The 204,292-nt window shown below is 43.7% G+C and overlaps 1 protein-coding gene and 1 pseudogene across 6 annotated transcripts; both read left to right on the forward strand.

Moving 5' to 3' along the window:
• Nucleotides 1-41,503: 41,503 nt before the first annotated feature.
• Nucleotides 41,504-41,839, forward strand: LOC117061298 (annotated as a pseudogene).
• A 25,324-nt stretch (nt 41,840-67,163) lies between these two features.
• Nucleotides 67,164-203,916, forward strand: ANKRD44 (ankyrin repeat domain 44). Of its 6 annotated transcripts, none has more exons than XM_033168818.1 (28): nt 67,164-67,276; nt 125,695-125,778; nt 131,378-131,456; nt 143,086-143,156; nt 148,439-148,639; nt 149,292-149,379; nt 154,042-154,184; nt 155,915-156,127; nt 157,510-157,588; nt 159,787-159,901; nt 161,823-161,905; nt 166,276-166,393; nt 168,213-168,281; nt 170,135-170,275; nt 173,733-173,816; nt 175,243-175,354; nt 181,621-181,692; nt 183,969-184,170; nt 187,082-187,160; nt 189,353-189,470; nt 191,164-191,380; nt 192,254-192,341; nt 194,579-194,662; nt 195,790-195,935; nt 196,253-196,335; nt 198,264-198,346; nt 198,714-198,805; nt 203,047-203,916. In XM_033168818.1, the coding sequence occupies exons 1-28, from the start codon at nt 67,250-67,252 to the stop codon at nt 203,103-203,105; spliced, it is 3,030 nt and encodes a 1,009-aa protein (XP_033024709.1). In that variant the 5' UTR covers nt 67,164-67,249; the 3' UTR covers nt 203,106-203,916. The 6 variants fall into 6 exon arrangements, with proteins under 6 accessions (XP_033024709.1, XP_033024715.1, XP_033024684.1 ...); XM_033168824.1 differs by having other exon boundaries at nt 166,330-166,393; XM_033168793.1 differs by lacking the exon at nt 203,047-203,916 and adding an exon at nt 201,541-201,862.
• Nucleotides 203,917-204,292: the final 376 nt, after the last annotated feature.

Below are 204,292 nucleotides of genomic sequence, written 5' to 3' on the forward strand. Positions count from 1 at the left end.
AAAGTTGTATGTGATGATATGACTTGATATGAATATGACAAAGGAAAAATATGAAAATTTAATTTAAAAAATTACATATGAATCATATTTTGACCAAGCATGGCTCAATGCTTCTGATAGGATGGTCTCTTTGGAAAGAAGTCATCTTGCTTTAAAAAAAAATCCTGTGATGGCAGAGTGGGGCAGTTTGTGAGGAAGGATTTACACTGGGAAGGCTATGGGCAGGGAATGGGCTAAGGACCCCCTAACCTTCTGCTATCCTGCCCGCAGAACTACAATTTCCAGAGTAGTTTACCTGGGAAACCTTCTTGCCTATCAACTCTGGAAACTGTAGCTCTTTGAGAGGAATATGGGTCTCCTAACAAGTCTCAGCATTCATAACAAACGACAGATTCCCCCACACACAGCGCCAAGCTGAGGGGGCGCAAAATTGAGACGATCCGTAATTGAGAAAATCCATTTTAGGGCACCAAATTTTGGCCTCGCACAGGGCACCATTGAAAGATTACCAACGTCTGCCTATGCCACAACTGCCTATATTATGTCTCTCTGTGTGTGTACACACCTGAATTTATCACCTGAAGATGCAGTATGTTTTACTTCATATTCATTTCTTTGCCATATACATCAGCCCACGCACATATTAGAATCAAATCTTTCTCTTTTTCGCTTCTTGCTTTATTAGGCAGCGGCTGTGAGCCCCGGCATGCTGCATGTTTTGACAGATACTGACAGGCCTGTGATGCTGTCAGGAATTGCCTGAGAGCCCAGAAGTGCAGAATCTCCCCACAGTGTTCTAGTATGATCATAAAACAGTTGTAATTTTTTTCCCCTCCTAAAAAAACAATAAAATACAAATGTGTCAAGTACTGTAGAACATCTTTTTCTACCCTGTTGGTGAGGGAGATTAATGCGCCTTTTTTGAATCATAAAATATGAAACTCTTCCATTGACATAAAATCAGGTATCTCAACTTTTTTCGTAAGCTGAGAGATATGGAGAAGAGCAAATGCAAATCTACCGATACTTTGGGAGTCCCTTGGCCCCTCCCCCTGCAGCCCTCCTCCAATAGGGTTCCTTAGACTTTAATAGTTGTGCCACAAATAGAAATCCAGACAGGGGGAGCCTTTCCCTGCCCACAGATGGAAAATGTTTGCCTACAGGATTTTTAAAGAAAAGTGTAAACTTGCAACCCAGCCTGCAGAGCCCTGCTGCCTTTATGGGCTCTGCACATACTTGCCTGCGAGGTGCTAATATGTTAAGCGTTACTAATACAAAACGCACGCTACTAATTGGGAGGGGTGGCTAATACCCCAGAAGACAGGATCACACTTCAAAATGACCTTAACAGATTAGACAACTGGGCCAAAGCAAACAAGATAAATTTCAACAGGGAGAAATGTAAAGTACTACACTTGGGCAAAAAAAAAAATGAAAGGCACAAATACAGGATGGGTGACACCTGGCTTGAGAGCAGTACACGTGAAAAGGATCTAGGAGTCTTGGTAGACCATAAACTTGACATGAGTCAACAGTGTGATGCAGCAGCTAAAAAAGCCAATGCAATTCTGGGCTGCATCAATAGGAGTATAGCGTCTAGATCGAGGGAGGTAATAGTACCACTGTATTCCGCTCTGGTCAGACCTCACCTGGAATACTGTGTCCAGTTCTGGGCACCACAGTTCAAGAAGGATACTGACAAGCTGGAACGTGTCCAGAGGAGGGCAACCAGAATGGTCAAAGGCCTGGAAACGATGCCTTATGAGGAACGGCTTAGGGAGCTGGGTATGTTTAGCCTGGAGAAGAGAAGGTTAAGGGGTGATATGATAGCCATGTTCAAATATATAAAAGGATGTCATATAGAGGAGGGAGAAAGGTTGTTTTCTGCTGCTCCAGAGAAGCGGACACGGGGCAATGGATTCAAACTACAAGAAAGAAGATTCCACCTAAACATTAGGAAGAACTTCCTGACAGTGAGAGCTGTTCGGCAGTGGAATTTGCTGCCAAGGAGTGGGTGGAGTCTCCGTCTTTGGAGGTCTTTAAGCAGAGGCTTGACAGCCATCTGTCAGGAATGCTTTGATGGTGTTTCCTGCTTGGCAGGGGGTTGGACTGGATGGCCCTTGTGGTCTCTTCCAACTCTATGATTCTATGATTCTAAGTCGGCATCGATAGCCCCATTAACTCAACCAGTTTAGAGGCCCTTCGTAACTCTCATCCATCTCTTAGATAAGGGAGTAACTGACAGGCAGACAGCATGAGAAGCCTCTCCTCTTCCATGTAACTGAACCAAAGCTTAAAGCTTCAAAGCAGGTAGGTAGCCGTGTTGGTCTGCCATAGTCAAAACAAAATAAAAATTTAAAAAAAATTCCTTCCAGTAGCACCTTAGAGACCAACTAAGTTTGTTCTTGGTATGAGCTTTCGTGTGCATGCACACTTCACAGCAGATAAGCATATGTGAGCTTATTCCAGGGTTACCATATTTTGAAGAGCAAAAAAGAGGGTGCTATGATGACTCTCGTTTTAAATATCCCAACTATATGCAGGCTATAGAAGCTGTGATATGTTGCTGAGAGGGGCAGGGGAAGAGAAGAGGGAAGTTATGCCTATGTGTCCTCCAGAAAGTATAGCCAGAGGCATTTTGGCAAATTTTAAAAATCCATCCAGATGGAAATTTTACCCCTCAAAAAGAGGATATGTCATGGAAAAAAGAGGACACATGGCAACCCTACTTGCAGCAAATAAAAATTAGTCCTGGGGTTGTATTGACTACCAAAATGGCATTTACAGGCCTTCTGCAACATTTTCACGGTTTGTTTCTACTCCACCTCAAGGAATCCTGGGAACTCTGGTTAATTGTTGCTCTGTAAGGCTACCGGGTGGTGTCCTCTGTAAAGGACATGGGTGGCGCTGTGGGTTAAACCACAGAGCCTAGGGCTTGCTGATCAGAAGGTCGGTGGTTCAAATCCCTGCGGCGGGGTGAGCTCCCGTTGCTTGGTCCCAGCTCCTGCCCACCTAGCAGTTCGAAAGCATGTCAAAGTGCAAGTAGATAAATAGGTACTGCTTCAGCGGGAAGGTAAACAGCATTTCTGTGCGCTGCTCTGGTTCACCAGAAGCAGCTTAGTCATGCTGGCCACATGACCCGGAAGCTGTACGCCGGCTCCCTCGGCCAGTAATGCGAGATGAGCGCCGCAACCCCAGAGTCGGACACGACTGGACCTAATGGTCAGGGGTCCCTTTACCTTTAAGGCTAAACTACGGGATGGTTGAAGTGGTGTGTATGCAGCCTAGTGAGTTCGAAAATGCATTGTTTCATCTTGTTTGTTTGTTTGATTTTAATTTAATATGTGTGCTTGTGTTGTTTTATTGGACGCTGACGTTGCTTGCAATGAAAGATGGGGCATGCATTTTTATAAATAAAATAAAATGCTAAATGCCTCAGTCCCAGTCTGTCCTTTTCAGAGGCTCCACTTCTTGCTATGAACCTTCCCACTCTTGTCCTAGCTCCATCCCAAGTCCTGCTGCTGAGCATGCAGGGACTAGTAGCAGAATCCGCATACAGTCCAGAAGTCGGGGAATCCAGATGATCACAGAGCTAAGGGTCCAGTCCACAGATCAGGGAATCCAGATGATCACAGGGTCCAGGTCCAGGTGATGAGCAGAGAGCAGAAAAGTAGAGTCCGGAACCACAGTCATTGTTTCCAGCATCTGCTGGCTGCTGAGAGCTCTGCTTAAGAAGGCTGAAGCCAGAAGGTTCTCATCAGTGCCTTCTCCTCCTGTCCTTGAAGGCTGATCAGCTGTAGGTGGGGTCACTCCCCCTTCTCCCCCTTCAGGCTGCTGTTCAGCAGGTGAAGCTTATTCCTTCCCCTTGACAACTCTTCACTCTCCTGCTCACTGAAAATCCAAAACGGATACTCTCAGTGTATATACTTTTTATTAATTTTTCTGTTTTACAATTTACAGTATTTATTTAAATAACCTTAAAATATTGATGACTTCCCTTGTTCTCTTTCCATGGTTCATTTTGCATACCTGCGTATTTTACATCACGATCAAGGTGTCTCCCCTGCCGGGTAAGTATACGCTTCCTATTACAGGGCAGAGACCAGGAGCTCACCAAGACAGTAGCTAAATTCCTCTATTTGATCTTTTGCCGCTGAAGTACATTACAGGACCCTGCCCTTGTTGGAGACCCACAGAGGTGAAATAGATTGCTGGCCTCCTCTTCCCTTTGGCAAGTGACTGTACTGATGACATGGTGACGAGATTGTACTGGCCTATTTATTTTGAATGTTTGTAAGTGATGCCAATAAAGGTTTTGATACTGATATTTTACATGAACGAAACCATTCAGTATTCCATTGTTACATCCATCAAAACTTATTTAGACTGTTGGAATTTATCTTAGTGCTACCAGCGTTTTTAAATGTGCACAATTTTCATCCATATATTCAGTAAACATTTTCCAATCTTCTCTAAACGTATGTTCTTCTTGTTCTCTTATTCTATAGGTTAGGTCCGCAAGCTGCACACATTCCATCAGTTTAAGTTGCCATTCTTCTTTGGTTGGGACCTCGCTCATTTTCCATTTTTGGGCTAACAAAACACAGGCCGCAGTAGTGGCATACATAAATAGCCTTTTTTGACATGTGGGAATTTCCATCTGAATTATCCCCAAGAAAAGGACTCTGGTGTGTGTGTTTTTTGGGAAAGGTATTTTTAAACATTTTTTTCAATTCATTATATATCATTTCCCAATACTCTTTTACCCCTTTACAAGTCCACCACGTATTATAAAATGTACCCTCAACCTCATTACATCTCTAGAACTTATCTGATTTGGACTTTTGCCTTTTAGCAAACCTTTAACTCAGAATTAAATACCACCTGTAAATAATTTTCAAATAGTTGTCCTTCAAGAAATAACATGCTGTAAACTTCAGATCACTCTTCCAACATTTCCCCCAGGGATGAAAATCTGTATTGTGTCCTATATCTGTTGACCAATGTGTCATAGATGCTTTGACAAGCTCATCAAAATGGGTACTCTTAGTTTACCCATTGTGTGCTCTATAAATGGCATTTTAATGTTGCACCTGAGTTTTAAGCAATTTGGTACTGTGCGCCATTCTGCTGCTTAGCTGTTCTCCTTCTCAGCATGCGCGCTATCTCATGTTTAAACCTCCTAATTCCATAAAATGGATGGCTTCAGCTCAACAGATGGTGAGGTTAAGTGTTAAGTGTTAACATTAAGATGTTAAATGTCAAGGCTACAGAAAAGCCACGAATTCAAGCACAAAGCCTTTTAAATTGGCACCAAAGATTAAATCAACAAAAGATTGCAACAGGTGGCCGAGTCTTCCTGCTCTCCTACCATCAGTGTACACTTTGTTTTTGTATTCCGACGTGCAAAGAGATTTTTGTTTTCTTCTTACACAGTCAACAAGAAACCTTACGGTAAAGCATTGAATTTTAGCACCACATGAGACTTCCGGCGGCTGACGCCATTACGGGTGGTCGTGGGCTGCTTCGGCTGCGAGGCACCCAGTCCATCCCGGGGGTTAGGAGCCCTGCAGCCGCATAGCGGGGCTCCGGTTGGGGTGCGGGAAGAGCGTCCCGCACCCTGGGCTCCCCGGCTGTGCCCGTTGTGGCTCCGAACCCTTCCCCCGCTCCCCCTGTAAAGGGGGAGTGGGGGTGAAGGGACGACGGAGCCGGGCTATAGGGGACATGCCCCAACCGGGATGTAAATGCGGCGACAAAGCCTGTGATGAGCGTCTAAGTTCTACCTGTCTTTAACGAGCTGATAAGAACCCAGAGGCTGTGAGTAATTGATTGACTCTTTGTATTCCTGGAACGATCTGGGGGAAAGAAGAAAGGCAGCCCGCCTCCCTCCCTTCGGGAGATGAAAGAAATTAACTCTTTAAGTGACTGCTGCTACAACAATCGATAGAAAGTATTTGGAATTTGAAAACTGAGACTGCTGAGATTTCCCTTCGGGGGTTAACTGGGGAAAAAATATCTCCATTTGAAGTTTTGGTCTTTATACTCCGGCTTCGGAGAAATGGCGACGACTTGGACTGTCGTGGGAAAAAACTGAAACAAAGGAAGGAAGAGACAGGAACTGAAACTTGATACTCACCCTCCCTCCTAAAATGCTGGACTTTGTGCTCGCACTGGTATTGAACTCTGGTTTGGAGGATGAGGAAATGCTCACTGTCTTGAGGCTGGAACTGCTTAATCGAAAACTACAAGTTTTGAGTGGAATTATAAATGGAAGGGATTTGCTTTCCACAGAGGAGGCTTTTCAAAAGCTTTACACAATGGAATCAAACCTCGGCAAAGAGCTGGGAGGGGCGCTTGAAGGATGGTTTGAAATGGCTGGGCAACTCCGAAAGGAAAAGGAACCGATTTCTGGGGGTGGCAGCCCTGGAACGGGAAAATTTGCAATATCCAGACTCCGAGGTGGCAGCTCGGGGGCAAGGGACATAGAATTAAGATTTCTACAAGAAGAAGAAGAAAAAGAAACGGAGGAACCCAGAATGGAGGTGATGAATACCCTGAGGCTCGATGCGGGGTTTGTTGTGGATGTTGCCTGGATCTGTGGATACTCAGAGGAAGACAATTGGAGATTTGGTTCTGGTGAAAGACAGAAAAAGACAATGGACAGAGGGGGAGTGGGTTGAAGTATTAAATGTATAATCCAAATGGTCTGCCATGGTATCCGAAATCGGAGTGTGAAGTCTGTTAATTACAAGTTTATTTTAAATAAGTAAGGAGATATTGAATCTTAAGTTAAAAGCAGCATGATAAAGGATAGAAGAAATAAGTTTAGCTATAAGAATATTTGGTCAAGATTTAGGTTATAATGCAAAGATTAAGATAATTGTGTTTTTTCTTTTTTAAGTAAAGTTAAATTTTTTATAGAGATAAGTTGTTAAGGAAATAGTATATTGATTTAAAACCGAAGGTGAATAGGCGGGGGAAGTCAAACGTCAAGATTCAGAACTAGAATTTTTTTTTTTTTTTGCAAGGTATATAAATAAGAAGAAGAATCCTGACATTATGTGTATTTGTATTTGTTTTTGTATTTGTAGGTGTGGGGTTGGGTTTGTGTTATATTATGAAAATGCTAATAAATTCTGTTTAAAAAAAAAAAAGAATTTTAGCACCACATAGGGCACTAGCAAGCGCTGCATAAATGAATTCAGCTGGCAAGGTATTTTCCCAAAGCAGATGGAGAAGCAGGCCTCAGCCCTGTGAAATGTGCCTTAGATTACAGTGGGGCAGCCACGTGTGAGCATTTACTGTAGCGTTTGAGGCCCGGGACATTTGCAGGGAAACTAGAATGCTTGTTTACAAAGCTATTGTACTGTACGGAAGTGAGAGCTGGACTATAAAGAAGGCTGATCGCCGAAGAATTGATGCTTTTGAATTATGGTGCTGGAGGAGACTCTTGAGAGTCCCATGGACTGCAAGAAGATCAAACCTATCCATTCTCAAAGAAATCAGCCCTGAGTGCTCACTAGAAGGACAGATCCTGAAGTTGAGGCTCCAGTACTTTGGCCACCTCATGAGAAGAGAAGACTCCCTAGAAAAGACCCTGGTGTTGGGAAAGATGGAGGGCACAAGGAGAAGGGGACAACAGAGGATGAGATGGTTGGACAGTGTTCTCGAGGCTACTGGCATGAGTTTGGCCAAACTGCGAGAGGCAGTGGAGGATAGGCGTGCCTGGTGTGCTCTGGTCCATGGGGTCACGAAGAGTCGGACACGACTGAACGACTGAACAACAACAACAAAATTGTACTACCAACCTTACTCTCTGCTTGTGAAACGTGGACCACTTATAAACGCCATCTCCAACTCCATCAACAGTGTCTCCGAAAAAAATTACGCATCACTTGGGAAGACAGGCGAACTAATGCCAGTGTACTGAAAGAAGCAAAGATCACCAGTGTCAAAGCAATGATTCTTCAACATCAACTTTGTAGGACTGGTCATGTTGTGCGGATGCCTGACTATCGTCTTCCAAAGCAACTACTCTATTCCGAACTTAAAAATGGAAAGCGTAATGCTGGTGGTCAACAAAAGAGGTTTAAAGGCTCTCTCAAGGCAAATCTAAAAAAATGTAGTATAAACACCGACAAAGTGGGAAACACTGGCCTGTGAGCACTCCATCTGGAGAACAGCCTTTACCAAAGGTGTCATGGGCTTTGAAGACACTCGAACTCAGGGTGACAGGGAGAAATGTGCTAAGAGGAAGGCACACTTGGCAAATCCACACCGTGATCAACTCCCGCCTGGAAACCAATGTCCCCAGTGTGGAAGGACGTGTGGATCCAGAAACGGCCTCCACAGTCACTTACAGACTCCCTGTTAAGACCGTGTTTATGGAAGATAATCTTACTCGGATAGGAGTGATAGAAGAAGAAGAAGAAGAAGAAGAAGAAGAAGAAGAAGAAGAAGAAGAAGAAGAAGAAGAAGAAGAAGAAGACTTACTGTAGGTACTGCCCTTATAAGCTTTAAACCAGGGATTCTGTTTAGGGAGGCCTGTTCTTCTCACCCACCCACCCCTCAAATATTTCAGACCATGTTAGCATACCCTCCAACTATCCTCAGATGAAAATAGGGACGTTTTCATCTGAGGAATATTGGAGGGTGTGCTGCCCCTCCGACACCTGCGTTTCTGCTGCACCCCAAAGAGTTATTACACACCCCAACTGACCCTCATTGGCCCCCGCCCTTTTTTGGTGCCCGTCCTGAGCCCCCATGCAGAGCATTTGCTATCAGAAGAAGTCCCGGTCCATTTGCAAGCTCCCTTCAAAGTGTCAATCCAATAGCCAGGACTCTGTTATCTGCGCCCAAATACCCTGGGGGTGAAATGTGGTATATTATATTGTAAACCGTCCCATGCTCCTCAGATGGAGGATGGCATAGAAATTCAGTCTATATATATATATATATATATATATATATATATATATATGTAAAAGGTGGGTGTTTGTGACCGACCGATCTTCTCCGTAACCGCTTGACTGATTCCGTTGAAATTTGGACACAACATTCCATGGCCAGGTTTGCCATGGACGCTGGGTGAAATGGACGCTAGTAGAGGTAGGCTTAAGAAGAGGTTTGACTATCTCCTGCTTTTACTCAAGCCATTGAAAGACAGCTCAGATTGTGAGAGAGAAAGGCACAACAGCAGTCAATTCTAAATGATACTTGGAAGATTTGGCAAGTCTCCAAGGAACGGAAGTATTTATCTTTAGCAGTAACGCCGTCAATTACTTCTGTGGCCCAATTAAACATATCTTACATGTGAGCTGGCCTTTGGCAATTTTCTATTGAACATAGCTGCCCTAGGCTTTGGATTTAAATTTTGGTTTCCTGCATCAGTTTGATCTGTATTTCTCAGAAACAAGTTGGGTAATGAATAAATCATCTCCCTCTGAGCAATTATTCCCCACCCCCTCTCCCAAAGGGCTGCCAGGATAAGACTCTGTAATCATAACTTCCCTTGCAATCCTTTAGCTATCTGTGGCCACACCCAGCCCCATCACTGCCAAGGGCAATTGGTTTCCTAATGTGGTTACAACTCAGCTTGGTGGTTTATTTTAACTGTTGGCTGTTTGTAGAGAGTTTGGATTTGATATCCTGCTTTATCACTACCCGAAGGAGTCTCAAAGCGGCTAACATTCTCCTTTCCCTTCCTCCCCCACAACAAACACTCTGTGAGGTGAGTGGGGCTGAGAGACTTCAAAGAAGTGTGACCAGCCCAAGGTCACCCAACAGCTGCATGTGGAGGAGCGGAGACGCGAACCCGGTTCACCAGATTATGAGTCCACTGCTCTCAACCACTACACCACACTGGCTCTCTGGAAGGGATCCAAGAGTCATCTAGTCCAACCCCCTGCAAAGTAGTAATCTCAGCTAAAGCATCCAGGACAGATGGCTATCCAACCTCTGTTTAGAAACCTCCAAGGAAGGAGAGTCCACCACTTCTCGTGGGAGTCTGTTCCACTGCTGAACAGCTCCTATTGTCAGAAAGTTTTTCCAAATGCTTAGTCAAAATCTCCTTTCTTGTAACTTGAAGCCATTGCCTCGAGTCCTACCCTCAAGAGCAGGAGAAAACAAGCATGCTCCCTCTTCCAGTGTGGTGTAGTGGTTAAGAGCGGTAGACTCGTAATCTGGGGAACCGGGTTCGTGTCTCCACTCCTCCACATGCAGCTGCTGAGTGACCTTGGGCTAGTCACACTTCTTTGAAGTCTCTCAGCCCCACTCACCTCACAGAGTGTTTGTTGTGGGGGAGGAAGGGGAAGGAGAATGTTAGCCGCTTTGAGACTCCTTTGGGTAGTGAAAAGCGGGATATCAAATCCAAACTCTTCTTCTCTTCTTCTTCTTCCATGTGACAGCCCTTAAGATATTTGAAGACGGCTATCATATCTCCTCTCAGCCTCCTCTTTTCCAGGCTAAACAGACCCAGCTCCTTCAAGCGTTCCTCATAAGGCTTAGTTTCCAGACCCTTGATTGTCTTGCCGACCTGTGTTGTCTGCTGTGTGATACCTTGCACACTATAGAACTAATCAGAGCGATAGATGCAAAGTTGACATTTTTATATGTTTCAGCCACTCTTGCCGATTGCGACAAGCATTCCAAGAAATTGCTTTGCCAGTCTAAAGGATGATACTCGCAAGAGAACGATCCTAAACCCTCTGCTGTTGATAGCTAGAGGGGATGAAGGTGGCACACTGATGCCTCTGTTGGACCAAAAAAATCCAGCTGTGCTCAGACAGGTGGAAAGCTATCGCTGGCTATTCTCCTGCTGGTGGCAGCATCGGAAAACTGAACAATGAGTGTGGGGGTAGCCAGCAGATGGGACGGCCAGTAATGCTGGAGATCCTGCTCCCACCGTGCCGTGAAAAGGGTCCGCCGGCTACGATCTGAAGGTTTAGCTTGTGAGTTCGGATAGTTGGTTGCCTCTGAAGTTCTCTGCTAGCGTCTGTGAGTTCCAAAGGTTCCGGAGAAGAAAAGAACTAAACTAAGCGATGGCCAAAAACTAGACGGCCAAATAAAAGGTTTTAAAAATAAAACGAAATGAAATAAATACAAAGGAGACTGCAGTCTGGTGAAGAAGCCTTCCGCTGCCCTGCGTGGTTGGTTTCAGTTTCTCTTTCTCTCTATGCTTGTCACGCAACAATGATCTTACTCGGCTTGCCTCGCGCTTTCTCCAACCCACAACAGGGAGTGTAGGCTATTTATTGAAGGGTGAAACAACGTCATAACAAGCATATCAACCAATTACAATCCTGTTACTGTGCTAAGTTTAAGCGGGAAACAGACTAACGGCCGTTACCTTATTTAAAACTAGAGCGCCTTTTTTAACCGCGGAAGGATCCATGCAGCGAGTTGCCTGTCGGATCCTTTTACCCTTCCTTCCAAGGGCGGAAGGATTTCACAGGGTAAACATAAATAAACATAAATAAACAGGTGCAAAGGCACCTATAAAACATATTCCCACAAATGAGGGTTTGGGTGGCAGGGTGCCAGAGGCTTTGAATCTGCTGGATCCAGTGCCTGACCTCTCCTTCCAAGGGGCTCAGTCCTCAAGCCCCTCAACTACGCCAGCCTAGACCTGGCAAAGTGAGAACGGAAGTAAAAAAAACTCCCCCCCCCCGGCTTGTTTGCTGCATGAGCCATCTCCATTTGAACCTGACTCATAAATACTTACGCAGGCAGCTCCGGGGGGCAATTATGAAACAGCGGTCCTTTGGAATGTGATACCAGGATGCCTAAAGTGTTGACTGCTCCAAAAGATAGTCATTCCTCCGCTGCAAAAGAACTTTGTCTTCCTTGCATGCCTTCCCCCAACATGGCTCGGTGCAAATGGACCTTGCACTGAACTGTTTTTGTTTGTTTGTTTTTGTTTTACAGTTGTAAGGTCACAGGTAGGATTTTGTTAGGAGAGAAAGATTCGTTTATTTCAGTTTCTCTTCATGTGCGCACACCGCATGGTGCTGAAGGGTGTGGTCAAGGAAAAGAAGCACAAATTGGAGAAGATCTGAAGCCAGTAAGTGCCATCATGTTTTCCCCAGGGCAGTATCAGAGTTTCCTCTGCACTGCCTCCAACTACAAGCCTGAACATATTGGGATGCTCCAAATTGCCCTTCCTCCCATGATTACAAGACTTTCTGTACAAACTGGAAACATTAAGATCAGCGTACATACAATTTTCACCAAAGCCGCCAGCTCTGTTATCCTGTCCAAATCCATACAGTTCCATACAATTGTTGTTGTTGTTGTGTTGCTGCTGCTGCTGCTGCTGCTGCTGCTGCTGCTGTTATGAAATAAGACATCCCTATTTTCACCAGAGAAATATTAGAGGATATATTGCAACCACCAGCATCTCCAGGTAGGTCTGGGCCAGGTTTCCCTGTCTGAAACCTTGCAGAGTTGCAACCACTCAGCATCAAGGCCAATACTGAGCTGGATGGACTGATGGTTTGACTTGGTAATAAGGCAGATTCCTAAATATTGCTGTTGTGGGGAATGCACAGGCAATCATTTTAGCAGCAAAGTATGCTGCTTAGAGAGATTGGCAGAACTAATTTCTTGCAGGACTGTCCAGAGAGGAGTAGCGAGGGACAGACAGATATTGTACCTGTGAGGTGGGGGGAAATGTCGGACTGTATCGTTTCATTTATCCATCCCAGCGCAATGTCTCGATTCCCACATATCCCTGCTGCCTGCAGCCCTGGCCTCCCTTCCTTGGCTGTGAAGCAAGTGATGGCAAGAGATCTCTGGCGAGAAACTGTTGTGCAAGGGCTTGAACAGGCTCTGGATTTCGAGGCGCGTTTATGCTGCAAACCTCTGCTCCCACATGCCTGCTGGCACGCTTTGCAAGGCCTCCCACGCACCCACCCACCCATGCTCACAGCCATAAGGCCACCCACACACACGTATGCCACGTTAGTTCCATCTCATGTGGGAAGCTGCTCTGCTGGTGGGAAGCGGTTAATCTCAAAGCATACACACACACACACACACACACACACACACACACACACAAACACAGAGGCCTGTAGCATGATGCAACTCACATCTCCCATGCTGTTGGTTTAAAGAAAACAAAGCAAAACTGCTGAACCTCTTGCTACATCAGATTCAATGGATGCTTGTGGGCCGCAGGAGAAGAAGCAACAGCAGTTTTAAGCGGCAATATTCAGGGCAGTCTGCAGAGGGAAATGAAACAGGAGAGCAGCACTGTTGACTTTTTCAACTCATCAAGGTTCCTTTGTCCCTCATAAATGCGGCAGACCCTCCAAGTTTTCCAGGGACAGTCCCTGATTTACAGAAGCCGTCCCGGTTTCTGATTTGTTTTTTTTTTTAAAAAAATATTTTATTATTTTCGCATTAAACAACAAAAACACCATACACACACAAATACACAATAGAAAAACATGAGAAACACATCAAATAAAAACAACAAAGAATAAAAGAAAAAACTTATACATACCTACATAAACCAAAACAATAAACTGTCATTATTTAATTCTAGTTTCTATCTTCTTTGAAGGGGGACTTCCCCCGCTCCCTCAACTGCGTTCAATATCAATATACTTTCTTTTTTCTTAACATTAACCACTCTTCTTAATAGTCTTTTAAGACATTAATTAATCAAACATAGTTCATTACTTAAACTACATATCCTAAAACATTCTTAAACATTTAGACCATTCATAACAATACTTCTTGTATACAATTTTATCTAACATCAACTAGCTAAAGCCAATTCACCATGCTAATTCTCCTCAGATATCCAATTTTACACGATTTTTTAAATAGTCCTTAAATTTCTTCCAGTCCTGTTGCACCTTCTCCTCCCTCTGGTCTCGGAGTCTCGCGGTCAGTTCAGCGAGTTCCATAAAGTCCATTAGCTTCATCTGCCATTCTTCCACTGTCGGGATCTCTTCGCCTTTCCAGTTTCTTGCAAGTAGAATTCTAGCAGCTGTTGTGGCATACATAAAAAACACTCTATCCTGACTGGGTATCTCATCCTGGTTTCTGATTTGATCCCGGAATATCTTGCTTTTCCTTAGGATGTCCCTGTTTTCATTGGAGAAATGTTGGAGGGTATGGAGTTATCTGACCCCCATGCTGTCTGAAGGCAATCCTCTATAGGGAAAGGTTTGTTATTGTGGGGTTTTTTAATTAAAAAAGTTTAATGCTTTATCGTGTTTTTATATATGTTGGAAGCTGCTCAGAGTAGCTGGGGCAACCCAGTAAGATATGTGGGGTATAAATAGTAAAATTATCATTATGGAATGGGACGTCCCTATTTTCATCAGAGAAATGTTGGAGGGTATATGAAGCCAGCTAAGGCAAATACCCAGTTAGATTGCTGTGCCAGAATCTGTCAAAGCTAGAGAGAGAAAGAGACCCTAGTGAACATCTTTGAGAGAAGGAGCGTGGAAATGCATGTGCACACCTCCATGTGACAGCCCTTCAGATATTTGAAGATGGCTATCGTATCTCCTTCTCAGTCTCCTCTTTTCCAGGCTAAACTTACCCAGCTCCTTCAACCATTCCTCATAAGGCTTGACTTCTAGGCCCTCGATCATCTTGGTCGCCTTCTTCTGCACATGTTCCAGCTTGTCAACATCCTTCTTAAATTGTGGCACCCAAAACTGGACACAGTACTCCAGGTGTGGTCCGACCAAGGCAGAATAGAGTGATTCTAATAATTCCCTGGGACGCGGGTGGTGCTGTGGTCTAACCCACAGAGCCTAGAGCTTGCCAATCAGAAGGTTGGCAGTTCGAATCCCCGCGACAGGGTAAGCTCCCATTGTTCAGTACCGGCTCCTGCCCACCTAGCAGTTTGAAAGCACGTCAAGTGCAAGTAGATAAATAGGTACCGCTCCGGCGGGAAGGTAAACGGTGTTTCCGTGTGCTGCTCTGGTTCGCCAGAAGCGGCTTAGTCATACTGGCCACATGACCCGGAAAAACTGTCTGTGAACAAAAGCCGGCTCCCTTGCCCTATAGAGCGAGATGAGCGCTGCAACCCCAGAGTCATCCGCGACTGGACCTAATGGTCAGGGGTCCCTTTAACAAATAATTCCCTTGATCCGGACAATAGGCTTCTATTGATGACAGACAGCTGACATTTTTCATAGCATAGCTTATTAACATTATTACCTGCTAATATCTGCTCATTGAACACTCTACACACCTACAGTGGCTGGTTCAAAATTTGGCTGCCAAAACCACAGGGTGTGACACTTCTGTGTTTCATGGAGTGGCATGGTAGGCAAATTGACACTTTCTAAATAGCTAAATATTAACCGTTAGTGAATGAAAGGTGCACCTCTGCTATTATTTATATTTGCTTCTACCCCACCTCAAAGAATCCTGGGAACACTGGTTTGTTAAGAGTGCTGGGAATTGTTGCTCTGTAAGGCTAAACTACATTTCCCTGGGTTCTCTGGGCATGGGATGGTTGAAATGGTATATGCGCAGCCTAGTGAGTTCAAAAATGCATTGTTTCATCTTGTTTGTTTGTTTGATTTTAATTTAACATGCGTGCTTGTGTTGTTTTATTGGACCCTGACCTTGCTTGCAATGAAAGGTGGGGCATGCATTTTTTTATAAATAAAATAAAATGCTAAATGCCTCAGTCCCAGTCTGTCCTTTTCAAAGTGTCCACTTCTTGCTATGAACCTTCCCACTCTTGCCTAGCCCCATCCGAGTCCCGTCACTGAGCAAGCAGGACTAGGAGCAGAATCCGCATACAAAGTCAGACAGTCCAGAGATCAGAGAATCCAGATGATCACAGAGCCAAGGGTTCAGGTGATGAGCAGAGAGCAGAAAGGTAGAGTCTGGAACCACAGTCATTGTTTCCAGCATCTGATGGCTGCTGAGAGCTCTGCTTAAGAAGGCTGAAGCCAGAAGGTTCTCATCAGTGCCTTCTCCTCCTGTCCTTGAAGGCTGATCTCCCCCTTCAGGCTGCTGTTCAGCAGGTGAAGCTGATTCCTGCCCCTTGACAACTCCTCACTCTCGTCCTGCTCATTGAAAATCCAAAACGGGTACTCTTTGTTTACCCATTGTGTGTTCTGTGAAGGGCATTTTAATAATAATAATAATAATAATAATAATAATAAATTTAGTTATACCCTGCCCATCCTGCTGGGTTTCCGCAGTCACTCTGGGCGGCTCCCAACAGATTAAAAACAGAATAGAACATCAAACTTTAAAAACTTCCCTAAACAGGGCTGCCTTCAGATGTCTTCTAAAAATCAGGTAGTTGTTTATTTCCTTGACATCTGATGGGAGGGTGTTCCACAGGGCAGGCGCCACCACCGAGAAGGCCCTCTGCCTGGTAGTCCATGTGTAGAACATGCCCCCTTTTCTTTTGCTGGAGTTGCCCATAAGGTTAGTGGCATGTTAAAGCAGACCAGTTAAAAACTAAAACTCATGTCTGCTTAAGCCTGTTACAAACTCCCCACTTCCCTATATCCAAGAAGAATAATGTGACATGCTCATTTGCGTTTAACAGTTCTTTGCTGCAAGGATTTGTCGTTTTAATCGGCAGCGGTAGCCTGGCTAATTATACCACGGCCAATTTATGTACATGCTAGAAACGCAAGCTTCATTGACTACAATGAGGTTTTAAAATAATAAACCATCCCACTCCACCCCGACAGAACCTTTCCTGTGACGCATCATGCAGTAAGTACCCTGCCTGAGCAGAAACAGCTTGTGTTTTCCTTGGCAAGCATGTCTGCAATAATGCTTCCTCTTTATTTTATTTTTATAAAAAAAAAAATCAGATGTGAAGAGCGTCATTTTAAACAATCAAAAATTAAGAAAATGAACATATAGACAGGGCTGGACCAAAGGGCAGGAGGGCTTCGCGCTGTATCGCAGAATGTACGACACAAACACATAGGCCTTTAAGCCAATAATTTCTCCTCCGGGGATTTATTTGCACAGAGCATGTCTCCGCACGAATGTGAGCAACAGGCTTGCTTCCGTTCCTTTCCATCTGACTTGGTTACTCTGGAGTCTTCTCCAGGGGAGTATTCCACCCTCTGTACACTCACCAAGCCAACAGTATCCCAGATTTTCCTTTCACTGTGAACATGCCGGCTGCTTCTGTATGTTATATAAAAAGATGGATTTCCGAGTTGCAGGGAGTTTGACATAAACCCAGGAAAAGGAGAATGCTAGATTTAGTATACACGCTGGGGGGTCTTCTCAAGGATGTGGTGATTTTGGGCCCTATCCAACAGCTTTCTGGCCCAGCCACGTAAGAGTGTGTGTGTGTGTGTGTGTGTGTGGACATGTGTCACATTCCCCGCCCCCCCTCACAAATCAAGCAGCATTAACAACACATTTAAAAAATCTAACATGTGCCTCCAGACAAAATAATGAAAAACCACGTCCACCGCAAAACAGCAGCTACAAGGAATCGTTTCAGAGAGCACATCGCATCTTGCAAACAACTGCCACGTACATTACTCAGATCTGCTCTGCAGTGGGAGAGTGCTGAGAAGTGAGCAGGGTGAATCGAGCCTTAGTCACGTCAAGATTAGACTACTGCAATGAGCTCTGTGTGGGGTTGCCTTTGAAAAGCATCCACAAATTGCAGATGCGTATGAAAACACTTTTGCAACTACTTCACCAGCTCCCACTTGGTTTCCAGACCCAATTTAAAGTGCTGGGCTTGACATTTTAAGCCCTAAATTCTTCAGATTTAGTGTCAGGAGTATAACATATTCCTGGACACCGCAGAGTTAGACGCAGACTTTTCTGGAAGCTTCTGGCTGTTGTGTAATTGACTGGACAGCACAACGCAGGAACTCAGCAACTCACTGGATAACTATATACAGTATTTATTGAAGCAACTAGTATCCACAAGTTACTATTTACAGACTTTACAAAATAAAAGAAACAAAACATAAAATCTTTTCCTCTCTCTCTCTCTCTCTCTCTCTCTCTCTCTCTCTCTCTCTCTACTGACCACTTTCTCCACACCAACACCTGCACCACACACTAACCACAGAAACTCTCACACAGAGCTCAGTCTTTAGGAACTCATTGACCAATCACAGGTTGTTGCTAAGGGTCTGAGAGAGAGCAGATCTGGGCTTTCTGCCAACTACTAATTGCTTGGAGATAGACAGCTGAAATTCTGCACGTAGGCAACTCTGAAATCTCTAACATAAATGGCCTGAGCCCATGTGAACCTGTGTATTGTTTGGGGTTTGGGGTGTTAGCCTATATGCCGAGACCCTTCTAATCCCTGTATCCGGCAAGTGTTAGAATTTAATCAAGGCTTCTGATTCTTGGAATAGCCAGGCTAGCCTCCTGGTGAGGGGATAGCTGGGCGATGAGCCAGTAAGGTAGGGTTACCGGACGTCCCTGTTTCCTAGGGACAGTCCCTGGGTTTGTAAATAAGTCCCCAGACAAATTCCATCCCCAGAATGTCCCCAGATTTCATCTAATGTCCCTGGGAAATGCAGCAGCGGCAGTCTCAGCAGCCCGGAGCAGCTGGCTCTGGCTGGCTTCAGGAGCTGCTCAGAAGTCCCCATATGATGGTCTTGCTGGGGCTCTAAGATGCAGCTTCCGGGCTGCCTCCACCTTCCCTGACCCCAGCAACTAAGCTAAAAGGGCACTGGATGTCATCCAAAGGCCTGGTTAAAGAGGAAAGTTTTTGCCTGGCGCTTAAAGGTCAGGAATGCTTTGATGGTGTTTCCTGCTTGGCAGGGGGTTGGACTGGATGGCCCTTGTGGTCTCTTCCAACTCTATGATTCTATGATTCTGAAGGCACCAGGAGAACTGCCCTGGGGAGAGCATTCCACAGATGGGGAGCCACTGCAGAGAAGGCCCTGTTCTCGTGTTGCCACCCTCCAAACCTCTTGAGGAGGAGGCACACGAAGGAGGGCCTCAGAAGATGATCTCAGGGTCTGTGTAGGTACATATGGAAAGAGGCGGCCCTTGAGGTATGTGTTCATGTTCATTATGTCTTATTAGTCACCTTGGAATTTTTTGTCAGAAGGCTGGTTACCCATGTTTTGATTAATTAATAAAATCCCCACTCCCACCCACCCCAACCAGCTTTAATATCAAATCGCATTGGTCTCTGGTTCGTTTAAGAGTTGCTGGGAATTTTAACTCTGCACAGGGTAAACTTCAGTGCTCAAAATTCAAAGAACATGCTTTGAATGTGCTTTCCGTGTAGACGTAGTGTATATGGAGCCTGAATCACCTAGGACCACGTAGATTCTGCAGAGTCCATGACTCTCATCTGCACCAATCACCTGCCATGCAGAAGGGGCAGTAGTGAGAGTGAGTTTAGGGCAGGCATAGGCAAACTCCAGCCCTCCAGATATTTTGAGACTACAATTCCCACCACCCCTGACCACTGGTCCTGTTAGCTAGGGATGATGGGAATTGTAGTCCCAAAACATCTGGAGGGCTGGAGTTTGCCTGTGCCTGGTTTAGGGTGAACATGTGCCTTTGTGGAGACTGCCTGCGCTGAAGTGAGTGCATCTGATCTTATGGGGCAGTGGCTGGGAATCGCTTTGTGAATGTAGTTGTCATTAGCCTAGCAGTTAATCTGGCCCTGTTTAATTTCTTTAATCATGAGTGCCACATCTGATACATGAATCCAGCAGGAGATGCCAAGCCTATTTAGAGACCAGTGGGACACTTGCCATCTCTTTTTGTTGGAGCAAAAGGAGACCCTGCCCTCAAGTGTCTAATTTCGGTTGTTTTTATTGATTCTCCTAACACTTATTATTTTGAAAATGATTCAGTGGCAGTGTGGACACTTCCAGCTGGTACCTCTTACAGTGGTACCTCTGGTTATGTACTTAATTCGTTCCGGAGGTCCGTTCTTAACCTGAAACTGTTCTTAACCTGAAGCACCACTTTAGCCAATGGGGCCTCCCGCTGCTGCCGCACAATTTCTGTTCTCATCCTGAGGTAAAGTTCTTAACCTGAAGCGTTATTTCTGGGTTAGCGGAGTATGTAACCTGAAGCGTATGTAACCCGAGGTACCACTGTATTTCCCATTCATAAATGAGGTCATAAACCAAGTACATCAACACTGTGTAATGCTAGGCACTTAGCAAACCTACAGGGCACCCCTATGCCCAGAAGTAAGTCCAGTTTGGTTGAACAGGACTTACTCCTTGGGAAAAGTGTTTATGAGGTTGGTGGAGGTGTGTTTTGGAGGTGCATTTATGCAAGTAGGTTGGACTCGTCCTTGGCGTCCTGACAAACGGAAGCAAGCTAGCTAAGAGAGCCACTGATGCATTGTAAAAAAATAAAATAAAAATAAATGCCACACACATAGAGCGCCACAGAGGGCAGAGATCTGCACAGTATTTGCATATGATAACGCAAGAGAATATCTGCACATTTATCTGTAATTAAAACAGAAAAGCAATGCATTTCACCATAGCAGAGAAGACTGACCTCATGGCGCAGATAACTTTAAATCCATAACTACTTGACTTGCACTCAAAGCCTTGAGTCTTCTTTCTTCTTTGACGATCACTTGTAGCCGAGTAAGATTGTCTCCCATGAACACGGTTTTAACAGTGAGTCCGTAAGTGATTGTGGAGGCCATTTCTGGAACCACACGTCCTTCCACACTGGGGACATAGGTTTCCGGGCGGGAGTTGATCATGGTGAGGGTTTACCAAGCGTGCCTTCCCCTTAGCACATTTCTCCCTTTCGTCCTGAGTTTCAGCGTCTTCAAAGCCCACGGCACCTTTGGTAAGGGCTGTTCTCCAATTGGAGCGCTCGCAGGCCAGTGTTTCCCAGTTGTCAGTGTTTATACTACATTTTTTTAAGATTTGCCTTGAGAGAGTCTTTAAACCTCTTTTGTTGGCCACCAGCATTACGCTTTCCATTTTTAAGTTCCTTGAGTGCATCATGACTGGATGCTAACTGGCCCCATTGCCAAAATGTTCTCATCCTCCCACTTCTACAGTTGCAGAATAGCTTGTTAGCCTGCAAATTTGGACCTGTCAGGGTGTTTTAAATTTTTCTTTTTTTCTTTTTAAAGAATTTATTGGTTTTTCAAGAAAATTAACAAACGAATAAAAGCAATACAAACATACAAATTACAAAAAGGGATACAAACTGCAAAGAAAAAACAAAGAAAAAACTCATACAAAACATAAAAAATACATAAAACACCTAATTAACCTTAATCTTATTTTGAATCTTAATTAGGGGGACTTCCTCACGCCCTCTCTTCTACGCTCATTTCAAATATACTTTAGTAACTTTGTAACTACTTTAACTCTTCTTTACAACTTATCTTAAACCTTATCTAATAACATATATAATACCTTATTCTTACCAAAATACAGAAAAAATTCAAATATATCACTAACTTAACTTCTTATACACTCTTAAACTAACATTGTAATGCTATTGCCTATAATATCCACTGATTTCAATTTCAAATATCTAACTTTTCACGTTATTTCAAATATTCTTTAAATTTCTTCCAATCTTCTTGCACCTTCTCCTCCCTCTGGTCTCAGAGTTTCGCGGTCAGTTCAGCGAGTTCCATGTAGTCAATCAACTTCATCTGCCATTCTTCCACTATAGGTAATTCTTCTGCTTTCCAGTTTTTAGCTATTAAGATTCTAGCAGCTGTTGTGGCATACATAAAGAATGTTCTATCTTTGTTGGGAATATGATTGGTCATGCCCAATAGGGTGTTTTAAATTTTTCAAGGCTGCTTGACCCATTATATTTTTTAACAGGCGTGTGTTTAGCAGGCAACTGTTGTTCTAGGTCTCCCAAAAGAAGAGCATTATTGCATCAGGCAGGTGATGTGAACCTGCATGCCTTCATCTCTGCTAGGTGTTGTGAGTGTGCCTTGACAGCAGGTCTGCAGAACCTGTGACCTGCGAGTTGTGGCACACAATGAATGCAGCACACAGGCCATGTTCTGTGACTTCCAAATGCTCTGGTCAACTTAAGGTTTTAACTTCTCTTTAGTTGGAAATACTAAAAAGGTGAGTAAGAAGTGACCTGATAGCAGTTTATAAAATTTGGTACGGCATGGAGAGGGTGGGCAGAGAAATGTTTTTCTCTGTCTCTCAAAACACTAGAACTCATGGGAACCCAACAAAGCCGGAAGATTCTGGACATATAAAAGAAAGTATGATTTCATGCAGTGCATAGTTAAGCAATGTGTCAGGGACTGGGCAGAGGAGGAGGAGTAGTGGAGACTGCCTCCCCATCCTGACCCTTCCAGGGGGGAGAAAGAGGAAGACCATATAGATTTACAACAGGGGGTTGAGGGAGGTCACAGCTCAGAGGCAGATGACGGGAAAAGCTGGGAAATCATGGGAGAGAAGGAGGCAGGACCTGAACGGCAGCTGACTGACACGGTGTCTTTAGAAAGCTTTCCAGACCCCTCCATCTCCTAGAACCCGGTGAGCCTTAAAAGTAGGAGAGCAAAGAGCTTGAAGACAGTGGGCACATAGCAGCACCCGTAGAGGAGGTGATGATGATGACAAATGAGGAAGTAGGAGAGACGGGGGGTGGAGATTCCCCTGGGACAACGCCATTATTCAAGAGGCTGCGTTCTATAGCTTCTCTCTGTAAAGTTTGAAATAAAAGAGGACGGTAAGAAACTTTCCCTTGTCTTTATACTTTCCTGGGCAACCAGCCAGGAGCTCACTAACAGCATCCTGACACAATGGGACTCAGTCCCACGGTAGTTGGTTAGGACCATGAATTCGGATGGCTTTAAGAGAGAATTGGACAAATTTACGGAGTATAAGGCTGTTGTTGGTCAGCCACTGTGAGAACAGGATGCTGGACAAGTTGAGCCGTAGACCCGATCCAGCGAGTTCTTATTGTGTTCTTATGTTCTTAAATACTAGTAATTATTGAGATCTCTGTGTGTATATAGAGAGTGCACCTATATTTCAGATTTTCTTGCTTCATGGCAATATCTCACCTCGATATTTTCTTCACAATCTTCTGGAGTAAAAACGGCACTACTTAAAGGCTATGCTTTAGATGGGGGTGGAGTGAGAATTTCAGAATATTAGCTGCTTGCGTTTTCTAAGGCAGCTGCACAACCACCGATAATCTAAGCCAAAGGCACGCAATTGCCTTGTACATGTAGGTTCTCATCTCCTGGGTTTAGATCAGAGACCAACCGGATGACTCACAGAAACACACGGAAAGAGATAAAAAGGAAACAGCATACGTTTGAAGAAAGTGTTTGCGTTTGGCAGGGAGTGGGGGATTTCTTTCTTTCCTCTGTTTTCCCTTTTCTTTTTGACAACCATTCGTCACATGAGTCAGAGAGGAGTTTTGCGTGGGTAGATCTATGTGGGCGGACGCATCTGTGGGTGTCAGGGTGAGACAGACGTAGATAGATGGCTGTAATTAAGTAGTTAGTGAAATAGCTATGATAGTCAAATGATTTTCAGATGGAGTCTCAGATGGAGAGCTTGTTATTGTTTTTTTTTTTTTTTGTTCTATAAAAGCTCATTTAAAAAGAAATCTCCAGGCATATATGTGCGATGCTCTTCTGAGGCGCGGCGAGTACAAGAGGCGGAAGTTCCATTTGCTTGAAAATGCAGCTCAAAACAAGCTGATCTCCATTTGTTTTTCAGGGGAAAAGGCCGTCATTGAACAGCGAGCCATGTGATCAATGTGGGACTTCAGAAGAAGAACTCGACAAAAATGAGGTATGTGGGTGTGTTGACAGGGTTCCCCCCGTTTAATTGCTTTCTTTGTTTGTTCCACTCAATCAAATCAAAACATCAGCCCCACCGTTGATTTCAAAAGGAAAGTTAAGCACTCTCCCATCCCGAAATCCATGGGGTACAAATCATTTCGCTAAGAGGTGGAGAACCTGTGGCCCTTCAGATGTTTCCAGACTACAGCTCCCCCAATCATTGGCTATGCTGGCTGGGGTTGATGGCCGCAGGAATCCAAGCACATCCGGTGGGCCTCAGGTTAGCCGAACTCTGTTTCAGTTGGAACGCGGCATTATTCATCCATTCACTTATATCCTGCCTCCTCGATAAGCTCGAGGGAACTCATAAGAACAAAAATGAAGATAAATGGAATACAGAAAACAAACCGGCAATCCTTGAAAAGTGCAGCCATAAAAGCAGCTGATAAATAGGAAAACAAGGTGTTTAAGTGCATTTGGCTTTTAAGAGTCAAACTACACCTGTCTGGAGAGAGAGTCATTGTTTGCAGCAAGTTGTTCAGAGTCGAGAACCAGGAGGAGAGAGCTGATGCCTGAAGCGACTTTGTTACCTAAGAAAATTCCATTACCACATCGTTAATATCGGGTTCTAAACTGCGAAAGAAAACAGTAGAGAGCCTTAGTCCACAATAACCAAAGTCATTGGAATAGTTCATTTCTACCAAGGGGACCCAATGCCAAGATTTTCACTGCAGAGCCCCAGGTGAAATTTGCATGGATGGGATTCTTTTCCCAATCAATATTGTACTTGGTGGTTCGTATCTGTTCCCTTGTCACCATTAAAGCCCATCACTCATTGCTTCCGGTGGGGAACAACATGTTATACCCACTTTTCTGTACAAACCTACCCTGGAAGTAACACCTGAGATTACTCACTGAAAAATGATGTGGTACTATGCCAGTTCCCGAGCCTTGCCCCAATGACGTAGAAATGTTCTTATTGTAGGTTTAAGATTTTCCGGGGCACCGCTAAGATTTTAAAAACTGTTAAAATGCTGGAAGGGTTATTTTTTTCAGGCTACTTTGGGGATTTCTGAGGACATTGTAATATAAAGTGTAATATTTTTGTATCTGATTTTTGTTGGAAGCCGCCCAGAGTGGCTGGGGAAATCCAGCCAGATGGGCGGGGTACAAATAATAATAATTATTATTATATAATATAGTCCTATCTTTTAGGTTCATGTACAAACGGAACAGAAATAAACCTTTCCATCATTATTGCGCACATGTTCATGACGGACGACCCTATTGTTAGAGAAACAATAGAGATGTTCTTACATCTCTTATAATTTAATAATCAAGAAAACTTGAATATGGTCTTGTATAGCTTCTTCTTTTTTTAAAGCGGAAAGACTGTGAACTTGACATAAAAAACAATATATTACAACCCGTAAACAAATGGAAACTAATCAGTTCATAGTAATCAAAGTCCTTTGCTGGTCAGTAGCAAAGTGCATCTGCAGACCTAATCAGGAATTGGTTTGGTGTAAGAACTTCAGAATACACGCAGGGTAATTTGAATCAAAGAGCAAAAACCTAAGTAGGCGCATTTGGAAAATGGGCAAAACAAAATGATGCCCATTTGCCTGCAGAAGGGACAGCACTGAAAAAAACAGATTCTTCCAATATGCACCCAAAATCTGAGCAGATTTGGAGATCATGGGTGACTGTAGAGAGGAAGAGGAGGAGAGAAAGGCGGTGAAAGATCCCTTCACATGAATACACTTGTCTGACGCTGGATGCTGCCCCATTTAAACAACTACACAACTTTCCAAATACATCCGAAGGTAGCCCTGTATCGGGAAGTTAATGTTTAACGTTTTGCTGTGTTTTATTATGTTGAATGCCGCCCAGAGTAGCTAGGGCAACCCAGTCAGATGGGCGAGTATTATTATTATTATTATTATTATTATTATTATTATTATTGGTATTGTATTTAGTTCAGTATTTCTGGCATTTATCTCTCTCTCTCACCCTAGTACCTTGGCCAGAGCACAAGGATGTGGTGAGATTTGGCTTACTCCCCCTCTCTTTTTTTTTTACATTGTAATAGAGTAAAGCATGTTACTCCCAGGGTCGGATTTAGGTTTGATGAGGCCCTCAGCTACTGAAGGTAATGGAGCCCTTTATATGTCCAGCTGTACTTTGTCAATAACAAATTGTCACTGTTTTTTGTGTTTAATATATGCTATATGGTAATTTATGGACCTAATAGGTATCTAAAGCCATTTGCACATAACAAAATATGTATTTTATCAGAGTACATCCAGTTTTTTCCCCTTTAAATTTTTAGAGGCCCCCCAAGGTATAGCTTGTTTAGTTTATAAGTAAATCCGGCACTGGTTACTCCCTTATATTTCCTTATGGAAGAGGACTAGAGACTTTTAAAAAAAAGAAAGAAAAGGGATGAAGATTTTAAAAAGAGCTCAGGATATCTCGGGGGGGGGGATGTGCTGCTGTGTTCCACTGAACTTTGAATTCCTATAGATATATTGAGCAAAATGCAATTAATACCTTTTTCATGTTTTGCTGTTGTTGGGGTGCTTTGAGCTGTTGTTAAAGAAACCCAAACACAGTAAATCAAACCGAATCCTTCTCTAGATTTCTGAGATTTAGGGCATGATCCAGCCAAGGCTAAGCACTGTTCAGGCTCATCATTTTCAATAGGATAGTCAAACTCTTGCTCAGATAAGTAGAACTTAAAGAGGAATCCTATGCATATTGTTTCACGCTGAAGTCTTCCTCACTTCATTGTGCTCATTGGAACTTATCTCTCAGGTTTGTGTGAGGATGGACCGATAGTTCAGTCTCAGTTTCTCCCCATTTCTGATTTCCCCAGTCATAAAATCAGTTTATCACATTTCTGCATCAGTTCGCAGTTTAAAAAAAGTGTCGCACAAAATATTGCATTTCATGGCACATTTCTCCTAACATACCGGTACAATTTTTTTTGTATTCAATTTTGCTTAATACACTTCCTTTGCAAACAAATTTCCTTAACATAATGTATCTTTGCATGTTATTTTTCACACGTACGCATTTTAATGCACACTTTCCCCTAATAAATGCACCTTTGTACACATTTTTTTGGGGGGTGGATAGCTTCTCTTGCAAAATTTCGAGAAGTGCGAATTGAATTCCTAATGGTCGCTGTGTTTAGCTGAATGTGTTGTTTGACAAAGTGCAATCAATCAACAGAAACTTTATTCGCCTCAGCCGATAGCCGTAGCAACAAGAGAACATTACAATATACACGGAACAAAATGGAAATAAAATATAAAATCACAATTTAGGGTCCTGAGTCAATGGTCAGATAATGGACCTTATTCTAATTGCCCCGGCTAAGAACCTAGCAACCTTTGCTGACAAAGTGCAAATTCAGTAGGGTTGCGTTGAAAGGCAAACCTAACCCAGTTTCCTGGCAGGTATGCTTAGGGTTATAGCCTTGGAAAAATGCTTAGGATGGCCTGGATTGGGCTCTTTATTTATTTTTTAATAAAATGTATATATTTAAAATAAAATGTATATCAATGTAATAACTGCAGGTAAGAGTTTATACAGAGGTAACATTTGCTGACCAAGTGACAGAACATTTACGTTGACAATTTTGTAATGTAAAACTAAAAAAAAGCCTCTTGAAAGCAGAAGTGCATTTCTTCAGTCATATTATTATTATTATTATTATTATTATTATTATTATTATTATTGACATTTGTATACTACCCTATACCCACAGATCTCAAGGGAAATCACAGTGTAAAAACACAAAATACATACGGTAATCAAAACAAAAACAACCCAACAACACCCCCCACAAGTCTAGCTTGACTATTTCCCAGAATTAGAAGGCTTATTTTTAACACTTGCTGGATCCAGGGACTAAAGGGTTCTGGCATCTCTCCCTACTCCACACATTATTGAGCGTTTCCCCTTAGGAAGGTTTCTGACTTTGAGAAAGAGCCACTGCTCAGTTGAAGAGCACCTACTTTTCATGAAGAAGGTCCCAGGTTCAACCCTTGACATTTCCACGTGGGGCTGGGAGACGATCCTTTCTGAAATAATAATATATATCATTATGTATTTTTATTTATACCCCGCCCATCTGGCTGGGTTGCCCCAGCCACTCTGGGCGGCTTCCAACACACATAAAAATAGTAATAAAGCATCAAACATCAGCAATGTAACAATAGTAACAAATGCTTTCAGCATTTCCCTTCAGCTCTAGCTTGGCTTCCCCCATCTTTGAAACACGGCCTGGCAAATCAAGTACTTCTTTGCTGCTCCCCCCCCCCTGCCCCCAATGTACGTTCAAGCAAGGGGAAGTTCGTTCTTTCTCTTTTTAAAGCACACACAGGAATGAATTTCTTCAAAATATCTTGCAGGTTGTTCATGGGAACAATGGGGATTGTGACATCACAGCTACCGGCCAATCAGCACTGGGCAACCAAGACAACTCCTGCAGCCCCCTGGCAAAATCAGTTTTCCAGGAATCTTATCCTGGATGAGGATTAGGAACAAGAATGCAGTCAGTGTGCTTTCACATCACAGTGCCTGCTCTTTTTATGTACACCAAGGAAAGAAAATACGTGTAAGGACACCCTCTATTGGGCAGGATCAGACCTACAGAAGTACATAGGTTTTGTGATTTTGAGTACTTAGTATTTGACAAGCAGGACCTGCAACAAAATAATGGAATGTATCGCCACCCAACAACATGGGTGCTCATTCTGGGTTTAAGCTAGGCAACTATATCCTCCTTCCCTGTTTAGGGAAGTTTTTAATCTGTGATATTTTAATGTATTTTAATATTTGTTGGAAGCGTCCCAGAGTGGCTGGGGAGACCCAGCCAGATGGGCGGGGTACAAATGATAAATTATTATTATTATTATTATTATTATTATTATTATTATTATTATTATTATTATTATTATCCTTAGGGGGGAGATGTGATTAAGTGTGCATTCAAAGCTGAATCCATCAGATTTGTGCTTTCCGAAACGATATGCGAACTAAAACGCAGCCATGCTTCGAAATTTGCACTTATCTAAATTTTCTGGTGTAGAATTCCCCAGCCAGTGTTCACAAAAATGCATGTATTAGGAGAGAGTGTGCCTAAAAACCAAATATATATATTTTGAAAATGACGTACAAAAATGCATTATATTAGGGGAAACGGCTTGCAGAAATGTCATTAGTCCAAACTATATATACATAAAAATGTGTTTATGAGAAGAAATTCACCCTAAAACGCTGAAGAATTTTATAAGGATTGTTTTTTAAAAATGCAAATTTATGCACAAATGTAGAGAACTGAATTTGTGGTTGGAGAAAAACTGAGAGAACCAAAATTGACATATTTTCCCATCCTTACCCCTCAGGATAATATAACCCCTGGAGGCTAAAGCAAGGCATTCCAATTGTTTTGTGTTCCCCGACACAACATATTCTTTTCCAATTCACATTCAACATCCCATGGCTACTGAGCATTGGATATTATTATTGTTATTGTTATTGTTATTATTTATACCCCACCCATCTGGCTGGGTCTCCTCTTTTTTGTACTATTTTGAGATGTTTAACTACTTCTTGTAGTTCTGCAAACTAAGCTTCGTCTGAGTGCACGAACATCTCCATCTTGTTTTTCACTGGCCTCATGTTGGCTGCAGTGCTGTTAACACTCACCAACTTAATTGACTATTAGCTGCAGTGATGCTCACTCTCCCTATTAACACGAAAAAGCACAGCGTGTATAATAAACAGATTAAAGCTGTAGGTGGTAAGAAATGCTTACGATCTGGTTGTCATAAATAGCCGTTTTCGTTTTGGAACTGACTTCCCCATAGAAATTTATATAAAATGTCTTCTTAGGGGGGAAATGCTCTCCACTCGCAACTATCAGATTCTAACCAGAACAGTGGAAATGGGCATATGTAAAAGAGTATATGAGGAGCAGAGTATGGGTAGTTTTCAACCCAGTTTTACTCAGAGTAAACCCACTGAAATTCACGGTCCTAATTTAGTCATGTGCATTAACGAGATAATTGCATTAGGAAATGCAACTAAATTAGGCACGCATGAAAAGGACTTCTGAGTTTAGGAAGCTGTTTTATCCTGAATCAGATCACTGTTCCATTCACCTCTTCACTGTCTATACCAGGCATGTCCAACAAGTAGATCGTGATGTACCAGTAGATCACTGGACGTCTGTGGTAGGTCACCGGTAGATCAGTGGCTCCCCCCAAAGAAGCTAAAAAACTTTGGCTCCCCTAAAAAAACAACACCTCAACATCGTTGCCCTGCACCCCTAAAATGACCTGAACCACCAAAACAGGGCTTTCCTTCCTAAAAAAAGCTCATTGTAGCTTTCCTCCTCCCTAAAGATGCTCAACAACTTTTACGTGAACCCCAAAAAACAGGGCTTTCCTTCCTAAAAAAAGATCACTGCCAGTTTTTAACTCTGTGAGTAGATCGCAGTCTCTTGGAAGTTGGCCACCCCTGGTCTATACTGATTAGCAGGTAAAGGGAATGGGTGGTGCTGTGGTCTAAACCACTGAGTCTCTTGGGCTTCTTCTTTTTTAAATGGACATGCCGAGTTTACCAGGAACCTCTCCACTTCTGTTTCCTGTGCGGATTCCAACCTGACGACGCTCTCAATGGATGCAAACTCAAAGGTTTCATTTATGCCTTTGGATTGCCAGGCAGTTGGATACCTGCTTCTGCATCACCTCTCAGACCTGCAATTTGGTAGCTTCAATTTGGGTGACAGTCGGCTTCACTTTAATTACAATGATCGCTCAATCTGGAACAAAGCTATTTAAAATGCGGTAGAGGCTGAGTATTTCCAGCCTCTGTTCTTGTTCCAAGTTGTGATGTATCCTCTGAGTAAGCAGGAGTAGGGCCAAAGCGATGCCTGCTCACCTCGGATGTGGGGTTTTTTTTTGTTTTTTTTAAAAAAACCTTTTCACAAAAGCTTTGATTTCCCGATGTAAGCCTAGGTGTTGTTTGCGTCAGAGGCGCTCACAGCTCAGGCCTCCCACTGTGGCATTGTTGTTCCTCTCCCTCAAAAAGCCTCCGCAAGGCCAAATGTGTTTTTATTCTCATTCAAGTCACAAATAATAAAATAAAAGCAAATATCCCTCACCAGGTGCCCTTCAGAAGCTTTGGACACCAAGTCCCATCAGACCCAGTCAGGTATGGCCTGTGGGATGATGGGAGTTGTAGTCTGGGAACCTGATGCCCTCCAGATGTTTGAGACTACAACTGGTCCACAGACAGGGCTGGCCCAAGGCATTTTGGAACCTGAGGCGAAATAAAAAAAAAAATGGCGCTGGGCCCCCACTAGAGAAGAACATACACTCTGACACTTTCCCAATGAAAATAGGGACACCCTATTCCATACCCTCCAACATTTCTCCAATGAAAATAGAGGTGTCCCCTCCAACATTTCTCCAATCAGTGCTTTTTTCTGGGGGGACGCAGGGGTAAGCATACCCCTTAACATTTTGTGAATCTAGCACGGTGAATTGTCAGTTCCGTTGAATAGCGCGGTGAATCGTCAGTTCCATTGCTACCCCCGATGGCAGCCTCATTTCTTGTCACGGCGTTTCCTGAGTCTCAGACGGAAGAGAGCGTTTAATGTGTGAAGTAGGAGTTGGAATCTAGCATGGTGATTGGTCAGTTTCGTTGTTACCACCTCTGATGGCGGCTTCATTTCCTGGTGTTTCCTGAGTCTCAGATGGAAGTGAGTGTTTAATGTGTGAAGCAGTGTGGAATGTGGAGGTGACGTATTTATTTATTATTTATTTAATTTCTATACCACTTTATATTTTTTAGAAAAATCTCAAAGTGGTTTACAACATATTAAAACATCAGTAAAACAATCTTGAATCAAACATTTCTGAAGAAATTCAAATATAGCGTATACAGTCAAAGCGACACAATTAACAGAAAACTAAAATATTATCTTAAAGATTTCAAAATAAAACATTACAAAGGAGGTCAACTACAGAATACATATTTAACACAAATAAAGTTAGCAACAACAAAAAATCTTAAACATTTTTTGGAAAAAAACAAGTCAAATTATAAAATGCACATTTAAAACAGCATAACTAACAAGAGAATAAATATTATCACAAGGATGACACGGCAGTTTGGCAGGCACAAAAAGATGGGGCAAAAGAATCCAATAATTAGGATTTGTTGTCATGCATAGCGATGTCCCTCTGGTCTTACCAGGAGCCTCTTTTGTAGCATGTTTTTCATACTTTGGTCCATTTACTGTATTTATTTTTCCTGATTTGAAATATAAAATGGTGATTTTCTTGAGTCAAAATGAGAATATCCCTAAAGCTTTTTTTAAAAAGAAAAAGAAAAAAAGTACTGCTTCTGATGAAGAAAGGAACATCTGTTTGTGGGCTTCCCACAGGCATCTGTGAGGACTGGAAGTTGGACTTAGACGGGCCTTTGAACTTACCTGGCGGGTCTCTTTCTTATGTGCAAGTGATTCAGCAAAGACAGGAACCAGAAAGTAGAAACTGCCCTTGATAATGCGGGATGGTTAGAACATATGGGGAAATAACATCATCAAAAATCTGGATGATGGTTTCGATATTAAAAATTGGCTTTTGTGTCTCTGTGCCAGGTCAAGTACCTATCTCCATAGGAGTCAACTGCTGCCGAATAACACCCCGTCTCTCCTCTCTTCTTTTGCTCTGACACATCATTCAAATTTGCTCCTCTGTGGTGATATTCAGTCAACCACCCACAACCACTTGTGCGTACCCAGTCCTGCTCACACAGCTCTCGCCCCTGCCTGGTCACACTGAATCATCCTTCCTGAATACCCGTCCATGCAGCTGTTTGCCGCTTCACAACTGCTAACTTGTCTACCGATGCCCCATGGATTTGGAACAATGAAAATGCCCACTCTTCTCGTCTCTGTAAACTGCTAAAACCAAGTTGTTTTCATTAAAAACCAGGCCTTTCCCCTTTACCTTGAACAACACCATGACAGAAATTCGGAAGGTCTCGTTTTCTTCCTGCCCATGGATTCCACTTTCTTGGTGAAATTTTGCTTGTTTATCTCACTGTGGGTCTCGGACAGTTGCTCAGGGATGGCACTGTTTTCTAACAGAGCTATATCAATGTCAGCAAAAGTCTATGAGACTATGGGCCAGCAGTAGTGTTTCTCCATCAGTCCTGTCACAGACGGTATTATTATTATTATTATTATTATTATTATTATTATTATTATTAGTGAATCTATATATTTCGAGTCCTTCTGGTTTTTCAGTGCTCAATTCCATTTGCTACTTTTCTGCATTGGTTTCGTTTTTAACTAAAAAAGAGAAAGACTTCAGTGATACTTAAGGAGCCATTTCAAAACTTGAATGCAGGCAAAGACCTACATAGATGCAAATTAGCAAGGAGCAAGATTTTTCTCTGCGAAACACCACCACCATGGTTCAATGATCCAATGGCCAACGTGGACTGGTAGAATCATTCCAGTACCTAGGGTCTGCTGGGTTTGCTGGTCGGGAGTCGGAGCAAGATAGCGTCTTTAGCGGCAGCTCCGTTCTAAGCTCCGTTTTTATCAATTCTCATTAACTTTCTATCAGTCTCCAAGGTTTAGAAACCTTACTATCTCTAACTTGAGTCTGGTTTGGCAACTTAGAACTCGCTATTAAATCTACAAAGCCACAAAGCCACTTATCAGAAGATAGCCTACTCCCTTTTGGAAGAACGCCGAGAAAGGAGAAAGAAGGAGCGGTTGAAACTGAAGGCAAGTCCTGCTTTATTTTTCTTTGGCACAAGCCCTATTACCTTGCAGCAGTAAACCCTCCTGATTTATTAGCCATTTACAACACCTCTGAGGTCGACGAGGGTATTGGAGACAGTCTTGGTATCTTCTACTCGTATATACGAGGGGGAAAGGCACCACAGGACAGAAGCATTAGAAATCTTAAAGCTGAGAACTAGAGACGGGAAGTTGGGAGCAATATCCTTGGAGGCCTACCAAGCTAAGGGACAAGCATGAAACCTTGCTAATAAAATAAGCCTCCACACCTTTTGATGGTGGGAAATTGGAAGACAAACATAATCCGTCTCGTCTGCCCATGATTGAGTCAAGTGAAGTTAAAACCCTTGGGACCAAGAGACTCTAGTAAACTGCTCCCAATTACCTTTTTTCCACACTCAAGATGGTCTTTACAAGAAAGAACTATATGGGTTTGCTGGTCTGTGCAATGCTGTGAATGCAAAATGACGATCTACAAATGCCTGTAGCAATAAGATGCATTTTAATATCCAGTTTGATTTTGGGTTTTCAGTTCGGGAAGAGGAAAAAGGGCCCCCCCCCCCCGTTTAACCAGTTTTGTTTGGTTTTATATAATGCATGGCTTCTATCAGTAGCTCTAGTTTTGTAAGCTTCTAAAAAATAAATTCAGAAACAGATTCTATTATCACTCTGTGATTCACACTCCTTAAAGGCCTCCAAGCCTGCCACTCCTTTACCTGCAAGGCCCCTTCTAGGCAGATAGCCAGATAGCTACTCTGCTCCCCACACACAGTATAGCCAAAAATAGTACCGACAAGCAGCTGCACAGATTTTACTCAAAAGCAGCATGCCAATGACGAACCATCTCGGCTTCACAATCAGGAGCTGTTGTTTAATCAGAGCCATATTTATTAAAGTAAACATGTAAATAATCAGAAGCATTTCATTCAATCATAAGGATTCATGGCATTCATTAAACTGTGCACTCATCAGCTTGGAAATGGTATAGGCTGGGGTTCACGTCTCACAAGGAAAGCGACTGTTCAGAAAATAAAATTTAGTGAGGTATTCAATCTGTGTCCTTCTCCTCCGAGTAGCAATAAGGACTAGTTGCTTGGTTTGGAGATCTAGCGGCCTTGCCAAGTAAGAACAACTCGGTTTCCGATCCCTAACCCTCCAGCTCCCCCAAGGGGCTATCGTAATCTTTCTTAGTATATTAAGCAAAAGGACAAATGCATTAAGGTGGGGGGTGGGTGAGGTGAGCCTGTTAGAATTCCATACCAGGCTACCGAGGAAGCCAGATGTGAAATTATTTAAGAGTCGGGCTCAGGACCACAATCCCCCAAGGACCCCCTCTTTCTATATGAAGCTACCCAGACCTTGAGATCATCTTCTGAGGCCCTACTTCGTGTGCCTCCTCCTTGAGAGGTCCAGAGGGTGGCAACTTGAGAACGGGGCCTTCTCTGCAGTGGCTCCCCGTCTATGGAATGCTCTCCCCAAGGAAGTTCACCTGGCGCCTTCATTATACACCTTTAGGCACCAGGCAAAAACATTCATAGAATCATAGAATCATAAAGTTGGACGAGACCACAAGGGCCATCCAGTCCAACCCCCTGCCAAGCAGGAAAGCATTCCTGACAGATGGCTGTCAAGCCTCCGCTTAAGGACCTCCAAAGAAGGAGACTCCACCACACTCCTTGGCAGCAAATTCCACTGTCGAACAGCTCTTACTGTCAGGAAGTTCTTCCTAATGTTTAGGTGGAATCTTCTTTCTTGTAGTTTGAATCCATTGCCCCGTGTCCGCTTCTCTGGAGCAGCAGAAAACAACCTTTCTCCCTCCTCTATATGACATCCTTTGATATATTTGAACATGGCTATCATATCACCCCTTAACCTTCTCTTCTCCAGGCTAAACATACCCAGCTCCCTAAGCATTCCTCTTTAACCAGGCCTTTGGTTGATCTGTTTGACATCCTATGCCCTTTTTAAATGTGTTTTTTTGGGGGGTGGGCTATTGGGTTGTTGCTTTTATTTTTATTATGCATTTTGTGGTTTTATATCTTGATTTTATTTTGTGAACCACCCTGAGACCTCCAGGTATAGGGCAGTAAAGGTAAAGGTAAAGGGACCCCTGACTGTTAGGTCCAGTCATGGACGACTCTGGGGTTGCGGCGCTCATCTCGCTTTACTGGCCGAGGGAGCCGGTGTACAGTTTTTCCGGCTCATGTGGCCAGCATGACTAAGCTGCTTCTGGTGAACCAGAGCAGCACACGGAAACGCCGTTTACCTTCCCACCGGAGCGGTACCTATTTATCTACTTGCACTTTGTGCTTTCGAACTGCTAGGTTGGCAGGAGCAGGGACCGAGCAACGGGAGCTCACCCCGTCGTGGGGATTCAAACTGCCGACCTTCTGATCAGCAAGCCCTAGGCTCTGTGGTTTAAACCACAGTGCCACCCTTTAACCCACAGCGCCACCCATACAGCAGTATATAAAACAAACAAACAAACAAACAAATAAAGTGCATTAGCCACATGTTGCACGTGTGAGGTTGCATGTGTGTAACGTTGGGCCCCCTCAATATTGTGTACAATATGGTGCCACTGCCTGCCACTCAATTTTACTCACTCAATCTTTTCTGGACTCAGCAAAGGAGTCGGGCTACTGATTTAGTCACTCCCAAGGGAGCGGGTCCCGTGTTATCACTCCAGGATATGAACAGAAGCAGTAGAAATCCTACTTACATGTTGAACATGCTGGAAGTTTCTCCTGGAAAGACTGCTTTGCAGTATCTAAAAGACCCATCTACCAAAAATACCCACTTAACCCTCACCCCAGCCCCTAATCCTATCTCTACCCCTAATCCTAATCTCTGTCTAAAACAACCATACACAAAATATGCACGCAAAGTATATAAAAAGAAAAGTGTACACAAAATAAATGAATGTTTGCAATGAAAAAAAATCAAAAAATAAAAGAAAGACTAAAATACAGAAGCAAAAAATAAAGAATAAAATAAATATACAAATAAAAAGAATAGAAGTAAAAAGTAGACAAAAATAGAACTCTCTAATCTCTCCTCTCCATCACCTCCTGACTCCCTCTGGCTAACCCACACTGGATATCTGTGGTTGGTGGTTTTTAAGCCAGCAGCAAGAGATGTCACAAAGGAAGGTGGGATGCTGTTACCTTGGCAACCCACCTACCTTGACACTGGGGCAGTATTGCTCCTCCTGAGTCGTGATGATTCTTCAGGACTTTGAGGCATCTGCTCAGAGGGGAATCTCCTCCTTCCTTTCCTGTCAAGAGGTTTCTTCCTGTGCCTGCCTGCCTCCTCATCAGGTCCATTCTTTCGCTGCTTTGTTTTCCCAGCAAAATCTTAATTGCTGCTGGATTGATTCTTGGAATACCATTTATTTTGAAATTATAGTTAGATATCTAGTCCTCCTAGGGTCTGCAGGTAAGCAGCCTTTCATCTTTGTTTCCGAAAGCCTCTGAAAGTTGGAAGCTAAGTATAGCTGGGTTTTGCAAGTCGTGAAAAGGCAAATGTCCTCGGAGATTCCTCACGACTTTAATTAGATATGACCTTAGCCGGCTAGAAAAGGGTGCTACTCTGTCTAAGCTAGAATATTATTTGGGTGGCTTTAGGGAGATTCGGGAGTTTGCATTTCGGCATTCTTAGTGTATTTGAAGAATTTCAGGAAATGTATTATTAGTAGCAATAGAGTTCTTCTTCCTCCAATGACAGCAGTCAACTTATGAGCATTCTCAGAGCCAGCCTTGGAAATATGGTGATGATGATGATGTCACCTTTCACACACACAAAAAATACCACCCAACATTTCTCTGAAGAACATAGGGACATGTCAAGACCATAGCTGTCAACTTTTCCCTTTTCTTGCGAGGAATCCTATTCAGAATAAGGGAAGTTCACTTAAAAGGGGGGGGGGAGTTGACAGCTATGGTCAAGACCCCATGACCATGCAGTTGCCTAGAGAGTGAATAACCAGACAAGACAATAGCATATTGATTTATGGGTTCAAATAGGCCACAACTTTAATGGTTACAAATATGAACGGTTTGGCACAGAAACTGGGTGAAGCCAAATTATTGCACTCCAGCCCGTCTGCCGACAGTAAACCACATTTTGAGGAGGACCTATGACCTACATCAAACAGGGGTACCCCCAAGGGGTCCTTGTTGCAGGAGTGCTATGGCCCTAGTCCCTACCTGGGCAGGAGCTACTTTTCCTGGATCCTTTTAACAAGGTACCCTTCACCAAGGAGGGGCAGGCAGAGACTACAACCTCCCCTCCAGCTAAAGCCTAGGCGTCACCAAAAGGTTTTAAGATTTGTACAGTTCTCCAAACCCTTGACTACCCACAGATCTTATATGATTGTGATATATGATTGGTCTTAAATGGGGTAACTGCCCCTGAAGGACCAGGTGTGCAGCCTGGGATTCATTTTGGACTCACAGCTGTCCATGGTGGCACAGGTCAATTCTGTGTCTAGGGCAGCTGTCTACCAGCTCCATCTGGTACGCAGGCTGAGACCCTATCTGCCCGTGAACTGTCTTGCCAAAGTGGTGCATGCTCTGGTTATCTCCCGCTTGGACTACTGCAATGCGCTCTATGTGGGGCTACCATTGAAGGTGACCCGGAAACTACAACTAATCCAGAATGCAGCAGCTAGACTGGTGACTGGGAGTGGCCTTTGTGACCATATAACACTGATCTTAAAGGATCTACATTGACTCTCAGTGCGTTTCTGAGCACAGTTCAAAGTGTTGGTGCTGACCTTTAAAGCCCTAAATGGCTTTGGCCCTGTATACCTGAAGGAGAATCTCCACCCCCATTGTTCAGCCTGGTCACTGAGGTCCAGCTCCGAGGGCCTTCTGGCGGTTCCCTCACTGCGAGAAGTGGGGATACAGGGAACCAGGCAGAGGGCCTTCTTGGTAGTGGCACCCACCCTGTGGAATGCCCTCCCATCAGATGTCAAGCAGATAAACAACTATCTGACTTTTAGAAGATTTAGAAGTTTGGGGATGTTTTTAATGTTTGATGTTTTGATATGTTTTAATACATGCAGTAAGCTGCCCAGAGTGGCTGGGGAAACCCAGCCAGATGGGTGGGATATAATAATAATAACGTTTTATTGTGTTTTTATATTCTGCTGGGAGCTGTCCAGAGTAATAAATGAAGTTGCATTGGGCTTCTGACTTTTCCTGAATATTTAATATTGGCGACGAAGGCGGGATACATGAGCTCCCGCTAGCTACCAGAGGCCCGAGACTGCAACGTAGCACAGCTGCCTGCTGCCTCACAGTAATCGCAACACCGCCACGCTTGTCTTAGAAGGGCTGCATGTGTCTCACCCAGGAATTGGCCGGATGAAGGCATTGGCCCTTAGCTATGTGTGGTGGCCAGGCATAGATGCGGAGATAGAGGGTTGGGTGAAACGTTGCGAGCCCTGCCAGGTCTCCTGGCCGGATCCACCCAAGGCTCCAGTACAGTCCTGGGAGTCCACACAGTCCCCATGGTCCTGGGTGCACATGGACTTCACAGGGCCTTTTCAGGGCCAACACTTCCTAATAGTGGTCGACTCTCAGTCCAAGTGGCTAGAGGTGGTGCCGACCTCAACCGTGTCCACGAGAGCAACTATAAACACGCTTAGGAAGCTATTTGCAACACATGGCTTGCCAGACACGCTGGTGATAATGGTACCGCTTTTACTTCGGCGGAATTCAAAAATTTGTAACAAAGAATGGAATCCGCCACATTCGTTCTGCTCCTTTTCACCCAGCCACTAACGGCCAAGTTGAATGCATGGTCCGTACTACCAAAGATGCACTTAGGCGCATAGTGCATGGTGACTGGACTCTCTGATTAACGGAGTTCTTATTGGCCCAACACACCACCCCAAGTGCAGTGACCGCCCGGAGCCCAGCGGAGTTGCTTATAGGAAGGAGGCTCACTTGATCGTATGCACCCCGACTGGGCTCTTGAGCAATGGCCATTGACTGTGGTGCGGGGGGCTCCTAGAGGGTTCTTCCTGGGGGACACTGTGTACGTCCGGAACTATGGGCCCGGACAGGGTTGGGTCCCAGGTACTGTTGCCCGCTGTACAGGTCCGGTCTCCTACGAGGTAGGGTTGGAGGGAGGACTGGTTTGGAAGAGACACCTCGACCAGATCAGAACCAGGACACCTCCGAACATGGAACTTCAAGCGGAACCAGAGGACAGAGAAATGGGTATTTTGGGAGACTCTGTGCCCAGGCCAGGGTGGGAACCAGATGGGTTGCCGGTGACGGAGTTACCCCAGCAGGGTGACTTCAGGCCGGAGTCCTCAGTGGTGCCATCGGCCATGACTCCTTCGGAGCTGGCCTCCCCACTTAGACGGCGGGTACCGGAGGAACCTCCTGGGTCACCCACTCGGGCACAGGAACCACGACGGTCCCAGCGGGAGCGGAAAAGGCCAGCACACCTTGATGACTATGTTTGTTCCTTTTGTTAGGAAGTTGGGGGGAGGAGTGTTATGTATTGGGTTTAACACATGTTATGATTCTAACCAATCGTAGAAGCGTAGGTGGACGAAAGTTCTAATGGCAAGCACTGTCAACTGTCAACTGCCAACTGGCACTGCTTGCTGGGTCTTTCAGAGTGTGTTCTTGTTTAGTATGGGAGTGAGCTGTTGAATAAACGAAGTTGCATTGGGCTTCTGACTTTTCCTGAATATTTAATACCTGCAAACTCCGATAACTGAATGGTCCTGTTTTGTCCCCCCTGAGAAATATAACTGTGGCAGAATTGACTTACTTCAATCTCAGTACCATATAGAGAATGAAATGAAAATAGTTCCCTTTCTATGTGCTCCTAAGCAGAGACAACACCTCTGTCATGTGCCAGTAACTGTGAACACATAGCATTAGACCACCTGTTGAGAATGGTGGAAAACTCACTCATGTTCCTGCCAGCATCTTGAAAAATATGTAAGTGTATGAAATACATGTACAATTATTTTGCAAACTCCCTAAAGGAACCTGCCAACAATATTTGGTTTTTAATTTTCAGGGAAACGAGCTAATTGATCAAGGGGAATCGTATCTCTATTCTTTCAATTCAGTATCAATCTATTGGCCACCATTAGGGCTCATAGAATCCATATCTGCTGTTCTGTTGTCAACTTCCAAAAATGGGTATATAGTTCAAGAGCATATTCACCTCTGAAAGTCTTGTTTATATAGCCCAGCACTTTCTCCCAAGACTTAATAAGGAATCTCAACTAGCTTGGGCTACTGCAATGCGCTCTATGTGGGGCTACCTTTGAAGGTGACTCGGAAACTACCATTAAACCAGAATGTGGAAGCTAGACTGGTGACTGGGAGTGGCCTCCTGGACCACATAACACTGGTCCAGAAAGACCTACATTGGCTCCCAGTATGTTTCTGAGCAGAATTCAAAGTGTTGGTGCTGACCATTAAAGCCCTAAATGGCTTTGGCCCTGTATACCTGAAGGAGCATCTCCACCCCCATCGTTCTGCCTGGACACTGAGGGCCTTCTGGTGGTTCCCTTGCTGCGAGATGTGAGGTTACAAGGAACCAGGCAGAAGGGATTGGGTCTCCTCCGGGGCAGAGGGAGAGCTGAAATCCGTGGTGATTGAAATCCGTTTGGGAACAGCATAGTGTGTGTTCCTTTCTTAAAACTAGATCGGTTGTTCACAGATTGTTGCTGTTCAGTCGTTCAGTCGTTTCCGACTCTTCGTGGCCCCATGGACCAGAGCACGCCAGGCACGCCTGTCTTTCACTGCCTCCCGCAGTTTGGTCAGACTCATGTTGGTAGCCTCGAGAACACTGTCCAACCATCTCGTCTTCTGTCCCCTTCTCCTTGTGCCCTCAATCTTTCCCACCATCAGGGTTTTTTCCAGGGAGTCTTCTCTTCTCATGTTCACAGATAGAATCCTCCAAAAATGAACAAAGATGCCCAAATGAGAGCAAGCGTAAACCAAAAGCTAATTGAAACAGGAGAACGATAATGCCTTAAAGAGTTACTGAGAGCCAAATTAATTGAATGTGGCTGGAAGGACCAGCTGAAGGCACTCTGCAAAGACAAAGGCCTAGAGCATGTCACGGTTGACGATTTGGTGGCAGAAATTACTCCCAAAGGCAGAGCCTTGGTACCTGACAGTGTAAAGAAAGAGCTTCTATGAAGAATAAGAACGTTCCTTGCTCAACATGCCAGCCTTTGATTTCTTCCATTGAGTCTTACCGTGTTGTATTAAGTGAATCATGCCAGAAACTGGATTACATTTTTCCATACTTTAGGGTTGAAAGTTCACTTTTTAAAAAAATGTTTAGTTAGTGGAAGCATACTTTGCTACATTGACTTCTTAATTCTTGCTATTTTAATAAAAAATAAAATGAACTGCTTGTGGTTTAAGTTGGGCTGGATATGTTGAATATGCCCTCACCATGTAATGAGTACCCATTTAAACATATATTTTTTACATTGTTTTTACATTGTTTTATAAATGCAAATATCTTGTTTTATGCTGGTCTGTGACCGAATAAAGTTCATTCTTTCAACTGCTTGTGGGTGTAAAAAACAAAAACAAACAAACAAGGAACCAGGCAGAAGGCCTTCTCGGTGGTGGCGCCCACCCTGTGGAGCGTCCTCCCATCAGATGTCAAGGAAATAAACAACTACCAGTATTTGACTTTTAGAAGACATCTGAAGGCAGCCCTGTTTAGGGTTGTTTTTAATGTTTGATGTTTTATTCTGTTTAATATTCTGTTGGGAGCTGCCCAAAGTGGCTGGGGAAACCCAGTCAGATGGGTTAAATAAATAAATAAATAAATAAATAAATAAATAAATAAATAAATAAATAAATAAATAAATAAAATGAAATAAATAAATTATTTTATTTATTTATTTATTTATGGGTTAAATAAATTATTATTATTATTATTATTATTATTATTATTATTATTAGGCATCCATGGAAGGCATAGTTAATAGTTTCATGGAGGTATCTAAACCCAGATTATTAGGACCTAGTTTGGTGTTTCCCAAACCCACTGGTGTACCTTGGGCCACTTTCAGGAGGAACCAACTCCTTGCAGGTTGAGTAAAAGGTGGCCAGGAGTCATAATGGTCCATGTGGGAAATGGTCCATGGGGAAAAGGCTGTTGAAATTGTTGGAGCGCGATGTCCATTGCCCAGGAATTGTCCTGAGTGCTGCAGAGCTTTTTCTTCGAACTTGCTGAACTTCCCTGTTCTCTATTCGTCCCTTTGTCCCTTGTTTATTATTGAGTGGTGCCCAGCCTATCAAAGACCAGGGGACAATCCATGCTGATAGCGGTGATGACCTCTGATTATTTGGTCATTGAGCTTGCCTATCGCTCCTGTGACATCAGCCATGCTTGGGCCAGAAAGTGTCATCACTTAATATCCAGTTTTAATTTGGATTCCCAATGTTTGTGAATTCCCACCAACCCCACTCCCAGTCTGTGTGCACAAGCTCCGCTCGGAGAGAAGCAGATTTTAGAAGGATTTGCTGTAACAAGGACTGTTGATCCTTTGAACAAGCACCGTTTATGGAACACGACTCAAATGTACGATTAGGTGTCCCATCGCATTGGCCTTTCTTTCTATAAATAAAATGGGAGCTTAGTTTCGATCAAGCAAACAGTGCTATAGCCTTTTCACAGAAACACCTGTTTAAAAACATTCTCCCACTACTTGAATAGGAAAAATTGCCCATTCACTTAATAAAATATATTCAGTGCTAAACTGTGGTGTGTTAGGAGAGAAATGGATTAAGGCTGATTCAGTCTTTTGGGAATTATAGGGACAGAACTATGTAAAATTGTATAGAAATTTATTTATCTATGCTACTACAGAAGCAAGAATGCTACTTGTCCAAAAGTGGAAAGAACCAGAAGTCCCAGTAAATGATGGATGGTATGTATGTGTGGTTGTAAATGTATAAATGCGTATATGTGGCTGTAAATATGGGATGGCATTCAATTTCGTTGTAGTATGTGCAATGACAATAAAGTATCTATCTATCTATCTATCTATCTATCTATCTATCTATCTATCTAAAGGAAGAATGGATACAAAAACTTATGGAATATGCAGAAATGACGAAACATACCGGAAGAATAAGAAATCAAGATAAATGCTTTATAAAAGAATGGAAATGGTTTATTGAATATTTACAGATAAATTGTAAACAGATAAAAACATTAGTGGGATTAATGTAATCAGCAGTTTTATAAGAGTATATATTTATAGTAGATAAAGAAATGAGCAAGTTAAATGAATTTGGATATGCAGAAGATGGGGGGGAAATGAATTTAAGGAAGCGCAGAAAGAGGGGGAAGCAAGTCAAAATTTGAAATGTTAAATTGATTGTAAAACTAATGAAATGTATAAATTTGAAAATATAAGTATAAAACTAGAAAAAAGGCTGATTCAGTCTACTAATTTCCTTCTAAATATGTCCCATTTATTGAGGTGTAGGCCTTTCTCAGCCTAGAGCTCACGATTTTCATAACATATGCTGGTAACAGAGTGGGGAAAGTTTATTATACGGCCCACTTTGACCCCCCAACATTTTTAATGAGTGTGCCACGCTAAAAGAAATTTTGAGATATTCGTAATTTCAAATGAGTGGTTCATAGTGACACCCCACTGGTTTTTTTTTTGGGGGGGGGGGTGTTAAGTCTAATTGCTGAATATTTTTACCTCATAAACAGTATATGAAATTCACTTCTGTCAAGTCAAACCATTCCTTTTGAATGATTTCCTTGTCAGGTATTCATTAAAGAGGGGTTCTCATCAAACTGATAGTCACTAATGTAACGAAAACATCCACAGTGGGTTGCAGATCATTACATTTCTTGATTGCTATAGTACATTGCAGCTAGCAGCACAAAACCATCCTCTTATAAAGCAGGTGTAGCAAGAAGACGATCACGCCACATTGTGCTTAAGCAGCTAAAAAAGAGGTAAAGGTAAAGGACTACTGGAGAGTTCAGTCCAGTCAAAGGCGACTATGGCGTTGCTGCGCTCATCTCACTTTCAGGCTGAGGGAGCCGGCGTTTGTCCACAGACAGTTTTCTGGGTCATGTGCCCAGCATGACCAAACCGCTTCTGGTGCAACAGAACACTGTGATGGAAGCCAGAGCGCACGGAAACATTGTTTACCTTCCCGCCACAGCGGTACCTATTTATCTACTTGCACTGGCATGCTTTCAAACTGCTATGTTGGCAGAAGCTGGGGCAGAGCAACAGGAACTCACCCCGTCACAGGGATTCGAACCACCGAGCTTCTAATCGGCAAGCCCAAGAGGCTCAGTGGTTTAGACCACTGTATGCACAGCTCATACTATTTTACTTCATACCCTCCAACATTTTTCTGATGGAAATAGGGACGGTGTTTCCATAATAATGTAAATGGGAACTAAACTCTAATTTCCACAAAAAGGACTAATGTTGCTAAGGTAAAAAAAGGTAAAGGTAAATGACCCCTGGACAGTTAAGTCCAGTCAAAGGTGACTATATGGTTGCGGCACTCATCTCGCTTTCAGGCCGAGGGAGCCGGCATTTGTCCACAGACAGTTTTCCGGTTCATGTGACCAGCAGGACTAAACTGCTTCTGGCACAACAGAACACTGTGACGGAAACCAGAGCACACGGAAACACCGTTTACCTTCCCGCCACAGTGGTACCTGTTTATCTACTTGCTCTGGCGTGCTTTTGAACTGCTAGGCTGGCAGGACCTGGGACAGAGCAACGGGAGCTCACCCCATCACAGGGATTCGAACTGCCGACCTTCCGATTGGCAAGCCCAAGAGGCTCAGTGGTTTAGACCACAGCAGCACCCTTTGCTGGTGCTATCACAAACCCTACAGTGGGAAGGTACATACTCTGCTCCAGATATGATCCCTCACAGCTCCTGTTAAAGCAGTGGTTCCCAGCCTTCTTTTTTTTTGCCATGCCCCACCTAAGCATCTTTAAAATCCTGGTGCCCTCCCTCCGTGCCATATAATTCTTAGTATTCAAAAAGTGGACTCCTATTCATGTGGAGGAAGCCTGAAAGGCCATTAACTGTTAATAACCCATTCTCGAAATTCCCCCCTTAAAAATCTAATTCCCCCCGGTGGGGCAGGTGCACCACGTTGGGAACCATGGTGTTAAAGGATCTTAGGCTGCTGAAGAAAAGCCTTGCGGAGCTGCCAGTCAGAGCAGAAGGCACTTGATTAGACAAGAGTTCGCAATTTTCAGCATATGCTGAGATGCCTAGACTAACTGTTAGAAGGAGAGAGCAAAACGAGGAAAAAATTCTTTTAAAATGGAAATATTTTGTGGATTTTTTTTTTTGGGGGGGGGAGATTAAGTACGATGGTTATGCTAAAACGTATGCAGGATTCGAAGTATAGCAACAGATGAGAATTGGTCCATACAGGCTCTGATAGCACGATCTGTGTCTGCAAAAATAAAAAGTACCGGTCATGTGAGCAGAGACTAAATGTGTATATCACCCTGTGCAGGCAGGAGCAGGACCCCAAATATAGGGAGAAATTTATGGTGGGGGTTGACATGTACTACCCCCAACCCTTCCCATCCAACAGCACTGTAAATATTCCCCCCCCCTGCATTCCTAATTCAGATTTTGGTTGCCTTTCGCTTTTTCCTAGGTGTAACAAAGAAGACAAGAAACAATTGTAAGAGAAGACCAGAAAAGGCCTTACCTGTTCCTAAGTCCATCCTTGACATTCTGTCATTGCAAATCTGAATAATACATACCAAACCACAAAATCTATTAACATTCAATTGCTGGCTTTGAGTCCTGCTGGCTTGTTCCTTCCTCTCTGCTGGATCTCTCTGTACATCTCCAGGGTTCCTCTCTGCATTTGGCAAGGAGGACGAACAGAGAAGAGAAGAGGCCTGTAAAAGACAGAGGAAAAACAATTATTACATCCTAGAAAGGAACGGGGCAGAAATTCAGCTTGGCTTATGCCAAGGTTTGCATCAAACCTACCCAATTCCCGAAACGTCTTGAAACGAAATGTGAACTGAAACAGAGCTAGCCTTTGAAATCAATGCTTCTTTGAATTTTGTGGTGCAGTCTTCTAACCAAAAATGTGCAAAAAAAGAATAAGCATATGTTGGGGGGAAACATAGAAAATATTCACATGTTTAGGCAAAATTGCATGCGAAAATTGTATTAGGAGAAATGAGCAATAAAATGCTGACTGGGGGGGGGAGCCCTGCTATTAGGGAGGAATGCAAAACTAAGCATGCTCTGTGGAGAAAATGTTCTGATGCAGCAGAACTCTTATACAGTCCTACCTTGGATCACTAACACCTTGGTAATTGGACGTTTTGGCTCCTGTACTCCGTAAACCTGGAAGTGAGTGTTCCGTTTTGCGAACGTTCTTTGGAACCTGAACGTCCAAAGAACGTTGGTTCTTCCGCTGCTTCCGCCGCTTCCGATTGCCTGCAGGAGCTTCCTGCAGCCAATCAGAAGCCGTGCTTTGGTTTCTGGACGTTTTGGAAGTTGAAGGGACTTCCGGAACAGATTCCGTTCGACTTCCAAGGCACGGATGTACTCTCAAGAAGGGTGCTGCAATACCCCTGCGTGCCATTGGGTGGCATCTGTGAACAGCGTACCTACTTCGCATGAGACTATTATTACTATTCCATGATTCCATGATACTGGTGGAAGGTGGCTAAACATTAAACTACTCTGTAGTGGCTGTTTAAAATCAAATAGGTGGGGGGGGGGGTTGCCTGGTGACAAACTGTTCATCACCCCCCACCTTAATTCATGTCTGAGGGTGTAGAGTGAATTATAGACTCATAGAATTATAGAAGTGGAAGGGACCCAAGGGTCATCTAGTCCAACCCCCTGTGATGCAGGAATCTCAAGTAAATCATACGTGTCAGCTGGCCATCCAGCCTCTGCTTAAAAACTTCCATGGAAGAAGAGTCTACCACCAATCCAATGGGTCTCAAACCCTCAGCGAATCAGGGACTTCACCTGAATGGGAAGACAGGCTCCAGTGGATTGAGCAAATGAGATCAATAGTGCGTCCAACAGTCAAGAAGGTGTTTCCTGCACATGCTGTAGAGCAGGGGTCAAATTTTTTTTTTTTTAGCAGCGGGCCGGTCTACCGTGCATCAGACCTTGTGGTGGGCCAAAGAAGCGGCACTGGGGGGGGGGAGCTGGAAGAAGTGGTGAGGGGGGCAAGTAGTCCTCCTCCCCACCCCGCCAGCCCCAGCCCCAGCTCCAGCCGCTGCGCTTGCCTTCCCAGGGGCTGCCGCCGCTGCCGCCACCACTGCCACTGCTGCTGCTTCTTGTGGATAGGCAGAATGAGCTCTATGGCCCACAGGAGCACCAGGGTGGGGACGGTGATGGGAGAAAGAGGCTGAGTGGCGGCGGCTCTGCCAGCGATGGCAGGAAGAGGCTGAGCGGCAGCGGGAGGAAGAGGCCAAGCGGCGGTGGCTCTGCTGGCAACAGAAGGAAGAGGCTGAGCGACGACGGCTCTGCCAATCAAATGCCACACCTAGTTTACCTCAGCGCTGTGTGGGAACGTCTCTGCCAATCAAACGCCACTGAGGTAAACCAGGCATGGCGTTTGAGTGGCAGAGCCGCTGCTGCTTGGCCTCTTCCTCCCATCGCCATGGCTGGGAGTCTCGGCTTCACAGCGGCTTCTGGCTTCTTGGTGCGGGCTGGATTTAGTACCAAGGCAGGCCTGTTCTGGCCCAGGGGCCGTGGTTTGCTGACCCCTGCTGTAGAGGGAAGCGAGGGGCAAATGGAGCTCATCAACCTGGGAAGGTAGCCCATCTAGGAGAAGGAAAACTCTGACCCTAAATCTCTGCTACCTTTTGGGATATCTTTGGGAAAAGAAAAGGCTAAGGAGTAAACCCTACACAAATCTGAAGTGCCTAAGACTGTCGGATGACACCTCCTTACAGCAGTGTAGCACCCCCTACCAGTGCCTGGGATGGAGCTTTTTTTAAAAAGAAATCGGCCAAAGTGAATGGTAAATCAAGTTGACGGACTATGCCGAACTGGCAAAATTAACTGGGAAGATCAGGAATCAAGAAGACAAGAACTTTAAAAAAAAAATGGGAAAAGTTTATAATATACTGTATATACAAGATCATTGTACGCAGGTTAAAACATTGGCAGGATTTCAAATACACTTGTAACGGAATGTATGGATAATTTAGAAAAATAATTTAGAAAAATAAAAAATAGGTTCGACAGGATTGTGGGGGGGAGTCTGGAGATTCAGAGTGATCTCGATATTTGGATTTGGAATTGGTTTTGTTGTACGTATATATTTTTGAAAATCAAATAAAAAGTTGCTATAAAGAAAGAAAGAAAAGAAATCGGCCTGCAGCACACCCATAACCGCCCAGTAGCCCTTGTGCCACCCTGCAGCCCTCCACAATGCCCAGTGCAAACCCCACCCACCTACCCTGCCCCTGCCTTCCTACACTACTTCCTCCTTCTGGCAATTCCTGCAGCCAAGCTGGTACCAAACGTCTTGCCCTGCTTTCCTTCAGATCACGTCAGTGAGGTTGAGAGGGAGGTCTTGTTATTTGGGCAGACCAGAGCACACTTCCCGGGCTTGTGCCCCGGAGAGCTCACTTTGGTGCTGTTTGACTTCACCACTGCTACTCTGACCAGCAGTAGGTTTCAGCCAGAATGGTTCGTCTTCTTTCTTTATCATTGCGAACATAAACTGCCTCAAATATCTGGCTTGAAAGGGTGCTGTGGGTGTAATCTGACTTCAAGTCCCATGCCAGAAAAGCGAAGGTGTATCATGTATGTGTTACAAACAATGCAGGGGCAGAGGTTATGGGAGTCTATTCAATGCCTGTATGACTTCTCATCTTCAAGAAGTCGCTCAAGCACTGCTAGCTGAATTAATCTCAGTTGATTTTCTGTGGTGCTCTGCTGCCATGCAGTGGAGGAATAATGAAACTCTTGTCTCCTTGTGTGTGTGTGTTTTTTCCCCACACGTGAAACTCCATTGCATTGTTTCCTATCCACAAATTGCATTAGGGAGCTGTGGGTGTGGGGAAATGTTTAAAGAAAATACAGAACATATCACCCTCTTTCTGTCGCAGATGAAACATCCCCTCAAAATACATAAAGGGGTGGTTCTTTTCTGGTCCTTAAGCATGTTTAGAGGCTACTTCCATGACCATGACCTAAACCACGTGTTAAGGATTGTCACATGTGGACTTCCAGTCCATCGTGACGGCCATCGGTCAAAGAATCCCGGAGCTCCGGGACTCTTGCTTGGAAAGGGCCCTGTGTGCTTCTTAGTAACTGGAAAAACACAGGAGCCCAACTGATTGGTTTCCCTCTATTCCTACCCCCAGCCCTGTATCTAAAACTGAACTTCAAAAAATAAGTAATTTGGCATGTGCCTTTGGTCTCTGTACTCGTTTGACAGGGGAAGCTTTGTTCCATTCCAAGATGAAACCCATGCCAAAGTATGCGGGGGGGGGGGGGGGGAGTATGCCAAAGCATACTTAGTACTTTGATACTTACATAGGTCTAAACGGCCAATGGTCTGGGTACTGGGAAGACCATCTTTTTAATGTGTGTGGGATAACCAGCTTCATATAACCAACATGCTTAAGGCTAATTGATGCATGAAGGGGTTAATACCATAGAGCAAGCTGTTCTGTCGGGCTTGGCTATGTCCACTTCCCCTCCTCTTTGAAGGAACTAGGTAATCAAGGTTTTGTTCTCCCCCAGTCTGAGAAGCTCAGTGTATGAAGTGGTCTGAAATGGTTGCTCCAGCTGAACCGCATGGCTCTCACAGATATCTACCAATAATTTAGGAACTTTCACCGCTTTGTAGCTAAGCTAAATTTTACTGCCTGTGCAATAATTCTGAAGCACATGAATCTGACCTTTGGAGAGTTTGTAAGTAAACCATTTTTTAAACTTACCAAATGCGCCATCTTTTCCTATGCTGGGAGAAGAGGGAAACTCTGGAAAGAAATCTTTTAAGGGGGCACTTGGAGGGAGCACATTTTAAAGGTTTCACAGCCTATATTTCCATGCTTTACTTTGCTGCATACCTTCTGATTTTAAATCTCTGCTGGGGATCTCTCACCAAAGACTACTTGGCCCAAACTTGGATCTTGGCATCCAGGAATTATTTCTCTCCCACACAAACTTTTTTTTTTTTTGCACAAACAACATGAGCTTGCTCCGTTTTACCTGTGTGGCTTTGTTCTGCTTTCCAAAACTGTCATTGTTGTCTTCTTCTTCTTGTTGTTGTTCAGTCGTTCAGTCGTGTCCGACTCTTTGTGACCCCATGGACCAGAGCACGCCAGGCACGCCTATCTTTCACTGCCTCCCGCAGTTTGGCCAAACTCATGTTAGTAGCTTCGAGAACACTGTCCAACCATCTCATCCTCTGTCGTCCCCTTCTCCTTGTGCCCTCCATCTTTCCCAACATCAGGGTCTTTTCTAGGGAGTCTTCTCTTCTCATGAGGTGTCCAAAGTACTGGAGCCTCAGTACTTTGTTGTCTTACTCTGTATTTATTGTTTGATGTGTAAGCCACCTTGAAAATATTTTTTCCTTAATGAATGGGAGCATTTCAGGGCACTTTCTGTGCTGACTTTAAATAGTGGCTGAAAACTTTTTTATTCTGCCAGGCTCATGCAGGCAATTAAGGGTACTAAGGTGCTACTGGAAGGAATTTTTTATTTTATTTTGTTTTGACCACAAAGGTCTGTTGATATTTGCTTTTAATTTATTTGTTCTTAACTTTTTATGGTTTCATTCTTTGGTTTTATGTTTTTATATATAGTTGTAAACCACTGTGATATAGTTTTATGATATAGCGGTATATAAATATTTCTTTATGAATAAATAATAAATAATATCAGTTCTTAGAATGCATCACTGGTGTGAGAATTGGCACTTAATCTGAGTTGCGGCTCATGAAAGCTCAGTGCCAGAATCAGATTTCAAAGTTAAGGCTCCATCCACGGAAAACTTTGAATTGGGGGGGGAAAGTACATGGTAACCTTTAACATGTGCATGCAATAGTGTGTGTGTGTGTGTGTGTGTGTTCTTCTTCCTGGTCCTATGTAGGTCACTACAGCTGATCTCAGGTCCAAGGGGGGGGGGATCTTTACTATTTTCTCAAAAAATGAATTTAATCCCAGATGATCTATTTACTACTGTGTAATATGAAAACATGTTATTAGAGAACACTAGGCAGATTAACTAAAGGTCAAAGCAGGACATGGACAGAAAATCTTCGTGCGCTGCTTCTCACTCGCTCTTCTCCCTAAAGTAGATGCTGTGTGGCAAACCAATGCTGTGTCATTTAAAAAAATGAAAATAGTGACTATGGTGTGAATTTGAGCTGAGGAATCGCAGGGTGGGAGTGTGCCTAAGCTAATACTAGTTACTGTCTAGCCCCATGAGGAAAAGATGCTGAGAGATAGCTTCTGAGCTAAACAAAAACAGTCAGAGGGGAACAGGTTAACCACCCCTCTCCTGTGTGTTTCGGATCAAGTTCATATTCCCCAAGGTTGCACTTCACTTATTTTTTTTAAGCAATCCTGTCAGGAGACTGCCTAATGGAAATTTTGCAGAGGGAGGGAGGGGGAGAGAGGGGGGAACTGGTCAGGAGACTATATGGTGAGAAAGTGTTTGGTTGAACCTGACCAATTCCATCTTTTCTAAGGGCAGAAATTCCCATTAGCTAGGGTTGCCAATGACAGAAATAGCGTCCAGGGGGAATTTTGGGAAATCGGCAAAATGTCCGGGTTTTTGAAACGTTGCACAAAAAAGCTCAACGACTTTTCCTAAAAAGAAAAAATGTTCGACAACTTTTTGTGTCCAGATTTTTACTTCTTGAAATATGGCAACCATACTATTAGTGACAGGTAGGTAGCCTTGTTGGTCTGCCGTAGTCAAAGCAAAAAAAAATAAAATAAAATAAAAAATCCTTCCAGTAGCACCTTAGAGACCAACTAAGTTTGTTATTGGTATGAGCTTTCGTGTGCATGCACACTTCTTCAGATACACTGAAACAGAAGTCACCAGACCTTTATATATAGTGACAGGGTGGGGAGGGGTATTACTCAGAAGGGTGGTAGGAATGGGTGATTGGCTGATAAGTGTGGTAAACCTGATGATGACTGTTAACCCCTGCCCTAATGGATCGAATTGTCTGCGGAGTCTGGGACAACTGTCTGCAACAGTGCCTTCTTGCCAAGCCAGACCTCATGCTGCAGAACTCTCTGCCCAGGAGATCCACAAGGCCAGCAGCTCGCATCCTGCTAAGAAGCCAATTGCAGTGCACCACGAGGAGGTTAGCAGTGATGAGGTGTCCTCCAGTGTAGACGATGGCATGAACCAGATGAAGCGGGAGCGTGGGAAGTTCAAACAGAGGTCCAAGGACCAATCAGAATGTACTGGCTGTGGAGGCAACCACCCCCGTGTCAAGTGTCGATTCAGAGACATCATCTGCTGGCGATGCTACAGAAAGGAACACATCGCTAAAGTCTGCCGATCAGCTCCGTCAGACACAGCCTCTTCACCAGGGGAACGACATTCCCGTAGCAGGTGTTGGCCAGTTCCAGGTCGAGTTCAAGAATTTTTCAGGCCTGCTCCGACTTGTGGTAGTCGAAGATCTGCATCCCAGCCTTCTAGGGCTAGAATGGTTTGGCGCCCTCAGCCTGGCAGTCACCAGCATCAACTGCATTCCAACGCGGAAGTTGAAGCCCTAATCAAAGACTTTGCCGAGGTTTTTGATGGCACATTGGGCCAATATACAGGCACACCCATCTCTTTAAGCCTCGATCCGCAAGTTGCCCCGATCAAGCTAAAGCCACGCCGGGTTCCGTTCGCCCTCAAGGCTAAGGTGGACGAACAACTGGACATATTAATCACGCAAGGTGTTTTGGAGCCAGTCGACCACGCCAAATGGGAAACCCCTATCGTCACACCTATCAAGCTGGACAGGTCGATGAGAATATGCACTGACTACAAGTGCACGATCAACAAGGCACTTCAGCAGCACACTTATCCAGTTCCCGTCATCCAACACCTGCTGCATTCCCTGGGCTAAGGCAAGGTCTTCACTAAGCTGGACCTTGCCCAAGCCTATCAACAACTGCCTGTTGACGACGCCACAGCTGAAGCTCAGATGATCGTCACCCACCGAGGAGCGTTCCGGTGCCGCCGGCTACAGTTCGGGGTGAGCATGGCTCCTGGCATCTTTCAAAGCCTCATGGAGCGCCTCCTGCAGGGGCTTCCAGGCATGATACCGTATTTTGATGATGTACTGGTACCCGCAGACTCAAATCATCAGCTGCTCGAACGCCTCTGCACCGTGTTGACCAGGTTCCAGGAGGCCGGGCTCAAGGTGAAGAAAGAAAAGTGCCAGATTGCCGTTCCGCAGGTGGAGTTCCTGGGCTACCTTATCAACGCCTCTGTCTTCACCCAATGGCATCCACAATCCGGGCCATCTAGGAGGCCCCAATCCCAAAGAACAAGACCGAGTTGCAGGCGTTCCTGGGGCTGCTGAACTTCTACAATATGTTCCTGCCCCACAAAGCAATGCTAGCCGAGCCTCTCCACCGCCTCCTCAGCACGAAGGCACCGTGGTCCTGGGGTCATCGGGAAATGGCGACCTTCAACGCAGTCAAGGCCCTTGTGATGGCCTGGGAGTCAGACTCTGATGCTGAACCTGAGGGATCCCAGCCTGCACAGGATTCCCCGCCTCCAGAACCAGCTGAGCCGGGGCCAGGGCTTGAGCCTGAAGGATCCCCACCTGTGCTGGATCCCCAGGTGCAGGCATCAGCAGAGTCTGCTCTGGCTCCTGATGGGAGGGAGGACCCATTGCCTGCAGGTGCTCCACTCCCAGCCTCTTCAGAGGAAGCTGAGGCATCCCCTGGGTCCAGTAACCCACCAGCCTCTCCTGAGCTACAGAGGCTCAGGGCAGAGAGGCGAAGGGAGTTAAGTGTCTGCAGGAGGAGTGCTCGCCTCCAGGCCCGGAGGAGAGGCGAGTCTCCGGAGGATCGGGACCGCCCTAAGCATAGGGCCAGATAAAAGCCAGCCAGACCCAGCCCAAGTTGCGTGAGCAACTTAGTTGCAAGCGTGTGCTCAACCTGCAACCTTGTGCCTGAACCTGCCTTGGACCTTGACCTGCTCCCTGCCTTGCTCCCCGCCGGATTGACCTCCTTTGGACCCCTAGACCCAGGACTGGACTTGGACCTCGCTTCATGGACAAACCCTTGGGGCCAGCACAGTTTGCTCACGCCACACCCGCACTCCCCCTTCGCTGGGGTGCGTTCGGGAGGAACTAGTAGCCATGGCTGACCAGGCGGCTGCGCTAGTGGCATTGGCCCAGGAGAACCAGGCCTTGACCCACACCGTGCAGCAGCTAAGCAATGCGGTTACGGCGCTTCAGCAGCGTTTGGATGCCCTACCGGCTCCTGGGGCCGCCGCCCCAGCTCCTGGCAAGTACCCAGTGGCCCTGCCAGAGAAATTTGATGGGTCCCCAGCCAGCTTTCCCATGTTTCTCGCCCAGGCCAAGCTGTATATTCAGGGGCGAGCTCGGGATTTCCCTGACGACCGCACCAAGGTGCACTTCCTGATCAGCTTGCTGAAGGACCAGGCGGCCAAGTGGGCGTTGCCGCTGCTCCGGCAAGACTCCCCCTTGCTGACAGACTATACGGGGTTTTGCAATCATCTGGAAACCACGTTCGCCAACCCTCAGAAGGGGAGTCAAGCCAATCGGGCAATTCGGCGGTTGAAACAGGGCAAGTCCACAGTGGCCACCTACGCCACGGAATTTCGGCTGCTGGCGCAGGACTTGACCTGGAACGACTCTGCCCTGCGGGACCAGTATCTCGAGGGACTTTCAGACGAGATACTGGATCAGCTGGCCACGTTGGATCGCCCTGCCACACTGGATGCCCTCATCCAACGGAGTCTGCAGATAGACAATCGGTTGGAGGACCGTCGCCAGGCCCGGGGCCGCCGGCACTCCGGGCTCCCGGCGCCGGTGCTTCCCTGCAGTTCCGTGGCCAGAGCTGAGTCATTGGAGGAGCCGATGCAGCTCGGGGCAGCGCGGCCTCGCCTCTCCCCCTCGGAAAAGACTCGGCGTCGGGAGGGGAACCTGTGTCTCTACTGTGGTGGGAGTGGACACTACGCCCGAACCTGCCCTGAGAAACGCCAGCCGCAGGGAAAACTGCCAACCCCAGTAGCCGATGGCCCAGGCTACCTGGGGACCCAAGCATCGCATGATGGGCCCTCACCAGTGGAATTGCAACACCTCATGATACCGGTGCGTCTATACCCCCCCGGTGGGCCCTGGATTCTCACCCACGCTCTGGTGGATTCGGGGGCAACCCGCTCCTATATGGACTCTGCCTTCGCCACTCAGCATCAGGTGCCGCTTCAGAACAAGCCGGAACCAGTACAGGTGGAGGCAATTGACGGACGGCTCCTACGCTCGGGCGCTGTTACTCGGGAGACCCAGCCCTTGGTCCTGTGCTACCAGCAGCACCGGCAGGTGCGAACCCTGTACATTGCCACCATGCCCCGGTTTCCCCTGGTGCTTGGGATGGACTGGCTGGAGTCACACAATGTTCAGATCGACTGGGTCAATCGGACTGTACGCTTCCCAGACCCGGGTTCCCGTGCTCAGTCCGAGTTAGTAGCAGCTGCCCCCATGGGGCAGGCTGTGTCAACGCTCCCTGCCGTGTACCAGGACTATTTAGACGTGTTCGAGGAACAGGGAGCAGACAAGCTGCCGCCTCATCGGTCCTTCGACTGCGGCATAGACCTACAGCCTGGGGCGCCCCTGCCTGTGAGCCGCCTATATTCTCTTTCGGAGCCAGAGCGTGAAGCCTTGCAGGACTTCCTTCGCAAGAACCTGGAACGTGGGTTCATTAGACCCTCTACCTCACCCACTGCCGCTCCTGTACTCTTCGTTAAGAAGAAGTGTGGGGAGCTTCGCCTCTGCCATGACTACCGGGCCCTGAATAAGATCACCATCCCAGACCGGTACCCCTTGCCCCTTATTGCAGAATTGCTGGAGCGGGTGCAGGGGGCGCAGATGTTCACCAAACTGGACCTCCGAGGGGCCTACAACTTGATTCGGATCCGTGCTGGGGACGAGTGGAAGACTGCATTCGGGACCCGGTATGGGCAGTTTGAATACCTGGTTATGCCGTTCGGATTATGCAACGCGCCCGCCGTGTTTCAACGGTACATCAACCACGTGTTCCAGGACTTGCTAGACAAATACGTGGTGGTATACCTAGATGATATTCTGATTTATTCCCGTGACCCAGCCCGTCACGAGAGTCATGTTCGGTCCGTGTTGCAGCGCTTGCGGGAGCACCGCCTGTACGCCAAGCTCAGCAAGTGCGAGTTCCACCAGCGGTCAGTGGACTTCCTTGGACACCGACTCTCCCCTGACGGGGTGCAGATGGACCCTGGGAAGGTGGCTGCGGTTCGAGAGTGGGCAGCGCCCCGGAACCGCAAGGACTTACAGCGGTTCCTAGGGTTTGCCAACTATTACCGGACCTTCATTGCAGATTATGCTCATCGCACCACCCCATTAACCCGACTGCTGCGCCCCAAGACGCCCTTCTCCTGGGATGAGGAGGCTGAAGTGGCATTTCAGGGGTTGAAAGCCTGTTTCCAGAGGGCGCCGATTTTACAGCACCCTGATCCCTCTCGTCCCTTCGTGGTGGAGACTGATGCCTCCAGTACGGCTCTCGGTGCCATCCTGTCTCAGCAACACGGACCCGATGCGCCACTGTTACCCTGCGCTTACTACTCCCGGCAGCTCCTTCCGGCGGAGCGTAACTATACCGTGTGGGAGCGGGAACTACTGGCCATCAAGGTGGCCTTTGAGGTCTGGCGCCATCATCTGGAGGGGGCACGACACCCGGTGGAAGTGAGAACGGACCACCGGAATCTGGAGTACCTCCAGACCACCCGCAAGTTGAACCAAAGGCAGATCCGGTGGGCGCTGTTTTTCTCCCGGTTCCAGTTCCGGATCCGCTACATCCCAAGCTCCCAAAACCGGAAAGCGGATGCCCTGTCCCGGAAACCTGAGGACGTCGCAGACACTGTACAGCAGGCAGTACCGACGACTATCTTACCACCAGCCGCATTCCTGGCCACTCAGGAGGCCAAGCCGCTGCAGGCTCGGGTGCGAGAACAGCAACGGGTCGATGCTTGGGCACAGGAACGGCTCCGGGAACTGTCTGACGGGTCATGCTCTCGATATCCGGGGCTGGCCCTGCACCAGGGCCTACTGCTGCACCAGGGTCGTCTATACATCCCACCAGGACCATTGCGGGCTGAGGTTCTCCAGATGTCCCACGATGCCCCAGCAGCAGGGCACTTTGGGCGGTACCGGACCACCCATCTGGTAAGCCGGGAGTTCTGGTGGCCCCGCCTGAAGGCTGATGTGGCACGCTATGTTGCTGGTTGCGATGTCTGCCGGCGGGCCAAGGGTCCTACCGGGCGACCCCCCGGTCTGCTCCAGCCATTACCAGTCCCACCGCGTCCCTGGCACACGGTCTCGCTGGACTTTGTGGTGGACTTGCCCCCATCTCGTCACTGTACCTGCCTCCTGGTTTTCACGGACCATTTCACTAAGATGGTGCACTGTGCCCCCTGCCCGTCCATACCCACAGCTAAGGAAACGGCTCAGCTGTACTTGCAGCACATCTTCCGCCTGCATGGCCTGCCCGAGCGTGTGGTTTCTGACCGCGGCGTCCAGTTCACATCCCACTTCTGGCGAGCCCTGCACCAGACCCTTGGGACGGAGGTCTGTCTATCTTCGGCCCACCACCCGCAGACCGATGGCCAGACGGAAAGGGCAAATGCGGTGCTGGAGCAGTACCTCCGGTGTTACTGCAGCTTTCAGCAGGATGACTGGGTCGATCACTTGCCATTGGCGGAGTTCGCCTACAACAATGCAGTGAACGCCTCCACCCGGCAGACCCCGTTCCAGGCCTCCTACGGCTACCATCCACGTTTGTTCCCGGACGTGCTGCCAGCTTCCGCGGTCCCCGCAGTGACAGACTGGCTTCAGGAGCTTCAGTCCCAGCAACAATTATTGATGGAGCAACTGCGCCAGGCCAAGGACGCATACAAGGCCCAGGCTGACCGACATCGTCAGGAGGGGCCAGAACTCCATGTTGGCGATCGGGTGTGGCTCTCTACCCGTCACCTGCATCCTTCTCGGCCCTCACGAAAGCTGGATGCACGGTTTGCCGGCCCATTCACCATCACTGCGCAGGTGTCGCCGGTGGCGTTTCGCCTCCAGTTACCTCCATCGCTCAAGGTTCACCCAGTATTCCACCGGTCCCTACTTAGTCCAGTCGCCCCGCCCGACGAGTTCCACCCGGACAATCCACGACCGCAGCCAGTTTTGGTTGAGGGGGAGCCTGAGTACGAGGTGGAGCGCATTCTCGACTCACGATACCGCAGGGGGAAGCTCCAATACCTCATCGACTGGAAGGGGTATGGGCCTGAGGATCGTTCATGGGAACCAGCGGGAAACGTCCACGCACCTGCCTGCCTCCGTGATTTCCATGCAGCTTACCCCAGCAAGCCTGGTCCGGCCCCTCGGTTGAGGGGGAGGCCTGGGAGGGGGGATGGTGTGATGGCCTGGGAGTCAGACTCTGATGCTGAACCTGAGGGATCCCAGCCTGCACAGGATTCCCCGCCTCCAGAACCAGCTGAGCCGGGGCCAGGGCTTGAGCCTGAAGGATCCCCACCTGTGCTGGATCCCCAGGTGCAGGCATCAGCAGAGTCTGCTCTGGCTCCTGATGGGAGGGAGGACCCATTGCCTGCAGGTGCTCCACTCCCAGCCTCTTCAGAGGAAGCTGAGGCATCCCCTGGGTCCAGTAACCCACCAGCCTCTCCTGAGCTACAGAGGCTCAGGGCAGAGAGGCGAAGGGAGTTAAGTGTCTGCAGGAGGAGTGCTCGCCTCCAGGCCCGGAGGAGAGGCGAGTCTCCGGAGGATCGGGACCGCCCTAAGCATAGGGCCAGATAAAAGCCAGCCAGACCCAGCCCAAGTTGCGTGAGCAACTTAGTTGCAAGCGTGTGCTCAACCTGCAACCTTGTGCCTGAACCTGCCTTGGACCTTGACCTGCTCCCTGCCTTGCTCCCCGCCGGATTGACCTCCTTTGGACCCCTAGACCCAGGACTGGACTTGGACCTCGCTTCATGGACAAACCCTTGGGGCCAGCACAGCCCTCCTCTCATCAGACAATGTGCTGGTACAGTACAGTGAAGCCAGGCCGCTGGTCCTCGCCTGTAATGCCTCGCCTTTTGGCATCAGCGCTGTCCTGAGTCACCGGTTTCCAGATTGAAGGGAAGCACCGCTCGCCTACTTCTCTCGGACGCTGTCTCCGGCTGAACAGAATTACAGCCAGCTCGACAAGGAGGCACTGGCGCTTGTGGCTGGAGTGAAGAGGTTCCACGAATATCCCTACGGAAGAACCTTTGACCTCATCACTGACCACAAGCTGCTCCTGGGCCTCCTTGCCGGTGATAGATCAACTCCACTGGTCCTCTCGCCACGCATGCTGTGATGGACTGTCTTTCTGGCAGCCTACAGCTACCAGCTCATCCTTCGCCCTGGAAAATCGCTGGGCCACACCGATGCCCTCAGTCGTTGCCCTCTTCCAGCGCTTGTGGAAGACCCAGCTCCTGCTTCATCGCTACTCCTGATTGAGGACCTCCCAGCAGCACCAGTGTCAGCTGCCGATGTGGCCTCCACATCTGCCCAGGACCGCACCATCAGACGTGTGCTCAACTGGGTGTGGAGGGGGTGGCCAGAAGGGCCCTTCGCACCAGACTTCCAGCCATTTGCAACCAGACAGCACGAACTCTCGGCTCATCGCAGCTGCCTACTGTGGGGAGACCGAGTTGTGGTTCCCCAAAGACTCCGCCAATGCATCCTTGAGGCTCTGCACATCGGCCACCCAGGGATTGTCAAAATGAAGGCGTTGGCTCGGTGTTACATCTGGTGGCCTAACATGGACGATGGCATCATCCCCTGGGTTGCCTCCTGTCAAGCATGTCAAGAGTTGAGACCTGCACCACCGGCAGCTAAGGGCAACACGTGGGAGATGCCCAAGGCACCCTGGTCGAGAGTGCACATCGATCTTGCCGGCCCCTTTCATGGCCGGACCTTTATGGTAGTGGTGGGTGCCTATTCCAAATGGCTGGAGGTGGCCCTGATGCCCTCTACCACTACTGAAGCCATCATCCGGGTGCTGCAGGGCCTATTTGCAACGCATGGATGTGCTGATGTCCTCGTCTCCGACAACGGGCCACAGTTCACATCAGGCACTTTCGAAAGGTATCTCTTGGGGCTGGGCATCCGCCATGCCCTAACAGCACCATTTAACCCGGCCAGCAACAGACATGCGGAGAGAATGGTGCGTTCAGCAAAAGAGGCACTGGTGCACATGAACTAGAAGGACTGGCATGAGCGGGTCACTGAATACTTGCTTGTGCAGCACATCACCCCACATGCAGCCACAGGGCGGTGTCCGGCTGAACTGCTTATGGGCCGTCGCCTCATATCTCCGCTCGACCGGTTGCATCCAGACTTTGGGGTAGCCGAGCCCCCAGGCTGTGCTAACGCGCCAAGGTCTTTAATCCCGGGAGATAAGGTTTTTGCCAGGAACTATGTGGGGGACATTCCTTGGGTGCCAGCCACGATAGTGGGAGTCACTAGGCCCCACTCATACCAGGTGGCACTCGAGGATGGGCGTTTGTGGCGCTGACACATAGACCAGCTAAGGCGCTGGGTTGGGAATTTGGATGATACCGCAGTGCCCTCAACTGCGGCCTCAGCTCCAGAACAGACGCCAACAGAAGGCGAGGCTCCACCTACACCCCCTTCACAAACTGTGGACATGGAGCCGAGCCGCTGCAGTGGTTTTGCCTGACTCCCTTGAGACTCGGACCACTGCCTCGCCTGATTTTCCACCGAGTCCGCTCGCGGCAGTCCCTTCAACAGCAGCGGAGCCAGGGAACTCGGGCGCAACGCCACCATTGGTAGCACTGCAGTCGTAACAGGACTCAAGCAGCCAACCGGACTCTGATACTGGCCCATGGCGGTCAGGAAGGGTTTCCAAACGCCCTGCTTATTTAAAAGATGATGTTACCGACAAATTGCACACGTAACGCCGCATTGTAAATAGAATAGTTATGCTTGCAAACTGGGAAAATTGAAACTGATATGCTATGTGCCTTAATGAACCAACAAGAGTATTGCTGTATATAATGGAACCACTATGATCGTAACCTAATGCCTTATCTCGGTGGGGAGGGGTTTTATGTATTGAAGTTCTCACCCTAGGCCACTAGAGAAAGTTGTTACTGTTGCTTGTAGCTGAGTTCTATATAAGCGGGCTGCTGAGCCCTTTAGTTCAGTTCTGTTCCAGCTTGAGAATAAAGAGAGCTGCTTGGAGAATTACTGTGTTGTCTGCTATGTCCTACCCACTATTTAATAACTACCATTAGTGAACGGTCTGCTGCATTACATTAGTAAGGAAACACAGTTTTGAATGCATTATAAACATGCAACACCAGATGGCTCCAGAGAGTAAAAGAAAATTCTATGCAATTCTACCCAATTCTACCAGCGTTTTTTCTTTTCTTATAACGATTTAATTTCTGACTTTTTAATAGCACTTTATCCCCCCCCCCGGTGTGTAGATCCACCCATACTATTTATTATTTATATCCCACCTTTCCTCTCAAGGTGATGTCAATGGTTCTCCTCCTCTCAATTTCATCCTCACAATAATCCTGTGAGGTAGGGTTAGGCCAGGCTTCCTCAACCTCGGCCCTCCAGATTTTTTTGGCCTACAACTCCCATGATCCCTAGCTAGCAGGACCAGTCGTCAAGGATGATGGGAATTGTAGTCTCAAAACATCTGGAGGGCCGAGGTTGAGGAAGTCTGGGTTAGGCTGAGAGGCCCAAGATTACCCAGGGAGCTTCATGGCTGAGTGAGGGCCCAATCCACCACTTAAAGCACCACACCTCCTTTAGTTTTCTTTGTGGATCAGTGTAGTTGAAACCTAAACAGCTCCTTTTTCACTCTGTTATTTAAAGTGATCATTTTTCTCACTCAGTTTTTAGTATCCCGTGAGTGCTTAGGCATAATAATAATAATAATAATAATACAGGAAAGAAGAAGAATATTTTCAGATTGTGAAACATGTAGATAGTCCATATTTTAATGGTTGTTTTTTTAATGCATGAGCTTGGCTGCAGTTTTGTGTGTAGTGCCTTCTTTAGCTGCAGCGTTATAGTTTCTACAATATTGTCACAGCCATATATTGATGGATTTTTAGAATGTGGTAAGGAATCTGATTGTTGGGAAAGATGGAGGGCACAAGGAGAAGGGGACGACAGAGGATGAGATGGTTGGACAGTGTTCTCGAAGCTACTAACATGAGTTTGGCCAAACTGCGAGAGGCAGTGAAGGATAGGCGAGCCTGGCGTGCTCTGGGCCATGGGGTCACGAAGAGTCGGACACGACTGAACGACTGAACAACAACAAGGAATCTGATCCCATTACACCCTCTAAGTGGCCTTGTATTTCTGTTTCACTTCTGATTTTAGACTGTGTAACCAGGGCCGGATTTAGGTTTGATGAGGCCTTATGTCCACCTGTCCTATGTCAACAACAAATTGTCACTGTTTTTTGTGTTGAATATATGCTATATAGTAATTTATGGACCTAATAGGTATCTAAAGCCATGTTATTTGTTTTTTTTATCTTATATTTTGGAGATGTACATCCAGTTTTTCCCCTTTAATTTTTTTGGGGGGCCCCAAGAGAGTGGGGCCCTAAGCTATAGCTTGTTTATTGTTTATACATAAATCTGGCATTGTGTGTAACTGACTGTGGAGAATGGCAAGCCAGCAGTGTACTGCTAAATATGGCAACTGCTGAAGCATGTAGTTCTTCAATGAGATGCTTTCTTTCCGAGGGCAAATATATGAAGCAAATGCTCGGTATGTGCGTATCTCTCGATCTGTTTATATCTCCCTCTATCCCTTTGACAGAGCATGTGATCTTGCAAATCCTTCTGTAGGGCTTTCATCCCATGACCTCTGCTAACATGTCCATATCCAAAGTGACATGACGAGTTTTCCTGCGGTAAAACATTTTTTGAAAAAATCCATAAGCTGCGCGGTCAGAATTTCACCAAAAACCTGACGTTCTCCAATTGACTCAAAAATGGCGCCAAACTCTTGCAAAAACTCCCCTGGAAGATTTGGCGGTGGAAACAGAGGGCTTTTTATCATAGGAAAGGAAATCAGGCCTCGACAACCTAACCGGCGGAAAAACATTTTTTGAAGAAATCCGTAAGCCGCGCAGTCAGAATTTCACCAAAAATCTGACGTTCTCCAATTGACTCAAAAATGGTGCCAAACTCTTGCAAAGACTCCCCTGGAAGATTTGGCGGTGGAATTAAAGGGCTTTTTATAATAGGAAAATAAATCAGGCCTCGACAACTTAACCTGCAGAAAAACATTTTTTGAAGAAATCCGTAAGCCGCGCAGTCAGAATTTCACCAAAAATCTGACGTTCTCCAATTGACTCAAAAATGGTGCCAAACTCTTGCAAAGACTCCCCTGGAAGAGATGGCGGTGGAAACAGAGGGCTTTTTATTATAGGAAAAGAAATTAGGCCTCGCCAACTTAACCTGCAGAAAAACATTTTTTGAAAAAATCCGTAAGCCGTGTGGTCAGAATTTCACCAAAAACCTGACGTTCTCCAATTGACTCAAAATTGGTGCCAAAATCTTGCAAAAACTCTCCTGAAAGATTTGGCGGTGGAAACAGAAGCCCTTTTATCATAGGAAAAGAAATCAGGCCTCGACAAGTTAACCTGTGGATTTTTTTTTTTTTTTAAGAAATCCATAAGCCACGCGGTCAGAATTTCACCAAAAACCTGACGTTCTCCAATTGACTCAAAAATGGTGCCAATCTCTTGCAAAAACTCCCCTGGAAGATTTGGCGGTGGAAACAGAGGGCTTTTTATCATAGGAAAAGCATTCAGGCCTCGAGAATTTAACCTGCGGAAAAACATTTTTTGAAAAAATCCGTAAGCCGTGCAGTCAGAATTTCACCAAAAATCTGACGTTCTCCAATTGACTCAAAAATGGTGCCAAACTCTTGCAAAAACTCCCCTGAAAGATTTGGCAGTGGAAACAGAGGGTCTTTTATCATAGGAAAAGAAATCAGGCCTCAACAACTTAACCTGCGGAATTCCCCCCCCCCCAAGAAATTCGTAAGCCGCATGGTCAGAATTTCACCAAAATTCTGACGTTCTCCAATTTGCTCAAAAGTGGTGCCAAACTGTTGGCACAACTCCCCTGGAAGATTTCGTGGTGAAAACAGAAGGGTTTTTATCACAGGAAAGAAAATCAGGCCTCCACAACTTAAGCTGCGGAAAAAAACATTTTTTGAAAAAATCCCTCCAATTCGCTCAAAAGCGGTACCAAACTTTTGGCACAACTCCCCTGGAAGATTTGGCGGTGAAAAAAGAAGGGTTCTTATAAGAAAAGAAATTAGGCCTCGACAACTTAACCCTGGGAATTTTTTTAAAAAATTTTTAAGTACCTCCTCCTCAAAGTTTTTAAATTTTAAATACCTCATCCTCAAAGTTTTTATACCTCCTCCTAACTCCACTTAATGGGGAGTAATCCCCACTGAATACAGCAGGACTTACTTCTGAGCAGACAAGGTTAGTATTGTGCTGTAAACTTCACTACATTTGGAGCTGGAGTTCTGACTGCTTATTCTGTTATTCATTGGGATCTTTGGGTGTGAAAACTGCTTGTACATAAATCAAGGTACACAAATCATGTCCTGGTCTGTAGTAGCTCCATTGCAACCTTTGGAGCTTCTAGTTCGGAGTTCAGAGAAAGTGATTGTCAGCAGAACTACCAAGTAAGTTGGCAACCTTAAATGTATCTTGGGAGTTTGCTATGTTGCACATTCAACACATTTTACACAGTGCTTTTAACCTCCCCTTGAGCTGAAACCAGGAATATAATCAACCTGCCCCTGTGGCAACAGCCTAGGTTTTTTATTTAATTAACTCCCCCCCGAAAAGACCACAACTATTATTTTTTTGGCCTGGAATTCTGATTTAAAAAAGCGTTTTTGGCACCAGGCTCTGCCTATAAGCTACCAGCTAGGCTGCTTCACTCATATTCTTCAGGGATGAGTATTTGTGAACCCCCCCAGGGAAGTCCATGTGTTAAATGGGGCATTGGCTTGCCTTAGTACAAGGCAAGCTGCATGTGTTGCATGTAGTATTTAATCAAGAATGACAAAACTGTTCAAGTAGACTTACTTCCAAGAAAGCGTGCACCGGATTGCTAACCATTCTTACTATTAATTCTGCACGTGCAAACCAATAAAATGGGAATTGCTCTATTGTCGCCTTTAGATCCGACTGGGATAGCTCAGTCGGTACAGCATGAGACTCCTCAATCTCAAGGTGGCGGGTTCGAGTGTGAAAGATTCCTGCATTGGGGGCTGGACTAGATGACACTTGTGGTCCCTTCCAACTCTACAATTTAGAATTCTTTAGCACCAGATTTAGGGCAGTGTGTGGGAACCCCCCCCCCCAGGGCACCAAGCTGAAGGGGTGCAAAACCGAGAATATCCATAGTTAAGAAGATCCATTTGAGGGTGCCAAATTTTGGCCTTGCTTAGGGCAATATATTACCAAAGATTACCGAAGTATACCCCTGGATTCTGATATCAAGCTTGGATTTCAGAATCAACATGATTAGGACCTGAATGGATGGATGGATGTATAGATAGACAGAGGCAGTGTTTTTTTTTTCTGGGGTATGCAGGGGTACGCATACCCCTAAACATTTTTTGCATCTTTGTACTTTTGTCCATTTACTGTATTTATTTTCCCCGACAGACTATAAAATGGTGATTTTCTTGAGCCAAAATGAGAGTACCCCGAAACATTTTTTTAAAGCACTGTATATAGGCTGCTTCTTCTTCTTCTTCTTCTTCTTCTTCTTCTTCTTCTTCTTCTTCTTCTTCTTCTTCTTCTTCTTCTTCTTCTTCTTCTTCTTCTTCTCATTATTCTTTCTTTTGCATGTGTGAGATAGCTGACTGAAGGAGCTTCCGCAGTGAGCGCTCTGGTGGGAGATGGAAAATGCAAAGGGGAGGCTTCAGCGTGGGGGGGGGGGAGAAGGATGGGGGGGGGAAAGCTGAGAGAGGAACAAAGGATAGAAGAGAACAGGAGCAGCAGGCGGCAGCAGATTTCCGGAAACGAAAGGGAAAGCGGGGAGGCAAGGGTGCAAGTGGCCAGGGGTGCTTTTCGCGGCTCTGGCCGGCAGAGGGTGGCCTTGCGCGCATCGATGCGCGCCCGCGGCTCGCCGGGTTTTGTGCACCCAGCACTTCCTGCATCCGAGCAGGCTGGGCTTGCAATACCAGCAGCCTTTTCTGCTCCTGATCTAACAAGCGGCAACCTGAGCAACAGCAGCAGCAGCAGCAGCAGCAGCAGGCTTGTCAAGTCCCGGGTCCAGCCGCGTCTCCGTTTCTTGACCCTTCCGACCCAGCGGAGCTGCATGCGCGCGAGGAAGCCCGGAGGGAGAGAATGGCCGTGCTCAAGCTCGCCGACCAGGTAGGAGGAGGAGAGGCGAAGGGAGAAGCCACAATGGGAGGCTGGCGGGGAAGGGCTCTGGTTGAGCCCGGCCGCAGCCGAGGAGCAGCAAGCGGGGGATCGGCTGCCGTCCGTTGCTGTCGGGAGCCGGAGAGGAGAAGTCGCAGGGGAAAAGAGAGAGATCATGGATTCCCCTCCTTCCATTCGTCAGCCCTGCCCGCCCCTCTCCTCTCCTGCAAGCATTTCATTCCTTGCAAGCGCGTCGAGCCCTGTTGTCCTTTCCCAGGCGGTTTTGCATTGTTGTTGTTGGTGTTTTCCTTTGCAGAAGCGGCATGTTTCTGTCTAATGTTCTGATGCAAATCGAGAGAGAGAGAGAGGAGAGAAGGAGGGCCGGTGGTGGGGGGCGGCGGCTTTGGATTATTATCCAAAGGCCCTTTCCCTTTTGCAGAAGCGACATGGTTGTTGTTGTTTTTTGCTCCGAGGCAAATACACACACACACACACACACGCTCATCGCCGTTCCCGATACTCGCCCGCCAAGTTTCTCATTGTCTTGGGGGAAACGAGCAGTTGTCAAAATACTCGGGAGGTTTAGTTATTTTTTGTGGAGGGGAATCTCACGACATCCGTGCATTTGTGGCTTGTGGTTTTTGTTGTTGTTCTTTTCGTAGGAGGATATATGGCTGTTTGGAATCGCATCGCCCAGCCATCGAGGCCTTTTGTCCTTCTTTGCGGCGCGGGAGTATTTGTTGCCCCCCCCCCCCGCCCCCCCGGACGTGAGATTCCTCCACATTTTCCTCCTGGTCCTCCTTCCTCCTTCCTCCTCCCTTCTCCTGCTCCACGATTTACCTGCGCAGGGAGGTGTGGCGGTGCGGATGTCAGGTTTTAAACGCGCGACAAGGGAAGAGAGGCTGATGCGGGTCCTTTTAATCAACGCTGTCAGTTGCAGCGCCCCGGTCAAGCCAGCCTTTTGGCATGGATGGCTTCGCCCGAGGTTTCTAATCCTCCCTCATTGTGTCCCCCCCCCGCTTCCCCCCCCCTTTTAAAAAGTGACACTTTACAGCTGGCTGCATTCAGGGCTGTTAATTGGCTGCTCAATCAGGGCCAGTCCCTAGTCGCTGGAGTAGCTCAAATATTTATGCAGCCTTTTATAAGCGAGATCTCCAAAGGGGAGCCTCTAATAGGCTGTTTGTTTAACCAATCCACGGAACTGTTGGATCCATTTAATCCCCAAGCCTGGGACTACTGGGTTTTAGTGGCGTCGGAAAAAACCCTCCCCTTCACTTAAAAACAAAGGGGATAACTGTGTATTAATATTTGTGTTTTATAGGGTGCTTGCTGCTTTCCAACTCGTAGAACAGTGTTCTCACAACAAGATCAACAGCCTTGCCCCTTTTTTCCCACCTTAAAAAGAAAAAAAGGAAGATTAAGCAGCAGGATTTGTGCTTTTGGTGCTGGATATCTAGCATGAAGGCCCATTAAATTGCTTATCACAATGTATAAGCAGTGAGTTAGTCAGAGATAGGTGCTCTTTATTACATTGATGGGCTATATCATGGAATGGGGAACGTCAGCTCTTCATCCGCTTTTGCTGTATGTTCCACAATGCACATATGTGTACTTTTAATTATTAAGCTGGCACTTTCCTCTTGAGAGTATTGTGTGCCACTGAGCATAACCCTTTACAATTATTTTTCAGATTGCAATTTATCCTCTTAAATTTGCAGAGTAGGATGAATACTGTACTGTAATGTGATATGAAAACCGCGTTATAAGCGTTCCTGGTGTCTTTTAAAGTCCTGTTGTTGAGTATGCAAACAATATTTGTTGTTGTAGCTATTTTTGGACGTGAATAGCACTTTAGAAGGCATATGGATTTTATTGCTTACTCCTTCACCGCATATCTTGGTTGAACCGGTACTTCCATAGCTCACTTTTTTTCTTACCGAGGCTTCAATCCTCTGTTGACCCACCCATTGAATTGAATGGGTCTTGCTTCTGGGTAGGCGCATGTGGGATTGCGCTGCAAATCTCTTACCATTAATAGCACAAAGTATTAAAAAGGGACACTGTAGCTCTTATATAGTGGCCTCATTTATCTATGGACTGTACCAACTGTTTCAAGCTTGCCTGGTTTAATCTGCTAATTTTGGTTTAACTTAAGTCTGTTTATAACCAGTAGCATGGATATCAGCCGAAATCCCCCACCGCTCCTTAAACGGATTATCAAGTTCTTCTTAGATAAAGACCACTGTGATCCACCTTTCTCAATTTTGTGCTTTTTAAAAGTATATTGCCTGCTGAAATCCGCTGTTTTGTTGCTTCTGCCCCGCGTGGAAAGTTTGGAATGGAAAGTGTCCTTTCTATCTCATAAAATAAAGGCAGATATTGAAAGTGGACTGCGTTGTTTTCTAATAGCCAGATTTGTGTTTGTAATTGTGCAGTAAGCAATGTTTATAGCTCTCTCTGTGGCACATGCCCCTTGATGCTGCCTTGTCTTCATATTTGATGCTTCTCACTAATGGCAAAATTGCTTCACACCAAGAGACTTTCTCTGTGCGCTGCAGGGTAGCACAGAGTCTCATAAATCAGAAGAGTAGGTTCTGCAAATTGAACACCCCAGCTGCAGTTAATATTGGAGGTGTCTGTGCTCTGGCTGATAAAGTGTGGCATTTCAGCGGCGCTTAAAGTCTTAGCCTGAAATCATGTCTTCAGTGCAGTCCTCTGGGGAATTATGGCTCTAAAGGTTTTAAACCTTTACTAAACCTTGGGGGGGGGGGCCGCAGAAGAGAGAAAATGAAATTTGCTTCTGACACACTTGGTGCTAGAAAGAGACTGGCTTTGCTTCTGCTTAAGAGGCCTATGTTGTAGGGCAAACCCTGTGCCCCTTCTCCTGCCAGCCGACTGCTTGGATTATTGTTTCCTCACCTTTTTACCTTGTTGGAAATGGAAGCTATGAAGACAGCCAGGAGTAAGGAGGTGGGTTACACGATCCACACCATACATTTCAAATCCTCTCATACCATTTTGACAGCTTCGCCAAAAGGATGCTTGGAGTTTGTAAAAGAATATTGTAGTTTGTGAAAGGTTGTTAGGAGAATCTTCATACAGTTACAGTTCCCTTAGCAAACTGCAGTTCCCAAAACAGTGAAGAAATGGAGGTGCTCTCCCTGAAAACCCCTGTAGCTCTGTCTCTGTTAAGACAGCACTACAACAGAAATTAATTATTGGCTTGTCCGCACTGGATTTTACAGTGTTTTTGCAGCTGTTTGCGTTCCTGTTCAAATTTGCGCAGCCTACATGTTACCTTCAATATCAACCTTTATGCTATCCCTGTGTAAATTTGGGTCTACCTGATAATGGGGATAATCTGATAATTTGGGGGGAAATTGAGCTGCAATCCGCTCCGTAAATAGTGTCTCCATCGTTCAGCCCAGGCACTGTGGTCCAGCTCTAAGGGCCTTCTGGCGGTTCCCAGGGAACTGGGCAGAGGGCCTTCTTGGTAGTGGCACCCTCCCTGTGGAATGCCCTCCCATCAGATGTCAAGGAAATGAACAACTTCAGATATCTTCTAAAAGTCAGATAGTTGTTCATTCTGCAGTGCTTCCATTTCTTTTCCAGCTGTGCTTTTAACTGTTTCCTGTGTGCTCCTGAACCTGAAGAATATTTTTCTCTTGATTCCTCAGTTGTGCACAAAGCCACAAAGCTGCACAAGCAAACCATGTGGTTTTTTTTTTAAAGTCTACACCAGATTTATTGTGCAGCAATCTGAAAAGTGTGCGCTGAAAATTTACAATTGCTGTCATTTCTTTTCCAGCGTGCCAGCAAGCGTGTGCCAGGAATATAGCGATAGATAGATAGATAGATAGATAGATATTCTTTTGATCCCTCATGTTTGCCCCAAAGCAGAAAACTGCAGAAACAGATTAACAGTTTCCTGACTGTGTACTTATGCACACTTCCTGTGCAGGGAAATTGTTTAAAAAACGAGATGTAGAAGCAGATACATGTGTGCATGCCCCGTCAGTACTTCATCCGCATAATTAGACCCATGCAAATTTTGATATAGAATTGGCATGGGGGAAATCCTTTTGCATATCAGTGTTGCAGGAAATCTGCAAAATAAGAAAACGAGTAATAGAAGCAATTCCAGAATTAGCCCTATTAAGACGCACATTCACACGACGAGGAACTCATTAAGTCACGTGCTCTCAGAGGCTAGAAGCATCATAACCAGACACTGGAAAAACCTATCAGGAGTGAACATACACCACTGGTACGAAAATGTATGGGAAACCACCCTATTAGAAAAGTAAACCAACAAACTTGAACTGGCACAGGGACAAGTAAAGGAGGACTACTCCCCCCCCCGTGTGGCCCCCCTTTATCACATATACAGCACAACAGCATGCAAATTGATATGGCTAATCTGACTCAACAATGCCCCCCTCCAATACAAACAAGCCACACGGCAACCAACCGAATGCAACCAACCAAGTTCTATCAGTGCCAACAAATATATATTCATATATACACATGAAGAAGGCTGATCGCCGAAGAATTGATGCTTTTGAATTATGGTGCTGGAGGAGACTCTTGAGAGTCCCATGGACTGCAAGAAGATCAAACCTATCCATTCTCAAGGAAATCGGCCCTGAGTGCTCACTAGAAGGACAGATCCTGAAGTTGAGGCTCCAGTACTTTGGCCACCTCATGAGAAGAGAAGACTCCCTGGAAAAGACCCTGATGTTGGGAAAGATGGAGGGCACAAGGAGAAGGGGACGACAAAGGATGAGATGGTTGGACAGTATTCTCGAAGCTACTAACATGAGTTTGGCCAAACTGCGGGAGGCGGTGAAGGATAGGCGTGCCTGGCGTGCTCTGGTCCATGGGGTCACGAAGAGTCGGACACGACTGAACGACTGAACAACAACAACACATGAAGAAGAAGAAGAAGAAGAGTTTGGATTTGATATCCCGCTTTTCACTACCCGAAGGAGTCTCAAAGCGGCTAACATTCTCCTTTCTCTTCCTCCCCCACAACAAACACTCTGTGAGGTGAGTGGGGCTGAGAGACTTCAAAGAAGTGTGACTAGCCCAAGGTCACCGAGCAGCTGCATGTGGAGGAGCGGAGACACGAACCCGGTTCCCCAGATTACGAGTCTACCGCTCTTAACCACTACACCACACTGGCTCTCAAGGACCTGTCCATGTGACCCTGACAGAAAGATCATTATCCCCCTCCATCTTTCTTTCCCTCCCCACCACATAATGCATATGAGAGGGTGGGAGAGTGACATGTATGTGCATCACCCCCCCCCCCGCAAAAAAACCCAAAGAAGGCATATTTTCATCCTCAAAACTGTACATTTTCTTCATAGGCAAATGAAAAGGGATTTCAAGGAAGAATCGGCTAAAATTCATACTGCGAATCGGCCAAGATTTCCGTAATTGGCAGGCAGCCCTTGTTTCCACTGAGCTAACATCACATTGTGCAATAGAAAAGACCTACCTAGAGTTATTAGTCTGTGATGGCTTATTATTTGCATGTGCGAGACATGAATGCATGCCACATTCAACAAGCGGTGAACATATACTTGTGAACTGGCCCCTTGGGGCTCCTGGCTACTGTTAAGTGGTAGCCAGCATCTTTTAATTTTGCTGAAGTTATTGGTTTCATCAGGTGCTTTTTGGGGGGGCCGCAGGCACCTGGTGTTTGATTGCTCAGCGTTTGTTTCGGCACAGCCGAGTCAAGCGTCAGGTTGAAGGCTGCAGCCCTAGCCCCACTTCCCGGGAGTAAGCCCCACTGAACTCAGTAGTGAGAAAGGCAGGATTGTGCTCTTTAGAAGCAATGGGCCCAATCTTAGAACCCACTTCTGCTTGTTGCTGAGGGTGGAGGACAAGTGGCTTCTGCAAACATCCTGCTTGTGGGCTGCTGCACCGAGGTTGACGCAAACCCTCCTGTGACTCATCACTGGCTATAGCAATGTGTGTTTCAACGCAAAACAAGACACTTCGCCCTCTGTGCTCCACAAGCGAACAGCCTGAATTTTATCTGGGGCACGTGGCTTGCGGCACAATTGCGTGCAGGTTTACTGAGAAGTAAATGGTGGTGGTTTCTATTTCCCAAGTAGGTTGATGGCATCCGTAAACGGTGTTTGCTAGTGTTTCTTCTCCCTTTCCTTTGAAGAGTCAGTCCCATTCTCGTCCCACCGCCCCCTGGACACTACGAGGTGAACCATTCCTAAAGTGCAAGAGAAATTCCGGACAGTAGTAAAAGCACTGTAAAGCAATAATTGATGCGATTCAGTTCAGCTCTTTCGCAGAAGGAGCAGCGGAAACAAATCTTCTTTTCCTCCAGCTCTGTCTTAAAACAATGCATCAGGGTGTTTTTTGGGGGGGTGGGGTGGGGGTGGGTGGGATAGATAGCTCAACAGGATTTGAGGTGTATCAATTAAAGAAGCTTGCAGCAGCGCTCATTTCTGTTAGCGCTGTTTAGTATGCTTACTCATCAGGTTTTGAAAAAAAACACAACAACGGCTGTGTTCCATGTTCAAAAGGTCCCACTTCTGCTTCCTCATGCGGAGCAGATAGTTGCACAAGTGAAATCGAGCCACCTCCTGGAGTCCTCTTCTGCACGCAGAGGCACAAGCTACATGCACAGGGCAACCAGTTCTGCACACAGGATGTGCAAGCGTATGCACTCTCAGGTAGAACTGTGCACGTGGTACTTCTCTGTTCCCCCAGCCCTTTCATTCCCATTCTGAATAATACTTTAGAAAGCAATGAGCAGAACTTGCTATGTGTCATGGTTTATTTTATTTTATTAAAGATTTTCTTGGTTTACAAAATGTCTCTCGCATTTTTCCATGTAACATTTTTACAGATCAATATTGGTTATTGAGACATTAGGCAGAGAGGGGGGAAGGAGGTGGGTGGGATGGGGGGAGGGTGGGGTGGGGAGGCGATGTTTCTATTTTCCTTAGTGTATGTAGGATTTGGTGTCAGCATCGGTTGTGTTGGTTCTCTGTTGCTCGCTTGTGTTTCATTGGCGGTGAGAGGTCGCAATTGGCGTAGGGTGTGCTTGTTTCTTTGTGGTTGGCTGTGTTGATCTTTGGTTTTCTGTGTGAGTGGGGGTGGGTGGGTGTTTTGGATCAGGTTAGCCTTATTGATTTGTATGCTGTCGGTAGGTTTTTGTCATTATCTTGTTGAGCTGTGTGTGTGATGAAGGGGGACCATATGGGGGTGAAGGTATCTTCTTCTGTTTGTCCCCGTGCTAGTTTTAGGTTGCTGGTTAATTTTTCTAGTAGGGCTGTTTCCCATACTACTTGGTACCATTGGTCCATGCTTGCTCCTGACAGGTCTTTCCAGTGTCTGGTTATGATGTTTCTGGCTGCTGAGAGTAGATGGATTATGAGTTCCTTGTGTTGTCATTGGGCAGGAACTCACCCTAAAATTAACCTACAGATGGTATCTAACACCAAGAAAATTAGCACAAATACGCCCAGGAACCTCACCAAAATGCTGGAGAGGATGCGCATCCACGGGCACATACTTCCACATGTGGTGGGAGTGCCCCAAAATCCAAACATTCTGGACAACAACCATACGAGAAATATCCAAAATAACCAAACAAATGTGTCATGGTTTTTGAGCTGTGCCCTGCAGCTGCCCCTTTAACTGCAGTTTGAGCGGCATCAATTAGGAAGGTAAGAGTGCCCATGAAAGTGTCACCTGCTGCTTTCTGCATGTCAGACCCCTGCCAATGGCTCAGGAACAGCTGTAAGCCCAGGATAGGCCTTTCCCCTCCTCCTTCTGGTCAGCTGGCAAGCTTACTATGTGGATCAGACATAAAAATAGCTGAATCTTCTGCTTCAGAAACCCAAACTTCTACACCCACCCACACCCTGAGGCCGACAGTGCTCCTAATCCTGAAACACTGTCCAGGTGTTATCCAAAATGACTTGTACTCTCGGGCTTAGAGATGTCTTCTGGCCAAAGGGGCCTGGAATTGTTAGACAGAAGCTGCTGCCCAGGTACAGACTAGAAGTCTATGTTTTCCTGATGGCCCACATGACGCAGTCCGACCCTACTATTAGGAGTGAGGAGCAGTGGCAAAAAGTTGGTAGAGCAGGACTTGACCTGCACTCCATAAGCCAGGCACAGAGGAAGGCCACGAATGATGGTGTGGAATATACAGCTGGTCCGATTGGCTTCTGTACATGAAAGGAAGTGCTTGTCCTGCACCTTGCAGAGCAGAATGGACCAGACTTGGGGGGGGGAAACGTACCCTTCTTTCTCCCTCATTTTAACATGCAGTTTGCTGCTGTCACGGAACTGCTTGTGTTGTGAAATTCTGCGAAAAAAGATCCATGCAACCTTATCACGAAAGCAACTTTTCTTTGTCTTCGTTACTTTTTAGGACCATGGTCGGTTCTAGTTTCAGGGTTCCCTGCAGTTTGGCGAGCTTAATAAGTGAGAAGGCTTCTGTCACCATCTTTGCTACTTGTGCCCAGTACGGTTTGTGCCAGTGTGGTGTAGTGGTTAAGAGCGGTAGACTCGTAATCTGGGGAACCGGGTTCACGTCTCCGCTCCTCCACATGCAGCTGCTGGGTGACCTTGGGCTAGTCACACTTCTTTGAAGTCTCTCAGCCCCACTCTCCTCACAGAGTGTTTGTTGTGGGGGAGGAAGGGAAAGGAGAATGTTAGCCGCTTTGAGACTCCTTCGGGTAGTGATAAAGCGGGATATCAAATCCAAACTCTTCTTCTTCTTCTTCCCATGCTCTGAATTAAAGGAGATGAAGCTGCTGCCATTGTGTGGAAACAATGGCTATCCCAAAAGGAATCGAACCAGGAGATATGCCTCTTCCAGAAAGCGACCGCATGAACCCCGCACAAACAGTTATAATTGGACAAATGGGGGGGGGGAAGAGAAGTGATCTATACAAATCTGTTTCATTGCGTACTTATGTTTCCCTGGGTGTGTATGTCATGAGGTTTCACTGGCCCTTGAAATATGTGTGGTATCCAGCAAAACCGCATGCTTCTCAAGGTGTGGTATTTCATCTCCGCGTGACATGTGGCTTTCAACCTTTTCCTGCTCAGCTACAAAATAGGGACATGGTTGCCATGGTGACACTTGAATAGAAGGGAGCCCTGTCCTGCCTGAAAGCTCATAGCTGCCCAGCGGTGATCTAAGGGTCGTGGTTGACCTTAGGATTTGTGCATGTTGGATAGGACCGGGGCAGAAAGGTAAAGGCTCATTCTTCTGGAAGAATGCAGCAGTACATCCTGACCTTTTGAAAATCAAACCATGGGGATTGCAGGGTGGGGGGAGAATGTTCTACTTCTCCTTTCAGCTGTGCCAGTCTGGGTCAACAGTAGACCTTGCCAGTAGGCTCTGGGGCAGCCTGCTACAGCTCCCCAAATCCCTGACCATTGGTCATACAGGGACACCTGGTGGCAGTGATGGCCACCGATACCTTTGAAAGAGGATTAGGAAAATTCATGGAGGATAAAGCTATCAGTAGCTGCTAACCCTGGCCAAACTGCGGGAAAGATAGACATGCCTGGCATGCTCTGGTCCCCGGGGTCACGAAGAGTCGGACACGACTGAACGACTGAACAACAACAACAACAAAGCTGCTAACCCTGATGGTTATGTCCCACTGTTGGAGGAAGTATGTTTAGAATACCAGTTGCTGGAAACCACAGGAAGGGAGAGTTCAGGTCCAGTTATGGTTGATCATAACAAAAAGTTCCAGGCGTTAGGAACTCAGATATATAACCCAAGTGCCAGATGGCTCCTTAAACCAAGGTTACAGTTGCTAAAATGGAATGTCTACTTTGAAGAGGAAGAAGAGTTTGGATTTGATATCCCGCTTTTCACTACCCGAAGGAGTCTCAAAGCGGCTAACATTCTCCTTTCCCTTCCTCCCCCACAACAAACACTCTGTGAGGTGAGTGGGGCTGAGAGACTTCAAAGAAGTGTGACTAGCCCAAGGTCACCCAGCAGCTGCATGTGGAGGAGCGGAGACACAAACCCGGTTCCCCAGATTATGAGTCTACCACTCTTAACCACTACACCACACTGGCTTTGGAGCGAAACTCCTCCAAAGTCTTATTTTTCAAAGGATGGACTGGCTGTGGTTGATTATCAGTTAAACACCTAGCTATTTCAGAGGTCCTCCTTGAGCTTGGTCAAGAGCTTTGAGAACTTAAAGAAGAAAAGTCGCTTGGTCCAGGGACAGTCCACATATACATTGGCCTACCCCCGACCTCTTTTTCTTGATGGCGACTGCTCCTTCTCAGGCTGCATGGAAAAAGCATTTTGGTTCCAGAAATACATTCTGATTGTGCAGATAAAATATAACTGATAGAATTCTACAGTGTCGGAGTACAGCATGTGAAAAGTCCAGATCCAATGATCCTCAGATGGTTGTGATATCAGGCACTATCCCGGCGCCTAGGAATCTTTACTTGGTCACAAATGGTTGGTAGCCAGGTGCAAAATGCCAGGTTCGTCGTTTTTTGGGTGGGTCCAAGGGCCTCATTAAGGGACACGGGTGGCGCTCTGGGTTAAACCACAGAGCCTAGGGCTTGCCGATCAGAAGGCCGGCGGTTTGAAACCCCCGTGACAGGGTGAGCTCCTGTTGCTCGGTCCCTGCTCCTGCCAAACTAGCAGTTTGAAAGCACGTCAAAGTGCAAGTAGATAAATAGGTACCACTCCAGCGGGAAGGGAAACGGCGTTTCTGTGCACTGCTCTGGTTCGCCAGAAGCAGATTAATCATGCTGGCCACATGACCCAGAAGCTGTACGCCGGCTCCCTTGGCCAATAAGGCGAGATGAGCGCCGCAACCCCAGAGTTGTCCGCGACTGGACCTTATGGTCCGTTTACCTTTACCTTTAAGGGACTCATTCACTCTCAGCTAATCCTCGAAGAATAACGTGTCAGCTGTGTGTGTGGCCCAAACTCTAAACTTTTTGACTTACTTTCCTTTTTTTGCTGCCCTGAAAGTCAGTAAAGGCCTATGGGTCCTGAGAAATTTGCCTTTGGTTAGGGGCTGCATGAGCCCCACCCCCCCAAACTGTGAGTCAGCAGCTTAGGTTTTAGAATGAAATATGCACATGTGATTTTCAAAGAGAGATGGGAGAAGGAATCTTTTGACATAGTGCTTCCATCTGCAGTTTTAATAAGTCCTTGCATCATCATAATCATCATTAAATTATAAAAAAAACTTTAAAAAAATCTGTTGCCTAATTAATTGGGGTTATCTTTTGAGTCAATCCAAATGTTCCTAATGAATTAATAAAATCCATTAATTGGCCAAGATGGTTTTTTGTTTTTTGTTTTTGCTAAAGTCATTTGATGTGAAATAGTGGGGTAAGTGTTGTGGAAGCTGACCCAAATCTCATACGTTGGTAAATTGAGTTCACTTAACTTACAGGTCTTGCAACAGAAGCTGAGTTTAAGTCAGCACTGTGCCATTTGCCATCCTCGATTATATAAAGCTCTAAGAATTTCCTCCCCCCCCCCCAAAAAAAACCATTTTCTACTTCCTCAAAAAGATAATTTGGTATGCAAGTGTAAAGAGGAAGTGGAGGTTCTGCAAAAACATTTTGTCAAAGTGAGTTTCTCTGAACATCCCAAGTCTTGTGATGCCTTAAAGATGAGCAAGTACATGACAACACGGTATTTCACAGGCCATTTCATCAAAAGCAGCCATTGTGAGGCGGTTATGAATAGCGTGAAGCTATTTAGAAATCACTAATAACTTGCACAGTAACGATCACACTTACCTTGAGTTTGTCTCTATAGCCATAAAGGCCTGGTTTAATGCTCTGAACCCACCCCATTGTTCACTGATGTTTTTATGCACTTATAGATTATTTTAAACCACAGCTTCTTAATTTCCCTTCTGCAGAACGATGGCTGACTTGATAGCTTGCGTATTTCTCAGCTGGGCGAAACCAAATGAAACAGCAGAAGTTGAAAGATCCTTATTGACTCTGCTTTATGCCTTCAGCATATTTTAATTATCTCCACCCTGGATCCTTTTTCTTTCTTCTTCTTTTTTTTAATCCTAATTTTTTTAAGCAAATTGATTCTTTGTATATTCGTCTTTGTATATTCATCTTCACATGGATGGATAGGCAAACTAGAATTCTGTCATGCTCCCGCCCAGTGCTATTTTTCTAGAAAAAGAGGTGCCGGAACTCACTAAGAACACCTCCCCTCTTTCTCTTAGAATGGCAGTGGCGCCCACCTGAGAGGTGGTGGAACTGAGTTCTGGCGAGTTCCCCCTGAAAAAAGCCTTGCTCCCACCCCCTCTCTTGCTGCGTGCGCATTACCGGCATAAAATGTAGAAGAGTTTGGATTTGATATCCTGCTTTTCACTACCTGAAGGAGTCTCAAAGCGGCTGACATTCTCCTTTCCCTTCCTCCCCCACAACAAACACTCAGTTGCGTTTCAAGTCAGATTTGCATGCTGTTGAACACGTCAGTACGGTTTGATGTGCCTGCTCACTTTCTGTCCGCACCCAGTGGATGCAGAGGGGGCTGGGAAGTAATCCCCCAGGAACTCCTATTAGCCAGGGGCGTAGCAAGGTAAATTGGTACCCGGGGGCAATTTTTTTTGTCCCCCCCCCCGAGGCATAGGTGGTATCCGGTGTGGAACATTTCTTGTCACCCCCCATTGATTCCCCCCCTGCAAAAATGGTTTTACATTATTTCATATTTTCTTACAAAGGAATAATAACAAGTAATAATAATAAAAAACTTTTATTTATATCCCGCCCTCCCCGGCCGAAGTCGGGCTCAGGGTGGCTAACATCAGATACATAACATTGGTATAAAGTCAAACAATAATTAAATTACCTCCTAAAAACATCTCAAAATCAAATAAAAGTCTAATTAGATGGCTTTCCACAGGGTTAGGGTTGGAAACAATAAGTGCTCCAATGAACTGAAATTTCAGCCTTCATGACATAGGAAAACAGCCAAGTAAACAGCTATTTTGGTGGAGGAGGGTCAATATATTAACCAATAGGCCTACGCATGAAATTTCATATATAGCTATATAATCCCTAGTATAGTAAGATAAGACTTTTGGAGCAGGCATTTTTTTTAAAAAAGTTTTTTATGAACCGCCCTAGAAGGGCAGTAATTGTTCCTTGATAATTTGTCACCCCCTCCATTATGGAACCTGGGGCAGACCGCTCCCTACGCCCCCCTTGCTACGCTCCTGCTATTAGCGAAGCTCTCATCTGCACATGTGCAGCAGCTCTCTCAACTGTACACACCTCAGCTGAATAATAATAATAATAATAATATTTGTTTGTTTGTTTGTTTGTTTGTTTGTTTATACATACCCCGCCCATCTGGCTGGGTTTCCCCAGCCACCCTGGGCGGCTTCCAACAAAATATTTAAATACAATAGTCTGTTCAACATTAAAAGCTTCCCTAAACATGAACTGTGACATTAATGTGCCTTTTAAGTTTCCAGATCAGATCAAAGCTGGTTCGAGGGGAGGGAAGTTCATCAGACTGCAGCCCTTCTCAAGAAACTAGGGTAGCTCTGCATGGCGGGTAACAACACGTGTGCACAGATTCAAAAACCCGCAGCGGGAGTGCACTGAAGTCAGAGTAAATGCTGATATGTACACAGTCTCTCTCTGTCTCTGTCTCCTTGGGCAGATGGAAGCTTTCCTGTAATGCAGTATAAGAAAGGGAGCCTCTTCCACACTCCACAGCACAGAAACCAAGAGAGGAGAGGCTGGCATAATTTGGGTGAACAGTTGCAAGAGAGGAAAGGGTGATGGTCAATTGGCAACCCTAGCTGTTTCGGGCATTTCTCCAGCCTTACTATTGTCCCCTCTCCTAGCTTATAATGCATCCCTCCCCACCCAGACAACAGTGTTACATGCATGTATGAGCCAGTCTGTAGTGCATTGTAGACTTCCCCAGTCCTGTGCCCTGCAGATCTGGCTGCTAATCAACACCTGCTTTTGTCTAGTTTCAAGATACCACCTTCCTCTTCTCCCAGATTTTGCACTTCTTCCTCTGAGCAGCATGCTGATCTGAGCAGCCCCCTTGGACCTCTCAGTTAATCTCGCTGGGTTGGGGGTTGGGGGGCGGCCAAGCTCTCTAAAGTAAATTTGCCCACTTGCTCATCATTGAACGTTTCCACGGGATATACCTATATACTTGAGTATAAGCCTAGTTTTTCAGCACACTTTTTGTGCTTTAAAAGCTGCCCTCGGCTTATACTCAAGTCAACCATTCCTTAAGAAGTGTACAAGAACGGTGGTTCTTTACTCTCCCCAGGCAGCTTGTTCCATTCCTGAACTGCTCACATAAATGCAAACTTTAGACCCCAGAAGGCAGAAAGCCTATCAGTTAAGGAAGTATTAAAACCCCACAGGTGCTCACTTTCCCTGGCTCCTGCTTAAACAGGACTGGATCCCAGCCTTTTCTGTATAACACAAGGGAACATTGCGCTGTGAGTTAAACCACAGAGCCCTAGGGCTTGCTGATCAGAAGAATGGTGGTTCGAAACCCTGCGACGGGGTGAGCTCCACAGCAGCAAATGTGAACCTACCACAGTGGCAAAGGTGAACCGGCTTATACTTGAGTCAATAAGCTTTCCCATATTTTTGTAGGGAAATTAGGTGCCTCGGCTTATATTTGGGTCGACTTATACTCGAGTATATACGGTAATCCTAAATCGTAAAATCGTAGAGTTGGAAGGGAACCAAGGGTCATCTAGTCCAACCCCCTGCAACGCAGGAATCTCAGCTAAAATAATTTCATGAAGGTGGTTTCATGGCAGGCTGGGGAAGCAGTAGCCCTACATCACCCCTGTCAGACCTAGACCTGTTGTCAGACATGTTGGGAGTTGATGGGTGTAGATCAGCATCTGGTGGGTGCTGGGTTGGAGAAGAGTGGCTCACACCACCAGTTCAGGTAGTGTTGTCGTTTGCTGAGAACGGATGCTTAGAAACAGCAGTGTGATGCTACCCTAGCAGTGGTACATCCAGATATAGCTGTAACTTTCCACTGAGATGAAAGTGCAAGCTATTGTTCTGTGCAGCCGATAATATCCTCTGTATCTGTCCTGATTGAAATGCTGAGGTTTACATCTGGGCCTTTTGCAGAGACCACCCAGAGCCAGCGGTGAAATCGGAATCTCTCTCTGATTCTTTTACACCGTATATTGAAACCTGCTGACCTGAAAGAGGGATGTGTGGGGCCTACTAGGGGGCTTTGTTGTAACAAAGGAAAGCCAGGAATAAAATACAATAGGAAGAACTATGCCACGCGTGTGCCAAGGAACACGTTTGAAACGGCTTGCACTGATGCGAAAAAGGCTGTAATTCGGGCAACGTATTCGCAGCACAGCACACACCACCAGCGAATGGATTCCACCCCACCCCTCTTACAATTTGTAAAGACAATATTAGCAATACACTTGGCACACAAGTTTCGGCTGCCTGACATCTGCTTGCAGTAATCCGCTTTCAATATGTGGTAGGCATAGTTTAGATTTCAAGCCACAAATGTAGCGCAGAGAACTGTTTATGGGCGTGGGGGGGGCAGAGACACACACACTGTCTGGCCATGTGTGCTCATTCTTAGGTGGAGAGACTATACATAATTATCTGTGTAGATGTGTACTCTGCCTGAGCTGCAGGGCAGTGGTTAGAGTTGTCAGCTTTGCATGCGGAAGGTTGCAGGTTCAATCCCTGGCATAATAATAATAATAATAATAATAATAATAATAATATATTATTTAAACCCTGCCCATCTGGCTGGGTTTCCCCAGCCACTCTGGACGGCTTCCAGCAGAATACTGTATTAAAATACAATAATTCATCAAATATTAAAAGCTTCCCTAAACAGGACTGCCTTTAGATGTCTTCTAAAAGTCAGATAGTTGTTTATTTCCTTGTGACATCTAATGGGAGGGCATTCCACAGGGTGGGCGCCACTACTGAGAAGGCCCTCTGCCTGGTTCCCTGTAACCTCACTTTTCGCAGTGAGGGAACCGCCAGAAGGCCCTTGGAGCTGGACCTCAGTGTCCGGGCTGAATGATGGGGCTGGAGACGCTCCTTCAGGTATACTGGACCGAGGCCGCTTAGGGCTTTAAAGGTCAGCACCAACACTTTGAATTGTGCCCAGAAACGTACTGGGAGCCAATGTAGGTCTTTCAGGACCACTGTTATGTGGTCTCGGCGGCTGCTCCCAGTCATCAGTCGGTAGGGCTAGGCAGGGCTGCGAGAGTCTTTTGTGACTGAAATTCTGGAGAGCCACTGCCAACAAGGCAGCTTCCTATGCTTTTTTGTTGTTGAACTCTGTAGACTTGGAGAAATTCAGCTTCGTTTAAAATAGGGCACAGTGGAGATATAATTTTTCTAAGAATGTACTGGAGAGTATGTATATGAGAGTCTACTGTGTTGTAAACATTCAAATTAACATAAGTCGATGCAAAGGGATTTGACAGGAAGTCAGATTGGAGGAATTAGAAGTATAGGGTATGAAGCTAAATTGAACAGATTTTTCTTTTCTTTCCCCCCCTTTCCTTTCCTTTCCTTTTTCTTCCTTTTTCTTCCTTTTTCTTTTATTTATTTATTAATGGAGTCTGTTTATTAATCAATGTAATTTATGCAAAATTGTGAAATCAAAACACAAAGCATAATGTGAATGAATAAACATAGATAAATATGATTTGATGATGATGATGATAATAATAATAATACAGAACTGGATCTTGTATGTTGCTTACTGGGATGGGAAAAAATTGTGATCATGTAAATACAGTATTTTAATGTTGGAACCAACTTGTTGCATTTAAACAAATATTACTAATAACCAAAATATTATTGTATGTAACTTTATTTATTGTTGTAAATGTATTAGTTAATGGTTGGATTAAAACATCTCTTTTCTTCTTCCTCTTCTTCTTCTTCTTCTTCTTCTTCTTCTTCTTCTTCTTCTAATCAAAACTATGCAATAAAAATTAAAAAATAAAATAAAATAGGGCACAGTGTCCAGCCAGATGTTGTTGGGCTACAACTCCCTGGTCCACCCCTGACCATTGGCCATGCACCCTGGTTACCGTAATAGGGTGGCATGGCATCACCACGGACTGCAGTGTGGCTTATGGCAGTAAGTCGCCAGACAGCCTGGAACAATTTTGCACATCAAATCAAGTACTCAGCACTTTCATCAGTGTCTAACTGGTAGAAAGGATCTTCTCTTGAATACCTTGGAGAATTTCCACATGCTAAAATGTGTGTTTGCTGGCTCGTTTTCCTGTCCGAGAAGTGTTGGCTTTCTAAGTTAACTTCCTATAAAAACCCCAAACAAAGAGCAAGTCATTCCTCTAAGGTGGTTCTAACTGCTCCAGCATAACTAGGTGACCTAAAGTATTCCAGGAGTCAACAGCCTTCCAATAATCAAGGAGGCACATTCTTAAATTAAAGGAGATGAGCTGCTGCTACCTGAATCAAGGGTAGCTAATAAACAAAAACCAAGTTTGAAAATTCCTTACGCAACTTAACTTTGGCTCTAGAAGGAATAGCCAGAATTGCAAGGTTCCAGTACAGTATTTTCTTTTAGAGGCTATTGTGCACATCCTGCAGTCATTTCTGAATAAATACGTTTTGATTAACTAAGCTCTGAGCTCTGAAGGATTCTGGTTTTAAAGTTCCTTCTGTCCAACGTTTGCGTGGGACTTTTCACCCACCTCCCAATAAATTGAATGGTGGTGATCTTACTGCATGTTCAATTCTGGGGGGCTGGGGGCATAACTTTCCACAGGGGGTGGGAATTATTATTTCACCATGGCTTTATGGAAGGTTTAGCCATAGCAGTAAAGCAAAGTCATTCAGTCCATTGTAACCCAGAGCTGCATTTCTGTCACAATTCCATTGCTTTCTCGGTTCAACTTAAGTGTAGGAGCCAGATGTTGCCACATCTGGCTGTGTTGCTTTTCTTCCGTTATGGTTGCCCTGCATCATGGTTTGCTCAAAGTTACATTGCATTTGTTGTCATGAAGCTACCCAAATAGTCTAAATCCTCTCACACGTGCATGTTTTGACAAGTTGGCTACGCTGTGCCAGGAAATAAGTACTGTAGAGTGGTACCTTGGGTTACAGACACTTCAGGTTACAGACTCCGCTAACCCAGAAATCGTACCTCGGGTGAAGAAGAAGAAGAAGAAGAAGAAGAAGAAGAAGAAGAAGAAGAAGAGTTTGTATTTGATATTCCGCTTTATCACTACCCGAAGGAGTCTCATCTCAAAGCGGCTAACATTCTCCTTTCCCTTCCTCCCCTGCAACAAACACTCTGTGAGGTGAGTGCGGCTGAGAGAACTTTGCTTCAGGATGAGAACAGAAATTGTGCGGCGGCAGCACAGCAGCAGTGGCAGGCCCCATTAGCTAAAGTGGTACCTCAGGTTAAGAACCGTTTCAGGTTAAGAACGGACCTCTGGAACGAATTAAATTCTTAACCAGAGGTACCATTGTACTTCCAAGTTGTTGCCCTCACACGAGAGACAATGGAGCAGCCGTAAATTGGGGATTAAATAACTACTAGACGTTGAAATTCCATCTTGAGATGGAAATATACTATTGTTGAACATTACAGGACACCATTATCATGAGCGGGGTTTAAAAATACTGTGCGACTCCAGAATGTGCTTTGTTCTGGAACCGAAACAACCAATAAAATTATTCCTGGAACATGTGCAAAGGAATCCTTGAGCTTTGTGGGATTCAGTAAGGCTGTCTGCAGTTTCAGAACAATATTATGATTAAACAGAATTTGGGTCAAAATATGTGGTTTGCTGTTTTAATTCCACAGCAGTCCTTGCTCCTCAAGAGAGGTAGGGGAAGCAGCAGGACTGCTGTTATTACTCATGCCAGCTGCTGAATAGTCTGCAGAAGTTCTCTGCGAATGCAATTGATCTAAGAGAGAAGACTTTACAGGCAATGATTTTGTTTTGCATGATGATCGGAAACACCCATAGGGGTGCCCTAGTCAGAATTTCAGATCTGTACCTGCTACCATTCCTGCTTTATGTCAGGACCTCACACTTTTCCTTCCCTCACCTATGGTACTTTGGATATTAGCCTTCCTCTTCTTTCTCATATTGCACTTCTTCCTGTGAGAAGCATGCTAATCTGGTCGCGGCAGCCCCATTGGACTCCTCAATGAATCTTGCTGGTTAATGCTAAAGAGGATAATAAGAATTGTTTTGTGCAAGAGGAGGGGAACCTGAAGACGTCCATGTCATTGAAATTCTACTCAATATTGATCCAGAGTAGATTCCAATGTATAGTTAGCAGAGTAAAATTTAAACATGTTGCAGGATTCCCAAAGAAATATATCCAGAGGCAATTATATTTCATCCAGCAGAGCTTTACTGCTACAGTGGTGCCCCGCTAGATGAAAATAATTCGTTCTGCGAAAATTTTCGTCTAGCGGGTTTTTCGTCTTGCGGAGCGGCAATGGCAGCCGCGCTCTGCAAAACGAAAAAAAAAGACGAAATTTTTTCTTCTTGCGAGGCAGCCCCATAGACTTTTTCGTCTAGCGGGGCAGCCTTCCGCTAGACGAATGCCTTCGTCTAGCGAGTTTTTCGTCTAGCGAGGCATTCGTCTAGCGGGGCACCACTGTACTGAAAACAAATGAGCATAATGGTCACAAATCCAATACATTCAGGATTGGCACTGTCCATAAGAAATCCACTTGCAGCAGACTTAACTTAAACTTACAGTTAACTTATAACAAGACTAAACCTTAACACTATATACATAACACCACACCAGAAGGAAAGAGAGATAGAAAAGAGTGAAACCCAGGCTCCTTCTGGCTTATTTTTATAGTCAGCATGACCTTGACAGAAGAGATAAGTTTAAGCCAACTGTACTCAGCTTCTCTGAAGGAATAACCCAAACATCATGAACCTTCTGCTTGTTTCTTTCACACAGAAGAAGCTTCCAGAAGCTTCCGGAACCCTCTTGAATTAATTAGAATAGGAAAGATCTCCACACATCAGATCAATACTTTCTGCACCAAGAAATGCAAACTGACACTCGTATCACCCTAATCCGGCCCAGCCAGCAAGGTCAGTGGTCCGACATGCTGGGATTTGAAACTATTGTTGGCATTCCTTGATGGATTATTGCAGGTTGGCTCTGGTTACATTCCTCCATTAGGTTAATTGTTCCTCGAAGGGTTTGAGCTCCGAAAGGTACCTTTCCAAGCTATCCTGTTGCAGTTCGAAAAAACAGTGAAAGTTGCGTAGGTTGTTTCTGGCATTGCTGATAGGGATCTGTTGTGACTTGTTATCTGACCCCTCAGGGGGAGAAGTCAGTCCTGCTTTACTTCCTATTTATTCCCCCACCCCCACCCCTTGCCAGCAAAGAAAGTCTGAGTAGACGTATAGTCGTACCTTGGATTCTGAATGCCTTGGCACAGGAACGTTTCGGCTCCCGAACGCCGCAAACCTGGAAGTGAGTGTTCCGGTTTGCGGACATTCTTTTTGAACCCACGGCACGGCTTCCGATTGGCTGCAAGAGCTTCCTGCAGCCAATTGGAAGCCGCGCCTTGGTTTCCAAACGTTTTGGAAGTCGAACAGACTTCGGGGAACGGCTTCCGTTCGGCTTCCAAGGTACGACTGTATTTTTTTTCTGGAACCTTGGTCCGGTGGTGGTGACAGTAGTCTATTTGGGGTCAGCAGCATCTGATTAGTTGTTTAATATTGGGATAGCGAACTTCTTCCAGTGCTTAGGAAAGGTACTCTACAAATAAACTTGTGTTCATAAATACACGGCTCACTCCAGTAACTCTTAATTGAGATGGCTTATAGCAGCATCATTAAACTAACCATGTTATCTTTTAACAACAGCAATCTATGTGAATCTGATAAAATTAAAGGATCATGGTTGTAAATGCTTCCAGGAACAAACAAGCTGCTGCTAATATCAGCTATGGCTGTAAGAACTGTAACTTTAAGAACTTCTGTTTACAGGTGGCTAGCCGTGTTGGTCTGCCATAGTCAAAACAAAATAAAAATTTCTTTCCAGTAGCACCTTAGAGACCAACTAAGTTTGTTCTTGGTATGAGCTTTCGTGTGCATGCACACTTCTTGAGATGCTTCTGTTTTGAGATAGCTTTCCCCTCCTCTTCCTTTTCCCTTTTCCATGAAATTTTTATAGAAATTGTGCCTTTGTGGGCACAATTCCTTCTTAGGAATGATTTCTGTAAGTCATTCTGAGAGCTAAATGGCAAGGTATAAATTCTATAAATAATAATAAAAAGTAATAAAGAAACAATTGTCTAGATTATCGCATCAGGACAGGTTTAGCAGCAGCATAAAAGTGACTAAGCAGTGTGTTTTTATGCATGTTTACAATTTCCATTGTAAGTGCATACAGTCTAAGCCCAGGAAGCAAAGAGTTGCCAGCGTAACTTCCCCAGTGACTGGTGAAATAGACTGTGTAGCTATAGCTGCTTGAAAACCCAGCATGGCAGTATGTGCTTAAGAGCATGAACAACACCTTTTGGCATTGCAACATTGATCCTCTGCTTGCGCAGCACCATAATAACATCCACAAGCAGGAAGCAACACATGGCGTCCGCATGCAGTTGGGACATCTCTGGGTCCTGGCCTATAAATGCCAGAAAGGCTTCTTGTCACGTCTTGGGAAGATTAGAGGCTCAGGCACAAAAGTGAGGGGAAAGAATCACTTCCTTTTATTAGTACCTTGGTGTCCCACATGCAGATGTCTGGGGGACCCAAACAGAAGGAGGAGAGAGGGTCAGAGTGAATCCCTACAGCTGCTGGGGGGAAGGAACCCTGAGACATGCAAGAAATTTTTGCTTAACCCCTTCCTCATAATACCTCTTTAAAAAACTGGTAGGGATCAAGCCTGTGTAAATGGCTTTGGCAGAAGAGAACAACACACAGATGTGAACCAGAAGTTACTTTGAAGGGAACCAAGTACCCTACAGGTATGGCAACCGCTTTAACCCATCACAAGAAGTCCGCTCCACCATGTTGGACTTTGCTGAAAGAGTTGACACTTCCTATATTGCTTTTGGCAAATATGAATTTGTGTATTGCTTTGGAGCGTCTGATTTTTAACGAGTGCTAGAGTATTTTTTTTTTAACAGGCAAGCAACTAAATTTGTTAATAAATACTAAATGCCACTACATAATAAACATCACTGCTTACCAACTGTCAGAACATTGATTTTCTTATGTTGGTCAATGAAGGTTGAAGTTAAATAACCAATTCTGAAACACAGATACTATATCATCCTTGAGTATGCAGCACATATTCCAGTTGTCAGAAAATACAAAGAATATTTGACATCAAGATTCATAGAGGTGAATTTTTTTTAGGCCAAGATTGTTTCGACTCGGACTGCATAAAAAATTTCCCACCAGGTGTTGAGCAAACATTAAACATGGTTTTGTACAGTGGAGAAGCGTTGCTTCACCAAGTTTCCTACTTCAGACAGGCTTAGAAGCATTTTGCAAGTTGCAGTTCTCATTTTGAGGGAGTCATCCTGCAAGTTGCTATGCTGAGTAAAATATTAAAGTGTGATAGGATATTTCAGACAGAAGTTGGTAAGGGTTAAAAAACTTTAACCTGGGAAGTGGCCCTGAGCATGTACAAATCCTCTGAAATAGTACTTTTTCATCCTAAATGCGAGCAAAATGAATTAAACTCGTTATGTTACTGGTGATAAATGGAGATAAATGGCTCTAACGTTATACTTCCCTGGGTGCAGTTTTATATAAGTAATGAATTCAGGGAGCAAAGCTGCAAACTCCAGAGCTCCTTCAGTCTTCTGCCGCGTGTAGAATCTAAAGCTTTGTGGAAATATAATGCAGTAAAGATCATACAGAAATACGTTTCTTGTATGATGTTGGCACAACTCCTTTGACTTTCCATTACATTCTCATAAATCTCTTCCAGGAAAAGAAATTCTTCTGTCCAGGATCCTGGAGAACTACTGCCAGAACATAGTAGACAACTCAGAGTTAGTCTATATAAGTCGGCTTTCTGTATTCCTGCAAGTTTCCAACTTTATGGATATCCAATGCATGCATATCCGTAAAATGCAACTTGCAAAGGACCCTGTGAGAAAAGATATTGTGCTCGTACAATATATTTGCATGGTTTTGGTTTCACATTTGCCGTGTGCTGGCGACCAGCCAGTTAGAACCTTTGCATCATGCTGCTATCTTGCGTTGTGTGCTGGGATAGCTCAGTTGGAAGAGCATATGGTTTTTAATCTCAGGGCTGTGGGTTTGAGCCCCAAGTTGGGCAAAAGATTCCTGCATTGCAGGGGGTTGGACTTGACGATCCTCGTGGTCCCTTCCAACTCTAGGATTCCATGATTCTAACACTCAAAAAAAAAATATTTACCATTACTGTCTCTTTTCATCTGCATTGTTGTGAGAAAAGCTTAAGTGCTGTGCTAAGTTCCATCGCTGACTTTGGAGGTACAAAAAAGAAAGAAAGGACGGAACCCAACCAAATTTAAGCACTTTGGGCCAATTTGCTAATCCAGCCTTCCACAACCATTATTGGACTACAGCTCTCATTATCCCTGACCATTTGCTCTAATGGCTGGGGTTGATGACAAGTGAAGTTTAACAACATCCGAATGACAAGAATTCCAGGAAGGTTGTACTGAAACACTACTAATTGGTTTCTTTTTTTAAACAATAAATATTTCTTTCTTTTTTTTATTAATGTTACATAACATCCTAGTTTACTAAGAAGACAAAGTAGGAAAGAAAGGCTACCCAAATGTGTGTCTGTGTTATAATCTATTACAGAGAACTCTGGAATCTCAATGATGGAAGAAACCAACAATTTTTTTTTGAAATGTATGAATGTGTTCTTGTGTGTTTGTGGAATGTTGAGTGCCGATAGCGAGTTAATAGAAATTTTAATATAGGATTTATTTTTGGTAATTCCAAAGTAAGCTCTAAACGGTGGGGGAAACTGACATTGAGAGCAGATGCCTCCTTCTCGGTACCCCAAAGGCTTTTGTTATCAGTAGGATGATGACAGGACTTGCACAGGTTCAGGCGACCGTGACCAAATGCATTATTTGTGACTTGCAGAGATAGCAGTTTGGAGAGGCGGTTGTCAAGATAAGGAGAAAATCCGCTACTGCCTGCCATTTGCTATATGCTATAGAAGTATAGCAGAAGTACAGTTGAATCCAGAAAGTCAAACCTATAATTATCTTTATTTGAAAGAATAAAGTTATAGAATTGGCCAGGGTGTGTGTGGCATTCTTGGGCACCTGTTGAGCCCAGCAGGGGCCTCAGTTGCTGCTCTCCAGAGTCTTCCAGCTCAGCTGCTTCCAAACAGGGAGGGCAAATATATGCACAGAAAAAGCATTTTGGTTCCCGAAATTCATTCTGATTGTGCAGATAAAATATAACTGATCCCCCAAGGCATGCACCTCCAGATGTCAGGCGCCCTCCTGGCACCCAGGCATCTTGCAAATTGTGCCTGGCGCCTGGCTAATTTCGAACACAGGTGAAGAACATGAGCAACAGGGGGGCGGTTGGTGTATCTTCCATTAAGGACAAGCCGGTGGGTAGAGAGAAGTGTGGCTTCTTGAGGAGGGAAATAATTGTTAATACAGTACAGTTGGTCTTGTGGGGGAAGGAATGAGAGGGCTTGGGAGAGCAGATTTTAGCCTCTGTATCTGAATCTTGGTTTGTCCACATCTGGCTCTTTCTGATGTAAACAATGCTCGCTGCGAGGAACTGACAAGTTGCTTACAACTCATGTGCGTTCCCATTTCTGGCTGTCAGTCTGGGTCAGTAGGAGAGCCCTGTGTATCTCTGAACTGCTGATTACGTTGCTCAGTTACAAAGCGTATCTCTGCTTACAGTTCATGGGACAATCCATCATTTAGCTGGAGGAATCAATCACCATGGCAGAATGCTGCTGCCTTTTAATATTAAGGGGGCACTGTGTATGGTATGACAGCCACACTGCGACGACAGCATTGATTGTAATCCAATATTGATGCCGTAAGTATATAGAAGCAAGCAGGCTGCTGGGAGATGCTCCTGTAGGGCTTGCGTTGCTAATCTGTTGGATTGCTTCTCCAAAATGGGCTCTGCCTCATAGCTTTTAAAGGTCTGCAAATACCAGGGCTCTCCGCTCCCCCAACCGGAACTTGCCAGAATTCAGTTCCAGCACCTCTCAGGCAGAGCTGTCAACCTTCCTTTTTTTGCATTAGGAAACACCCATAGCTGTCAACTTTCCCTTTTTTTGCAATGGGAAACAACACTGGAATAAGGGAATTTCCCGCAACAAAAGGGAAAGTTGACAGCTATGCTCAGGTGGGCACTGTGGGGATTGTTGCAACCGACGCCTCTCGTGTGGTCTCACATGGGGCACCAGTTGTTTGGGTAGCCAGTGGACGGGACGGCTGGTAATCCTGGAGCCCGCTCCCATTGCGCCGTGAAGAAAAGGATCCGCTGGCTGCAATCTGAGGGTTTGATCTATGAGTCCGTGATGATTCTGCCTCGTAAATGGTTGCAAGCGTCTGTCTGGTTCGAAAATCTCCGAAGAGGAAAATAAAGCTAAAGGCGGCCAAAACTAAACGGCCAAACAAAAGACTCTCTAAAGTAAAAGTGAAAATAATACAAATGAGACTGCAGTCTGGAGGAAAACGGCTTTAGCTGCCCTGCGTGGATGGTTTCGCTTTCGTTTTGCCTAGGCTTGTCACGCAACGTTCTTCTCACTGGGCTTCTCCGAGCATTCTCCACCACCACACGCAGGGAGCGGCAGCTATTTATTGAGTGAATAACCAACGTCATAATCAATACATCAACCAATTACAACTCTGTTGCTGCCCTAAAAAGAGCGGGAAGAAGATTAACTGACCGTTGCTTAATTCAAAAGGTTGGAGCTACTTTCACTCGGTGGAGGGATCCCAGCAGTGAGTCACCCGCTGGACCCCATTGCTACCTATCCTTCCAAGGCGGAAGGACACAGTAAAAATAAGCACAAATAAACACAAATAAACATAAATAACCACAGGTGCAAGTGCACATGCAAAGTATATTCCCACAGGGCACCATTGTCATTATAAGAGAGCAAGGGAGGTGTTCATGGTGAGTTCCGGCACCTCTTTTCCTAGAAAAATAGCACTGGTGAAGACTATATCTGCCTGGATTTTTAATTGCTATGGTTTTGGGGTGTGCGGCTTGTTTAGGAAATGTCTCCACAACATACTTTGGTTCAATCCAAGGAGATGTTCCCATTGTGGTGATGTCAGCCAGATCAGGGTAGAACTTCACATGGCCATGGCAAATGTAGATTCATGAGCTCCTTCCCTACATCATGTCCCTGTTCCATCGTGTGCTGGAGGGCAAAGGTCTTCAGCAAGGAACTTCATGTATTTGCGGAAGCTCCTCATAAAATTGAAAACCTTGATCGTGTGGGGTTCTTAATCATCCCTGCCCTCTCACATGCAATTCTAACCATGTGGTGCTACTGAATGGCCCATTGAGGGGTCTACATCCCCTGACCATTCCAGACTCCTTGGTCAAATCCAAGACTCTGGGCGGGAATTATTTGGGGCGGGAATTGTCAAGGTGGCATGCCCACAGCGATATTCCTGTTTTGCAGAAATCTGATAGCAAAGCTCCCAAAGAACAATTGCTTTGCTTCTCCAGCAACTGAAAGCAAAACATCAAAACAAAATTACCCAGTGCAGCAGCTATTAGACCCAGAAGGCGATGCTAATGGGGCTGATAGCCATTTTTCTCAGTACTGCGGTGGGGGGAGAAGACTTAACCCCCCCCCCCATGCACTGTGGTCCCAATGACAAACCCCTGACAAACCCAGCAACTCACATACCCATAGCGGCTATCTAACCACAATAAAAACCCGGCATCAGCACTTTAAGCAATGTTGTTTAGTAGTCGAGTTTGGCTCCAAAATGAGCTCATACCTCAATTTCATTCCAGAGCTCTTGTGTGTTTTTGTCTAAAGTGGCTTGCCCGAGGCTGCTTGCCAAATTTCCTCTGCCCAATGGCTGCCCTGTGTGCGACAGTTGAATGGGCCCTGCTTGAAACGAGGTCTCTGCCCTGCAAATAATACTGTGCTTTGTAAGGCCTGCTCTCTTTTGAAGAGAGGACCCTTCTGTATTTCGTACATATGGAACATATTTTATATGTTTACCTGCTGCTCCGGCGCTTTTGTCTCACAGCGACTCTTTAATAATGAAAGGTATAAATAATAGATTGGGCTAACAGCCCTGCATGAGGCTCTCTAAACAGAGAGGCCTGGATCTAAGGAGGGAGCAATTGCATTGTTTCTGAAGCCCAATTTAAGCTACGCAGCCCCCTGATGTTAGTCACATGTGTGATGGGGCAGGACAGAGTGTGCTCATCACGCCCTCTCTGCTGCATGTCCGGGTATCTAGTTGGGGGGCAGGGATTCATCTGTAGCCCGAGGCCTGCTGTGTGGATATAGCTAGGCTCCCCCCATCCTGATATTTTAGAACATGATTAAATTGCCTTTACTGAGAAACCAGTTGCCTTTCGACCCTCCCTCAACTGTGGGAATATGTTTTTAAAGGTGCTACTGCACCTGTTTGTTTGGATTTACTTTGGGTGTCCTTCCGCTTTAGGAAGGAAGGACGAAGGATCCGGCAGGGAGTTTTGCTGCATGGATCCCTCCGCGTTTGGGCGAAGCGCGCCAATTTGGCCAATATAACGGTCGGTAGTTAGTTTACCGCCCAAAAGTTAGCATAGAGACAAGATTGTGATTGGTTAATGTAACTGTTATGACGATGTTTGAGTCTTCAATAAATAGCCTCCGCTCTCTGTAGCGTGTCTGGAGAACGCGCGAGACAAGCTAGAGAGAACATCGCGGTGCGTGGCAAGCCAAGAGAGAAACCAAAACCAAAACCAGCCGCACAGAGCAGTTGAGAGCTTCTTCACCAGACTGCAGTCTCTTAGCATTTATTTCATTTTGTTTAAAAGCTTTCATTTGGCCGTATAAGTTTTGGCCACTACCTAGTTTGGTCTATCTTCTTCTCCGGAGACCTCCGGAATCTTCGGAATTTCCAGACACTTGCAGAAAACCTTCAGAGGCATCCAGAAACCTTCAGATCATAGCCAGCGGTCCTTTTCACGGCGCAGTGGGAGCAGGAACTCCGGCATTACTGGCCGTCCCATCTGCTGGCTATCCCCACACTCAACTGCTGCCTCGCCGCAGCTGTTTCATCAGACTGCCTAAACTGTTCCCATCTCAGTGGGTTGTTTCAGAGCAAGCCTTTAAGCGGTCATTGAAGATGCATTTGTTTCAGTTGGGCTTTAAGGTTCTGTGGCCCTACAGGGTTTTCACTGGTTTAAGGTCTTAAACTGGTCTTAAACTGATTGTGCTGGTCCGAACAAGTTTTGTTATGATTTTATACACACACACACACACACACACACACACACACACCATTTGGTCCCCCCCCTCGGTTTAGTTTGTTTTATGTTTTATTATTGTGGACGTTATAGTATGGAAGCTGTCTTGGGAAGGTAGTTACCCTAAAAGGTGCATTTTGCTCCTCCCACTCCATCCTTTTTCCTTTGTGCATCATGTTTTTTTAAAAAAATTATAAGCCTTTGGGCAGGGACTGGTGATATATCACCCTAACACGCATCATGATTTGGAATATATTGCCAGGTCAAAAACTATGAAACTGATGTCACAATATGAACTTCAAACCGGTTTTGGACAATATATTGAGATATCGCCCAGCCCTAGACTTGTGGCTAGAAAGCACAGGTCTGAATGGTTTCCCTCCTTACCCTGCTCCTTTGCCAGGAAAATCCCGCTCTTTACTTCTAAATTGGAGCAAACATCAATCTGGAGAAAACCTGAATTGCCATTTGCTTCCATTGAGCGCTAAAGAGCAGTTTTACCTGGGGGAAAGCAGAGGGACAAGAGGTCTTCAAGTCAGAGTGCGCTGGCTGTCAGAAATAACCAGTGTGGCAGATTGTCTGCTTAACAGAAGGAAGACAGCATATAAAATAGGTGTAGGGGATAAACTTAAAGAATTGTATGTAAGCACAGTAGAGCCACTCCTTGCCCTGCTTTAAGCAATTATCTTTTAGCCAGGTTCTAATACTGGAAGTGAACTGACAGGGAGAAAATGGCTTAAAGGAGCAGAGCCATTGCTGGCAAGGTCAGAAGACAGCCAGGTAAACACTCTGCTCCCTTCCCTGCATTCTCCTTTCAATATAAAAACTTAACCCCATATATTGCTGTTTGATAGCCAGATAGGCAAGCATAATGTGAATGAATAAACATAGATAAATATGATTTGGTGATGATGATGATGATGATAAATATGATTTGGTGATGATGATGATGATACTACAGAACTGGATCTTGTTTGTTGCTTACTGGGATGGGAAAAAATTGTGATCATGTAAATACAGTATTTTAATGTTGAAACCAACTTGTTGCATTTAAACAGTAAAACAAATATTACTAATAACTTATATAATAAAAGCCACATAAGGAGCTCTTTACAGCATATACACAGAAGAGGAACGCACTGGAATTATTATATAAATACCCCTTGAGTGTTTTTCAGTTAAGAGGTTTTTGTGAGGTGTTTTTAGGAGCTCAAATGCGTTTAAATTAAAATAACAACCACTTCTGTCCTCAATGAGTTTTTTCTATAAGCAAGAATAACAAGCCTTGTCACGTGATCCTTAATGGATTTAGCATATGTCCTCCAAAACCTCTTTGTGGATGTGTGGGTGTCTGTTTTCGTAAATTTGGAACTTATTGCTTTGGATGTGCAGGGAATGTCTTAATGATAAAAGCCTAGGTCTAGGAAGAAAGTTTGCCAATCTTTCCCAAGATGGAAGCTTTGGAGCATTCTATTTAATCACACTTCTTCTACCCTTTCTTTCTTTCTTTCTTTCTTTCTTTCTTTCTTTCTTTCTTTCCCTTCCTCCCTCCCTCCCGAGAAATCATGGATGAGCACAAACAGGAAATAGTATTAAACAATCAGGTCCCTTCACCCTCCGAGTTCATGTTGTATTTTAGGATCAGGCTTGAGTTCAACAGAATATGCTGTTCCAGCAGGAGCGAACTTTCTTTATATAATAGACAAACAGGCAGTTTTAATAGTAGGCAAGCAGAATAATACACTTCCATGAGGTGGGAACAAAACAGTCTGGAGTTTTATGGGGGGGGGGTCCACCCGTTCCTTGTTACACTGTTCACTATTGTTGATTTTTTTTCCAATTATATTTCTGTTCGCATCAATCTCTGTAACACTTGGATTGCTTGTCGCCTACTTTGCAAACCTGAGATGGTTAAAAACCTGTACCTCCCAAGACAGAATCCACCCTTCTTCTCCCTTCCGGATTATGGTGCCCCTTTCAACAAGTGGGTGATTGCCTTGGCCTCCCCATCTTCTCTTCGGTGAAGGCAGCATGTTGACTTGGTACTTGGGTATCCATGATGCTATCTCCTTTCGCAAGCTAACGTAACAGACAAGAAAGGACCTCGCGAATGTTGTGCGAGCACTTAAGAGCAGGGGAGGTGTCAGTGAAGACCATATTAGACACAGGATGTTGCCAACTCTATAGCTGCACCAAGCTACCAGGCCTCTAAAAAGCTTTGACCTGTGCACATGATCAGGAATTGGTAAAAGGAAGCAAGAGAATGTTGCAGCTTTTGAAGAAAGGATTCGTGCTTTTCGGTGCTGAGCATGGGATGTTTTTCTCAGGTCACCAAGCCTGTTCTTGTTTCTGGTTTTTTTCCTGCTTTACTGTACTTAGAGAGAGAACCCTGCTTCAGTAGAGGAAGTAGTTTGCAACCTAACTACCATATGTCAACACTGTTTGGTCTGTTGCTAATCCTGGCTATTTTCAGAGATCCAATATAACTAGAAGCTCAGGAAGGCCTTGGGTCATGCACCCTGCAAACAAGGCATCTGGCCAAATTGAGGATTTTTACGTATATATAATGTGTGTAGAGTGGTCTGTGCTATTGAATGGATTATTAACGTTGTCAGAAGACAAAATGTACTACAGGAAATGGCACCGAATGGCTTCATTTATTCCTGTAGTCCTTACTTGCCCTTGCCAGCTCTTTTATTTCTTTTTTACATTGCTATGAAAGAAGAATGAGTTCATAGTTTGGGGGGGGGGACTGCAAGTGCTAACCGTTTTTGGGTTTCAATAGTCTGGCTTTTCTGGTTGTTAGCGTCATTTTTACGAGGGCTCTGATCTCAGAAGGTGTGTCTTCATGTTAACAAAGGTTTTAAAGGTGGAAAGCGAATCATCAATATACCTGCTGTAATCATCGTGCACATTATCTGGAATAATTTAAAAAGTGTGTGTGGGCAGGGTTAAAGGTGAAAAGCCAGATTAATATATAGGACCTAGTTTCATATTAAGTTGCTTACTTGCATGTATAAAATGGACACGCAAACTTTAATAAAAGAAACTGATTATTTTGATTGGAATGGCTCAAATGGATTGGAATACACCAGTTTTAATTAGGGGTTGACTCTAGCCACTATACCACATACAGTGCAATACACACACACACACACACACACACACACACACACATATTATAGCTACTCAATATGTTCTGCGATTCTTTTAAAAAAATATGACAACAACCCAGGAATTTCTTCTTGGACAATTGGGCATGTTTGGTTGGTTGGTGGGTGTGAATACCTATGCTTTTAAACAAGTTCCTAATCCCTTGGACACTTTTAATGTCTCTAGATTAGTAAGGCATATACTTTGAAAACTCTGGACAAATTTCTGTGCACATTTCTGTGCCTTAATGCTTTCTACAGCCAAGTAGGCGAGAGAGGTTTATTTTGGAACAATTTCTCCCCTTTCTTGGCTGCTGGACAGCATCTATGATCACTTCAGTTCCCCCTTGAAATAAAAATGCATGTTCAGTGCCGCTGAAGAGTCTGTAGCTGAACTCTTCAGACATGATAAGGTGCCATCCTGCCAAATTAACGAGAGCAAAGTCCACTGCTGTACTTCTGCAAAGGAGCAGGTGTGGTTTCCAGTTTTGAGGCACTTAAGGCAGGGGTGGGGAACCTGTGGCTTTCCAGATGTTGCTGAACTGCAGCTCCCATAATCCTTGACCCATTGGCCATGCTGGCCAGGGCTGATGGACACTGGAATCCACTAACATCTCGAGTGGCATGAGCTCCCCACCCCTGCGCTAATGGCAGAGAACTCTTGATCTGTAAAGTTTTGGCTAAGTTCCCCCCAGAGAGTTGTGATGTTCTGTTTACCTCTTAAAACATTTTATGTTTCTGGGTGTGTGTAATACACTCCGAAATCTGCCCATGCTCCTCGTGCCAGAATGCTGGAGAGAGAACTTTCTGTACTTGCTCTAATCAGTGTTTGTGAGATGGTGATTGTACTGGACCAAAGGAAGTGAAGGGAGGCCTTTTAAGGCACTTGAGGCCCAGCATGGCTGCGTCCACACTCATACATTTAAAGCATGGGAGCAAGTGGCGCTGTGGTCTAAACCACTCTTGAGATCGGCAGCGGTTCGAATCCCCGCAACGGGGTGAGCTCTGGTTGCTCTGTCCCAGCTCCTGCCACCCTAGGAGTTCAAAAGCACGCCAGTGCAAGTAGATAAGTAGGTACTGCTGCGGTGGGAAGGTAAACGGCATTTCCGTGAGCTCTGGTTTCCGTCACGGTGTCCCGTTGTGCCAGAAGCGGTTTAGTCATGCTGGCCACATGACCCAGAAAGCTCTCTGTGGACAAATGCTGGCTCCCTCGGCCTGAAAGTGAGATGAGTGCCGCAACCCAATAGTCGCCTTTGACTGGACTTAACCGTCCGGGGGTCCTTTACCTTTACCTTTTACCTACATGCCCTCCTCTTAAAAAACATCATGAGAACTGAAGTTGACCCTTCACAGAGTCACATTTCCCAGCACCCTTAAAACTATAATTCCCATGTTCTATGTTTCCAAATGTATGGTGTGTATGCAACCTAAAACAATATTTAATGCTTTTACTCCCAGTAATAATAACCCCCCCCCCCAAAGCATTCTAATGTCTTGAATCAAATGATAGTTTTTGTGATTAGGAATGAAAATGATGGTTAGCCTAACTTTCTTCTTCCAAACCCTCCCAATCACAGTTCTTCCCAATTCATCAAGAAATTGTAGCCTATGTTTCGTTACTTCTATTCATAGAAATAAGAGAGCCCAGCTCAGCAATAATACCTTGCATAAACCTGTAAATTAAGGAGATTTTGGAATGCCAAATGCGGGGACATATTATGAGCCTTTCTAATTAAAGAAGTTAATTGTCATTTATACAGGGTTCAGAGGACAAACTATGGGTCTCTATGGATTAACTGCTTGTTGTATTATCTAATGCACATGCCCTAGATTCCCCCCACCCCCAGCAGAGCTCTTTAAAGTGTGACTAATCACAAATCTTAAGAGTAACCCTGCTAGTCTGGAAAAAATTGATTCTGCAAATTGGCTCCTTCAGTTTCTTCCTTAATACCTTTCCTGAAACATCCATTATTATATGACCCGAATAAGCTTCTGCAATTTAAGAGCAATGAAGTAGATGTTCAGATTTAAGGGCTTATGTGCACTCAGAACTTACTGCCTTCCCTCCCTCCTTCTTCTTTTGTCTATATGCCTATCTACTAACCCAGGGGTCAGCATTTTTCAGCAGGGGGCCGGTCCACTGTCCCTCAGACCTTGTGGGGGGCCGGGCTATTTTTTTGGGGGGGAGGGGGAGAACGTATTCCTATGCCCCACAAATAACCCAGAGATGCATTTTAAATAAAAACACACATCCTACTCATGTAAAAACACCAGGCAGGCCCCACAAATAACCCAGAGATGCATTTTAAATAAAAGGACACATTCTACTCATGTAAAAACACGCCGATTCTTGGACCGTCTATGGGCCGGATTGAGAAGACGATTGGGCCGGATCCAGCCCCCGGGCCTTAGTTTGCCTACCCATGTACTAATCCCTTAGTTTGTTGCAGGGTGGTTAAAAATCAATGAGGTTTTTTTTTAAAAAAAGTCGATTTTTAAAAAATATTTTTTTAAAATTTAAATCAGATTTTTAAAAAATAAAATGCTTTTGGAGGAAAAATCTCTCTAAAGATAGTTTTGTTTAAATTACATTATAGTCCAAAGGCTATTCACCAGGAAATAAGGTTTTGTTTTTACTTATGTAGCATGAGGCTTTATATGCAGTGTTTAAATTGTTTGGTAAATGAATTCCATTAATCCATTCACAGTGTCATGCTCTTACAGAGGTTTCTGTAATTATTTGGGGCAGCTTTTCTAACGAGAAGATATGTATTTTTTAAAGCGAATTAATACAGACACAGAATGGAGCTATGTAAAAATACATGGAAATGACATGGATAGGAAACAAACAGACTTGCCCTTCCCTACTGTTAAAATATTGTAAAGGCCAGCCATCGTCAATCAGGTATGGGTGGGTGTGTTTGCATGTGCAAGGTCCCCGTTTCAGTTGCCAGTGTATCCAGTGAACAGTGTGTAAGGTTTGTCTGTCTTCCTATATATGAATATAAATGTAAGGCTGTCGTCACTTTGCAGTTGGCATGGCCACCAATAGGCAGCCATGCCAACTGTAGCATAAGTGGAACGCCCTCCCATCAGAGATAAACAACTACCTGACATTCACAAAATACCTGAAGGCAGGCCTGTTTAGGGAAGTTTTTAATCTGTGATATTTTAATGTATTTTAATATTTGTTGGAAGCCGCACAGAGTGGCTGGGGAGACCCAGCCAGTCGGGTGGGATAATAATAATAATAATAATAATAATAATAATAATAATAATAATAATAAAAATTATCATTAGTACTTATTAGGAGCAGTAGGCAAGCAAGTTAGCAGCATTGCTATTTAACGGGGGGGGGGAGCACTGTGAAGTGCCTCCCCCTTCTGTCAAGTGTGCCTGCAGCTAGGTTTAATGGTGGTGAGGTGCTTCACATAGCAGTTTAGCAAGCAGCTATGTGAAGTGCCAGGGCCCCCCCATTAAACATGGGGAGGGGAAAACACATTTAAAGATGTGGGGGTTGGTGAGAGGTGAGTGAGGTGTAAAGGGAGGAGGGGGTTGGTCAGGTGCAAGGGAAGGGAGGCTGGCAAAGGGTAGGCGGAATTGGTGAGTCAAGCAAGCATTGGTGGCATTCTCTAGTGTTTGCATTTATAATAATAATAATAATAATAATAATTTATTATTTGTACCCCGCCCATCTGGCTGGGTCTCCCCAGCCACTCTGGGCGGCTTCCACCAAACATTAAAATACATTTAAAATATCACAGTTTAAAAACTTCCCTAAACAGGGCTGCCTTCAGGAATTTTCTGAATGTCAGGTAGTTGTTTATTCCCTTGACTTCTGACGGGAGGGCGTTCCACAGGGCGGGTGCCACTACCGAGAAGGCCCTCTGCCTGGTTCCCTGTAGTTTTGCTTCTCGCAGTGAGGGAACCAACAGAAGGCCCTCGGCGCTGGATCTCAGTGTCCGGGCTGAATGATGGGGCTGGAGACGCTCCTTTAGGTATACAGGACCGAGGCCGTTTAGGGCTTTAAAGGTCAGCACCAACACTTTGAATTGTGCTCGGAAACGTACTGGGAGCCAATGTAGATCTCTCAGGACCGGTGTTATGTGGTCCCGGCGGCCCCTCCCAGTCACCAGTCTAGCTGCCGCATTCTGGATTAATTGCAGTTTCCGGGTCACCTTCAAAGGTAGCCCCACATAGAGCGCATTGCAGTAGTCCAAGCGGGAGATAACTAGAGCATGTACCACTCTGTATCACATTTGTGTGTTTTGTGTGTGTGTATTTAAAGTAATAGGGGACGCGGGTGGCGCTGTGGTCTAAACCACAGAGCCTAGGGCTTGCTGATCGGAAGGTCGGCAGTTTGAATCCCCACGACGGGGTGAGCTCCTGTTGCTCGGTCCCAGCTCCTGCCGACCTAGCAGTTCGAAAGCACGTCAAAGCGCAAGTAGACAAACAGGTACCGCTCCGGCAGGAAAGTAAACGGCGTTTCCGTGCGCTGCTCTGGTTTCGCCAGATGCGGCTTAGTCATGCTGGCCACGTGACCCGGAAAAACTGTCTGCGGACAAACGTCAGCTCCCTCGGCCAGTAAAGCGAGATGAGCGCCGCAACCCCAGAGTGGACTTAACAGTCAGGGGTACCTTTACCTTTTTATTTAAAGTAATCAACCTGCTAGGGTGGAGGATTTCTTTCTCAAATGCGGAAATGTTCCTAAAACTACACTCAGAATATTTTACGGTTGGGAAAACTCCGGCCTTCCCTTTTCGGTTTGCAGCTATTTTAAAAACGCTTTAATGTTTTGCAAATTCAGTATTTTCAGAGCTGTGGGGAGTTATTCCAGTTTACTTGTCATGCATAGCAAAAGCAGGAAACTTGGTTCCCACCCTGTCCTGTGACCTCTTTTGCCTGGTGAACATGGCACTTCAGTGGTCCCAGAGGGGTAGCCATGCTGCAGCAAATGTGCAAGGTGCCACAAGACGTTTTTCTAAAATGAAATGAGTTATTGTGGTATTATGCTTTCATGGAATACAGCCCGCTTCGTCAGAAGCATGACGTCTTATCTGCAGTTGGCAGGTTTTATATAAATATATCTATGTATGATGTGTAAAAATTGTAAACATTGTGGCCAGAAGACCATGAAATGCAAAGCTCAGTTGTGTGCAAGATAAGCACAGTGACCATTCTCCAGTAATTTCATGCTGTCTCCTTTTCAAACTCTGTAGCAGAATTTATCAGTATGTTTAATTCTATTTGTTTTGAACTTGTCTGAGGCCGAGGTTTCTCTCTCTCTCTCTCTCTCTCTCTCTCTCTCTCACACACACACACACTGCATATGTTAAATTAGCAAAGCTCTCATTGCATTTATGCCTCTTCCTGCTTGGTACAGTGAATCGATCTTGTGAGAGTACAGCTTCTTCCGTGGTGGAAAGTGCTCCAAAACTAACAACTTTTGAGGATGCTGGAAATGCATGATCTGGTCATGCGCCACAGCACTTGTAACACGAGACCTCTTACTGACCTTGTGGCATTTTCCACCTCGAAATTCAGTTATGTCCATCAAGTGTGCAGTGGCAGGGAAGACGACGGGAATAAGCCTTCAAAGTGCATCTGCTTTGTGCTATCACCAAACATTGTGTAAGTAGGAAACTAATAAAATATCATTGACTTCTCTTGGCAGCTCTCAATAGAAGCAATTTGGCTTGCATCCCCTTGGTTTTGTTCTTGGTGGTTTGAGATTTGCAGCAGGAAAAACCCTGCTTGAAAGAAAAGTGGTTATTTGTGTGCTGTCTTGTAGTTTATATAGGGACCCAGGTGGCGCTGTGGGTTAAACCACAGAGCCTAGGGCTTGTTGATCAGAAGGTCGGCGGTTCGAATCCCTGCCATGGGGTGAGCTACCGTTGCTCGGTCCCAGCTGCTGCCCACCTAGCAGTTTGAAAGCACGCCAAAGTGCAAGTAGATAAATAGGTACCGCTCCAGCGGGAAGGTAAACGGTGTTTCCGTGCGCTGCTCTGGTTCGCCAGAAGCGGCTTTGTCATGCTGGCCACATGACCCGGAAGCTGCCTGCGGACAAACGCCGGCTCCCTCGGCCTATAGAGCGAGATGAGCGCCGCAACCCCAGAGTCGGACACGACTGGACCTGATGGTCAGGGGTCCCTTTACCTTTACCTTGTAGTTTATACTGTATACCCTGTCGCGTCTCCTCTCTTTCTGCTGCTGCTGTTCCAGAAATTTATATAATTGGTTTGATTTTATGCTGTACAGATATTATGTTATGTAGTGACATATGTTGTATATGTTGTGTATACCAAGGGATGCGGGTGGCGCTGTGGACTAAGCCACTGAGCCTCTTGGGCTTGCCAATCAGAAGGTTGCCGGTTCAAATCCACACAATGGGGTGAGCTCCTGTTGCTCTGTCCCAGCTCATGTCTACCTAGCAGTTCGAAAGCACGCCAGTGCAAGTAGATTAATAGGCCCCGCTGTGGCGGGAAGGCAAACAGCGTTTCCGTGCGCTCTGCTTTCCGTCACGGTGTTCCGTTGTGCCAGAAGCGGTTTAGTCATGCTGGCCACATGACCCAGAAAGCTGTCTGTGGACAAACGCCGGCTCTCTCGGCCTGAAAGCGAGATGGGAGCCGCAATCCCATAGCCGCCTTTGACTGGACTTAAGGGTCCTGAGGTCCTTTACTTTTACTTTGTACAGTGGTACCTCGGGTTAAGAACTTAATTCGTTCTGGAGGTCCGTTCTTAACCAGAGGTACCACTTTAGCTAATGGGGCCTCACGCTGCCGCCACGTGATTTCTGTTCTCATCATGAAGCAAAGTTCTTAACCCAAGGTACTATTTCTGGGTTAGCGGAGTCTGTAACCTGAAGCGTCTGTAACCAGAGGTACCACTGTATATTGTAAATTTCCCCTTGGTCTTCTGCAGTGTTTTCAAAATTCCCCCATCTGGAGGTGCATGCCTCAGAATCCTTTGATCAAGACTGTTTTCAGACACTAGCAACACATCTTGTAGGATTCTATCCACGATATTTTATCTGCAGAATCAGAAAGAATTTCAGGAACCCAAAAGTCATATTGAAAAATACAGTATGACTTTTTGAGCCACCTGGCCCCCAAAATGGCAACCAGGCATTCCGTTTTGGTGACTAAAACCCTGGTTTAAGGAATTGTTTGGCGCCTAGCTTTTGTATCTTGAGTTTCTAACACTGGTTCTGATAATGGTGATGATGAATTAGGGGACAGCATCATGCAAATATTTTAAAGGATGTTGTCCAAAAGGTGGTTGTCATATCATAAGTGCATGTAAGTTTACAAACTTTTCTTATAGTTTGCTGCCATTCAGGTCTGTACCCAGGCTTTTCAATATCGTACTCTAGGCTAGGGGGTTCCTGGAAGTTCCCTTCATATGATCTTGGAGGTTTCCATCCTCCAAACCATCTTTAAACAGTGCAACATCAAATCTCCTCTGCTGGATTTTCTTAAGGGTGGTGGTGTATCAGGAATTATGTTGGATGAGGAGAGAGAGAGAGAGAGAGACTCCCACAGACTCTGAATGGCAGTTCTGATATTTTTTTCCTTTGGAAGAGAGTGAGGAATAGAGGAAAGTGGGAGGTTTTATTCTCCTGCAGATGGAGATTGCACACATGGAAAGGAGTTTGGATTGAGCACAGGAAGGAAGCCATAATTCGAGGCAAATCTGGTAGTGTGGCAAAACGATAAAAAAATAAATGCTTGGGAAATACTAGTTGAAACGATCTGATGCCCCTTCTGACTTTCTGGAATCCACCCAGCATTTGTGGCAAGCATGTTTTATGCTTAAAAAACAAACAAACACCCACACACAGCCCCCATCATGAGAATTCATTTCTTAAAAATGAATTTCTTGAGGTCTTTACCATGCTGAGAAAAAGAGAGAGAGAGAGAGAAGGAGATTATTATCATTCTTGGCAAGGCCTTGCTCTTACATATTTGCTTTTTTACAACCTATGGCCAAATATTGTTCCTATTCCCCTTTCTGCCTTTCCAGAAAAATTTGCTAAATAAGCCAGGATGTTGCAAGGAGAGTCGCCGGTGGCTGTCTCTCCTTGCTTAATGGTTTTAACCTCAATAGATTTAATCCTGGAATAAGTTAAGTGGCAACACTACACAAGGCTATGTACCGGAAATAGTGCAGTATTCCCTCTTCTCTGTCCAGAAAGAACGGTTGGAAATGTTTTCCAAAGCCTCATTACACATCAAAGAGGTTCAGTCCCAGTGCAGGTTTTATTGGGACTTCAGGTCTAAAACTGAACTGGTACCCTACTTCAGTTTTCCGTACAAAGCGTATGGGACTTTCACGACAGAGGTATCAGAGGAAAATGTGGCTCCACTTTACTTCCATTAAAAACACAGGCCACAGCAGCTTTGGTTTTTTATTAGATGATCGGCCTGTGCGTGTGTGGGAATACGTTTTGGGATTTCCCGCGCTTTTGCCGCTTTGCAAATCCTTCCGCGCTGCTGCACGGAAGGAAAGAGGATCCGGCCGAGATTGGTGCCTGGATCCCTCCGCGCCTGCTCGAAAGCGCGCCAGGAAGCCTCCTGGTAACGGTCAAAGGCTTGTTTCCCGCCCGGAAACACTGACTATTGCAATGCTCTGATTGGTTTATGCTTGCATGATGACGCTGTTCAGTTTATCAATAAATGGCCCCTGCTCTCTGTTAGCGGTTTGGAGAAACAAAAGAGAAAGAACACGCACAGAGAGTAGTTGGGAGAGCGCACCCCAACAACCGACTGCAGTCTTTTTTTATTTGGCCTCTTTCCTGCCTTCGGCCACACCTTTTGCTATACTTCTTGCTGCCTATCCTATCCTCTTCAAAACCTTTGCAACGCCCGAAAACTCCTCACGACCTTCAGGAAAACTTCATAACCAGCGGTCCCATCATAACCAGCCGGAGCAGGCTCTCAGACAACTGGTTATCCCAGAAGCTGGTTATCCCGACATGCATGGCTTTCCTCATTTTCTATATCTATGTCAAACACAGCCAGTACAAAATGAATTCATTTTTCTTTCTCCATTTACTTGTGCACCACTTACAGGAAAGTCATATATATTACCTGCAGGCTGGATATCCAGAGTAGAGCTGAAGGTCATTCCATCAATTTCAGTTGCTCTCATTAACACATGGCCCCATCTTTGTAAAATTGACGATCTCAAAGAAAGAAGGCAAGATCTAGCTGTGGTGTTAACACCATTGTTTATGAATTTGGAAGCAAATTACTATGCAAAGTCCCGGCTATTCTTATAATCATTTTCAGTCTTGAATCCAGTTTTCTGTGAGGCATAAAATAAACAATACATTCTGATATGGAGGTGAATTCTGGGTTCTTTTAAACACGCCATCTGAATCCATAAATATCCTTCATCCAAATGCAGAGGTGACATTTCTTTCAGGACTATCTTGCCAGTATATTACTTCACCACTCAGGGTTTTTTCTTCCCAAATAAGGAGAAGGTAACTGCTCCTGGAAAGAATTTAATTAGTCCTTAATGCACATATTGGGCATGCTGCTTAAAGTAGTAGAAAGAGCCTTCACTTCTCCCTCTCTGCTTCCCTAATCATCTTAAAGAGAAAGGCCCTGAAAATGAAAGTGTCTGAGCAATAAACCAAAATTAGAAGTTTGCTTTCCCTCTTGCATTTGCAAATCGTGTTGACAATTTGAACTAGGTTCATGCTGAAGTACCACAATAGCTTGCTGGCCTGTCGTGCCAAAGCTGTAGGATCTACAGAAGGTGATTTTGCTCCTTAAAACCATTTTGGCTCATTCTCTCTGCAAATATCATGGGAAGGTTTCTTGAGCACTGTAGTTCAAAAGGTAAAATTTAACATGTATGAGCCAATTTTATTCCTCCATGAAGGTGCAAGGAAAAGAGGTGGAGGGTATACTTCATCTCCAAAGTAGGACTAAAAGGACCGTCCCCTGATAGATGAGCTACAGTAAGGTTGCAGGTGGAGACCCATGGCCCTTCAGATGATGTTGGAATCTGAATTCCCTTCATAGAGTTGGAAGGGACGTTGAGGATCACCTAGCCCAACCCCCTGCAATGCAAGAATATGTAGCTGTCCCACATGGGGATTGAACCTGCAACCTTGGCTTTATCAGCACCACTCTCTAACCAACTAAGCTATCCAGGGACACAGTCTCAGCCAGCGTGGCCAGTGACCAAGGCTGATTGGAAGACACTTCTTAACCCGGTCTTATAGACTCCTCCCTTTTTGACTCCTCCTCCAGAGGCGGGCTTTGGTCTTTCAAATTTTAGTGGCGCCCTGTGCAAACCCAAAATTTGGTTCCCCACTTCTCACCTTCTGTTCTGCTCGGTACACTACATCATAATTGTGACGCACTGTGATGGAACTGGTTACACTGCCCTAAATCTGCCTCTGCCTCCCCTATGCCCCTGATTCATCATCATCATCATCATCACCATCATTATTATGTACCTGAGGTGCTCAAAGTTATTCACACATAAACTATCTCAGAAATCTATACACCAGATTGCAGCAAGGCAGCTTATTGTCCAAGACTTGGATAAATTAACTATACAATTGTGGTATGAAAACGTATGGAGCATTTGGGGGGAGGAATACATTTAGTTTAGAATTAATTCAAGGCAATGCGCAATCTTTGGATTTTTGTGCAGTGTTGTGAAAATTTATACAATAAGCTAATAATAATAATTTAAGCAACTTGATCCAGAAGTAAATTAGAATGTTTGGCAGCTGTGAAAATGTAAGAAGTTGTCATCCTGTTTGTGGATAGAATATATCTTACTGCCAGTGTGGTGTAGTGGTTAAGAGCGGTAGACCGGTAATCTGGTGAACCGGGTTCGCGTCTCCGCTCCTCCACATGCAGCTGCTGGGTGACCTTGGGCTAGTCACACTTCTTTGAAATCTCTCAGCCCCACTCACCTCACAGAGTGAGGAAGGGAGGAAGGGAAAGGAGATTGTTAGCCGCTTTGAGACTCCTTCGGGTAGTGATAAAGCGGGATATCAAATCCAAACTCCTCTTCTTCTCTTCTTCATTGTCTTTATACGTTTAACTTTGTTTATAGCATTTGTGCTCCTAATGATTATGGCATAATACAAATAATAACATTTATAAGAATCGAATCCCAGCAACAGGGTGAGCTCCCGTTGCTCTGTCCCAGCTCCTGCCAACCTAGCAGTTCGAAAGCACGCCAAAAAGTGCAAATAGATAAGTAGGTACTGCTGCGGCAGGAAGGTAAATGGCATTTCAGTGTTTCATTGCGCCAGAAGCAGCTTAGTCACACTGGCCACATGACCCGGAAAAACTGTCTGCGGACAAATGCCGGCTCCCTTGGCCTGTAAAGTGAGATGAGCGCCGCAACCCCAGAGTCATCTGTGACTGGACTTAACTGTCAGGGGTCCTTTACCTTTCCTTGTTTAAAGAAACGTAGCAAAAATGTGAAATGACGTACATTCTATTTCTTGATACTGTAAAATGGGCCTACCTTCTGTATCCATTGTTTATACAGTGGTACCCCGCTAGACGAATGCTTCGCTAGACGAAAAACTCGCTAGACGAAAGCATTCGTCTAGCGGGAGGCTGCCCCGCTAGACGAAAAAGTCTATGGGGCTGCCTCGCAAGACGAAAAAATTTCGTTTTTTTTTTTTTCGTTTTGCGGAGCGCAGCTCCCATTGCCGCTCCGCAAGACGAAAACCCCGCTAGACGAAAATTTTCGCGGGACGAATTATTTTCGTCTAGCGGGGCACCACTGTACAAGTTGGTTGAATTTGTATGTTGCTATACTGAAAAATAGTACAAAAATTGGGGCTCGGAATCTATGGAATCATAATTTTTCATCTCTGGGGAGAGGGATGAGACTTTGAGAGAGAACACCATATAGACATGTGTGAGTGGGGATTTCAGTTGGGACCAGCTCCTATTTCAAGCATCTAAACTCTGCAGTGTGCTCAGCCTAAATGCCCATCCAAGGAGCAGGATTTATTTATTTACCTAATTTATATCCCACTTTTCAAAGATAACAAGTTATTCCAAGGGAGGCTGACAAGCCAAAGTACAATAGTGTTTCATCTGTTACAGCTGATCTGACTGGAAAGAAAGTTTAAAAAACCTAACCAGCAAACAAACCCAAAACTTGTTTTTTAAGTAGGCCGGGATGTCTTGTCTATTTGGGAGTAAGTACTGTGGGAAAGGAACAAGGGAAAGGAAGGCCTCCGAATGGTGTTGGCCCTCATTGGTTTTAGTGCTTTGGCCTTCTATAAAGTACTTATACTTATCAAACCTTTATTAGGCATTTACATATAAAATCGCAAGAAAAAGAATCACATACAGGAACTTTAAAATATATATACACAAAGAAACAACAATTAAACTCATAGGCTGATTGTATGTGTGTATTAGTAAAATCTAGAATTTCGTCCTGTTAAAGTACTCCTTGAAGCACTGCTGCCAAAAACTCGGCTACCCCGAGTTCCCTTTCCCCAACTTCATTTTATTTTTGCAACATAGAAGACTAGCCACATAAGCCTAGTGACAGTTATACCTCCTAAGTGATGGACTCATCCTATTACAAGGGCACACATGGCTGCGAAGTTACAGAGAAGACCCTGGAACTGCAGAATAGATTAATCAGGAGAGAATGCATATGTAATTTAAGCTGGGGAAGTTAGCAGGTGCACTGAGAAGTAGGAATTTAAAACATCAGCCCTCTCCTTGTACCAAGATTCCAGTATAAATCCCGCAGTAAATATATTCTCTCCTTTTTATAGCAAAACACCCACTGCCAATGGAAATACTGTAAGTAAATGCTCACTGGGAAGGCAAGACTCAGGAGGAGCAGAAAATAGCACCTAATATAAACGCTTGCAATGGAGTCCGTTGCTAGTCATGCAGATCACACATTCATCATGGACTGCCTTTGGATGATGTTCCATTTGAATGCATTTTAAGGATTAGTGACCTATTCCCCCCAGCAATTAGTGGTGATGGAACAAGGGAAGTATGTGGGATTTCCCCATCCAACTCTGCCAACAATCTGGCTTGTATCTCTATGACCCATTACGTTGAATGCTGCCCTACCAATGAAGTATCGTGGACCTGCCATCGCCTTGACAAGCCCCTGGAGGTCCTCTGTTAACAGCCAGAGGCCTCCGTTTGGGTTGGTGGATCACAAGTTGTACAAGCTGCTGTTGCCTCCTGATCTGCAAGGCCTTCCTCCCTGAACACCACTCCTCCACTTCCTTGAACTAACCTTGTTTTTGCTGGAGCAAAGGTCTTTCATTCCTTGCATGTGGTCACTAGACATCTCCATGGAGTTGCCTTTTATGTTAATACAAAAGGCTCATGCTGGTGTGATTTACATAATTAGGTATCCAGAACTGTGCAAACATTTCAGAAGGTTAAATGCATGTACTCTGCCATCCATGCAAAACCATGAAATTAATTTTACTGGTGATTGTTGATTCTTTCAGGTATGGCAGGCAGGTGCAGCTATGACAATATATTGCTGTAGTGCATTAATCTTGGTTGCGACTGCATCCTTTCAAAAACTTGTAAATGCCTCTGACTGTATTCCTGAAACTTAGGCTATAAAAGTTAAAAATGTGTATTATTTTTTAATAATAATACACATCTGTAATGTGTATTATTTTTAACAGAATTCATGTAGTTAATTCCCCGCTGAGTATATGTTCCTGTATTGATTCCCTTGTGACTGGGAAAATTAGGAAGTACGTATTAAACTACAATTGTGAGTAGTAGTTGTTTTATCATAATCAGGGTTAGGAATATAAAGTTTTAATTAAAAAAAACTCAACGTAACACATTAATAGGCATTACAGACTGTGAACGTCCTTATTTCACAAAAAGCTTACACATTTTGGGTATCCGATTGTGACTTGTGAACCACCAGTGGTCTGCAGTGTGCCTGTGGATCTGTGGTTGAAGGTGGGAGTCAACCGTTGCATTAAATATCTAATGGTTTAATAATCAGTGTTTCTTCTCATGGAATTCTGGGAATTGTCACTCTGTGAGGGGAATAGGTGTTCCCTAGCAACTCCCAGCACCCATAACAAACTGCAGCTCCCAGGATTCTCTGAGGGAAGCCATATCTTCATAGCCTCCAACATTTCTCCGATGAAATTAGGGACGTCCTATTAAATAATAATTAATAATTAATAATTAATAATTAATAATTAATAATTAATAATTAATAATTAATAATTAATAATTAATAATTTTATTATTTATACCCCGCCCATCTGACTGGGTTGCCCCAGCCACTCTGGGCAGCTTCCAACACATATTAAAACATAATAAAACATTAAACATAAAAACCTTCCTTATGGAGGGCTGCTTTCAGATGTCTTCTAAAGGTTGCATAGTTACTTACCGGTATCTCATTGGCTTGGAGATCGCATAACTCCATGCCCTCCAACATATCTCCAGGGAAAATAGGGATGTTTAAACCCGTCTGATAACTCTAGGAAGAGAGGGCTGTACATGCCACAATAAGGAGTGTGTCTTTTGATTTAATTGTGATCCGTAGCTTATTTTTTTTAAGTTGTTGCTTTTTTATAGATTGTAATTGTTTTTCTGATGATTTGTTAATTGTTCTATAAGATTTATGCTGCATTTGTGATATTCTATCATGTTAGTTATTGCTACTTACTGCTTTTAAGCCACTTTGGTATTCATTTGAATGAAAAGCGGTGTAGAAATATAATAAGTCAAATCAGACAAATCAATTAAATGCATAGAAAACAAGAAAATGGACAATGACTGGCTTGAGCAGGTTAACATTTTTAATGTCAGAGCCTTTCTATAGACAAGGACAAGGATTGTGTTATAGGTGTTGTGTCCTATAACAATTCATGAGGTGCTCAGCAATGAATGTTCTGGTGTGTGTGTGTGTGTGTGTGTGAGAGAGAGAGAGAGAGAGAGAGAGAGAGATGTTTCATGCTCCATTGACCTGTATACACCTTGCCCAATTTAAGAGTTGACTTGGTGTGGTCATGGTGACATTTCACTGGGGCAAAAACTGCAATGTGTCCCTTTAAATACTTGTCCAATCTCTGTGGTTGTTTTGACCATGCTGTGTTGGACTCAGGGACCTGATTCAGACATGTATTCCCCATTTGTGAAAAGGCTCCATCAGCCACCATACAAATTGGGGCTTTTGCCCCTGTGCATGTGGCCGTTGCGCCAGCGCGGCCTCTAGTACAAGGAAAGCTCAGATAAGTGGATAAAACCTTTCCTTCATTTTAACTCTGTTTGACAAGCTCTAATTACGAAGGGCTGCAGCGTATCATCAGTCGCACTTGGTGCAAATGCAAGATTGCGGAGATTTGATGATCTGAGACAAGGCTTAGGTCTTGTGTAGGAAGAAGGAAAGGCACACAGAAGTGTGAGATCCGGCGCTCAAAGTTTCTTTAGAGTTTCCTGAGGGGTTTTCTCTGAAATTTTGAGAAGAAATCTACGGGGAGTTTGGGGTTTGTGTGTCAGTAGTATTGTTAACAGCTGGGGGCAATAAGAGCACCAGTCCCCCTTTGCAGCTTGGACACAGGTGCAAAAAGTGGAGCCTCAGGGTTTGTGTACTACATTTTAAGTTATTTACAATAGTGAGAAATTAATTTCATGTGTTCATATTTGAATAACTAGAGGCCTTCAAGAGATAGCACCAAGCAGAACGGTAGGACGGCAGCTTCTCATTGGCTCTATTTCTGCGCTCTAACACAGTAAAGCCGTTGACTATGGGTTGAATACATTCAGTCGTTGAATACAGCGTTCATAATCCCTGTTCACTGGCCATGCTGGCTGGGGCTGATGGGAGTTGGAGTTCAGCAATCACTGGAGGAGCACAGGTTTCCCACCTCTGCTTCAATGTATGTAACAATTTCATGACTTGCATGACATCCTGTCAATTACAGTTCACAGCAGTCAGTCTAGAAGTACCCGGTCTTGATATTTTAGTAAATTTCCATATTGAAAATTTTGCATATTTACATTCATCCAGAAGGTAAAATGAATGTGTATACAGTTGTACCTCGGAAGTTGGAACGCCTTGCGAGTCGAACGTTTTGGCTCCTCAACACCGCAAACCTGGAAGTGAGTGTTCCAGCTTGCAAACATTCTTTGGAACCCGAATGTCCAACACGGGTTTTGATTGACTGCGGGAGCTTCCTATAGGCAATCGGAAGCCGCGTCTTAGTTTCTGAACATTTTGGAAGTTGAACGGACTTAGGAACAGATTCCGTTTGACTTCCGAGGTACGACTGTATTGTTAGGTCCTGGGGGAGAACGAGCAGGATTGGAACCCCGCTGTGTAAAAATGTAACAGTGACTGCACAAAATCCCCCCAAGAAAATAACTTGGCTGCAGTTCACGAATAACCCAGAGCCAGCTGGTGAGCTTTCCGATGGATATCTTCTATAATGTTGCTTGAAACTTTTGCTAGGAGTGGAACGGCTGAGAAAAGACAAAACAGGATTTCCAGTCTCAGCTGAACACCAGCACAACTCTTCTCCAGGGATCTGTTTGTACTGAGGGTACATCTGATCCCTGCATTGTATTTGGCCAGAGGTTTTGTGGGGAGCTGTGAAGGTCTCCTGCCTGGAGGTGATTGCAAGCTGGGCCATTTGCAAGGTGGTGGTTTCCTGGTTTCAGTGTTGAGGCACCCTGGGATGAAAAGTTACTACTTCCATGGCTAAATTAGATGTGGTACTAAATGCCTGGCTGCCCCTGAAAATGGCATCTGTTTTTTCTTTCCCCTCCGTAACATCTGGTAGAACTGACCCAATGCCTAGTATGAGGCTGCTAGTAGTGTTATTGCAAAGAGCTTAAGTTTACAATGCTGTGCTGGAGTCAGGCAAGTCTACAACTCACATGAGCTGTAGTATTGTTTATAATTTCTCTATTTCTTTGTGGTGCCCAAAGTGTGTGAACACATCTTATTTAATGACTTCGGTCTGCATGGGGACCAGGCAGCTTAATGGGCAAATAAAGAGATTAGTCTTGACATATCTCATTAAGATGTGGTGCACACATTCTTGGTGTGAAAGAAAACTGTCCACTTGCAAAATAATCTGTACATTTGAATCTTGTTAGAACTGGTGTTCTTTATGACTCCCCTCTCATTGAATGTAGGGCAAATTGACACCAGGTGTTCTCAGAGATGGTATAAGATTTGTTTTACGGCATGAGTCCACTGCAGAATTACATCTTGAAAGGTTTTTAATAAAAACTCAGTTATGTGGTGCTGCTTTCCATTCAATTACTTTTTCTCCCCCCACAAGCTAAGATTTGAACCCCAAATGCTCTCCTCCACAAAATGTCTAGTCAGAGCTAGTCCAAGACATTTTGGTGCCTGAGGCAGAGATCAAGATGGTGCCTTCCCCCATCCCATGTGCAAAAACCAGCTACATTGGCAATTGCTTCAGTGCTGGTGATGGGACAGTGGCCTCTACTGTACTAGAGGGCAGCAGTGTAGCTGAGGGGACACAGGGCAGACTGCCCAATACAGCTCTTTTCCCCCCTATCACTCAGCATCTGCTACCTAAGGAAGCTGCTTCTCTCTGCCTAATGATAGGGCTGGCCTTGCGTTTGCATTCTTCTTTATTTGTGTTTTGGGTTTGCCAGTGAAGGGAGGGGAGAGGAGAGAGACTCAATCCTCAGTAGATTCCGTTGAGTTCAAGAGGACCAAGTAAGTGGGCTGCAAGTGGCTGGCAAGAGAGAGGAACTTGTCCTTCTTCCAGAAAACAGGTTATCAGGGTCAGGTTATACCCCTCCAAAATGGTGCCCTGGAGTACACTTCTTTGCTTTCTCTCATTTGCTCCTTTGGGGAAAGATAAAGCACAACACTTAGCGATGCTACCAAGAGAGGGCAAAATTTATCGTCCGTCCCGTCCCCATCCCCCATCAGTTCTGATGGGTCTTAGTGGGTGTCCTTGACCCATGTGTTAAGGGTTTTTTGCTAATTAAGGAATAGCTGCCACTGGGGAATGCAGAAAATGGGTTGGATGGCTGGATGCTCCCTGTGTTGCTGGTGCTTGGGGCTGCATTAATAGGTTTTTGTTCTTGTAGTTTTTCTTGTGGGTTTAAGTGCTAAATAGTCCTCATTCTATCAGAGCCCTGATGTAAAAATTGGGGTTTGGCTTTTGCTGCCCAACTCCCCATGGGACTCTTGAGTCCCCTAAGTCCATGATTGGTCAGAGAAGAATGGATGAAGGCAGGATCCAGTTGAAAGCAAGGCAGATATTTATTTTTCTGTTGCGTTGCAACAGAGTTCCCTCCCCTCCTTCCAAGGAGGGAGAGACCCTGAACAAAAGTGTGCAGGAACCTTTAAAGACTTTTGACACTGCCCAACCCCCTTAGTCAAAGACCACCCCAAAATCATCATACATACATCATAGGAGGTGGTCTACAACAGAAATCCTGTGTGCCAGGATACCTGATAATGGTCACTGATTTCATTACCTAGGCAGCCTGGCCATTCTTTTGCGATGGTTAATACTTTAGTTCCTGAATCCAGGTCACAGGCTCACTTTATTAATACACAAATATGCTCTTAAGACAGGATTTGTAAGCAACAAGACAATGGGAAGACTTTTGCCATTTGCCTCCCTTGCTGCAGAGGAATATTTGAGGTCATTGGGAGAGTCAAAATGGCTTCAGGATTGCTCTCCCATACTATTTCAGACCTATAGTTTATATATTTAGATGTATGTGCATTTATGAATATTTATTCTATATTTGAGACCTTAAAATTCTTAAATAAGAGCCCCAAGTAAATAGTGGAACTGTGTTGCAAGATCACACTTGCACCCGTCGCTCAGAAATTTGCTCTCAAAGGCAAATTCTCCATGATGTCTGTAGCACAAAGCATGGAAAGCTGGTTGGCTGTCTGCTTCCTAGTCTTTTTAATGTTCTTTGCAACTCTGAGGAAGAAATGGGGGAGGGATGAGATTGGTCAAGCACTGAGTCAGCTTTGCCACAGAGACTGCAGGTGACCCTCACCACGTATGGCTTAACAGAGCAACCATGTAGGATATTTTAAAATTATAGCTATACGTCAGCCGGGTGCTTCCTGGCTATGCTGTTCTTAAAACCACGTTGCACCTATTTGCTATTAAATTTCAAAATCGAAAGCCTGTTGAAGAGGTTTATAGGGTGTTGTAGTCTTCTTACAATCAAGCCAATGGGTGGGTTCCTCAAGTGGGGGCACCAAACCTTTAAAGCACATGGCCCCCACAAAGAATCTTGGGAACTGTAGTTTACCTCTCACAGAGCTACAACTCACAGCACCCTGAGCAAACCACAGCTTCCAGGATTCTCTGTGGGAAGTCGTCTGCTTTCAGTGTAAGGTGTTCGCTGTCCCCACTTTACATTTCAATGACTCCTGTGAGTAAGACACTAGTAGGACACTTCAAAATGGCTGCCGTACATTAACTTTTGACGTGAGCTGATTGTTGAATTTTCTGGAGTTCTAAGAACTGAGCTCAAGGCCTTTGTACGTTAAACTTACGATAAATCTCTCCACTTCTATTCATTTCCTGCCTTAATGTGCTATGCTTAAGGAGTAAGCAGAAACTATATTCTCCCAAACTGCTGCCATTTGGAGATTGGGATAAGTAGTCAGTAATAATAATAATAATAATAATAATAATAATAATAATAATAATACAGCTGCTTTAATTCTTCAGTCAGTCTTCGCCTCTGCACATGCATTTTAAACATGGACTGGTGGGGGGGGGGTGTTTAAAAAAAATACCACTACTGAGAGAAAAGCCGTACATATGGCATTAGTGTAAAACTAAAATGCTCAGCTTGTAGTCTTTAGTTAGAGAAAACCTCATTGCGTTAATTTCCTGTTATCACTGAACTAAGCAGAGAAGAGTGAAGCATCGGTTCCTAGTTTCCGGAGTTGAAACATTCTGAGAGAACCATATGTGCCAAATATCTGTGGCCTGGCTTTTAAAAATGTATGCCAGGTTGCTGCTCAGCACAGTAGATAAAAGAAAAAATATAGGGAGTTTAAAAAGAAATTATAGAAACTTTTTTGGGGAGCGCGACTTCCAAGAAAAATGAACTTGTCTTATTCCCGACAGGATAATTCCCTTCAGTATTATTGACAGCTCCTCTAGATTCCGAGATTTGTTTGCTTTACAAGATAACATGTTACTGGGATTTTGATTTTTTTTTTTTTTTGGAAAAAAAAACCTTCATTCTTGGCACTAATCTCAAGTTGCATTCATTATTTGCTTCCATTTATAGCCCACGTGATCCATATTCCAGACTGGTATGAGAAAGAGAAAGCAAAATAAAATTATTGATATTGAAAGGAAGGTCAATACTGTACTGTGCCTCTTTTGTAGGAGGAGGAACAGATAACCACAAAGTAACTCACTAAGATAACAGCTGAACTGGGATCTACCTTTTCCAAGTCTAGCACTTTATTCAATGAAGTAAATATACATTTTCTGTATCTAAGATACGTAGTCTACTGTTCTCTATTTATTTTTTTATTGGAAAAATAGTGAGATCTCCCCCTCTCTCTCAGTATATATAGATCTCTATATAGATATAACTTTAATGAATGATAATAACAACCAGTGCTATTTTTATTGAAAAAGAGGTGCTGGAACTCACCATGAACACCTCCCTTGTTCTCTTATAATGGCAATGGTGCCCACCTGAGAGGTGCCAGAACTGAGTTCTGTTGAGTTCCGGCTGAAAAATGTCATAATAATAATAATAATAATAATAATAATAATAATAATAATAATCTCATCTATACACATACATTATACCCAAGATTCAGTAGGCTTACAATAAATGAAGAGTCCCTAGATCATGGGTGTGTGTCTCTGTTCATCTTGTTATAATTGGCAATTTAATTGAATACCACAGGGTCGTGTCGGAAGTGGTACAAGATATATTCCCTTCTCTTCTCCCTGTGCCCTCTTGAAAAGCCTGGATGTTTGCAGAAATTGTCTTTGCTCATTTCTTCGGAGGGGTTGGAGGGACTTGGAATGGTGAGGAGGAATAGGAGATCCCCTTGGCACAAGTGCTGCTCTGGCCAGCTGCAACCCATAGTTATTACTACTGTGGAAAAGGAAACAGGATGGGGTTGGCAGCAGGAGCACGCCATTAGTGGAAAGGAGCGAAAGTGGCTGAAATGATCTGGGATTTCCTGCCCCAGTAAATGAATAAAGCCGAGTTAACTGTCCCGTATTCCCGATTTGTTTGCAGATTTCGCGTGCGGGGGGGGGGAACCACTCGCGAGTTAGAGCAACGCATTTTTATAACAACAGGAAGCCCAAGATTAGGGAAGTTAAAGCCTTTTTTTGCCATCGGTCCTATTTCTCAAGAGTCTTTCTCAGCCGACATGCTATTAAACCCAGCAGATGAAAGCAAACTTGACCACAGGGGGATTTCAGAGCAAACGGGCCTTGCCGAGGAGATTTCTTATGCCTTCAGATTGTATGGCTGCCTCTTGCTGCCTCTCCTGCATCTGGCAAAGCAAGTGGAAAATGTTCTTGTTGGCTTTTAGTGGGTCACTAGAGAGCAAAATGTTTACATCCTACCCTTTAAAGAGAGGAGGTGGAGGGGAGAGAGAGAGACAGAGAGGTTTCCAGATCCTGTTAATAGATGCAACACAACGCACTTTGGTTAACTGCAAATAGTCTGCATTTGTGAAGAAGGCAAGATTGATGTGCTGTGCTGTGCTGTGTGTTGCAACTCTGTTGTTCACTTCAACTTTCCTTTAAATTCTCCATACTATGCAAAGTTTTACAGAGACACTTTCAAGGATCCACTACCTAAGCACTCCTCCTCATCTTTAGCTCCTGAACATTGCACTGCATTCATTTTCTCTCTATTAGCCTGTCTTGTGTTGGCTTCTGAATCAGAGCGCTTTAGCAAACTAAACTGTTAGGGTTTATTTATTTATATTTACTGAACTTATTAGTTCACCAGTCACCGGAAGCTTTCCAAGCAGCTTGCATTGTAGAAAAATATAGCCACATGCACAACATAGTTAAAAAAGGAGGGGAATCTTATAATACATTAACATTTCAGACATCCTACAACTTAGGGTTCTATCTACTGCTAGGCCTAGTCAGAGCAGGCCTATTGTAGTCACTGGGCATGACTAATTTAGGCCTATTAATTTCATTGGGTCTACTCGATGAGTAGGGCTTAGTTGGCTACAACCCATTAAATATTTTTTCTTTTTAAATGTACAACAGTCTCACAATGAACATGATTGTACACGACTACTTAATAGAGACCAGATGTAGTCTAACCTCTGTGTAAGCTTTTTGCAAGCAAAGCAGGACGAATGATCAATAAACAGGTTGTCTGGAGGTAGGGGTGTGTGTTTAAGTAAGAGTTTGGAAACTAGATTTTCATGCTATAGTGTCCTTTTATTTCCTTTTCCTTTTGGATTCTGTTGCCGTCATCCTTCGAAGCTCCTAATAAGGCTGGTAGCTTTAAAAGAGATTAGCAAGAGATTAACAAAACTGGTGGCTTAAAAAGGGGGGGGGGTCGGGAAATATTGTGAGGAAAGGCCAGCCAAAATGTCCAGTGAAACATTTTCCTGGTGAATAAAAGTGTCAGTGAGAGGATAATGATTCTCAATGCCAAAGGACCAGATATCTCAAGAACGAGGAAAGCGGACTGTTGTGTTGTTGTCAACTTCAAGACTGTTTATATTGTGTTTGCTGATAATACTTGGTGGATCGTCCCCCTCCCTGGGAAAGAAGAAATAGTGGGTGGGGAGAGGCCCTGAGTTTTACTTCTTAAAGTGCCTGGGCCAAAAATGCTCCGTTTTTCATTATCCAGCTGTCGGAAGAGCAGAATTGACATGGACCACTTTTGGGGGTGGGCCTTGGCTGTGGGCTTACCTGGTGACATTGATAGATAGCCATTTTTAAAAAAAATTAAAAAATCCACAGTGCCTCAGGACGACCAGTGTTGCATTGCTCTGGGGCATACTGGAAAATCTTAAGTAATTTAAAATGCTATTACCCAGGGAAGGCTATGGGTGGACTCTGTGGGGATGTTGGAGCCCCAGAGTGCTGGTTGTGGATGGTGAGGCCTGGCAAGGAAAGGGGCTAAATATAGGTTAAACAAGCTGGGCATGTTAGGTATAGTTAGCCCGTTAATTTCCTAGGTAAACCTGGGTTGTATTTTAAGAAATAAATTGTACAGTTAAAGGTTCTCGTGAACCCAAAACCATGTATGGTGTCTCCAGCCATTTTCTTCTGGGGGCAGGGGGTGCTCTGTGTGTGTGTGAGAGAGAGAGAGAGAGAGAGAAAGAAAGAGAGAGAGAGAGATTTTCCCTGCTTGCGGCTTCTCCCCTCAAAATCTCTCCATCCTCCCCCGAGCTGACATTTTGCTTCTGTAAGGTGGATAATGTTGTGGTGCAGATTTGAAGCAAAAAATAAGTTGCAGGTAGAAGGATTAAACGCCCCCTCCTTCCTCCTCCTCCCCATTTTCTCTGTTCAGAATGACATCCTCCCAAAGCTGCTTAGTTCTGTTTTTGGTTACTGTACTTCGGATTCTAATTCGTCTCAAATGCTTTATAAATACCTGATTTTTCACTGTGCTTTCTGGATAATTTCAGTTTTGGCGTGTGAACCGCTTCAAGGTTTTATCACAACCAAGTTGGTATATAAATCATGTTAAATAAATCTCTCTCTCTCTCTCTCTCTCTCTCTCTCTCTCTCTCTGTTGTTAAAAGTTTGGAATTAACTGCCCTAAGACATTTTCTTTGAATTTTCAGAAGTCCCCCCCCCACCGCACTTGCAGATTTTAGAATTGGAGATGATATTTGAAGAGTGGATCATAATTACATTTATTCCACTCCTTCGCCTATTGAACTACCAAAAACTATGGGAGAGGGTTGGAATGTCATCATGAAAAAGAGTGAGTTGAAAATGGAATGGAAATTCATCTCTGCTCTTTTTCCTTTTCAGAAGTGGCACACACATTTCAAAAATGCCTATTTTCAGAACCCCACCCGCTTGGTTTGAAAAATGTAGGTCTGTCTTGTTGTCAAAACACACACAGCTCAGTTGTTGCAATTTTCTGTGGTAGGAGAATGGCCAGGTTCCAGGGGGAGAGTGCAGGAATTGGCCTCTGTTTCACCTGGAAACATTAGCAATCCTGAGGGCAGGAGTCTGGTTATACACAGAAAAATGGAAATGAGCCATTTTGAAGCCAAGCTTCTGGCCAAAATTAGCTTAGAAAGCCGAAGGGGAAAAATCTGTATTTACTCAGTGTACACCTCTAGCATATTGAGCAACCTGACTGAAGATCTATAATGTTATTTATAGGGCTTCAAGACCTATTATTATGAGGTTTTATTATTAGACTTGCTATTTAAGGGTTTAAAGACTTTTGTGTATGTGTAAAGGATGCGTCAGCATTCCGCTATGAAGGCCCGCTATGAACATCATGCTCCCTGTTAGCTAATTTGTGGTTTTAGATTAGGGGGTCAGTGTTACTCCTGAAATGCAAGTGACAGCCATTGCAAGTTAAGCGGTGAGATGAACAGTTACTAACAGCTTGAGTAAATAACCAGGTTTTAACCAGGCACCAAACTGAATAAGGTTCATGCCAAGCAAATATCAGATGGGAGGGCATTCCACAAGTGGGGTGCCATCACAGAGAAGGCCCTGTCCAGTGTCACCAAGTAATGTGTAACACCCAAAGGTAGGACTTTAAGGAGGGACTCCCCACTAGATTTCAGGACACTCAGGGACCAAGGTGACTTCAGTGATCCACTATATTAGATGACTTTAATGATACATTTTACATCCCTGGGTAATACTGGCCAGATCCGATACAATGGGGAAAGAGATTTGCCTGTTACAAAGTGTGTCTCAAGCATCAAATTATTTATTTTAAAAAAGGTGTAGCTTGGGAAGCACTTGATGTCAAACGGCATAGGCAAAAATAGGTTACCTGATGTCATTAGGGCAGGAGGTGAAATGGCATGTGGGTGGCCTTGCCCATGTGTCAGACTTGGTCCTCGGGAGTGAATGGAGATAAGGATCTGGCGCCCCAGCCCAAGCCAGTTCCCCACCTCTGCTTTATGATCATGCTTTTAAATAAGTTTAAAGGATGTTAAGAACCACGGATAGATCTCGCCTCTAAATATAGACTGAAAGGGGCAGCTTATGGTGAACTCTCGGAGCAGATGTTTCTTTCAGTCTCATCAGTAATATTTTCCAACTACTGAAGGACCAGCTGCTTAATTATTTCCTGCTTTAGCCATTCACACTATATCCTAGATTCCATGAATGTGACAGCTATGATGTCAGTTTCCCAACCATCCTTTCACTGCATAGAAACCTATGAACAATGTGTTTTGTGCGCCCATGGTTGTAAGTGCTGTGTAAAGGCAAATGCTGCTTTTTTCTCCAGGGACAGGCTATGGCAGTGGTGTCCAAACTTTTTTCAAAGAGGGCCAGATTTGATGAAGTGAAGGGCTGCGGGGGCCAACCAAAGGGCCGACCAAATTTGTTGACCTTTTTTAAGGATTGAAATTGTTGTTGACCTTTAAACAGACTTTCGACATGCCTGGGCTATCGGTTCAAGGGCCCCCCCTTTCTCGCTCCTGTGCAAAATCGCCCTCTCTTCTCTGGCCTTTGTTAGCAGACAGCCAGGAGAATATGGTGGTCAGAGTGCATATATTTTTTAAGTTGCAGAAGGATGTTGACTAGCTTTCAGAAATCTAGCAGGCAGTTATAAAGAACCATTGTTAGCAACTGAGATAGTAGCGCATAGAGGGTTGTGGGTGTAAGTCAGTCTTGGCCTGTTACAGGGTTCAAGGCCATTTCCCCCAACCCACCCATCAGCTGACGTCACTTGCGATGTCTTATTGTTTCCATTGATGTATTGTACTTTCATTGTACTGTATATTTATTTTGTATTAATATGGTACAATGTTGCCCGCTGCTTTTTTTTGGGGGGGGGGAGGATTTGCACTAAAAAGCGGTATACAAATAAACCAGGCCATATCAAAACCATGCCATCTGATGTGCGGAAGAGCAGCTTAAGTCCTGTGTTGGCTGCATGCCTCTTTCCCTTGCAGGAAACAGGGGTGTGTGGCCAAGCAGCAGGATTTAATGCCCCCAATCCTCAACCAACTAGTGGGCAGTTGATTTAGATTTCAGGGCTTGTTGTTGTTCAGTTGTTCAGTCGTGTCCGACTCTTCGTGACCCCATGGACCAGAGCACGCCAGGCACGCCTATCCTTCACTGCCTCTCACAGTTTGGCCAAACTCATGTTAGTAGCTTCAAGAACACTGTCCAACCATCTCATCCTCTGCCATCCCCTTCTCCTTGTGCCCTCCATCTTTCCCAACATCAGGGTCTTTTCTAGGGAGTCTTCTCTTCTCATGAGGTGGCCAAAGTACTGGAGCCTCAACTTCAGGATCTGTCCTTCTAGGGAGCACTCAGGGCTGATTTCTTTAAGAATGGATAGGTTTGATCTTCTTGCAGTCCATGGGACTCTCAAGAGTCTCCTTCAGCACCATAATTCAAAAGCATCAATTCTTCGGCGATCAGCCTTCTTTATGGTCCAGCTCTCACTTCTGTACATTACTACTGGGAAAACCATAGCTTTAACTATACGGACCTTTGTTGGCAAGGTGATGTATTTGCTTTTTAAGATGCTGTCTAGTGTAAATACGACGTTTAACATGGCTGGAAATATATTGGAGTGTGTAATGGGTTTGACATTAAATCATTCCCCCCTCTCTTATTTTTTGTCTCTTCTAGCCCCCGCTGGTCCAAGCAATTTTCAATGGTGATCCTGATGAGATACGTATGTTGATCTACAAAACAGAAGATGTCAATGCTCTGGTAAGTGACTGTGTCTAATCTCCCCCCCCCCCACCTTGTCTTACGAGATTTGATCAGTGGAAATACTGATTCATATTTTTGGGGGGGAGGCGCAGAGGAACTTTGTCCTTCCAGTCTAGAGGTCTGTTCTCAAGATTTGAGCCCCATCCCCAAAAAAGTACACTTGGGATCATTTTTATACCCTAGTAGCTAATGGGACCAACAGTCAAGAAGGCAGTTTCTGCAGAGAGAAGTGAGGGGCAGATGAGGCCCGTCAATCTGAGAAAGTAGCCTATCTAGGATAAGGAAAACTCTGACCCTCAACCGCTGCTACCTTGCGGGACATCTTTGGGAGAAGAAAAGGCTAAAGAGTAAATTCTACAGAAATCCGGAGTGGAGTCCCTAAGATGGTTGGATGACATCTTGTATGCCTCCTTCTGGCAACTCCTGCAGCCAAGTGGGTGCAAAACATATTGCTGTGCTTTCCTTTGGACCACACCAGCAAGGCTGAGTGGGGTGGAGTGGGGGTCTTGTTGTCTGGGCATGCCAGGACTTCCATACACACTGCCCAGGCTTGCGCACTTTGAAAGGTCACTTCGGTGCTGGCAATGCGACAGTTTGACTTCACCCCCAAAGGCGGACTCCATTGTCTCTTGAGACAGACAGATGCCAAAGACAAGCTATGATAATTCTTCCTTCCCTGCTTTTTTTAAGTGGAGAGATTTATGTAGGAGTGACTTGCCTTTTTAAGTGGAGAGATTTATGTAGGAGTGACTTGCCTTAGGAATAATCCCAAGTAGTATGAAATTCTCCCACTGGTGTTGGCCAGAGAGAGAGACTCAGTTGTTGTACTTAACCAGCAGCTGAAAAATTGTCTGATTTGTTTGTTTTTTTAAGTCATGGTTTTCAAATTCCAAGTCTAGTAACAGCCCTGTTGGGAAGTGTGAGTGGAAGATGAGATGGCCGTTTTTGTCCATTTTCATGTGTCTGGGTCTGACTGTCACCTGTGATCTGTTTTACTGGCTTTCTGCTTTCCTCTTTGTGAGGAATCTTCTGCACAATTTTCCTGAAAGTTCAGTAAAGCAGGGTCGGGGAACTTTTCTGGCCCCTGGCTAATCCCACCCCATGGACCAACTTAGACAGGTGAGTGGGACGATCCAGTTGTTTAAATTCCATGGTGAGGTTCCCAAGTTCTTGGCAGCCAGACCACCACAGAATATTTCAAGCGATGTGAAAAATGGCTGCTGTACCTTTAACCGATGAAGAACTGTTGTACTGTTTAAAACTACAATATAATTGTGGTGTGTCGTTTTGGTTCTTTAGAGTGGCCATTGTCATGTTTGCTGCTTAATGTGCATGGCTGCCCTGGGGAAACTGGAACAGAATTCTATGTTTTCCTCCCTAATCTGCTTACATGGGTTAAAAATATCACTGTATGTGGACATAAAACAGACTTCTCCTTCAGCAACATATTTGATAGGGGTTTGGAAAACCACTTGTTTCATTCATGCAGTTAAGACAGCGATTGCTCCATTTTTCTTACAGAACGTGAGGAGAAATGAGATGCTGGTTTTTCGTTTATGGCATTGTTGATTTCTTATCTATCCACTCGTTGTTGTAAACACACTGTTCCTGCACGTGTCCTCACTGGCCCACTGCCCACAGCTACAAGGAAGTTATAAATTCCTGTTATCGAGTTTTGTAGAGCATTATTGTCTTGTGCCCAACCTAAATAATGCGGACAGTTCAGGGAGCCACCTAAGTAGACTCCCTGATGTTGTGAATTAATTAAACCTAATTAAACCACATCTCATCCTGTATCTTAAAGAACCAATGCTTCATGGCCAGATTAACCTTCCTTATCAATATCACGGACCCAATTTTCTGATCTGTTGTTTTCCCAGTCTGACATAGGCTGCATATGCACCATACCATTAAAACAAAGTATTTCCCTCAAAGAATTCTGGCACTTTAGTTTTCCCCTCACAGAGTTTCAAATCTCAGCAACCTTTTATAACAAACTGCAGTGCCCTGAATTTTATTGTGGGGAGAAATGTGCTTTAAAGGTGCAGAGTCTATGCAAGTTCAAAAAAACATTTTGTGTTTTTGAGAGAACACAAATTAGGTCTTTTGTGTGCATGTAGTGGCTGCTCATTCCGTTTCTTGAATGTGTCAAACTGGCAATGCCCCACTTTGGCATGCTTAACAGTGTATGAAAGGTGCTGAGTTTGAGTCATTTTGATGGAAGCCAACCACCTAAATGCAATTCATGTGTTGGAGCATTCTTGTGATTACTTCCCAACTCGTCATCACAAAATGATTTTTGTTGTTGGCTGTGCCCTGAAAGTTGCCACCTCGACATAGTTTTGTGGATTGTGCCAGCTTTAGGTTTATTTCCCCCAGCCATGACTAGAAAAATTAAAATAATGAATTAGGCATTTAGCTAGTAACCTTAGAGTGTCTCATTCTACAGCTGATTTTAAAAGCGACATAGAGAAATCTCCATTTGGGAAATTCTCTTGGTTTGTTGACACCTTGCTTGCAACAATGGTAGGACTGATTGTCTTTGCACATATTATTGTTCTTATTAAACAGACAGTTAGGCGCAGGGCTAATCAAAGACTTGCCTACCTTTCAGAAGAAGAAAGTGTACAAATGTTGTTTTTCATGAACTGCTTTTCACTACTGTTTATTCTCAGCAAGAAAAATACTCGTTGTGAAGCATCAGTCTTGAGACAGAACAATGAAAAAGTTCAGCGAGGCCAAGAGATAAATTAATCTTGCCTCTTCCTTCAACAACTATATATTTAGCCTTGTTTAATAGCATCTATTGTCTTGTTCGTTTTTTTAAAGGACTGTATACTTGAAACATGGCTCTACTAACAACATTTGCAGTCCTTCCTTCTGTTGTTTTAGAGTTTAGACATTTTTTGTGGGGGGGGGTCATTTATCTGGTGGAATCACCTTCTTATGTTGGAAGAAAAATGTTTGCACTATTTTGGAGATTGTGAGATATTGTAGAGAAGGGGGAAAGCAGCTTCCCAGCTGCCAGGCTTAACTTTTTTGGGTTCTGGTGGATACTGAATGCCTGAAGTTTTGCAACCCTCACAATAAACGTGCACGCACAGAACTGAGTTTATGGAATGAACCATTGACTGCTTGGCCATGGAATAGATTGGACTTTGGGATGATCCAGCAGGATCTTATTTACTGGTTGTCCTTTATAACTTTTGCCTGCTTCTTGGGAGAAAAGCAATGACAAACCTAGACAGCATCTTAAAAAGCAGAGACATCACCTTGCCAACAAAGGTCCATATAGTTAAAGCTATGGTTTTCCCAGTAGTGATGTATGGAAGTGAGAGCTGGACCATAAAGAAGACTGATCGCCGAAGAATTGATGCTTTTGATTTATGGTGCTGGGGGAGACTCTTGAGAGTCCCATGGACTGCAAGAAGACCATACCTATCCATTCTGAAGGAAATCAGCCCTGAGTGCTCACTGGAAGGACAGACCCTGAAGCTGAGGCTCCAATACTTTGGCCACATCATGAGAAGAGAAGACTCCCCGAAAAAGACCCTGCTGTTGGGAAAGATTGAGGGCACAAGGAGAAGGGGATGACAGAGGGCGAGATGGTTGGACAGTGTTCTTGAAGCTACTAACATGAGTTTGACCAAACTCCGGGAGGCAGTGGAAGACAGGAGTGCCTGGCGTGCTCTGGTCCATGGGGTCACGAAGAGTCGGACATGACTAAACAACAACAACAACAACAACAACAACAACATAGTGAGAGCAAGACAGTGTGGCAGACCCAGACATCAATATCTCTTGCTGCTTGTTGTAGGCACCAACTGCTTTCAGGAGAGCCTTTCTCCTTGTACAGCAGGGTTGGCATCAGGTGTGCGTATTGTTGGGTACCAGCTAAGGCCCACACCTCAGCAGGGGACCCACCGCCAACCCCTTGGGCCCCCTGGCTCTGTCATTCCTGCTCCATACAGTTGCTGCCTGCACACCTGTCTCCTCCAAGTGAGTTCACAATAGAAAGAACAAGAAGGAGGAGCAGCAACTTCCACTAATTTTGCCCTCTCCCGAAGGTCCCAAACAGAAGAGGGCAAGCAAATGAGCAGTGGGGACAACAGCAAGGAGGAGCTGGGCTCACTGGGGGGGGGATCTGTTTGAGGGAATCTTGCCCATCTTGCCTCCCCAAACCCTGGAGCTAATACCATTGTCACAAAGGCACCATGCTGTAGAACTTTGCCTAAAACAACTGCAACAAAAGTTTATCCTGAAATCATGCCATCATGCCAGCTTTTCTGGATCAGAACTTGCAGCTGTTTATTCTACCTCCAACCTTGCTTTGCAGCTCAAGATTATTGTGCCAGCATTTGTGTGTCATAAGCGGTTATTTCTCGTCTGCTTACTGCTTTTTCCTTCATAATTACAATTCTGCTATCATAATTATCATTACGTCTAGGTGGAATACAGGTGGAGAGTGAGATGCAGATAATTGCTGAAACCTTTCGGCAAACGCTTGAAATTTTGTGCTCCTGCTAATGCAGATCATTGCTACTTAAAAAATGAGACCCGGTGTGGATGAATGCTAGGAGGCACATGGATATGGAAGCGAAGTCTCCTTTACTTATAGGGAAATACAGTATTCATGATAAATTTAAATATTACTGCTATATTTCCCACAAATCTTACTTTTGTTTCCTTCAATGTAGATCCCGCTTTAAAAATCAATGTGGCCAGGAGGGAACTTTTGAATGTATATTTGCATTTAGTAGCTTTAAACCTTGACAATAAACCAATCTGGTGTGACCAATCAAAAGTTGGTCAGGGGGCAACCTGAATTACAAAATGTAAAAAGCCTATAAAAAAATGCCCCCCCCCCCCGGTTGGATCTCTGACTTCTACAGTTTTAAGTCATATAGTGAAAAGGCTGTATTGTGAGCAAAATATTGCTAACAAACCTGCTGTTCTCCCATCTGCAAAAGTGCAAGAGGCCCCAAAAGAGCAGGTCTGGATTTGATATCAGCCAAAGTTAATGCGAAGGGAAAATGAAGTGAAAGAACATACAAACAAATGCATTATATTAGGAAAATTGCATACAAAAATGTGTATGGTAGGAGAAATGAATTTTCATGAGGCCTTTAAAAAAAATGCCAATTGGTGTGGAAATGTGCATAAAGGTTGGAAAATGAGAAACTGAAACCCAAATTGACAAATTTGCCCATCTCTACAAAAGACCCAATGCTGTCCCAAGAATGCTCTCATGCTCACACTGCATGGAGGATCGAAGGAATTCAGAAGTGGCATGATAGAATTCTCTGTTTTGTGTGCCTAACCTAAAGACCCCTACCCCCTCAAGTCCCAGAGCCAACTCTGTAGGCGGCAGCAATTGCCCCACCTCCACACTTGTGGTGCCATGACTGGAAGCAGTAAAGGGTGAAGCAAAACAAAGTTTACTGACCATCTGCTGGCAATCCCTGTATCTTGAACTGCATTGATGGAGCTTCCCAGGAGTGGCCTTCAGTAGCTACAGCCCACAACCAGCTACAACGGCAGCCCGTAGGCCTTTGGTTAGTAATTCTGTAATGATTATGCCTCTTTTGCTCTTTAGGACACAGAGAAGAGGACCCCTCTTCACGTTGCTGCTTTCCTGGGGGATGCAGAGATAATTCAGCTTCTAATCTTGTCAGGTACGTAGTTCCTGTATCACCATTAGGAAAGTAAAATGGCCACGGGTGTGTGTAGATGTCAGCTGCGTATCACAAACAGGTCATTCATATCTGAGTTTTCTGTGTGCATGTTCAGCACCTTGTCCCATCAGCCATTATATTCCCATCAGTCATAATATTCATTGCTCTTCTCCTGGTCACTGTCCACACAAGTAGGCGGAGCTTGATATTCAGGTTGAGTTTCTTTTGTTCCTCTCCTCAGTCATTTCTTGGTGAGAGGCAGAGCTGGAGGGCCCAGCAGGCTGGGAATTTATCCCTGCTCCGGGTGTGCGAGGCCAAGCGCCACCATTGGCCAGTTGATCCCGCACCCTGGGGAACACTCTTTAATTCCTGCTGCCATTGGCCAATTTGGCGGCAGGAGGACGATCACAGAGGAGGCCTGGGAGCCTGCCCACAAAGCCAGCCACCCAAGAAGGGGCAAACCGACTTCTCCCCTTCTTTTTTTAAAGAGAAAATTCTTTTTAAAAATAAAATTCTCATGGAAGTACACAAGACTTCAAGAGCAAATGTCACCAGCCTTGAGTAACCTGCTCCCCCAATGGACAAAACTGAGGTTTTTGTTTTTCAGGGGGTGGAATGGAGGCAATCTCCATTCCTATGATTCTGTTTTTGAAAAGGGAGGCAGGCCTTTTGGAACTGTGATATTGACCTGACCATGGCTTGCACCAGAGGTAAGACCTCTATATTTACAAAATAAATAAATCTCAGTGTACGCATCGTGATGACAGTCTTCAAGATCACGTGTTGAGATCTTGAGGGAATAGCTCCTTCAAACTGGGTTGTTGAGCTTTGGACGTGCCTTCAGTATGCAGCAGTCGGTAGAAATATGCATGTTTGTATTGTTTGGGATTCCTTACCTTGCTCAAGGTGATTTTCTGAATGATGTGGATACATTTTGGATAGTGATGGGGTGATAGTTGGCCGCCATACCAGATGAAAATGACCCTATTTTCACCTGAGGAGTGTTGCAGGGTATGGACCACACAGCTTAAAAAGGAAAGTGAACCACAGTACAGCTCTACCTGTGCCACCAATAACCCCCTTCACCTGTGACCCAGAGTGCAGACTGCATACAGTACAGCTTTGATGGACCTGGTGGAAACATTGTTTGTATCCAATGGCTAGAATAGGTTGTTGGGGTATTCACTTGACCATCTTGAAAAACCCAGAGTTGGTGCAAAGTCTTTGTTCTGAGCAGTGGTACAAGTAATGTTGGACTTTGAAGTTACTGCTCCTATCTACCACCTCTTTAGGTGGTAATGTACCCGGTATTTTATCTCGGATACTGCAAAATTTGCTAAGTCTGGAGGTCCTCCTCCTCCTCATTCTGCTGAGTCGGCCCTTTCCTCCTCCTCCTCTTCTCCTCTCATTATTTGCTTGTTACCTACGAAGATTAACACCCAAAAGAACCAAGGTCACGAACAACGCTATACCAAACACACAAAGATCATAACCGGCTGATAAAGTAATCTCAATTTCCCATCATTTTTACATATAAACAGATATAATATAAAACTCAAATATAAGAATACATGGGTACAACTATTCAACTGCAAATATATGACATCAACATGTGTCAATATGTATCACGAGATCCACATAAAACAGATCAAGGTCCCAAGGCAGACAAAAGTCAAGCATAGATGTGATAATTATAGTCTTGCCAGTCTGCAACATGAAAGTTGCCACAGAGGAGTGTGATAGATATTGTGGAGCATGACGCAGGTTGTAGAGGCTGGCGATGGCACTGTAGTCTCGCCGCTCCAAAGGGTATATTTGCAGTTGAATAGTTGTAGCCATGTATTATTATGTTTAAGTTCTATATTATATCTGTTTATATGTAAAAATGATGGGAAATTGAGATTACTTTATCAGCCGGTTACGATCTTTGCGTGTTTGTTACCTACGAAGGTCTTGTCCTGCCTGGGCTACGCAATCTTTATTTGAGATCCTTTAGTTCGTGGTGAGAATCCTCCAGTCCTCAGGCCTAACGAGGCCTGCCAAGCCTTCTGAATTGGCTTGCAATAGTGTTTTGGCCAAGCCACACCAACTTGTACTGCTCCTAATGCCACCAGGCATCCCTCAGCAAGGCAACTTTTAAGTTCAGACCCTTCGAAGCCTTGGTGGTAATTAGAAACACTGGTGTCAGTGCAGGTGCAGGAGGCAGGACTTTACATCAGATACGGGGTCTTCTTCCACGCGGACATGACGCATGTATTAGCATGGAATTGTTTGTCTCACACTGTTTGTACCACCATGGCTTGGATTTGAAGATGTGGATGACATCTAAGCCTTGGAGACAGTGAAGCCGGCAGCTGTTGTACCAGTACGATCTGTGGGGATCAGATGTGCAATGCAGAAATACAACACAAGGGCCATGTTTTCTTTACTGAAGGTGTTAGAAACATTATTTTCCCTCCCTGTCAAATCCTTTGCACAGAAATAAAGGGACATGTGGGAAAGCCTTTTGACAATTAGTGCTGGTCTTAAACATTTGCTATTAGACTTCATAAAACATGTTTAAATGTGTAGTGTCTTTGGCAATGTACAACATTTCCTGTTTCTTAAAAGCTTTAATTTTTAAACAGTATCTTTCATGATACAATTACACCGGGATTATCTGCAAAGTTTAAAGACAATCTCTATCTGCTTTATTAAAAAAAAATATTCCAGCTGTTGCTACTTCATCAATGAGCCTAGCTGCAAAAATGGACTGGAAGGGCATGAAGTGACAGAAACATAAATTTTGAGAAACGTTAGAAAAGAATTCAGCAACTATGAAATTGGTGGAGCACCCAGGATGTGTTGTGTTCTTTAAAGGATTTTGACACACACACACGTAAATGAACAGTATGTGTTGTCGTCTGTTATTCCTAGTAACATAGGAATAAATGCTAAAATGCTCAAAATTATAAGCAGAAGACTGATCTTGAATGTCAGAGAGTCACACACCTACATTATAGTTATTGTTTAAATTACTGCAATATTCGAAAACAGAAAGATCTCATAAGACTCATGTCAGATCCTACCAACACAAACACCCGCAAAAGTCTGGAAGCAAATAAATTACAGCTGTAAAATAATAACCAAATATAATAATTTACAGAAACTTGTAAAATATACAGGCGAATCAGAGTAGACTTCTGAAAAACTATTATCAGTTGTAACTTCTATTTGCTTGCCTCTTGCAATATATCCCCCCCTTCCCCTGCCTGCTTTCTTTACTGTCAGAAATGCAGTGGGAATATTAAGGAGCACAACTAGCTCACATTGTCTGGTTCTCCTAATGGCTGGCCCGAAGTACGCAGCAGGATACTTATTCTTGGCTTGATTTGTGGCAGGAGGGGGGTGGATCAAGTGCGGGCTGCACCATGTGCTTACAAAGGGTGGCCAACTCAACTGTGAGCCTGCTGGGGAAGGTTCTTATTTGACCTTTTAAGTCAGGGGTCAGCAATCTTTTTCAGCCTTGAGCCGGTCCACTGTCCCTCAGACCTTGTGGGGGGGGCGGACTATATTTTGGAGAGAAAAAATGAATGAATTCCTATGCCCCACAAATAACCCAGAGATGCATTTTAAATAAAAGCACACATTCTACTCATGTAAAAACACGCTGATTCCCGGACCATCCGTGGGCTAGGTTGCCTACCCCTGCTTTAAGTACAAGTAAACAGAAATCCAGGACAGATGGGAAAAGGGGGCAGTTAATCGCATCTTCATGTCATTTGTGAACTGGCACTTAGCCAGTTATGACTAGTGATGTTATATTCTCGAGTAATGACAATATTATAGAATTTTCATTTGAAATAGGAGAATATTCATGCTAATGCATTGAAAATGGCATGATTAGTTAATATACATGTTTATTCATGGGTAAACATGTTCGGATGGCAACCAAAAACTGTACAGATACTTTTATTCAATGGGGCAATGCAGTGAATTCACATTCCTTGATTTTTTGCACCAAACTTGAAATTGAAAATTCAACGTGAATGACTCACGTTAATCACTAAGCCTGCCACTAACCATATATTTACCATCAACTTTGAATTCTAATTATGTTGTGTATGTATGAAATGTAGCTTTTAAAGTAAAAGGAATATAAAAAAAAAATCAGGTCCGCTATATGAGTACGTTCTTTAATAAGCATTTGATGCTTTTGAATTATGGTGCTGGAGGAGACTCTTGAGAGACCCATGGACTGCAAGAAGATCAAACCTATCCATTCTGAAGGAAATCAATATTTTGGCCACCTCATGAGAAGAGAAGACTCCCTGGAAAAGACCCTGCTGTTGGGAAAGATTGAGGGCAAAAGGAGAAGGGGATGACAGAGGATGAGATGGTTGGACAGTGGTCTCGAAGCTACCAATATGAGTCTGACCAAACTGCGGGAGGCAGTGGAAGACAGGAGTGCCTGGTGTGCTCTGGTCCATGGGGTCACGAAGAGTCGGACACAACTAAACAACAACATGGCACAGTATTTTCAGTGCAACACTAAGAAAATCAATATAAAGTTTGAAATAAATTTCCAGAAAATAAAACACAAATAATGACAATATTATCACCTCACAACACTTACGACACTGGATCCCTACCACACTGCCCCCCCCCCCCAAAAAAGGATTCAGAATGTTGAGGATGAGATTTCTCTTGGCCGAGGCAATCTCTGCAGCATCCTGCATCCTGTTACATGAGGCTGGAATCTGAACCTTCAAGCTGAGATCTGTGCCGTCACATGATTCTAGCACCACACAAGTTAATATAACATAAGAAGGGCCTGCTTGATCATACCAATGGCCCATCTAGTCCTGCATCCTGTTTTCACAGTGGCCAGTCAGATGCCTGAGGGAAACCTGCAAGCAGGACCCGAGCATTGTTGTTGTTGTTGTTGTTGATGATGATGATATTTATTGAATTTATATACTGCCCTATACCTGGGGGTCTCAGGGGGGTTCACAGAATAAAATCAAGATATAAACCACAAAATACATAATAAAAATAAAAATGACAACCCAGTAAAACCCCCCCCGGCAAATCCCCCACATTTTAAAAGGGCATAGGGTGTAAATCAAATCATCCAGAGGCCTGGTTAAAAAGGAACGTTTTTGCCTGGCACCTAACAATGTATAATGAAGGCGCCAGGTGAGCTTCCCTGGGGAGAGCATTCCACAGATGGGGAGCCACTGCAGAGAAGGCCCATTCTCGTGTTGCCACCCTCCGGCCCTCTTGAGGAGGAGACACACAAAGGAAGGCCTCAAAGTTGACCTCAGGGTCCGGGGAGGTTCATATGGGAAGATGCAGTCCTGGAGGTATTGCGGTCCTGAGCCGTTTAAGGCTTCATAGGTCAAAAGCAGCACTTTGAATTGGGCCTGGAAACTAACTGGTAGCCAGTGCAGTCGGACCAGGATCGGTGTAATATACTCAAACAGTCTTCCTCCTCTCATCCTGTGGTTTCCAGGAACTGGTATTCAGGAACTGGAAATTGTCAGGCATTGAACCTGGGATCTCTTGCGTGAAACGCACATCTTCTGCCACTTAGCCGTACATATAGATGGGACTTAAAAAACAAACAAACCCTCTCTTCCTGCCCTACATCATTTCACTCCAACTAGGCCATAGAAGACCCTCAGACAGCATAAACTCACATAGCCATAGTGACTTCATTTTCACAGTGCCATTTCAACACAACTGGCCGCAGGTCTTCTACTTTACCCCTGAATAATTTTTCTTTTAATGGTAACCTAGAGGCCCATTCCTGACATGTCTCAGTGCACAGGACATATGCTTTATTCATTAGATGCTATGTTTATTTGTACTGCCACCAGTTCATGTGCCACAAGTCTAACTATGAACATATTTCACAGAATGTCTCTCCTGAGCCTTGTATGAAATTCAATGGGCTGATTCTTTTTGCAGCATCTAGCCCCGCTGACAACATTGCTACTGGTTGTAAATCTTTCTTGCGCTCCCTTTAAATTAAAAAACAAAAGATGCAGAGAGTTATGCCGCCTGCTGTTCACACCTGCCACATTCATCCAATTCCAAGCTTTCTAAAGCACGGTCGAAAACATAAGCCTAAAAAGAAAGAAAGAAATTTGACTGCAGCTTTGATAGAGAGGGCTTTGCTTCTCATCTAACAGGTTGCTGCAGCAAATAAATTTTGAAGTCATATAACCTTGGTGGTATTCCAAAGGGGCATGAGCAGCAATGTGCTGTGTGAGAAATAATACTTCAGAGATTATTATTTTTAAAAAACGGCAGCCAGGAAACACACGGAGAATATATAGCATCAATCCCAGCTCTATTTTGCACAAGGCCTCATAAAACACGATTGTGCCATATTTCTTGCTTACAAAGGAGCTGAATAATTCAGGCCCGAATTCCATACAGAGCTCTGCATAATAATAATAATAATAATAATAATAATAATAATAATAATAATAATAATAATTTATTTATTTATTTATACCCCCACCCATCTGGCTGGGTTTCCCCAGCCACTCTTGCCAAAGTTGCTGGTTAAAAATTGTGGAACCCCCTCCCCCAGAATTATGTTTGAAATAATATTTATTACGTTTCTGATCCTTATGCGTTTGAAAACATGTCTAAAGAAATGAAGGCCTCTTACTTAATTATCTACAGTAAGATATTGGGCAAATATAATCCCCACATATTGAAAGTACATATTATCTATTTTTTGATACCCACTGCACAACACCCACCACACATTAGAAGGCGCTAGAGTTTTAAGAAGGCTAATATTAACTTGTGTAGAGGGTGGCATTGCAGCAATGGGCTCCGCCCTCCATAGGATGCATGCGGAGTAGAGGGCATGTATGCAGAGAAAACTCTGGGAAACTGCAGAAGTCAGGAGTGGCATGTTAGTCATGTTTAATGTTTGAAAAGGGCTCCTGTTCTTCTCCAACAGCCTCCTGGAAGTTAACTTGGTGCAGCAGCCAACGGCCAGTTCATAAGCTGCTTCCTGATGTCAGTTTCCTCTCACGCAAGCAGTGAGCAACATTACAAATGGACACTCGCAGGTTTTGGCTGCAGCAGCTATACTGATCAATGAGCTTCACGGTGGTGCTGAATGAATGAAGTTGTTGTGCCTGACATCCACATGTTCCCCACTCACTTATTACTCTATCCATGCATGTAGACTCCTTGTGTGAAAGGAACATTTTTTAAAAGCTTAAGGCAGGACTGCAGAACCTTTGTGTCCTTCCAGATGCGATTGGAGTCCTGTTCTCATCAGCCCTAGCCAGCCTGACCAGTAGTCAAGGACGACAAGGAGTTGTAATTCAGCAGTTTCTGGAGGACATCATATTGTATGCCCTGGAGGATTGTGGACACCCAAGTTCAGATTCTTACTCAGCCATGAAGATCTGCAGATAACCTTGGACCCATCAACTACCATCAGCCACTGCCATCATGGCCAATGGTCAGGGATGTTGGAAGTTGTAGTCCAGCTACATTTGAAGTGCCACAGGATCTCCATCCCTCCTGTAGCCCAATATCAACTTCTCCAATGGGTGGTATCAGCAGCTCTCTTCAGGACTGATTATCGTCTTCCAAAGCAACTACTCTATTCCGAACTTTAAAATGGGAAGCGTAATGCCGGTGGTTAACAAAAGAGGTTTAAAGACTGTCTCAAGGCAGATCTTTAAAAAATGTAGTATAAACAACAACAATTGGGAAACACTTGCCTGCGAGCGCTCCAATTTGAGAACAGCCTTTACCAAAGGTGTCATGGGCTTTGAAGACAATGGAACTCAGGATGCAAGGGAGAAATGTGCTAAGAGGAAGGCACGCTTGTCAAATCAACACCGTGATCAACTCCTGCCTGGTAACCAATGTCCTTACTGTGTAGAAGGACGTGTGGGTCCAGAATTGGCCTCCACAGTCACTTACGGACTCATTGTTAAAACCGTGTTTATGGAAAGAGGAAGAAGAGTGAGCTACAGCTCTGCTCCAAAGTAATCAAAATTACTTTGCAGAAATCCAGAGGATGGAGAACAGATTCAACTGCTTGCTGCTACTGTACTTGAGTTCAGTCCACCCTGTCCCAAGAGCAACCCACGCTGTGAATGTGGGACTTAGTAGCTCAAACTCTTAACATCCAATGAGGATGGCTTTGCTATACTAAGCGGTCTCTCTTGTGGAAACTAATCGTGTAAAGTAGTCATGCATGTCAGTAGTGCAAAGCAGCAGTAGCTCTGCTTCTTCTCTTGAAAGCCGTTCATGAACAAACATTGCGAAGTCAGACGAAAAGGCATGGTTTATGACTGCAACTATCCTGTCATTGCTACATCCTTTGTTTGCATTATTGTGGCAAATCCTGGGCTTGCTCATAACAAAAGCACGCAGAAACAGAAGAGAGGTGCAAGTCTCGAGTGAATTCACAAGGAAACCACTGTGGAATATCAGTTGCATAGCCTGGTGTCAGGGAGCTGCACTCCACTGCCAGACAGAGTCTGGGTGGGTACAGGCAGCCCCAGCCACTCCTAGCCAGTGATACGTCTCCCAGCGAGTCTTCCAGCACCTCCCTTGGGGAGGAGGAGTTATCCTCAGGCAGCCAGGTGGAGCGCGGGCTCCAGGATGTTGCTCAGAGATGCCACTTCCGTCGCCTGAACTGCGCAGAGGGGTCAAAAGACCGGGAAGACGGCCTTTTAGGATGCCGAAATTCCTATGCTGGGGTCGCAGCCGGAGACAGGCACTTCCGGATTCTTCTAGCGACTAGGCAGCCATGTTTTTCAGTAGCTCCACACTGTAAATAGCTTGCAAAATAAAAAAAAGCCAGTTAAAGACAAAACAGACTTTGTCTTTACACGTGAGCAACCGCTTCGCGGACCTGACACCTGGGCTAAAGTTTCCTGCAAGCCTAGTAAAGAGATTTTATAAATATTAACCTTCAAAACGGTAATAGCCCTATGGAGACATAACCACAGTTATGAATGTCTAAGACATGGTTGCCTACAAAGCAGACTCACTTACTTTCAATAATAATACTCTTACGGGCTTTCAGATCAGCACCTGAACTTCCCACAGGAATGCTTTTCTGCTGTCATCTGGAAGAGAGTGTGAGCAACAGAGGCAGATAGTGGTGGAAATACTTGAAGATATATTTTGGGTTGTTGTGCCCACGTCCTGCTTGAGGACTTCTCAAAGGCTGCTGTATAAACTGGACCAGATGAGTTTGGGGGCTGATATAGCAAGACTTTTCTCACGTGCCTATGACTTCTGTTCTGTTCTTGCTTTAAGTGTTCAGTTGTTCATTCCTGAAACATACAGCGAAGATAAAACACATCCAAGCACACCCAGTGATAAATAGATCTTCTGAATTTTAAAACTCTTACTTAAACAGCCTTGTTAAATGGGCCACGTTCCTCTGGGGAAATTAAATTAATGAATCTAAGTTTGTCATGTCCATTAACTTCTAAGGAGTCTTGGTAGAACAAGTGTTAACTACCACCCATAGGATGTGTCCAGTGCTAGTTCTACTCAGAGTAAACCCATGGACAGTAATGGACATAACGATTTTATACATACATCCTTTTATGTCCATTAATTTCAGTGAGTCTGCTCTGAGTAAGGATAATGTTGGCTCAAGTGATTGGTGAGGCTGCAGATCTTAAGATGAGGGTCAAGGGACCTCTTTGGCGTTTAAAAAAGGTGGTAATGAACTGCAATGCCTCTTCTGTGCTTGACTGAATTTTTAATAGGCTATAATAATTGCTTTACAAATACGTGTCGATTGAACACGCAGATCATTCCTCTCTGTTAGGTAAACGTGAAGGAAGAGGATGTGGAAACCAGAATGCGATGAAACTGATATTGCAGTAACTTATTTCAGGACTGTGGTCATTATGACTGGTGTTATAGTTTAATCTGTTTTCTTTTTTTGGCAATAGAACTGCAGCGACCAACGTTGAACTTATTATTATTGTTTTATTCAGAGGGCCTAACCAAATGATAAGTGAACGAATGTCACAACCACCTTATAAGGCAGTCTTCAAATTCCTCTTCAAAGACAACAGCATGCTATTCAGTTTGCACACTAGGGTTTGGGAAGGGGATTATGGTATGGGTAACATCTTCCCCCTCCTATTCAGTACTAAACAACAAAAAACCACCATGAATTCACTGTGGTGAAGGAAAGCACACAGTGTTTATACAGGCAGTAAACAACTCTTGGAAACAGTCCCGAGAAGAGTAAAATAAAATAAAATAAAGCCCACAGGGCTTTCCTTGACAGGTGGGGTAGAGGATAGTATTGCTGGAGGATAACTGCACTTTTATAAAAACATTAGATGCAGGAGTGCCAACTTGGCCCCGCGGTCGTGGGTGCCATGCAGCGTGCACCAAAATTTGTGGGTGCCTGGCCCCTTCGTGGGGAATTTTGTGAGTGCTCAGGGCCCCAGGGAGTTGGCACCTATGTTAGATGTACATATTTATGTGGGAGTGGTAGAAGTGGGGTGTGTTCAACCTCTTAAAGCGTTAGCCTTAAAACATTAGCTTTATATCCAGCCAACAAAAAGTGGTGTGGGTTGAGATACTTGCCCCTTCTTTGTCTTTTGCACTCTCTGCTGTTGTCCAGTTGCCTGGCCCCAGGTACGGATGGCCACATAATAGGAGCAGCTTTGCTAGCTGTGTGAGCATTAAAGCTGCCTACGCCAAGGGCCTTCTTGGTGGCTGCTCCCAGACTTTGGAACTCCTTCCCTGGAGAAGTTAGATGGGCTCTCCCTTGTAGGGCTTCCATCGGCAGGTGAAGACCTCTTCTTATTCCAGCAGGCTTTTGGGAACTGACTGGTCTTATTGAGATGGCTGGTGGTGCTGTACTGTTTTTATTGTTAATCACCTGTGTGTTTTTAAACAGTTCTTTCACATTTCTATAATTTTTTATTCTATGTTTATTTGGTCATCAATTATTGTTTCCACCCCTGTTTTTAGCTGTTCCTGTTTTATCTGTAAGCTGCCTTGAGTCCCTGTCAGGGGGGAAAGGTGGGGTATAAATAAATATACGACTACTAGGATCATAGAATTGCAGAGTTGGAAGGGACCCTGAGGATCATCGAGTCCAACCCCCTGCAAGAATAATGATACAACGCTGGTTTCTGAGCTTCCCATGCAGCATTCCAAGGGAACAGTTGGTTCTTAGCTGCTGAATCCTCTTCAGCTTGCGTGAAATGTGATGAGTGAGCTTTTTGGATGCCTTTGCAATCATTCAACTTGAGTTGGGCCATTAGGTTTACCCCGGATCCCAACATTTCTTTCCTTCTGTCTTCCCACCACCACACGCATACAAACATGCTCGTCTCCAGAAGGAGGTGCTTATATTAGGGATGGGGGAACCAATCTAACTGGTTCGTCTTTTCTGTTCAGCTCTTCCAAGTTGAATTCTCTACAGAGGATCCACTGAGGGCAAATTAGCTGTGCTGTCAACCCTGTTGATGTTAAAAACGAAGCTGCAAAGTCTGGAGTGCAATTCTGCATCGTTCTGTGCCCCAAGTTGCATGTGTGCAATGGAATTATTATTACCAGTTGCCTGTTTTGTTTCAGATGGTCTGAAAGATGTTTCCCTTTCCATTTGCAGGGGCACGTGTCAATGCCAAGGACAACATGTGGCTGACCCCTCTGCACCGAGCAGTTGCTTCAAGGAGCGAAGTGAGTGATATATAAACCACTGAGCCTCTTGGGCTTGCCAATCAGAAGGTTGGATGTTCGAATCCCTGTGACGGGGTGAGCTCCCGTTGCTCTGTCCCAGCCCCTGCTGACCTAGCAGTTCGAAAGCACACCAGTGCAAGTAGGTAAATAGGTACTGCTGCGGCAGGAAGGTAAACGGCGTTTCTGTGCGCTCTGGTTTCCGTTGCGCCAGAAGCAGTTTAGTCATGCTGGCCAAATGACCCGGAAGGCTGTCTGTGGACAAACGCTGGCTCCTTCGGCCTAAAAGCAAGATGAGCGCCGCAACCCCGTAGTCGCCTTTGACTGGACTTAACCGTCCAGGGGTCATTTACCTTTTACCTTTATATATCCAAGATATTGTGAAGCACCGGTTTCATGTATTTCGTTGGCAAAGTAAACAAAACAAATAATTTATGGACCATATTGACCCCACCCACCATCTGTGTTCCAGAAAAGAGTTGTGGGCTGAAGCACAGTTTAAAAAAAAATAAAAATCTATCAATAACGCTACAGACTTGCGGTACTTGAAAAAGGAGTAGATATTTTTAAAATATTAAGTGGTTTAGAAATGCTTTCAAATAAAAATAGCTAAATAAATGTGTATTTTATTTATTTAATCACCATGAAACTAGAAGCATCCTATCCTAAGGCTCAGAATTTGATAGACTGAGGGGAAGAGGAGGGAGGAACATGCACCCTCTGCCAAATCTGTGGCCATATGGCTTGGCAATTGTGATCATGTTTGTCTTTTCTAAGTTGCCGGGGCTGATTTGTATTGGCAACGCCAAACACAAGCCACCACTCAGGTATTGTGGCTTGCTAATGGCTTGATGAGTCTCCTATTTTGCTGTGTGCTGTAGACTGCAAAGAAAGAAAGAAAGAAAGCCACAATTTGTAGGTAGTTAGCTGTCTTCTGCTCAGTGGTGTGCTGGTTATGCAAGTTTCATGCATTCAGCTTTTAGAATATAATTAGAAACATGGCAGGTGTTCCCCAAGGTGAGACTGGTTGTTGAATGCATTGCATACTTTGACCTCCTGTCTGCGACCAACTTGGGCCAAAATGAAAACAATCTGTGGCTTTCATGAATGAGATGCAAAAAAACTGATCTCTTGTTTATTTATATCCCATCAAACATGGCTCCATAGAACCCTTTTTAGTAAGCCTTAACATGGGTAACTGAGTTTGCACCTCAGGATAGATGAGTGAGGTCTTGGTGTATGAGTGCTGCTCCTAATTGTACTAGAAAGGCAATTAATTCGACTTGCCTTGGAATGAAAGTACAGCAGGCAATTCTTAAGGAAGATCAATATTCAGGGTAGGTATGGTAAGCAAACATGTCCAAATGTGTAGGAGAAGAGAATAAAAACCAATGGCAAGTAGGTACTTAGCAAAGTTGATTAAAGCTGTGAATATGTTTGTGATGAAAGCTGTGCAGTTGCTAATGGACTACTCAGTATAGTTTAAATCAGGGGGGGGAACCTTTGTTCTTCCAGATGTTGTTGGACATTGCTGCCTTTTGGAGGTCATAGTCCTCTCTTGTCCAGGGATCAAGGTCCCAGACAACTGATCTAAACAAACCAGAATGTCCCAGATCTCAGCTGGTTCAGTAGCAGAAGCAGGGATATATTTGCCTGCTTCCGCCTGGTTAATTAATTAGCTGTAATCAAGGCCTTAGGCCACAAGGCTATTGCTGAAATTTCAGCTGGAACATTTAAGAAAGATATGCCTTTGCGATGCTCGCTGGTCGACCATTACTTACCTTGTATTATCTTTTTCCTGTCCACTGCCACTAAGGCGCTCACAGTCAAAAGCTGTAGGAAGGAAAAGTGTAGGTTTTGCTGAAAGCAAATTTTATTTTTAACTGAAGCAGAAATAGTTAGCCACTGCCTTCCAACATCCCGGCAGAGGATCTTCGTTAATGTGACACTTGATTTGTAGCGTAGCAGGAAGCAGAACACGGAAGATAATAAGACACTGGAATAACCTTGACATAAATGGGACATTCCCTAGAGATCTGCTGGCTTAGGCTGCAGCCCTGTGCACAGTTAGGTTGGAGGCACACAGCAGTTTTCCAGGCAGTGGGTATGATATAGCTGTTCACCTACATACACATTTCATTTGTCCAGAGTTGTCTGTCATCAGGCTAGTTTTAGAAGCACTGAGAAATCTTGCATAGCCTGTTTGAGAAGGATGATATTGGGCTGAGTGTGCACATCCTAAATCAGGTCACCTTGAAATCTGGGGAACCCCACCCTACCTCGATCCCCATCGTGCTCTGGCTCCAGCCTTAGACTGCTTTAAATACCATTGATGTCTATGGGAGTTAAGTGGTCTAGCTGCATGCAAGACTACTGCCATCAGTATTGCTAGCTTTTAGGGGAAAATGAGTGCCGCATGCTTTTAACTAGATTGTTTTTATTTATTCTGTATTCTATAACTGATAATTTAAAATGGTGTAAACCACCCTAAATCCCAGGTTGGAAGAAAGGCAGGAAATAAATACAGTGGTACCTCCAGTTATTGACGGGATCCATTCTGGAGGCCCGGCCGTATCCCGAAAAGTCCGTAAATGGAGGCACCCTTCTGTGCATGCACATGGTGCGATTGAGCGCTTCTGTGCATGCATGCTGCTCACAGATCACTTCTGCGCATGCATGCGCTGCGAAACCCGGAAGTATACACTTCTGGGTTTGCCGCGTTCACAACCCGAAGATTACATATCCAGAGGGATACATAACCCGAGGTACCACTGTATATTAAATTATTATTTATGTGAACCTACCTTATTTACTTCCTGAACCAACGCACGAACCAAAATGCTGCTCTTCTTTTAAATTCTTCCTTTCTCTAAATTTTGCAAAATGTGTAAACGTGTACAAAAAGCGTATATTAGGGGAAGTATGCACAAAACGTTTATGTTAGTGCAAATAGCATACGTAAATGTGTTAGATTAGGAGAAGCTGACCTGAGAAAAGGGATATCTTAGGAGCAATACATATACAAATGTGTACAAATTTTCATGTGAACTTAAAATGTTCACAAGTGAAGTTGAAATGGAGCAAGCCGAATTTTAGATTGTGAAAAATGAGGGACTGAGAGAAACTGAACTGGACAGATTTTGTCCATTCCTAAGAAAAAACACAAAACAACCAAGCAGGGCTGAATTTTCAATGATCCCATCCTCTCATTCTAAGCTGCCATTTTTGTGTTTGCATTTTCATCATCCAAACACTGAGTCGAGGCAATGCGTGCCGGTGAATTGGCTGCTGAGTGTGTCTTCTTTTTAAAAAGTTGCAAGCTGGCTTTTCTCCAGAGATGGATGGAATTGCTTCAGCAACCATTGGAGCACTTGCCAAGCCTGGAGGCACAAATCCTTGGAGCTCATTTCTGAAGTTGAGGACTGTCAGGTCACTCCTGGAGTTTCCCAGCTGCTGGCTTCTGACAAAAGTCCAGTGAAAGAAATCTCTTAACGGAATACAAATGCTTGGAAAGAAATGAAAGTTGGGAGGGAGGAGATAGTGGGTCTGCACACATTAATAGCAAAGGTTAAACAGCCAGCTATAAAAAGCAAAGAGGTACAGCTATGATCTTTATGACCCAGAATTGCAAGCTACTGGGTTTGTTTCATATGTCAGAGCTGATGATTTCGATTTAATATGACAGTCTGGCTGACAAGATGGATTTGTAAACCCTTTAATATATATTGATTCTGAAGTGTAACCCCCTTTGCTGTGAAACGCTGAAATAGTGATGTGGAATGCATATTGTATGCCATAGGTGACAACTCCTGGGGGCCCGAGCACCCACAAAATTCCCCATGAAGGGGCTGGGCACCCTCAAATTTCAGTGCCACGGCTATGCATGCTGCATGGCACCCACGGCCCTGGGCACCCACAGTTGTGGGACTAAGTTGGCACTCCTGTTGTGTGCACACTTTAGGAGGATTCCCCCCCCCCCGGCATAACCTTCCTTTCAGTACATGCATTCATGTACACTTATCAGTCTCTTTGTGGGGGACAGCTGGGCATGCTGTTCTCCCGGTCCATGAGGTCGCACAACTCCCCAGGCCTGTCCCCCCAAACATCCGTCAATATTAAGCTGCTTCATGTGTGATGGTGGCACACGACTAGAGGCTGTGTGAAAAGGTAAAGGTAAAGGGACCCCTGACCATTACGTCCAGTCACGGACGACTCGGGGGTTGCGGCACCACCACACATCAAGCAGTTTAATATTGATGGATGTTTAGGGGGACAGTATAAACGGCCTTGGTCCAGTGTACCTGAAGGAGCGTCTCCACCCCCATCGTTCTGCCCGGACACTGAGGTCCAGTGCCGAGGGCCTTCTGGCGGTTCCCTCGCTGCAAGAAGCCAAGTTACAGGGAACCAGGCAGATGGCCTTCTCAGTAGTGGCACCTGCCCTGTGGAACGCCCTCCCACCAGATGTCAAAGAGAAAAACAACTACCAGACTTTTAGAAGACATCTGAAGGCAGCCCTGTTTAGTGAAGCTTTTAATGTTTAATAGACTATTGCATTTTAATATTCTGTTGGAAGCCACGCAGAGTGGCTGGGGAAACCCAGCCAGATGGGCGGGGTATAAATAATAAATTATTATTATATTATTATTATCTCGCTTTACTGGCTGAAGGAGCTGGTGTACAACTTCCGGGTCATGTGGCCAGCATGACTAAGCCGCTTCTGGCGAACCAGAGCAGCACATGGAAACGGCGTATACCTTCCCACCGGAGCGGTACCTATTTATCTACTTGCACTTCGTGCTTTCGAACTGCTAAGTTGGCAGGAGCAGGGACCAAGCAACGAGAGCTCACCCCATCACGGGGATTTGAACCGCCAACCTTCTGATCGGCAAGGCTCTGTGGTTTAACCCACAGCGCCACCCGCGGCTGTGTACACATTACCAACTCAAAATTCAGCTATGTCCTTTTCTCAGTTCGGATCGAAGCTGGGTGGTGGTGGAAAGGGGGACTCCACACATCAAAATGCAGCATTTGATGAGAAATGACAGGATAGATACAGAATAGATATGGATTGTGGCTCACATTCTGTGGCTTCCCAAACCGGCGGCGGGAGCACATTGGATGCAGAGTGAATGGGTTCTGTGCACAGCCGATATCTCGAATACTAAAGGGTTGTATTTTATTTATAGCGGTGGAGTGATGTGGCCACAATGCAGGAGATTCACACGTCTGATCCGCATTTATAATAAATGCTTGCTTGTAAGAATTTAACTGTGCTGCCTTTGTAGGAAGCAGTGCAAGTATTGATCAAACATTCGGCTGATGTGAACGCCCGGGACAAGAACTGGCAGACCCCCTTGCATGTAGCAGCTGCAAATAAAGCCGTGAAGTGTGCCGAAGTGATCATTCCGCTTCTGAGTGGCGTCAACGTCTCTGACAGAGGGGGCCGGACCGCGTTACACCATGCAGCTCTGAATGGCCATGTCGAAGTGAGTGGTCTTAATAGTGTGGGCTGCTATATAGCTCGGGACCTTTTCATATCAGTGCATGGGAAGGCAAGCATTTTTCTTAGTTGCTATTCGTGGTGTTAGCCCTGAGTCGAGTGCCAGCATTATTTAATCGCTCCCCGTGTAATGGATCAGGAGATAACTTTGTTGCATGGAATAATAATAATAATAATAATAATAATAATAATAATAATAATAATACATCTGCTCTCTTTAGTCATAATTGGCCAATGACAAATGGTGATGAGCTTGACGTGGAAGTTATAGATACTGTCAATGGAATCTCAAAATATTCCTCTAGAATGAAGAGGGGAAAGAACCCCTACTTAACTGTAAAGGTTTGGGTTATTTACAGGGAAAGCTTTAGTCAAAAGATAATCGGCACAGTTGAGCTGCATTTTTCTAGAAGTTTTTTAAGCCTCATCTAAGATTGATTGGGTGCTCTAAAATAATGCTCATAAGAACCGATTGAATACTATATTATGAGAATTGATATTATATTTCATCAGAGCATTACATCATAAGCACCTCTATGACATAGCAGTCTTCATTAAATGGATTCCTGTCCTGTCCACAACAACAACAACTGCTAATTGCTTTTTTTTTTTGACGTTCCTTTGTCTGCTTGCTTCAGATGGTGAACTTGCTTTTGGCTAAAGCGGCGAACATCAATGCCTTTGACAAAAAGGACCGGAGAGCTTTGCACTGGGCTGCGTACATGGGTAAGAGCTTCTTTTTAACTCTTTGACAAAAATGGAAATAACAAGAGGCAATGAGATTCTTTTAAACCCATTTTGAAAAATGCAGATTGAAAGTTGCAAGCTCTTGAGAATTTGCACCATCTATATACTGGCCAAAAAAGCTGGAAAACATGGATTCCATTCCTTAAGGAAAAATCCTTATCATGAAAAGAAAGATAGTAATGGACACTACTGAGCAGCTGTCAGTTGAGCCTTCCTGCAGTTGTGCTTTAAAAAAATCCCAACTCTTCTTTCTTGAACTTAATAAGCACATGTCTCACACTTTTCATTGTTCATGATACAGACATGATGATTTTTCTAAGGCCATCTTCTGACTTGGATGGTTTCGTAGTGACCCCAGTCTGATTCTTCAGTTTCTAGCCATTGAACTACAGTGATACTTGAATGTGGAAGTAGGGTTAGGGATGGATCACTCATGCACATTCGTTACTTGTTGACTGTAGCCTCATGTGCTGACTTGTATGGGTCCTCGTAGATTAATCCACACAAATTGAATTTTTTGTATTATTTCATGTCAGCTCAAGCACAATACCTTTCAATTGAGACAGTTGACACATTTGGCTGAGGACCATCAAGAGCAACCAGGTTACGATAGATTGAACAGTGTGCGTCTGTGTTGTGAGAGTTGCCTTGTACTCACGTGGACGTTAGCAAGTTGAATGTGTAAGGTTACTAATTAAAGGAACATGCTGGTTCTATCAGTGCTTGGCTTGGGGCTCGGTCAGAAATCACAGATTGTACAAACGCAAGTCACTTACGTTAATCTGGGCAGGTACAAAGTGAGGGCGAAAATTAGATGCAATGACAAATGTGGGTTTTGCTGCAAAAAGAGCAATTCTCCCTCGTTCGCCCATAATGTGTACTTGTATGATGTTATCATGTAAAAGTTACCTTTTGCATTTCATCACCTCTGCTCTAGCCTATTGGTTGCTGCTTGGATTTTAACATGGTGATGTCATATCACACATATCTATAACTATAAATTGTGGACACAATGGACACAGTAGAGGTGGAACTTGTCCATGGATGGCCTTTTCTTTTTGGTGGAAAGTTCGTATTTATTGTTGGGTTCAGTTCTGCCTTCACTCATTGACAGACCTTCAGAGATGGTTTAATAATTCAGTCTTTCAGTCTTGCAAGTTGATAAGTGCAAGAGGCATACTAAAAAGCACTTTGCACTCATTGTTTGGACCAGCTAAGCTCAGTGTATGTGGACAGCAGGGACAACATTCACTGCTTAAGGACTTGCTGTGAGCCTGCCTGGCTTCTCACTGGCATAGAGCAATCTTCACAGTGGGAATGATCATTTGTCCATTAATGCTGGGCTGTTTCAGAGAAAATGTGCCAATAATAATAATAATAATAATAATAATTTATACACCGCCCATCTGGCTGGGTTTCCCCGGCCCCTATGGGTGGCTTCCAACAGAATGTTAAAATACAACAATCTATTAAACATTAAAAGCTTCCCTAAACAGGGCTGCTTTCAGATGTCTCCTAAAAGTCGGGTAGTTGTTTTTCTCTTTGACATCTGGTGGGAGGGTGTTCCACAGGGCGGGTGCCACTACCGAGAAGGCCCTCTGCCTGGTTCCCTGTAACTTGGCTTCTTGCAGCGAGGGAACTGCCAGAAGGCCCTCGGCACTGGACCTCAGTGTCCGGGCAGAACGATGGAGGTGGAGATGCTCCTTCAGGTATACTGGACCGAGGCCGTTTAGGGCTTTAAAGGTCAGCACCAACACTTTGAATTGTGCTCAGAAACGTACTGGGAGCCAATGTAGGTCTTTCAAGACCGGTGTTATGTGGTCTCAGCGGCCGCTCCCAGTCACCAGTCTAGCTGCCGCATTCTGGATTAGTTGTAGTTTCCAGGTCACCTTCAAAGGTAGCCCCACATAGCGCATTGCAGTAATCCAAGCGAGAGATAACTAGAGCATGCACCACTCTGGCGAGACAGTCCGCGGGCAGGTAGTGTCTCAGCCCATGTCTCCCAGGGAGACTTCCACTTTCCGTGATAGTTTATTTCTGGGCTCAGCGGGTACAAAGCCAGCCACTACATGGTTATGTCAAAGATATGCTAGTGTACAGAAACACTGGAGGGGAAATGCACCATTAATTCAAAATCATTGCCATCCTTTGAACGCTTCTAATTTTAGAATGCTAGAGAACTTGAGTCAGTAACCAACTTTTAAGGGTTAGCTGTAGTAATTAACAATAGCATCATCGATAAATAAAACAAGAAACAAAACGAAAACCCTCTATATCTGTGCACTGTGAAATTTAGCAGAACAAAAGCGAGTCATTAGTAATCCTTTTCTGAAATCTTTACTTTTCCAGCTGTGCATTCAGCACATTCCCTCACAGTTTTACTGTTAAGGCCACATGTTACCAGCCTTGCCGTTATTAGAAAAATAATCCAACTATTTTGCTAGGAATATTTGGTAACAGTGAGGGTGTTTTGATTGAGGTTTGAAGCTTTTAGAGACCTTTTGGTGAATAGACTTTCTGCATGCGAAAAGAAAAAGCCTCATTATTGGGATAGTTCTGTGTTGTGTATGTGACTTGAGGAGAGGCTGAAACCAAAAAGACACAGTTAATGATAACCAGCTGTGAACGTTTCTTTGTCTGAATGAATGAGTTCTTGAATCTGAGTTGCATTGAAACATGAAGCAAAGCTGAAGGTGGAATTCAATAGATAACTACTTAAAATTATTTGTATATTTCTGTATGCACATACTCATTCATAGGAATACCTGTTTTAGTTCTTTGAAACGTGTTGGTTTTGCACCCCTTTTTTTCTTGGCTTAGGATTCTCTATGTTCATTCCACCAAAAGTTCCTTTAGATGAAACTGTTCAAGAGAGAGGGCTACAAAAGTGGCTTTGTCTTGAGTCTTGACTGATGCCATTCATGCAACTGGTTCAATAGATGATATTAATAAAGTACCTATTTTTGGAGCCTCCTAACGTCATGCTGATTTGTCACTGGCCCACTGAATAAAGGGAAAAGTAAGAAAAGAGTATCTGCAAAATATACAGAGGGAATATGGAAGAACTGGGTAATATAGGCCTGCTCTATGGGTCTGTGTCCCCCTCTCACCCTCCAGACAAGGCATGACACCTGTAATTATTATTTTTTCTATGTCTGGTGTACACACCCACCCACCCACACCCCAGTCTTGTGTTAATAGGGTTGGCCAAAGTCTTTCACTACCCGAGACAGAGAAGCAAATCTCTCTCCTCCCTCCCTCCCTCCCTCCCTCCCTCCCTCCCTCCCTCCCTCCCTCCATGAAAGTACCATCGTTCCCAATGTTAGTGAATATATTTTGACATCTAAGGCTGAACCCTGGCAGTAAAAATACAATAAGAAAAAAAATGAACAATGAAGAATTTGCTGCCCTTTCATGACTTCTACAATCCGATGTCTGAGGCAGTTGCCTCGTTTTTCCTAAACGTAGAGCTAGCTCTCTGTGTTAATGAGAAATACATTCAGCTTGCTTCCTAGTCAACCTGTGAACACACTAGAGTGTGGTTTGACATTTCTCCAAGGCAAATACAGTGTGTTTATTCAAAACATTCGCCCACGTTTTGAAGTTTCTCACTGCAGGACTGTGTAGAAGGGAGGAGGTCCAACAGTGACCCACAATACAATTTTTGATGGATTATCTAGTAACTACAGGTTTTTGCATTTTGCTACATTGGAGGACCTTGATCAGAGCAACGACATAACTTCAAACAAAGATTTTAAGCAGGAATATATACAAAGTATCACAGTTAGTTATATCTACTATGCATGTTAGGGATGCAGGTGGCACTGTGGTCTAAACCACTGAGCCTAGGGCTTGCCGATTGGAAGGTCGGTGGTTCGAATCCCTGCGACGGGGTGAGCTCCCGTTGCTTGGTCCCAGCTCCTGCCAACCTAGCAATTCGAAAGCACATCAGAGTGCAAGTAGATAAATAGGTACCGCTCCAGCGGGAAGGTAAACGGCGTTAGTCATGCTGGCCACATGACCCGGAAAAACTGTCTGCAGACAAACGGCAGCTCCCTCGGCCAGTAAAGCGAGATGAGCGCCGCAACCCCAGAGTCGTTTGCGACTGGACTTAACTGTCAGGGGTCCTCTACCTTTACCTTTTTACTATGCATGTTGGGAGGTTGTTTGCTCACTATACATTTGGACAGCTCTTGAGATATCATAACCAAATTTTGTGTGGTGGTTCCTGAGATCAATGAGCAAGTTTTCCTCTGTTTGGATGTAACTGGATGCCATTTTAAATCAAGATGGTAGACTGAAACTTTCAAAACTGCACTGGTTTTTGTTTGCTAAGAATTCCTAGGTAATGCTGGGTGCGAGGCTGCCAGTTCATTGTAACTAAATTGTTAAGAGATCTATTCTTTGTGAATTTTAAAAATGCAGTGGTGGACCACTGGAATTCTTGTTTGAATAAAATGGGTGGTAGACCACATAAGTGGTGGTATGCCCCTTCTGCCAATCTTAGCACCCAAGAGGGTGTGCAGGGAAGGAGGTGGAATTTTAGGGTTTGGGGGCCTGAGTCGTTTAGGGCTTGAAATGCTAACGTGATCACATTGAGTTACTTGATTTACGAGTAATGCTCTATTTCTCTTTTCTAAGGCCACTTGGAAGTTGTTGCATTGCTGATCAGTCACGGTGCGGAGGTGACATGTAAAGATAAGAAGGGTTACACTCCACTTCACGCTGCTGCATCGAATGGGCAGATCAGTGTGGTGAAACACTTTCTCAATCTTGGTGTGGAGGTAAGAAGCAATTAATAATATTTTTAAACAGGCTAGTGAACACAGGGCACACTTGTGATTTTAGTCGGTATGATTCCTTCCTGTTGGAATTTTCATCCTGCTATGAAATTAGATTCTCACTGCCTTTTTAAAATTTATTCTCTCATTGGCAAGGTTTATGGAGGAACCCATTTTGTCACCTGGGTTATTGGTTTTCTCATTTTTCTTGCCCATGATGCTAATATACCATAGCAGTTGAGAGTGACATGTTTAGGTGTGATTATCTTGCCTTCCTTTCTCCACCAGGCTTGAAATAAAAATAGGAATTCAGAGTGTGGGTGAATACATAGGGGGAGGTACCTCTGAAACCTATAATATATACCAGTTGTACGACTGGAAAATGAGGGTAATAACTTCCATGTTGATAGGCAGACTTTTTCCATATTTTTTGCAGTGTCATTCCCTCATCTGACCAAGTAGATAATCTATTCAGCAGTGAGCTAAAGTTCTTTTACCTAGATGAAGTATGAGGACAGGGAAACCTTTTTTTTCCTAATTATTTTATTATTAAATTATTATAAATTTTCTTCGAAATTTATATTCAATGCCAGAAAAGATCAGGCAGTCTAAAGATTCTCCTTGATGATTTCCATCAAAACATTGAAGACACACATTCCATCAAGAAGATATGCAACACAATGGATTTTGTTTTAAAAGTTGCATCATGAAATAATAGGTTAGAGTAAAGAGAGAGAGGTTTCAGAACAAATATTTCCTTGTTAGGGGCGTTAAAGTTCAATTGTCTCATTTGGAAATAAACTAGAACAATGGGACTTGACATCCCTAGCAAAGTAAGTTCTTTACAATTATCACTTTTATTTCGTAGTTACAGGTGGGTAGCCGTGTTGGTCTGCCATAGTCGAAACAAAATAGAAAATTCTTTCCAGTAGCACCTTAGAGACCAACTGAGTTTGTTCTTGGTATGAGCTTTCGTGTGCATGCACACTTCTTCAGATACACTGAAACAGAAGTCACCAGATCCTAAAATATAGTGAGGGAGTGGGGAGGAGTATTACTAAGAAGGGTGGTGGGAATGGGTGATCAGCTGAAAGGTGTGGAAAACCTGTTGATGACTCTTAATGGCTGCAATTAGTCTTACAGGAAAAGGCAAGGGGTGAGATGGCTAAAGATAGCTTTGTTATGTATAATGAGATAAGAATCCAATGTCTTTGTTCAGACCAGGTTTCTCTGTGGTTTTAAGTTTGGTGATTAGTTGCAATTCAGCCACTTCTCTTTCTTTTATTTTGTAGTGTGATTTTCCTATTTCCTGGCGTTGGTTTCCTATTTTCTTGAAATAATACTTTCTTCCACTTACAAAATTTTCAAGACTTAAGGCTTGTTATTCTTCACTGTCACTTCACATAAATTTTGAAGGGGGAAAAGGCCTCGCCCCCCACCCCCTATTTCTGGGTCTAGTTAAAAGCTTTCTAGTTCATAGCTACATTGATTTACTTAATATTTTCCATGGGGAACTCTCTCTCCCTCTCTCTCTCTCTCTTGTCTAAAGGGAAGTACATACCTAATTAATTGCTATTTACTGGAGTATTTTTGTCAATGAAATCTGCTCGCATACAGGAAAAAGTCATGTCCTGTAACTCTCCAGCTATGTCAACATGCAGTCAGCGGTGGGTTAGGCAAGGCTAGGGAGCTGATGTCTGTAATTTAATTAAATTGGCCTTGTTTTGTTGCAGATTGATGAAATGAACGTCTACGGAAATACTGCACTTCATATTGCTTGTTATAACGGGCAGGATTCTGTGGCTAACGAACTGATTGACTATGGAGCTAATGTCAACCAACCTAATAACAGTGGATTCACTCCCCTGCATTTTGCTGCTGCTTCTACACATGGAGCTCTTTGTCTGGAATTGTTAGTAAATAATGGAGCAGATGTTAACATTCAGGTAAAACAATAGATTTCACACCTTTAGTTTTAATTGCCTGAGCTTGATCTCTGCAAACTGGGTGCAAATGGAAGCAGAAGCCCAGAAACCTCTTGGGATGCTTCCACACCTTGCATTTCCTTCTCATTCCACTTTTAACAGATTATGGGATAGTCACACTACCATCCACACCTCTTTGCATTTTATGTTTTTACGTCCATGGTATCCCATCCACGCCAGTGGGGCAATGCATGTCTGAAACGGCCTGTTTTGCTCATGCACAGACCGTCCCCTTTCTCCATGCTTCCCATCCACTACACCTCACTTGTATGCGTAAATACACCAAAACCAGCACTTTGTACTTAGCCTGGTAGTTCATTAGCAGCCCATGTGACATGTTGGCGATATTCTGCTCCAGGGAGCAGTCGAGCCACTGCATTTTGTACCAGCTGCAGCTTATGGAGTAACCTCAAGGGCAAACCCACTTAGATCACATTGCAGTAATCTGGCCTGAGGGTTGCCACCGAATGGATGATGGTGGTGAGGTCATCCCGATGCAGAAACAGCCGTAGTTTTCTTTCTAGCCAAAGCTGGGGAAAGGCACTCCTAGCCAGTGAGGTCACCGGGGTCTCTAGTGAAAGAGAGGGGATTAGGAACCTCCTCCTTCAGGGGGAATACGACCTTAACTAAAGTAGGGAATTGACCAATTATCCAGACTTGAGTACCACCCACCCACAGCCCCTCTGTCTTTCCATGATTCAGTCAGTTGTAGTTGATAGATTCACATAGTTTCCCCAGGTTGTGATTCTTTTTATCCCTTTTGGGTAGAAGTGAGAGCTGCCTGTAGAAAACAATGGAGAAATCCAGGATTTTATCGTAGCTCTGATATTCTCCCTTACAGCAAAGGTGAGGGCTCTTTCCAGGAAATATCTCTGCACCCTCAACATTCTGTAGGTCCTGGAAGCACACAGTAACATTTGAATGGTGCCTTTAATTTAAAAATAAAATAACACACACATACACACACACACGTGTTTCTGCACACCTAGGGAGACCTCTGAATGAAACCACTACCTTACTTTTGGGTGGCTCTCGTTCATTTCTAAACTGATAATTTTAGGTCAGGGTTCCTCAGACTCGGCCCTCCAGATGTTTTTGGCCTACAACTCCCATGATCAGTAACTAGCAGGACCAGTGGTCAGGGATGATGGGAATTGTAGTCTCAAAACATCTGGCGGACCGAGTTTGAGGAAGCCTGGTTTAGGTGGTCGAAGATGAATGGCTGGATTTACTAACAACCCGTAACATTTCAGGACACCTTGCAACCCCGTACTTATGATTAAACTGAATTGTGGTCAAATGGCAGTGGTCAGTTTGGGGGCATTTCGTTTTGTTTTTGACAGAGTAAAGATGGGAAGAGTCCGTTGCACATGACAGCTGTGCATGGGAGGTTTACGCGGAGTCAAACTCTCATTCAGAATGGTAAGAAGGTTCTTCCTGTTTTCTTCCTGATCCAAAGAAAGCATTAATGGGGGTGTTCATTGAGTTTCAATTAATTTGAATTTGTTTATAAGTTGCTTTTCTGCAACAGTATTCAAAGTGGTGTACAATTCCCTCCCAACTCAAAGCAGATCAGCCAAAAGACACAGCAGAAGCTGCAGATAAGATTGAATTATCTTCAGCTTTTAAGTTTTTCACACAAGCATGTTATAATTCAAAACTCGAAGCAGCTAAATCATCACATTACAAAAGTAATCCTATACATACCGGTACTTACCTGGGAAGTGATTTCAATGGGACATAAACCGTATTTTTCCGTGTATAAGATGTCCCCGTGTATAAGTCGACCCGTATTTTTTTAACCCCCAAAATTAAGAAAATGCACTATGCACTATCTGTGTATAAGACTACTCCTTACTTTAAACTTCAAAAATTTAGGGAAAAATATAGTCTTATACATGGAGAAATACGGTAATTCTGAGTAGACATGTATAGAATCACACTAAAAACCTTAGTGAGCAACCAAGTTTTGACTTGTTTCCTGAAAGAGCTGGTGGCTCCCTATCATGTTGGGGTAGGGCATCCCACAGATTAGTGAAATGACTGTATATTGGATTGTGTTGTTGTGACCATTTACCAGCAGCAGACTGTGGAATGTTTTCCATTCATAGGCGATGACATGCAGTCTTATTTTCTAATATAGAGCATAAGCCCTTCCCAGTTGAGTAATTCTAGCAATCTTCTACCTGCTGCTTTGCTTTATCTTGCCACTTTCTCTTAACAGTTGTGAATTAATACAGTCAGTACAGGCCAATCAGAGTCAGTTTAACATGATAGTACACCCAGGTATGGAAGTGTTATTGCCTGATTGTTTAGTTGCATGCAGGCTTGGTCATAGATAAACCAGATGACGGAGGTGGTTCTTTCTAATTTTGTCAGTTCGTCATATGACAAAGCTGCTGAGGTGTATGATAAAGAAAGAGTTTAATGATATATATAGACATTGTAGGTCAGCCTCCCCTGACTAGGTGCCTTCCATGGTAGATTGGGGGTTTAGATAAAGCCATCATGTCTAGTTCTGGCCTCAAAAAATATTTTCTGTCAAAGAAAATTTAAGACAAAAAACCTAGATATTCATTTTGCCTAAATCTGAAAAAGAAATTTTATAGCATCCTTTACTGATGAGTAGAACATGTTGTTGTTGTTGAATTATAATGTACCATAAGATGTGTAACCAATGTATTGACACTTACTGGAGAAGCAACGTGAACAAAATATTTCCGCATATTTGGTAGAGATGTGATACACACACACAGTGAGCTAAATAACTTCCACAAAAGAAGAAATCTTACCTAGAAAGTTGCAAGACGGAGCTAGAGGTGAACTTGCTAACTGCATTCAAAACTTAGCATATAGTATATTAGTTTTCTATCTAAAGTATATTAGTTTTCTATCTAAAGGGATTATTAAATGCTCTGAAGTTGAACAGATATATTTATTTATATGTAAAGGTAAAGGGACCCCTGACCATTAGGTCCAGTCGCGGACGATTCTGGGGTTGCAGCGCTCATCTCGCTTTATTGGCCGAGGGAGCCGGCGTACAGCTTCCGGGTCATGTGGCCAGAAGCCGCTTCTGGCGAACCAGAACAGTGCACAGAAACACCGTTTACCTTCCCTATTTATCTACTTGCACTTTGGCGTGCTTTCGAACTGCTAGGTGGGCAGGAGCAGTGTCTGAGCAACAGGAGCTCACCCTGTTGCAGGGATTTGAACCGCCGACCTTCTGATCGGCAAGCCCTAGGCTCTGTGGTTTAACCCACAGCGCCACCCGTGTCCCACCTATTCATATGAGCGAGAGGGAAATTATTAAGTAAACTTTTCACAATTGCATGGCAATAATTTTCAGGTGAGCCTGTATAATATAACATCACACACTCAGTCATTATTCCTGCTGTAGGAACACAGTGAGTGCGTAGCTAATGCCTAGCTTATACATTCATACCCTGCCCCCGAAATAGTTTATTTTGTGACTAGTGAGAAGACTTAAAATAACTTGCATCATCTCTTCAGGCTGGTGTTGATGAGTGACCTATATTCCTAGTGAGTAATGTGAAATCTTTGGTAGCTGAATTGCACTTGATCCTTATGTGTTATTTCTGTGTTAAAAATGTCATTTCCAGGAGGTGAAATTGACTGTGTTGATAAGGATGGCAACACCCCTCTCCATGTGGCTGCAAGATATGGACATGAGCTTTTGATTAACACCCTAATAACCAGTGGAGCTGACGCTGCCAAGTAAGCTGCTGAAGAAATACATTTTTTGGATGGTTTAGCAATGATTGACTGTATAAGGTTTGTTGTGAATATGCTAGCACATAAGTCCTCATTCAACATGTAACCATATGGATTATGTGGTTGCAAATTCTTGTTTTTTAAAGATACCTAATTCCTGGCTGATACCAAATAAATGTCAATAAAACCACAGAAGGGAAGGAACAGCATATGTTTAACTATCTTCACCGAAACCACTGTGAATTAAAAAGGGTATTTAACTTTGGTTGGATTATATTGGGGTCAGCAAACTTTTTCAGCAGGGGGCCAGTTCACTGTAACCTCAGACCTTGTGGGGGACCGGACTATATTTTTTTTGGGGGGGGGGGAATTAATGAATTCCTATGCCCCACAAATAACCCAGAGATGCATTTTAAATAAAAGGACACATTCTACTCATGTAAAAATGTGCTGATTCCCGGACCATCCACGGGCTGGATTTAGAAGGCGATTGGGCCGGATCTGGCCCCCGGGCCTTAGTTTGCCTACCCATGGATTATATATATAACATTTCCAAAGCTAATTTAGTTATGTTGCTGTCTTTTGGATTCCACAGTTTAAGAACTTTTTATGCTTCTATTTGCAGTCGAAAATGGAAAATTATATAGTGTTTAGATTGTTGCTCTATATAGATTTAGAGGCGAGGTAGATCGGGAGGTGACCATTTTGAGAACTGCAACCTTTTTGGCTTGTTCCTTTATAAGTTTCAATCTGCTCCTTTTCTAAGTGTTTAAGGTAAAGAAGAGAGAGAGAAAAGAATGCCAGCATGAAAACTAGGTTGAGCAATCTGGGTTATCTGCTCAAAATTTCTATTACACGCTTCAGTGACCTGTAGGTTGATCAAATAAAACACCTCTGTCAGTGGCTGAAATGCCCAGTGAAGTGAAAAGCCGACTTGGAAGTATTGGGAAGACAGCCATTATAGAAGGAAATTAGTTGCCTGGGATCTAGAATGAAATTCTGAGACACCCATTTGTCAAGATCCTATTGCGATCTTCTAAGTAGATGTCCAGCAGTAGGGATTTTGCTGTGGAATGAGCAGAAAACAAAGCAGAATGTCATTAATTAAGACAGTTATGTGTTATAAAGGGATATGGGATAAAATCAAGACACGGACAGCTGGGTCATCAGCTTATCCTTGGTGTAGCAGAGGGAGCGCATTGCAGGAGAAAGACTGTCAGGCAAGACCTGTTTATATTCAGATGGGAATATTTTTAGGCTGTAGACAGAAATTATGCAATAGCTCGTCTATCAGAAGACAGAAACTGCGTTGGACCATTTACTGGTATTTATTTTTTGCAACATATGGAGGAGCTCTGCAGATTAATGCAATGGTTTTGCCAGCCTGTCTGGCCTCATATTTGTGTGTCACAGAGATTTCAAAGTGTTTGATATGGCAGGTTTCTTGCTAGGAGTTGTGTCATCATGAAAGTGGTCTGTTAAACACAGAGCCGAACAAGGCACCATTAGGAAACTCACGGATGCTTATTTGCTGTATTCAACCTAGCATTAAGCAGATCATTCTGTCCGGGCAAGGATTCCAGATTGTATATTAGAATAATCTCTCTCCCCCCCCTCCTCCAGTGTGGCCCCTAAATCTCTTCTGGGGATTCCCCTGACCCCCCAGAGCAGATTCGAGGACAATATGGGGGCATGGGTGGGGAGAGGAGAGGGACAAATTCCAGTTGTTTTAGTTCTGGCACAACTATTTAGTTGAATACTGTTCTCTGACTGTTGAATATGCCTAGGTTTCCCTGGGATGACAGCCAACACTTAAATAACTTCCCTCTTGAGTAGATTAAAAAACAACAACAACTCTGAGATGGGTCCACCTGATTTCTTTCTGAAAGGGTTTTTGCACAGAGGTTCTTTTGTTTTTTTTCAGATGTGGCGTCCACAGAATGTTCCCCTTACACTTGGCAGCGCTGAATGCCCATGCCGACTGCTGTAGGAAGTTGCTGTCATCAGGTAAGCAAAGGAGAAAGAAAATGCAACGCTCAGTTAACGTTGCAAGTGAGCTGCTTGTGGGTCCTTCTTTTGGTCAGGGTGGTGTGCTCACATTACTAAAATTTAAAGGCCTCGTTTCCTGTTTCCTGTTCGTGGCGCTAGTTGCATGTGCTTATCTGTACAAACCTCTACCTATGTGCATGCGTATGAATTCCTATCATCTGTACTGTTTGTGTTTGAAGCACAATGAATGCTTTTTTATTCCCTGGTGGCCATAGGGAATTAGGATTCCCGTGACCGGAACTTCTGTGCACGGTATGTTCCTGGTGGTGGGAAGTGGGTGTGGGGAAACTATTTTCAAGACTTCACCCTGCAGTAGCCTGAATATGTGCTCCATGGGGTTGAAGGACCCTGTTCCAGGAGTGGTGGGGTGCTGCAAGGAGAAGGAGAAACTTGGGGGGAAATGCTACCCCCCCTCCTGCCAGTGGAAGCCTGCAATGGATTGGAGTCTCTTCCATTAATGGAAGGAACCCTTCTGAAGCAGAAGCAACTTGGGATCCAAGGCTTAGGTTTCAATTCTATATCCACTTAATCTGGGAGTAAATCTCGCTGGATTTAGGCCCCACCTGCACTGCACATTTAAAGCAGTATCATACCAACCACTTAAAACAGTCATGGCTTCCCCCCCCCCAAAGAATTCTGGGCATTGTAGTTTGTTCAGGGCGCTGAGAGTCGTTAGGAGACCCCTGTTCCCTTCACAGAGCTATAATTATCAGAGTGGCTTAATCACCAATCCTTTTCCAAAGAGAACTCTGGGAATCGCAGCTCTGTGAGGGGAGTAGGGGGTCCCCTAACAACTCGCAGCACCTGAGCAGACAAGTATAGGATTATGTTGCTTGTGTGTTTTCAGAGTGAATGATAAAACTTCAGTGCATTGTAAAAATTAGGAAATTGGGGTTTCCCCTTACTGCCTTTTTTTTTAAAAGCGCTTTATCCTATTTTAGATTTCTAATTTGGATGTAATACAATTTTTATTATTATCTTATGCATGTGTAAGAACTCAGAAATATTATAATCCATATTAATATTAATATTAATATTATTTATAGATGAAGTTGGCTAAAAGGATATAGAAACCTTGTGCTGTACCAGTTTTAATGTCCCTGACTGCATAAATCAAGAGTCTTAGGATCAAATGTGTTGGGTGGGAACAAAATCCATCGCCATCAGTTTTGATGTGTGAGTGGAGGCCAGTAATAGAAGCAGTGAATAGGTTAAATTTTATTAAAAATGCCTCAACTATCCCAAGCCAATATCCCCACCTTTCTACCACGTCTGATGAAATTACTTCATTAGCATTAGCGCTATTGGTGTCTTCATGGGTTGGCTCCCCACATCTTGGCCTGCAGCTTCAAATGCCCCACCATTTTCAGCTCCCCCCCCCCCATGTACTGCTCCTTCTCCCCAAAATTACTAAAAGAACTGAACCCTTCTTGCCAATCTAAATAGTTCTTGAATCTTAGTTTTGTTTCATGCTTTTCGCACTTGGCTGCAGAGGCTGGCAAACAGCAAGACTCCATGCTCCTTGATCATCAGCACTGCAAATTTAAATGGAATGGGGAAGTTAGCTGAGGCAGGTTCAAATGCTGCTGTAGGACAGCAGCCCCCACTAAGGGCATTGCTTCTGAATGTAAAGGTTCGGTAGCTGGTGTGGAAATGGCATCGTGAACTGCCATTCGGGCTTTTATTTCTGACAGCCCTTTCAAAAATCGTAAGCCACGCTTACAAAGCCACACAACTGGCTTCACATACAGAAAGTTGGTGCCACGCAAATGTGATCACACAGGGTTTCATCCAGCTCCACACCCAAAAAGTTTGCACAGACAGCGGCCTCTCCTTCCTGATGACTAGGCCACGGGTGTTCCACATTTTCCGGTGGCGAAAATGTTGGGGAAGTAGGCCATTTTGTAATGTGGGAACAACCTCTGTGTTACGAAAACGGAGCTTCCCCTCCCACTGGGGCGAAAATGTGTCGTTTAAAATCCCCCACATGTTGTTCAGTGTATGGTTAGAAACTTTTCAACATTCATCATTTACGTCCCCGCTTCCTAAGCATGGATAGAAGTGCTTCGTTTAATCTGAGGTACAATGGCAGCTTGCCTTTCTCTGAAGAGGCCACCTCTGTTACTTGACTGTTCCTTTTTAAAGCTGCTGCGCTGAAGGAGGATAAGCCGCTCTCACTCCTGTCCTTGCATTTTTAGCAGCCCAGCTGTCTACTTAATTTTAAGACCACCAGTACTAGAGCGAACCACACTGGCAGAGCGTAACTGGGCAGCTGCACCTCCAAATTTAGGAGAGTAGTGCAAGAGTATTAGAAACACGGTTTAGGATTGCACCTCTCCATATCTCTTAGAGATTGTCCATACTTTCATCAGGGAGACCCACTCAACTGCTGAATCGGAGCAAATGTCACTCCACCCCATTGATATTTGCTCTGATTCAGTGGTAAAGTGCAGGTTTGTTATTGTTATTTCTTAGATTTATATACCGTCCTTCATCCATAATATCTCAGGGCGGTTCACAGAATAAAATACAGGATAAATACGAGCAAATAAGTAAAGCCAAGCAGACAAACAATAACCTCCCCCTGACCGTCCACACATTTAAAAGGGTGTGGAATATTAATCTGCCAAAGGCCTAGTTGAAGAGGAATGCCTTCGCCCGGCGCCTAAAATATATATAATGAAGGTGCCATTCGAATCTCCCTGGGGAGAGCATTCCACAAACGGGGAGCCACCGCAGAGAAGACCATGTTGTCACCTTCTGGACCACATGGACCTGGGGAGAGCATTCCACAAACGGGGAGCCACCACAGAGAAGACCATGTTGTCACCTTCTGGACCACATGTGGACGAGGAGGGGCACAAAGAAGGGCTTCAGACTAAGATGGTATATAGGAGGAGATGTGGTCCTTCAGGTATCCTGGGCTATTTAAGGCTTTCAAGTCGTTTAAGGTTTCCCCGTGGGAAAGTGGCCGGGCAAGCGAAAGTGTGGACGAGCCCATAGGTGACTCAGAAGCATATGAAGCTGCCTTATACTGACTCAGTCTTGTGGTTCATCTAGCTTAATAGTGTCTACAATGATTGACAGTGGCTCTCCCGGATCTGTTTATTTATTTCATAAAATCTATACATCGCTTGATTGTAAACAAAACAAAATGGAAAAACACCACCTCAAAGCGGTTTACAAACAGGAGTCTTTTTTGTGGTTGCAAAACATATGTTGTACATATTCTTTATAAATATTTATATTTATAAAGAATATGTTGTACATATTCTTTATAAATATAAATATTCTTTGTAAATATTCTTTATAGAGGTGGTAACAGTATTATGATTATTACTGTGCTTGGGTGTAGCCTTTTACTGCCCCCTCCCCGATCACTGAGGAAACACTAGTCTTCTACTAAACTTAAAAAACAAAAATAAAATCAGTTTACAACTTTTTCAAAAATACCGGTAGTTCCAAAACTGCTCAGGCATAAGAGGAAGTTGTCCGCTCATCAGTTGATATGGTGTCGCAGACATATAAAGATGCCAAGGACAGTAAAAATATCTTTTTTCCCCACAGTAGCACCAATTGAGCCGTGTTTAGGATTTTTATTGTTTTTTGTCAAAAAACAAAACAAAAACCCTTTCCAAGGAGTAAAAAAAAGGACAGAAACCATTCTCCCAGCAATAGGAAATAAACAAATAAACCCGTGTGCATGATGCAAAAAACAAAGCAGACAGAAATATTTCCACATCTGTGAGAATGTATTGTCCGAACGCTCCCTTAGGGGAAAATAATCACAATCCTCTTTCTCCCTTTCCCAAAGAATATCCATCCACTCCACAACTTAACGGTGGATTTTTTTTTACTGTGCCCTTGCTTCAATAAACTTTTGCTGTTTTCCATATAAAGCGTTTGCATTTTCCTAGAAAGTTACCCTTTCTTCCCCCACGCCCCCGCACAGAATCTGAAGCCATCAATAAATAAAAATCCTATTTGAGGCCTGCTGAGGCAATCTCTGTGACTCCCTTGTTTCCTTTGCAGAGCTTTCTGCCTTCGTGCCCTGCTGTCAGTTCTCTCGATAGCAATCTGCCTCATAAATGCCTGCTGCATGATTTAAATACTGATATAGCACAGGGCTGAATGTGAAAATAGATTCTTTCTGACTTTACGGTTCTTCTTTATGCAGCTGCCAAGCTTGAGCAGCCCCTGTCCGTTTCCATGACAACCTCTTGCTAACTACAGTTGTGTCTGCATTCTCTAATTTTTGTGTTGTTGGTGTTTTTCCCCCCGACTAACTGATTTTTCTGTCTCTGCAATGTTTCTTGCGGTTTAACTAGGACAAAAGTATAGCATAGTATCCATGTTTAGTAATGAGCACGTGCTGTCTGCAGGCTTTGAAATAGACACCCCAGATAAATTTGGAAGAACGTGCCTCCATGCTGCTGCTGCAGGAGGGTAAGTGGTTTTGAAATCGTAACTGCCAAGTTATATATAATTTCAGTTCTGTGGCCTCTCCGCAAAATAAATTGGTTCCAAATAAGGAATAGCGAAAGATTGCATAAAAAACGTTGTTTCCGAGGATTGGTATTTTGTGTTTCATGCATGCAGACTCACGTGCAGATAGAGCACTTGAGGAAAAAATCAACTCTGTGCCTGTTTAAGCAAACGCCACTGTTCTCCTACCATAGTCCTCATTTGAGTCTTCCCTCCTCTCCTGTGCCATTGTATTCTCAAGCACTCATGTGACTGCTGTGGTTTATCATGTAGGAAACCCCGTCTGCCAAGCTTAATCTTGCAAATGAATCGTGTGGCCCTTGCAATAAATTGGTTTTGTGGGAGCAGCATTAAATTAAAAGATGCGAGGCCTACATGGAATTCCATCTTCCTCCTGCCCCATTTGTCCATACATGCCGTGTCCTGTAATCCTAAACCACAGCATAGAATTCTGCATTGCTTCTCAGCAGGCTGCTAATTTAATGCATCATTTTTCTCTCTCAGCGGGGAACAGTACAGCTACTCCTTCCATGATAAGGGAGTTGCCACAGGTCCATGATAAGGGAGTTGCCACCATGACCTGATCTATGTGATACTATGTGAGACCCAGCATGTCTACTATGTCTACTGTGTTAGACAAGGAACCATAGTTTAACCTGGGCCCTCTGCTATAGCATACTTAAATACCCTAAAGGTTGATTTAAACCTGGATGAGAGTTAATAATAAGTGGCCTTATAGTGGCCTAGTACTAAAGAACTAGATGGTTCTTTACTACCTCTTCTGCCTGATTTATTTTTTTGGCCTGTCTTATCCAGGCCAGACCAGCTCAAAGAAGTGAACACTTTGTTCTTTTTTCATACGGGCCAAATAACTAAATTGCCATCCTGGAAGGCAAGTTGCCAGAAAGAGGGGGAAGCAATCCTCACCCTGTAATTCCGTAGCCAAAACTTTCATTTTAACAGACTTTGCCCTCCCCTTGTATCAAAGACTAGCCGTAAAACAAGTCTTAACTTCCACTGTTCCCACATTTGTGCATATCAGGACTTAGGTTTTAGCATGAGAGGGAGACTAAGCAGGCAACAGATTTCAAGGGGTTTGGTACAGTTCTGACGTTTAAGAGACAGACTGAATGAAAAACAATGTCAGCTTAAGTCCATCTCTTCCATTCATAAAAAGCCATGCATCCAACAAACGTCAATACTGGGGGAGCCAATGTACTGCTCCCCAAATGCTGGTCTTACAAGCCCCAGTCAGTATGGTGAATGGTATGAGATGATGGCAGTTGCAGTCAGCTGGAGGGCACTGCATGAGATACCCATTTAGCAAACTGAAGGCACGTCCCAAATTGAAGGAAGTTCTCCTGCACATAATAAACTTGCAACAATGAATGGGGACTGTGATTTCTTGACCAAAGTGAGGGTTGTGAAGGAGAACTTCCTGATAGAACGTGCCATTAATGTCTTAACCAATTTTTGAAATGAATTGGCTGCAGTGGTTCTTTCTGATTAAACAGTTGGGGTTAAATTTGTATAAATTAATTTAAAATAGTCCTTTGTTATATGCTCTGAATTTAATTCAGAAGGCATTCCAAGGATTTCTGTGTGTAGAGAAGAGATATTTATAAATTGTTCTTTCAGTTGTTCTTGCTTAGATTGCTTATCCTAGCTGGTTCTTCCCAGTCCCCAAACTGTTAATGGAGAAACTCCCCGCCCCTCCATCAATGTGAAGTGTCTGTTTTATTTCAATTCATGCATTCTCTTCCTTTCTTTGTCTTTTCAGTAACGTTGATTGTGTAAAACTCTTGCAGAGCAGTGGAGCAGATTTCAATAAAAAAGACAAACATGGAAGGTTTGTAATTTACTGCACTTTTTAAAATAAAAAATGAAAGACAAGACTTTAGCCTTATCAATACATGAGTATAGGCTTCTAAAACATTATCATTGACGAAAGCCACATAGCACAATTCCTGATGCTGGCATATTTCTGCTCAGATCTAGAATGCCACAGAGAAACATTGGGCTTCTGCATCCAGATCTCAAGTCTGCCTAAGGGCCCTGAGTACGTAGCACAGTCCTGATTTCATAGCACTGGGTTTTTCCCTCCCCTCCCCTCCCTCCCTCCTGAAGTTTTAGGTTATTTTTGATAGGCTGAAGTGTGAGCATCGGAGGATGAGAATGAGAAACTGAGACAGATGGTGGCAGTGGTTATACTTTGCTGTGGGGCTGCTCCTTATTTACATCTCCGGCTGAGCAGGATTGGGAAAAGGCATCCCCTGTAGTATATTGCTGCCTGAAGTGTAATGCCAAAAAATGCAGGTGCAGTCTACACTGAATCCATAAAATAGATTTTTGTTCTTTCTCTTAAAAAAAATAATCACCTGCCACCAATGGCTTATTCTTTCCTCTTTCCCAATACAGTTTGGATTCTTTAATACTTTTAACTGAAACTGCTTTTAGAGCACTTTTGACTGCAATAGCTTTTTGAATGTTTTAACTGTTTTATAATGTTTTTGCTTTTAAATCATGTATCTGTTACGCTCCTCTGGGCTCCTTCCAGAGGAAGGTCAGGATATAGATTTGATAAAAAATAAGCAATTTTTTGCTTCGCTTTTGCCCCAAACTTCATGAATGTGCCAATGTATAAAGAGGTCATCAAGCAGCACTCATATTTTTTTAAATTGCCAAGCGTATGTATAACCAGTGCTCCCTAACCTTACACACGATGCTTTTTTCTGGGGGGACACAGGGAGACACATACCCCTAACATTTTGTGAATCTACGTTTGGCCTCATTGAGGGGCAGTATTTCAATATGAGTAGGAAAATGACAGTACCCCTAAACCTTTTTAAAGAAAAAAAGCACTGCTTATATGTGTTACTGGATGTAAGATATACTTTTCACAAGTCTTGGTGGAGAAGATGGCTAAGTTCTTGCCCGAGCAGCTAAGTAAGAGGGCGAGAGTTTGAACTTTGTTGAAAATGCTAACTAACATTCACAGTGAAGAGAGGCTTCATAGGGTAGGGATGGAGAACCCATGGCCTCCCGGATGTTCTGGGTTACAATCCCGCCTCTCGGAGGAGGGCCACAGGTTCTCTATCCCCACCACAGAGAAAGCTCCTGGAGCTGCAGCTGTTGTTATGGTGAGTACGGAACAAAGCAGGACGGTGCTCCCCTCTCAGTGAATGCACAGGTGCTGAAAACAATGTTTACATCCTCAACAGGATAGAGAGGGGCACCAGTTCCTTGGCTGGAGCTCTGGAATGCCCTTACAGAGTTGGCGTATTGCAGGTGCAAAACCTATAAAGGGAATTCACAGGCACAGCGTAGGAGAAGAATCATCATTATTTTTTCCCTATGCTCCCTCCTCCCTTTCAGGAATGTTCCTCGTTTCTTCCTTGTTTTTAGTTTTTATTGGGGTTTTTTGTGTGAATAACATTCCACATCCTTCTGTGTGTTCATTTCTTCTCTCCACACTCCCCCCCCCCCGCCCCCTACAGCCCATGGTCTTTTGCATTTCCCCAGCGCCTACTTCTAATCTTCACCGCAGGAGGAAGAATATGTTCTGCATTCAATTAAATAGCTGCTATTGTTACCTCGAAATGGGTTCCCCCTATAGTAATGTTGCTGTCAGGAGCAGTTAATGTAACGCATGCCGTTACTCAAGGTAGTGTCTGAGCTAATTCGTTTCTATTTATTTTTCAGGACACCTCTGCACTACGCAGCTGCAAATTGTCATTTCCAATGTATGGAGACGCTGGTGACCACGGGGGCCAATATTAACGAAACAGATGACTGGGGACGGACGGCTTTACACTATGCTGCTGCCTCAGACATGGACAGAAAGTAAACAAGCCTATTTGCATTCCTTGTTTCAACTTCAGCGCTAAGCCAGTGTCATTTCTGGTCTCTTTATGCAACAGTCTTATTTCAGCAAAAGTACTCGCAGAACCAAAAGTATTCCCTTTCCCCTTCATGAATGCATTCAGCTGCTTTGATTACTTTGAATAACTCATGTCCTCTGCGTATTGAGAAGCCTCACAGTTCCCTTCAAGTTGCTGTCATACCCGCAAATGCAGCAGCTTGGACTTTATTTATTCATTTCATAAAATTTAGACACCGCTTGATTGTAAAAAAAAGACCCTCAACGAGGTTTACAAAAATGATAAAACTGGGGGAGAAAAATTGCAACCATACATACAAAAGTTAAAATACTAAAACAAATTGAAATCGCCTCACTTTTCATTCTGTCTAAACAGATTAAAATTACCTCACTTCTTTCTAATACCATCTTTCCATAGAATTGTTCTCTCCTGAAGTTAGTTCCTCACACAGGCAAAAGCTGTGTGTGATATGTAAAAAATTCACCTACAGTCACTTTAGATTTCATGAGCCTGTTGGTAAAACCAGGTCCTTAGGACATTTCTTCATGCAGACAGAAACAAGAGGGACTCTATTTACTGGAGATGAGCACTGTAGATGTTTTCTCCCTATGGTAATGTTGCTGTGATGCCGATCCTCAGTTTCTGTCCTCCTGATGTAAAAGTGTATGTGGGTTTGCAGTATATGGCTGATTTTTCTCAAAAGGAGAGAACACAAAGGGCCACGAGAGAGGCAGCAAAGATGATTCAGTCATTTGATAATTCAGGTATTCGAGCCTTGCATTAGGCCATAAATTCCTAGGTGACCCTCGTGGTCCCTTCCAACCCTACAATCCTATGGTTCTATGATTCTAAGAACCCATTGCAATTCATAACATTTTTTGTATACCTGGAGATACAGAAATATCAAGCGAAGCATGCATTAGGGGAGGCATTGAGACTATTCTGTCATAGGGCCCCATCATATCCATGCGCTAAAGAGATGGCAGAAGGATTCAGCAGGAACCTTGCACAGTGGCAGAAATTAAAATATCCCCATAATACTAATCTTCCTCAAATCTCCTGGCCCAATGATTGAGGGCAGGTCCACTCCACACGTTTAAAGCACATCCAACTCACATTTAAAGCACGTGGCTTATCTCAAAGAATCATGGGAACTGTAGTTCCCCCCCTCACAGGGCTACCATTCGCAGCAACCTTAGTGTACTGCAGTTCCCAGGATTCTTGGGGGGAGGTCACGTGCTCTAAACATGCATTGGATGTGCTTTAAACACTTGGTGTAGATCTGCCTGAATTCTCTTCCTCCGTGTGTGTGTGTGTGTGTGTGTGTGTGTGTGTGTTAAATTTGCCACATATAATAGTCAAACAGCTGGGTGAATTTGTACCTTTGTAGCCTGCCATGATGTATTGGTACCAGAGGATTCGATTATAATCTCTCTTCCTGTAAAACCCAAGTCATCATAACATGATTCCTTTCTACCTAGCTTGCTACAGATTCCATAGCAGCTGGGGACGTAACCTGTGCTTAATGCCTCCAGCAAAGATAATCTCAAAAGCTATGCCAAAGGAATGGATCTATATGAACTGCCTATGAATATGAAAGAGAAAGAAAGAAAGAAAGAAAGAAAGAAAGAAAGAAAGAAAGAAATGGGGGGGGGACCTGATGGAATAGAGTTCCATGATGTAGAGACAGAAAATATATTTTTTTTGGGTGGGGGGGAAGGAAAGGATAAGATTAATGCTCTTTAAAATTGCCTCCGTACAGCACGTTTTGGTACTTACAACCGAGAGGTTTAGCCAGTCCCACTTCCCCTGGCACATGTAAATGTCCAACACACATATCTGAAAACATCAGTGTGCGCTGTACCTGTGCACGCTACTTACATGGGGACATTGTAAAATGTTTTAGGTATAGCTGTAAAAAAGGGGGGAAGCAAGTTGTGATGGGCCTTAAAAACTGGACATAGTCATTTTTCTCCAGTCAAGGGTTTGTAAACAGAAATATTTTAAGTGGTCTTAAAATGTTAAGGTATATATTGTGACAGAATTCTTTCCTCAGGTATTTGAAACATTCCACTGTGATTGAGTGAATGGTATGGTTCAAGTGCTTGCTGCCTTTAGTTTTGTGGCATCAACCCTTTGCAATTCGCTTCCCTTAAATATTAGATAGGCACCACCTCTTTTGTCATTTTGGTGCCTGATGAAGACCTTCCTCTTTCAACAGACCTTTTAAGCTGAGATATTTACCTTTCTGCATTGTATTGGATATGTTTCTAATATGTTTCTATAGTTTTATCATTTGTTGTTTGCTGCCCTAGGCCCTTTGGGAGGAAAAGTGGGGTATAAATTTAATAATAAATAAGGTTCTTACCAACTACTGAAGTGTCAAATGCCACAAACAGCAACATTGGATGCTTAAGAAAGAAGACCAGACTTTTTGGAGAAACAATTCTGAAAATAGGAGTGCTGAACTTTTTGTGCTTTTTCTTCTTTTGTCTATCTTTATAAAAATGGACATACTGAGCTTCTCATTTCTACTGACCTGATTCGTTACAATACTCCTGGACAGGGAGCCAATTATGTATGAGGAAATGCTTTTGGGCTGCATTCAGGATTTCTGCTAACGAAACAGAATGCATTCATATTTTAATAGTGATAAACCCCAAGTCCTCATTTCTTCCATTCTATTTTAAGAACAGGAACATTCTGAACTCCCAGGGAACAGTCTAGTAGAACAGGTTTGCTGCTAGTGGCATCATGAGCTGCCATAGAGTTTAACTTTCTTGTTTTGTGAATCTTCGTTAAGAATGGAAAAGCCAGGAACAAGTCCACCGGTGGTAGATTAGGAAGATCTCGGTTAAACATGAAGAATACAAAAGCAACCTTAGGGAATCAAACCCATGGTACATCTAGCCCAGGAACCTCAGTGAAGCATCAGTTAAAAGTTGTTGATATAGGATAGCTGGTTGACCAGCTGCTACTTTTCTAGGAGACACATACTTCTCCAGACAGGAGTTGCTGGATTACAGCTCCTTTCATCCTTGTCCATTGGCTATGCAGGCAAGGTTGATGGGAAATGCAGTCCAAAAATACCTGGAGGTATTGGAACAGGTGTGCAGGCAATTACAGCCAACATGACAGTAACATCTGCCCTGCGACAAAAATTTTGCAAAATTTCTGGAACGTCTATTATGGAAGCTTGATGTGACTCTTAGCCTTGTCCATAGGTCAGACAGACAGTTTTTTATTATTATTATTATTATTATTATTATTATTATTATTATTATTATTAAAAAGGTTTCCTGGTGGCACCCATAAGTATGTACACTGCTCTGAAGTGAAAATGATGGCTGGTCGCTTATGCGAATCTCTGAAGTGTCGGTTTTCAAAATGAGTTGCGTTTTTCTGTCCCTTATGTTAAGAAGAAAGAATATTTTGGGTAACTCCCATGAAAATGCTGAAGAACTTGAAAGAGCCAATGAAATGAAGGAAAAGGCAGCCTCATTGTAAGTTTGGTGTCAATAGAGCAGTTTGACTCCATCTCCGTATAACGCTTTTGCTTCTGTGGGTTGCAGTTATGTGCATTCCTTATTTTTGCTCACCTGCTGTGCTGCTGCATACAACAGCTGAGACGATGAAGCGCTAACCTTTGAATTATGGTCTATTGATATTTGTGTATGTGTGTGTGTGTGTGTGTGTTTGTGTGTCTTTTTAACTTTTCCGTTCTGGCTGCCGCTGTAGCGTTTCAAGGCATTTTAAACATGTTGTGCTGTTGTCCAAATCAAATGCATTGTGATAATATGCTACAAGGAATATATGTCCTTCACAAATGTAATATTCACAGCTGATGTTCCTTATGCCATGGTTTTTGTTGTAGTGTTTGTGTTGATTGTCAATGAGGTAGGATATGCATGAAAGGAAGTGACACAGGAAAAAAATGTCATTGATTTTCTTTCTGATGGAGCTGTTCCCAAGTAAATAGACATGAGGAAAGCGGTTGGTTTTGAGAAATGCATAGGTTGACATTAATAATGTGTGGGGTTCTGTAGCTGAAGCAGCGACTACTACAGCAGCAGCTGATTCTTCCAAAAGAATGGGTTTTAGAATCTGGAGCAGTAGTAGAGATGATCATAAGGGATCTTATGACTTATGACATTAAGAAGACATCTGAAGGCAGCCCTGTTTGGGGAAGTTTTTAATGTTTGCTATTTTATCGCTTTATTATTATTATTGTTATTAATATTCTGTTGGGAGTGTTAGGATCGTCCTACTCATGTGTAGGACCCTGGCAGAGCAACATGCCCGACTGGTCGGTCGTTGGTGAGCCTCAAAAGCTTTCTCTAGCCCGAACATCACAGCGACTGATACCAAGTGGCATTAGCACACTTAAGGATCCTGCAGTGTGTTAGCAGTTTGCGTAACAAACTCAGTAGCACAGCATTTTGGCTAATCTACTTTATTTACATATAATATACTTGGAGCATTCTGACTTAGCTCCTTCCTCTTTCTGATCAGACAGCAAAGAGAAAGAACAAAGGACAGTAGTCTCACATCACGGAAACACAGTAACATAAACATCCTGTCTCCGTCACTTCCCACTATGTGGAATGAAAACATACACCATCATGTGATAGAAAACAATCCCATGACTACAAGCACGGAGCAGGAATCCTAACAGGAAGCCGCCCAGAGTGGCTGGGGTATAAATAATAGTAAATTATTATTATTATTACCCGGAACATTGGTTATTTCTGTACAAAATCTAAGTGAATATGATGGAAAAGCCAGCATGGAACAGGTTCAAGATTCTGTGCACAATGAAAAAGCTAGCTAGTTTATATTCAACACCAGGAAATGTCGTTGTCTTGGCATCAGTCTTTATGTTGAATCAGCTGGTACAACTCAGCATTTATACTTGCAAATATTCCACAGGTGTCTAGAATTCCTTCTTCAAAATGAAGCCAACCCGTCAATCCAGGACAAAGATGGGTACAATACCGTGCATTATGCTGCTGCTTATGGACACCGGCAGTGTTTAGAACTGGTGAGTAGGCCCTGAGTGCTACTGAGATGCTGCATGCCAAATGTTAGCTTCTGACAAACACAGTTTGTCACGTTCTTAACTCTGCAGGGCTGTTTTTGAGTCCTATTAGACTTTAATATTGGGTATGGGGGTAGGGAAGGGCGGTTCCCCAGAACAGACAGAATTCAAGACTGCATCCTCATAAAGTAGAGCTTGGAAATAGGGAGATAAATGGCTGGCTAATCAGCATGAAATCTCCAAAACCTTTTTAGACTGCAGATGCTGAGTGGAAATGCCTGAGGCCAACTCTGCTGATTGATGGCCGCAGTCAGCAACTGCTTCTGTAGTTTGACAGTACCATTGGCATAAAGATACAGTGGTGCCCCGCTAGACGAATGCCTCGGTAGACGAAAAACTCGCTAGACGAAAGCATTCGTCTAGCGGAAGGCTGCCCTGTAAGACGAATTTGTCTATGGGGCTGCCTCGCAAGACGGGGGAAAAAATTTCCGTCTAGCGAAATCCGCGGTTTGCATTGCCGCTTCGCTAGACGAAAAACCCGCTAGACGAAAATACTCGCAGAATGAATTATTTTCGTCTAGCGGGGCACCACTGTAAAGGTAAAGGGGACCCCTGACCATTAGGTCCAGTCACGGACGACTCTAGGGTTATGGCACTCATCTCGCTTTATTGGCCGAGGGAGCCGGCATACAGCTTCCCGGTCAAGTGGCCAGCAGCGCACAGAAACGCTGTTTACCTTCCCGCCGGAGTGGTACCTGCTGAAAGTGAAGTGTTGTTTTCCGTATAGGGTTGTTGATTCCATGACTCTTCATGGAATGGGCCAAGTATTGTGGGCCAAGACTCGTTTTCTTGAGTTACACCGTAATGACTGTTTTTTCTCAACGCTCCTTGTCACAGAGCACGTGTTGAAGTCCCCATTGCAATAAATGTGGTATGCTCAGTGCTATCTATGAAACTAATTGAATAATAAGCTTCGTTGCGGTGGGGAAACCAGTTCAATTCCATGACACAGTTCCCCCCCCCCCAAAGCAAGCTGCTGTCTTCTCTGCATTAAGTTTGGCTGCTCCTCAGTAGGGAAGCGATGATATTTAAAATATTGACAGATGCAGCCTTTAGCAGAGTTTCACAAGTAACGGCATTTGTTATCACGGTATTTCAGTTTTAATATAAAAAGTGTCGAGGAGGCTTTGTCTACCAGACTTCGCGTAGTCTGGGAAGTAAATGAGGCAGCGACGCCATCTTAAATAACATGTCACAAAAGGAAAAGGAGTGATGCAGATACTTGGATCTCATTCATCTCTATCTGTGGTCAACCATTCATAAAGCGTTTGAGTGACAGTCCCATGTATTAATGAATAAATGAGTGCCAGTCATTCCCGCCTGCTTTTGCTATACTAAAAATAGCCTCTCCCCCCAGTATATTCATTCCTTTATGGGCTAATTCTTTTGAGCCTTCATTAATCAGAAATAGAAACTGAGATCATTTGATAATATTTCATAGTTGCAGTAAGATAAACATCCTTGAACTGTATTGGCTTTTTTCTAAGCTGCCATTCCAAAGAAAAATCCTATTATAAGGCTGATAAGTATGACATGTTGATTGCTGTCAAATGATACATGGAAGGCTATTGAACTGGTAAACAGTGTGTATAAAATAAATGTCTTTCTGCAGTGCTTTTTAACTGGCTTACCAGACATAATTATTGACCTGCTATGTCTCCCCTAAATTTTCTGTGTCAATATAGTATAAATAAACTTATACTTTCATGACATATACTTTCCCATTTTTTGGCTCTTGGAGAAAACAAGTGCAGCTGAAACACAGTCAAGACTTTGGGACAGTATGATGGAGGCATTAAGTCTAAATCAGATCAGTTGTGAGCTAGTAAATCAACCATGTTTATTGAGCTGTGCATTTGGACATTTCAGTCCACATAATATTTTCAAAACTGCAAATTATGTAGATTTACATTTAAATGTGAACTGAGTCAAATCCCCCCCCCCCCGCTACATTCCTAGGATAGGATGAGCGATGTAAGTGGCTAACTAAGCAAATTTAGATTGGCCTTGCAACTTTTAATTATATTTTTTATTAGCTTGCTAAAGTATGTAGTAAGTAGTCTAGTTACCAACTGCCAAAATGAAGAAATGTGCAGAGAAAGGGGAGAAGAAGGGAAAACAAAATTAGAGAAAAGGGGAAGAACAGGATCGTGTTTGACACTGCAGTTTTAAAACACACTGACTAGAGAAATAATAAAAATAAAATAATAAAAATAAAAATAAATAATAAATAAAAATAAAAATAAAATTTTTATTTAAAATACTGTTTTATTTCCTATACCCTTTTAAAATGTGGGGTTTTGGGGGGGTTATTGTTTTTATTTTGATTACGTATTTTGTGGTTTTATATTTTGATTTTGTTCTGTGAACCACCCTGAGACCTCCAGGCATAGGGCGGTATAATAATAATAATAATAATAATAATAATAATAATAATAATAATAATAATTTATACCCCGCCTATCTGACTGGGTGGCCCCAGCTGCTCTGGGTGACTTCCAACATATATAAAAACATAATAAAACATTACACATTAAAAGGCTTCCTGATACAGATGTCTTCTAAAGGTTATATAGTTACTCATCTCCTTGACATCTGATGGAAGGGTGTTCCACAGGGTGAGTGCCACCACCAGGAAGGCCCTCTGCCTGGTTCTCTGTAGCTTCACTTCTTGCAGTGACGGAACTGCCAGAAGCCCTCCAGAACTGGACCTCAGTGTCCCGGCTGAGCGATGGGGGTAGAGACACTCCTTCAGGTATACATTAGGCACAGTGCCATTGGACTTAATGGGAATAATAATAATAATAATAATAATAATAATAATAATAATAATAATAATAATAATAATAATAATAATTTTATTATTTATGCCCTGCCCATCTGGCTGGGAACCCCAGCCACTCTGGGCAGTTTACAGCAGTGTTTTTCAACCTTTTTTGGGCAAAGGCACACTTGTTTCATGAAAAAAATCACAAGGCACACCACCATTAGAAAATGTTAAAAAATTTAACTCTGTGCCTATATTGACTATATATAAAGTAATTTTTCAATTTTTCCCACGGCACACCAGGCAACATCTCGCGGCACAACAGTGGTTGAAAAACACTGGTTTACAGCACATATAAAAATTGTAAAACATTAGACATTTAAAAATTCCTGATACGGGGTTACCTTCAGATGTCTTCTAAAAGTCAAATAGTTGTTTATTTCCTTTATGTCTGACGGGAGGGTGTTTCACATGGCTCGATACATCATGATGTTGAAAATCAGGTATCGCTCAGCCCTATTAGGTGCTTTGGAAACTGAGTTTGAGAGAACTGGTCAGATAAGGAGGCTGATACCTTTGTCCCCGTCATTGGCTATAATCCACAACTGTCAGGAGTGGCAAAATGCATTGGCAAGGACCCATCTCATAAAAACCCACTTTTAGAAAATTAGAATGCAAGTTTTATTAATTGAAACAGCTAATCTGACAATTTTAATATTGTCTTAATACAGATAATTAATTTCAGTGTCATTATATTTGAGAATCAGATGTCGTGGAAGGAGTTAGAATCGTAGCTGCACTCCCTAAAGGCACCCCATTATTCCATCACCTGTTTGTTCCTCTATTAAATGTGGCAATAGTGATAATATGCTACCAGCAAGTGTTGAACCCAGTATAGACTGGCAGACCTAAATGAAGCTCGAAGGCATTTACATAGTAACACAGATATAAGCATTTCTCCACTGTGTCTATTTCTCTGGCGCAATATATAATTATAGAAAATCCCCATGGTAATTTATCCTCAATTAGCACAAAGAATTACGCCTGGCAAGAAGTACTGTAAGCTAGAGAGTTATCAGTTTTGCTGGCAAATTTTGTGTTGACGTTAGAGCAGAGGAATTCAGCATTCTGGGTAGTAAGCTCGCTAGCCTTTCGTCCGCCCCCGCCCCCCCCGCATTCTAATCAAGTTTAAGATTAGAAACCAGCGATACTCCTCAATCCTGCATTTTCTTAAATAATAAACTCCCCACCCGCAGTATATTTCAAATTGCCGTCTCCCCAATTACTCTGAAGTAAAAATGCTCCTGCCAGCCTAGCAGTTCAAAAGCACGTCAAAGTGCAAGTAGATAAATAGGTACCACTCCGGCAGGAAGGTAAACGGAGTTTCCGTGCGCTGCTCTGGTTCGCCAGAAGCAGCTTAGTCAATTCTGGCCACATGACCCGGAACCTTTTGAAGGAACTTTTAGCTGCTTTGCTTGGAAAATAGTTTTCAGGTTTCTCTGTTAATCTTTGAACGATTGGGTGATACTCTGATAAATGTTATCACCTTGGTAATTGAGATAAAATTAACTTTTCATTTCAGAAGGCCTCTTGGAAGAAGTGCATGCTAAGATGACAAAGGGAACACAGTTCACAGTCATTTTATTTATGTGCCCACTGGAGAGTGATATTGTCATAGCCCATGTAGTTGAAGACAAGCGGTCAATTGCTTACACATGGGCAAAATCTAATCACTTGTCTGGCGGGTGATGAGGGCAGCTTTGCCAAGGATTTTAACAGGAAAGGAAATACTTGTTAAATTTGGGGACTAACAAGGGTTTGCAATCAGAGTCAAATAGCCTATAAAGCAATGAGAGTCAGAACCATATACAGTCATACCTCATGCTGCGGGTTACGTTTTTTCGGGTTGCGCTCGTGCTGAACCCGGAAGTACAGGAATGGGTTACTTCCAGGTTTAGGTGTTTGCGCAGAAGCACTAACTTGCGCTTCGCGCATGCGCAGAGGTGCCGAATTGTGACCCGTGCGTGCACAGAAGTGGCGCTGTGGGTTGCGAATGCTGCAGGTTGTGAACGTGCCTCCCGCACGGATCACGTTCGCAACCCGAGCGTCTACTGTAACTCAAAAAAAATAGTGACAAATATTAAAGTATTCCTAAAGGTTAAGCATATAGCCAATGTTTCACTTTTTGCAAAGGTTGGGATCTAGGAACAAGCATGTTGGCGCTAGGGATGCCAGATATACAGTTGGAACATCAGTAATCATCATCATCATGTTATTATTTATTCAGGGAAAACTCTTGGGCAAATCTTCTAAATTCTGGTTTCCCTCAGGTTCTCATTCTTCCAGCCTTAAGCTGAGTTCTATACATTTCTGATTCAGTTTGCGAATTATTTTTTTAAGTCCTTGTGAAAACCTGACTGGCTTTTAGTGCAAATTTCGTCTGATATACGCATTTTTGCGTGCAATTTTGCCTGATACACCCCCCTTCTGCAAGCAACTTATGCGATGCATTCTATATTTTCACTTATACATTTTTAGGCACACTTTTCCCTAATACACACGTTTTGGTACGGTTGGAGAACCACTCTGCAAAATTCAAAGACGCACAGATTGCAAAGGATCGCTGGGTTTCAGATATTTTTTCAGGAAGTGCAAATTGTGTATGTTTGCATTACTCTCCTCCAAATCTCTCCTCCATCCATGGCTCTGGCTGCCTGTCTCTGTGATATGTGTGTGTTTCTTTTCTCAATTCTAGCTGAAGACTTTAAAAGTTCACTGAATAGTAGACAGCATTCCTACGTGTGGTGGTAACTTATAAGGAAATGGTTATAAGAATGAAGCTTATACACAGGCAAAAAGTTCATATCAATAATATTAGTGTTGAGTATAATCGTAACACTAACTTTATTTTTTGTTTCGGAAAAGTGCCGTCATTAACGGTGAAGATTCATTACGAGAACAGCTGTTTAAGGGCTTAGTCCTGCTGTCACTGAAGTCAGTAGTATCGAAATCCAGTTGTTTGTGTGGTTTGGGTTTATTCTACACATTAAAAAAATATTTGATTTAGGTACTTGCACTCCTCTTTCCTTAGCCCAAAGCAGCTTACAATATCAAACTGGTATAAATACAATATAAAATAACAGCAACATCACCATCAACAATAGCAAAATCAATGCAACAAACAATAAAATGAATGCAACAGCGTGCCTTGCATTTACCTCATGAACAGTAAGAACTGTGTCCCTTTCCAACCAATGATAACGGTAGTGCCTGTTTGTTTTTTGGTTTTTTGGTGTGAGACATGCCTGAAGACTAAATAAAACTAATCTTTTCTGATATGCCCACTTCCCCCAAACATGCATGTTTTGTCAATCATCCCCATTCATGTGCATTATCATTTCAGCAGAGGTACAAAGCTCTGTCACTTCTTTATTTGTTGTAGCTTCTGGAGAAAACAAGCCACATTTTTGAGGAATCCGATTCAACAGCTACAAAAAGCCCTTTGCACTTAGCTGTAAGTACACAGTTTCAGTATTATATTGCTGCCTAACTCAAATAACAAAGCACAAGGTGTTTGGGTGTTTCCCCCCCCCTCCTTAGGATTCTCCCCCACCCCACCCCCGCCAGTATTTTGTTCCCCAAGCCTGCTGATACCTTTCTCAAGTGCATGGGCGGTGCCGTCTTGGTTACAGAAGCACACACGCACTTGAGAATACATTTGCTATCAATATATAGGATTTCTTGCTGGAAAGAAAAAATGAGGTACTCAAAATGAGGTATTCAAAATGCCCATTCCCCCGGTGTTCCTTTTGTGTATGGTTATAGAATCATAGAATTGTAGTGTTGGAAGGGACCGCAAGGGTCATCTAGTACAACCCCCTGCAATGCAGGAATGTTTTGCCCAAGGTGGGACTTGAACTCACAACCCTGAGATAAAGAGTCTCATGCACTACCAACTGAGCTATCCTGACCACTGACCATACTAGCTTGGTGTCAGGAATGAGCCAGCTCTAAGCGAAAGTGGAAGGCCTAGTTTTCGTTTTCATCTAGTTTATGTCATTACTTGAAATAAAGGAATGTAAATTGAGTTAATATGAATATACTTCCCCACAGAAAAGGATAGGAACATGAACACATGTCATCTTTAACCAACAGTCTATCTCATATGCTTAAAACATAAAATTCAATACGAATTTTAATGCATACCTTCCTGCATATTCTGTTCTCATTAACATTCAGAGGAATTGCACATCAATGAAATAATTAGAATTTCTAATCCTATTTGAAATACTGCAGCTTTTAGCTTTGATGAAAATAAGATTTTAGAATGAATGTAAGATAGAAATAGTTTTGTATTTGCCTCTTCAGCATTAAAGTCATATTTTGTCAACTGAACGGACAAACCCAAAATTACAACTACACTACAATTACAAGCTACAGTGCAGATAATACACATTCAAATTTAATTTTCATAAGAGATCTTCATCTACACTTGTGCTGCAGTTGTATGCAGTGAGCATTTCGTTTTTTAAAAGCCCCTTTAAAATGAGAGTTGAAACGTTGGATAACAAAATACATGAATTTCAGTGATAATTTCACAAATCTTCACGTCTGTAAAGGACCGTTGTTCTTGTTCAGCTGAGAGCCAGAAAAATTGTGTTAAACTGTATCTAGCCACAACTGCATGCAAACTAAACTCAGTGCTACCTAGATATCCAGGAGCAGCTCCACTTAACGCTCCTATAGGTAACCCATTTGTTGAGCACTCTTTCTGATTTGCATCCGGTCCTTATTGAGCATTCTTTCTGATTTGTTTGCTAGGTGGCTATATGAAAATGAGCATTCACCCCACATTCATCCTGATTTGCTTGCAGGGTGTCTTCCCATTATTCATTCATCCCACACTTTCCCTGTCACCTTCCTAACTGCAAAAAGTCTGTTCCTTTAAAAAAAAAAAAAGTGTATCTGTTGTGCTAGAGTGACAGAGCCCATTAATGCACTTTAATTGTGCAAAACTGAAGTCTGGTATGTGCTTGGATCCCACCTACAAAATACTGAAAGTCTGGAGGTGCCCTTAGGTTTCAATCCTAAACATAGGATTGCGTAGGAACATAGTGGAGTAGACAGACAAGCATAGGGTCGTGCTGTTAAAAGTATCTGTTGTTTAGCTTCTGACAATCTCCCATTTTGTATTTCTTTTTAATTAACCTAAAGATGAACAAGATAAAACAGAATTGGCCATCATATAACCTAAATCTCTTGCAACATAGATCTCATAACCTGTATGTGGATTGTTTGCAATTGTACCTACCTATGCTTCTGGAGGAGAGCATTTGTAACTTGATGTGTTTTCTGTAATCACTACGACCTAGTTTTTACTAAGTCACTGCGTAGTTATTTTAATCAGTTTTTTCATGGTATCTTGCAATAGTGTCGTGTCAGATAAAAGCATTGGAAACTATAAGTTGATGTGGTAAATACTAAATGCATGCTTCAAAAGCATTAAACAAGGTATATCGCCAGTATAATGACTTGTTTTCACTGTTGAAATAAATAAATAAATAAATAAATAATCTAGTAGCACCTTAGAGACCAACTAAGTTTGTTCCAGGTATAAGCTTTCGTGTGCATGCACACTTCTCCAGATACACTGAAACAGAAGTCACCAGACCCTTATATATAGTGGGAGGGTGGGGTGGGGTTTTTCTTCACTGTGTTCAGTTTTGATTATAATAAGGAATATCTTCCACACGTAAAATGCTTATGAAGTGCCAACTATTTGACCTCTAGGCCTATAATGGTCATCATCAAGCCTTGGAGGTGCTTCTCCAGTCTCTGGGAGATCTGGATATTAAGGATGAAAAAGGACATACTGCCTTGGACCTGGCTGCATTTAAGGGACACACTGAATGTGTGGAAGCTCTCATCAACCAGGGTGCTTCGGTTATGGTGAAAGATAACGTCACCCAACGGACCCCGCTTCATGCCGCAGGTCAGTGAGATGCTGTAATTTGTATGTGTCTGCTGCAATGCAAGTAAACTGCATACAGAGAAGAGAAGAAGGGGGCAGTGTTGTAGCCTGGTGATAGAGCAGCTACTTAGCATGCAGGTTCAGTCCCTGGCATTTCCAGGAAGGGCTGGAAGAGAGCCCTGTTGCGAATCCTAGAGAGCTGCTGCTAGTCAGTGCTGGCAATGCTGAGTCAGATGGACCGATGAGCGTGACTCAGCACAAGGCAGCTTCCGATGTTGTTAAGAACTTGTACAGAGTGTTTGCTGTTGAAGAGGCAAGTCATTTTTTTTTTTGGACCAAAGGGCACCTTACCTCTTCAGCAGTGGGAAACAAATGCAGCAGAGACTGAAGCTATGGTTGGGCCCCCTCCAGTAGTAACATAGACTGAACCTACTTCATTTCCCGTGCTAGAAATCTTGATCAAAGATCTTCAATAAATTGTACTCCTTCCTTACCCCCTTGAGACTATTACCAGTTGTCATTACTTACTGAACTGGCTATTAGGCCTTTTTTGAAGCAGTCCGTTCTGTATTCACACAAACTCACCTGTAATTGATGACTAAGTGCTGACATGTTACTTTTTCCTATGTTCTGGTTTGGTATGGAGTGCATGCTGCTGTTTCTCCAGTGTATTTAGCTGCATGGTACCAAACAAACAGGACGAGTCCAATCTTTTGTACTGACATGTTGCAGCACCTCAACATGGTCTGACAGAGCTGAATAAAATTTGTACACCATACACCAGTGTTTTTCAACCTTTTTTGGGCAAAGGCACACTTGTTTCATGAAAAAAATCACAAGGCACACCACCATTAGAAAATGTTAAAAAAATTAACTCTGTGCCTATATTGACTATATATAAAGTAATTTTCCCACGGCACACCAGGCAACATCTCGCGGCACACTAGTGTGCCGCGGAACAGTGGTTGAAAAACCCTGCCATACACCAGTTGCCAAACTTGTGGAAACCTTTTGGAGAAAGTGTACTTCCCATCAGGTGTCATCTTGTTTTGGAAATGATGGCCCATAAATTCTAGCATTTATACCATATTCCTGCAGTCTGCGCCAAACAGTCCTTGCCCTCAGCTTCATATTACATTGCACCATGTCATCTTGTATCCACCCAGATGATTTTCTTACATCACATAGGCACTGCCTCTCAATTCTTCTATCGTCACTTGCTGTTGTGCACCGTTTTCTGCCTTTACCAGTCTGATTTTGTAGTGACTGAGTCTCCTTATACCTCTTCAAAAATTTAGAAATGCCACCTTTGGTTAAGTTTCCACCAATTTTTCTACTAATTTCTTCATAACTGTAGCCTTGTAACTTAATATTACTATTTTACATCACTTTATGGGTGACCAGTCAGCTCTTTGCGCTATTTCTTTAATTTTGTTACGTTTTACAAGCTCACTAAATGAAAGAACAAAAAACCCCAACCAACTTGATAGCAATCACACAACACACTGACAAATGTCCTCCTTATTTTTGTTGTAATAAACAATCCTCCATAAAAGTTATTGTATTATATTCTTCATTAAATTATCTTTCCATTGATATACAATTTTATGGTAGTACTCCCCCCCAAAAAGTGGTGTTATGAGCCATCATTGCCAAAACAAACTGACACCTGATTGGCTCTCTAAACACTCCTTTTTCTGGTTATTTGGTTATAACTTTTGATAGAATACAGATAATTGAACAAACCTTTTTGAATTACATTCTTCATTAAATTATCCTTCCATTGATACATAATTTTATGGTATTACTCCCAAAAAAGTGGTGTTATGAGCCATCAAACCTCAGGAATACACTTTCTCCAAAAGGTTTCCCCAATTTTAGCCACTAGTGTATGCTAATATCAGTTCACTTAGACTGGGTTTGAGCATGCTGCATGTGTGTATGTGCAGGCACACACTCAACATTTTAATGCTCTATTTATTACAACTGGTGGCACAACGCTACATTTTTTGACGTCAGGAGCTTGTCATGGCTCTTTGGGAACATTGTCCCCCACAAGAAGTATCCATTGCTATGCCACCAAGGACAGACAAAAAATGCAGGCAGCTGTGTTGACCCACTTTATACAAATAGGTACATTCTATACCTATATCTATAGAATGTACCTATTTGTATATAGTGGGTCAACATACCTATAGCTAGGGACGCGGGTGGCACTGTGGGTTAAACCACAGAGCCTAGAGCTTGCTGATCAGAAGGTCGGCGGTTCAAATCCCCGCGACGGGGTGAGCTCCCATTGTTCGGTCCCTGCTCCTGCCAACCTTGCGGGTTCAAAAGCACGTCAAAGTGCAAGTAGATAAATAGGTACCACTCCGGCGGGAAGGTAAACGGCATTTTCATGCACTGCTCTGGTTCGCCAGAAGCAACTTAGTCATGCTGGCCACATGACCCGGAAGCTGTACGCCAGCTCCCTCAGCCAATAAAGTGAGATGAGCGCCGCAATCCCAGAATTGTCCGCGATTGGACCTAATGGTCAGGGGTCCCTTTACCTTTATACCTATATCTACTGGGGGAGTGCCCTCTTGTTCAGCAGGCTCCTTCTCCCTGACTCAGTCCCCCCCCCCCCCGAATTTCCTTTTCCAGGTCTACAATATCTCCCTGTCTGCCTTAGTTTCCCCTCCATATGTGTTCCCCGTGCACTATACCAACTGATCTTTTGGTCATTTGATTCCCACTAGATATACTGTAAATCCATATATTCAAGTGCTAAGTACCTTAGGGAACACCTCTTTCTTCCTTTGGGGTACACCTCTTTCTTCCTTTGGGGGAGAAAACACCTAGAATTTGGGACAGCTGTGAATAACTAGATGTAAGAGTGCATGAGCTTCTAGGCTTTATTTTCAGAATGCTAAAAAGTTTCTCCTTTTTGTAGTTATCAATGGACACACACCATGTTTGCGGCTTTTGTTAGAAGTAGCAGATAACCCTGATGTGACTGATGCGAAAGGACAGTAAGTCGACTTCCTTTTTATCTGTTTGTGTGACGTGTGTGATATTGGGAACACCTTAAGCACTAGCATTTAGATCATAATCCAAATAATGGAATAGAATCTTCAGAGTCGCTGCTTCCGTTTCTTATAAAGTTAGCTGCAGTACGGAAGCAGCTTTGGGTTTGGAATTGTGCATTTTGCACTAATTATTTCTGTCTTGGAAGCACACATATTATTTCCGTGTTTAGAGGATATTCTGACCTTTCCAGACTTAGGCAAAACAGCCACGCTGGAAATGATTGAAAAGGGGTGGGCAGTACCTCGACAACCTGCTTCCGAAGCTAACAGCAAAGATTCCAACAAGCAGGAAGAGCCGGGGAGGGGGGGATTTTGCCAAGACCCCAAGGGAGAAGAGTGATGCAATGCATGGACTGTTATTGCATCTCTATTACAACCTCTCTGTGTGCTCTTTTGTCAATGGAGGTCAGGCCACTGCTGGTAAATGGGGTGCAGGTGGTAAACCTTTTGCAACGGTCTCCCCGAGGGCAATGCTTTATTTACTTGTGCACATTAAGAACGTACAGAGGCGAGAGTAAGGGGGTGCATTGAAGGATGTTGTTGACATAGTTGGGATCTGTTTCCAAGGCTGGCCTTACCATTAGGCTGAGTGAGGTTTCCGCCACTGGGAAAAGTGGGGGCAGCCATGGCATAACTTTTGAAATTTTCTCCCGAGCCTCCTGGTTTTTGGTTGGAGGCAGAGCATTGTGTGTGTGTGTGTGTGTGTGTGTGTGTGTGACAACATCAACTTTGTTGGACTGGTCATGTTGTGCGGATGCCTGATTTTCATCTTCCAAAGCAACTACTCTATTCCGAACTTAAAAATGGAAAGCGTAATGCTGGTGGTCAACAAAAGAGGTTCAGAGACTCCCTCAAGGCAAATCTTTAAAAATGTGGTATAAACACTGACAACTGGGAAACACTGGCCTGCAAGTGCTCTAGTTGGAGAACAGCCTTTACCAAAGGTGTCATGGACTTTAAAGACACTCAAACTCAGAACGCAAGGGAGAAATGTGCTAAGAGGAAGGCACGCTTGGCAGATCCACACCGTGATCAACTCCCGCCCAGGAACCAATGTCCCCAGTGTGGAAGAAGAAGAAGAGAAGAGTTTGGATTTGATATCCCGCTTTTCACCACCCGAAGGAGTCTCAAAGCGGCTAACATTCTCCTTTCCCTTCCTCCCCCACAAGAAACACTCTGTGAGGTGAGTGGGGCTGAGAGACTTCAGAGAAGTGTGACTAGCCCAAGGTCACCCAGCAGCTGCATGTGGAGGAGTGGAGACACGAACTCGGTTCTCCAGATAACGAGTCTACCGCTCTTAACCACTACACCACACTGGCTCTCACACTGGAAGGACGTGTGGGCCCAAAATTGGCCTCCACTGTCACTTACGGACTCATTGGTAAAACCGTGTTTATGGAAGACAATCTTACTCGGCTACAAGTGATCGCCAAAGAAAATGTGTGTGTGTGTGTGTGTGTGTGTGTGTGAGAGAGAGAGAGAGAGAGAGAGAGAGAGAGAGAGAGAGAGATGGTCTGCTCTGCACTCACTGAACTGTTTCTTAGGGCTAGTTTATTCAATGAGCATATGTAGTAATTTCCTGAAATGTGCTACTTTAGGCTCTGGCTTCGTGGGAAATTTATGTGCAAATGTTGCCCTACGAAAAGAAAGAAGAGGGGCGGAATCCCAGCACTTGGAAATATAACATGCCAGGGGGAAAGGGTTTGGCCTGTTTCTCTCTCCCCCCCGCACCCCCATGGGACATCAGTAAAACTCTGAAATTGTTGCAGTGTAGAAATACCTTCACCACTTGATTTTCCTGATTGAATAAACAGACTCTGATTCATATTAGATTGGGGTAACCCAATACGATGGCCCTGTGTGTTTGTTGGTCTTCAGTACCTATTAGCCCCAGGCAACAAGGCCAGGAATGATGGGGATTGTAGTTTGTGGATGGCTACACTAGCTGCTCAATTTAGAAATATCTGTGGATCGGTATCTGGAATGTATGTTTAGCAAGTATGTGATGCAATGATAATGTTGGAAAGAGGGAGTATTGTTGCAAAGTGATGAAAATGGCAGGTCCTTTTGGATAGCATATTGACTAAAAAACCACAGAAGTAAGATTAAAACTGCTGTTGTCTCTCATTTCTTAGAACTCCCTTGATGCTAGCTGTGGCTTATGGGCACATAGATGCCGTCGCCTTGTTACTTGAAAAAGAAGCATCAGTGGATGCAGCCGATTCCTTGGGATGCACTGCTTTACATAGAGGGGTAACTGTTGATTTTTGAACATTTTGTCATGTGTGTCTGCTGCATGCCTTTTGAAATTCTGCCTGAAACATACATAATAGTATTCAACATGAGTACCGACCACCGAAACAAAGTATAAATGTTGTTGGATCAACTCCCATCACCCCAACATCTAGAGTACCAACATCTAGAGGACAATAGGTTCCTCATTACTGATCTTCCAGATGCATCTGGGTCCAGTTCAGCCAAGCAACTTCTATGTTCTGATAAAAAAAACCCAAGGCAATTATTTAAAAGAGAATTGCCATGATAAGTAAAAGAAACAATCAGGGATATGGAATATATGTAGTAAAATGAACTTTTCTTCTTAAAAAAAACTCCACAAGTCAGGTTTTCTATTGAAAGGTGTGTGTGTGTGTGTGTGTGTGTGTGTGTGTGTGTGTGTGTTTAAATTGCTGACAATTAAAAGCTTCAACATTTTTAACCGGAGGAGAGAATAAAAGGTAACAAAAACTATGAGAGGAATTCAACATAGTGCCATGGCAATTGTTCCATCAGCACAAGCTTTTCAGCATGCCAGATGGAATTGTCCTCCTTCGTTATCTCTGTATGGTGTTCTCAAGGTTACCCTGAGCCCCCCAAGCCATTTTGGGGGAGTGTGGGGCTCAGGGGAGGCAAGGAGGGGAGTCCCATTGTGCACACTTCCATTAGCAGGATACGTTAGTTGAATCCCGCCCAGTATGTGTACATATAACAGTATGCTCTTGAGAAGTGGACTTGGGGGGGCTTGCTGTTTAGGTGCTGACACTGTGGAACACAGTCCCAGCATTTCCTGTCCCTAAGAAATGTTTTATGTGCATTACCCTCAACATTCTTGTTGTGTTATAATCTCTTGTTTGAGGTGGTAACCACGATGATCTATGTTGAGTCACCATGTGGTGTGGCTGATGTTACCAATTTAATTCATTTAGGCAAGCGAAGTGGTGACTTCACTGGCCCCATAATTCGTGTAAAGTGTGGGTGTATTCTTATAAACAACACTATAAAGAAGCCAGGGATGTCATGTTTTCAGAAAGGCGGTCATGGTGCTTTCTTTTGCATTGAGCTCTTTTAAGTCAGGCAGTAGTATCCTTAAAAGCCGAAAACCATGTTTTCCATGCATGTGAAACAAATGGGCAACGGGTGGCTTATTTGTGTATGCCACACCACTACATTTGCTACAATGGATCTTTCCTTTTATTTTTAAATTAATATTCTTACATGATACACAACAATGGAACAGGAATATAGAATTGGATTGCATGCGGTAGGCAACAGTACATATCACATTAGCCATTTCTAACCATGCTGCTACTACTTCTTGGACAAAGTTGATTTGTTACATCTTTCAAACATACTAAGCAGGACTATGTTTAAGGGTTTCTGTGAGTAATTGATGTATTTTTGCTGTGATTTCTGGCCTGCCCCTGTAGCTCACCCACCATTGGACTGAAGCTTCCCACCACATATGAAAATAAGTTGTTTGCGACCTCTCCATCATTCTCAATTAGTTACCCCCATGATTTAATTTCAGGGGCACAATCTTCACGAAATTGCCTCTTAACTGTGCAAACACCAATTTAAAATGTTTTTCTTGCATATCCCTACCCAGTTCTCTTCTGAGTGTCTCTCTTCCCCCTCCCCCATATATTTATGCATGTGTGTTTTAAATCAGATTATGACAGGGCATGAGGAGTGTGTTCAAATGCTGTTGGAACAAGAAGCATTGATAATGTGTAAGGACGCCAGAGGCAGGACACCTCTACATTATGCAGCAGCTCGTGGTCATGCCACATGGCTGAGTGAATTGTTGCAGTTGGCGCTTTCAGAAGGGGACTACAATTTTAAAGATAATCAAAGTTATACACCTTTGCACTGGGCTTCTTATAATGGTAAGTTTTTGCCCCAGCATACTATGTTAGGGTCGGTGTGGAGTTCAAAGTAAAGTTGAAGCCAGGATTGTAGGCTTTTCTAAACTCTCAGAAGAGCAGTCAGGCAAGCATGTAGGTGTGAGACTGCAAGTGTGAATAAATGCCAGGCACCAAATTCTAATAATCACAACACAAAGCAGAATTAAGGAGGGATGGAGCAGCTTATTCCGCGTCACTTTAGCATGTACTCAATCACAGCTCCGTTCTGTCTCTTTGTTATTCATGTATTGCAGGGGGTTGAATAGTTCCATGTTAAAAGGTATTTCTGTTTTTTAAAAAGCACCAAAACTTGCACTTATATCCGGTCATTCATTCCCCTCAAACACACATTTTTACATGTTTCAGAATGCAAATGCACACACTTTCATGTGCATCTTTTGAACCAAGGCTTCATCACAAAATTCAGAGAACAAAATCAAAGTGATAGCTGTGTTCCAATCTGAATACAGGTAGATGAACCAGCAGTTTAACTCTGTATGAGGCACCTTAGTACAGTGGAACCACGGAAGCCGAACGCCTTTATACTCAAATGTTTTGGCCTCCCGATCCAAAACCAGAAGTGATTGTTCCGGTTTTCGAATAATTTTCAGAAGCTGAATGTCCAGTCCGGCTTCCACAGCTTCCGATTGGCTGCAGGATGATCCTGCAGCCAATTGGAAGCCGCACCTTGGTTTTGGAACTGTTCCGGGAGTCGAACGGACTCCTGGAATGGATTAAATTCGAAAACCAAGTTACGACTGTATGCTGAATTGCTAATTTGCATTATATAAGCTATTTCAGTTGCAAGCAATCCTGAAGCACTTTTGTAACATGAAATCACCCAATTTGTTACAGGTAATGAAGGCTGTATAGAGGTACTGTTGGAACAGAAACCTTTCCGCAACTTTATCGGGAACCCTTTCTCTCCATTGCACTGTGCTGTGTAAGTAGAAACGGCTGCATCAAATCTCACTTCTTGTGGCTTTAACAGAAAGTCAAGCTAAACTAGGGATACAGCAGCAGAAAATTCCTAGAGACAATATCCTTGGATCACGTCCAAAAATACACATATCTATCTGGTGTTAAAATGCTTCCCTTCTCAAATAATTGCTGTAGGAATGAACACTTGCCACATAATAACCTCACGGTATGTCTGCATTTGAAGTGTTAACTAAAATTAGGGCAAATTCATAAATGCGGGTTTAGTCACTCTAAGGACAAAAGGAATAAAGGTTACAGAATATCACAGCCCCTGCCTAATTCCCCTGCTTGTCAATTATTGTGCTGTGAACTCTTTGCTTTGTCACGTCAATAAATATAACCTAGAAATGATTATAGTGTTCATATATGAGAACGCACCACCATAATTTTCGGATTTGATTGTCAGCTTTTCTGTTACATGCTATGTTCCTAGATTTCAAATTGTGCTCTGATCTATTAAATAGAAACAGTATAAAGCCCTCTGTAGAACCAGTAATTTTACTTTTGCCTGGGATATGTTGGGTAACATTACTGCTACCTCCCCACACTGGCCATGTTAACTTGTCACACTAAACTTAGTGCATCATGCATGGGCTCTGGAATGAGCCTCAGGCTTGCATCCTCCTCGCCACCCTTCTTTCTCCCATGTAGCTGGAAGGAGAACTTTGGAAAAATTTACTTTCTGTTTCCTTTAAAATCAGCTGCTTGTTGCATCTGAACTGGGGTTTGTGGTTTACCCTAATTATGGTCAGTTTAAACAAGCCAGCTTCATAGCCAGTGGTTTGAAGTTAGCATGTTTCACAACTGACCGGAATTCTAGTTCATACATATCACACTAAAGTGAATGTGGACAGTGTCTCTTTTTTAATAACTAGAAGGAACAACTCTTGTTGTGAAGTACCAAGAAAAGTCAAACGTCATGACTGCAATCCTATACCTAGTTACCCATGACAAAAACCCACTGAAATTAGTAGCATGTACCCACCAGAAATGGCGGTATTAGTATTGCTTGAAATCTTTACTTGCACTGAGAAACTTAGGAATAAAGAATGACATTTCATCACTTGGTATTATTCAAGTTCATATAAAACTAGCTTCTAATTCATCAGGAGAAGAAAATCGCTTCAGTCAGATTCCTGCCAGAGTTTTTACTGAATGTGAATCCTCAGCTGTGTGTTGGAACTATACACAGAACACACAGGGAGCACATAAAAAAAGAGTGGGGCTGTGCCCACACCCCTTTGCTGGCCCCCTATATGCATTCATCATAACTTGTGAAAGAGCCTACCAGGTACAGTTTACACCCGCTGGTGCAGACTCCCTCCTCTATGCATGTTTTCCTTTACAAATTATATATATATTCAGTCCTGAAGAGTTCCCTTATCAAGAGTTGAGGGTGGTGCTGCGGTCTAAACCACTGAGCCTCTTGGGCTTGCCGATCGGAAGGTTAACGGTTTGAATCTGCATGATGGGGTGAGCTCCCGTTGCTCTGTCTCAGCTCCTGCCAACCTAGCAGTTCAAAAGCACACCAGTACAAGTAGATAAATAGGTACCGCTGTGGCGGGAAGCTAAACGGTGTTTCTGTGCACTCTGGTTTCTGTCACGGTGTCCCGTTGTACCAGAAACAGTTTAGTCCTGCTGGCCACATGACCTGGAAAGCTGTCTGTGGACAAACACCGGCTCCCTCGGCCTGAAAGTGAGATGAGTGCTGCAACCCCATAGTTGCCTTTGACTGGACTTAACCGTCCAGGGGTCCTTTACCTTTACCTTTTACCTTTTATGCATATGTGACACATTTGTAACTTGGGTATCTTACCTGTTTGTGTATTGCAATCTAGGCTATGCACAGAGTATGATATAAATCCAAGCTGATAAAATATTTGGCCCTAGATATTATGGCAAAGGCTTAAGAACATAAGAGCAGCCCTGCTTGATCAGGCCATTAGCCCATCTAGTCCAACAACAACAACAACCAGATGCAAGCAGGAACTGAGTGCAACAGCATTTCCCCCCTCCTGCAATTTCCAGCAGCTGTTAATTGGAAGCATACAGCCTCTGACATTGACAGTAGCCCTTGATGTAGACTCGTTGCCTAGGCTTTGTTCAGCCAGAAGTACAACCCGGGGAAAGGATGTGTGCTTATGAAATGAATGACTTATTAAAGGAGAGTTCCAATTTACAAACTTGTTTTCTCAATAGAATCAATGATCATGAAAATTGTGCGTCGCTACTCATTGGGACCATTGGTGTTGGCATTGTCAATTGTAAAGATGACAAAGGAAGGTAAGGACTGCTCGGATAATGATTGTGTGTTTGTTTTCATTTAACCCATTAAGATATGTTCAAAATACATTATTGATGGTCCCCTGAAAAAATCAGAGCTTACAGATTTCTCAGTTCTCTAAGATAAGACTTAGGCCCACCCATACTTTCTTTGGTCCCGTGATAGATAGATAGATACATAGATAGATAGATAGATAGATAGATAGATAGATAGATGTTTATTCGGCATTTGCACCCATCATACAATACAATCATACAATACAAAACAAGCAGTCAATCAAAAACAGATAAAATCAAATAAAACGACAACCCAATACAGGCCGTGGATATAATAACACAACTCACAGGGACCAATATTATCACTTCGATAAAACATATCTAAAAAAGAATTAAGGTTAAAATTTAGGCACCCAAAACTAAAACCAATGTCTAATTCTATTTTTGAAAAACATATCTAATTATCAGTAATCGGCTGACATCCCATTTTGTCTCTTGTGTGAGATGATGGCTGTTAGGAATCTAGCAACCTGTAGAGTTATAGAAGGGTCCACATCTTGAAGAACCCAAGCAAGACGTAGGTCAACTGGCTTATCAGCAATGGACTGAATTATCAGATTTAATATACTGGCACGTATCGACCCGTGATTTCAAGTCAAGGGACTGAGAGTGGTTTTGTTTTTGTTTTGTTTTTCCTGTCACTTTCCCTGTGATAGCCAGCTGTTTACTGCTGAATTGGGGGGGACGGGACTTCAATCCACAGAAAACCCAATTGATGTTTGTTCCGATTCAGCAGTAAACAGCGGGATTTTCCGGGTAAAGCAGTGGAACAAAACAAAAACAAACAAAAAATCATGGAACAAATGAACATGTGGATGGACCCTTAGGCTGTGTACAGTTTAAAGTGGATTTGATGGATCCCATATAGGCATGTTTCTTGTGTCATCCACAGAACAACGTTCTCATCCGAGTAGCAGACTGCACTCCCCCCTCCCACCTTTAATGTTGAACTATTGGGTTCATTGTTTTGAAAAGTTGTTAGCTTGGACTTAGTGATGGAATAGAACTAAGTAATAACACTAGTAAGAAATTCTCTAGTGTCTTAAAAAAAGGGTGTTATTTCTTTTTAGAACACCACTTCATGCAGCAGCCTTCGCGGACCATGTAGAATGCTTGCAGCTTCTCTTAAGCCACAATGCACAAGTAAATGCTGCAGATAATTCAGGGAAAACACCACTTACGATGGCTGCTGAAAAAGGACACGTAGGTGCTGTAGGTAAGTACCTGGCTGCTGGGAACTGATGAGAATGAATACCTTTGTACAGGTCTACAGATATTCTGTATGCGTGTTTAGCAAGAAAAGGCCATCTTCGTACAACACTGCTGCTGCTTATGTCACTGACAGACATTCCAGATTTCACTTCTAAACACTACTTTGACAAGATTTTCATTAGGGTGTACAGGACCAGAGTCTCGTTAGTTTTAGGAAATGCAAGGAGCACACCAGAAAATGGGATATTCTGTTAACAGAGATTGAAGGTAATTTAACTGTCTGAGAGTAATCTTGTGGTCTGTTTTCTTTCTGTATCTTAGATTTTTTGGTGAACAGCGCGAAGGCTGATCTAACTTTGAAAGATAAGAACTCGAATACATCCTTGCACTTGGCTAGCAGTAAAGTATGTTTAAAAGCATTTGTGTGTGTGCATGCGCGTAGAAGACATTATTAAAAGTGTGACAAAATGATGATACTTGTATCAGAGGCACATGGTACCCAACAAAGTCGTCCTGTTCACGCATGGACTTTCGATTACAAACTTCCCCTATTTCTCCTCTCACTGTGCACCCCCCACCCCCATCCTGGATCCCCCCCCCCCAATGGTCCAGAGTGGATTTGGTGGTGACGGGTGGGGAGCGGAGAGGAGAGGGAGTGGAAGTTGCATTGCACAAGTGGAAATCCTTGAGCAAACCAAGATTTACCGCGTGAATTGGGCTGTATGTGCAATGGAGACATGATAAAAAGTTATTTCTTTGTTTGTTGCCTGCCCTTCACCATAAGACCTAGGGTGGGTTACAACATGAAAAACAATTCTAAAACAGCCCAAACCATAAAAACAAGGGGGGGGTGTACCCCCCGATTGTGTAGTTAGTTTCTTCCTAACGCTTTTTGCAAATCTCTGTGAACCAACTGAATGCTAAAGTTAGCCAGTATATCTTCTGAACACTGGGAATAATGTTGAAAACTAGTACTGTCTTACAAAGGAGGGTTATGGAAAATCAATCAATGACTGACATGGGTGAGTAGGTGGGGAGGAGAACAGAAGTGCAAACAAATCAACCTAAAACAACAGTGCTCCAAAATCATTACCCTTTGTTTTTGGTGCATTTTGAGATAAACTGAAGAGAAATTGCATTTTATTGTTGACTTTTACTATTTGCTAGTGCCAAAGGGCAGAGAATAAACTGGGCTGGAGGATTATGTTCATGGTTGTTTTTTTTCAGTTTGGGGGAGTAGGCTAGAAGTGGAATAATCATCACAGGTTGGATAAAATATACTCATTTATTTTTTTCAGTATATTAGGGCTCACCATTGTATATGGAGTGGCAGAGGGTGTATACTTTCTTTCTCAGATTTAGTCTCAGATAAAAAGCTTTGCCGCAACTTGACGCAGTGGCAGAGCTGGTATCAGCAGCCCAGTGGCTTTCTTCCTACTTTGCAATGGAAAAAACCAAAGGGAATGTTCCCCTGACAATGTTGCAAATTAGGGGGAAATCCCCTGGGGTGCTGAGGGCAACTCTGTCGCCTCCTCAAGCTGGTAGCACAGTTTTTTTGCCAGGGAAAAAAACATAAAATGGTTGCAACTTGTCTGTGTCCCCAAAATATGGTTCCATGACTTTTCTTGGGGAGTGAACAGTAGTCTTGTGGTTAGCATACCTGCTAATTTGAGTTTAGCACTGGTTATGTACTGAGCTGAATCCTAGAACAATAGGATCCAGAATGCAGCAGTCTGATTGGTCCTGGAACAATAGGATCCAGAATGCAGCAGTCTGATTGGTCTGCAGGAGCCACCCAATCCAGCTCCAGGTGGAAGTGAATCAGCTACCTGATTGGCCTACAAAAGCAGCCAATCAGGCTCCTGGAGGAAGTGAATCCGCAACCTGATTCACCTACAGGAGTAGCGCGGAATTAGCCGATCACGTGGGGCCCATTGTGTAAATAATATATATATAGCAGACGTTTGGGGGAAACAGACCTTCCTATTCTTCTTTTGCTACTACAAGCTGAATAAAGAGCATGAAATTCACACTTGACTCCGAGTATATTTCAGCACTGCTCAGAGATTACACACACTTACAGATAAAAGATCCACCAGGTGATCTTGCTCTCATTCTAATAAATTTCCCCAGTTTTCGTATGCAAATCACTCTTCGTCTGCTCATATCCGATAGCATTCCTTAAAAATTAGCCTGGATCAGATTACAGAAAACTAACCTATGATAGCATAAAGGGGGGCTGTGCATACTGAGGTCATGGCTTAATTAAATACTGTCAGATTCTCATCATTTCCTAAACCGAGAAGAACATAAATGCATTTATGTATTCCAGGGACATGAAAAATGTGCCTTGTTGATACTTGACAAGATACAAGAACAGAGCCTTATTAATGCAAAAAATAATGCATTACAAACGTAAGTATAACCTAATGAAATTTTATTTTTTGTTGACACAAACTGGCATTTAGTGTTTTTAAAAGTCTACTTAATGTATATTTTTGCATTCTATAAATATGGCGTGCATGTTTGGGGTTTGTTTTGGGGATGTTTTTAAGCAGAGGATGGATGCTTTAGCTGAGATTCCTGCAATGCAGGGGTTGGACTAAATGACCCTTGGGTCCCTTCGAACTCTAAGATTCTATGATATGTACATGTTGAAATTGTCCAGAAAAGAATTTCTAGTATCCTATACTTTAAGCACGTGAGCGTGCTTTGCATAATATCCCGACAGACCTTTTGAAATGCATCAAGCCTACTTGAATCAAGATGTTATGTTTTCTAGACCTCTTCATATTGCTGCACAGAATGGCTTGAAGATGGTAGTTGAGGAGTTGCTAGCAAAAGGGGCATGTGTACGAGCAGTAGATGAAAATGGTAAGTGAAAACACTCATGAAGAATAACTATCCATCATTATTCAACACGTGTGTGTTTCTAAAATAAGACACCAGTAGGTTAGACAATGCTAATTGTAATAAGATGTTGCAGGTAGGTAGTAAGATGTTCAGTGTAACTTTGTTAAACAGTTATTTTTATCATCATCAAAGCACATTTTTCTTTAGCGTAGATAAAACACAATAGCTTATTTTCCTTTTTTGCTTCGTTTTGCCCTCACTGACAGCTACCAGTCATTCTTTAACGCAGTAAGAATTAGAATCTTCTAGTTGCACAAAAGGCATCAAAAAAATTTAACTTCTTTGACTGAAGAGTGCTGTGTTTTAAATGCATAATCAAAGCATGCTCAGGAGAGGCGGCGGGGGGGGGGGGGAATTCAGCAGTTTAACTGTTTCCTTATTCATTCTGAGATCATAACTGTCTCCAGTTCTGACCAAATGTGGTATGCAAAGAAAGTTACTGCCACCCTGTGGACGTAGATGCAGAAAATATTACGTGATTTTTAAGTATTCAAATAGCACTGCCATTCACTGAAAGCCTCTTTTGAGTTCCATCTCTCAAAAATATTATGTCGAACTGAATTCTGTACAACCAATCACTTTTTGCTTTGAACTTTTTGCACGGAAGCAAATTGCTGGGTGGATGGCGATCTGATACTGAAAACGCCTTGAGCAGGACCCAAAATGCGATGTGATAAACTCTCCACGCTCACAGTGGTTTTGGATATAGGTTTCTTATACAAAAGTCCTGCAGTGCTGCATGGCAAACCACTTTGAAGTTTGAGGGAAGTTTCGAGACCCTTTGGAGTATAGTGTAAGGGTTTTGGCATTAATAAAAATATTAAATGCTCTCTGGACATATGCAAGTATCTGAGCACACTTAAAGTCACTCTTTGTATCCCATCCTTGAACAGCTAGAGATGGCTAGTATTAATGATGTACCGGTAACTAAATGCAGGCCAAATAACAGAGTAATTTTGGGATTTAATCTCATTTTCATTCAATATTCATACAAATATTTTTGTAAATATTTTAAAAAATAACATATAATTTTCTTACACATTGAACCTGCATAATATTCACACAAGGACACTAATTCAGTTACAAATGGATATACACAGAATGAGATGGTATATAAAGAGGAAAATAAAGGGAATCAGTAAAGCAGGGGTCTTTTGTAGTAAAGCAAAAGGAGATTGTGGTTGAATGTTATCATGACTTATCGGAATCCATTTTTCAACAGACTTACCCATTCCCATGCTCATTTGGCAATCTTCTGTAATAATTTAGCTTAGATAATATTGTCATATTCCATACTTTCCTATAGCAGACCAAAATAAACAAAACACCTCCCCCCCCCCAAATTTGCCGCAGTGCACATCTGAGCAGCTGTAAGTAGGATAACAACCACTTCCAAGTCGGTGATATTGACTGGAGCCTTAAGATAACCTAAAAATATAACACTAGGTTCCTTTGGTAACAAATATCTTGTAATTTCCTTAATTAAGATCAGAAAGTGTTCCAAAAATGTGTATTTTAGAACATTCCCAAAAGATAACTAGGCCCGTGCCATCTTAGAGCACCAATAGTTGCCCTGTATGAATGGATAATTCTTGCTCAATCTATGGAGGGTCATGTACCATTGGTCCTGGGATTTTAAATTCATAGGCTTAATTTAAAAACCTTTATATGGTCTTGATGTGAGGGGGGGGGGGAGGACCACAGTCAGGCTCCCTAAAAACCTGTACGCCATTCTCGTCGTATAAATGATGCTTGCCCACAGCCCACCAAACATAACCGTGAACTGTAAGGGATGACATTTTGTGCTGGCAGAAAACTATCTCCATTACGTCACAGGGTTAAAAACTTGAAAGCTGAATTTTTATTTTTTTTAAAGAATTCATCAGCATATACCAAAGCCTGGTTCACAATGTATATAAGCAGTTTATTATTGTATCATTCCTACACTGTACAACACAATAATAATATGCTTGAGTACTAAGAGATCCAGCTCTTAGCACATTTTGCTTAAAATTACTCAGCTCTAGTTCAAATTAAGTATTTGGATTCTATGCACTGGCTTCCATGTATTTCACTTCAGTAGGGCCTATGATACATTTACTGTGTATTTCAATAAGTTTTGCAATCTTCCTTAATGAAAATACTGTTTGCTTAATGGCAGTATAGATAGTCTAGAATCAATCATCCATTCATTCCTCTCAAACGACTTACTTTTTGAAATTATTTGCCCATAAAAATAAATGCCTATATGATTCTAAAACAGTCAAATATCATTACGCAGTTGATTTGGAATGAAAGTCATTGTTCTCAGAATGAGAGTTACTCACATGATATTTGAGACTAAATACGTCTCGGTGTATTAAAGTTGTTTTCAATTTACATTGTCCTCGTGGAATGTCGGTTCACCTGTGTTTATTTCATTTCCGTGGAGGCTGTAAGTTGCCTGCTGTTTTCCTTTAAAAAAAAAACTTTTTTTTTAATTGCTTGTAATGAGATTAGCTTAAAACCTCTTTGTGAATTGTGTACGTTCCCAGCATGCCTAATTTTAAAGTGTAACACTGCCTTGCCTGCTGTGATTTGTGACTAAACATACATCTCCAGGCTATAAACCCATCTGGAGATGTATCTGAGGAATGCTCAGGTCTTTTCCTTAGTTCCCCAGTACTAACCATTGCTTTGTCTGCATTTGTGCCCAGGTCATACGCCAGCCCTGGCTTGCGCTCCTAACAAAGACGTGGCTGACTGCCTGGCACTCATTTTGGCTACCATGATGCCTTTTTCTCCTTCCAGTACAATGACGGCTCTCAACTTCGTTTCTTTTAAAAAAGACAATTTGAGCAGGACTCACCTCTGCAATAGCTCAAATACGAGCAGCGCCATTGACTCCTATAGCAAACCCTTAAGTAACGATGTAGGGGCAGAAAATGGATACAATGAAAATGATTCTGATTCGGAAACATTTTGACTTCGGCATTCAATGCCCTTTTCCTCAGTTGCATTTGGATCTAAGTTGGTATTTTCCTTAAAAAAAAAAAAAGAATAAAAAAGGACAATGAATCCCAGAATTACAGTTGACCTTCACTTTTGACTGGAATGAGTACAGTTAGGCAACGAAAGGCTTACCGTTGCCGTTAAACAGAGCCTTTAAGAAAACTGGTTTTTATTGAAATGCATTCATGTTAATGTTCTGCTACTTCCAGCTGTCATGCTTTCCATAGGTCCTCGTGACTCCTGTGGAATTCTCTACCTCCTATTGTATGCAGAAAGCAAAAGCTGCCCTATTCATTTTGACAGCACAAGTAAACAGGGGAACTGTTGTGTACATATCACGGTGTTAGCTAGGGTATACTGCTAATATGAAGACATTTTTTTCCAGTGCAGTATTTGTAGATCATGGGAAGAAACTCTCCATCTCTCTTCACTTTTATTACCTATAGTTATCTAGTCTTCGTTTTTAGATATCTTTGTTATACAAACCAAAGATAAAGCCACAGGTTGTTGTTTTTTCTGTTTCGTTTCTTTGTTGTTTGCAAGCACTGCAATGCCAGTATCACCACTTTCTACGGAAATTAAAACTTCTAAATTCTACATGAGATGTATTAAGCACTTAAGTACACAAAAGGCACTTTTAAAAGACATTAGCCACAATTTTTCATTTGCAATTTGAAAGTTTTAGGACCAAATCTTGCTTGCCTCAGTCATCGCACATATCCACCTGCAGCAAAGAGATTATTGGTAAAGCAGATATTATTTGCCTTCCTTTTTCATTATTTGGCACAGTCTTGCTTGGCTATTTGCACTTCGCAGTTAAGAATCCCTGGAAATGTGTTGCCTGTGCTGTCAAGGCAATGATATGTTTGAGAAAAATCAGCTATACATTGATAATGCACCTAAATGTTTGTTGTTTGCCAAAATGAATTATTCCCCCCCCCTTTACTTTAGTGTTTATAAGTTGTATTTTTTTTATCTTGAGCATTTTCTGGTTTTAAAATTCTGGGCTACATCAGGTTGCTGTTGTCTCTAATTACTATTACTGTGCTTAAGCTATACACAGCAGATAAAACCAAAACAGGTGAAGTATAAAAAAAGCCAATCAATCATCAGGAACTACATAAGGCAATTGCAATATATTAAAAAGGCCTGCTGACATCAGCTTTCTTATTAAACATCTGCATTATGAATATCTACTCCTTCTGCCAAAGCTTCTAGGTCAAATGGACCCTGTTCCTCGCCTGAGAAAGATGTACGGAAAGAAGACTGAGACTCTTAAAATACAAAGAACTAACCAGCTATACCACGAGGACCAAAAGGCTTCAGTATCTTAAATGGGAAGATGTATTATTTTTTTAATAATGCAAGTGAAAATTCAAATAACTTTTCTAATCACACGTGCACACAAAAGTCTTTTATGTAATTAAAGAGTCTTCTTGGCTGTATTGTACACTTTAAGACACAAATTTCTAGTAGACATTTTGACATTTGTAACTGATGGATGATGTGTTGATCACAGTTTATTTTTCCAGACTAGAAAATGTTCATACTTTTAATGTTAAATGTGTTTATATTTATTTGAAATGAAACAAGTGCCCAGAAAAAAAGACCATGGTTTGTTACTTTTTAAAGTTTTTATTATGTCTTATTAGCTATACATTTAGGCAAGCCTAGCTACTGAGGTTTTGTTTTGTTTTGTTTTGTTTTTTTGTTCTTGTATAGCAAGCTGGGTGAAATGTGAAAGCAAAGCTCTGTTCGTGCCCAGTATGGCATGGGGAATGGAGGTGTATATTGCATGATTCAATAAAATTGGATGCCAGAGTAGAGGGGTCTGCATTTTAAAAAGTCTGTAGTATATTTGTTCTCCCTGTGAGGAAATGGTGTTCCACATCTCATAGCAAAATGAAGACTAAAGAACCAGGAGGGAACTGCCTTTCTTCATGAAAACAAGTTATATTTTGGATCTGGGGTAGAAAACCTCAGGCCCAGGGACTATATGTGGCCTTCCAACCATCTCCATCTTGCCCTTGAGATAAACCCCAGGCTACACCTTATCATCCCTTCTCCCTGGGCCACACCATTCGCTGGCCCTATTTGCACGCTTCCTATGTTTAGAATCGTAAGCTACCATTAAAAGGTAATATTTGCATTCCTGGCTCCTCCCACTTTTGCCTCTGGCCTTGTTCACTGCAGGTATATGACCCTTGGGAAGTTGCCCAGAGGGGAATGTGACCTTTGGTCTGGAAGAGGTCCCCCATCGTTGCTTCAGATCAGGGTTTCCCAAACTTGGGTTTCTAGCTGTTTTTGGACTACAACTCCCATCATCCCCAGCTAGCAGCCAGCCTCTCACTTTCTACCACCTCCTTTCCTTTCACCCATTCCTGCCTTTCCTCATCTTCTCTTCCTGCATGCCCTATTCCTTCAGAAGCTGGAGGGTTTCATGCTACGTGTGCAGAG

This window comes from Lacerta agilis, chromosome 1 (genome assembly GCF_009819535.1).
Source record: "Lacerta agilis isolate rLacAgi1 chromosome 1, rLacAgi1.pri, whole genome shotgun sequence".
Taxonomy (NCBI): Eukaryota; Metazoa; Chordata; class Lepidosauria; order Squamata; family Lacertidae; genus Lacerta; species Lacerta agilis.

What these genes read in the sequence shown, in the direction of transcription:
- ANKRD44 (XM_033168793.1), top strand. Translation starts at nt 67,250, where the DNA reads ATGGCCGTGCTCAAGCTCGCCGACCAG. An exon ending in GTGACTGATGCGAAAGGACA is followed by an intron (nt 187,161 to 189,352) that starts GTAAGTCGACTT and finishes CTCATTTCTTAG; the next exon opens with AACTCCCTTGATGCTAGCTG. An exon ending in TGCACTTGGCTAGCAGTAAA is followed by an intron (nt 196,336 to 198,263) that starts GTATGTTTAAAA and finishes TATGTATTCCAG; the next exon opens with GGACATGAAAAATGTGCCTT.